At 42.4% G+C, this 288358-nt stretch overlaps 1 protein-coding gene, 1 long non-coding RNA gene and 2 pseudogenes across 2 annotated transcripts; 2 read left to right on the plus strand and 2 right to left on the minus strand.

Moving 5' to 3' along the window:
* Positions 1-986: 986 nt before the first annotated feature.
* Positions 987-169210, plus strand: LOC138846579 (uncharacterized). The gene is made up of 4 exons (XR_011384102.2): positions 987-1729; positions 12073-12239; positions 34259-34383; positions 168553-169210. It is a non-coding gene; the product is annotated as an uncharacterized LOC138846579 (long non-coding RNA).
* On the minus strand, positions 59952-60749 carry LOC127491377 (short coiled-coil protein pseudogene; annotated as a pseudogene).
* On the plus strand, positions 93269-93975 carry LOC100351571 (glucosamine-6-phosphate deaminase 1 pseudogene; annotated as a pseudogene).
* On the minus strand, positions 109224-110563 carry LOC100344312 (protein FAM118A). The gene has a single exon (XM_008257636.5). The coding sequence runs from the start codon at positions 110510-110512 to the stop codon at positions 109436-109438; it is 1077 nt and encodes a 358-aa protein (XP_008255858.4). The 5' UTR covers positions 110513-110563; the 3' UTR covers positions 109224-109435.
* Positions 169211-288358: the final 119148 nt, after the last annotated feature.

Raw genomic sequence — 288358 nt, forward strand, 5'->3', positions numbered from 1 at the left:
GAGAGGGAGAGACAGAGAGGTCTTCTATCCACTGGCTCTCTCTCCAAATGGCCACAAAGACCAGAGCTGGGCCGGCCCGAAGCCAGGAGCCTGGAGCTTCTTCTGGGGTCTCCCACATGGGTGCAGGGGCCCAAGCACTTGGGCCATCTTCTACTGCTTTTCCAGGCCATCAGCAGAGATCTGGATTGGAAGTGGAATAGCTGGAACTTGAACCGGTGTCTTTGTGGGATGCTGGCGCTGCAGACAGATGCTTAAGCTACTGCTCCACAGCGCCCGTCCCACAACTGATTATAACACCTAAACCTTAGAGAGGAGACAATGGCTTAATGGACACAGGACTTCTCAGCGGCTCTGTGAGGACAGTCACAAACCATGCACCCTTCATGATGTACTGGGAAAAAGCACTGCGCCCATGTGACCGTCATCCAGATCAGCCGTTCTCCCTGTGTGGTCGGGGATCTCACAGCCCTTTCAGGGGCATCCTGGTGTCAATGACTCATCAAAGCACATGCCTTTTGGATTTCTGTTCTGCGAGTGAGTCATGGAGTTTCCCCAGCACTGTAGGCTGTGTGACACTGCAGCATGCCGCATGCAGAAGCCGGTAGAGAATCTAGCTGCCGTGTATGACGGCAGAGATTCGAGAAATCTCCAGCAGTGTAAGAGGGTGCCTCTCCTCATCCTACTCATGAGGAGAGGCCAGGCTGGGGCTCACTGACTCAGCTGGTTCAGGTTGTGTCTGCTTGCTGAAGGATTTGACTTCCTGAGTCAGAGAGAGCTGGTCCCCAGAGCAGGCGTGCTCAGTTCCTTCCTGAACGTTCTCAGCTGAGGACAGGAAGGAGGCATGGTTGGTCTGGAAATTCTGCAGAGTTCAGGGTGTTTTCTTGGGCATAAGTTGGCATTGACAGGAAAGAACCAGGTAGAAGGGAAGCATGTGAAGATGTAGGAATGATGCTAATGCAAGGTCTTTTTTATTTTATTTATTTTTTTTTTTGACAGGCAGAGTGGACAGTGAGAGAGAGAGACAGAGAGAAAGGTCTTCCTTTACCGTTGGTTCACTATCCAGTGGCCACCGTGGCCGGCGTGCTGTGGCCGGCGCACCGCGCTGATCCAAAGCCAGGAGCCAGGTGCTTCTGTTGGTCTCCCATGCGGGTGCAGGGCCCAAGGACTTGGGCCATCCTCCACTGCCTTCCCAGGCCATAGCAGAGAGCTGGCCTGGAAGAGGGGCAACCGGGACAGAATCTGGCGCCCCGAGCAGGGCTAGAACCCGGTGTGCCAGCGCCGCAAGGCAGAGGATTAGCCTAGTGAGCCGTGGCGCTGGCCTAATGCAAGGTCTTAGAATGGCAAGGGTGGTTGCAGGAATGCGGAACACCTGACGTGCAGCGTCAATGTGTAATGACACACACCGTCCCAAGCCAGATGCAGCTGGGATTCAGAGACTTGCATCGCCTACAGCTGGCCTTGGAGCGGATGCCTTTGGGGATTTGCGAGCTGACTGTGTGGGAACAAGCTACAGACCACTGAGTCCTGCTGTTCAACAACCCACCTTTATTGGGAGCTTTCACGCGGCCGTTGCCTGGCCTGTGCAAACCTCTGTTAGGAGAGCCAGACCAGCTGAGGACCTCAGACTAAAGGCACAGAATGCTGTGGGGCACATGCCATGAAGGCCAACACAGGCATGGAGGGCACAGACGCATTCCTGGAACCACTGACATCTGAAGAGGCAGTGCTGGTGAGTGGGATGAAGACAAAGAGAGAATATGGGGTGGAGACCAGGGGGCTGAGTGACGGTGGTTGGATAAGCTGTGTGGTGTCTACCAGACACACGAGAGGAGTGGACAGGAGAGGGTGGGAGAGCTGTCCTCACAGACACCCTTCCTAGCTGTTGTCAGTATTGGTCTCATGCAATATGTGGGTCTTAAAAATGAAATACATTTGTCTCTAGTGTGCAATATGTTGGTCTCAGATATCCCATCTGAGGAAAAGAAATCCAAGAGCAAGAACCAAAATGCCACATGAGGCATGAAGATATATTGGATCTCGCGACCTACATGATCTGCCTCAGGGTTGGACATGTTGCCTGAGAAGACTCCAGTTGGCTTCCATCTCTGTATTTGCCCAACTGTTAGTCTCTCAAATGGGTGTGGCTGCTCCACTCAGGATGCAGAGTTTCCCAAGTGCAGCAAGAAGTAGGTCAGCTTTTGCCTCAGTTTTGCGGTTAAGTTTGTTGCAGGAATTTATGAGTTACTGCCTGTAAATTGCATTGACTACATAAAAGTTAATACACAAATTCAGAGGTGTGAGTCTTAATTAGTACCATGTGGAGGGTTCCAATAGAGGTCTTTAGAGTAATGATCATAGATAATTTATACCTGGGCCCGTTTTCAGCTAGTTCCCTCCCTTGAAACTGCATTTTGACCTTGTTAATTTGTTCATGGGAGAAGTGCAATTATTTTCTTACTTCTGAGTGTGATGGTGTTGTCAGCAGTTCAGTGGGATATTTCAGGATTCACAGTCCTTGAATTCTGACTTCCAGCCAAATTCCAAAGTGTGTTTTTTCATGGTGAATTCTCAGAATGCGGTCAGTCTTTTGCTGACTACCTTTCAAAAGCTGAAACAACATAGAGCTACCATGTGTATAAAGGAGCACGCTTCAAGCATGAAGGAACTTCAGAAAGTTTGTGGGGAAAAGGAATTAAAAGACAAGGTTATACATGGAAGATCTCTGTGAAGCCTCAGAGGAAAGGAAGGGTCATCAAAGAAGGAGACACTCTTCTCTGAAGGGAGAGGAGAACATCCTCTTTGCTTATGGCCGTGTCCAAATAACGCTGGAGTCTATGGTCACAAAAGGCCTCCGTAGCCCTGGCAGCCCACGACAAGAGCCTCGGATGATCACTGACGTCATAAAAAAGTGTTAATTGTTAAAAGAACAACAGTAGTCACTGTGCACTTGCTCCCAAGGTAGGACCTCTGTCCCTGTTGAATTGCACTGCACATTCTCTCCCCAGACTGTACTCTGTATGTTGTGCGTGGGCATAGGGGCAAATTGTTGAAGTCTATGATTAGCATAGAGTTGGTCCTCTGTATATAAAGCCATATTAAAAATGAACCATAATGAAGAAGGAGATGGAAGAGGGAATAGGAGGTGGGATGGGAGCAGGGTGGGGGAATGGGGAAAGAACCACTGTATTCCTAAAGTTGGATCTATGTAAAAATGCATTCATTAAATAAAAAAAAATAAAAAAAGACAAGGTTATTTTGATGTCAAACATCTTGAAATCCATGCATGATTTTTTTTTAAAAAATAATATGTTGGGGCCAGTGTTGTGACACAGCAGGTTAAAGCCCCGGTCTGCAGTGCTATCATGCCATTTGGGCACCGCTTTAAGTCCTGGCTGCTCCACTTCTGACCAGCTCTCAGCTATGGCCTGGGAAAGCAGTAGAAGATGGCCCAAGTCCTTGGGCCCCTGCACCCACATGGGAGACCCGGAAGAAGCTCCTGTTCTTGGCTTCAGATTGGTGCAGCTCTGACCGTTACAGCCACCTAGGGAGTGAACCAGCGGATGGAAGACTTTTCTCTCCCTCTGCATCTGCCTCTCTGTAACTCTGTCTTTCAGATAAATAAAACAAATCTTTAAAAAATATTAATTAAAAATAATATGCGTTTCCCATAAACTTTTTGAAGACCCTCTGTTTAATTGATGACTTCTTAAAGCGGATCTCCGAGTAAACCTAATGTGAGTTGAGAGCTCCTGTTCTCGCTGATCGCTTATGTGGCCTTCACACATCTGTTACTGGAATATTTCATGTTCTCCCGGGGCTCTCGGTACAGGAAGTCCCCTGGTCCTTGGAGGTGCAGGGCTGCTGGGTGGGCAGCCCCTCTGTCTCTGAATCCTTGTAGAGTCCTGCTGAACCCCTTCCTACCTCACTGTTCAGCTTAGCACTTGAAAGGATGGGATTCACTTATTCGACATTCCTTTTCTGTCTACATTTTCTGAAAAGTAAAACTGCTCGAGGTCAGCGGCCTGGACTTGATTGTTCGCCCTTACATCTCTATCGTCCAGATAGGACCCGGCACAAACTGAGTGATCAGTACAAAATCCTTGATGACATGAATCAATGAATGTGCAAAATAGTACCCAGTGTCCTAACCTCTGCCATCATCCCTGTCAATATCAAGAAGCATTGATTAAGTGGTGCCACAGTTTGCACAGCCTGCTGGGGCTCTAACTGTGTCACAGGACTGGGCTCTGCGAAAGACAAAGTGACATGAAGAGGGACCTTATGAAACAGAAACTTGTCATCGAAGTTGCTCCTGGATAATATGTTAATGGATCCCCTCTCAGGGGAAGTCGTCTTCTCACGAGGCTGTCTGGGTAGCTCAGTAAACAATGCCTTTGGGGAGAGGTCTCCTGGGAGCCACCTTAAACTGGGTCCAAACACTGCTCTCCACAATCAACAGCCTTGGAGGCCAACGGCTCAGTGGCCTTTCCTCCTCCGAGATTCATTATCACAGCAAGAATTTTTTTTGTGTAGAAACAATGATATACACGAAGCCAGTTTAAAAAAAAAAATCAAATTGGGATTAAATGCTGTCTAAAACTAATTTAGGGAGACAGTTACATTTAATTGACTGATTTGAGTGGGATAAAATGGTAATAATTGGTTGACATGGTATTTAAACTTCATTACTTGAATTTCCATTGCTGCTCTCCACGTGAGAATTACCTTTGCAAATGTGACATAATAGAAAGCTGTTCAAGAGGCTTTCACTGGCATCTTCTCTGGGAGAGTCCTGGCGTCGCTTTCCGGGAACAGAGGCTTAGAAGGACATCACAGAAGATGGATGTGCTTCACCCTTGGAGGGGTCTCCGGCTGCCGACTTTGTTCTTTCCCTCCGGCTGAATGAGGTGAATATAGAACGTCTTGCAGTTGAATAATTCGACTGCTTTTAGGCAAGAATTTCCGTGATGTTGTAAAAATTGAGATCTGAAAGGAAACTTAACCTTCAGTTCATTCTTTTGATGTATTTTGCCTGAAGCAGGGTGCGAGGACCTGTTATCTCAAATAGGCAATATAAAAATATCTTTCTAATTCACTCCTACAGTTGAAAGATCCTCATGGATTGAAATTACTGTGATCTATCAAAATTCACTATGTTGTGGCAACAAAATAAAATCACATGTCAGACGAGGAATGATGACAACAATGGACCAGCTTATTATGAAGCTTAAAATGAAAATGCTTTATTGGCAGCACCATTGGACTTTCGAAAGATTGAGAGTATGTGTCACAATAAGAGGGGCTACAAGTGCTGGTGTTTTTCCTGTTCTTATTGATGTGGCTTGTTTGCCCCATGCTTAAGGCTAAGCTTTTGGAATCAGTGGCTGTATTTTGTTTAATTGCATGTCTTTTTTTTTATTGAGATATAATTCCTATTCTGTCAGTGTCACCCTTTTATATATATTAAAGATTTATTTATTTGAAAGCCAGAGTTAGAGAGAGAGAGAGAGAGAGAGAGAGATGGAGATGGAGACACATGCATGTGCATGCAGAGAGAGAGAGAGAGAGAGAGAGAGAGAGGTCTTCCATCTGCTGGTTTATGCCCCAGATGGCCTCAATGGCTGGAGCTGGATCAGGCCAGAGCCAGGAGCTTTGTCTCCCATGTGAATACATGGGACAAAGTACTTGGGCCATTATCTGCTGCTTTTCTCAGGCCTTTAGCAGGGAGCTGGGACACTGAAGAATCTATGAGCCTGAAAGAGAACCAATAGAAACTGCAACTAAAATGCAAAGGGAAAAAATAATGAAAACATGGAGCAGAGTATGTGAGAATGGTGGGGCATTTACAAATGGTGTACACATCATGCAAGCAGACAGAGAAGAAAGAATAATGGATGGAAAAGGATGAGAAAGGAACAGGAGAAGTACTGAAAATAATGTTGGCTGAAGGGGTAGGTGTTGTGGTGCAGCTGCCTGGGATGCCTGCATCTCACACGCGGTTATCTGGGTTTGAGTCCTGCCTCCACTTCCGATCTAGCTTCCTGCTAATGCAAATCCTGGGAGACAGCAGATGATGGCTCCTGTATGAAGTCCCTGCCACCCATGTGGGAGATGCAGATTCACGTCTGGGCTTCTGGCTTCATCCTGGCCCAGCACTGGGGGTGCTCCTATTCTCGTGTCTCACTGCCTTTTATTTCAAATGCAAATACAATAAAAATAGTGATTGAGAACTTTCCACATTAACAACAGGCATCAAACAAGAGAACGAAGAAGCTCAGAGAAGACCATGTAGGCTAAATACCAAAAAATCTACACATGTGCATATTGTATTCAAGCTGTGGAAAATCAAAGACAAAGAGAAGTCAGGGGCTGAGGGTACCTATCTCTAGAGGAGCAGGGAGAAGAATTATGCTGGACTCTTTGTCAAAAACCATGCAAACAAGAAGAGTGCAGTGAAATGTTTGAAGTGTTGAAAGAAAAAATATGCACTAACCTGGAATTCCATAACCAGTGAAATCATCCTTCAAAAGAGAGAAAGCCTTTCTCAGACAAACAAAAGGGAAGAAAGTTGTTGACAGTAGACTTGCCTTTCACGAAATGTGCACAAAAGTTCTTCAGGGAAGGAACATGATGGAAGCCAGAGACCCAGATCTACACACATAAAGAAAGAAGATTTGGGGTGGGATATACGAAGGTGAAATAAATTGTTTATTTTTCTTATTAATTGATGTAATAGGTAACTGTTCAAGTATTAGCAACAATGAATTGGGTGAAATATGTGATAATATTATAAGAAATGGGAGGGAAAAATCGGAAATACTATATTGTCAGATGCCAGCAATACTCCATGAAGTGGAATGGCATAATTTAAAGGTGGATTTGGATTAGTTGTAAATTAATACTGCAAACTGGGCCAGCGCCATGGCTCAATAGGCTAATCCTCTGTCTGTGGCGCCAGCACCCTGGGTTCTAGTCCCGGTCGGGGTGCCGGATTCTGTCCCGGTTGCTCCTCTTCCAGGCCAGCTCTCTGCTATGGCCCGGGAGTACAGTGGAGGATGGCCCAAGTCCTTGGGCCCTGCACCCGCGTCGGAGACCAGGAGAAGCACCTGGCTCCTGGCTTCGGATCAGTGCGATGTGCCGGCCGCAGTGCGCCGGCTGTGGCGGCCATTGGAGGGTGAACCAACGGTAAAGGAAGATCTTTCTATCTTTCTCTCTGTCTCTCTCTCTCACTGTCCACTCTGCCTGTCAAAAAAAAAAAAAATACTGCAAACTGTAGGGCAATTGGAAAAGAAAGTTAAAAAAAAAAGAGATGCAACTGATATATTAATAGAAATGATGAACTGGAATTCATAAAATGCAAATGAAATGCAAAAAATGGTAAGATTCAAGCAAAAGAACAAGAATTACAATGGACAAAAAATAGTTATAAAGATGGTGAATTTTGGGGCCAATGCTGTGGCATACTTGGCTAAACTTCCCATATGGGCGCTGGTTCAAGTCATGGCTGCTTCTCATCTGATCCAGCTCTCTGCTATGGCCTGGGAAAGCGGTGGAGGATGGCCAAGTCCTTGGGTCCCTGCACCCATATGGGAGACCTGGAAGAAGCTCCTGGCTCCTGGTTTTGGATCAGCCCAGCTTTGGCCATCGGGGCCACTGGGGAGTGAGCCTTTTTCTCTGTCTGCCTCCTTTCCTGTAACTCTACCTCTCAAATCAATAAACAAAATCTTAGATGGTAAATTTTAATCCAGCTAAATAAATAATGACCTTAAATGTGAATAATCTACACCAGTTAAAAACAGATAGTGCCAGAGTGGATTAAAAAAAAAGACCAATTATATGTTGACTACAAGTGACCTACTTTAAATGGAAAAACACAGATTGTTTAAGAGGATGGAGAAAGTTACTCCATGCTCATGTCAATCAAAAGTAACAATGGAATAATGATGTTAATTGTATACAAAGCAGACTTCAGAGTAAGGAAAATTGTCAGGGATGAAGAGAGATTTTAAATAATGATAGAAGGGTCAATTCTCCAAGAAGTCATAACAATTCTTAAATGCTTGCACCTAACACTAGAACGTCAAATATGTGAAATAAAACTGATAGAAATGATCACTACCGATCTGATAGAAGAAGGATAAAAAGGGATATTACAAATCATTTTATACTCACAAATTTGATAATGTAGATAAAATGGACCACATGGGCAGAAACTATCAAAACTCAAGAAGAAGTAGCTCATCTTAATAGATATATACCTATTAAAGCTTTTGAATTACTATTTTATAACATTCCTAAAATGAAAACACTAGTTCCAGATGGGTTCATTAGTGAATTTCACCAAACATTTAGGAAGAATTGATACCAACTCTCTACAGAGTAGAGAAGCAGATGAAATCCTTTCAAAGATCGCACCAGACCAGCATTACCCTAACCCCCAAACCAGATAAAGACACAATAAGAAAGCAATATAGGATGGTGTTGTGGTGCAGTGGGTTAAGCCTCTGCCTATAACTGTGGCATCCCATGTGGGCACCAGTTCAATCATGGCTACTCTAATTCTGATCCAGCTTCCTGCCAATGCACTTGAGAAAACAATGGAACCATGGCCCAAATCCTTGGGCCTCTTCTACCCATGTGAGAGACCTGGATGAAGTTCTAGACCCCAGGCTTTGGCCTCATCCAGCCCTAGCTGTTGCAGACATTTGGGGAGTGAAACAGCAGGTGGAAACTCTCTCTCTCTCTCTCTCTCTCTCTCTCTCTCTCTGTATAACTCTGCCTTTCAAATAAATAAATAAATCCTAAAAAGAGAAAAACAGACAAAATATTTTTTGAACATATATGCAAAAATAGTTAACATAATAGGAAATTGAATCTAATATTGAATAAAGAATTATTTCATGAGCAAATAGGATTTATTCCATCTATACAAGCATGATTCAACATTTAGAAATCACTGAACATAATCTACCACACAAATAGATTGGAAAAGAAAAAAATTACCAGTTAATACTGATAAATACAAAGGATTTGATAAAGCACCACATTCATTCATTATAAAACTTTTCAACTTTTCATCAAACTAGGAATAGACAGAAACTTTCTCAACTTCATAAAGGGCATCAAACAAACAAACAAACAAACCACAGCTCTACAGCGCATATCATACATAATGGTGGAAAAAAACAGATGATATACTCTATGTCTTGGAACAAGACATGTGTATCACCTTTCACCATTACTATTCAGTATTGTACCAGAAGTCCTGGCTAGTGCAACAAGACACAAAAAGTAAATGAAAGATATAGCTACTAGAAAGGAAGAAATAAAACTGTCAGTGTAGATAACAGTATTGTCTATAGAAAATCCAAAAGAATGGGCAAGAAAGCTAGAACTTATAAGCACTTATAATGTTATAGGATATAAGTTTAACACAGACGATTCAATTGCCTTCCTATATACTTGCAATGAACAATTAGAATTTGAGATTCTAAAAGACACATAATCTTGATTAATACTAAAATAGGTAACATTTTATATGTTCAAGATTTTATATAAGAAAAGCTATAGATTTATGATAAGAGAACTCAAGGAAGATTTAAATAAATAGAGATATATCCATGTTCATGGATAGAAAGTCTTAATATTGTTAAGATGTCAATCCTTCCTATCTTAATCCCCCCCCCGCCCATCTTAATTTTTAGATTCAATGCCATTCCAGTAAGACTCAAAACATATTGTTTTGTGAATATAGACAGATTTTTTTTTGTAAAGAAAACAGACCCAGTTCAGCCCATACAGTACTGAAGAAGAGCAAAGCCAAACGACTGACACCATGTGACTTCAAGGCTTACTGTAAAACCACAACAATCAAGGAAATGTGGTAAATAGACAGGAGATTAGACAAATTTATACGTGAACCCAAATAACCCAGGAAAAGAGCCACACAAATGGAGTCAATTGGTGTTTAATTAAGGAGCAAAGGCAAGTCTGTGGGAAAGGGATAGTCTTTTCAACAAGCAATGCTAGGACAACTGAGTATCCAGATGCAAAAAGAATAGAGTCACCTTACATGCTTCACACAAATGAATTCAAACTAGATCAACCCAAGTCAGGTCAGAGACTGAAAACATAGATACAAAACTATAGACGTCCTAGATTACATGGGAGAAAATCTAGACAAGCTTGTTTGGTGTTAGGCCTTTAAATACGACATCAGAAGTATGATTCATGAAAGGAAAAATGAACTGGACTTGATTAAGATCAGCGTTGTTAAGAGACACTGTAAGAGAATAAAAAAGAAGACACGTATTGAGAGGAAATAGTTGCAAACTATAGATGTGATAAAGGACTTGCATCCAAACATACAAAGAAGTCTTAAATATAAGAACATAAGCAGTTCAATTAAAAGTAGGTTAAGACCCAAAAAAGCTGACCAAATAAGATGCACAGATGGCAACTAGGCACATGAAAATATGCCAACCATCACACACCATAAGGGAATTGTAAATTAAAACAACAGTGAAATACCAATATGTAGCTATTGGTATGGCTAAAATCCAAAAAACTCATAGTATTAAAAGCTGGCGACTGGGCCGGCGCTGTGGCACAGTGGGTTAAAGCCCTAGCCTGCAGTGCTGGCATCCCATATGGGCACCAGTTCCAGTCCTGGCTACTCCTCTTCCATTCCAGATATCTGCTATGGCCTGGGAAAGCAGTAGGGAATGGCCCAAGTCCTGGCAGCCATGTGGGAGACATGGAAGAAGCTCCTGGCTCCTGACTTTGGATCAGGTCAGCTCTGGCCGTTGTGGTCATTTGGGGAGTGAACCAGCAGAATGGAAGACCTCTCTCTCTCTCTGGTTCTACCTCTCTCTGTAACTCTGTCTTTCAAATAAATAAAATAATTCTTAAAAAAAAAATCCAGTGAGGATACAGACAGGATCGCTTGTTCAATGCTGCTGAAAATGCAAAATGACACGGTTGCTTTGGAAGACAGTTTGATAGATTCTCACAAATACCATGACCAAGTAGCATTATATATATATATATATTATATATCTCATGTATGTATATATACAGTATCACCATATTATAAAGGAATCATTCTCCTTAGTATTGACCCACATGAATTGAAAACTAATGTTCACATGTGCTTATGTGTGTGAAAACACACACACACACACACAGGCACAGGCACACTTACCTCCTGCCCAAATGTTTGCAGCAGCATTCTTCATAACTGAAAAAAAAATCTGGGATCAATCAAAATATTCTTCAACAGGGAGTGGGTCAATAAACTTTGGTTTATCCACGCAATCGAATGTTATATTCAGTGACAAAAATAAATGACCTATCAAACCACAGAAAGATATAAAACACTCTTAAAAGCACATTACTAAGTGAAAGAAGCCAAGCTATATGCTGTTCTGGAAATGGAAAACTATGGTGAAAGTAAAAAAGATCAGTGATGGCCATGGGTTAAGAGGAAAGTAGGGGAGGAAGTAGAGGGAAACATGGGGGATTTTCAGGGTGGTGAACTATTCTCTATGACACTGTCATGGCGGATACATGACATCTGTCAAACTGCATAGAAATTTACAACCTCATTGTAAACTGGATTTCAGTTAATAATAATGTGCTAATTATTTCATTAACTTTAACAAATGTGCAATACTAATACAAGGTATTAATAGTAGGGGAGATTTTGAGGATGTGGAATATAAGATGGTGTAGATGAGGACTTTATACTAACTGCTTAATTTTTCTGCAAGTCTAAAACTGTTCTAAAAATAAAGCTTATTCATGAAAAGTTTAAAAAATAATGACACATGCCTGCTTTCAATTTGCCTATGATATTCTCAGAAATACATTACATTAAAACAAATTTCAGTTGGAAAATAATCAGATTGCCCAAAAGAGGGTGCCAAAGATTCACAAAGGTGTCTTCTTTGGTTATGCAAAAGTAAGTTAAATGAAAACAGTGTTAATAGAATTAAAACCCAGAAGACCCTAATATGTCAATGTGCACGACACACCCACATCTTACCTGTGACTTCTGTTCTCCTTCCTTAGGACTCAATTAGCTGCCTTTGCTCTCTGGTGCTGCTGCTTTACTGCGTATGAAAGGGTAATTGACCCTGATTGCACGGCCGAGTCTGACTCCAAAGATACCTGTGGGGAGCTGAGCTAGCACGAACACACTTGGACCTTGCTGTAAGCAACTACAGAGCCAGGCTTGTGTAAGTTGGACTTAAATGGAAGTTTACAAATTGACAATTATTTTTTGCCAATTTGTATGTTTCAGTAATATAAATCTAGAGACTTTTTTAAAAAAAGATATATTCTATTTGAAAGTCAGAGTTACACAGAACGAGGAAGGTGTGTGGGGGGATATGTTTTATGCACTGTTAACTCCTCAGATGGCTGCAACAGCCAAGGCTGGGTCAGGCCAAAGCCAGGAATCAGGAGCTTCTTTTGAGTCTCCCATGTGGGTGCAGGGGTCCCAAGCACCTGGGCCATCTTCCGCTGCCTTTCCAGGTGCATTAGCAGGGAGCTGGATCAGAAGTGGAGTTGCTGAAACTCAAACTGGCAACTATATAGGATGCTGGCACCACAGGCTGTGGCTTTACTGGCTACACCGCAATGCCGGCCCCTAGAGACACTTTTTAAATTTTAAGTCTCCCATTGCTGGCAGCTTTTGAACACTTCAGTTTTTTGCTCCAACTAGGAACCTAAATTGAAGTGCTTGGAATCTGTGAATATAAATGCAGCAACAACTCATTCTTTGAGAAAATCTCCTTGAATGATATCACAACCAACCAAATTAGCTTTTTTGTTGTCTTGTGTTTTTTTCAAAACACCTTTATTTTTTATTGATTGTAAAAGGAATATACATTTATAAAAAATCAGATTTATAAAGTCCAAAGTGAAAGCTGAATGAGTCTTACTTGTGGAGATAAAATTATGAACAACTTTAATTTTCTTAAGCTTGTATATATATATTTTAAAATTTTATTTAAGTTATGCAAGTTTCATATGTTTCATAAATACAGATTTAGGGAAATAGTGCTACATCTCCCCTACCTTCCCACTTCTGATCCAGCTCCCTGCTAATGCTCCTGGGAAAGCAGATGGTCAAGTCCTTGGGTCCCTGCTCCCATGTGGGGCCTGAATGAACTCCAGACTCCTGGCTTTGGTTTAGCCCTAGCTGCTGTGGCCATTTGGGGAGTGAACCAGAGGATAGAAGATCCTTCTCTCTCTCTCTCTCTCTCTCTCTCTCTCTCTCTCTCACCCTCCCCCACTTTTTCTGTAACTCTGTCTTTCAAATAAATAAATCTTAAATAATAAAATTAAGAAGTAAAATTTGTGTATATTTATAGTTGATAACATGATGTTTTGGTATATGTAAAGAACACTTAAAATTAATTATCTTTTCAATTTTAAAGTATATAATACATTTGTATTATCTGTAATTGTGATACAGAACAGATCTCTTCAACTGACTCTTCTACTAGAACTGTAATTTGGTTTCCTTTGCGCGATACCTCCTCAATCCCCCCGCCCTGCCCCGCTTTGGCCCCTATAACCACATTTTGCTTTGGTTCTGAGTTCAATTGTTTTAGCCTTCAAATATGAGGGTCTTCAAACATTTTATTGAAAATGCATTTTATGGGGCTGGTGCTGTGGCGCAGCGGGTTAATGCCCTGGCCTGAAGTGCCAACATCCCATATGGGTGCCGGTTCTAGTCCTGGCTGCTCCTCTTCCAATCCAGCTCTCTGCTATGGACTGGGAAAGCAGTAGAAGATGGTCCAAGTCCTTGGGCCCCTGCACCCATGTGGGAAACCCAGAAGAAGCTCCTGGCTCCTGGCTTCAGATCGGCGCAGCTCTGGTCGTTGCAGCCATCTGGGGAATGAACCAGCAGATGGAAGACCTCTCTCTCTGTTTCTACCCCTCTCTGTAACTCCGTCTTTCAAATAAATAATTAAAAAAAAACTTTAAAAAATGCATTTTATGGAAAACATAGGTAAGGATTTCAAACAGTTTTACACCAAAGGAAATTATCTTTTAGTTTGATTTTCCATGAACTTTTTGAAGTCTGCTCATAGAACTGGACTCGTGTAGTATTTGTCTGTCTGTACCTGCATTCTTTCACTTAATGTACTATCTTGCAGAGTCATCTATTTTGTCACAAAAGACAGGCTGAGGGCCGGCGCCACGGCTCACTAGGCTAATCCTCTGCCTTGCGGCGCCGGCACACCGGGTTCTAGTCCCGGTCAGGGCGCCGGATTCTGTCCAGGTTGCCCCTCTTCCAGGCCAGCTCTCTGCTGTGGCCAGGGAGTGCAGTGGAGGATGGCCCAAGTGCTTGGGTCCTGCACCCCATGGGAGACCAGGATAAGTACCTGGCTCCTGCCATTGGATCGGTGCGGTGCGCTGGCCACAGCGTGCCGGCCGCAGCGGCCATTGGAGGGTGAACCAATGGGAAAGGAAGACTTTTCTCTCTCTTTCTCTCTTTCACTGTCCACTCTTCCTGCCAAAAAAATAAAAAATAAATAAATAAAAAAATAAATAAACAAAAGACAGGCTGAGAGTACTCCACTGTGTATTTACTACATTTAAGTAATTAATTCATTTGTTGATGGACACAGATTAATGCCATACTTTGGTTGTTGTGAATAATGTTGCAATGTATCACTTAAGCACTGATTTAATATTGTTTGAATATCCAAGGATATTTGAAAAAGTTCATGGGAAATGGGGTTAAAAAGTAAGTTTATTTTGGTGCAAAAATTGGAATCAATTCCTCAGTTTTTCATAATATGCCTTTTCTGTGAACTTTTTGTATATCCTGTGTATATCCAGTTGTGGGATTGATGGATTACATGGTGAATCTATTTTTAATTTTTTTGGAAGAATTTCTGTACTATTCTCTACTGGTTTACATCCCCACCAACAGTGTGTAGGATTTCCCTTTCCTCACATCTTTACGAACACTTGCTATCTTTTGTCTTTTTGATGATTGCCATTCTAACAGGTTTGAGATGCTGTCTCATTGTAGTTTTAATTTACATTTTCCTAATGAGTGAAGTTGAGTATTTTTAAAGCTAGGTATTAGCAATCTGTATGTTTCCTTTTGAAAAATGTCTGTTTTTAAATCAAGTATTAGGCTTTTTAAAATCAAGTTATTTGTTCTTTTGTTGTTGAGTTCCGTGTGTATTTTGGATGTTGTCTCTTCATTCTGTTGATGGTATCCTTTGCTCTGCTTTACAATCTCTTTTATCAGGGCCTGCACCGTGGTGCACTAGGTTAATCCTCTGCCTGCAGTGCTGGCATCCCATATGGGTGCCGGTTCTGTCCCGGTTGCTCCTCTTCCAGTCCAGCTCTCTGCTGTGGCCTGGGAAAGCAGTGGAGGATGGCCCAAGTGCTTGAGCCCCTGCACCCACATGGGAGACCAGGAGGAATCTCCTGGCTTCAAATTGGCATAGCTCTGGCCGTTGTGGCCACTTGGGGAGTGAACCAGCAGATGGAAGACATTTCTATCTCTCTCTCTCAATCTGTAACTCTACCTGTCAAATAAATAAATAAAAATCTTTAAAAAAAAGTCTCACTTATCTGTTTTCATTTGTATTGCTTTTGTTTTTGGTGTCATATCCAAAAAGTCCTTGTTCAGCTCAATACCATGCAGCTTCTCCGTATGTTTTTTGTAGTTTCACAGTTGTAGATCTTACATTCAAATCTTTAATCCATTTAGAGTTGGTTTTTAGAATGGTGTGAGATGGGGTCCAACTTTATTTTATCTTATTCATTTTTTAAAGATTAATTATATATATATATATATATATATATATATATATATATATAGAGAGAGAGAGAGAGAGAGAGAGAGAGAGAGAGAGAGAAATCTTCTATCTGCTGGTTAGCTCCCTAGATGGCTGGAACTGCCATGGCTGGGCTAGGCGGAAGTCAGGAGCCAGGAGCTTCTTCCAGGTCTCTCATGAGGATACCAGCAGCCCAGACAATTCGGCCATTTTCTGCTGCTTCTCCCACGCCATTAGCAGAGACCTGGATTGGAAGTGGAGCAGTTAAGACTTGAATTCGTGTCCGTATGGGATGTTGGCATCACAAGCAGCAGCTTAATACTATTTATTTATTTGAAAGTCAGAGTTACACAGAGAGGAGAGGCAGAGAGAGAGAGAGAGTCTTTTATCTGCTGGTTCACTCCCCAGTTGGCTGCCACGGCTGGAGCTGCGCTGATCTGAAGCCAGGAGCTTTTTCTGGGTCTCCCATGTGGGTGCAGGGGCTCAAGGACTGGGACCATCTTCCACTGTTTCCCAGGCCATAACAGAGAGCTGGATGAAAAGTGGAGCAGCCAAATCTCAAACTGGTACCCATATGGGATGCTGGTGCTTCAGGCCAAGGCGTTAACCCACTGTGCCACAGCTCTGGCCCCAGCAGCTTTATGCTACAATGCCAGGCCACCATGGGTCTAACTTTGTCTGCATGTGAATATCAAGTTTTACCAGTGCCACTGTTTGTCCTTTGTCCATTGTGTGTTCTTGGCATCTTGGTTGACAGTTGATCATGAATATATCAGTTGTATAGTTTTCTGCCTCTGTCTCTCACCTTCGTCCATCCCTCCACTTTCTCGGCCCCATGTTTGGTTGTTTATTTGTCATCTGTTTGAAAGGTAGAGAGGTGGGTTGGTGGGGGAGAGGAGATCTTCCATCTGCTGCTTCACTCCCCACATACTGCAACAGCAAGGGCTGAGCCAGGCTGAAGCCAGGAGTCTGGAACTCCATCCAGGCCTCCTATGTGGGAGGCAGGGGCCCAAGTATTTGAGCCATCATCTTCTGCCTTCCAAGATATTGTATCAAGATGCTGAACTGGAAGTGTAGCAGCCGGAACTCATAGTGGTGCTCTGATATGGGATGTGGGTGTGTTAATTGTTGACTTAGTCACATTGTGCCAAATTATTTGGTTGGAATCCCAAAACTTAACAAGAAACCTACCATCTTTCTTTTTTTTTTTTAAGATTTATTTATTTATTTACTTGAAAGGCAGAGTTACATACACACACACGCACACACACAGACACAGATAGAGGCCTTCCATCATTGGTTCACTCCCCAGTGGCCTCAACGGCTGGAGCTGCACCCATCTGAAGCCAGGAGCCAGGAGCTTCTTCTGGGTCTCCCACATGGGTGCAGGGGCCCAAAGACCTGGGCCATCTTCTACTACTCTCCCAGACTATAGCAGAGAGCTGGACTGGTAGTGGAGCAGCTGGGACTTGAACTGATGCCCATATGGGATGCCAGCACTGCAGGTGGTGGCTTCACAGCTATGTCACAGTGCTGGCCCCTGGATTCCTAGAATTTATTCATCTTGCTTAACAAGAAGGATACATAGCTATCTGAACATTTACATATGTTTTTAGAATACAAATGGTTTCTATTAACCATGTTCTTTTATAATGCCTCATGAAGAAGGCCTGTCCCTTTTAAGATCATGCCTATTATTCTACTTTATAGATACATTATCCCTTAATTAGTCAATACTATATGTATGTAATTTAATTTAATTCTTTTGTTTTTGCTATTAAGCATATTGATTTAATAAAAAATCTTATAAATATGTGTTTATGTATTTGAGCTATTATCTCTGTTCAATTAATTCCAGAATTGAAATTCCAAGTATAATTGCAAACATATTTATATTTTGATAGGCATGACCCTCTGTTGTCTGATAAGTTTTACAAATATAAAAACTCACTCATGGCCTGCGCCGCGGCTCACTATGCTAATCCTTGGCCTTGCGGCGCCGGCACCCCAGGTTCTAGTCCCGGTTGGGGCGCCGGATTCTGTCCCAGTTGCCCCTCTTCCAGGCCAGCTCTCTGCTGTGGCCCGGGAGTGCAGTGGAGGATGGCCCAAGTGCTTGGGCCCTGTACCCCATGGGAGACCAGGAGAAGCACCTGGTTCCTGGCTCCTGCCATCAGATCAGCACAGTGCGCTGGCCGCAGCGGCCACTGGAGGGTGAACCAATGGCAAAGAAAGACCTTTCTCTCTGTCTCTCTGTCTCTCACTGTCCACTCTGCCTATCAAAAATTAAAAAAAAAAAACAAAAAGAAAACTCACATGAGTGTTCCTCTGTTTTGTTGTTGTTGTTGTTGCTTTTTGTGTTTAAACACAGAGAACAAGTGCATCTAAGAATGACTCATTTTAATTCAGTGCTGTTCAGAATCCTCCAGGCCAGGCAGCATCCAAAGTAGCATTTCCTGCTTTTGTTAAATGCTGCCCAAGAGCTGCACTGAGGACTGTCGGCAATTCGCGTTTTTGGTGTGTTAGTGTTGGTAGCGACCCCCTCTGATTGGAAGTCCTCCCTGGAGATCTCAGAGCCGGCTCCCCGCTGAGGTTCTGCATCCACGCTGGTGGCTCAGTGGCTCAAGTTTTGTCATCGTGAGCTGTCTGCGGTGCTCTCTGAGGGGCGGCGCCTTCAATTTCTGATTTTCTTCTCTGTAGGAAGGAAGAGTGCAGTGATGCAATGATCCTCTTGTACGCGCTCTCTCAATTCTGTTCTCAAAATATTTTTTTCTGGGAGAATAAATTGGCATCATTATTATTGGGGGCTGTTTGGATAAAAGGGTTCATGTCATTCATCTGCTCATATTTTTGACAAGATGTGGTAAAGTTATATTTCCTACTCAGTTCTGTATTTTTTAGTCTTTTTTTTTTTTGGCCAAGTGAGAGTAGTGCAGCACACACACACAGACCTACACACCTCTCCCAAAACACCTAACATCATCAACATAATTTTAAACAACAAGGTAAACAATATTATTATCAACTCCATCATTTACTAACTGTGTAATCTTAGGTTAGTTCATTTCTCTCTTCAACAACGCAGTAGATCAACGTGATCGTAAATATCAAGTGAGAGATATGTTTAATGCCTGGTGCATGGCAAATGCTCATTAGTTATGAGTGTATTCTTATTTTTGTTTATTATCCTTCTTTCCCCATAGTAACATTTTAAGAGGCATTTAATTTAATAAAAAGCCCCCTGCTTGTATTTATTTTTCTTAGTTTGGATGCTCCCCAAAGCGGAACCTGAGAGCAGGCTTTGGCAAGCCAAAGAGACGCTGGCAGGAAAAATAGAGAAACGATACAGGGCAGGGGAAGGCAGGAGGCAGGTGGATAAAGGAAGAGCATGCAGGCCAGCTGCCATGGTCAGCCACTGAAGCACTGACCTGTGAGCAGTCTGAGAAACTGGGCGAAGCTTCCACCTCGGCATTCAATGATGGATGGACAGGACAGTTGTGGTATGGATCCAGCAAATTCCAGGAAATCAGGCTAATTGCCCTGGACAATCACCCAAGCTTAAAATTCTACTGATTGCACTTTTATGATGTCATGCAATATGTCCCTCTGTCTACTGGATTTCTAGAATATTAATATTTATGCCTAGTAGCTTGATCTGATTTAGCCTCAATTTTATTGGCAAAGTAGTTCATAAATGGTATTGAGCATTTAAAAAATTATTTATTTCTGTTCTATTGAAAATGGAGCCAGCGCCGCGGCTCACTAGGCTACTTGTGATCTTGCTTCCAGCCAGTGTGCACCTGAGAGGCAGCAGTTGGAGTTCCAGGTGCAGGGGCTCTCACCAGCCACATGGGAGACCCAGACAGAGTTCCTGGCTCCTGGCTTTCACCTGCCCAGCCCCAGTTGTTGTAGGCATTTGTGAGGTGAGCCTGCAGATGGAAGCTCTCTCCATGCGTTTGTCTTTCTCTGTGTCTATCTTTCAAATAAATGAAAATAATTTTTAAACATGATTAAAAAAAAAAAAGGAAGGCTTCCTAGTAGAAAAATTTTCTTTGAAAACTGATGGGATAGGGCCGGCGCCGCGGCTCAATAGGCTAATTCTCCGCCTTGCGGCACCAGCACACTGAGTTCTAGTCCCGGTCGGGGCTCCGGATTCTGTCCCGGTTGCCCCTCTTCCAGGCCAGCTCTCTGCTGTGGCCCGGGAGTGCAGTGGAGGATGGCCCAAGTGCCTGGGCCCTGCACCCCATGGGAGACCAGGAGAAGTACCTGGCTCCTGCCATCGGATCAGCGTGGTGCACCGGCTGCAGCGCGCCGGCCATGGCCGCCATTGGAGGGTGAACCAACGGCAAAGGAAGACTTTTCTCTCTGTCTCTCTCTCTCTCTCACTATCCACGCTGCCTGTCAAAAAACAAAAACAAAAACAAAAACAAAACAAAAAAAAAAAAAAAAAGAAAATGGAGACAGAGGGAGAGGGAGAGGGAGAGATCGATTTTTCCATCTGCTTGGTCACTCCCAAATGCCCACAGCAGTGAGCTGGGCCAGGCTGAAGCCAGGAGCCCAGAACTCAATCTGGGTCTCCCATGTGAGTGACAGGACCCAAGTACTTCAGCCATCACTGTTGCTTCCCAGGATGCCCAATAGCAGGAAGCTAAATTCCAGGTGGAAGAACTGGGACTCAAACCAGGGACTCTGATAGGGGATGTGTGTATCCCAAGTGGCCACTTAACTGCTGCACCAAATGCCTGCTCCAAGAAGCATTTTGATCACATGTTATAAGATGTCTGTCTGTCTCCTTCTGGGAATGCTAGTGGCCATTTATGACCTCTACCTGTCTTCATTAGGAATTTGCAAAATTCAATCATTTGCTCTTCCCATGTTTCTTGGAATGCTTCTATAAAAAGGAATTTTTAGGCCGGCGCCGCGGCTCACTAGGCTAATCCTCCGCCTTGTGGTGCCGGCACACCAGGTTCTAGTCCTGGTTGGGGTGCTGGTTCTGTCCTGGTTGCCCCTCTTCCAGGCCAGCTCTCTGCTGTGGACCAGGAGTGCAGTGGAGGATGGCCCAAGTGCTTGGGCCCTGCACCCTATGGGAGACCAGGATAAGTACCTGGCTCCTGCCATCGGATCTGCACGGTGCGCCGGCTGCAGCGCGCCGGCTGCGGCGGCCATTGGAGGGTGAACCAACGGCAAAAAGAAAGACCTTTCTCTCTGTCTCTCTCTCTCACTGTCCACTCTGCCTGTCAAAAAAAAAATTGGAATTTTTTTCCATCAAATATTTGATTACCTTGGTCCAGCATTACGGCATAGTGGGTTAAACCACTGTTTGCAGTACTGGCATCTCATATCGGTGCCAGTTGGAGTCTTGGCTGCTTTGCTTCCCATCCAGCTCCCCGCTAACATGTCTGGGAAAGCAGCGGAGGATGGTACAAGTATTTGGATCTCTGCTGCCCACATGGGAGACGTGGATGAAGCTCCTAGGCTGTTGTGGCCTTTTGGGGAGGGAAGCAGCAGACGGAAGATCTCTCTTTGTCTCTCCCTATATCTCTCTATACCTCTGCCTTTCAGACAAGCAAATAATCTTTAAAAAATTTTTGGTTGCCCTGTAGTTTATATAGTTGGTCTAAGTAAAGTAGATAAACATTTAATTTGTTTGCTTTTTTTCCCAGCAGTTTTCAGGAAAAAAATGCATTGATTCCCTAGATACTCTAGAGGTATCTAATGAAGGTTTTATTTTTGCTGTTTTAGTAACATTTGAACTGATGGATTTTTTAACAGTTTGATGTGTTTTTGTCCTTTGTACTTACTATTTTTATTAATGCTTGAATTACTTGGAGGCTTTCTACATTAGGGCCTCTGCTTCTATGCTGGGGCTAACAATGTTAAAGACCGGTCTCGCTCCCGAGTATGACAAAAGATCAACTAGTGATTTTCTTCAAGATTTATTCATTTATCTGAAAGGCATAGTTACAGACAAAGAGGAAGAGGCAGAGAGAAAGACGGGGCAGGGGGAGGTGGAGATCCATCTTCCATTCCCTGCCTTACTCCCCAGATGACTGCAATGGCTGGGTTGGGCCAGGCCAAAGCCAGGAGACCGGAACTCCATCTGGGTCTCCCACGTGGGTGCAGGGGCCCAAAAACTTGAGCCATCTTCCGCTGCTTCCCAGACACATTTAGCAGGGAGCTGGATCAGAAATGGAGTAGTGATGAACATGAATTGGAGCCTATATGGGATGCCAGCCTCACAGGCACCAGTTTGACCTGCTATGCCACAATGCTGGCCCAAGATCATCTAGTTTTGTATTTTTTCTGCCTCAGACCTATAATCAGTTGCTTCCTCAAGATGCTTTACTTTTTAAAGAAAAAACCAACATTTATGGAGCAAAATCTGGTGCTTGGGGTATTCATTACTAATGGGTTAGTCTTTGTTTTTATTGTTTTTTGATGGACAACTCTTGTGTTGGTTTGACAACCATCATTAACCCATTTTTCACTGATGCCCTTGCTATAGTGACCTATTGTGAGCCGTATTTTATCTTTATTGAGGATAGTGCTTTGTGCCCATTCAGCAAGACATTAATAGGGGATTATGTAAATGTATTGGGCAAGACCATTTTAGCCTGAGGATAGAACATGAAATCTGGTAAAGGCAAGAAATCCAGTTTGGGTAGAGCTGTGTGAACTAGTGGGTCGTGGTGGGTGCTAAGTCTAAGAATGTGTTGAGACCAGATTGGGAGGTAGGGAGAAGTGCCAAGTGTGGCCAGATTGCTACGCGTGGAGAGAGCATCCTATCTTAAATTAGCGAATCACAGACTGGTTAATGATTCACAACAAAAATGTTGTGCAGAAGATGATACAGTATGGTAACATTAGAATCAGACAACACTGTGTTTGAATCCCAGCTTTTCTGCTTATTGGGCAATAGCTGAGTTCTATGTACGTGATGGTAAACCACACAAAACGTCCTAGTAAACAAAAGCGAAATGTAGGACAACCTGCTACCACCTTGCATCCTTTAATCTGGATTTCAGAAGTACCCATGGGCACTCTGCTACCACTTGAGCAATGTGGAGTAGAAGTAGAGAAAATGGGATTAGAAAGGAACAGTAGTCTCTTTAATTATAAATAAAATGTCCTACATTTGCAAATTGTACATCAGACCACATGGATGTGTTGCTGAAGCTCTCTCAAATAAGGGCCCTTGGAAGTTAAGACTTATTAGCTTCATGGTCAGTTAACTTTGAGGATGAGCAAAATGCAAGAACATGGCATTCTGCCTTGAGTCCGTTTTCTAAATGAGGGTAGCAGAAACCCTGGAGCTTTCAAAATAGCCAGTGAAGGTGAAAGTGCTGTCTCGTGGAGGAGCCTGGCTGGTTCCACCAGGCTGCCTGGCCCTCTGTTGCCCATCAGTTTCACAGGAACAAAGGGAAAGAATCCCGTGAGTCTTTTTAGCTCCAAACCTTGGTGAACATTTTTCTGTACACTGATGCACACACAGAAGGTTCGCTTTATATCGGATCATGATAGAGTTGTGATAAAGCTGGTTTGAGTCTTCTAGCTCCATCTCCTTTCCCACCTAAGATTACACATTTTTTTTTAAGATTTTATTTGTTTATTTGAGAGGTAGAGTTACAGACAGGAAGAGACAGAGAGAAAGGTCTTCTATCTGCTGGTTTGCTCCCCAAATAGCCACAATCCAAAGCCAGGAGCCAGGAACTTCTTCTGGCTTCTTCCACATCTTTGTGGTGAGTAATTTGGGCGTCACCAATGTGGTGAACATAGAAATCATGAAGATTTTAAAGCAAGAAGAAATCTAGAGATCTTTAGTACAACCCCATTTCACAGATGAGAATACTGATTTTTCCAAGAAATTTTCAATCTTTTAAGTACATCATTTTAAAGAGATTTATTTGAAAGAGTAACAAAGAAGGATGGATAGATACATAGATAGAGAGATATCTTCCATAACTTTGTTCACTTCCAAAATGGCTACAACTGCCAGGTTTGGGAAAAGTGGAAGCCAGGAACCAGGAACTCCTTCCTGGTCTCCCACATGGATGGCCCAGTACTTGGACAATTATCTGCTGCCTTTCTAGGCACATTAGCAGGAAGCTGTATTGGAAGTGGAGCATCTGGGGCTTGAAACAGCACTCTGATATGGGATGCTGGCATCCCAATTGGTGGTTTAACTGGCTGTGTCAAAACATCAGCCTGAGGGTTGGCGCCGTGGCTCACTTGGTTATTCCTCTGCCTGTGGCACCGGCATCCCATATGGGCCCCGGGTTCTAGTCCCAGTTGCTCCTCTTCCAGTCCAGCTCTCTGCTGTGGTTCAGGAAGGCAGTGGAGGATGGCCCAAGTGCTTGGGCCCCTGCACCTGCATAGGAGACCAGGAAGAGGCACCTGGCTCCTGGCTTTGGATCGGCGCAGCGCTGGCCGTGGTGGCCATTTGGGGAGTGAATCAACGGAAGGAAGACCTTTCTCTCTGTCTCTCTCTCTCACTGTCTATAACTCTACCTGTCAAATAAAACAAATAAACAAACAAACAAAACCACATCAGCCTCAGGGCCAGTATTGTGGCATAGCAGATTAAGCTACCCCCCTGCAATGCTAGGATCCCATATGGGCACTGGTTTGAGTCCTGGCTGCTCCACTTCTGATCTAACTCCCTGCTAATGCATCTGGGAAAGCAGCAGAAGATGGCCCAAGTGCTTGGGCCCCTGCACCTGCATGGAGACCTGAAAGAAGCTCCTGGCTTCTGGCTCCAGCCTGGCTTCTGCTTGGCCATTGCAGCCATTTGGGGAGTGAATAGTGCATGGGAGATGTCTCTCCCTGTGTCTCCCTGTAACTCTGCCTCTCAAATAAATAGTCTTTTTTTTTTTTTTTTGACAGGCAGAGTGGAGAGAGAGAGAGAGAGAGAGAGAGAGAGAAAAGTCCTCCTTTGCCGTTGGTTCACCCTCCAATGGCCGCTGCGGCCGGCGCACCATGCTGATCCAAAGCCAGGAGCCAGGTGCTTCTCCTGGTCTCCCATGTGGGTGTAGGGCACAAGGACTTGGGCCATCCTCCACTGCACTCCCGGGCCATAGCAGAGAGCTGGACTGGAAGAGGAGCAACCGGGACAGAACGGGTGCTCCAACTGGGACTAGAACCTGGGGTGCCAGTGCCACAGGCGGAGGATTAGCCTAGTGAGTCACAGCGCCGGCCAATAAATAGTCTTAAAAAGAAAAAAGAAAAAAAACCACACCAGTCTCAAAATTTACATCCTTATAGAAAAAGATTGAAGCATAAAACTTTAGTTGGAGGTATCAAGATGCTGATTAAGATCTTGTGTTCCACACTGGGGGTACCTGTGTTCAATTATAGATTCTGATTCATGACCCCAGCACCTCATCCCAGGAGGCAGTGGTTCCAGGAACTGGGTTCCTGCCACCCATGTGGGAGGCTCAGGTTGTATTCCTGACTCTCAGTTTTGGGGAGGAGCCAGCAGGTAGGAACAAATCTGTCTGTGTGTCTCTCAAATAATTAATAAAAAAATGAAAGAATTAAAAGTAATGTGCAAGAGCACAGATTAAGTACTCTCCATTTCATACGGGTGTTTTATGTAGAATATGAATCCAAGGAGAGATCCACTGCAGTATAAATAAGTGGAGAGGGAGGAGAGCTTTGGTATTTGCAGAGTGTATAAGGCGTGTAAAAGGCTGCAGCTCTGTGTTCTTGAATCTAATGTTTAAGCTCCAGTTTCTGGCTCTGGCCTCTTGCCAATGCAGATACTGAGAGGCAGCAGCAATGTCTCAAGTGATTTGGTACCTGCCACCCATGGGGTAGACCTGGACTGAGTTCCTTGCTCCTGCCTCTGGCTCCCCTCCAGCCCAGCCACAGTTGTTGTAGGAATTTGGGGGAGTGAACGAACCAGCAGACCGAAGAGCAGAGGCTCTCTCTCTGTCTCTCTCTCTTTCTCTGTCCTTGGTTCTCAAATAAATACAAAATAATAATAACAAAAAGAACAGGGTACAAGTGTTTCATGAAAATGAGCAAGTCCAAGAAAGTACTCAAATGTGGAAAATCGTGACTTGCCTGGAAGCTGGTGGTAGGAGGAACTGGGAAACCCAAATGGGTAGAAAAGAAACAAGTGAGTGCGAATAGGCATGGCAACTGGACCTCAGACCGTAACAGTGACTGGAATGAGAATTTCAGATTTGTGAAAGACGAGCTCAGAAATGATGAAATCATACTGCAGCCATGGCTGATTTCATAGCCACTTTTGTCTCTGGACAGTTTATATCTTTGAGTTCACAAAACAGATGAACTACTAATGAACACTAAAAAACAATGTGTTAATTGCTTAAAAGGATTTTAAATACAAAATTTAAGTGCTTATACCATACTTTGCAGGCAGAAGTATACACTAAGCACCCACTGTTACTACAATTTAAGTCTTTTTTTTGGACAGGCAGAGTTAGACAGTGAGAGAGAGAGAGACAGAGAGAAAGGTCTTTCTTTGCCGTTGGTTTACCCCCCAGATGGCTGCTGCGGCTGGCACACTGTGCTGATCCAAAGCCAGGAGCCAGGTGCTTCTCCTGGTCTCCCATGGGGTGCAGGGTCCAAGCACCTGGGCCATCCTCCACTGCACTCCCTGGCCACAGCAGAGAGCTGGCCTGGAAGAGGAGCAACCGGGACAGAATCCAGCGCCCCAACCGGGACTAGAACTCGGTGTGCCGGCGCCGCAGGCAGAGGATTAGCCTATTGAGCTGCAGCGCCGGCCACAATTTAAGTCTTAATATCTAATTTGTTAGGATGGTTCAAAAATGTAATTGTTGTAATATGTGTTAATAGTTTTCGTGTACATTTTAAGAAGAAGTTACAAATACGACGTCTTGAGAGGTATTATGTGTCCTTCTGGGTTTTCAGCACCCTGGTTGCAGACATGAGTGTGCTGAATGATTGTGCTGTTTATCTCTCATAAAACAAAACACCCCCCCCCCGAACCAAAACCACACACACACACACACACACACACACAGGTTTTCATTATATATAACAGTTTGTTGCAGTACTTTGTTAATGTCTGTTTTCCTCAGACCCGAAGGGCTCTCCTTGGCTCTGAGCCAGTGTGAGGTAGCCCGTATTTTTATCTGTTTTATGTTCTGGGACCATGAATGGTGCCGTGCTCTTGGCTTATGTGTGCTCTACTGCTCCGAATAGAGGATGTGGTTTCCTAGCTGATGTTTTTAGGAGCTATTTACTACACAGTGACCTGGCTTTCTGCAATTTATTTTGTGCTCTAGTGGACATTTTTGACCCATAAAGGCTGGCTAAACTGTGCAAATGACGGCAGCAAACTTGCCCCACAGGAACAAAGGGTGTTGTTATGCACATTTGGTGCAGTGTAGCGACCAAGGAAAAGCAAGGACTAATGGGAATCCACAGGGAGGCCAGGACCATCACTGCAGCCTAGAGGGTTTAGACAACAGTTGCAAAGGCACCGGGCGGCACAATGCGATTCCGGGGAACTTACGTGGGTCTTTGCTAAAGGTCCAGCTCAGGAGGTCATCTCCGTGGGAAATTTGTTGCATGGTGGAGCCGGAGCTGGTGAAAATGTGAAAGAAGTGCTGAAGTTATAGGGACAAGGCTGGCACAACCCAGTGCCCATTGCAAGTTCTCCCCCTCAATCTTTGTAAAGAAGGAAGCAAGTCCCTCCAGGAGTCCCATAACGGGTGTGTTTACAGACTAGAACTGAGTGACAACGGTCCCCCTTTCGAGTAAGAAGAGCTGAGAGAGATGATTTTACAGTATTTCCTCTCATCAAAGTAACACAGGCTTGTCTCTCGCTTCCTGACACAGAAAATTGCATTTTGTCACCCATTTGTCAGTTCTTACAGATTTTAAGATAATTAAAGAACATTACAGCAGGTGACAGCTGTTGCCGAGCGCCGTGTTGCTAGTTCTTCTGCTTGTTGGATGCCCATGAATCTCGGATGATGATAGCTTAGTGCTCCAGGTTTAATTAGCTGGTTGTTTTGAATCTGTCTAGGCTCTCAGGTGTGGGGTTAGCAGGCTTGCAGCTTGTCGAATCTGAGCTGTGTTCATCACGGGCTGGCAGACCCAGCTCTGACCAGCTCATAGGAGAGGCCGCTGGGGGTGCCCTGACCCTTATCAGACAAGGATGCCTAAGGGAGGAGGAGGCAGGGTTTTGGTGATGGCTATTAAGAGAATCAAGTGCTGATTGGTTTCCTGATGTTCTTGCACCAAATCATGCTTTTGATTTTGAAATTTATTTTCTGATTATATCTCCTTCAAGGCCATCTCTTCTATTACAATGCACTGCAATCATAATCCATTGGGATTTATCGCCAGGTGAGTTTGCCAAAAACTCACTGACATTCAGAAGGGAGATCTGTGTGGTCTCAGCTCTGGCTTTCTGTAGCGTAGGATACTTCCTTTCCTCCCTTGGAGAATGTGAATGCCATTACACTGCTCCAGAGACACCAAGAACCCTGCCAGAAACTCCTTGCTTCCTTTCTCTTTCCTTCTTCCTGGATGGGAGTGAGTTTCTATGTGTTTTAACAATTTGTTCTTTAAAAACATACATTTAAAAAAGAAAGCACAGTGTATTCAGTTTTGATCCCCGAATCAGGCTTGTTTTCAAGTTAATATTGAAAGGAGTTTTCAGGCATAAATTTAAAAAATTGAGTAACACATAATAATTGTACATATTTATGGGGTAGAGTGTTTTAATTTGATCCACGTATACTATGTGTAATGATCAGACCAGGGCAATTAGCATTTGCATATCCTCAAACATTTATCATTTCTTTTTGTCTATAGCCCACAAATTCATTTTTTTCCAGTTCTTTTATAAAATACATAATTGTCCATGATAGTCCCCCTGCTGTGCTGTAGAACACTAGTGCTTATTCCTCCTATCTAACTGTTTTCATACTTGTTATCCAACCTCTCTGCTGAAGATTATCCTTAACTTATATGAAAGTTCATCCCTAGCAATATACTCTGAATCATTAAAAGCTATAAAGCAGAAGCGCATCAATTTCTATTTTAGAAACATAGTGAATATCTTCTGCTTATAGAAACTACTTATAGGCCTTTAGAGGTGTTCATTTACACCTTTTCTTTCATACCATTGTGTCCTTTCCTTGAATCTTTTTCCTTTTTTAAAGATTTGTTTATTTATTTGAAAGGCAGAGTCAGACACACACACACACACACACATACACGGGGAAAGAGAGAGAGAAAGAAAAGAAGATATATTCTATCTGCTGGTTCACTCCTTAAATGGCTGCAACAGCTGGGGTTGGGCCAGGACGAAGCCAGGGGGTTGGGCCAGGCTGAGACCAGGGGCCTGGAATTCCATCTGGGTCTCGCATGTGGGTGGTAGGGATCCAGGCACCTGGGCCTTCCTAGGCACGTTAGCAGGGAGCTGAATAGGAGGCAGAGCAACTCTTGAGAATAAGAATGGTTTCTTTGCCCCCCTGTATAACTTGGCGTCTTAAGTCTAACATTGAGTGTGAGAAGTACACATACCTCTTTTGTAAATAAGGATTTAGTGAAATGGAGAGGAAGCTGATGTCCTGACACACACAGAAAAACACCCTTCTTTATTAGGCTCATACTTTTTTTTTTTAACTTTTATTTAATGAATATAAATTTCCAAAGTACAGCTTATGGATTACAATGGCTTCCCTCCCATAACGTCCCTCCCACCCACAACCCTCCCCTCTCCCACTCCCTCTCCCCTTCCATTCACATCAACATTCATTTTCGATTCTCTTTATCTACAGAAGATCAGTTTAGCATACATTAAGTAAAGATTTCAACAGTTTGCTCCCACACAGAAACATAAAGTGAAAAATAATAGATGATTTTTTAAATGATGATGAAATCAGATCAGACCTATTGTCATGTTTAATCCCAGTGAGAGTCAAGTTGGGAATTGATAATTTCTTCTTCTTCTTCTTCTTCTTCTTTTTTTTTTTTTTTTACAGAAGATCAGTTTAGTATACATTAAGTAAAGCTTTCAACAGTTTGCACCCCCATAGAAACACAAAGTGAAATATACTGTTTGAGTACTCGTTATAGCATTAAGTCTCAATGTACAGCACGCTAAGGACAGAGATCCTACATGAGGAGTAAGTGCATAGTGACTCCTGTTGTTGACTTTACAAATTGACACTCTTGTTTATGGCCTCAGTAATCTCCCCATGCTCCAGTCATGAGTTTCCAAGGCTATGGAAGCCCCTTGAGTTCTCCGACTCTTATCTTGTTTAGACAAGGTCATAGTCAAAGTGGAGGTTCTCTCCTCCCTTCAGAAAAAGGTACCTCCTTCTTTGAAGACCTGTTCTTTCCACTGGGATCTCACTCACAGAGATCTTTCATTTAGTTTTTTTTTTTTTTTTTTTTTTGCCAGAGTGTCTTGGCTTTCCATGCCTGAAATACTCTCATGGGCTTTTCAGCCAGATCAGAATGCCTTTAGGGCTGATTCTGAGGCCAGAGTGCTGTTTAGGACATCTGCCATTCTATGAGTCTGCTGAGTATCTCGCTTCCCATGTTGGATCACTCTCCCCTTTATTTATTCTATCGGTTAGTATTAGGAGGTACTAGACTTGTTTATGTGCTCCCTTTGACTCTTAGTCCTTTCATTATGATCAATTGTGAACAGAAATTGATCACTTGGACTAGTGAGATGGCATTGGCACATGCCACCTTGATGGGATTAAATTGGAGTCCCCTGGTATGTTTCTAACTCTACCATTTGGGGCAAGTCAGTATTAGACTCATACTTGTTCATTGTTCTCCCAAGTCCACTTCAGCCTGAGTTTTTATTTTTTTTAAAGATTGACTTATCTATTTGAAAGACAGAGTTAGAGAGAGAGAGAGAGAGAATAGAGAGAGAGAGAGTAGAGAGAGTGAGAGAGAGAGTAGAGTACAGAGAGAGAGAAGAGAGAGAGTGAGCACATGCTTCCATCTGCTGGTTCATACCCAGAAGGTCACAATGTCCAGGGCTGGGCCAGAGCTGAACCAGGCTGAAACCAGGAGCCAAGAGCTTCATCTGGGTCTCGTACATGGGTAACAGGGGCCCAAGCACTTGGGCCATCTTCTGCTGCTTTTCCCAGGTTTGTTAGCTAGGAGCTGGATTGGAAGTGGAGCAGGTGGAACTCCAACCAGCACCCATATGGGCTGCTGGCATTGCAGGTGGTAGCTTAACCCAATATACTATAGCACTGTCCCTTCAGTCTGAGTTTTATCTATCGTCACATTCTGACCCCAACCCATCCATCTAAGTGTGTTCCCTGTATATTCTCCACTCTGATAGAGCCGATCTCTTCATTGGTTTGTGCCCTTAGGAACATGTCTTCTGTTGTGTGTGCCAAGAACATTTTTCACCTGATGATAAAACTTGTACAGAATTTAAGGTCAAATTAAATTCTCTGCACAGTCTTCTCCAACTTGTTCTCTACATTCCTTTCTCTCTCTTTGTTTAACTTGTATAGCAGTTGCATTCATAGAACCTCACTGTTTTTGGCACTATTTTTCCATAATATATTTATTCAATTAACTTAAGCAAATTTATTTATTTATGTATTATTTATTTGAAAGGCAGAGAGACAGAGGGAGAAAGAGAGAGACAGAGGAAGATCTTCCATCTGCTGGTTCATTCCCAAAATGTCTGTAATAGCCATGACTGGTCCAGGATGCAGCTACGAACCAAGAACTCACTGTAGGTTTACTGTGTGGGTGGCAGGAACCTAAGTACTTGAGTTATCACCTGTTGTCTCTTAGGGTGTGCATTAGCCTGAGCTGGAATTGGAGACAGAACTGGTACTCAAACTTAACACTCAATATGGAATGCGGGTGTTCCAAGAGCTGACTTAACTGCTGTGTCAAACACCCATCCCTAATCACTTAATTTTCATACTTTAAATTCAAGTGCAAGATCCTAAAATCATCTTTTCACTATGTTCTCAATGGATGTTTATAGAAACCATTACAGAAATCCATTTTGATAGGTATTGGGGATGCAGCAATGATTAAGACAGAGTGACTTTATACTTTTTTTTTTTTAACTATCCTCAATTTCCTTAACACAGGGCCAAGGAAACATCAATGCTTGGCTAATTCTTTTGTTTAGTTGGTTCTCCCTCCAGGCCCACTTCACATTTGTCAATGCATTCATAGCTCCACAGAGAGGCTGGCTCAATATTTTGTATCCAGTTTTATTACATGTTCTATCAACCTTGCTAAAAAGAAAATTACTATAGAGAAACCTAACCTCAGTTCTCAGCCATCACTATAATTGCATACAAATTTTGATTATCTGGAGTATGAAGTAGTGACAAGGAAATGAAATTCAATTAACATAAAATATATATGATGGTATAGGACTTTGAGTGTTGGCTGATGAGGATTGGAGAAAGAAGCGGGAAAGGGCAGGGGCTAGTTAGTAGGACAGGCAAAGGCTGGGTTGACTTCAAATCAAGTAGCCAAGTCTCCATAACACTGTTCATGAGGGAAGGACTGTAGAGAGTAGTCTAGCTGCTTTGCTGGGATCTCTGGGTGGTGGAAACACTTGCGGTAAGTGGATGGTTCAGAGTTACCAAGCATGCGTCTTCCCTGCAACACTGTCTGATGTTATAGATGCAGATTCTAACCCCTGGGAAAAGGGGGCAGGCAGGATGGGAGGAGAAGCTGCCTGAGTTTGTTGTTAGAAATCTATCCATGGGACTGGCGCTTGTGGTGCAGCAGGTTAAAGCCCTGGCCTGAAGCGCCGGCATCCCATATGGGCTCCGGTCCTAGTCCTGGCTGTTCCTCTTCTGAGCCAGCTCTCTGCTGTGGCCTGGGATAGCAGTGGAAGATGGCCCAAGCCCTTAGGCCCCTGCACCCACATGGGAGGCCTGGAAGAAGCTCCTGGCTCCTGGTTTCAGATCAGCACAGCTCCGGCCATTGTGGCCATCTAGGGGGAGTGAACCAGTGGATGGAAGACCTCTCTCTCTGTCTCGACCTCTCTCTGTAACTCTTTCAAATAAATAAAATAAATCTTAAAAAAGAATCTATCCACAATAGAGTAAGATCAATGAGGTCTCTAGACCTTCTAGGGAAGACAGAATAGCATCAGGAGAAGAAGGCAGAGCTGCGTGCTCTGGAAGAAATTGATTTGGAAGGAACGGAGGAAGTGCTCAGTAAGCCAGCTCCATCCAAGACTTTCTTGGACGAGGGAAACAAGACTGTTGGCAGCCACGTAGGCATGGCGCTGGTACATTTATTCCCACCTACACAGCTAGGCTTGGCAGAATTGGCTCCATCCCTGAGTAGGGCAGAGGTAGAGCTGCAGGTGAAAGGTTTTTCATACCAGAGGAGTGCTGAAGGTAATAGATGGATGTGGGGTTTGCTGGTATTGATATGCACAGCCAGAGTTGAGTCCTTTTTCACTTTTTTCTCCTTTGACAATTCTGGAGTAGCTTACATTATTTTGTGTTTTTTTCTTCTCATTTGGAGGTAGAGAAATTAATTAGCTGTGAAATGACTCAAGGCAGAAGCAAAGATCAAATATGAAAGAAAGCAAGAAGAATAAATACAACTGCATTGTATAGCCAATTCCTGGATGTGCAAAAAAAAAAAAATCACAGGAGCTATTTTGAAGATAAAATGGCATGCTGATAAGAATATCAGATGGCTTTACCAGAATTTGGATTAGTTTTTGTTCAGATATTCCCTTCCCCCAACTTACAAATAGAGCATTTAATTTAAGGACAAATAATACATAGTGAAGATCAACATACAATCATCGAAGCAGAAATTATTGGAGAAAAATAGTGCAAATTGGAGAATTCAGAGGAAAATCAGTATTGCAATTCCTCTATTATTGGATATGATCCTATTAAAACATAATTTGCAACTTTCATCTACTAGAATATTGCTCCCTCTCACAAACAGGTATTGGCACCAGCTCAGACACATTTACTATGTTCCAAGTAGTGTTAATTTATTTTTTCTCATATCCTCAATTGCCACAGTATATTCATTTTGATTTAAAAACCCAGAGCACAACTTAATTTTAACAAATAATTTAATTTAAAATAACTACTTATCGAATCCCACTAAATTGTATTTTTTTCCCATATAGTACTGCCATATAAATTTGAATTATCAACTTTGCTTCCTATTACTTCTAGCTTTTTTCCTTTAGGACTTTCCATTTTTGTATCTGAAAGAAGCAATACTTCTAAAATTATTTTTATTAAACATATTTTATCTATAGCTGATCACAGCACAGTCATCCCAGAGGCAGATTTATTGAGAGGACAGATAATAATCCAGTTACTGAGAAACTTAGTAGGAGAATCAGTTCTTAATTCTGAAACTCTGCTTTAACGTGTGTTGCCATGTCTGATATATTTTTCCTGAGGTCGGCACTTATATTGTCTGTATCTGTTTCTTCTTAGGGGACTCAGATTCTGAGAAGGTGAAATGTAAGGCATAACCAGAGAGACCACTCCAGTTACAAGCTGAAGCCCATCACAAACTGTCCCTTCTGCATTTGACAGGTGACCACAGGATCTCAAAAGTGGTAAGAATTGTGACTTGATTTTTCCAGCTCTTCAAAGAGGTATAATGTCTGCCAAAAATCCAGCTGGCACTTACAGAAACTTGTAGATAATGTATGAGTTAATTTGATAATTTTTGTAGAAATTGTTTCCAAATTTTGATAAAGATATTTTAAAATATTATGTTCTTCTCTTGAATACTCAGCTTATTTTATTTCATAAGGTAAAAACCAAGTATCTTACAAGTGCTTTAACTTTATGTATTTTTTGAAGTTTGATTTTTATTTATTTGGTTTATTTGAAAGAGAGAGAGAGGTATAGATAGGTAGAGAGATAGAGAGGTATCTCTAATCTGCTTCTCCATCCCCAGTGGCTGTAACAGCTAAGGCTGGGCTAGGCCAAAGCAAGGAAACAGAATTCAGTGCAGATATCCCATGTGGATAGTAGCAACACAACCACTTGAGCCATCACCCTTTGCCTCCCACGGTGCACATTAGCAGGAAGCTGCAATGGACAGTGGAGCCTGGACTTGAACCCTGGCACCCTGACAAGGGATTCCAGCTGCTGACTTAACTGCTGTGTTGTATCTCCACTCACTGTGACTTTAAAAGTAAACTTCATTCAAGAGAATAATTTTCTGTGGAAAATACAGAAAAAAGGTTTTTCAAAATGAAACTAAAGTAATTATTATTTTCATGAAGTCTTATAACCATAGCTTAAAATGAAAAAAAAAAAAAAGGGCAAAACCAATGGTCATTGATAATGCTTCCAATAACCCATCTAATAAAAATGGTACTGATGGAAAAAATGGCTTAGAAAGTAGGTTGTTTAATATTGATTTCATTATTATTGCCTTTGTTAAAACAAGAGAGCATGTGTTAAATTATGTGTGGTGTATGCTAGATGGTGGAGACATGTTGTAAAAATGATTCTTCCAATTCTTCCAAATCTTCCCGGTCACAATTGTAGGAAGGCATAGTATAGTTCAAGGCAGCCAGTGCATCTCAGCTTTTAGTTGTCAGAGAGTAACATGGGTTCCTTTGGTGTTGGTTCATGCTCTTGTATTTTGGAGTGTACAAGAAGAGAATGAGTGACTACTGGGCCAGCTTTACAATGGGTTAATACATTTGGAATGGGAATGGATTAGGTGACCTGAAAAAAAAAATCCTCTCCAGTGTGATATTCTACTATTGTAGCCTTTTTGGGAAGTAATTCATAGATCTGATCCGAATTCCTCGGGATGGATAGGCCATAGGAGATCTAGCAGCTCTATAATACCTGAATCACTTCGTGCCTTATTTCCAATTCAGATTACAAAGCACGTTCAAAAGAGTAAAATCACACTCTGGTTACCAGCTCATGGTAAAATGGCACGAAGATTAGATCGACGATAAAGCATTCTGCTAGACACACTCATAATGCATCCGCTTCATTCACAAGTTACTCAAGCCTCAGAGAGAACCCCCCCCCCCCCCAGATGTCTGTACACACAAGTTTGTTCTCCCAGAAACTCTAATATGTTTTCAGCAGGCCTCGGTGTTTATGTTGCTTTTAGCATCAGCAAGTACAGAACAAGGTGTGCTCCGGCAAGTCCCATGAACATGGCTGCTGTTGGTACCTAGTCCTGAGCATGATTTGGGAAAAGAACGAAGAAGTAGAAGCTTTGCCTGTGGTGCTAAGAGGAGGAAAAGAGAACCAGGATGTTGTGTGACACAAGTACTAGGAATAAAACCCCTGTTCACTCTCAGCTACTCCTGATTACACGGAACGCTGATGGGCTGATTAAAGTCCCCTCTGAACTTGCAGGACGTCTGCTGCCACCAAGTGCTACCTGCTCCTGTGTACATGCAGTAATGGAAGCTAGAGAGCTGGGACCCTTCCTCTTTTGTGTTTGTGAGGAGCACTATGCATCTCATCTTTTAGTTTTGTGCCCCCTACTTCCAAAACATCATGAAATGCTATCTTGGAAAGGGCCTTTATTCACTTGTCACTGTTATTTTAATAAGATATAGAGCCATTTATCAACAGGCCAGGGCCAATAGATTTAAAAAATTCTACTTCCCCTTACCTTGTGACAGCTGACAGCACTGTAGACTGGAATGGTGGAAGGAGAGAGGATTTTTCCTCCATTTTTTTTCATTGATTTGCGCATAATACTTGTACATCTTTGTGGGACACATGGCAGTATTTCACAATATTTCCTCACATGTGTATACTGTGAAGTGATCAGATCAGTCCTTCATGAGCTTTTGAAGGAAGGTAAGTATTGTTTAAACTCCATGTCTGCCCCTTACTAAATGAGGGTCATTGGTAGAATTAATTAAAGCTTCTTGCGTCTTAGTCTCATCACCTATAAAATAAGAATATCAAAATATAAATTATGTTGGAACATAATTCTACACTGTTTATTTACTACTGCCTCTATGTCTGGTTGTTATTCTGGATATAGAGGCAGAAGTTAATAAATGGTATGGAATAAGGACTTTTTTTTTTAAGGAATTTACCCATACACAATTGAGAGATTAGGTTAAAGAGTTCATGTACAGTTATGGTGTCTATGTCAGATGCTGAGCTCAGCAGAGTTGGCTGTTAGAAGAAGGAAGGCCAAGAAGCAGGAGAGAGTAAGTGCAAGGTAGAACATGTGAGAATGGGCTGGAACCCTCAGGGATGAAATGGAAGCTGCGTGGTCTCTACTTCCAAGCCTCCAGCTTCAATGGGGTGGATGATTGGCAGGGGCCCCTGGCACCCTTCCTCACCCAGCTGAAGAGGCACCCAGTACAGGAGTCAGAGAAACTGAAGGAGATGACTCAGCTGTGTCTACAGGAGTCGTGGCCTGATCATTACTTCATTCTACGGTGAGTCACCAGATGAAAGCCCAGGGATGGACCGAAGCAGTGCCTGCAACCTTGTGTTCACCTTCTGAGTCTAAAAAAAATTTGAGGGTCCTTCAAAATGCAATTAAAAGATGAGTTTATTTTGGTTCAATGAATTGAAATCCAAGCATAATTTTTGACAGTTCGCATTTCCATGATCTTTTGGAAGACTTTGTGTATGGGTAGTTGCTTTATTCCCTGCTTCCAAATCCCACATAAAATGTGTCTTGTGGTCCTCGTGAATTTAGAACCATACAGGGAAGGGGAATTCTGATAAACAGTTCCAGTGAGCTAAGTTGATTTATAACAAATCCATACTAGTATCTATTATTTTAAAAATTCCTTCAACAATTCTTCTTTTCCCTTAATCACCTAGCATATTCTCATACCTAGTATATGGTTGCCTTGTCATTCCTCACGGTACTCAGATGGTAGGCAGGGGCTGGCCTGGTGGCGCAGTGGGTTAATCCTCCACCTGCAATGCCAGCATCCCATATGGACACCAGTTCTAGTCCCGGTTGCTCCTCTTCCCATCCAGCTCTCTGCTATGGCCTGGGAAAGCAGTAGAAGATGGCCCAAGTCCTTGGGCCCCTGCACCCACCTGGGAGACCTGGAGGAGACTCCTGGCTCCTGGCTTCGCATTGGTGCATCTCCGGCCATCAGCCATTTGGGGAGTGAACCAATGGAAGGAAGACCTTTCTCTCTTTCTCTCTCTTACTGTCTGTAGCTCTACCTGTCAAATAAATAAATAAAAGCTTAAACAAACAAACAAACAAACAAACAAAAAAAGATGGTAGGCAGTGCAATTCTCTCTACTTCCACGTATCTCTGGACGAGCAGTTCTCAACCAAGGTGGTTCTGACCCCAGGGGAGTTGGCAGCGTCTGATGGAGGCGGCTACTGGTTTTCCGTGGGTGGAGGTCAGGGAAGCTACCTCTCCTATAGTGCGTGGAACAGGCTTCCCACGAGGAGGCATCACCCAGCTCACAGTCTGAGTCATGCCGAGGCGGTGGAGAAAGCCTGGGACACAGTCATCTCATTGCCCCTGCAGTCGGAGGAAGGAGGATCCTTTCTTCCTGGGCTCATTCCTTCACCTGGGCTTTTGTGCACATCCCTTGCAACCCTTCCCGGACTCCACGCACTCTCTTCTCGCTCCCTTTTACCTTGCAGACTAAACAGATTAAAACAATCACATTTGCTTTCCCTTTAGATTTTGCAAATTACCCCTTTAATTACAAACTCTCTAATTGAATGATCCATGTTGGTTACTCATTTCCTGCGTACCTCCAGCAATCTGCTGCCTCCAGCAGTCTGGTGCCTCTAAAAAATCACTGATCTTTTAGATTAGTAATGAGCTTATTTTGGCCAGAAATGTGGATTTTTTTAAAAAGCAAAATTAATTGACTTTACTTTCAAATTAATTTCTTTTCCTGTATACACTGTTTTCAAATTCTTTCTCCTGTCCTCACTGAAATCGTCACGTCAAACTTTTCCCCCTGATAATGTAACGGAACTTCTCTGGTCAGTATCTGCAATGCCTTCTGGTTTGCTCAATCCCGTGGGCACCGCTCAGTCCTCTGCTCCTGCACTTTCATGCTGTGGGTGCTCCTGTGGAATCCCTTCTTCCCTTGGCTGAGCATAACTCTACCTGCCCTGGCTGCTTCTCTCCCACCACACTCCTTTCCAATGCCCTTTAGTGGTTCTCCTCTCCTTCTCCTCCTCTCCTTCCCCTCTCCTTCTCATCCTTCTTCCTTTTTCCTTCCAGCCTTCTTGAATTTTGAAGGTTCCCATGAATCCGTGTTTGAGTTTCCTACAGCCCTGTCCCACCACGACCTCCTTTCCTCTCAGGGCGTTCACTCTTCTGCGTTGAGAACCCGAGTTCACAGCGGCACCCTGGGCCTGGATGCGGATCTCTGGACTCTTACATGCCATGATCTTTTCAAAATATCTGCTCACAAGATAAGACTAGCGGGGGTGGGGGTGATTGGTCTAGTGGTTGACGCTGGTGAGGAAGCCTACATCCCGTTCCATAGTGTCTGGATTTACTCCCAGCTCTGCCTCCTGATCCCAGCTTCCTTCTCATGCAGCCCTGAGAGGCAGCAGTGATGGCTCATGGAATTGGGTCCTTGCCACTCACTCACAAAGGAGACTTTGATTGAGTTCTGGTTGCTGGCTTTGCATTGCCAACCTTCCCAGCCATTGTCAGCATGAGGAGTGAACTAGTGCATAGGAACTCTCTGTCTCTCAACTAAGGACGGAAGATCCTGGTTTTTCCTGTAAGCCTGTCTCAGGAAATGTCAACTCTACCTCTCCAGTTGTTCAGACCCAACACCTTGGGACAGTCCTCAACTCTTCTGTCTTACAAATTATACACAATCATTCAGAAAACACTGTCACTTCTATCTTCTCCATACATTCAGAATCCAAACCCTTTTCATCGCGTCCAATACTTGGATCAACACATGCACTTCCTAGAACAAGACACCAGCGTTTCTCACCTGGGATGTTCCCAGTGTCCCAATTGTGTTCCGCCTTTCTCAGGACTAATGTCTTTAGCAATGACAAAAGATCTTCCAGCCACGCCCTGCCCCCTCTCTGCAGAGCGTGCTTTTATCAGCATGATTTCCTAATTTTAGCATGTTTTGCAAACGTGGATAGGCTGAGACTCCCCCATACCATTAAGTTCTAGTTCTTTTTTTGCTTAATGATTCTTTCTTCTGTTTGTCCCTTTCCTCTAGCATTTTTAGTATAAGCAACAAGAAGAAACTGGACTGAATTTTCAACAGTTTCCTTAGAAATCTCCTCAGCACAGTATCCAAGTTTATCACTTAGAAATTCTGCCCTCCATGCTATGATGGCTCACAATTCAGTGAGGCTCTCTGTCGCTACACCTCTCTCTTTCTCTCTCCCTCTCTCTTTCTCTCTAACTCTGCTTTTCAAATAAATAAAATAAATCTTTAAAAAAACCCCAAAACAAAAAAGATCACTTTTCTTCTACTTCCTTTTTCTTTTTAAAAAGATTTTAATTTATTTACTTGAAAAGTAAAGTTATATAGAGAGAGAAGGAGAAAGAGAGAGACATACTTTCTGTTCACTGGTTCACTCCCCAAATGGCCACAATGGCCAGATAGAAGCAGGAACCAGGAGCTTCTTCTGGGTCTCTCATGTCAGTGCAGATGTCTTAGACCACCTTCTGCTGCTTTCCCAGGTGCGTTAGCAGGGAGCTGGATTAAAAGTGGAGCAGCCAGGATGCAAACTTGTGCCCACACGGGATGTTGGCCCCATAGGTGGCAACAATACCTACCATGGCACAGCACTGGCCCCATGGGGGCATTTTAAAATCTTACCATAATCTCAAAGTCCCCTAAATGACTGGACTGTGTGTATAAAAAGGAGACAGCAAGTGCATATGCATGTAAAACCCAGAGACCTCACTCCATCCATGTCCTTTACCATCTCATTTCCTAATTTCCTTATGTTCTATATACCGTACTCATGAATTTTACTCTCGAAAGTTTCATTTTACTGCTTGAGGAGCTTTTGGGATATAAGCAAACTCAGCATTGCGGATTTAGGGTTGCATCAACAACTTATCCTGGCATTCTAAATGCATTCAGCCAAAAGTTTAAGTATTGGCTGTTACTTTTATGAACTTAAGACCTTAGGTCAGTTATTAGACCTTTCTAACTCTGGTTTAAATCATCTGTAAAATGAATATTACTGCTTAGAGAGATCAAAATGAGGTGGTGTGGCATTCAAGAACTAATGTCTTTGCTAGCTTAAAATTTCATATTATAACAAATAAGAAGAAAATGATGATATGGATATTGGCCAAGATGGCCTTAGCATGCCCCTGAACCTCACTAAATGTTAGATAAGTTTCTTCCTGTCTCTAGACCCTTGACCTCTCTTTTCTTAGAACATTTTCTTTAGAATGGTAAATTCTTTCTCTGCCCCTTCTTCCAACCTCCTGCCAGTTTCATAACCAAGGACTTTCTTTCTTAAGGACCTGGAGGCCATCCCTTTCAAAGGAAATCATCAAGGAAGGTAGTTCCCTATTTCCCAGCCTCTGTGGGATGTTAGGAGCCACTTTAGTGAGAGTCTTACTCCAAGTTGTAAAACTATCTCCTACCTAGAAGATAAGAGAAAGCTTATTTTTCCTCTGGTACCGTGTAGGGGGCTTTATGATATCTCTCACCCCAGTTTTAAAAAACCCTCCCATTCACTCATTGTTTCAGTGGAGTTAAGACTGCTGTCACTCCCCAATTGCCATAGCCTTGAATAAAATCTTCCTTACCTGTTTAACCTTGTCTGGGAAAATTTTGTCCTGATAATGGTTTTGTTTAGTAATCATCACTCTTTAATTATGTCTGTCAAGACTCTCCACTATGAATGTAAAAGTGATATGACTTTCAGAGAATATCATTGATTAACTTTTCACCTTTATTCCTCTGAAATTATGGCATGCTTATGCTTAGGAGAACATGACAGAATGGGACTCTTTTTTTCTTTTTAAAGATTAATTTATTTATTTAAAAGGCAGGGTTACAGCCATTTTTCACTGCTTTCCCAGGCACATTAGTAGGGAGCTGGATGGGAAGTGGAACAGTCAGGACTTGAACTGACACCCATATGGGACACTGGTGCTGCAGGCAGCAGCTTAACCTACTATGCTACAGAGCTGGCCCTCATTATCTCATTTTTATAACCTTCCAGATCGATATAATAGTTATGCTCATTTTTCCTCATTTTCAGGAGTCAAATGAACATTTTCAAAAAAAGAATAAAATTGTGGCCCCCCCGACAAATATAAATTGAATAGTTGTTAAAGATTTTATTTAACTCATTAATCAATGATGGAATGCAGTAGATGTTTCACAACTTCAAAAGCAAATCCTGTAGATCTCTGTAAAAAATAAGAGTGAGAATAAGAGAGGAAGGAGGAAGTTTGTAAATGTAAGCTGTATAGTTCTGCATACATTCCTGCAGACTTACTTCTAAGGGTACAGTTTAAAAACTTGTCATAGGACCCTAAATCCTATTGAGCTGGGTGGTAAAAATACCATCTTAAGTGTTAAAGTGATCATATTAAGTGTTAAAGTGAACATATAGATAGGGTTAAGTGTTAAAGTGATCATATAAATAGGGTCAAGTGTCTGGTAATAATATTAGATAGAATTAAAAAGAAGAGAATGTTCCAACATGGGAAGAAGTCCACACAGCAGACTCATAGAATGACAATTGTTTTAAGCAGCATTCTGACCTCAAAATCAGCCCTTAAGGCTTCCTGGTCTGGCTGAAAAGCCCATGAGAGCATTTCAGGCATGGAAAGCCAAGACACTGTGGCAAAAAATGTTCCACATGAAGAATATCTGTGAGTGAGACCCCAGCAGAAAGAAAGAGCCATCAAAGAAGAATGTACTTTTCTCTAAAGGGAGGAGACAACTTCTACTTTGCTTATGGCCTTATTTAAATACTGATGGAGTTTGTGGATTCAAAGCCTTCCATAGCCTAGGCAGCTCATGTCAAGAGCCTCAGGTGGTCACTGACGTCATACATAAGAGTATTAATTGTTAAATTAACATCAGGAGTCACTGTGCAGTAATGCCCCATGCAGGACCTCTGTCGTTAGTAGGTTGTATTATGAGAGTTAACTATAAAACTAGTTCTCAAAAAAAATTTTTGGTATGTGTATGTGTGCAAATTTTTGAAATCTTTACTTAGTATAGAGTTGGTCTTCTGTGTACAAAGTTAACTGAAAATGAATCTTAATGAGAATGGGACTGGGAAGGGGAGAGGGAGGAGGAAGAGGGGTGGGAGTGTGGGTGGGAGGCGAGTATGGTGGAAAGAATCACTATATTCCTAAAGTTGTACTTATGAAATTTGTATTCCTTAAAAAATAAATAGATAAATAAATAAATAAACCAAAAAAAGAAAAAGCAAAAAAGCAAATTCTGGACTTTCTACAGTGAAGCAGAGAGGTAAACTGACTCTCGGCATAATTTGCATTTCTATAGACAAGAATTATTTTGCTATCCATTATCTACAATTTACAGAGTTGTAAAATATCTCCCAAAGACCCATACTTCTCTTTATGTGTAGACAATGCAGTTTTCCTTAGAAGCACAAATTTCCCCCTATAGAGTCTTGATTCATTTTTTATTGTATGACACAAAATTGTAGGATTAAAATGCTGGAGAACTATTGAAATCCTTCAGGGTTGGGGCTTAGGTAACTTTCATTCACAATTAAAAAGAAACAAAGAAACACGTTTAGAGTATTTTCCATAGAAGAGCTCAGAGAAAGGATTTAGTGAAAGCGCTGCTACGTTAAAGGACAACGAACAGCAGAAACCCAAGACAGAAGGAGCTTCAGCTTTTGTGCGACTGATATGTAGTCAGGGAGAAAATGTCAATTTGACCAGAGTGCACCAGACTTTCTTATATTTGAAATGGAATTGGCCTGATGGATAACCCAGGAGCCCTTTGAACCTCTAAATTATGATTCTGCTAACAGCCACCTAGGACCAAGATAACTGAGCAGGACAGCGCTGGGATGAAGCTGCAAGAGCTTGGGCAGGAGGCAAGCTCGAAAGGGAAATTCAGTGGGCATGAGATGAGAGGGTGTTAAACTGTGTAGCGGTTCGCCATGACCCCAGGAGTCCTCCGTGCCAAGTTCCATCAGCTCTGAGTGATCTTTGCTCTCGGTTTAGCATGCAGCATCATGTGGCAGAAAGTAGTTATTGTTAAATGTCCTCACATTTTAGGGACAATAGGAACAACATGCAAATTAGCCATGAGTAATGTTCCTGGCCATGTACAATTATGGGTATTTAGAATTTTTAGATGCTAATTAAACCCAAAGTTCCTTGTGAATAGTGCCAGTTTGCCTCCAAATAACATGTTACAGAGATAGAATAATTTACCATAAGCAACTGCACCAGCAACAGTGGCTGGCACATACATAGATGCTGTTCAGTAAATGTGTGTGACATTGGCAGGCTGGAAAAGCATTCAAGGGTTTCCATTTTTTTCTCTGATAAAACATGCTTCTTGTTCAGTTATTGAAAAAGAAATAGCTGACTTCAAACAGACTGATAGTGTGGCACTGTGCTGCTATCATGCATACCAACTCATGCTTCATTTTCCTTAATGTTCTATATGTTGTATGATTTCTGTATCCTCTGTTCATCACTAGGGAACTGAGCCATGGAATTCAGGAACACACTGGCAGTGCAGACAGAAATAAATGAGCACATTTCAGGAAAACACACTAGCCTCGGGGTGCTTTTGTGCACACTGTGGGTTTAGGGTTACCTAGAACATCACTGTCTCCAGGTGTCTTTGTAATCCTAAGTATAATGTGTTTTGATTTCTAGGTGATAAGCCCATTGAATGGAACACACTATCTCTTTGAGTATGGATACTCTGTTAACCACCTCCCTTCAGAAGCAGAAGGCGTCCAGGGCAATTGTTTTGGAGTTGATTCTCTGCAGTGCTTTGAGCTTCTCCTGCCCCTCCTCCTTCTTTTGGAGGTAAATAGCTAGAACAGGAGACAACACAACATAAAACATTAAAAACAAAAGCCAAAAACCCCTCACCATAGTACAATGTGAAGTACTAAAAGGGAATATCTTAAAAATGCAAGTTATTATCTATCTGAATTTGAACCTAGGAGAATACACAAAACCTTATGAAAATATGAACAAATTAGGTTATGCCTTTTCCTAACCTTTCAAAGTCACCTCAGTGAAGATCTTCCCAGCCAGCCACAGCTAGGGCTGGGCCAGGCTGAAGCCAGGAAGCAGAAACTCAGTTCAGGTCTCTCCAGGTGAGCCTCACTGCCTCCCAGGGTCTGGATCAGCAGGAAGCCAGAGCCAGGAGCCAGAGCAGGGAATCGAATCCAGGTACTCGGACATGAGATGCAGACATTTAGTACATGGATGTTTTATAGTGCCATAAAAATCTTTCATTGTTTCCATTTTAGAAGTACGGCTTACTTTCAAATAAATTGTATACACATTCATGGAATATATATGTATACAGAATATAATTAGACTTTGCACACTTGTGTATAAATGTATACGTTTCACTGGCTTTTATATTACAACTCTCCTATTATTGCGTTTAGTTTGATTTAAATACGTTCTATTAAGAGTCAATATTACATTGGCAGATTGAAGAGACTTTATATCACAATTCTTCAATATATTGAGTTCCTTTTCACTTTCTGAAATATGTCATACTTTTATACATAGTCAACTGAATTTTTACTCCCATAACACATGCATGCTACTTTAATTTATTTTCGAGCAGCCAAAACTTGGAGAATATTTTATCAACAAATAATCTATTGACCTATTGTCAACTCAAAATAAACCAGCATATGTATCTCCCATATATCCGATTATTTCCCATTTTTGTTAAACATGCTTCAGCCCATTTGAAACTTACCTTTGTCTGTTATTTTAACATTACTTTCATTGTAGTTCATTTTCTCAGCCATTTATATGGTGATAATGGTTTATATGGCTGAGACAGGTCTCAGTTTTGCATCTCTCTAGTTTCTGCTGGGAGGAAACAGCAAGGGGAGCAGGTCTGTTTATTGCAGGAGCTTTAAGAGAGCTCTAAGGTAGGAAACACAGTGATCTAAACTTTGGTAATTTAACCAAACTGCATTCTGCCAGACAGAAAGCCCTTCTACACAGCAGGATCTGCACCCCATGAATCAGAAGCTGATCTGAAATGAGACTTGTGTGGATCAACTGAGGCAGCTCTTAATTCTCATCCCTGTTAAGAAGTGGTAAGATGAGACGTCTACCTGTTGAGAAGTCTGTAGGCTATTTTAATATCTCCATGCTTGTACTCAGTGACTCATCCCAAATACGGGCTTGCCCTCTATTTTGATGAATCAAGAAAACAGAGATTCTTAGAGCTTTTTACTTAGAATAGGTGATCAAAATATTATGGCCAGAATTCCCCAGTTCCCTGAAAATGTATAAAGAATAATTTAAATTCATGGAAAACCTCTCTCTTCCCCATCCTTCTGAGTTTACAGAGCTATTAGTCTTGTTTTGGAGATAAAGGGATCTCTCTTTCTTTCAGAGCTTTTGTAGGAACTGCTTCCCTATATTTCTACTTATGAAAATACAGACTTCACATTCAGATAGAATTCAGAGAGGATGCTTGGGGTCTCACTGCCTTTTATATTACAACTCTGGAAGCTTCTGCTTCCTTTCTAAAGGCAGTAGTCTTGCCTGGCAGACCTCATGTTGCCAATTGATGGACACCTTCAAAGTCTTGCCTGACACATTTGACAGCGAAATGGTAGCAGCCCTTTGGTAGAGAGGGAGAAAAGTCATCCGAGCAGGAAAATGACAGCCATTCTGATCAAGAGGTTCTGTGTTTGATCTCTGCATGGATCTGTGTGAATCCAAAGAGGGGAAAGTCTATGATGAGAGAGGGAGAGAGGGAGAGAGAGAGGGAGAGAGGGAGAGAGGGAGAGAAGAGGGAGAGGGAGGGAGAGAGAGAGAGAGAGAGAGAGAGAGAGAGAGGGGAAAGAGAGGAGAGAGGGGAAAGAGGGTGAGGAGAGAGGGAGAGGAGGAGGAGAGAGGGAGAGGTAGAGAGAGAGAGAGGTAGAGGGGGAGAGAGGGAGAGGGAGAGAGAGGAGAGAGAGGGGAGAGAGAAACACAAAGGTACTGGGATGATAGGTAGACTTCTTGAATTATGAGTGAACTGATTTTTACTGATGATTACATTGTGTCCAGCTGAGCCACAGTTAACTCTTGTGTCAAGGATTGGGGAATGAAGCTCTCTTCCTCTTGGTGTCAGCAATATTGATTGTATATTTAAAACTCTGATTTTGACCTGACATGTCTCATATTCTAAGAGCAATGCAGTATAGGATGGTCACCTGAATCCTGTGTTTATGCACTGTTGTGGGTGGGCTCTTCCTAGAAACTGGTAATTCATTTGAGTATCAAAACATTTCACACTGAGATGATGGAATTTTTACTACCCGAGTATAAAAAAGGTGAGCAATCACTAATTGCTTTCCTTTTTGAATGCTACGAAAGCTACACTGAGATTTAGGTGGAAATAGGAAAATCAGCAGCGGATGGAGACAGAAACAATTATTCCAAGATTAACTTTATGGACCTTAACCAGAGAACATTTTAAGAGAGTCTGAAGGTAAATGATTGAAATGGAATTGTACATGCACAAACGAATGTACCAATCACACCAGAGGGTCCCTTCACATTTGTGGGACCTAGAATTAGGGCACTTTCCAGACTACAATCCTTTCTTGCTGTTTCAAAGTGAATTGATAATCTTTGGAATTTTCCAATGTTCTTAAAATGTTTTAAAAACCAGTTTTGTCAACATGCACAATGGTTTTATTTATTAACTTTCTTCCCAGATCAGAAAGTGAAATTCAGTTATGGTTCTTGGACCTAAAAATATTCAGTGCTTTTAGTGCTATTAGGTAAAATTTCATCAGGCTCATATCTCTCTTTTTTTTTTTTTTCAGAGATTTATTTATGTATTTGAAAGGCAGAGTAACAGAGAAGGGGAGAGAGAGAGAGAGAGAGAGAGAGAGAGAGAGAGGTCGGTCTTCCATCTGCTGGTTCACTTCCCAGATGGCTGCAATGGCTGGAGCTGAGCCGATCTGAAGCCAAGAGCCAGGAGTTTCTTCTGGGTCTCCCACGTGGGTGCAGAGGCCCAAGGACTTGGGTTATCTTTTACTGCTTTCTCAGGCCATAGCAAAGAGCTGGATTGGAAGTGGAGCAGCTGGGACTTGAACCAGCACCCATGTGGGATGCCGGCACTGCAAGTGGTGGCTTTACCTGCTATTCCACAGCGCTGGCCCCTGGACCCTTTTCTTAAATCACTCAAGTACAATTGTCATTTGGTCCTTTTGTTTTAGGACAAAACTCTTATATTTTTATTATTTAGCTTTCCTCTATTCATATTTTAGTTGTGCTTTTGATAATTATTCTTTCAGTGGCTATCTTAGGGATTATAATGTGCATCCTTTTTTTTTTTTTTTTTTTGACAGGCAGAGTGGACAGTGGGAGACAGAGAGACAGAGAGAAAGGTCTTCCTTTTCCATTGGTTCACCCCCCAATGGCCGCTGCAGCCGGTGCGCTGCGGCCAGTGAGCTGCGCTGATTCGAAGCCAGGAGCCAGGTGCTTCTCTTGGTCTCCCATGCGGGTGCAGGGCCCAAAGACTTGGGCCATCCTCCACTGCACTCCCGGGCCACAGCAGAGAGCTGGACTGGAAGAGGAGCAACCAGGACAGAATCCGGTGCCCCAACCGGGACTAGAACCCAGTGTGCCGGTGCCGCAGGCGGAGGATTAGCCTATTGAGCCATGGTGCCAGCCAATAATGTGCATCCTGAACATGCTGTAGTCTAACACACATTATATTACTTCTAATTCAATAATGTGGAACATTAGAATATTTCATTGGTATTTATATTGTGCTCCCTTTTGCATTATTTTGGTTATGTGTTTTAGATCTACCTATGTATAAAAAGAAATGATGATTGTGAAGTGGTTAAGAGAAGGAAAGTCTATTGCTTCAACCCCCTCCCCCCCATTTTTGCTTACTATACCTTCTTTGTGATGATCCAACATTTCTTCTTTTATTGTTTATCATCTGTTCAGAGAACTTCCATTAGCTATTCTTTTAGGATAGACCTAATTTGATGGCAAATTCTGTTAGTTTCCTTTCATCTAAGAATATTTTGGTTTTCCCTTCATTTCTGAAGGATATTTTCAGGGCATACAGGTTCTAAGTTGATGTTTTTCATTAGAAACCATGGAGACCAGGACAAAGTGGTAGTAACTGAAAATAGGGGAAAATTTCTCCACAAAGAAATAGTACTCAGTAGATAACGGTATGCAGTGTGCACTTATAAAGTAAAAATTATATTTATTTATTTGAAGGCACATGCACGTGCATAAGAAAGATCTTCCATCTGTTGGTTCACTCTCCAGGGCTAGGTCGGGCTAAAGCTAGAGGAGGAACTCAATCCAGGTCACCAACATGGGAGGCAGGAGCCCAATTAAGCCACTGCCTGCTGCTTCCAAGGACGTGTATTGGTCGGAAGCTGAAGCTGGAAGCAGAGCTGGGACCCAATCCAAGTACTCTGATATGGGGTGGCAGCATCCCAGGTGGCATGTTAATGGCTGTACCAAATGCCCATCCTTAAAGTGGTTAACAAGTAACTTAGGGGCTAAATATGTGAACAGTGTTTTAAGACAGCTTCAGATCTCTCTGAATACTTTAGACTTATAGCTGAGAGTACTTTAGATTTGCAGGTTTGGGGGAGGGATAAGAGAAGGGTAATAGAGGTTCATTTGAAAGTGTGTGATTTTATTGTTTCCTTAAACAATGAAGGGTAGGCATTTGGCCTAGAAGTTTAGATGCCCACATCCCATATCTGTGTGCCTGAGTTGAACACTTGCCTCTGGCTCCTGACTCCAGCTTCCTGCTAATGTACACCCTGGGAGGCAGCAGTTGTTGTACAAATAGCTGGGTCTGTTCTGTGTGTGAGAATCATGGATTGAGTTTTTGGCTCCTGGCGTTGGCGTTGGCCTCGGGCCAGTTGCAGCTATTGTGGGTATTTGGAAAGTGAACCAGTGGATGGGACCTCTCTCTCTCTATTTGCCTCTCAAATAAACAAAAATTAAAAACAAACAGATAAAAAACCAAAACAGCAGTGAAGATTCTGAAGTAATATTTTCTACATTGACAATTGATACATTATATTAATCATAATCAACTTCTTCTGATTACTCATATTTCATCTTGAAAGTCTGCCACATTTTCTCCCAGTAAAATCTTTCAAAGAGATCCCAAAATAGCACTGATTTTCAACACAGAGGCACAAAAGTCCTTTTTGCTTTGGTCAAAGAGTTTAAGGCTTGAAAACTTGACTTGCTGCCTCGCTGGCTTGGAAATGGTGTCTAAAACGACCCTCCAGTCACCCTGTTCTGGTGATGCCCAGAAAGCCATCCTGGATCATAACATTCACAGGATCGTGGGAGCATGGATGTTATTAAGAGGATTTTGTAATATCTGCAGGAGATAGATACACCTCCCAATTTAACTGGGGAACTTTGAAATGCATAAGGAGACTATCAGGTAAACTGAGTTCAAACACGGAATGCAAGGAGTGATGGAGGTCTTCCATTTTCCAGTTCACTCCTCAAGTGGCCACAATGACCAAGGCTGGGCTAGGCTGAACCCAGGATTGTTTCAGGACTCCATCTAAGTGTCTTACGTGGGTGATAGTACTTGTGTCATCTTCCACTGCCTTCCCAGGCACATGAGCAGGGAGCTGGATCAGAAGTGGAAGATCTCCAGGATCTCCAGATCTCCATGGAATGCCAGCACGGCAGGTGGTGGCTTTACCTGCTACACCATAGGCTGGACCCCCAAAATTTTCCTTAGCAAGATTTTTTAGAAGTATCTAAGAAGGAGGGAATGTTTTCAGTGTGTCCCCTTTGAAGAGTTTCATGGGGATAATAAATAAATAATTTAATTTCATTTAACTTTTAATTTTATATATTTCTCTTATAATGTTCAAAATTTAAAGTGTTAACTTTTAAATTTTTTCATCTAGTAGAAAGGCAGAGAGAGAGAGAGAGAGAGAGAGAGAGAGAGAGAGATCTTCCACCCTCTAGTTTGCTTCCCTACTGGGTTATAACAGCCAAGGCCAGGCCAGGCCAAAGCCAGGAGCCCAGAACTCTATCTGGGTCTCCTAAGCACGTGAACCATTTTCTTCTGTCCCTCAGGAAGCACTGGCAGGAAGGTCTGTTGGAAGCAGAGTAGCTGGGACTTGGATGGACATTCTGAAGTGGGATCTGGGCATTCTAAGCAGCAGTTTAACCCACTGTGCCACAATTCCTGCCTTAAAAGTACTGTCTTGATTTGGTGTTCTCAAATATGTTGGTGCTCTTGAATGAGAATAGATTTGTATAGGGAATATGTTAATTAATGACTTAAAATAATCGTAAGATGAATAACATTGAGCTTCTCAATCAGAGTGAAAGATGTTTACCTTTTGATATAAAATAAATAAAATGTTAGAGAAACATGCTTAGCAACATAATATGGCTTGAGTTGGAAGATTATTTTCTATGTTAAAATTGGATAAACTAGTTCTGTCCAATAGAACTTGTTGTGATGACAGAAATACCATACAGTGGTATAGAGTATTTGAAATGAGACTAGTAAGACTGAGGGAGTGAATTTAATTTTTTACTTCTAATTTATATAAATAGCTACATGGGGATGTTGTATGAAACAACATAGCATCTGTGTTAAGTCTTAGCGTTGAGATACTAAGAAAAGTTTCTGATAATTAAATGTTTAAATCCCGAGTTCTTACAAACAGTCTTGATAAATGCCAGAGTGCAGTAATGAGAGCAGAAACAAGGCTGACAAATGGTGATGTTCTCCTTTCTTTAAAAAATATTTCTTTTTAGGATCTGTAACAGTTCATAATCATCGATTCTCAGGCCATCAAACAAGACATCCACGCTAAACAAACATTTTAAACCCTAGATGACTGTACAGATGGTTTAATTGACTCTCCAAATATAACCTTGCCATTTTTGACTTATTCTGTTTGGACCATAGCAATTCCAGGATTTTTATATTGTTCTTTGTATTCTCCGTATCTAACAGAGAGCCTCCCACATAGTGGGTATAATTAGATATATGAGTATACTGAATAATAGAAAGTATGTAAGCTGTTGGTGCATTGCCTGGTCTGTGGTGCTTAAGGCAGGTAGTTCAATAGTTTTATTGAATATCTAGTATCTTTGAATATTTATACAGAATATTTAATATCTGTATTTTATATATGAATCATATGAAGGGTCTTCAAAAGGGATCCTCAAAAATCTCATGGAAAATACATATTATAAAAAGAATACATGGATTTCAAAACTTGGTTTGCTCTAAAAATAAATTTATTTTTTAAAAAAGATTTATTTATTTATTTGAAAGGCAGAGTTAGAGAGAGAGAGAGAGAGAGAGAAAGAGAAAGATCTTCCATCTGCTGATTCACTCCCCCAATGGCTGCAATGGCTGGAGCTAGGCTGACCTGAAATCAGGAGCCAGGAACTTCTTCTGGGTTTCCCATGGGGGTGCAGGGGCCCAAGCACTTGGGCCATCTTCTACTGCTTTCTCAGGTACAATAGCAGAGAGGTGGATTGGAAGTGGAGCAACCAGGACTTGAACCAGCACCTACTGGCATGCTGGCACTGCAGGCGGCGGCTTTACCTTTTTTTTTTTTTTTTTTTTTTTTTTTTTGACAGGCAGAGTGGACAGTGAGAGAGAGAGACAGAGAGAAAGGTCTTCCTTTGCCGTTGGTTCACCCTCCAATGGCCGCCGCGGCCGGCGCGCTGTGGCCAGCGCACCGCGCTGATCCGATGGCAGGAGCCAGGAGCCAGGTGCTTTTCCTGGTCTCCCCATGGGGTGCAGGGCCCAAGCACCTGGGCCATCCTCCACTGCACTCCCTGGCCACAGCAGAGAGCTGGCCTGGAAGAGGGGCAACCGGGACAGAATCCGGCGCCCCGACCGGGACTAGAACCCGGTGTGCCGGCGCCGCTAGGCGGAGGATTAGCCTAGTGAGCTGCGGCGCCGGCGGCTTTACCTTCTATGCCACAGCACTGGCTCCATAAATTTATCTTTTAAGCCCATTTTCCATGAACTTTTAAAAGTACTTGTGTATGTGTGTGTGTGTGTGTGTGTGTGTATGTGTAAACTTTCACTTTTCAAAAGTAAGTTATGGCTGGCGCCGCGGCTCACTAGGCTAATCTTCCGCCTTGCGGCGCTGGCACCCCGGGTTCTAGTCCCAGTCAGGGCGCCGGATTCTGTCCTGGTTGCCCCTCTTCCAGGCCAGCTCTCTGCTGTGGCCAGGGAGTGCAGTGGAGGATGGCCTAAGTGCTTGGGCCCTGCACCTGCATGGGAGACCAGGAGAAGCACCTGGCTCCTGGCTTCGGATCATCGCGGTGCACTGGCCGCAGCGTGCCAGCCGCGGCGGCCATTGGAGGGTGAACCAACGGCAAAAGGAAGACCTTTCTCTCTATCTCTCTCTCTCACTATCAACTCTGCCTGTCAAAAAAAAAAAAAAAATATCTTCATTGGTTCACTCCCCCAAATGCCTACAGCATCCAGGGTTGGGCCAGGTCAAAACCAGGAGCCTAGAACTCAATGTGGGTCCCCGCAGGGGTGGTAGGGACGCATATACTTGAACCATCACCTGCTTCTTTCTGGGATGAGTATTAGCAGGAAGCTGAATAGAAAGTGGAAAAGCCCAACTTGAAGCAGGCATTCCAATAAGGGATATTGACGTCTCAAGCGGTGTCTCAACTGCTGTGCTAACGCCCTTTGCTTCCAGTTTTGTATGAGCCAGAAAAGTTCAGTGTGAATCGCTCTCCTCTGTTGACTTCCTGGCGTAGCACTCTGCATGTTAAATGCTAAATTTATTGCCAAGAGCTATGAGGCTTCTACACTTGGAAGAGAAGTGAATTTTCTGTAATGAATATATAAAAAGTTGAAGGAAATGCACGTATTTAAAACTGCTATGTGACTTGCAAGTCGCATCCACTTAGAAATCAAAGCAGGCTATTCCTCATCGTATTGACCATGTCTGCAGCAATAAAGACGCCAACATCTGCTTGACCATCTTTTTCTTAGCATGCTCTTTAGGAGAGGGATTTTTGTATTTTTTTTTTTTAAGTTATTTTCTGAGGTAGTGGTATGGATTGGCGGAACTCTCAGCCTTGTGTAAAGGAGCAGCAAGCACAGCCACGTACATGAGCTATGCAAGGGGAGTTTTGTGTCAGGGCTCTAGCTGTACCCCAGCAAAGTGCCCTTTGGGCTTCTGTGAGACTCTTGTGGGGAGTATTCTCTGTTGGAATCTCTGAAATAATATGACAACCTCTTGTGGAAGGTAAGGAAGACAGTGACTGTTGAGATGCTGCTCCAGTTTCCCTTGAGGGTTATTTTTATTAAATTCAACGTTGGTCAGTTTTTAAATAGTACATTATTAACTGAAGAATTTGGAGGACATGGTTTCTTTGGTGTGCAGAATGCAATCCAAAGTGTATTGTATTAAAGAGAATGTCAGTGGCTGGTGGTTTATTAAGAATCTAAGGTGGTTTTCTGTGTATTTCATGTGCTTTGGTGGCCTCTTGTCAAAAACCAGTGGCACCATGGTGTCCACGTTACTGAGTTACCATGGAGTTGATTCTGTATCCTCCTGAAATCTTCACATTCCTGTACTTGTGGCAAACATGTCAACTGCACACTCATGGGAGACCCAAAATCAGACACATCAATTCAAGCTAGCTTCAGTTCTTTATCTAATGGGACTATAGGTTTTCTGCTTCTTGCTAAGTTGAAGAAACTGTCACCAGACTTGTCCCCTCGCTATAAAAGAGAACTAGAAAAACATGAAACTATTGTTTTCAAAACCTGGCCCACAGAAAGTGAAGAATTGTGATCCAGGGAAGAGGAAAATAAGTGATGTGAGCTGTACAGTTGCCCTGGCGACAACCACCAGAGGCCTTTTGTAGATGGTGGTACAGGATTACCCAAGCAGAGTACAGCATTCTCTCTGGCTTGAGAAGACATTGATTTGAGTCTGAAGAGGATGAAGTATGTGGAATTTGCCAAGTGGTACACTGCAGAAGAGGGAGTGAGGCATAAAATAGCTCCAGAAACGGGAATAGTGGTCCTCCTAAGTCAGTTACTGAATACTGAACGTCACCAGGAACAATGGAGAAGCTGCAGTCTCAACCAATCCCAGAACACATTCAGCCCAAGAGGCGAGTTTCACTCAGCCAGGCACACAGCTCTCCCTGAGACCTGGGGAGCTCAATGGGGACAACAGAAAGATTAGGCTTACCAGGAAGATCAAACTATTCCTGGAATAAAGACCATTCTACGTCAGCCTTTTCTTTAAAAAATAAAACTTAAAAATGAGTTGATGTGGAAGTCACTGACCTGCCTGTCAGAATGAATTTCAACACTCTTTAAAAAAAGAAAAAAATCTGACATTTAATAATTTAGCATTTGAATCCAATAAATTTAAAGCTATGCAAAGAAGTAAATACATATAATATATCCTATATAACATATTATTTACAAGGATACTTCAGAAAGTTTGTGGGAGAACGGAATTAAAGGCATCAGTTTATTTTGGTGCAAAAATTTGTGTTTCAGAATATGTGGAAAATCCATATTCTTTTTTTTAACTTTTATTTAGTAAATATAAATTTCCAAAGTACAGTTTATGGATTACAATGGTTCCCCCCACCAATAACTTCCCTCCCACCCACAACCCTCCCATCTTCCACTCCCTCTCCCATTCCAGTCACATCAAGATTCATTTTCAATTATCTTTATATATAGAAGATCGATTTAGTATATATTAAGTAAAGATTTCATCAGTTTGCACCCACACAGAAACACAAAGTGTAAAATACTGTTTCAGTACTAGTTATAGCATTACTTCACATTGGACAACACACTAAGGACAGATCCCACATGAGAAGTAAGTACACAGTGACTCCTGTTGTTGACTTAACCATTTGACACTCTTGTTTATGGCATCAGTAATCTCCCTAGGCTCTGGTCATGAGTTGCCAAGGCTATGGAAGCCTTTTGAGTTCGCCGACTTCGATCTTATTCAGAGAGGGGGAAAATTTTCGCATGGATTTCAAAGTTTTTTTTGCCTTGAAATATACTCATACTTTCAGTTCTGTTTTTCACAAAATTTTTGAAGTACCCTTGTATAATCAAATATGTACTTACACATATTTTATATAATATGTCCATATGTATATATATGAATTTATATATGTAAATAAATATAGACTTTCTCTTGGTTAATAGTAATTACATATACAATCACCATTAACCAAAAGAAAACCATAGTTAGAAATGATAAAAGGGGCCCCGTGCCGTGGCTCACTAGGTTAATCTTCCACCTGCGGCGCCAGCATCCCATATGGGCACTGAGTTCTAGTCCCAGTTGCTCCTCTTTCAGTCTAGCTCTCTGCTGTGGTCCGGGAGGGCAGCGGAGGATGGCCCAAGTGCGCCTGCACCCGCATGGGAGACCAGGAAGAAGTACCTGGCTCCTGGCTTTGGATCGGCGTAGCTCCAGTTGTAGTGGCCAATTGGGGAGTGAACCAATGGAGGGAAGACTTTTCTCTCTGTCTTTCTCTCTCTCTCACTGTCTAACTCTATCTGTCAAATAAAAAAAATGATAAAAGGGGATGGGACTGGCTCAAAGGGGTTTAAAAAGTTATTTTACATCATAAAAAATTCACTTTAGAATTAAGCCAGTCCCAAAGGGACAAATATCATATGGTCTCCCTGATCAGCGACAACTGAGCACCAAAGGGGAAACTTGTTGAAGTGAAATGGACACTATCAGAAACAGTGACTTGATCAGCTCTTGTCCTGACGGTTGATGTACAATGTAATACTTTATCCATTATAGTATTTTTTTTTGTTCTAGTACCATTGGTTGAACTCTGTAATTAACACACAATTATTCTTAGGTGTTTAAATTTTAACTGAAAAGTGATCCCTGTTCGGAATTTGGAAAACATTATGCTGAGTGTAATAAGCCAATCCCAAAGGGACAAATACCACTTGTTCTCCCTGATAGGTGACAACTAACTGAGCACCAAAAAGGAAACCTGTTAAAGTGAAATGAACACTAGGAGAAATGGTGACTTGATCAGCCCTCACCCTGACTGTTGATGAGCAACTTAATATGTTATCCCTCTTAGTATTTTTTTTTGTTTGTTCTACTTAATACTTTTGGTTGAATACTGTAATCAATACACAATTATTTTTAAGTGCTGAAACTTAACTGAAAAGTGATCCCTGTTAAATATAAGAGTGGGAATAAGAGAGGGAAGAGATGTGCAATTCGGGACATGCTCAAGCTGACTTACCTCAAACGGTAGAGTTAGAAACATACCAGGGGATTCCAATTCAATCCCATCAAGGTGGCATGTACCAATGCCATCTCACTAGTCCCAGTGATCAATTTCTGTTCACAATTGATCATAATGATAGGACTAAGAACCAAAGGGATCATATAAACAAGAATAGTGTCTGCAAATACTAGCTGATAGAATAAAAAAGGAAGAGAACGATCCAACATGGGAAATGAGATACATAGCAGAGTCATAGAATGGCAGATGTCCTAAACAACACTCTGGCCTCAGAATCAGCCCTTAAGGCATGCGGATCCGGCTGAAATGCCCATGAGAGTATTTCAGGCATGGAAAGCCAAGGCACTCTGGGGAAAAAAAAAAAAAAAAACCCTAAATGAAAGATCTCTGTGAGTGAGATCCCAGTGGAAAGAACGGATCATCAAAGAAGGAGGTACCTTTCTCTGAAGGGAGGAGAGAACTTCCACTTTGACCATGGCCTTGTCTAAATATGATCAGAGTCGGTGAACTCAGGGGGCTTCCATAGCCTTGGCAGCTCATGACAAGAGCCTAGGGTGATTACTGAGGCCATAAACAAGAGTGTCAATTTGTTAAGTCAACAACAGGAGTCACTGTGCACTTACTCCTCATGTAGGATCTTTGTCCTTAGTGTGCTGTACATTGAGATTTAATGCTATAACTAGTACTCAAGCAGTATTTTTCACTTTATGTTTCTGTGTGGGAGCAAACTGTTGAAATCTTTACTTAATTATGCTAAACTGATCTTCTGTATATAAAGAGAGTCGAAAATGAATCATGATGTGAATGGAAGGGGAGAGGGCGTGGGAAAGGGGAGGGTTGCGGGTGGGAGGGACGTTATGGGGGGGAAGCCATTGTAATCCATAAGCTGTACTTTGGAAATTTATATTCATTAAATAAAAGTTAAAAAAAATTCACTTTAAACATAACTAAGAAAGAAATGGAATATATATATATAAATTAATCATGGGTGAAATGAAAATTTTAATGTTTTGGTCTAAGAAAAGCCATTGAAAAAAGGAAGACCAGGGCCCTGGAAGATGGGCCAAAATAAATGAGATAAAATGAAGCACAGAGAGAAGGAAGTGAACAGAGGCCCAGTGATTTGTGGGACAAGATTGAATTCTCTATCATACATTTAATTGGTGTCTCAGAAAACTGGGGCTCAGAAAAAATTTCTGGAAGAAATAATGGCTGGAAGGTTTCCAGAATTAAGGGACTCTATAGTAACAGAAAAGAACCTAAAAGTTTCAGGGAACCCAAGCAAGAGAAATACAGACAGGCAAACAAATGGAGTCACATCATAATCAAATTTCTGAAAATCAGTGATAAGGAAAAATGTCTCAAAGGCAATCAGAGATAAAAGGCACATTACCTTTTGGGCAATAAAGATAAGAATAATATCAGATGTCTCCTCTAGAACTATGCAAGCCAGAAGACAATGGAATTATATTTTCTAAGCACCGAAGGAAAATAAAAACAGCCCTGCAAAATTGGAATTTTAAATCTGCCAAAAATATCCTTCAAAAGTGAAGGCAATATAAAGACTTTCAGACAAACAAAATCGACCTTTTCAGACGATAGAAGCTGTGCGACTGAGCTGGGCTCGGTGAAAGACTGTTCTTTCTGTGCAATATAAATGATAGCAGGTGAGAAACTGGGTCCACAAGAAGGAAGGGATAGTGCCCCCAGATGAGCAATGGATACGAAATGCAACGCTGAAGGCTCATTGCTTGCGATGGGAGCAGAAACTAGGCCAGTTTTTCCTACTTGGGCCAGTGGATGTGTTGTAAACTGGCTTTATCGGATAAAGCACGAAATAAATACCAGAACAAAATAAAACAGACAGCAGCGAAAGAGTAAGTGTACGGCCACGGCATTCGCACACCGCGACGGGGGTGACCCTAGAGCGGAGTGCCCGTGCTCGCAGAAGGCCCTCGCTGAAACTGGCAGGTACTGGATGTCTGCCTTCTCACAAGACGTGGGACATCCTCTGCGGGAGCCCGGCAGCTCTCTGCACAAGGCACGTGGTTTGAGGTACTTAGGTGTGCTTTGATTTTCCTCTGATCCCTTAGGCTCTGTATCTTCTAAAGCAATTCTGCAGAGGTGTCTCCCCAGCACCGACTGCACTGATCTGCAGACCGTGCCCTGCTGCTCTGGGGGAGCAGCGCCCTGGCCTTGGGGACAGGCTGTGCCCCTGTTGTCCCTTCAGTGCCCTTCAGAGTTGCTTAGCAACCGGGTGCTGGCTCAGGTCTCCTCTGAGCTGGGGGAGGGGGAAATGTCAAGGGCAGGGAAGGGTGAGTCCGGGGAGACAGAGCTGCTGCACCCACACAGTCCTTCCCTACTTGATCAGCGCTGCTCCTTAAAAGCAACTAATTTTTAAGGCCAGGTTAACATGAATTAGGAATCCTGACTTAAGTATTTCTCTAGAAAGAGTGACTTGTCACTACTAAACTGAAATATTTGGTCGTAGTTCTACGCAGGATATGATATTTTCCCTGGTGATGCGCACATACCACCCAGTATGTATGTATGTATGTATGTATATATGTATGTGTGTATGTGTGTATTATTATGAGTTTGGGCAGGAGCTTTTTTTTTTTTCCTATTATGTAGTTAATTTTATTGTAAATTTTGACACCTATTCAGGTTTTAAGAAAAACAAAAGGCCAGCCAAAATGCCATAAAATAGAAATATCAATCCTTTATGTTCTTTTGTTTCTTGTGTAGTGAAAAACATGGGAACTTGACATGAGGTTTCTTAAGTAGTGTCTAAGCACTTGGTTTTATGATTTTAGCTTCATTTTTTCTTCCTTAACTGCTTCTGCTCTTGCTAAGAGGTCTTCACGTGTGTGCTGGAGGTCTAAGACTTGATGGATAAGTTGTGTTTGCTCTTCCAGTTCCACCTGATTTACAGCACCAACTGCATCTGTGCCAGTGCTCATCATCTTGGTTACAGACATTTGGGCCTTGCATGCAAAATTCTTGGTGAATCCTCCTCTATTTGAGGTGCTTGGAAGGGGAAGGACCAGAAGAATTGGACAAACTGGCACCAGCAGCTCCACCACAAAGAATTTTGTGGGCAGAGAACTTTTCCTATTGGGTGGGGGCATATCTGGTGAAAGCGAGGGAACTCTCCTCTCGACCTGGGGTTCCTGTGAAGATCAAAGATGTCAAAGCAGCTGATGGAATTTCAGGTCTTTCTGTATAAGGCAACGCATTCCAACTCGTTCTATGACACCAGCACTGCTGTGACACAAAAGCAGGCAAAGACATTACAAGAGAAGAACACTGGCAACCAATATCTCTGATGAACACAGATTTTAAAAATTATAATTGAAATTAAATAAATTAAATGCAATACTATATAAGAAGAACATTACATCATCTTTCTGAAGTGTGGTTTATCCCAGGAATACAAGGCTTGTTTAAGATTCAAAAATCAATCCAAGTAATTTACCATATCAATAAATTTTAAAGTATGTTTCTCTCTGTAGACAAAGCATTTGACAGGGGCTATAGCTGTGGCACAGCGGGTTAAGCCACTGCCTGCAGTGCCAGCATCTCATGTGGCACTGTTTGAATCATGGCTGCTCTACTTCCAATCCAGCTCTCTGCTACACGCCTGGGAAAGCAGTGGAAGATGGCTGAGATACTCCCAATGTGGGATACTGGATGAAGCTTCTGACTTCTGGCTTTAGCCTGCCCAACCCCGACCATTGTGACCATTTGGGGAGTGAACCAATGATTGGAAAATCTCCCCCTCCCCCTCCCCCTCCCCTCTCCTCCCCTCTCCTCCCCTCTCCTCCCCTCCCCTCCCCTCCCTCCTCCCCTCTCCTTTCTCTCCTCTCTCTGTCTCTCCCTCTCTCTCCTCTCTCTCTCTCTCCCTCCCCTGCCCTGTAACCCTGTCTTTCAAAAAAAACCAAAAACAAACAAACAAACAAACAAAAAAAACCAAAAAAACCTAAGTAAATCTTTAAAAAAGAAAAAGAAAAGGCATTTAACAAAATCCAAAATGTAATCCTGGTTAAAAAGAAAAATTCTTAGTAAAATAGAAATAGGGAAATCCTCAGACAACATAGAACATTTATGAAAAATCTACAATTAACAGCATAATTAATGGTGAAGAGTGAATGCTTCCCCCATTGTGTCAGAAGAAAGGGAGAGAGATTTCACTTTTACCAATTCTGTTCAAAGAAAAGTTCTAGCCAGAGTGAAATGCAAAGAAAAAAACAAAAGGCATCCAGTTTGGAAAGAAAGAAGTAAAAATTATCTTTATTAGCAATTGAGAAGATAATCTATAGAAAAGTCTATAGACTAAATAAATTTATGTAATGAATTTACATGATATAGAATTAATACACAAAAATTGTGTTTTTACACATTAGTGATGAACAATTAGAAATACCACTTAAAATAGAATAAAACTTACAAAATACATAAATATTTGTGTAAATAAAGCTACAAAATATGGGCAGGAGCTTTTTAAAGGGTGTTTTGTTCTTTTTATTTATTTGTTTGAGAGGCAGAAGCAGAGAGAGAGAGAGAGACAGAGACACAGAGAAAGGCCTTTCATCTACTGGTTCACCCCACAAACGCCCTTAGTCCCTGGGGCTGGGCTGGGACTGGAGCTGGGAGCTGGGAATCCTGTTAACTGGACCATCTCTGCTGCCTCCCGGGGTCTGCATTAGCCGGAAGCTGGAATCAGGAGCTAGAGTTGGGAAGTGAACTCAGGACCTTGCATATGGGGCTTGGGTGTCTTAGCCAGTGTCTCAACGGTTGGGTCAAGCTCCCTCCCTCACAATACTTATTTAATAGATCCCAATCATTCTGGACACTTCCCCTCAAGGTACAGGCAGAACAGGAATCAGACAAGGCTGCCAGGCACGGCTATTGTTCTGGGGTAAGTAGAAAGAGGAGGAAAGTACAAAGGGAAACAATGATTTCTAGAATAACCAAGTCTAAGATGCAGACTCGTGGTCAAGCGTTAAATGTTTAGGGTTCCCAAGACTGTGTAAACATGAAGGAAAATCTCTTTTAGTGGTGGCAATGATGCCGTGATGTCTTATTTTGCAAGCTAATAAACCAGTTGGCTGTCACTCTTAGAGCCTCAAATCTCCTTCTTTGAAGGAGCCCCTTGGCTCCCCAGCCCAGAGCTCTCTGTGGATGGAGAGCGGCAGCTTCAGTTGCCCAGCCACTGACCGCGGAGGCCCCAGACCAGCCCTGTTCCCTCTCCTCTCAGTGCAGCGGCCCTTGCTTCCAGTTGCAGATGTCCTGAAGTCTCCTTTGATGTCATCCTGGTCCACATCATGTCCTGCCTTTTGTTTCACAGTGCACCTTGCTGGAGGAACCCTTCCCATACCCGCTTCCACCTCCCTAGGTAACACCTACAATGCCTGATGATGTCATACCTGGGCTATTACCTTTATACACACAATAGGCAGCATATGCACATGTGTACACACGTGTGTGTGTGTGTGTGTGTGTGTGTATGTGTATGATACCCCTAGCTATGCTCTAATTTTTTTTAAAAGATTGTATTTATTTATTTAAAAGGCAGACAGGGAGAGAACTTGTTAGCTAAGGGTTCAGTTCATTTGGACTTGAAGCTGACTTTCTCCTCTGAAGAGTCTTCCCTTGGGTGAGTGTTTGGCACTGTGATTGAAGCACAACTTGGAATGCCTGTGTCTCAAATTGGAGCGCAGGGGTTCAAGTCTGGCTCCCTCCCAAGTCAAGCTTCCCGATAATACACACTTCGGGAGGCAGCAGGTGATGCTCACGTAGTTGGGTCCTTGTCATCCATGTGGGAGACCTGGATGGAGTTCTTAGCTCCTGAATGTAACCCTGGTCCAGCCCTGGCCATTGTGGACATTTGGGGAATAAACCAGTGAATGGGAACAAACCAGTGGATGGGACGTCTGTCTCTGTGTGCATCTGTCTCTCACATAACTAATCACAAAAAGAATCATTTCTTGCTGTCAGAGGCAGGAGGCAAGGCTTGCTGTTGGCTTCAGATGGAGGGTACATGCCACATTATACAGCTGCCACCCTCCGTGCTGCTGGGCTAGCTGAAGGAGGCTTCTTCTGCACCACATTATAACCACAGCTATGTAGAAATTTTGCTTAACCTTTATAAAGAGTTATTTAAACCCATCACAGCCTTGGATTAGATGATTCATGGGGATTAACTGACTCACAGTTTTTTGTACTGACTGTCAATGATGTTCAGCTTGGAGAGATGTTCTAGCCCGAGATGTAGGGGTAGGGTGTCAAGTTCAGAAAAGTCAGAATTACTACTTTGTATTCTTTATTTTTGGGAAAGACGATTTGCATCTTTGAGCCCCTAAATGTTCCCTGGGTAAAAGTTTTCTCTGACAGCTTCCCTGCCTATCTTTTTTTTCTTTCTGAGAGCAAGGAGAACTAGAGTCACGTATTCTGGATTCCTTAAAATTGAGGAAAATATAAAATCCAAGGAAGGGAAGTATTTTCTCAGAGGTAGAGAGAATGTCCTTGAAGAGTGGTGTTGTGCTGTGCTCTCTGTGTGTCCTGGTAGATGATCTCTCCTACCCAACTTTTAACCTCATTGCTCCTTGTCACTTGACTGTTCACCCCATATCAGCTGCTGCTGATGGTGGAAATTATAACTGTAGGTCTATTTCATATTCCTGCAAGGCACACAAAGCATTGCAGACATATGGGTGGTCAGTGGAAGAAAGGGTGGTCATGAAATTCGATGACTCCCATTAACATATTTTAATGTTCAACCTTTAATCAGTAGGCTTCCTTAAGGTCGGCTTGAATCCTTCCTGCTAGAATAGAAAATAATTGTCAGGGTCATAGATTAGAGATGTGCAGACGACTCTGTAGAGGGACTATAGATATTCTTTGTACATGCTTAGGCTGATAAATCTTCCTTTTTTCAACCCTCCATTGCCACTTTCAGAAACTCTTGCCAATCTTTGTTATAAATAACACACTGTGCTTAACGCCATGCCTTTCTTCCAGTTATCCACATAGCACACCAGTTGTTGGGCTTTGAATTAGAAGGGGCTGAATCATGAACTCATTCTTAGCTTGAGTTCTCAAAGCTCCCCAGGTTTTTCCATTATATACTTGTCTAAAGCTATTTCCCCTCCTCTTATGTTATATTTGTACAGCTTTTTTCTTTCTAAAGGGATTACATCCACATCTGTTTCTATTATAAACACCCCTCTGCTTATCTTTCCTTTTCTCCAAATTGTCAAGGGCGCCTCTTTCTTCTTAATTCTGTGTCCTAGCCTCATCGCCATGGAGATTTATCTAAGACCTGCACTGAGGAAGTACCTTATTAAAATGTAAATAGATTCTCAACATTCCAAACACATTCAATTCATCCTAATTTGGCTATGTATGTGTTGAGTTCATGTTTCTATTTCTAAGAAAAAAAATTAAAAATCAAAGACAGCAGCTTTAAATGGGGTTATTGCATAGTGGGGGAGGCAGAGCATTTGGACGTTTATTATAATTGCTCTTATGGCACAGTTATCTGCGCAGTAAAATCGACAATTTATTATACATTCCTTTCTTTACATTTTAAGGAGGACAGCCTTCCAGATTTGTTTGAGAATAAAGAATGTTTTAGGTTTTTATACCTGGTTGACAGAGCACTTTGTATTTTCTTGCTGCTTTAAAGGATTCTGAATCTTGTTTTGACACATGCAGAATATGAGTGTGTTCTCCCTCCCCACCCTACTCTTGTAATACAGTCTTTTATTAATAAGGATAACATTCTGGGACAGGGAAGTTGAGCCTTGCCTCACCTTGCATCCCAGAGATAGGGGTGCCAACACTCCCGTATTTTGTACATATGGCAAATTTAGGAGTGTCAGCACACAGTGAATCAGGTGATGTGATTAAAACACCATGAGCTTTTGTTAATTGATTCTACAAAAATAATTCGGGGACAAAAAACAGCTGTACAATAGAAACACATAAGTATAATGATGACTGCATGTAATACAAGTTTTTTTTTTTTTTTAAGATTTATTTATTTGTTTAAAAGGCAGAGTTTGAGAGAGGGAGAGACAGAAGGAAAGAGGGAGAGGTATCCTCCATCCAATGGTTCACTCCCCAGATGGTTGCAGTGGCCAGGATTGGGATAGGCTGAAGCCAGGAGCCTCGAAGTCCATCTGGGTCTCCCACAGGGGTGGCAGGGACCAAACACTTGTGCTATCTTCTGCTGCTTTTCCCAGGGAGCTGCATCAGAGGGAAGTAGAACAGCCAAGACTTGAACCAGCACTTATTTGATGCTGGCAATGCAGGTGACAGCTTACCTGCTGTGCCACAATGCCAGCCCATAATGCATGTTTTAAGGGATCTGTTTTTTTAATTTTTTTTTGACAGGCAGATTTAGACAGTGAGAGAGAGAGAGAGACAAAGAAAAAGGTCTTCCTTCTGTTGATTCACCCCTGAAATGGCCGCTATGGCCGGCATGCTGCGCCGATCTGAAGCCACGAGCCAGGTGCTTCTCCTGGTCTCCCATGGGGTGCAGGGCCCAAGGACCTGGGCCATCCTCCACTGCCTTCCCGGGCCACAGCAGAGAGCTGGACTGGAAGAGGAGCAACCGGGACAGAATCCGGTGCCCCAACCGGGACTAGAACCCGGTGTGCTGGTGCTGCAGGCAGAGGATTAGCCTAGTGAGCTGCGGCGCCGGTTGGGAACTGTTTTTAATACTCATCTTTCCTACTTTCCAGTGTTCTGCATTCATGACAGACTTCACTTGAATTGCACGTTGGCCAGGGCTTGGGTTTTTCTGCTTTTGGAGCTGTGAACAGCTGGTTGAGATTCTAGAAGGGGCTGGGGATGAGGATGAGAAGGCTGCCTAGTTGTCACTGAAAATAAAATGAAAGGGCCTTGTAGATTAGAACTAGGTTAGAGTAGGAAGTAAAACTATAAAATAATTTACATATGTGCGTGGGTGAGCACACAGTCACATACACACACAACCAGTGAGCAAAGAAGCTGAAGATTCCTCGAAGAAAATGAGAAGCGGAGGCTTCCCAGAAGTCAATGACTCAGTTTTTCACTCATTTACTCACGTATTTCTTTGTTCTTTCCATATTTAATCCATACACAGTGCTCTGTGCTAAAGAAGATATTATGAGAACTTAAAAATGGCCAAATGTGTTTAGGAAACTAGACTTAATTTAGGTCAATAGCCATGTATAAAATTAAATCATAATTAAGAAGGCAAGAGTCTATTCTTAAACTGCCATCATCCATGACTGAGTTTGTGGAAGGCCCACTCCTTGCCGAAGGAGTTTTTCTCTGAGGGTTATTTTGCTTATAAAACAAGAAAGGCAAGCACTTGCAGAAAGGCTGTGGGTGATGCTTCCTTTCAGGATTGCATCTCCTAAAATTCCCAGGGTTGAGCTTCCTGGAATCAATCACTAGTGATATAGGGAAGGCACTGAGCAAAGCCATAACTTGTATATTAACTTCCTCCCAGCTGCCGGAGACATGCAACAAACCTCAGTCTGGGTTTGATCCATAAAAGCAATGATTGAGAACAGTAAAAAGGAAATATGGGATTAAATGGATTTTGCTCGCTAACAGAAAATGAACTCCTCAATTCCTGTTTACCGGCAACATCAGCTTGTCTCTCCAAGTTTGCTGCATCTCCATACAGATTGTTGGAAAGGTTGGTCTCTGTGGCCCTGATACCACGAAAGGGTACACAAGGAGGTAGATGCCAGCAGTGCATGGGTGCACATAAAAGGAAAATATTTGAGCTTTTAAAGGTGGAAGCACCAGAGAAGCAGTAAAATGTTGCCATTTGTTCAGCTGAGACAGAGCTGGATGGGTTTTCCCCCTAGACTAAGAAAAGGAAGGATGTTTCTTTATGGGGACTGGGTGGCTGTAAAATGAGTATAACGACCCCCCCAAATGAGCATCATTTTGAGCGTCCCGTTTTCTACCCACACCAGGGGTGCTGATTTGTAATTACCCTGAAAGAGCCTTGAGTTGGGACAAATGGGTGCTCACATCCCATTTTCTTCGTAGGCCCTGAGCATGTTGCGCACACACTACATCACAACTACGGGGTGCAAGTGAGGATTGCTATCGCAGCCTACTTGCAATGGCTGTGCGTTTCTAGGCCACCGGTTCCAGCGCTGCAGTGTTCACAGTTAGCAGTGTATCCAGCCAGTGCAAAAGGGAGATTTATATGCAGGATGACCAGGGTAACTGAATGGACTCTGGCTGGATTTGGTTGGGTGGCTAACGATAAAGGAAGCCTGAGGTGTCTCCAGGTAGTGTCTTGCCTAATGAGAAATGCACTTGAGTTTGGATTTGCTGAAACCCAGGTACATTCAACTAAAACATACACTGAGCTGTCAACACAGAAAAAAAATGTTTTATGAACAGCAAGAGAAAGAGTGACTAAAATGACTCCTTTAGCCCTGAATTCTACATCCTACTTTATTGTGAAGGAATCTAGTAGCAGAAAAGATGAGACTGAAGATCGAGTTCTCGCGAGTCGTGTTAAGGACCTGTCTACCAGAGCACGTCATCTGAGAGAGGCAGTTAGCTGTTTCACTAAGTTCTGGGGGCATATGGTTACTTGTCTGTCTAGGTTGGTTACATTCAGCCCTGATGGTATTCAGGCTGTTGACACATGATTTGTAAGAGGATTTAGTTTGCTTTAAACTGCAATATGAACTCTGAAATGAAAATCTAATCTTAAAACTGGTGCAGGGCAATTTGTAAAATCATCTTAAAACATGAATGCAGGGAATCTTGAAATATTAGGGAGAATAATTCTCCTGGTATCAGGAGAAAACTGATAGGAAGAGCAGGGTCATTAGTAGCTGATTTGCTGAGCCAAATGCAGGCCTTGCAACATGTATAAGCGGATCCAGGGAGTGATATTTGCTTAAGGGTGCAAATGTCTATCTCTGTACCGAAGTCTGAGGCACTGCTAGAATATCAAATAGATATCTTATTCTTTAGTCTTGGAAGGAAAATTAGGTATTTTAGGTATTATTGATTCTAGCCTCTATATTGAGTTTCTAAAGAAACCAAGGACCTGAGGGGCTTCTGTCTGTTGTCTCAGAGTCACTCAAGGCAGGTTGGGTCTTCAGACATTTGCAAACAAGTTATGTACACACACACACACACACACACACACACTCAAATAAGCAAATACATACGTGTGCATACATAGGAGGGTATGTCAGGTTTCATGGAGGGGCCAGCATTGTGGTGCAGAAGAGATAAGCTACTGCTTGTGACACCAGCATCTCATATGGGTGCTGATTCACATCCCAGCTGCCCAACTTCCAATCCAGCTCCCTGCTGATGCCCTGGGAAAAGCAGCTGAGGATGTCCCAGGTACTTGGGCCCCTGCTACCCACGTGGAGACCTGGATGAAGCACCTGGCTCCTGGCTTTGGCCTGGCCCAGCCCTGGCCATGGTAGCCATTTGGAGAGTGAACCAGTGATGAGAAATCTGTCTCTTTGTCTCTACCTCTCTCTCTGTAACTTTGATTTCAATTAAAAGAATTTCATGGGAAATGGAATTAAAAGTAAGTTCTGGGGCTGTCTGGTGCAGTGGTTAAGATGCTGCTTGTGGCCCCTGCATTCCATAGAAGAGTGCCTGGGTTTGAGTCCCAGCTCTGTGTTTTTTAAAGATTTATTTATTTATTTGAAAATCAGAGTAACAGAGAGAGAAGGAGTGGCAGAGAGAGAGGTCTTCCATCTGCTGGTTCACTCCCCAGATGGCCGCAATAGTTGGAGGTGTGCTGATCTGGAGCCAGGAGCCAGGAGCAAGGATCCAGAAGCTTCTTCCAGGTCTCTCATGTGGGTGCAGGGGCCCAAGGACTTGGGCCGTCCTCCACTGTTTTCCCAGGCCACAGCAGAGACTGGAAGTGGAGCAACTGGACATTCATATGGGATGCCGGCACTGTAGGTGGCAGCTTTACCCGCTATATCACACTGCTGGCCCCTCAGCTCACTCTTGATTTCAGTTTCCTGCTAATGCACACTCTGGGAGGCAGCAGGTGATGGCTCAAGGACTGGGTTTCTGCCATCCGTGTGGGAGACCTGGACTGTGTTCCGGGCTCCTGGCTTCAGCCTGGCCCAGCCCAGCTATTGCAAAAACTTCCGGGGAGTGAATCAATGGCAGGACGATCTCTATGTCTCTCTGTCTCTGATTCTCTGCCTTTCAAATAAATTAAAATAAATACAGAAAAATTAAAATGAGTAGTTTTTTATTTTCAAAAAGATAAATTTATTTATTTATTTTTAACTTTTATTTAATGAATATAAATTTACAAAGTACAGCTTACGGATTACAGTGGATTTCCCCCCCTCCCATAACTTCCCTCCCACCCACAATGCTCCCATCTCCCGCTCCCTCTCCCATTCCATTCACATCAGGATTCATTTTCAATTATCTTTATATACAGAAGATCAATTTAATATATATTAAGTAAAGATTTCAACAGTTTGTACCCACACAAAAACACAAAGTGTAAAGTACTGTTTGAGTACTAGCTATAGGATTAATTCACATTGAACAACACATTAAGGACAGAGATCCTACCTGGGGAGTAAGTGCACAGTGACTCCTGTTGTTGACTTAACCATTTGACACTCTTGTTTATGGCGTCAGTAATCTCCCTAGGCTCTTGTCATGAGTTGCCAAGGCTATGGAAGCCTTTTGTGTTCGCCGACTCTGATCTTATTTAGACAAGGTCATAGTCAAAGTGGAAGTTCTCTCCTCCCTTCAGAGAAAGGTACCTCCTTCTTTGATGGCCCCATTTTTTCCACTGGGATCTCACTTGCAGAGATCTTTCATTTAGGTCCCTTTTTTTTTTTTTTTTTTTCCCCAGAGTGTCTTGACTTTCCATGCCTAAAATACTCTCATGGGCTCTTTAGCCAGATCCAAATCCCTTAAGGGCTGATTCTGAGGCCAGAGTGCTGTTTAGGACATCTGCCATTCTATGAGTCTTCTGTGTATCCCTCTTCCTATGTTGGATCGTTCTCTCCTAAAAAGATAAATTTATTTTGGTGCCAAAAACTAAAATCTATACATCTGAGATTCTACACACTTCAAAAAGTTCATGAAAATGAATATTAGGACAAAGCTATGCATGGATTTCAAAATGGCTTTGCACCAAAATAAGCTTATGGTTTAGTTCCATTTTCCATGAACTTTTTAAAAGTATCCTTGCAGATGTACATGTGTATACGTACAGACATGCACATATATGTGTGTGTATGTATGACAGTGTGTGTATGTGTATGTGTGAGTGTGTGAAGTGCTGTGTTTGGATTACAAAGGGCCATGGAATTGTGGATTCCAGTGCAGTCTCCCTGCTTTAGCTCGCAGAATTGTGCAGCCTTGGGCAGGTCATCATGTGCTGGGCTTTGATCCTGACATGAGGACCCTGTACTCCCGCTCTGTCTTTTTTCAGGGCAGAGATATTTTGAGTCTGTTGAGAAAAATTGTCAATGGTAAGTCTTGTTCCCCTCTGTGTGTACATTTCAGATATACAGTGGAAGTCAACTATGCACGAGGTACTCACCTAGGTGCCAGGGGCACCATAGTGAACAGACAAAAGTGGTGGCATTTGAGTGAAACATTAAGGAACAGAGGTAAAGAGGAAGGAATGTTCCAGGAAAGAGAAAACCAGTTGTACTGGCCCTGAGATGGGACCAGGCTTGCTCTGTTTGAGAAAACCAAGGAGTCCACTCTGGCTTAGGTACGGTAAGGCAGGGTTGAGAAGTAAATGGTGGGGGCTGGCACAGTGACGAAGTTGGTAAAGCTGCTGCCTGCAGTTCTGAAATCCCATATGGGTGCCAGTTTGAGTCCTGGCTGCTCCACTTCCTATCCGGCTCTCTGCTATGGCCCGGGAACGCAATAGAAGGTGGCCCAACTGCTTGGGCCCCTGCACCTACCTGGAAGACCTGGAAGAAGCTCCTGGCTCCTGGCTTTGAATCAGCCCAGCTCTGGCCATTGTGACCATTTGGGGAGTGAACCAGTGGAAGGAAGATCTCTCTCTGCCTCTGCCTCTCTGTAACTCTGCCCTTCAAATAAATAAATAAATATTAAAAAAAGAAGTAAATGCTGAAGCTAGAGATGACAGGGATTTGGGGGAAAAGAAAAAACAAAGAGAAGACATGGGCTTTTCTTTGGGTCAAGCTGGGAAGCTTGGAAAGGCAATGTGGCCTGACCCGCATTTCATATCAAACATTGGCTATTCTTTTGAGGATATATCCTAGGCTGGTAAAGAAGGAAGTAGGGAGAAAAATTAAGGACCTGTGGTGGTAATTCTGGAAAGAACTGGTGGTGCTTACACTGTGTTCATGGAAGAGGTAGTGAGAAGGGCTCTGTGTTGATATAGATTTTGAAAAATATAACTTATTAGGTTGCTAACGGGTTGGATCTTGGCTATGGTAAAGAAGGAGAGGAGATAAACAGGACCCCAGGATTTATGTAGAACATTGAAACCAGGAGGATGGTACTTCCATATACTAAAAGCCAGAAGCTTGGGGACAGTGTTGTAGGGCAGCTCTTTGAGCCACATTTGCAACAGTGTACTCCCATATCCGAGTGCTGGTTTGAGCCTGAGCTGCTCTGTTGCTGGTCCAGATTCCTGTTAATGTGCCTGGGAAAGCAGTGGAAGTTGGCCCACATACTTGGGCCTTTGTCACCAATGTAGGAGACCAGGTTGGGATTTCTGGATCCTGGCTTTGGCCTGGCCCAGACCTGGCTGTTGTAGCCATTTGGGGAGTTAGTCATTGGATGGATGGCACCTCTCTATTTCCATCTCTCCCTCTCGTTCTGTTGTTCTGCCTTTCAAATAAGCAAGCAAGTAAGTAAATCTTCAGAAAAATCCAGACCCACTGTAGTGGGCATTTGCTACAATGGCTAAGATACCACTTGGGATGCCTGCATCTCATTTGGAAGTGCCTGGGCTTGAGTTCCAGCTTCCTGCTAATGCACAACCTGGAAGGCAGCAGGGTGATCCTGGCTAGCCATGTCAGAGACCTGGACTGAGGCCCCAGCTGCTGGCTTCAGCCTGGTCCAGGCCTGGCTGTTGTGAGCATTTGGTGAATGAACTAGCACATGAAAGTCTGTCTGTCTGTGCCTATGTCTTTTAAAGAAATTGAATAAATAAGAATAAAAAGTAGTACTCCTTAAAAACAAATCTGGATGCCTGTTGGAAGAACAGGCATGGGGTATTAAATGTTTGTTTTAGTTTGGGGCAGTGCTCACTTCTGGACACAGGAAATTTGAAAGGCTTATTTGCTATTCAAGTGAAAGTGTTGAACAGGGAGCTACAATTTTGAGCGGAAGTTGGACGTCGTCAGCATTTTCATGGTGTTTAAAGCCACGAGAGCTCTAAGGAGTCAGGGTATATATAGGTCCAGATGATGTCACTGGACAAAGCCTGGTGCCCTCCAGCGTGCAGAGGTCTGGGAGGCGGAGAATAACCAGACAGGATCCTGAAATGAGTGCTGTGTGGGGAAGGAGAAGAGGAAAGTGGGTGACCTGGAAGCTAAATGGAGAAAGTGGCAAATGCTGCTGTTAGGTCAGTTTGGGCGACAGCTGATGAGACAGGAGTGGGGGGCAGAGGCTACTCAGTTAAACCTTTCACTGTCTGCGGAGGAGACGCCTTTAGTTCCTTTGGCTGCAAATCCTCTAACTTTTGGACTCTCCCTATTCTCTTTTTTCCTGCCTACAAACACACATTCTTGTCTGAACTGATCTCTCTTGCAGCACTTTGCTGTATCCACTCAATATTAAGCAACTCATGCGAGTAACATTCTGTTTTCCTGTTGCTTTCCATAGAGCAGCTGGGCGATTCGGTGTGGGAACCGACTTCAAGGTCGTCAGATAGGATTCTTTACCAAACACTTTGTGACTTCCTGATGGGGCTCGCCTTCTCCTCAGCCTGTAATATAATGGTCTTTACTATTCATTCTTTAAGCCAATGCTGTGCTAAGACTTAGGTTTGAAGATTTTTTTTCATTGATGACCCCTTGAGAACCAAGTGCCAGACAGTCCCTAAATTCCAGCAGCCTAAGAGAGCAGGTATTTATTTTTCACTCTGGGGTGACTGACCAAGGTGTCATCCTCCCCCTGGTATGCCGGCCGTAAGCCCCGAGGGAATTGAGCACCAGCTGTTGATCGTGCCTTCCCGCCAGGAAGTCTCAGAGCCTTCCCTGATGGATGACCCTGGTCTCTAAGACTTGGAGCAGCGGGAGAAGAGGAAGATGGAGGAGAAGGGGGTGTCTGAGAACAGGTTCAAGTCTGAAAAAGTTGGAAATAGCCTTTATCGTTACAGTCAGCAGTGCGTGTAAAGCCGCACGAATTGACTCTATATATTCTTACATCATGCCAAAGCCACACTCCTAAAGAAAATTTGTGCCTTATTTCTGGATATACCTGAGACTGTGAAGACAGAATAGCTAGCATGCCTTGAACAGGTGAGGTTTTCAGTAAAACTTCTACAGTCCTCTAAGAGGGAGCAAACGTACTGTGTTTTCATGGTTTGAGCTCTGCTTTCATGCCTGTTGCTGACAGAACCTAAAACGACATCCACTGCTCACCCAGGCCCTGCTCTGTTAGGGCTACGGTGAGCCTTGGAAAGCCAAAGCCTGTCCCCTGTTCTTTCTACTTTTTTCTCTGGAGCCTTCACTGACACAGTATGTATTTTTCACCTACTGATGACTCCACCTCTCTTTCCCCAGTATTCTGTCATCTTTTTGTCATTCCAACAAAGCCTAGCTTATGGTTTCTGTAAGTTCTTGAATTACAGTGTGTGCTATCATTAAGCAGCCATTTCAACCTCTACATAAAAATACATATTCATATGCAGTTGAACACGTGGTTTTGCCCTTAGTGAAATGTTTGCATCCCAGTGTTGGCTAAAGGAATTCTTTGCTTACCAGAGAGAGGCTTAGTCCATTCATGTTGCCTTACGGAGGTGAGTGGCTTAGAAACAACAGAAATTTGTTTCGCACAGCCCCGGAGGCTGCAGTCCAGGGTCACGTTGCCAGCGTGGCTGGTTCTGGTGACGGCTCTCTTCTGGATTGTAGGTTGCTGACTTCTCTTGGCACCCTCACAAGGTGGAAAGCGTGTGAGACCACTCTGGGCTTCCGTTTATGAGGGCGTTGATTCCATTCATGAAGCTACCTCCCAAGGGCCCCGCCTGCTAATTCCATCCCATTGGAGGTTAGGATTTTGCCACATGAATTTTGGAGATGGGAGAGGGAGGACACAAACTTCGCAGAGAGGAGCTGGCAAGGGTGAGCAGCTTCCTTGAAAATCTCAGTACTCTGTCTGATTTACTTTCTCCTTGTGTACATGTAGCATAGATGAGGAAAAATCAATGCAAATGAAAGTGACTGGAACTGGCCTACAATTCTATGAAAATAACTAATTTCTTCTGTATTAACTGGTTACCTATGCATGGTGATATATAATTCACAAGTTTCATTGATTCACTCTCATTTTTGCATTTCCCATAGTAAATAGGCCATAAGAGCACTACTTCTGATTTACAAACAAGTAAATAGATTCAAAAAACATCTAGACTTGCTGCCATTTGCACAGTGACTGACAAAGCTGGAATTAAAACCCGTGTTATCTGGTTTTCTTTTGTGCTATTTTCACAAGCAATTTTCTAGATAATACAGAGTGAAGAGTATTATTTTTTTTTTATCATGACTTGAAATTTGTTTTATCTCATTAAACAAATAGCTGCACTGAGAAGAGGCTGTGAGGCTGTTCAAGCAGTACCCTTGGTTACCGGTGTGTCTTCTGCTATTTAAGTTTCCTTCTGTGTACCTGTCTGTGGGGTATTTGACAGGGATTCACTTGTGGACTCTTCGAATAGACTCCTGACACCAAAGAGGGGCGGGCTGTTAGTGAGTGAGCACGTTTTTCATTGCTCTCAGTTGCTGGCAAAGCTTGGGCATCTGGAGCAGTGTTCTTGTTGCTTCAGGGTTTTCTTTACCTGGCTTGTTACAGAGTTCACCATGTGCGTCTCCCCTATCTTTCCCTTTCGTTGATCAGACCTGGAGTTTTGGAATGAACAATTGGTGGGAATGGACCAAAAACCATTACTTTTTCACATTAGAAGGTTGAATTACTAGTTAGCTTTTCTGGGGGAAGGCCATTTATTGAGTTGAATAGAAGAGGGAGTCACTTCTCTAAAAAGGACACTCCTTGAAATATGGATTAATTAATTAATTATTTTTTTTTTAGCATTTCCGCCAGGTAATTTTGCACTCTTAGTAAATTTACTTTACCTTTCTGGACTTAGATCTCTTTTTCAGATGCAAGTGGTGGTATTGTCACTTGGTTTTTAATGATACATAGTGATATGTTCCATTTTATCTTAATTTTGATGGGAAAGGACATCTTAGGACAATCCTATGGCTCCTATCTTCTCTGAAGCTATGTCAAAGAGAACTCTTTAGGTGTTCTCATGAGTGGCCATTCTTTGACTTAAAAGCAAAACTAAATGCTTTTGGTATCAGTGTCTCTGCACTAGAGAACCAGCTGAAATACTAAAATTTGTGAAAAAGCATCCATTAGGATTTGGAGTTAAATACATCATTAATTAGAAAATTGGTTTCCAATGTTTACATAAAATCAGTGTTTGATTTTTTAAAGATTTATTTATTTATTTGAAAAGTAGGGTTACAGAAAGGTAGAGGCAGAGAGATCTTCCATCTCCTGGTTCACTCCCCAAGTGGATGCAACAGCTGGAGCTGGGCCGTTTGGAAGCCAGGAGCCAGGAGCTTCTTCCTGTGTTTCCCATGTGGGTACAGGGGCCCAAGCAGTTGGGCCATCCTCTACTGTTTTCCTGAGCCATTACAGAGAATTGGATTGGAAGTGGAGCAGCTGAATCTTAAACCGTCGCCCCTATAGGATGCCGGCACTGCAGGTGGTAGTTTTACCCACTACACCACTGCACTGGGCCCCTTAGTATTTACTTTTAAAACTGATTTAATGGACAAGTGCAAAATATATTGGATCTGAATTAGATAAAAGGTTAGTATGACTTCCACCCCTGGTGAACGCAATGGCCAAAGCAGTGTGCCCACTACAGAATAAAAATTTGAATAAAATAAAAACATTTAAAATTATATCAGAGGGTTATGAAAGCAACACAAATCAGAGGGAGCACTATTTCAGAGAGAAGACATACCAGAAGAGAGGTATTGATTTCTAAATGTGTTTTCTATTTTTATTTGGAGGAGGGACATTTGCTAATTTTGATGTGAACTGGGAGCCTGCACAGGCAGAAATCCTATTTTTGGGGAAGGGAGTAATCAGCGAAGCCTTTCCTAATCATGCAGGGTTGGGATAATAATGGAAACAGACGTTTTCCCACCAGTGGAAATTTTGAACTAGTCCTGATAAGTAATGTAAGCCGAGAATCTAGGCCACAATATTGTGAGTGGAGTGAAATGTCCTGTGTCTTTAGGTGCATAGGGAATAAGGATCCATCTGAGATGAAACAGAAAGTTGATCTTCCCAGCAAGATTTTTAAGGACAGATTTTGACATTGGTAGGATTGGGAGATTAGAAGGCTAAACTGGAAACTCTGAAGGCAAGGTAGATCTCCCTCAGAGCTCAGCAAGGCTGAGGAAACAGAACCATCAGGCTCCCAATCCAAAATCTTATGGAGCCACGCCTTAGGAAAACAGGTGAGCCAAAGGTAGACTGACTCTAACTGCAACCCAGTCCAACTCAGATCGACTTACAGGTGGCTTGAGCCAATCAGTTACTTACCTTATCAGGTAATGGGAGTCTGTCTCTAGTAGAAGAAACATATGGAGTACTGATAATTGTTTTATCAATAATATCTGATGTACAATAAAAATGTATGTACAAAGAGACAATCAGATATGACCTATTATGAAGCAAAAAGATTGGTGAGAGGTTCAGACTCAGAAATTAGTCAGATGTAGAGTCAGCATAAAGTACTATAAAGTAACTTTAAAATACATTAAGAAAATGGAACAACGGACAAAACAGATGAAAGAACAGACTGTCATGAAAGAATTAAAATTGATAAAAGAGAATTAAATGGACAACAAGATTGAAAAATGTAACACTGGAAATAAAATATCCAGTAGAGAGTTTTAATAGCAGGTTGGGCAGCAAAAAGCAGGAATAAATAACTAGAAGACCAAGTGGAGTAAAATACCAAACTAAACTGTGAAGAGGAAAACTGACAACAACAATAATAGAAGACCAGAGCAAAGCAATAGAGAAAGTGGGGCATGTTCAAAATATTAATATTGGAGTCCCAGTGTCCAAGGCTGAAGAAATGTGAGACAGAAGCAATGTTTGAAAAGAGAAAGGGTGAGAGCTGAAAAAAAAAAAACCATGAACTCACAATTTCAAAAAGCTCAGTAAATTCCACACGGGATGAAATCAGAGAAAAGCAATGCACTGGTGCTTCTTAGTAAGGTTCATGGAACCCAAAAACTAAGAGAAAGAATCCAAGTAGCTACAGAAAAAGAGCCAGAGTAAGGAAGCCATAGATGAAGATTACCTTTAAAGATACTGTGATAGAACATACCACAAACTTCTCAATAGAAATGATGAAAGTCAAAAGACAATGGAATGATAACTTCCAAGAAGTAAATGAAAATAACTGCCAACGTAGCATCTCTATACTCTGTGAAGCTGTCCTTAAAGCTTGAAGGCAACAGGGCCAGTGCTATGGTTCAGTGGGTTAAGCTGCTGCCAGTAATGCCAGCATCCTGTATTAGAGCATCCATTCAAGTTCCTGGTGCTGCACTTCTGATCACTTTCCTGCTAATGCACCTGGGAATTTGTAGAAGATGGCCCATGTGCATGGGCCCCTGCACCACATTGGAGATCTGGATGGATTTCTGGGTTCCTGATTTTGGACTGGACCAGTGCCAGCTGTTGTGGCCACTGGGGAGTGAAACAGACAATGGAAAATCTCTGTCAGTCTGCTTTCAAATAAATAAGTCTTTTTTTTTTTTTTAACTCATGGAATTCACGTGAGTACTCACTCTCCAGAGACGATACAATTCCGTAACTTTGGCAACCCAGTGGGAGACTGAAGGAGAATTTGAGCCCACTCTGAGGGCAGAACAGATTCCCTGTGTGGTCCTTGGGAAAGAGCTTCCTATCTCTGGCTCCTGTGGGTATATCATTTGCCTGCTAACTACCTCCAACTTCGTTCAGCTGTGAAGAATTACTTCCCTTTTGAATCAAAAAAAGAAAGAAAGAGAGAGAGAGATCTACCACTCCTAACCTGGGAGTGTCACCTTTGGCACACCAAACAGAGCTCTCAGGCCACACCCATCTCAAGCCTCTAAGGCTCCATCAAAAACAGACAGTCCACTTAATCTAGAGTCATAGTATAACAAGAAAAAGCACCACAGTGAAGAAACCAAATATCTCCAATATGCCAAATAACAAACGCAAAAACCGAGGTAATAGAAACAAGGAAGTCACCATGACGCCCCCAAATGAAAAAGAAACCCCAATTCAAGATTATGAAGATGATGAGATAGAAGAAATGCAAGAAGCAGATCTCAAAAAATTGATAAGAACATTAAGAAGTTCTCAAAAATTCTTGAACTACAGAAATCCTTAATAGACAAGATAGAAAATCTCTCTCGTGAAAATGAAATATTAAGGAGGAATCAAAATGAAACGAAACAACTAGTACAATAGGAAACTGTGATAGTGACGAGAAATCATAATGAAGTGAAGAATTCAATAGATCAAATGAAAAACACAATAGAGAGCCTTACAAACAGAATGGGTGAAGCAGAAGAGAGAATATCAGACTTAGAAGACAGAGAACAGGAAAGGATACAGTCAGACCAAAGAAAAGAAGAGGAAATTAGAAATCTAAAACATATTGTCAGGAATCTTCAGCATACTATTAAAAAACCCAACATCCGGGTTCTAGGAGTTCCTGAAGGCATGGAGAGGGAGAAAGGATTAGAAGGCCTTTTTAGTGAGATATTAGCAGAAAATTTCCCAGGTTTGGAGAAGGACAGAGAAATCCTAGTACAGGAAGCTCACAGAACCCCTAATAAACACGACCAAAAGAGATCCTCACCACGACACGTTGTAATTAAACTCTCCACAGTGAAACATAAAGAAAAGATCCTAAAATGTGCAAGAGAGAAACGTCAGATTACTCTCAGAGGATCTCCAATCAGACTCACAGCTGACTTCTCATCAGAAACCCTACAAGCTAGGAGGGAATGGCGAGATATAGCCCAGGTACTAAGAGAGAAAAACTGCCAGCCCAGAATATTATATCCTGCAAAGCTATCATTTGTGAATGAAGGTGAAATAAAGACTTTTCATAGCAAACAGAAATTGAAAGAATTTGTCGCCACTCGTCCAGCCCTGCAAAAGATGCTTAAAGATGTGTTACACACAGAAACACGGTCATCAGTATGAAAGAAGGTAAAGGAAGGAAACCTCACAGCAAAAGATCACAGGGAATTGAAAGCATATATTAGAACTTATCTTTGGCAAACGGCAGGGCAAAGTTACCACTTATCATTAGTCACATTGAACGTTAATGGCCTCAACTGTCCAGTTAAAAGACACCGATTGGCTGATTAGGTTAAGGAACAAAACCCATCTATTTGCTGCTTACAAGAAACACATCTTTCCAACAAAGATCCATACAGATTGAAAGTGAAAGGCTGGACAAAGATATACCATGCCAACAGAAATGAAAAAAGAGCAGGCGTAGCCATTTTAATATCAGACAACATAAACTTTACCACAAAAACTGTTAAGAGAGACAAAGAGGGACACTATATAATGATTAAGGGATCAATACAACAAGAAGATATAACAATTATCAATGTATATGCACCTAACTACAGGGCATCGGTTTATCTAAAAGATTTGTTAAGGGAATTAAAGGGAGACTTATACCCCAATACAATAGTACTGGGGGACTTCAATACTCCACTCTCAGAAATAGACAGATCAACAGGACAGAAGATCAACAAGGATACAGTAGATTTAAATGACACTATAGCCCAAATGGATCTAACAGATATATACAGAACTCTCAATCCTACAGCTAAAGATTTTACATTCTTCTCAGCAGTACATGGAACCTTCTCTAGGTTTGACCACATACTAGGCCATAAAGCAACTCTCAGCAAATTCAAAAGAATTAGAATCATACCATGCAGCTTCTCAGACCATAAAGGAATGAAGTTGGAAATTAGCAACTCAGGAATCCCTAGAGCATACACAAACACATGGAGATTGAACAACATGCTCCTGAATGAACAATGGGTCATAGAAGAAATTAAAAGAGAAATCAAAAATTTTCTGGAAGTAAATGAGGATAACAGCACAACATACCAAAACTTATGGGACGCAGCAAAAGCAGTGTTAAGAGGAAAGTTTATATCAATAGGTGCCTACATCAAGAAATTGGAAAGGCACCAAATAGATGAGCTTTCAATTCACCTCAAGGATTTAGAAAACCTACAGCAAACCAGACCCAAATCTAGTAGGAGAAGAGAAATAATTAAAATCAGAGAAGAAATCAACAGGATTGAATCCAAAAAAAATTACAAAAAATCAGCCAAATGAGGAGCTGGTTTTTTGAAAAAATAAACAAAATTGACACCCCATTGGCCCAACTAACTAAAAAAAGAAGAGAAAAGACCCAAATCAATAAAATTAGAGATGAAAAAGGAAACGTAACAACAGACACCACAGAAATAAAAAGAATCATCAGAAATTACTACAAGGACTTGTATGCCAGCAAACAGGGAAACCTATCAGAAATGGATAGATTCCTGGACACATGCAACCTACCTAAATTGAACCAGGAAGACATCGAAAACCTAAACAGACCCATAACTGAGACAGAAATTGAAACAGTAATAAAGGCCCTCCCAACAAAGAAAAGCCCAGGGCCAGATGGATTCACTGCTGAATTCTACCAGACATTTAAAGAAGAACTGACTCCAATTCTTCTCAAACTATTCAGAACAATTGAAAAAGAGGGAGTCCTCCCAAATTCTTTCTATGAAGCCAGCATCACCTTAATTCCTAAGCTGGAAAAAGTTGCAGCATTGAAAGAGAATTACAGACCAATATCCCTGATGAACATAGATGCAAAAATCCTCAATAAAATTCTCGCCAATAGAATGCAACAACACATCAGAAAGATCATCCACCCAGACAAAGTGGGATTTATCCCTGGTATGCAGGGATGGTTTAATGTGCGCAAAACAATCAATGTGATACACCACATTAACAGACTGCAGAAGAAAAACCATATGATTATCTCAATAGATGCCAAGAAAGCATTTGATAAAATACAACACCCGTTCATGATGAAAACTCTAAGCAAACTAGGTTTGGAAGGAACATTCCTCAATACAATCAAAGCAATCTATGAAAAACCCACGGCCATCATCCTATTGAATGGGGAAAAGCTGGAAGCATTTCCACTGAGATCTGGTACCAGACAGGGATGCCCACTCTCACCACTGCTATTCAATATAGTTCTGGAAGTTCTAACCAGAGCTATTAGGCAAGAAAAAGAAATTAAAGGGATACAAATTGGGAAGGAAGAACTCAAACTATCCCTCTTTGCAGATGATATGATTCTTTATTTAGGGGACCCAAAGAACTCCACTAAGAGACTATTGGAACTCATAGAAGATTTTGGCAAAGTAGCAGGGTATAAAATCAGTGCACAAAAATCAACAGCCTTTGTATACACAGACAATGCCATGGCTGAGGAAGAACTTCTAAGATCAATCCCATTCACAATAGCTACAAAAACAATCAAATACCTTGGAATAAACTTAACCAAGGACGTTCAAGATCTCTATGATGAAAATTACAAAACCTTAAAGAAAGAAATAGAAGAGGATACCAAGAAATGGAAAAATCTTCCATGCTCATGGATTGGAAGAATCAATATCATAAAAATGTCCATTCTCCCAAAAGCAATTTATAGATTCAATGCAATACCAATCAAGATACCGAAGACCTTCTTCTCAGATCTGGAAAAAATGGTGCTGAAATTTATATGGAGGCACAAGAGACCTCGAATAGCTAAAGCAATCTTGTACAACAAAAACAAAGCTGGAGGCATCACAATACCAGATTTCAGGACATACTACAGGGCAGTTATAATCAAAACAGCATGGTACTGGTACAGAAACAGATGGATAGGCCAATGGAACAGAATTGAAACACCAGAAAACAACCCAAACATCTACAGCCAACTTATATTTGATCAAGGATCTAAAACTAATTCCTGGAGCAAGGACAGTCTATTCAATAAATGGTGCTGGGAAAACTGGATTTCCACGTGCAGAATCATGAAGCAAGACCCCTACCTTACACCTTACACAAAAATCCACTCAGCATGGATTAAAGACCTAAATCTACGACCTGACACCATCAAGTTATTAGAGAACATTGGAGAAACCCTTCAAGATATTGGCACAGGCAAAGAATTTCTGGAAAAGACCCGGGAGGCCCAGGCAGTCAAAGCCAAAATCAACTATTGGGATTGCATCAAATTGAGAAGTTTCTGTACTGCAAAAGAAACAGTCAGGAGAGTGAAGAGACAACCGACAGATGGGAAAAAATATTTGCAAACTATGCAACAGATAAAGGGTTAATAACCAGAATCTACAAAGAAATCAAGAAATTCCACAAAAACAAAACCAACAACCCACTTAAGAGACGGGCCAAGGACCTCAATAGATATTTTTCAAAAGAGGAAATCCAAATGGCCAACAGGCACATGAAGAAATGTTCAAGGTCACTAGCAATCAGGGAAATGCAAATCAAAACCACAATGAGGTAAAACCTCACCCTGGTTAGAATGGCTCACATACAAAAATCTATCAAAAACAGATGCTGGCGAGGATGTGGGGAAAAAGGGACACTAACCCACTGTTGGTGGGAATGCAAACTGGTCAAGCTACTAGGAAGTCAGTCTGGAGATTCCTCAGAAACCTGAATATAGCCCTACCGTTCGACCCAGCCATCCCACTCCTTGGAATTTACCCAAAGGAATTCAAATTGGCAAACAAAAAAGCGGTCTGCACCCTAATGTTTATTGCAGCACAATTCACAATAGCCAAGACCTGGAACCAACCTAAATGCCCATCAACAGTAGACTGGATAAAGAAATTATGGGATATGTACTCCTTAGAATACTATACCGCAGTAAGAAACAATGAAATCCAGTCATTTGCAACAAAATGGAGGAATCTGGAACACATCATGCTGAGTGAAGTAAGCCAGTCCCAAAGGGACAAATACCATATGTTCTCCCTGATCGGTGACAACTGACTGAACACCAAAAAGGAAACCTCCTGAAGTGAAATGGACACTATGGGAAACGGTGACTTGATCAGCATAGCCCTGACTGTTAATGAACAACTTAATACATTATCCCTCTTAGTAGTTTTTTTTTTTGTCTGTTCTACTTAATATGACTGGTTTAATTCTGTAATTAATACACAGTTATTCTTAAGTGTTGAAAATTAACTGAAATGTGATCCCTGTTAAACATAAGAGTAGGAATAAGAGAGGGAAGAGATGTACAATTTGGGACATGCTCAAGCTGACTTGCCCCAAATGGTAGAGTTAGAAACATACCAGGGGACTCCAATTTAATCCCATCAAGGTGGCATGTACCAATGCCATCTCACTAGTCCAAGTGATCAATTTCTGTTCACAATTGATCATAATGAAAGGACTAAGAGTCAAAGGGAGCACATAGACAAGTCTAGTACCTGCTAATACTAACCGATAGAATAAATAAAGAGGAGAGTGATCCAACATGGGAAGCGAGATACTCAGCAGACTCATAGAATGGCAGATGTCCTAAACAGCACTCTGGCCTCAGAATCAGCCCTAAAGGCATTCTGATCTGGCTGAAAAGCCCATGAGAGTATTTCAGGCATGGAAAGCCAAGACACTCTGGCAAAACAAAACAAAACAAAACAACCTAAATGAAAGATCTCTGTGAGTGAGATCCCAGTGGAAAGAACAGGTCTTCAAAGAAGGAGGTACCTTTCTCTGAAGGGAGGAGAGAACCTCCACTTTGACTATGACCTTGTCTAAACAAGATAAGAGTTGGAGAACTCAAGGGGCTTCCATAGCCTTGGAAACTCATGACTGGTGCATAGGAAGATTACTGATGCCATAAACAGGAGTGTCAATTTGTAAAGTCAACAACAGGAGTCACTGTGCACTTACTCCTCATGTAGGATCTCTGTCCTTAATGTGCTGTACATTGAGACTTAATGCTATAATGAGTACTCAAATAGTATATTTCACTTTGTGTTTCTATGGGGGTGCAAACTGTTGAAATCTTTACTTAATGTATACTAAACTGATCTTCTATTAAAAAAAAAAAGAAGAAGAAATGATCAATTCCCAACTTGACTGTCACTGGGATTAAACATGACAATAGTTCTGATCTGATTTCCTCATCATTTAAAAATCATCTATTATTTTTCACTTTATGTTTCTCTGTGGGAGCAAACTGTTGAAATCTTTACTTAATGTATGCTAAACTGATCTTCTGTATATAAAGAGAATTGAAAATGAATCCTCATGTGAATGGAAGGGGAGAGGAGTGGGAAAGGGGAGGGTTGCGGGTGGGAGGGACGTTATGGGGGGAAGTCACTGTAATCCATAAGCCATACTTTGGAAATTTATATTCATTAAATAAAAGTCAAAAAAAAATGGGCACAATAAAGATATTTTCAGACAAATGAACATTAGAGTATTTATCACTAGAAGGTTGTGAATAAAATAATATAGGGAGTTCTCCAGTCAGAGGGAATATGATCCCAGTTGGAGACATAGAAATCCAGGAAAGGATGAGCAATCCCAGAAAGAGTAAAGTTGGGGGGTAAATACAAAAGGAAGTGGATAATACACAATAGTGAACTTAATATGTTATAGATTTAACGTCTATAGGCAGCACGACGGAAATAACAAAAGCAGAATAAAGGAAATTATAGTGGTCTAAAATATCAGCCGAAAAGTACTCATCTGTATTACACACTGCTAGGGAATATATGACTGTTTAAGTCTCCAGCACAACTACTTAAATGCTGGAATATTTTCTGTGAGTAGAAGTAAAAAATGTGTAATAAAATAGCTTAATTAATTCAAAAGAAGATACTGAAAGAATAAAAAAAGAACACAGAAAATGAACACAGAAAGTAGAAAATGAATAAGATAGCTGTAAGCCCCAACAATCTCAGTAATTACATCAAGCACTGATGGACTAAATACACACTAAACCTCTTCCTCTCTCCTCCTCTCCCCTCCCCTCCCCTCCTCTCCCCTCCCCTTCCCTCCCCCTCTCCTCCTCCCCTCCCCTCCCCTTCCCCCCTCCCCTCCTCTCCCCTCCCCTCCCCTCCCCCTCTCCTCCTCCCCTCCCCTCCCCTTCCCCCCTCCCCTCCTCTCCCCTCCTCTCCCCTCCCCTCCCCTTCCCCCCTCCTCCTCCCCTCCCCTTCTCCCCTCCCCTCCCCTCCCCTCCCCTCTCCTCTCCTCTCCTTTCCTTTCCCAGGCAGAGTTAGACAGTGAGAGAGAGAGAGAGAGAGAGACAGAGAGAAAGGTCTTCCTTTTCCGTTGGTTCACCCCCCAAATGGCCGCTGTGGCTGGTGCGCTGCATTGATCTGAAGCCAGGAGCCAGGTGCTTCCTTCTGGTCTCCCATATGGGTGTAGGGCCCAAGCACTTGGGCCATCCTCCACTGCACTCCTGGGCCACAGCAGAGAGCTGGACTGGAAGAGGAGCAACTGGGACAGAATGGGTGTCACAACCAGGACTGGAACCTGGGGTGCTGGCGCTGCAGGTGGAGGATTAGCCTAGTGAGCCGCAGTGCTGGCTTAAATCACATTATTTCTAAACTAAAGTCTATATGTGAGGGTATGAAACATGTTTTTTCTTTCTTTTTTTTTTTTTAAAGATTTTTATTTATTTATTTGAAAGTCAGAGTTACATAGAGAGAGGAGAGGCAGAGAGAGAGAGAGGTCTTCCATCCGATGGTTCACTCCCCAGTTGGCTGCAATGGCCAGAGCTGCGCCAATCTGAAGCCAGGAGCCAGGAACTTCTTCTGGGTCTCCCATGTGGGTGCAGGGGCCCAAGGACTTGGGCCATCTTCTACTGATCTCCCAGGCCACAGCATAGAGCTGGATCGGAAGTGGAGCAGCCAGATCTCGAACTGGCATCCATATGGGATGTCGGAACTTCAGGCCAGGGCATTAACCCACTGTGCCACAGTGTCGGCCCCGACACATGTTTTTAATTGATTTGAATACACAGAAATATTCTTCAAAATTAATTTTTTTGGGACCAAACTTTCTTTTGATGGAGCAGTTGCACAATATAGAGTTCCCTTTGTCAGATTAGATAGAAGATTTCTGTTGTAACAGATGTTGGGTGAGGGCTTTGTGCTGACTCTGACTGCCTCTTAGAGGCTGAGGTGACAGCACAGACATGACTGTGTTATTCTACACATCTGGAACCGTATCTTGCACATGGATGGTAACGAATGTGTGTCAGTTCCACCGGGCATTCTGACTGTTAGAGGAGGGATTTCTATCCTTGCAAGGCAATTCTACTCATAAAGTTCCCTACAGTATTTAATTACATGAGTATCACAAGACTTATTTTGTAGAGCACTCCCGCATATTTTATTTCATTTGTTTGTCCTTCTAACCGTGTGTGATATGTTGTTCTGGGGGTTATTATTCCACTTTGAATGTGGGGAAACTGGGATCCAGATGTTTAAGAGGGAGGCTCATTGAGAGGAATGAGAGACGGAACCCAGGTACTCTGCATGTTTGTCCCTTGCCCATCTATTACAGAAACACAGGCAATGAGTGTTACTGGCTACACAGGAAGTCTGAAAATGAACTTTAAACTTCTTTGTGTGGATGGACCGTTTTTGAATAAGCCATATGTACAAAGGTTAGTCCTTCTGTGGTCGTTACAGAAAAGCAGCTGTTCAGAGCCACTGTAGTCAATACATTCTCCCCGGACTTGGGTTAAATAAACTGAGAGTGAAGGTGAGAGAGAGAAAGAGAGAGAGAGAGAGAGAGAGAGAGAGAGAGAGAGAATCTTCTATCTCATGGCTCACTCCTGATAGGCCTGCAACACCCATCGTTAGGCTGGGCCAAAATCAGGTTGCCAGGACCTTGACCTAGGTCTCCCATGTGTACAGCAGGGACCCAGGTACCTGAGCCTTCACTTGCTGCCTCCCAGGGTGTACACGAGTAGAAAGCTGGATGGGAAGTAGTGGGGTGAGACTTGAGCCCAGGTACTCAGATATGGGATGCGTCCAAAGCAGTTTATGTGAATGAGCCTCCCTGGGGAGGGGCCCATGGCCATGGACGGGGTGAGAGGTATCTGCTGAAGGGCACCCTGACAACACTCCCCTCCAGCTGCCTTCACTTCCTGTTCGGGCAGGCTCGTTTACCCCTCCGCCACTGGAACCTGGACGTTTCCGGGGTCCACAGTTAATTATTTGTATTTCTGTCACCTGAGGGCTCCCAAAGGTAATTGGCCTCATCCACATACTGTAATTCAAACAATTCTAAGGTTTTATTTTCTAATAAGCCATGGAGAGTTCTTAATTAGTAATTAGAAAATGATTATACCTTGTCTGTGAAAACCACGTTTCTTTGATCACATTGATGTGACTGTGCAATTATGTCTCAGATTACCTTGAACAGTGTTGAATGCAAGACTCCTGATTCTGGTCTGATGTGCCAGGTAACTTGGGATGGGTGGGTTGAGGGTCGTCCTCACCAAGTTTCTGGTCCTGGCTTGGATTTTCAGCTCTGTTCTGGGGTTCTTTTCAACCCGTGGATTGTAAGTGAGGGTTTTACTTCATAAATCAACCTTAACGTTGCACATAATTCCTTTTAAATGCTGACTTGAGTCAAGGTCTTTAATTTTTACTGAAATCAAGTTAGCTTCCATATTTGAATATTATTTTATTAGATATGATTTAATATTTTATTTTTAAATTGTAAAGCATATTTCATCACTTAATAACATTACTATACTTTAATAGGAATATAATGTAGTTAATCAATACCTCCAATGTATATTTACATTGATCAGACTAAGAAGAATTCAAGAATAATGAAATAATAAAATTAGTAACAAGTTGATTGCTCCTTAGTAATCTAAACAAATACAGTTGTGGAGTGTTGATGAAGGGGGGAGTTTTTAAAGAATTATTTACCCATTTGGAAGGCAGAGAAACACACACAGACTTAGAGATGTCGTCCATCTGCTGGTTCACTCTCCAAAATCCTGCAACAGCCAGGGCTGTGCCAGGAACTCTGCTGAGTCTCCTACACAGGTGGCAGGGACGCAAGCTCTTGAGCCCTCACCTCCTGACGCCCAGGGTGCTCATTAGCAGGAAACTGGATGGGAAGTGAAGCTGACTTGAGCTCAGGCGCTCTGACATGAGATGCAGGCCTTCAAAGAAGTTGCTTTGCTGCCTGTGAAACACCCACTCCAAGGGGAAGGCTTCAGTAGAGCCCAAACAGTGGTACTTTTGATAATGAAAAGGGGTGTGAACCAGATGGGGACATTGGGTCGGTGAATTTCAAGTAGTCATGTCTAGGTCAGCCTGGGATGTGTCCCCATATGTGTGAGATTTGAATGTCGTGCTGCATAGGCCCAGTTTTCCCTACCAGAAAGGCCGTCTGCACTTGCTGGGCACTGACTGGCGCCTCTGTGCCGGGGCAGTAGAACATGCATGCACTGGATGAGTAGGACTCTGCCACTGCAGTTGCAGAAATGAATGTGGTAAAAGCTGAGGTGGAGGAGTAGACCCGGCAAGTGACTGTAAGAGGGTGGGTTTTTCTGTTCCTGCCTCAGTTTTGGCTCTAATGTAAAACTGGTCTAAACACCTCAAAGCGATGCTTGGATTTATTTGTAGCTTGGCATTGTATGGGCTTATCAGGCGAATGTGTTTCAGACCAGAATACTTCATGGGGACTGGAACACAGACAGACTTGTGTAAAGTTGCAGTTTCTACTGTGGCAGCCACAGGTGCTATTCAAATTGCAGTCATATAAAACGGTTAAGTCCAGTTTCTCAGGTGTCCTAGCCACATGTCACAGCTCAGTGGTTACACGCAGTGAATGGATGTTGTACAAAAGGACACATGTAGCATGTTTCCATCAGAAATTTCTACAGGTTAACATCAATTTAAACAAGACACACACCTCTAGGTGAAATGCACATCATGATTTCCTTCCACTATATTCCCCCTTTAAAAGCAGAAAACAAACAATTTTTTTTTTACTTGTTTATCTTATTTGAGGGACAGAGAAGGAGAAAGCTAGCTAGCTAGCTAGAGAATTTGCTCCTGTCTTCTGGTTTTCTTCCCAATTGCCTGTAGTAGCTGGGGCTGAGCTGGACTGAAATGGGAGCCAGGAACTCAGTTCGGATCTCCCACGTGAGTGGCAGTGGCCCAAATACTTGAGCCATCACTATAGCCTCCCAGGGTCTGCATTAACAGGGGACTGGAGTCAGGAGCTGGGTATTTAACTCAGGTACTCTGATGTGGGATGCAAGTGTCTTCACAGAGTCTTCCTCACTAGGCTCTTACTGGAATATTCGTATCACCACACACTCTTCCAGCAGTTTGTGGCACGTCTTTATTCACTCATTCACACATTCATTTGTTCAACAGATGTTGATTAAACATTTCCCATGTGCTAGGCCAGGGATCAATACAATTGAAGAGGCACATGCACACTATTCTTATTTGATTCAAATCATTTGAGTACTGTTGGTATTGAAAATAGTTTCCCTTTGCATGATTGAGCCTTCTAATTGGGAGGTAAATTGATTTGTTGAGCTTTCTAACATAATAAAATCTGGAAGCAGCAAATACAGTATAACATTTGGGAGAGGAAAGTAAAATACAGGAACAGACGGATCTGTGATGTCAGAGCACTTCTTTCACTGCTTATTGCAGATTTGCTTTTCTCATTTTCTGAAATACTATAATTTTGGTAACATCAAAACTCGGAGGAGGTGATTTGAAACTTATGTAAGAAAGCATTTCTGAGAGTAACCTTCAGATGAAGTAGGCAGAAACAAAATTTACAAGAAGAATTTTTGAGAAACATAACAATTAACAAATTATAAGCAATCCAAGGTAACATTTGCAAGGACATGGCAAATTATGGTTTGTGTGGGCTTTTGAAATCAGTAATAAAGAAATAAAATCACATACCATTACCTTTTCAGACTCCTATTTCAACTTTTATATTCAATGCACTAAAAAGGCAAAACAGAACTTGACTCTATTGGAAGAGTTAGTTGGTTTGATCCTGCAGTGAGAAAAGATTATGGTCCCAAAATAGCCTGCAGTATGGAGGATTTACCCAGGATTTAAGGGCATTAGTTCAGAAAGCTAGGGTTAAACAAAAGAATGAGTTACTTAGGGAAGGTTAACCTATTTCCGATTTCTCAAGGGCATTTTGCCGAGAATAAGAGTGGAGTTGGACTGAGGGTTGTTTCTAAGATGGCAAAGGAAGGGAGCCAGGTTTGATACGCCAGCTGTTTTTCTCCACCCCCACGTGAGATCAATATACTTTTGATTTAAAAACCAGTACCATCTCTTCTCAGAGCTGAGTTATCCACATTATTGATTTCCTGTGTATTCCCAGGTTGGTTTCCTGAGGTCCTCTCTTCCGTGAGTGGCCTCATGTTTTTCCCTGTCGGCTAAGGTTAGCAGTGGCTTCCATGCTACTAAGTGCAAGGGACCTGCTTTTGTCTATGCCCTACCACCCTCTCTTTAGGCAGTGTTTGATTCCTTTCCTCATTCTGTGTGTGTGTGTGTGTTTTAATTGAAAGGCAGAGTTACAGAGCGAGAGAGAAGGAAAGGGGGAGAGAGAGAGTTACCTTTAACCTACTGGTTCATGCACCCAATTGGCCTCATCAGCTGGGACTGGGCCAGGCTGAAGCCAGGAGTCTGGGGCTCCATGTGGGTCTCTCACTTGGGCCATCTTCCACTGCCTTTCCAGTTGCATTAGCAGGGAGCTGTATCAGAAGTGGGGCAGCCAGGACTCCAGTGGGTCCTCCTATCTGATGCTGGCATTGCAGGCAGTGGCTTAACCCACTGTGCCACAATGCCAACCTCATCTTTTCCTCACTCTTCTTGAAGAGCCTTGATGGGAGGGAGTGCTTTATCACTATTGTCAGACACCAGTTTGACAGCATCCCTCTCCCTCTTTACTGTTTTTTCCCAACCATCACTCTGACTGCCACCAGTAACTTTGGTTTCTTCCAGTTATTTTGAAACAAATTATAAGTTTGTAATATAAATCAGAACATGTTATTCCCCACTCAGGACTTTTGATGACCCATTATTGCATTTAGGACGATACCTAACTTTATGACCTGTCTTGTGCTAACTGACCTCTCCCTAACTTTCCAGCTTTGACTTGCTTGTTATTCTCCTCCTCCTCTTTCTTCTTCTTCTTTACTTTTAACACTTATTAAATCTTTCACTCATTCAGTACTTTTGTATTAAGTACTATTTTGGGAACTGAGATTACACAGGCTGAAGTGATTGCCTTTTTTGGATCTTGCATTCTTTACATTTAAAAAATTGTTTTCATTTTATAAAAGACAGGCAGAGATACAAAAGTCTTCCATTTGTTGGTTCACTCCCCAAATGCCTGCAACAGCTGGGTCTGGGCCAGGCTGAAGCAAGGAGCCTGATACTCCATCTGGGTCTCCCACAAGGGTGGAGACCTAAGTACTTAAGCCATCATATGCTACTTTCCAGGATGCACGTTAGCAGGAAGCTGGATGGGAAGTGGAGCAGCCAAGACTTAACCCAGGAACTCCAATGTGGAATGTGGCATCCCAAGCAGTGACTTATGCTGTTGTGCCACGCGCCTTCTCCAAGGAGCTGATATTCTAACAGTAGCTGCGAGTGGTCTGGTGGTGAGAGACACATAATAAACAGGATAAATAAGGAGAATTAATATATTAAATTATAAGGACACTGGAAAAAAAACAAAGCAGGGAAGGGTGTGTGCATGGAAGGTTGAAAATATAGAGAGGGTGCCAAATTTCATGGAGAAGCTGCCATATGAGTGAAGTCTTGATGGAAAAGAGGGAAACAACTACCCACCATCTGGGTGAAGAGAATCCTGGGTATAGGGAAGAGCAAGTGCAACATGACAAAGAAAGAGCACTTGCCGCGTGGTCTGGAAGCAGCAGGAAGCCAGCGTGACCACCACAGACGATACAAATGAGGCTGGCATGTTTAGGAATGGGACAGAGGGTGGGGGCCAGACTTTCAGGCCTTCTCAGGCTACTATTGTAAGGACCTTGCCCCCATTTGGAATGAGATGTGAAGCCATTAGAGGATTTGGAACCTGAAAGTGAGGGACGCTTTGACTGTTTCTGCTAAAAATTAGATGGGAACGGACAAAGTTGAGAACAGAACTTCTGGGAGCCTCTTGCAATAATACAGAAGGGAGATGATTGTGGTGAGGATCAATTTGGTAGTCATGGAGACAGAGACTGGATCCTAGTCCTGCTTTGAGGCGTGATGTGCTTCAAATACTTCTCTTTTCCACTTGCTCGAGTACGACTGCCTCTTTGCTGCACCATGGTTGTCCTATGAACTGTTCTCAGTGCCAACCTGCTCTTTAATTTATGGTGGGCAAAGGGCACACAGTAAGGTGTAAAGTTCGTTGGGTTTTGGCATATGCACACACATGAAATCATCACCATGGGAAAGTGTACATTTTTATCACCCCAAAGCTTCATTATACCCATTCGTATTCCTCACTTCCCCCAACAGTGCACCTAGATGACAGCTAATCTGGTTTCTGTCACTATATATTAATTATCTTAACTTGTATGCAAATGATATCATGCAGTATAGATTCTTTTAAGATCTGTGTTAAGATACGTGTAACGTAGGACGGAGACTTCTCTTCCAAATATGAGAAGACCTTCAACATGGACGAGTACGTCGGCCTGCCTCATGACCGCTGGCAGAGTAGCCACTCCTTCACGCAGATCAACTTCTTCAAGCACATTGACATTCACTCTGCGAAACCCCACTTGCTGGATGGGGGTGCAGCTGCCCTTCTGGCCGAGTATGATGCCTTTGAAGAGAAGATCAAGGCTGCAGGTGGGGGTGAGCTCTTTATTGGGGGCACAGTCCTGATAAATATGTTGACTGCAATGCACCACACTCCAGCCTGGTGTCCAGGATCCATGTAAAGGAATTGGCCATGGACCCAATCCTGGCCAGCGTTAGGTTCCTCAGTGGAAATCCGGCCAAGGTGCCCACCAGGGCTGCGATGGTGGGCATGAACACTGTTGTGGATGCTAGAGAGGTGATGATCCTCATCTCTGCTGCCCACCAGGCCTTTGCTCTGTCAAAGAGTGTAGAGGAGGGGGTGAGCCACATATGGATGTTGTCTGCCTTCTGGCAGTAGCCACATGGCATGTTTGTAGGTGACAAGGATACCACCTTGGAGCTGAAAGTGAAGACTTTCAAGTATTTAAACATATCCATGGACCACTTGTATGCTATCAAGGAGAAAGAAATTGAGGAAAACCAGGCTTTTAAGAACCATATAGCTGGGGCCAGCACTGTGGTGCAGTGGGTTAATGCCCTGGCCTGAAGTGCCGGCATCCCACATGGGTGCTGGATCATGTCCCGGCTGCTCCACTTCCAAGCCAGCTCTCTGCTATAGCCTGGGAAAGCAGTAGAAGATGGCCCAAGTCCTTGGGCCCCTGCACCTACATGGGAGACCCAGAAGAGGCTCCTGGCTCCTGCCTTCAGATTGGTGCAGCTCCGGCTGTTGCAGCCATTTGGGGAGTGAACCATCAGATGGAAGACCTCTCTCTCTCCCTCTCTCTGCCTCTCCTCTCTGTGTAACTCTGACTTTCAAATAAATAAATAAATTTTAAAAATATATAGCAATTAACATGTATTGGGGACATGGTATCAAGTATCTTATAGGGATAGGAAGGTCTTTAGGGTAACTGTCTTTAGGAGAATAAAATTGTCCTTTACTCCAGTTTGGTCACCCCAGGTAAGCGGGGAAATATACTGGTTCTTGTCTGTGCGGCTAGGAGCCTGGTCATGGAATTTTTTTTAAAGAGCTACTTTTTAAAAAATTTTGTTTTATTTATTTGAAAGTCAGAGTTACACAGAGAGAGGAGAAGTAGAGAAAGAGAGAGAGGTCTTCCCTCTGATAGTTCACTCCCCAATTGGCTGCAACAGCTGGAGCTGCACCGATCTGAAGCCAGGAGCCAGGAGCCTCCTCCAGGTCTCCCAGGCGGGTGCAGGGGCCCAAGGACTTGGGCCATCTTCTACTGCTTTCCCAGGCTATAGCAGAGAGCTGGCTTGGAAGTGGAGCAGCCGGGACTAGAACTGGCACCCATATGGGATGCCAGTGCTTCAGGCCAGGGCATTAATCCGCTGAACTACAGCGCTGGCCCCTGGTCATGGGATTTAGCCACAGGAGAATGATTTGTTTATAACTTCAGCAGAAAAAAAAATCTCTAAAAAATGTGTTCCTTTCATTTCAACGTCTGCCATGGCCAGGTTGTTTTGTGTGTGTGTCTGTGTGTCTCTTTGTGCACTGATTCTCAAGTGGGAGCGAACTGGGGGCTGCTGCATATCAGATACAATCTTTTTGCAGGGTTTCGAGGACTGCTCTTGAGGGGCTGCACTTTCCCTGAGAGCCATTGTTCCAGATTAAGGAGCCAACTTTCCCACTGTGTAAACTCATGTGAGGTAGTGGTCACGCTGGTCAGTAGCATGTGTTGTGACAATAAGACTCTGCATTCCTTTTTCCAGTATTTTCCTTCTACTCTCACAGCTGGCTTTTCCCTGATCTGGGTGGACTCTTTTGGGGATGATTTGGGTAGATGGGGCTAAGGAGGCCCCAAGGGGCCTGGCCATATCACACTTTGCTCTCACTGGGACACAGAGGAGGAAGGTGGAGACCCGCTTCCCTCTTTAACCCCACCTACCCAAATCCACCTCCTGTGTTTTCATCAGAGGCCTGGCTGTGGTTTCTGTCTTTCACATACTCATTAGTCAGGTCGAGGCCCACTCTGGGAGCAGACCCTGCTCTGACTTCAGCATTGCACTGAGTCAAGGTGATGTGCCTACAAGCAGCTCAGATGTGAATTAAGTCACCACACACCAGTACCATGTGCTCCTGCTTGCCTAAGCCTCAAAAGCCAGGACCAATGCCAAATACTTCTGGCATTGTTTTCCTACTTAAAATACCCCGCTCTTTTAACTTACTCAGGTTTGTGCTGTGGTCTGATGCTCTCAGAACAGGAAGGACAACCTGTGTGCCCTTTCGTCCTTCTCTCCTTGTTCCCAAGATGTGTTTCTCCACCTGCCACTGATTCTCGCCAGCCTTCATTGAGTGGATGCCACCTCCTGCTACCTGATTCTGTACCTGCTTGAAGCTATTGCCATCCCCCTTGCTGGGAAAGCTTTCAGGGACTGGTTCAGACCTTAACCTGTCAATGCTGTGTTTGGTACCAGTGGTTCATCTTTAGCTTTTTTACGCAATTGGGTTGCTCTGTTTTAAGCTAGTAGATCGATGGACTTGTTTACACAAGTATTTTCTTTTTTTCTGTATTTTCTTAAAGATTATTTATTTGAAAGTCAGAGTTATAGAGAGGCAGAGGTAGAGAGGAGAGAGAGGGAGGGAGGGAGGGAGGGAGAGAGGGAGAGAGAGAGTAGGAGAGAGAGAGGTCTTCCATTTGCTGGTTCACTTCCCAAATGGTTGTGACAGCTGGAGCTGGACCGATCCAAAGCCAGGAGCCAGGAGTTTCTTCTGGGTCTGCCATGCATGTGCAGGTCCATCTTCTACTGCTTTCCCAGGCCAAAGCAGAGAGATGGATTGGAATTGGAGCAGCCGGGACTCGAATTGGTGCCCAGACCAGATGCCGACACTGCAGGCAGAGGCTTTACCTGCTATGCCACAGTGCCGGCCCCTAGAGCTGTGTTGCTGCTAAACTCAGTATTTCAGATAAGGTGCAGCCCCTCAAGAGCAGTCCTCAAAATCCTGCAAAAAGATTGTATCTGATATGCAGCAGCCCCCAATTCACTCCCACTTGAGAATCAGTGCACAACGAGACACAAGTCCTCATGGGAGTGTGTTGCATGTGTGAACAGTGACTGAGACAGAACAAAAAGCAAAAAACAAAAAACAAAAAACAAAACAAAACAAAACAAAACAACAACAAAAAAACCAAACCAAACCAAACCAAAGAAAAACAAAACCAAAACCAAAACCAAAACAAACAAACAAAAAAACCCAAAAACCAACCTGGCCATGGCAAGTGTTGAAATGAACACAATTTTAAGAGATTTTTTTTTCTGCTGAAGTTATAAATAAATCATTCTCCTGTGGCTAAATTCCATGTGAGACTCCTAGCCTCACAGACAAGAACCTCTATATTTCCCCCATACATACATACATACATATATATATAATGGTGAATTTTACAAAATGTAAAATTTTAACCACTTGAAAGTATACAAATGGAGGACACTTAATATAGTGACAATATTTGCAACCTCCATCACCACCACATTTCAAAACATTTTTATCACTCTAAAAGGAAATTCCAAAGAATTAAGGAGTCACCTGTCATTCCCCATCCCCCTAGCTTCTGAAGATCACTTATCTACTTTCTGATTTGAATGGATTTGCCTGTCCTGGAGATTGTATGTTAATGGAGATCTACAATAAAAGTCCTTCTGTAGTAGGCTTATTCCACCAGCAGAGGGCTACCTACATGTTACTTATCTCAATGGTTCATTTCTTTTACTTGATGGATAGCTTGCTTTGTATGGCTATACCGTAATTTGCTTATCCTTTGACCTGTTGATGGGCTTTTGTGTTGTTTGCAATTTTTGGCTGTGACAGACAGAGTTGCTCTCAACATCAGTGGGCAGGTTTTTGAGCTAAGGTCTGCTTTCACTTGTCTAGGGTGAATATCTGAGAGCAGAGGCTATATAGTATGGGAGTGTGGTTTAAGTTTATTTATTTTTTATTTTTTCCCCCAGAAACCTTTTATTTAAGGAATACAAACCATGCATTTCTTAAGTACTACTTTAGGAACATAGTGATTCTTCATACGCACCCTCCAACCCACACTCCTAGCCCTCTCCCACCTCCCTCTCCCATTCCCACCTTTTTTTTTTTTTTACTAAGATCTATTTTGACTAATTTATACACAAATGATTAACTCTATTATAAATAAATAATTCAACAGATAGTATGGATAAAAAAACACTTTTCCTTAATAGTCGAGACAAGGGCTGTTCAAAGTCATTGCCTCTCAAAGTGTCAATTTCACTTCTACAGATTGCTTTTTAGGTGCTCTATTAGTTACCACAGATCAGGGGGAATATATGGTATTTATTTGTCCTTTGAGATTGGCTTATTTCACTAAGTATGATGTTTTCTAGCTTCATCCATTTTGTAGCAAACGACAGGATTTCATTTTTTTTTTTTTACTGCTATGTCGTATTTCATGGTGTATATATTCCATCCAGTCTTCAATTGAGGGACATTTGGGTTGATTCCATATTTTAGCTATTGTGAATTGAGCTGCAATAAACACAGAGGTACAGATAACTCTTTCATTTGTTGGTTTCATTTCCCTTGGGTAAATTCCCAGGAGTGGGATGGCTGTGTCATATGGCAGGTCTAAATTCAGATTTCTGAGGTGTCTTCCACAATGGCTTTACCAGTTTACATTCCCACCAAAAGTGGATTAGGGTGCCTTTTCCCCACATCTTCACCAGAATTTGTTTTCACTGATTTCTGTAAGAAAGCCATTTTAAGGGGGGTGAGGTGAAGCCTCATGTTGTTTTGATTTGCATTTCCCTGATGTCTTGTGGTCTTGAGCATTTCTTCATGCATTTATTGACCATTTGTATTTCCTCTTTTGAAAAATGTCTAAGTCCTTTGCCTAATTCTTAACTGGGTTGTTTATTTTCTTGTTGTTGGGTTTTCTGATCTCTTTATATATTCTGGTTATTAATCCTTTATCAGTTGCATAGTTTGCAAGTGTTTTCTCCCATTCTGCTGGTTACTTCTTCACTTTGCTAAGTGTTTCCTTTGCAGTGCAGAAGCTTCTCAATGATGCAATCCCATTTGTCAATTTTGGTTTTGAATGTCTGTGTCTCTGAGGTCTTTTCCAAGAACTCTTTGCCTATTTCAATGTCTTGCAGGATTTACCAATGTTCTCTAATAATTTCATGGTATCGGGTCATAGATTTAGGTCTTTAATCAATATTAAGTGGATTTTTGTATAAGTTGTAAGGTAGAGATCTTAATATTTCTGCATGTGGAGATCTAGTTTTCCTCGACCCATTTATTGAAGAGACTGTCCTTGCTCCAGGGATTGATATTAGCTCCTTTGTCAAAAATAAGTTGGTTGTAGATGCATGGGTTGATTTCTGGCATTTCTATTCAGTTCCATTGGTCTATCCATCTGTTTTTGCACCAGTACCAGGCTGTTTTGATTGTAACTACCTATAGTATGGCTTGAATTCTGGTATTGTGATGTCTCTGGCTTTGTTTTTGTTGTACAAGATTGATTTAGCTATTCAGGGTCTCCTGCATTTCCATATGAATTTAAGCATCATTTTTTCTGCATCTGGAAAGAATGTCCTTGATATTTTGATTGGTATTGTGTTCAATCTGTAAATTGCTTTCAGTAGTATGGACATTTTGAGGATATTGATTCTTCCAAATCATGAACATGGAAGATTTTTCCATTTTTATCTTCTTCTATTTCTTTTATGTTTTATAATTCTTATCATAGAGATCTTTGACATCCTTGATTAAATTTATTCCAAGATATTTGATTTTTTTGTAGCTATGGTGAATGGGATTGATCTTAGATGTTCTTCCTCAGCTGTGGCATTGACTGTGTATACAAAGGCTGTTGATTTTTGTGTATTGAGTTTATATTCTGCTACAGTAGCAAGCTCTTCTGTGAGTTCCAATAGTCTCTTAGTGAAGTGATTTGGATCAACTATATACAGAATCATGTTATCTGCAGATAGGGATAGTTTGACTTTCTCCTTCCCAATTTGTATCTCTTTGATTTCTTTTTTTGCCTAATGGCTCTGGCTAAAACTTCCAGGACCTGATTGAATAGCAATGGTGAGAGTGGGCATCCTTGTCTGGTTCTAGATCTCAGTGGGGATGCTTCCAGCTTTTCCCCATTCAATAGGATGCTGGCCATGGGTGTGTCATAAATTGCCTTGATTGTGTTGAGGAATGTTCCTTCTATACCCTATTTGCTGAGAGTTTTCATCATGAAAGGGTGTTGTATTTTATTAAATGCTTTCTCTGCGTCTATTGAGATAATCATATGATTTTTGTTCTTCAATTTGTTAATGTGATGTATTCCATTGATTGATTTGCAAATGTTGAAGCATCCCTGCATACCAGGGATAAATTCCAACTGGTCCAGGTGGATGATCTTTCTGATGTGTTGTTGGATTTTATTGGTTAGTATTTTGTTGAGGGTTTTTGTGTCTGTGTTCATCAGGTAAATTGGTCTGTAGTTCTCTTTCTCTGTTGTATCTTTTTCAGGTTTAGGAATTAAGGTGATGCTGACTTCATTGAAGAAGATTGGAGTTAGTTCTTTAGTTCATCGTTAAATGTCTGGTAGAATTCAGCAGTGAAGCCAACAGTCCTGGGCTTTTCTCCTTGGGGAGGGCCTTTCTTACTGATTCAATCTGTATCTTGGTTACGGGTCTGTTTACGTTTTCTATGTCTTCATGGCTCAATTTATGTATGGTTGTATGTGTCCAGGAATCTATCCACTTCTAGGTTTCCCAGTTTGTTGACATACAGCTCTTTGTAGTAATGTGTAATGTAGTAATGTAGTGATGGTTCTTTTTATTTCTATGGTGTCTTTTGTTACATTTTCCTTTTCATTTCTAGTTTTATTGATTTGGGTCTTCTCTTTCCTTTTTTTGGTAGGTTGGGCCAATAATGTATCAATTTTATTTATTCTTTCAAACAACCAGCTGTTCATTTTGCTGATCTTTTATATTTATTTATATATTTATTTTGGTTTCAATGCTCTTCCTCTTTCCCTTCCTCTCCTTTTCTGTTTCACCCTTGGGAGCACAGACATGACCAGCAGAGGAACATGAGCCACATCATCACCAAGAGGATGAACACAACATGCTAAGTATGCTAAGTATGGTAGGCCTGTGAGATGGAAGATGGAAAATAGCAGGCATCACTGGGAAGCTGCATTAGTCCTGATTTACCTTTGCCCAGTGTTCATTTATATATTAAAAAAAAGCAAAATACAAAACAAATCAAGGGGCCAGTGCTGTGGCACAGCGGGTTAAAGCCTCAGCCTGAAGTGCAGGCATCCCATATGGCCACTGGTTCTAGTCCCGGCTGCTCCACTTTCAATCCAGCTCTCTGCTAAGGCCTGGGAAAGCAGTAGAAGATGGCCCAGGTCATTAGGCCCCTGCAGCCACGTGGGAGACCTGAAAGAAGCTCCTGGCTCCTAACTTCAGATTGGCTCAACTCTGGCCATTGCAGTCATTTGGGGAGTGAATCAGCAGATAGAAGACCCCTCTCTTTGTCTCTACCTCTCTGTGTAACTCTTGTCTTTCAAATAAATAAAAAATTAATAAGACTAGTGTCTGCTAATACTAACTGATAGAATTAAAAAGGAGAGAATGATCCAACATGGGAAGTGGGATACATAGCAGACACATAGAATGGCCAATGTCCTAAACAGCACTCTGGCCTCAGAATCAGCCCTTAAGGCATTCGGACCCATCTAAAAATCCCATGAGAGTATTTCAGGCACGGAATGCCAAGACATTGTGGCAAAAAAAAAAAAATCTAGATGAAAGATCTCTGTGAGTGAGATCCCAGCAGAAAGAACGGACCATCAAAGAAAGAGGTACCTTTCTCTGAAGGGAGGAGAGAACTTCCACTTTGACTATGGCCTTGTCTAAATAAGATCAGAGTTGGTGAACTCAGGAGGCTTCCATAGCTTTGGCAGCTGATGACAAGAGCCTCGGGTGATTACTGATGTCATAATTAAGAGTGTCAGTTGTTAAATCAACAACAGGAGTCACTATGCACTTACTCCCCATGTAGGATCTCTGTCCCTAATGTGTTGTACTATGTGAATTAATGGTAAAACTACTACTAAAACAGTACTCTATACTTTGTGTGTCTGTGTGGGTGCAAATTGTTGAAATCTTTACTTAGTAAATACTAAGTAGATTTTTGTATATAAAGATAATTGAAAATGCATCTTGATGTGAGTGGGATGGGAGAGGGAGTGGGAGACAGGATGGTTGCGAGTGGGAGGGATGTTATGGGGGGAAAAAGCTGCTATAATCCAAAAGTTGTATTTTGGAAATTTATGTTTATTAAATAAAAGTTAAAAAGCAAATCAACAAAAATCACAAAGGATATGGTAGGGTACTTTATTGCTTATTGTTAAACTCTAATATATTTGATTGTAAATAATTCATTATCAAAGTCATTTTGTAAAGGACTTATTTATTAATTTGAGATTTAGAGTTGGAGACAGAGAGAGGGAGAGACAGAAAAGTCTTCTATCCACTGGTTCACTCCCTAAGTGGCCAAAATGGCCAGAGCTGGGCCTATGTAAAGCCAGGGGCCGGGAGCCTCTTCCAGGTCCCCCTCATGGGTGCAGGAGTCCAAGCCCTTGGGCCATCTTTTACTGTTTTCCCTGACCATTATCAAGAAGCTGGATCAGAAGTGGAGCATCTGGGATTTGAACCGGAACCCACATGGGATGCTGACATCACAGGCAGAGGCTTAATCTACTATGCCACAGTGCTGGTCCCTGTTTGGAGAATTTTTGTCACTGATTCAGTTCCATGAATTATTTTCAGTCTGTTTAGGTTTTCTATATTCATGGTTCAATTTTAGTAAGTTGTGTGTATCCAGAAATTTATTCATTTCTTCTAGGTCTTGCAATTTGTTAGCATATAGTAATTTGTAGTAGTCCCTAATGACCTTTTGTATTTTGTGGTATCAGTTATAATTTTTCCTTTTTATCTCTGATTAATTAATTAATTGATTTTTTTACTTAGTCTTGCTATATAGGTCTAGCAATTTTCCGTATCTTTAAAAAAAATCTTCATTTCATTAAGGCTGCATTGTTTTCTCAGTTTCTACTTCATTTAGTTTTTCGCTAATGGTATTATTTCTTCTATTTATTTGTTTTTAAAAAATATTTATTTTATTTTATTTGAAAGGCAGAGTTATATATATAAAGTGAAGGCATAAAATAAAGATCTTCCATCTGCTGGTTCACTCCTCGAATGGCTGCAGTGACCAAGGTTGGGCCAGGTGGAAGCTAGAACTTCATCCTGGTCTCCCGCATGGGTGCAGGAGTGCCTAGAGAGATGGATTGGAAGTAGGGCAGCCAGGACATGAACCAGTGCCCATAAGGGATGCCAGATTGCAGGTGGCAGCTCACCCTGCCATGTGCCATGCCGCAACACTGGCCCCCTTTGCTTCTATTAATGTTGAGTTTGTTTGTTCTTGTTTTTCTAGGTCCTTGAGATATAATGTTAAGTTATATATTTGATGTGTTTCTTTTTTTAAAATCATTTTTTATGTAGGTCCTTATTGCTATCAACTTCTTTCCCAGAACTGCTTTTGCTGTATTCTTTAGATTTTGGTATTAGATTAGTGTTTCCATGTTTAGTAGTTTCAACACATTTAAAAATTTCCATTTTGATTTCTTCAAAGACCTAGTCTTCATTCACAAGCATGTTATTCATTCTCTATGTATTTTTTTGTTGATTACTAATTTTATTCTACTGTGATTAGAAAAGATATGCAATATGATTTCATTTTCCTTGAATTTGTTGACTCTTGTTTCATGGCCCAATACATGATCTATCCTTGAGAATGTTCCATGTACTTATGAAAAGAATGTGTACTTTGCTGCTGTTGGATGGAATTTTCTACAAATGTCTGGTAGGTCCATTTGGTCTATGGTTTCTTTGTTGATTTTTTGTCTGGATGATCTGTTCATCAATGAAAGTGAGGTATTGAAACACACCACTGGCCGGCGCCGCGGCTCACTAGGTTAATCCTCCGCCTTGCGGCGCCGGCACACCAGGTTCTAGTCCTGGTCAGGGCACTGGATTCTGTCCCAGTTGCCCCTCTTCCAGGTCAGCTCTCTGCTGTGGTCAGGGAGTGCAGTGGAGGATGGCCCAAGCCCTTGGGCCCTGCACCCCATGGGGGACCAGGAGAAGTACCTGGCTCCTGCCATCGGATCAGCGTGGTGCGCCAGCCGCAGCGTGCTGGCCACGGCAGCCATTGGAGGGTGAACCAATGGCAAAGGAAGACCTTTCTCTGTCTCTCTCTCTCACTGTCCACTCTGCCTGTCAGGGAAATGCAAATCAAAACCACAATGAGGTTTCACCTCACCCCAGTTAGAATGGCTCACATACAAAAATCTATCAAAAACAGATGCTGGCGAGGATGTGGGGAAAAAGGGACACTAACCCACTGTTGGTGGGAATGCAAATTGGTTAAGCCACTATGGAAGTCAGTCTGGAGATTCCTCAGAAACCTGAAGATAACCCTACCATTCAACCCAGCCATCCCACTCCTTGGAATTTACCCAAAGGAAATGAAATTGGCAAACAAAAAAGCAGTCTGCACATTAATGTTTATTGCAGCTCAATTCACAATAGCTAAGACCTGGAACCAACCCAAATGCCCATCAACAGTAGACTGGATAAAGAAATTATGGGACATGTACTCTATAGAATACTATACAGCAGTCAAAAACAATGAAACCCGGTCATTTGCAACAAGATGGAGGAATTTGGAAAACATCATGCTGAGTGAATTGAGCCAGTCCCAAAGGGACAAATATCATATGTTCTCCCTGATTGGCGACTACTAACTGAGCACCAAGGGGGAAACTTGTTGAAATGAAATGGACACTATGAGAAACAGTGACTTGATCGATCAGCTCTTGTCCTGATGGTTGATGTACAATGTAATACTTTATCCATTTTAGTATTTTTTTTTCTAGTACCATTGGTTGAACTCTGTAATTAACACACAATTATTCTTAGGTGTTTAAATTTTAACTGAAAAGTGATCCCTGTTAGGAATTTGGAAAACATTATGCTGAGTGTAATAAGCCAATCCCAAAGGGACAAATACCACTTGTTCTCCCTGATAGGTGACAACTAACTGAGAACCAAAAAGGAAACCTGTTAAAGTGAAATGAACACTATGAGAAATGGTGACTTGATCAGCCCTCACCCTGACTGTTGATGAGCAACTTAATATGTTATCCCTCTTAGTATTTTTTTTTTGTTTTACTTAATACTTTTGGTTGAATACTGTAATCAATACACAATTATTTTTAAGTGCTGAAACTTAACTGAAAAATGATTGCTGTTAAATGTAAGAGTGGGAATAAGAAAGGGAAGAGATGTGCAATTCGGGACATGCTCAAGCTGACTTACCTCAAACGGTAGAGTTAGAAACATACCAGGGGATTCCAATTCAATCCCATCAAGGTGGCATGTACCAATGCCATCTCACTAGTCCCAGTGATCAATTTCTGTTCACAATTGATCATAATGATAGGACTAAGAACCAAAGGGATCACATAAACAAAAATAGTGTCTGCAAATACTAGCTGATAGAATAAAAAAGGAAGAGAACGATCCAACATGGGAAGTGAGATACACAGCAGACCCATAGAATGGCAGATGTGCTAAACAGCACTCTGGCCTCAGAATCAGCCCTTAAGGCATGCGGATCCAGCTGAAAAGCCCTTGAGACTATTTCAGGCATGGAAAGCCAAGACACTCTGGGGAAAAAAAAAAGAGGACCTAAATGGAAGATCTCTGTGAGTGAGATCCCTGTGGAAAGAACGGGTCATCAAAGAAGGAGGTACCTTTCTCTGAAGGGAGGAGAGAATTTCCACTTTGACCATGGCCTTGTCTAAATATGATCAGAGTCAGTGAACTCAGGGGGCTTCCATAGCCTTGGCAGCTCATGACAAGAGCCTAGGGTGATTACTGAGGCCATAAACAAGAGTGTCAATTTGTTAAGTCAACAACAGGAGTCACTGTGCACTTACTCCTCATGTAGGATCTTTGTCCTTAGTGTGGTGTCCATTGAGATTTAATGCTATAACTAGTACTCAAGCAGTATTTTTCACTTTATGTTTCTGTGTGGGAGCAAACTGTTGAAATCTTTACTTAATGTGTGCTAAACCGATCTTCTGTATATAAAGAGAATTGAAAATGAATCATGATGTGAATGGAAGGGGAGAGGGAGTGGGAAAGGGGAGGGTTATGGGTGGGAGGGACGTTATGGGGGGGAAGCCATTGTAATCCATAAACCGTACTTTGGAAATTTATATTCATTAAATAAAAGTTTGAAAGAAAAAAAAAAAAGAAACACACCACTATTACTGTGTTGGAGCTTAACTCTCCCTGTAAATCTCAAAATACTTACACTGTGCTTATTTTGTAAACTGAGTGCTCTGGCAGTGGCTGCATATACTTTTAAAAAATAGATTTATTTATTTATTTGTAAGGCAGTTAGAAAGAGAGAAAGAGAGAGAGAGAGAGAGAGAGAGAGAGAGAGAGAGAGAGGTCTTCCATCTGCTGGTTCACTCCCCAGATGGCTGCAATGGCAGGAGCTGCACGGATCCAAAGCCAGGAGCCAGGAGATTCTTCTGGGTCTCCTCCATGGATGCAGGTGCCCAAGGACTTGGCCCATCTTCTACCACTTTCCTCAGCCACAGCAGAGAGCTGGATCAGAAATGGAGCAGCCAGGACTTGAACTGGTGCCCATATGGGATGCCAGCTCTGCAGGCGGCAGCTTTACCTGCTACGCCACAGTGCCGGCCCCTGCATATACATTTACAACTGTCATATCTTCATGTTGAATTGCTCCTTGATCATTATGTAGTGGCTGTCTTTGTCTCTTCTTACAATTTTTATCTTCAAGTCTTTTTTTTTTTTCTGATACCAGTGTGGTTTTGTGCTCATATTTGGCTTCTGTTTGCGTCGAATACCCTTTTCCATCCTGTAACTTTAGCTGGTGTGTGTCTTCACTGATGGAGAGGTTTCTTGTAGGCAGCATATCATTGGTTCTTTTTTTTTAAATCCAGTCATTTTTATCTTTTAGTTGGGAGAATTTAGTCAATTTATATTAAAAATTATTAATGATAAATAATGGCTTAGTCTTGTCATATTTTTATTTAAATTTTTTCTGTTTCTTTGGAATCTCCTTTGCTCTTTTTCTATTGGGTTTTGTATTATCATGTATTTTCATGATGGTAACTGTCTGCCTTTATTTGTAGGAACACTTAAACACCTTTTGTAAGACTGCTCTGACAGTGGTAAATTCCTTTAGCTTTTGTTATCTTGGAATGTCTTTATTTTCCCTTCATTTATGAAAGATAAATTCATGGGGTACAGAGTGGGCATTTGACCTAGTGATTAAGACACTGCTAGGGTTACCTGCATCCCAGATTGGTGTGTCTGAGTTTGAGCCCTGATCTGCTTCCTTTTTTTTTTTTTGTTTTGTTTTTTGACAGGCAGAGTGGATAGTGAGAGAGAGAGAGACAGAGAGAAAGGTCTTCCTTTTGCCGTTGGTTCACCCTCCAATGGCCGCCACGGCTGGTGTGCTGTGGCTGGCGCACCGCGCTGATCCAAAGGCAGGAGCCAGGTGCTTCTCCTGGTCTCCCATAGGGTGCAAGGCCCAAGCACTTGGGCCATCCTCCACTGCACTCCCTGGCCACAGCAGAGAGCTGGCCTGGAAGAGGGGCAACCGGAACAGAATCAGGCGCCCTGACCAGGACTAGAACCCAGTGTGCCAGCGCCGCTAGGTGGAGGATTAGCCTACTGAGCCGCGGCGCCGGTCAATCTGCTTCCTTTTAATGTACATGCTGGGATACTGCAGGTGATAGCTCAAATAGTTAAATTCTTGCCACCCGCATGAGACCTGGATAGCATTCCTGGCTCCTGGATTTGGCCTGGCCCAGCCCGTGGTTGTCGTGGGCTTTTGTGGAGTTAACCAGCAGATGGGAGCTCTCTGTCTCTGTCTCTTTTCCTTTAAAATAAATAAAATAAATTAAAAAAGCTTCACTGGGTAAATATATCTGGCTGGATCTGGTACTGTGGTGTAGTGGGTAAAGCTGCCGCCTGCAGTGCCAGCATCCCATATAGGCACCAGTTCAAGACCCTACTGCTCTTCTTCTGATACAGCTCTGCGCTGTGGCTGGGTAAAGCAGTAGAGGATGGCCCAAGTGCTTGGGCCCCTGTACTGTGTGGGAGATCTAGAAGAAGATACTGGCTCCTGGCTTCAGATTAGTCAGCTCCAGCTGTTGTGGTCATTTGGGGAATGAGAAGACATCTCTCTCTCTCTCTGCCTCTGCCTCTCTGTAACTCTGCCTTTCAAAGTCAAAGAAATAAATAAATACCAAAAAAGAAAAGAAAAATAAAGAAAGTCCTCTACTACCCTTTATATATCTATGTCTATATCTATGTCTATGTCTATATCTATATCTATATCTATATCTATATCTATATCTATCTATATCTGGCTAGTTGTTCTTTTCTCTCAGAACTTGGAATATGTCATTCCGTTCCCTCCTGGTCCGTAAGATTTGTGATAAGAAATTTGCTGTTGATCTGATGGAAGTTCCATTAACCGTAACCTGGCGCTCTTCACTTGCAAAGTTTAGAGAGCTCTGTGTTGTGCTTTTGAGAGGCTGACCTTAATCTGCTATGGTGAGAATCTTTTCTGGTCGTGTCTATTTGGATTCCTAGGGGTCTCCTGTATGTTGGTGTGCGTATTCTCTCCAGTTTGGGAAAGTTGTCAGCAATTATTTTGTTGAATAGGTTTTCTGTGCCATTCTTCTCTCTCTCAGGAATTACCAGCATGTAAATATTAGCTTGTTTAATGATGTCCCAAAGATTTGTTCCTTTTTTCTCTTTGTCTACCTGGAATATATATATATTTTTTTAACAAGCCCATATGCTAAGTTTTATTTATGGCCAAAGTAACATCAAAAGACAACTTGTTTTCCATGCTTCCAACAAAGGGGTGGGGGTGGGGGTGGCCTCCAGCAGGCCCCTGGCTGCTCACTCCCTGGACACCCTCACCCAACCTTCATGTCTCTTGTTCTCAACTTCTGGGCCTGAGGGAGGCGCAGTGCCACTGATGGGAGTGTTGCAGGGCTTGGCGAGAGAAGTCACCAGAACGGTGCTGCCGTCCTGGGAGGCACCTGCCGTGACCCTCTGCCACGCCCCGGTGAAGGTCACGTATCCATGCGCAGGGTGCCACAGGTCTGCCTTCCTCACTCTGCGCCCCCTAAATACAGCTATGGGAAGAGAACTGTACGGGGTAAGGAAGGTCAGCGCTCGCCCACAGCATAGACTCTGAAGGCCTGGCACTTACTAAAAGCTTCATGCGTAGGTCTTGTCCCCACCGTATTTGTCCCACACTGGACTTGAGCAACTCCTGGACTCGGGGAAGCCCCCTGGCTCGTCTGCGCACTCGCACTTCGGAGTGACAGTTGGACCTGTCGTGTCTCTGGAAGAAGTTACTAAAATGACACAATTCCCAAGAAGTACGAAGACATTCTCGTTGTCACTGGCGGGTCCAGCGCCCGTGTGCCCGCCGGTTCCTTATTTAACACGATAAATCCACCTTTAGGACGTGTTCCACATGACAGTTCCCACAGGAAACCGGGAGTGTCCAGTTGCTGGTTTCCCTCCGGTGGCTCCTGTTGCGGGGACAGTCTCCGCCATCTTGGCACCAGGGTGCATCAGGTGGGCGTCGGGAATACCAGGGACGTCCCTGCCCACGGGCCTGGCCCCTGAGGTAGCTGTCCATGCGTCCTTACAAGTCCCTGGAGTGTGTCCAGTCACCTCCCACGTAACTGCACACACCCGGGGGGCTGTGGGCGGGAGGCCGGGCGGGGCTCCCGGTACATTCCGCGGTGTGGCGTGGCACAGTGGTGACAGGCTGGTTTTCTGGTTGCAGGTTATACTGGTCTTAAAAGATTTCAGGACCCTCCGGCATCATCGGCGTCTGGCTGTCGGACCCTTTTGGACACTTCGATTCCGTTCTCTTCTAACTTCCTCTTCGCACAGTCCTGACACGCGCTCCCCAGCAACGTGGTGCTGTCCACGCGCTCCGCATCTGGACTTGGCTGCTTGCAGATCCGCGTGGCCAGGTCCTGCACGTAGCCCGGGAAGTGGGCGAAGCAGTCCCCGTAGGACACCACCTTGATGCCGTGCAGCAGCATGTCCGCCTGGTGCTTGAAGAAGTGGTCCTCGTCCTCCTTGAGCACCAGCATGTAGTGCTCCAGGTCCACCTTGTCCGGCACCGAGTAGAGGAACAGGGCCTGGAAGATCTGGTCACGGAGGGTCTCCCCGCAGCCCACGAACAGGAAGGACTTGGTGCGGTACAAGTTCTGCAGGACTTCCATCACTTCTGGGTCCTGGGTGACATCCTTGTAGCCCGATGGGTCCAGCACCATCCCACAGGGGTCCGTGTACAAGCCGTGAATGTGCAGAGCCCCGTACTTCACGTGGCCTCTTGCCCACTGGAGGACCTTTGTCTTGTCCTTCAGGTCCAGGGACTCCATGGGCTTGTTCTGCTGCTGCCCGAAGAGCTCCAGCAGGTTGTCGTAGTTGGTGGTCAGCACCATGGTGCCCCGGTCCATCAGGCTGAGGATGGACTGCAGCACCGCAGGGTTCTGGATGTACTGCTCCAGGCTGTCGAAGACCTCATCAGGCAGTCCTGGAAGAAGTTGGGTGGGCTTGGTGTCGCCCGTGCGAGGGGACACCTTCCGGATCAGGTCGTGGGCAACAACCAGCAGGTCCTGGTCCTTCGTCACCTTCCTGCGGAACTCGGCCACGTCCCCCGGGTGCAGCACCTCCAGCTGCTCCGCGGCCTCGATGACGGCCTCGATGCAGCTTCTCCAGGAGCACAGCGCGGGGATCCCCGGGGCCACGGCCGCGCTGACCCCGGTCCCGATGACCAGCAGCAGCTCCTGCGGCTGTTTCCGGATGAGGCTTTTCAAAAACTTTCTTGACTTCTGCTCACTTCTATTGGCTGTCTTCTCCACTGACTCCATCTGTGACCCCTGCGGCGCCGCCAGGACGCTCGCTCCTCCCTCCGTCCGCGCGCGCTGCCCCCGCCTCCGCGGCCGCCGGCGTCTCGGGGTCCCTCGCCTGCCGCGCGCTCCTCACGCTCGCCCGGGCCGCCGAGGGCCGACTGCGCGCGCACCTGGGCGGGAGCCCTGTCTACCTGGAATATTACAAAAGACTCATTTTCAAGTTCGTATATTCTTTCTTCTCCTTGATCTAGTCTGTTATTGAGACTTTCAACTATATTTTTTATTCAATTTACTGTGTTCTTAACCTACAAGATTTCTATCTCTGCTGCTGAATTTCTCAGTCATATTATGTATTGATTTCCTAATTTTTTGAACCGTTTATCTGTATTCTCTTAAATCTCTTTGAATATTCTTATTGTTTGGAACTTGTTAGCAGGCATTTTGTCAATCACCTTTTCTTGGTCATCTGATACTAAAGAATTACCCCGTTCTTTTTGGGACACTATATTGCCTTGGTTTTTTGCACCTTGTATGTCCCTATATTGATTTTTGTACATCTGGAAGATTAATTTTTTCTATCACTTTTAAAGGGTGGCTTTCACAGATTGAAGACATTTTTCTGAAGATGTGTCTTCTGTTGTTGGTTTGATCGGATACTTGACTTTAGCCCCAGTTGGACATTGAAGTACAGTCTCCTTATAGCTTCTTTTGTTGTAATGGATGGTAGCATTGGTGGGGGTCCAGGGCACCTCTGGGCCCAGTGAGGTTACTCATATCTGCGGTATGCTCACCCTCAGCTGCTGTCCTTATGTGAAATCAAAACCTCAATACTGATGCTGGCACTTAAATGGGCAGAGTGCACAGTTCCCCTAGCTGCTGTCCATATGAGGTCCCAGAGCCATGGTGCAGGCACTGGCACTGGGGTGGTTAGGGTATACAACCTCCCTGGCCATGGTATGTGCAAGGACCCAAAGCCAGAGGACTGCACTGGCTATGTGAGCAGGCCTGGTGTGTGTGTGTGTGTGTGTGTGCGCACACGCGCGTGTACTATCCTGAGCACATGTGTAGTTCTGAGTAGCAGTGAGAAGGCCAGGCTGGAGTCACTGGGCACTTTGCCCAGAAATCCTACTGTGCGTGGTCCCAGTTATAGCAAGCAATGCTTCAAGTGGTGGGGGCAGAGTCTGAGGTGGGACAATAGGTCCAAATCTGAAGGGCCAGGTACCCTTACTCCTAGGGTCCTGGGTGCAGAATCTCCCTGCTACTCTACACTCCCTTCTAGTGCAGAGCACTGCTTGGTGAGGGTGCTAGGTTCAGGTTCACCACTGCTCTGCTAGATCTAGTGGGAAAAAGGTGCAGCCAGCTGCATTTTTATTTATTTTATTTTATTCTTTGCTACTGTGGTAGAATGTCTGTGCACTCCAGGAATGATGCAGGCAGGGGCTTCTGTCTGCCAGAGCAGTATGGATGCCTACAGGGACACCTTTCTGAAGTTGAGGCTACACTGCTGCAGCCTATACTCTGGGGATGGTGGGGGATGTAATGTGAGTTCCTTCTCTGGATCAAAAATACTGACCCTGAGGTCTCCAGGGAGCTCTCCTGAAGGGACTGCTATTCTGTGGTGCCTGTGGATTCCTCCCGCAGTTAGGATAGCCTGCTAAGATAATTGTGCAGGTGGGTTCTGCCTCGGTCCTCTGCTATCCTCTGCAATGGCAATTCTCCCTGGCCGTTGGTCCCAGAGTTTCAGCTACTTGGTTGCCTTTGTTTCTCTCTCTATGCTGCCATCCTGTTTTTCCATGCCCTACTGTGTTCCCATTATCCCCCTAGTGACAGTGTTCTTTCTCGGACACCCATCTTGAGATGCAATTCTTTGTTAGCTGTTTCGGTTCTTCTCAGTGGAGGAGCGGGCAAACACTGGGCAACTCTATTTGACCATCTTGAAAGTTCTGACCCATTTTTTTTTTATTCAAATCTATACTTTATTCCATGCGAACTTCTTAGCTTTACATTCCAGTTCAGTATGGGTTTCCTTAGGTTTTACATACTGTTAGCTTTTTCAGGTTTCTTTTTAAGTTTATCTATTATTTGACAGAGTTATAGGGAGAGGGGGAGACAGAGAGAGATCTTCCCTCTGCTGGTTCACACCCCAGATGGCCACAATGGCCAGGGCTGGGCCAAGCCAAAGCCAGGAGCCAGGAGTCAGGGGCCCTGGTCTCACATGTGGGGCCCAAGCACTTGGGTCACCCTCTGCTGCCCTTTCCCAGGCCATCTGCTGGGGGCTGGATCAGAAGTAGAGCAGCTGGGACATGACCCACCGCCCATACAGGCAGCTGGCATTGCAGGCAGTGGTTTTACCTGCTACGCCACAACACCAGCCCCTATACATCTAATTTTTAATCATACAAATCATTCATCCTGGTAGGTTGTCTTTTCTTTATTCTGCAGGAGAGAAACTACATAATGTTCAGAAATGTTAGGTCACTTGCCTGAGACTACTCCCTTCACGTGTATTAAAATTGGGACTCCAGCCCGGTCCAGTTTGGCACAGGGACAGAGCTTCTTGCACTCACTGTGGGCCCCTGTTGGCTCCATCTTTGGGTCACCTCTGTAGTAGAGGGGAAGGATGTGGGCTTCTGGACCTCAGCTGAGAATATGCCCTTTGTTTATTTTTTATTTTTTTGACAGTGAGAGAGAGACAGAGAGAAAGGTCTTCCTTCCATTGGTTCACTCCCCCAAATGGCCGCTACGGCCGGCGCTGCGCTGATCTGAAGCCAGGAGCCAGGTGCCTCTCCTGGTCTCCCATGGGGTGCAGGGCCCAAGCACTTGGGCCATCCTCTGCTGCCCTCCTGGGCCACAGCAGAGAGCTGGACTGGAAGAGGGCAACCGGGACTAGTACCCGGTGCCCCAACCGAGACTAGAACCTGGAGGATTAGCCAAGTGAGCCACGGTGCCGGCTCAGCTCAGTTTCTGATCTATGAATTTATGACCTCAGACCACTGTATACCTTTTCTTTAGTACACACGTTGCGGTTTATTCCAGTACGCTTCTTTCTGTAATGATCTGATTAGAGTTCATCTTTCTATTAGACTGCAGTCTCTAGGAGGACAAAGGAATTGGGTCTCCTTTTGTATATTTGTGTCTTCAACAACTGCTGGCATATTATAGGCCTTCATTAATTATTGATAAAAGTAAACGGATGAATGAATGAACAGGGTGATTATTACCCAATAGGACACTGTTTTCCATTTTCCATTCATCTCCCTATTATCAAGCATAGGTAAGACCTAAAGCCCTGGATCAAAATGTAATTTTCTGTTTACATATGAATGAGTAAAATCTAAGAGACTCAATTGTTTCGAGACCCATGCATGTCAGACCAGTATACTCTCCGGGAAAGAATGATGCTGTAGAGAAATCATTTTTCAACTTGGAATGTGATAACTACCTAGGAATAAATTGTTTGGTTAGATGCAGATTAGCTGGCTTATAGCATTCAACTTGTTTCTTCTTACCCTGAATGTTATTTATATTTTTGATATTTCATTAGCAAAAAACAATGTTTTAACTTGATTTGGAGTTCAAAGAACTGATTCAAACTATTAGGCTACAGATTCTTTTCATTATGTACCACTAAGGAGAAATTGTTAGCAATGCATTTATTATGTTTCTTTCTTAACACATCAATTCTTTACCTGCTATGTATAGATTGTGCAGTTGTTGTTAGGAACTGTGCTGTGTGCCAAGCTCTGTGTGTGTCTTACAAAACTGAGGTAATTCCATATAATAGCCATTTATGATATTAACTTCTTTATGTACAGACTGAAATTTAAGCAGTCTTTGATTTCTGGTAAGAGAATACATGTTCATTTATTTCTCTTATAATTGTTTGACCTGCCAATGTCCCATGGAAGGAAATATTATGTAAATTGGAGACAAACTAATAAACAATATTTGTTTTGTTCCAGTAGCTGTGCAGTGAAAACCTGACTTACCATAGATTATGAATCATGGTAGCTGATTAATGCTACAAACCCCTGGTTTTGAATGAGTGTTGGAACAAGAGGGAATGGAGGTTAGAAATTGCCTTTATTGCATTTTTGCCTTTGAATACATCTAAGAGTTTGGAATTTTCCAACACTGTTTTCTGGCCTTTGTGGCTAACATTTCCCTGATGCTATTTGAACGGCATGATGCATTCTTTTTGTCTCCATATACATTTCTGTGAACAATTTGTCTGAGAAGAGAACTTTATTTAATATAAAAACTGGAGAACTTAAAAAGATTTTTTGCCTGCTCAGAAGGATAATTTTCTCAATACTACCTTTCCTTCAGTTAGGTATTTAATTTTTTTTTTTTATTTTAGAGGTAGAGCTACAGACAGAGACAGAGAAGATAGAGAGAAAGGTCTTCCATCTACTGGTTAACTCCCAAATGGCTGCAATGGCGGGAGTTGAGCCAATTTGAAGCCAGGAGCCAGGAGCCAGGAGCTTCTTCTGGGTCTCCCATGCTGGTGCTTGGGCCATGTTACACTGCTTTCCCAGGCCACAAGCAGAGAGCTGGATTGGTAGAGGAGCAGCCAAGAGACGAATCAACGCTCATATGGGACGCTGGCACCACAGGCAGAGGCTTAGACTACTATGCCACAGTGCCAAACCCAATGATGTTTAATTTTACTGTGCTTTTCTGAAGTTTGGGATATTAAGACCTATGACTTTCTGAAGTCCTTACACATAGAATTTAATCTCTACCATTTTTATAATTATTTTGTCTTAGTCTAACACAAATGGAAACTCTTTCCTAACATTTACCTAGAGTCATGCCCACATTCTATTCTCTTGAAAATATTGTTGTATGGGCCTATTTTAAAAGCTCTACTGTTTAAGTAATCAGTGTTCTAGAAAGTGAGGATGAAAAGAGGAGGAGGAATTACCAAATCAATAATATGATATCTTTGTTAAGAACACAAGTACTTAAGTTCTCAGATTGTGTCTGTGCTGCAGGTTCCCAATGAAATGAATAGAGCCAGTGCCATGGCCCAATAGGCTAATCCTCCGCCTTGCGGCGCCGGCACACCGGGTTCTAGTCCTGGTTGGGGCGCCGGATTCTGTCCTGGTTGCCCCTCTTCCAGGCCAGCTCTCTGCTGTGGCCCGGGAGTGCAGTGGAGGATGGCCCAGGTGCTTGGGCCCTGCACCCCATGGGAGATCAGGAGAAGCACCTGGCTCCTGCCCTCGGATCAGCGCAGTGCGCCAGCCACAGCACGCCAGCCGTGGCGGCCATTGGAGGGTGAACCAACAGCAATAGGAAGACCTATCTCTCTGTCTCTCTCTCTCACTGTCCACTCTGCCTGTCAAAAAAAAAAAAATGAATAGAAAAGATACTTCTATAAGCAATTCATTGATTAAACAGGGAAGAGAAATTAGAGCAATATCAGAAATCTCAGTCATAAAACAGGATCCTGGAAAATAACTGAGTAGTGACATTTTGATTCGAAGGATTATTTCATAACCTTGAAGTCTCTAATAAACAGGTTGTCTTAGAGAATAAAGATGATATCAAGACATGTAATTACTTAGAAAGCAGATGTATCATGTATTTATTCTCAGGAATTTCTTTGAGACTGATCTAACAAAAATAAAAGGATAAACACATAGTACACTTGATATGTGAAACAGCTTGCCTTTTACTATATATTTGCTTTATAAATATATTTATATTTTGTGTAAATAAATATTTAATATTTATTGTACAAATTATATATTTACATTATCTAGTATTTTTAAATAAATATTTATTTCTTTGAAAGGCAGTGTTAGAGAGAGGGAGAGGGAAAAAGGGGGGGAGAGAGAGAGAGCGCAATCTTCCATCTACTAGTTCTCTCCCCAAATGACTGCCTGGAATTCCATCTGGGTCTCCCACGTGAGTACAGTGGACCCAGCACTTGGGCCATCCTCTGCTGCATTCCCAGGTGTATTAACAGGAAGCTGTATTGGAAGTGGAGTAGCTCATAGAATGGCAGGTGTCCTAAACAGCACTCTGGCCTCAGAATCAGCCCTTAAGACATTCGGATCCATCTAAAAAGCCCATGAGAGTATTTCAGGCATGGAAAGCCAAGACACTCTGGCAAAGAAAAAAAAAAAAACCTACATGAAAGATCTCTGTGAGTGAGATCCCAGCGGAAAGAACGGGCCATCAAAGAAGGAGGTACCTTTCTCTGAAGGGAGGAGAGAACTTCCACTTTGACTATGACCTTGTCTAAATAAGATCGGCGTTGGCGAACTCAAAAGGCTTCCATAGCCTTGGCAGCTCATGACAAGAGCCTAGGGTGATTACTGATGCCATAAACAAGAGTGTCAATTGTTAATCAACAACAGGAGTCACTGTGCACTTACTCCTCATGTAGGATCTCTGTCCTTAATGTGTTGTACAATGTGAATTAATGCTATAACTAGTACTCAAACAGTACTTTACACTTTGTGTTTCTGTGTGGGTGCAAACTGTTGAAATCTTTACTTAATGTATACTAAATTGATCTTCTGTATATAAAGATAATTGAAAATGCATCTTGATGTGAATGGGATGGGAGAGGGAGTGGGAGATGGGAGGGTTGTGGGTGGGAGTGAAGTTATGGGGGAGAAAAGCCATTGTAATGCAAAAGCTGTACTTTGGAAATTTATATTTATTAAATAAAAGTTAAAAAATAAGGAAGTGGAGTAGCTGAGCTATCAACCAGCACCCACGTGGAATCCCAGCATTGCAGGTGGTGGCTTAACCTGCTGCGCCACAACACTGACATTGTCTAATATTTTTATATATCAATAGTATATATAATATATAATTTATATATTTTTATTCTTACATGCTAATTTTTAATATTAATGCATATTTAAAAATTATTCAAGTGAGAATGAGGGTAGGCGTTTGTGAAGCAGTTGCCACTTGGGACACTCACATCTCGTATTAAAGGTCCTGGTTTAAATTCTGGCTCCTCTGCTTTCAATCCAGCTTTCTGCTAATACACATCTTGGTACCAGCAGATGATAGTTCAAGGACTTGGGTTCCTGCCACCAATGTGGGAGACCCGGATGAAATTTCTAGCTCCTGGTTTAGGCATGGCCCAGCCCTAACTGTTGTGGGTATTTGAGGAGTGAGCCAGTGGACGGGTGATCTCTTTCTGTCTGTCTCTGTTTCTCCGCCTTTACAATAGAATGAAAAAAACAAGAATTATTTGTCTATTAATTGTGTTAATGTGATTAGAAATAATTTATCACATGTGACTTTAAATTTTTTTTTCTGCAAAGATTTATTTATTTATTTGAAAAGCTGAATTCCATCTGCTGGTTCATATCCCAGATGGTTGCAATGGAAGAAGCCAGGAGCTTCTTCCAGGTCTCCTATGTGGGTGCAGCAGCCCAAGCACTTGGGGGTATCTTCTGCTCCTTTCTCAGGTGCACTAGCAGGAATCTGGATTGGAAGTGGAGCACCTGGGGCATGAATTGGCACCCACTTGAGATGCTGGCATCACAGGTAGCAACCTAACCTGCTGTGCCACAATGTGGACTCCATAACTTTTAAAACTTGAGATATGGAAAGATGCCTATATATAGAGATCTCCTATTCAGTGGTTCATTTCCCAAATGCTTGCAATAGTCAGGACTGGGCTGGGCTAAGCCAGGGGCTGGGAACTCAATCCAGGTCTCTCACATAAATGGCAGGAACACAATTTCTTGAGCCATTACTGTTGTCTTCCAGGGTCTATGTTGTCAGGAAGCTGGAGTCAGGAGTTAGGCTGAGTATTCAACTGGGGTATACTGACATGGGATTTGGGCATCTTATTTTACAAGATTTATTTTATTTATTTGAAAGGCAGAGTTACAGAGAGAGACAGGAGAGCAAGACACACACACACACACACACACACACACACACATAGATCTTCCATCTATTGGTTCACTATTGGCCACAGTGGTTGGAGTTGGACTGAGCTGAAGCCAGGAAGCAGGAGCTTCTTCCTGTTCTCTCAAGTGGGTGCAGGGGCCCAAGCACTTGGGCTTTCCTCTACTGCATTCCTAGGCCATCAGTAGGGAGCTGGACTGGATGTGGAGCAGTGGAACTCAAAGTGGTGCCCATATAGGATGCCAACACTGTAGGTGGCTGCTTAAGCTGCTATGACACAACACTGGCCCCGATGTCATAGCAACTAGATCAAAAACCTGTCTCTGCCGGCACTGCGGCTCACTAGGCTAATCCTCTGCCTTGTGGCGCCGGCACACCGGGTTCTAGTCCCGGTCAGGGCGGCGGATTCTGTCCTGGTTGCCCCTTTTCCAGGCCAGCTCTCTGCTGTGGCCAGGGAGTGTAGTGGAGGATGGCCCAAGTGCTTGGGCCCTGCACCCCAGGGGAGACCAGGAGAAGCATCTGGCTCCTGCCATCAGATCAGCGTGGTGCGCTGGCCGCAGTGGCCATTGGAGGGTGAACCAACGGCAAAGGAAGACCCTTCTCTCTGTCTCTCTCTCTATCCACTCTGCCTGTCAAAACAAACAAACAAACAAACAAAAAGCTGTCTCTAATATATATAATCTAATTCTTTATTTTAGTAAAAATTTTAAGATTACTCAAATAGGAATGTTGAGCTCCTCAGAGTAAACTGAAGAAATACTGAGAAACAGAGAAATTTCATGATCTTGTTGAAATGAGAGTCCCAAAAGATGTGCATTGTTCCCCTCCCCAGCGATGGCCACCAAAACCGTGTCATCCATTAAGCGATGTGCAGCTCATTACCATGACCCACGAGGCACTCTGTAGGGTCTTCACATGCAAATGGCCAGGATAAAGTGAAAATGAGACCAACCACTATGCAGAAGGCAACAGAAATCGAAAAGTAACACATTTCAATTGATGAAAATTCATGTAACAACTATCCCTGAAACAGAATAAAGCAAGACACTTCAAACTCACATAGGAGGAATTTAAAAGAACACCTAAACCCAGACATTCAAAAACTAAGGTAAAAAATAGCTAAAAACGAAGAAATGTCTTTAGAATTGGCTGAACTCAGGGAATAAATTGCAGTAAAAGATGTAACGGTGTCAGAGGTGTCTAATAAATGATACTGGTCCCAAGGGAGGATAGATTTGAATGAAAATTTAACAACAGGCATTAAAGAAAGTCAGAGGCTAGATAATTGAAATTAGATAAAGGAAGAAGTAAACTGGGTCAGAGAAATGAGTGGTTGAAATAAAAAGACATTTCTTACATGTTTTCCTCTCACTATTATCTGTTGATCTTCTATCATCTGTCTTTATATTTTTGAACTCCTTGAGAGTAGGTTGAATACTTCTGTATATATTCTTATGAATAATGATATTAACTTACACAAATAAATGTGAGCGTTTGTTATAAAACTGAGAGAATTCAACATCAAACTTACGGCTGCCTGTTCTGCAGATCATATTCCAAGTACCTCAGCTGCTCCCATCATGTCCTCGTAAGCTAGGCTTCTCTGGTTGAGGACCCTGCTTAGGATCATGCACAGTCTCCTTGGTCTTTTTGATGAAGACCTGGCCCACCTGTGTCTTTCATGAAGTACCCGCATGTAACTTGGCTTGTGTTTCTCTGACGTTTACTCGAGGTTGAGTTGAAGTTGAGCATTTTGAAGTGGAATCCTACTTAGGGTCTGTGTCCTTCTCCAGCAATTGCTTATGTCTCTTTTTGTTGATGCTTTGCCTCTTTTTGTGAAGTTAATTTTGATTACTTTGTTATCTATTTTCTCTATTACAAGCTTATTTTATTTTCTAATTAAAAGGTGTGGGGAGATCCTCAAGGACTTTTCTGGTTCTCATCAAAACCCTTTCTTAATCTACAACTGAAAGCCATTCATGAATGATTCTGGTCTGAATCAATTTTTACTATGATGATTGTAAAATGATTATGTTCTGATTCCAGCCATTATTCTATTTTTTTAAGATATATTTTACTTGAAAGTCAGATTTACAGAGAGGCAGAGACAGAGGCAGAGAGAGAGAGAGAGAGAGAGAGAGATCTTCCATCTGCTGGTTCACTCCCCAGATGGCTGCAATGGCAGGAGCTGTGCCGATCCAAAGCCAGGAGCCAGGAGTTTCTTCCAGGTCTCCCACATGGACGCAGAGGCATAAGCGCTTGGGCCAGCTTCTACTGCTTTCCCAGGGCATAGCAAAGAGCTGGATCAGAAGTGGAATAGCCAGGACTTGAACCAGCACCCATATGGGATGCTGGCACTGCAGGTGTTTGTTTTTGTAACATTTTTGTGTGGAAGAATTTTTCCTTCTTTTCCAATTAGTTTGTACCTATTTGCTCTTGAAATGGATTTACGGGCCGGCACCACGGCTCAATAGGCCTGTGGCGCCAGCACTCTGGGTTCTAGTCCCGGTCAGGGCGGCGGATTCTGTCCTGGTTGCCCCTCTTCCAGGCCAGCTCTCTGCTGTGGCCCGGGAGTGCAGTGGAGGATGGCCCAAGTGCTTGGGCCCTGCACCCGCATGGGAAACCAGGAGAGGCACCTGGCTCCTGGCTTCAGATGAACGCGGTGCCCCATCCGTGGTGGCTATTGGAGGGTGAACCAACAGAAGGAAGACCTTTCTCCCTGTCTCTCTCTCTCACTGTCCACTCTGCCTGTCAAAAGAAAAAATGGATTTACGGATTCTTATTTTAGTTCAGAGGCTACAGTTTGTTAATTTTTTTTTGTTTGTTTATTAGATGCTCAAAATATTCAGGACAGGGTCAGTGGAAATACTTCAGGTTCTGTGTTCTTTGTATGTATCTCCATAACTTTTTGGGTTCTTTCTACTTTCCTGGTGGTGGTTTCCCTATCATTTCCCAAAGGAGCCCTGTTTCCTTCCAGAAGGGACTTGTATTTAGAGAGCAGTACCTAGGGTCTTGTCTATTGAGACATCAGTGGATCTGGACTCCTTTCGTAGAAATTGCTGGCAGCATCAGATTTCTCTTTTTCCCAACTCCAATCTAATCATTCATGATTCAAACTTGTCAGCCCTCATGCTTTGTTTATAGAGAGAAACATGATTCACAGTATCTATATACTTATATTAATCATTTGTTTTATCCTACAATACACACAAAATAGTTAAGCTTGATTCTTTCAGAGTTTTCTGGTGTGGTTGTACTAATTAACACTTCCTCCAGGAATCTGTGGTATTTCCAATTGCTCTGCACCCTCACCAGCACATTAGGAATGTTAGTATTTTTTTTTTTTTTTTGGACAGGCAGAGTGGACAGTGAGAGAGAGACAGAGAGAAAGGTCTTCCTTTGCCGTTGGTTCACCCTCCAATGGCCGCCGCGGCCAGCGTGCTGAGGCCAGTGTACCGCGCTGATCCGATGGCAGGAGCCAGGTGCTTCTCCTGGTCTCCCATGGGGTGCAGGGCCCAAGCACTTGGGCCATCCTCCACTGCACTCCCTGGCCACAGCAGAGAGCTGGCCTGGAAGAGGGGCAACCAGGACAGAATCCGGCGCCCCGACCGGGACTAGAACCCGGTGTGCCGGCGCTGCAAGGCGGAGGATTAGCCTAGTGAGCCGCGGCGCCGGCAGGAATGTTAGTATTTTTTAAAAAACACCATTCTAGTCAGGATACAGCGGTATATCATTGTAGTGTTTTTTGTATGTTCTTGATGACTGATGAGGTTTAATTTCTGTTACTTTGTTTACTGTCATTGGTTTTTTTGTTTGTTTGATTTTTTAGTGAAATGCATCTGTATTTTCTCACTGTGTTGTCTATAGTTTTATATTGGCTGTATGCACACTTACATGTAAACATTCTACATGAATCATTTGTGGAATTTACATTTGGAAACATCTTAATTTCTTCTCCTGGCTTCCCTAAGCTTATTAATATTTTCTCCTATATTGCATTATAAATGTTTTGCTATTTTTCCTTAATTATTTGTATCTTCTACATCTCCAGGTGGTCTTTGTGTATTTTGTGAGGAAGTACCTGGAATATTTTTCACATTGAAATTCATGACATAGCAGCACCCTTTATTGAAAAGACCATTCTTTCTTGCACTCCCTTAAAGCATTACCTTTGCTAAAATCTGTGTCTCCATATTTGGGTGGCTCTGCATTCAAATTCTCTATTCTATGTATTTGGAATACTTTTTATATCCTTGTGTTATAATGCCCTACTATCCTAATTACTGTAGTTTCATAATTTTTAGTAACTACTACCAGGAATCCTTCAACTTTGTTTATCTTCAAATTGTCTTGAGCATTTGTGGACCTCTACATTTACATGTCTATTTTAATATTAGCTTTACAATTTCCACACTATTAAAATCCAGCTGGAGTTTTTGTTTAGATTGTAATGCAACTATCAGAGAGCTGGATCGGAAGAGGAGCAGCCAGGACCAGTGCCCATATGGGATGCCTGCACATCAGGCCAAGGCTTTAACCCAGAAGAAACTCCTGGCTCCTGGCATTGGATCAGCATAGCTCCGGCCATTGTTGCCATTTGGGGAGTGAACCAGTATATGGAAGACCTTTCTCTCTGTCTTTCCCTCTCTGTCTGTGACTCTACCTCTCAAATAAATAAAATCTTTAAAAAAAAGGTACTCTTGATGGTGTCTTCAGTTTTCTGTGAAGTATTGAACCTATTTGGTTTGGTTAATTTCTGGAAATTCTTTATGCTTTTACAACTATCATTTAATTCTACTTTAGTTTCTACTTCTATCTTGTATATAACAATGAAAGTTTTTGCTACTGACCTATTGAGTAACTTTGCTGGATTTGCTTATTAATTTTAAGAGCTTTTCTGTGGAATATTTTTGGGTGGGTCACACAAGCAACTCTCTGATCTACTACTAACCAGACATATATGTACTTTTCCATTACTCACACTTTGGTAGTTCTTTGACTTATCTTAGTGCAAAGCATGGGACCTAAGTTATGACGTAAATAGTCAAGGTTGGGGCCGGCACTGTGGCATAGTGGGTAAACTGCCATCTGCAGTGCCAGCATCCCATATGGGCGCTGATTTGAATCCTGGCTGCTCCACTTTCAATCCAGCTCTCTCCGTTATGACCTGGGAAAACAGAAGAAGATGGCCCAAGTCCTTGGGCCCCAGCACCCACGTGGGAGACCTGGAAGAAGCTCCTGGCTCCTGATTCTGGATCAGCACAGTTCTGGCTATTGAGGCCAGTTGGGGAGTGAACCAGTAGAGGGAAGACCTCTCTCTTTCTCTCTGCTTCCCCTTCTCTCTCTGTGTAACTCTGACTTTCAAATAGATAAACAATATTTAATAAAAGACTGAATAGTCAAGGTCCCACTTTTAGGAGGTAAGAGTTCAATATTTTGCCGTGAAGTATGATGTTTGATGTAGATACCCAATAGATCTTCAAGCTCAAATTAATGTCATGTTCATCATGAAAGTTTTTATAATGAGTTTCAAGTGCTTTTCTGGCAACCATTGAGAAGACTTTTCTTTCTCTTCTTCTAGTGTGGTAAATTATATTGTCTTGTTTTTCTAATGTGGTAACAACCTTGAATTCCTGGAATAAGTTCAACTTGATTGCAATCTGTCTTCTTTTAAAAATATATTTGTGGCATAGAGGGTAAAGCCACCACCTGCAGTGCCGGCATCCCATATGGGCACCAGTTCAAGTCCTGGCTGCTCTGCTTCTGATCCAGCTCTCTGCTGTGGCCTGGGAAAGCAGTAGAAGATGGTCCAAGTCCTTGGGCCCCTGTACCCACATGGGAGACCCAGAAGAAACTCCTGGCTCCTGGCTCCTGGCTTTGGGTTGGTGCAGCTCTAGTCATTGTGGCCATCTGGGGAGTGAACCAGCAGATGGAAGACCTCTTTCTCTCTCTGCCTCTGCCTCTCTGTAACTCTGCCTTTCAAATAAATAAATAAATAAGTAAATCTTTAGAAAAATATGGGGCTGGCGCTGTGGCGCAGTGAGTTAAAGCCCTGGCCTGAAGCACCGGCATCCCATATAGGTGTCGGTTCTAGTCCCGGCTGCTCCTCTTTCGATCCAGCTCTCTGCTATGGCCTGGGAAAGTAGAAGATGGCTGAAGTCCTTGGTCCCCTGCACCCACGTGGGAGACCTGGAAGAAGCTCCTGGCTCCTGGCTCCTGGCTTTTGATCAGCTCAGCTCCGGCTGTTGCAGCCATCTGGGGAGTGAACCAGCAGATTGAAGACCTCTCTCTTTGTCTCTGCCTTTCTCTGTAACTCTGTCTTTCAAATAAATAAAAATTAATCTTTAAAAAAAGAAAAAATATATTTGTACATGCACTTGTCATCAGTTCTGCAATTATGTTCATGGTGAATTAATTCAAAATGTACTTTTCTTGCAATTGCATTTTCAGGTTTTAATAGGAAAGTAAGTTTGTCCTCATTTGAGAAATTGGGACATGGAGAGTTTTAAAATATTTTTGTCCTGTGTGTCTCATGTGGGAAAAATGGCTCTGAATATCGAATTCATTTTTCTGGTCTTTATGTCTCTCCAACACATTGGATCCTTGGGTCCTAGCTGCCTTGGTATTTTCCTGATATCTTCCACAGGATGTTTTCTGTTTTACTCAGCTGTTTAAGATTTTCTTGGTGAGAGGCTCATTTCCATCATGGCTGGGAATGGAACTCTCTCCTTCATTTTTAACCCCGTCTTTCCAGGTTTTGTTATTTTTTTTTTTTCTAGAAAGGGCAGGTAGATCAGCATTTCTCAGTTGTGTGTTACAAGAATTCATTAGAGACTTTTAGATTGCTGTCTGTGTTCACGTTCTCACGCCTGAATGATTTAGGAATGAAGAAGAATATTTGCTGAGACAAATGCTCTGTCAGTTTGACAATGCTCTTTTCAAACCGGCTGCCTCTCAAGCAAGTTCTGCATGGTTCATTACCCATCTGCTGCCCTGACCTCATCTTTTAAGATTTGCTTTAGATGATGCTCATCTTCAGAGGTTTCTGCTTCTTGACACATACAGGTTTAGTTGTTTTAGAAGTTTCAGGAAAGTTAAGAAACACGTTCTCCTTGGTTTCATTAATAACAAACGCTTATTTTAATTGTGTGAGAATCTCTTAGGCTCTGGAGGAGTTTCTGTGAGTCAAATCTGGGTAAGTGTTAAATCATGCAGGAAGGCATGAGCACAGTAATTCTGAAAGGTTAACTCAAAATTTTAACACAATAATATTTTCACAGGGACAAATGTGTTTGTAGCATTAAGTGCTAAATCTGCCTGGTGAAATAGAATAAATCTTTAGCAAATTTACTATTCAAGTTCTGAAAAACAAAAATGACTCAGTCTATTATTATCTATCTGTTATCTGTATGCTCTCAGGTTCAAAACAAAACTTTTAGTCTTTTATCTAAGTAATTTCCAAGATTTACTGATGGCAATGGTAGTGGTAATCTGAATTCATACATGTGGAGTCTTCCTTACCTAAAATGGGAGGAAATCACAGCTTATGAATGAACAGATTATTAGATAATACTTTTCATGGGCAAAACTTATAATTTCTGTTCATGTAAGAGTTTGTTGGACTAGCAAGAAACTTCAATTCAAATGTATTTGCTTTTCATATGAGAAATTGGAGTTTTATGGATGGAAGTCTTGTTGAAGGTAAGAGTGAATCAGTTTTGGAACGTGGGCTCAGGTGTCTCTCAGTATCTTGATTCCTCCTCCAGAGACCAACACTAGAAATGTTCAGAACAGACATGGGTTTGAAGCCTGAGTCCGGTAATTGGGAGACACATGATTTGCACCACGGAGATAACTGCAGTAGAGATGGCATGTTTTAGGGGCTGACGGAGCATGGCGTGTCAGTGCACAGCAGAAGGTCAGCGTGTCATCTCACTTCCTGTCTCAGTAGAAGCAGCATTTCCTGTTTGTGTCAGGTCCCAGTCCCTTTGCTGGTGCTCTCCATCCTTTTCTCACCCTCCTTCACCACCTCCAAAAGCCTCTGGCTTGCCCCACTGTTGCGAGGTCCTGTTTCCTGTTCCCAGCCTCTTCACAGGCACTCTGTGTAGTGTGTGTGGTGGTCCACCCCAACGAAAGCAAAACCCCCCTCATCTACACCAGGAGTCCTCTCCATCTTCTTCTTCCTCTTCCCCGTCAGGCTTCTTTGGAGAATGGTCTTAATTGCTGTCTTTATTTTTACCTCCTATTTTCTTGACCACATAACAGACAATTTGGACCTGAATTATTCATACAATATTCATGGATGTCGTCCTCTCCCCTCCCTTAGTCCTGCAAGGTTCAGTTGGTTCCACATTCCCCCTCTTCCTAGAAACCATTTAAAACTCCATTCCCAAATATTTGTTTTATTCTTGTTTTTGGTCTTGCTGACCACTATTAACCATGGTTAATGGAATGAATTTGGGGTTTTAAGTCAGCTGATCCCAGGCTATCACTTTTGTGGTGTGATGTGGATAACTTGCATACACATGCTGTGTCTCCATGTGTGTGCTTTATTTGAGAAATGGGAACTTTTTGAGAGCATTTGTATAGGGATAAATGGTAAAATCTCATAAAATGAGTGGGTGTTGTGATGCAGTGAGTAGGGCCAGAGGCCATTTGCCATGCCCACATGCCCTATCAGAGTTCTGTCTCATGTCCCGGCTGCTCTGCTTCTGATCCAGCTCCCTGATGGTGTGCTTAGGGCGGGGTGGGGGAAGGGAGGGGGAAGAAGGTTATGACCTGAGTACTTGGATTCCTGCCACTCATGTGGGAGACCCAGATGGTACTCCTGACTCCTGGCCTGGCCCAGCCCTATATGTTGTGACCATTTGGGGAGTGAACCAGGGGATGGAAGTTCTCTGCTTCTTTCTCTGTCTCTGTAACTCTGCCAAATAAATAAATAAATAAATAACTATTTGCAAAAACTTCTGTAAATCACTTATGCTTTCCAGGCACAAAGCAGGCACTTAAGTTTTTTTTTGTCGCTTCTCTTTTTTGTTTATTCCTTTTATTCCAGGTCATTCTCTTCACTGACACTGGCATGTTTCTGAAATATTTCTCTACACTTTAAAATCCTCATTAGTTTTCAAAGGAAACTCAAGCACATTTGTCTGACATCAAAGCACTTTCCGAACAGGATCCTGTCACTCTCTGCAGTTTGACTTCTCTTCTGTGTCCTTTATTCTCACCATATGTCCAGCGTTTTCGACAGCTGTGGTTCCTCAAATTAAGCCCCTCTCCTCTTGTATGTGTGACTCTGTTGTCCTGAAATCTCTCTCTCTCTCTTTTAAAGATTTATTTTATTTATTTGAAAGGCAGAATTATGGAGAGAGAGAGAGAGACAGAGGGTGTGAGATCTTCCATCTGCTGATTCACTCCCCAGATGGCTGCAATGACCAGGGCTGGACAAGGCCGAAGCCAGGAGCCAGGAGCCAGGAGCTTCTTCGAGTCTCCTAGGTAAGAGTAGTGGCCTGAGTACCTGGACCATCCTCTGCTGCTTTCTCAGGCACATTAGCAGGGAGCTGGCTTGGCAGTGGAGCAGCCAGGACTTGAACTGGCATCCACATGGGATGCTGGTGTCACAAGAGGCGGTTTTACCCACTGCACCACAATGCCAGCCCTCCCAAGAATCTCTTCCCTTGCCTGTCTCTTTGCTCAATGACTTCCCCACATTTCAAGAGTAAATTTAAATATCACCTTGAGAAGTGCTTGATATTGAACATGGACAGAGAAATTTCAGTATTCTTGATGTTCTTGAGAAGAAGTACATAATACTATACAACAAATAGTGAAAATGTAATTTAAGAAAAGTTCTCTGAAATAAAAGGATGTAGGGCTTACAAATTGCAAGGACTCATGGGAGATACTGGCAGATGGACTAGACTGCTTAACACTGAGATGTAGTCTAGTAAAATGATTAGAATTGAATGACAGAGGCTGGCACTGTAGCATCGTGGGTAAAGCAGTGCAGTGCTGGCATCCCATTTGGGTGCTGGTTCAAGTCCCAGCTGCTCCACTTCTGATCCAGCTCTCTGCTATGGCCTGGGAAAGCAGTGGAAGATGGCCCTGGTTCTTAGGCCCCTGCACCCACGTGGGAGACCTAGAGGAAGCTCCTGGTTCCTGGCTTAGGATTGGTGCAACTCCGGCCATTGCAGCCAATTGGGGAGTAAACCAGTGGATGGAAGACCTCTCTCTCTCTCTCGCTCTCTCTCTCTCTCTCCCTCTCTCCCTCTCTCCCTCTCTCCCTCTCTCCCTCTCTCCCTCTCCCTCTCCCTCTCCCTCTCCTTCTCTCTCTGTGTAACTCTGACTTTCAAATAATTAAGTAAAATGATTTAATGACAAAAAAATCCTTTCAGCATTCAGACAATAGCACCAAGTTGTGTATTAAGGAAAGCAAATAAGTTTGGTATTAGAAACTTTAGAAAAATTCTCTATTTATTTGAAAGAGAGAGCAAGCACAACAGGGAAATACATTACCCATGATGGGTTTACTTCCTAAATGCCTGCAATAATGGGAGTTAGGCCGGACTGAAACCCAGACCTGGGAACTCAAACCAGGTCTCTCACACTGGTGGTGGGAGTGAACAACTTAGCCATCAGCTGCTACCTCTCAGGTTTCTCATGAACAGGAAGCTATAACAGAAAGAGAGCCAGAACTTGAACCCCAGCACTCCAATCTGAGATGTGGGTATGCCAAGAAATGTCTTAACTGCTGTGCCAAATATGCACCCCAGAATTTTTGACATTAAGTCTTATGAGTTAACAGAGCAACAAACTCGAGGCAAAAATTAAGATACTCGAGGCAAAAATTTACAAAGTGTATCATATTTAGCCAAAGTGACATTCAAATATAAAACCTATAGTCAAACTTCTGAGGATTCTGGGAACATTTTCCCCACAAGCACATCAGGAGGAATCTACCGGAGAATCTCTTCAAGGATATAGAGCTAACAACCATTTCCCAATAAGAGAGATCGAGATCAAGGGAAACATGGATTAAGAAACACCTATGAAATGTGCCAATTAATGCAATGTATGGATCTGATTTGGCTTTTTGTTGATAAAGCAAATATAAAACTTTTGAACTATTGGAGAAATTTGAATATTGATGATTTGATTGTATATAATTATTATAACATGTTTTGCTAATGAAAAGTGCTCTTTTCAAATAACAGTGTTAGGTTTCAAAGATGTTTGCCTATTGAACTATTTAAGATCCATTCATGTGAGGCCTCTGCATTGGCTTCTGAATGTTTTAGTGGAAGGGGTAGGTTGGTGAAGGATAAATGAAGCAAGTTTGCAAAACCTGTGTTTAGATGGAAATTCATTCATTCGTTCCTACTATAATTTCTGCTTTTTTGATTCAATTATGACTTTCCACAGGAAAAAATTAGCCACAGATGGGTCTTGCAAAGGTAGGGACACTTCACAGTGGATGGTAGTGACAGATGGTCATCTGATAGTTAGAGAGGACTGTGAAAGCACAGAATGACAGAAACGCTACCAGCAGAGTTATTAGACTTACACCATTTAGCAGAAGAGCCAGCACACAACAGTCATCCCCGAGGACATCACTGTGTTATCTACGGGTCTAATAACTGATCTCACAAACAAAGACGCTGAACCATCTTGCAAAATGCCACACTATATTTTGCACAGTCTGTTTCAGGAAGCAGAGGCACAGTGAATATATTTTTTTAAATGTCCATTCACATCGTGTATTATTGGAGATGTCTCAGCATACAGCGTGCCCTGATGGAGGATCTCCGTCGCAGTCTGGCGTTGTCTGCCACGATGTAGGAACCACGGCAGTGTCCTGCGAAGCTCTCCATCAGAAGAGCCTGCTGCGAGTGTGTAGCAGGTGCCACAACCTGGGCTCCTCATGCTATGCCTGCTGAGGCCAGGGCTCTCCTGGCTGCTTTCAGTTAGTGACGGGGCATGGTGGATTGCTACCGGTATTGGCCCATTTTTGCCTAAGGCAAGATTCCTCCTTTAACCTGCAGCTTTAGATCCCACCCAGTCCTTCCTTCCCTCCTTTCTCTCACAGCTATCATCCTTAGTCTGAGGCTCTGCCTCTCTTCTCTTCTCTGCTCTCTCCCTCTCTTGATCCGTCATGGGCATTTTCCCCAATAAATGTTCTGTGTGTCTTATCCTGAGTTGGCTTCTGCTTCTGGGGAGAACTGACTGTCAGAGTTGTGTACTGGAAAGATGGGTGGAGAACATACCTGCACCCTGTTGGCTGGCACTAGGTCTTTCGTTTCCATTTCAAGAAAGCAGGGACACAATTAAATCAGCAAATAATGAATTAACTTGCCGAGATCTTAAGGTCTGATTCTCGATAAGACAGCTGTGGGATTCTGCACCATGGCTTTGGATTTATACCCACAGCTAACTCTCAGGGTACAGCTACTAGTGTTTTCCATTTGCTATTTCCTGATTGAAGCTCCAAGGATCATCTTCAATGATACAATTCTCTAACATCTGTAAGTTTCATGTCTTTAATCACCACAGAAGACAGACAATCAAAAGGCCCATAAGCATGTCAGTATTGCAGGTATCTATTTCAAAAAAGAAGGCTTGTGCTTGTTTTCCACTTACTTTGGCAATATCCTTTTGACTGTTGCTCATCGCCATCCAGTTTATCTCACCTCTGGGGTGGGTGGGGGCAGGGGGAGTAGTTTGTGCAGGTGCCGGCGCCTGCAGGTAGCAACCTGAGCTGAGGTCAGAAAGCTTTCCGGAGAGTGAGCTGCATCCCACAGGCCTTATCTGTACCCCTGGCAGCAGTACTGGCTCATAGATGCTGGGTGAGGCGATGTGCTTTAATCAGACCAGTTTATTTCTAGTGGTTGAAACCTCACCTGCAAGAGAAGCCAGAGGCTGGCACTGAGTCAGACACACTCAGGTCCTCTGGCCGAAAACGCTCCCTTTCTCCAGGAGTCACGGCCTTCCCCACGGCCATTGTCATTTACACAAAGCCCTTCTGAACTTCACCCCATCTCCAGCCTCCTCTGTGGGTCTCAGCATGCACGCTCCTCTCTTCCCACTCACATCTGCGTCTTCAGGATGTAGACGGATCCGTGCCTCCTTTGACCTTTCCAGTATGTTTGTTTCTGGAGAACAAACAAACCCAGACCAAATGGTTCTAAATTTACAGGAATAAGTACTGAGATTTGTTCCTGTGAATTTTCTAGATTTGTATTTCCTAATATAACTTTTTATCTTAATATATAAATGTCCTTATTGATCTCATCAGGATATTCAAATTTAACTTTATTTTTCCTTTCATTATCAGAACTAAGGCAGACCTTATTTGCAATAATAGTGAAATATACTCTCAAATTCTCAATGTTTCTTTGGGGTAAGAATGGAATGTATTTTCTTTTTAATATTTTGGTGTTACACTGCAGTCATGCAGGCAAAGAGGACCATTCAAACCTGGTCTGGAAGCCGTCCACTTCAGTTGAAGGGTGAAAAAGAAAGCACAAGGCGTTTGCATACCCAAACATCAGAAATTATAGTTCCCAACCTGTTTTGTATGACAACACATGGTGCAGCACATCATCATTTCTAGGATGGGATTAGAAACAAGAGATGGCTCAAATGGGAGAGAGATCAATTTTTAGAACTGATAATGGAGCAGGTAATAAAAGAGTTAGCATCGCTGGAGTTGCATTGAGAACACAAACCTGACCCCATGACTTTGAAAAGGTCAGCTTACCCCTGTTGTCACCTTCACTCCAAACACTATTCAAAGTGAAACCATCTCATGGGCATAGCGGGCATCAAAGACCCTCATGTGAGCATTGCTCTGCAGTGTTGAAAGAAATCAGGGCTGCTTCAGGAGTGTCTGGCTCTAAACCCTGGAGAAGAAGGAAACAGGATTAGCCCAGATCATTTTGTTGTTTTCATAACAATAATAGAATTTTAAAGACATTTACTGTGATGTTGAGCAAAGCTTCAGCCTTTGGAGTTATTCTAATAATACAGTAGTGACAAGCGGAACGTGGAAACAAATGATCACAGCTAATCAGAACGTGGTGTGTCCATCAAAAACGTCGTGAGTGAATGGCCACACTCAACAGAGAATGCAGGGGCAGCATTGTGCAGGCTTCTAGAGCTGTCTCGTGTGAATACAAACATGCGGGAGTCGTGTGCCCCACACTCACATCTGGTTCACTTAACATTATCATACTGGCTATATTGAAAGGGGTGATGGTTTTTTGAAAGCATCTTTTTTTTTGACAGGCAGAGTGGACAGTGAGAGAGAGAGACAGAGAGAAAGGTCTTCCTTTGCCGTTGGTTCACCCTCCAATAAGCTGCCAGGAGCCAGGAGCCAGGTGCTTTTCCTGGTCTCCCATGGGGTGCAGGGCCCAAGCACCTGGGCCATCCTCCACTGCACTCCCTGGCCACAGCAGAGGGCTGGCCTGGAAGAAGGGCAACCGGGACAGAATCCGGCGCCCCGACCGGGACTAGAACCCGGTGTGCCGGCGCCGCTAGGCGGAGGATTAGCCTAGTGAGCCGCGGTGCCGGCTGAAAGCATCTTAAGAACAAAAATAGGAGGTGTATGTTTCATGTCGGAGAATGGTTGGTGGATATTAATTATGAAAGAAGAATCATCTGGAAGCAGATAAAAAAAGGTATTGGAAAAAATCATCTTTTATTAAAATGGAAGAAGACTAAAAGGTTAATTTAGACACATAGAAAACAAGGTTTCACTTGCGGTCCTGCATGTTGTGGAAATGTGTTGCATACTGACCTTTAGGGAGTCAATAACAATTAGAGAGAATTGTAGACAGCAGCGATATGTTTCTATTAGGAGCATATTTTGGGGTGTTAGAATGAAGCTATAAATGTTTTGACATTTTTGTGGCCAATTAGAATTGGGAATTTTAAGTTTCTTTGGGAGTAGTGGCTCTCTTCACTCTCAGCTCCTGTTCTGTTCTCTTTTGCACTTCTTTTTAAGAATTGATTTTTATTTATTTTATGTATATGTGTGTGTGTGTGTGTGAGAGAGAGAGAGAGAGAGAGAGAAACTATATCTCCCATCTGCTAATTCACTCCCCAAATGCCTATAACAGCGTAACTGGGCCAGGCTGCAGTCAGGAATCAGGGACATCATCCAGACCTCCCATGTAGATGCCAGGGTCCCAAGTCCTTGAGTCATTGCCTGCTCTCCCCCAGGATGTCCGTTAGCAGGAGGCTGGGTGGGAGGTAGAGCTGGGACTTGAACCCAGGGCTCTGGTATGGGATGCGGGCCTCCCAAGCAGTGTCCTAACTGCTCTGCCAAGCATTCACCCCAGAGCTCTTTCGTAATGCCTCCCAGAGGCCTCAGAAATGAATGTAACTTTTATTCCTATATTCTGATTCCAGTTAAGAGTGTTCTCTGGATTCACATTTATGTCACACAGAGACTAGAAAACTGGGATCCTAACTTATTTTGTGGTTGAAATTCTTCTCCCTGTAAGTCTGTTCAAATGGCTTTAAGCAGAGACACGTGCAGGAGGCCCCCAAAGCAGAGCCCGTCCCCTCAGCTCTCACAGGCAAGACACTGCCTTGTAAACAGGATACCTTTGTCTCCAGCAAGAGTCCACTGCTCACCTCTTGTGTTGATGCAACGTGTTGATGCTAACATCTTTAAACATGACTTCCAGAAAAATGATCAGTGAATAATCACCTTCATAAGAAATAGCCAAATAAGAGGCCGGTGCCGTGGTGTAGTGGGTTAAGCTGCCGCCTGCTGTGCCAGCATCCTGTATGAGTACCAGTTCAAGTCCTGGTTGCTCCACTTCTGATCCAGCTCCCTGCTAATGCACCTGGGAAAGTGGTGGAAGATGGCATAAGAGCTTGGGCCCTTGCACCGACGTGGGAGTCCTGGAAGAAGCTCCTGGTTCCTGGCTTCAGCCATTGTGGCCATTTGGGGAGTGAACCAACGGATGGAAGATCTCTCAGTTTCTGTCTCTCCCTCTCTCACTGTAACTCTGACTTCCAAAATAAATAAATAAATAAATAAATATTTAAAAAAAGAGTAGCCAAACAAAATGGCATTTACTTCCACAAAGGCCATCAACTGCCCATGTAAATAGTTCTTGTCATTAGTTTTCTGACAAAGGAATCGCACTAGGCTGAAAAAGACTTCAGAGCATGAAGCTGCTTGGGTTCAGCTGCAGAGCTATACTCTGACCTCAGGTCCGAGCTGGCTGTAAACAACTGCAATGAAACACTTGTCATTGCTGGGGCCGGCATTGTGGTGCCTGAGTTACGTGATCGCCTGGGACACCGGCATTCCATGTCAGAGTGCCTGTTCAAGTCCCAGCTGCTCTTCCTCTACGACAACTTCCTGCTATTCCTCCTGGGAAAGCAGCAGAAGACGGCCGGTGCTTGGGCCCATGCACCCATGTCAGAGAACAGATAGAGTTCCAGGCTCCTTGCTTCAGCCTGACCCAGCCCAGCTGTTGCAGTCATTTGGGGAATGAAACAGCAGATTGAAGACCTCTCTCTCCGCCCTTCTCTCTCTCACTTTCTCTCTCTGTCTCTCTGTCTCTTCCTCTCTCTCAGTCCTCAGTCACTCTGTTTTTCAAATAAATAAATCTTTAAAAAATTGTCATTGCTGGAGTATCTTATCTGCAACAAAAGACAGGAACAGGTATTTCTTAGTGTTATTGTGCTCTTACAAGTGGTTTATGCAGTTGGGCTCCTAAGTGCCTTCCTGTGCCTTGCTAAATTTATTGTTTTTCTGGCCTCTGTAAGAGAAAAATCACTTCAAAAAGATAAGCTTGGGCAGTACAATGACAAACTCCTGTACATACACACTTTTGTCTTTTTTCTTCTTCTGAGCCTGTAGAATTTACTTAGCAGATTAACAACAAAAAAATTCATTCTCCTCCCTGTTGTCTAAACAGAATCTTATTTAAATTAATTCCATTCATATCTGTGTTTCAAAATTTGATTTGTTTTAAACTTTTATAAAACTTTTAATGAAATACATAAATCGTAGTTTGAAAAAGTTAGTGTTACAAAGTACTTGCCTTAGCCTACAGGAACTGCATACATAATTGTACTTTTGTCTAGATCGCAATCTTCAACTCCATCCTTTTTATTATGTCTATATCTATCCATCCAGAACAACCAAAACTGCTGTGTCAGAACTACAGAGGAAAACAAAGTCTATTTGTACAGGTTAGCGTGTCCTACAGAGATGTAAGTGTTGGGTAAAAATGCGACCTCTGAACCTCTCAGCAATGAAAGTAAGAAAGACAAATTTGTTTGCAAAAAGAATACTGTAAGAAAAGAAAAAAAAATCCTGTATAACCTTGGGCAACTTAAATAATCACCCTGTGTCTCAGTTTCCCCATCAATTAAGTGGGATAATAGTATTAACTTCCTTATAGGCATCTTATGGGGCTCAAACCAAAGGTACCGTTATTAATTAGGTGTTTAGATGCATGGTGGGCACAAAGGAGCACTACTTATATGTTTTAAAATAAGAGTATTAAGGAAGTGCTAAGGAAATTTCTCAAGAATTGCCCGATTCTACTGAGTACCTCATTTTAAAAGATAGTTCTTATTGGGAACTTAATCTTCTTTATAGGACAGGGAGAAAGAAGGTAAAAATGTTCTCTGATGACTTCTCTATTGCAAACACATTTATGGGATTCAGGGAATGTTTTCTTGACTTATCCCTCCATAAGCACTGAGGACAGAACGCTGAACTCAAGGAAAGTAATTTTGCAGCAGGACAAGATAATATGTTTGGAACCTGCAATGTTCTGCTGATCGGACTTGAACTCTAGATTATAAAGAAGTGGATGGGCTCATTTCCTTCAAATAACCCTTCATACATATCAGTTCTCTTATCTGAGCGCTTGGAAGTTGTGCAGTGGGAGCATGGAGTTAGATAGCCTCTGCTGGCGTGTCCTGTGAAGCCACTGCATCCTGCGGGGAAAGCCAGGGATGCAGGGTAGCGTGTGCTGCTCAGTAGCACACACGCGTGTTGTCATATCCTGGCAATGCCGCGGGATAACGGGGAAGCTGCTAGCCTTGGGAGAAATTATCCTCCTTCCTTAGATTCTTGATTCTCCATCTGAGCTTCTTCCATCTTACATAAGTGCTTCGAGAGTGAAAGAAATGATTAAGGCATATAGCAGCAACGTGGTGAGTGGGTGAATGATTGCACGGTCAGGAGTGATGAGAGTGGCGACTGCCGTTTGCTAGTTTGGTGACTGTTGAGGCTTAGGCTCCTCATCTGCAGACGGAGGTGGTGATGGTACCCTTTCCCTAAGATTGTTTCAAGAATTAAATGAGGGTTGGCATTGTGGTGCAGTGGGTTATTCTGCTGCCTGTGATGTCAGCATCCCATGTGAGTGCTGGGTGGAGTCCTGGCTGCACCACTTCTGATCCAGCTCCCTGCTGTTGTATTTGAGAAAGCAGCAGGAGATGGTCCACGTGTATGGGCCCCGCCACCCATGTCACAGACCTAGATGCAGTTCCAGGTTCCTGGTTTCAACCTGGCTAAACCCTGGCTATTGTGGCCATTTGGGGAGTGAACCAGCAAATGGAAGATCTTTTTCTCCATTTCTCTCTTTCTCTGATCCCTCTCTCTCCGTAACTCTGCCTTTCAAATACATAAATAAATAAAAGAATCTTGAAACAAAATTAAAGGCAACCACAAAACAGTGATTAACATGTGCTAAGTGTTTCCTAAAGGTTACCTGTTACTATGCTTTATTCGATTTTCTGTTAAACACTGCACACAATGCACTTGAACTGAATTCATGCTTAGGAAAAATGTCTCACTTTGGGGACAGATTTTTAGGAAATATTTTCATGAACAAAATGCAAATTATTCCTATAAACTTTTATTATTATAGAAGCAGAACTTATGTATTATATGAATCACAAAACACATGCAAACAAAAATACAACATAAAAACATGGCATTCCCGTGGCACACAGATTACCATAGTAACAATCTAGAGCATATTAACCTACATTTTTGCTATGAATATGTGAGTAATAATGTTATGTTTCCATTAGTAGTTATATTCCAGGTATCTCAAAATTTATTAGGTGCCACAGCTGTTAGTTTTTAGTAAATGCTACAAGATTCATTTGAAAATATACAGAATTTACATTTTCCCAAGGTGGCAAAGATTAGCTACAATATAATTGTCATTCACCTGCATGACTTCCTTGCCACACATTAATGTCAACACATATAGCCAAATTTGTGACAATGTAACTTGATTGGAGGTTTCTGTAATTTTGAGCACTACTCTGACAAGGAAGCATATTACATGATTTGATTTTGCTGGTCTACAAATGAGCAAGGGTAGCACAACTCACAGCCTTTTCTATTTCCCCTTTCCCTTTCTTTTAGCAATACGGTATCTTGAGCCATTAATAATTTTTGTTTCTTTATTTTTTTAATCCAGAAGGTATCTGGAAACCTTTTCAGATTTTCATCTGATTTGTTCATGCCGAGGTAACTCTATCAGATACCTTGTTTTACCTTACAGATATTTGTTGCAGGTGGACCTTGTCATATTTAAGAAATTTCTATTTTAGTTCAGTAAAAATGACAAAATCAATCTGTGTCATGTACCAAACTAATTTAAAATAAACCTGCTTGTTTATTGAAAAAAAAAAGCAAAAGAAGATCATATTCTCTATAGTGTTATAAAAATTCTTTTTTTCCCCAGTTAACTGTCTTGGTCTTTGCAGATCAGTACATTATTATCTCATACCTAACCACAGTGGTGTATTCCCGAATGTCCTAATTACATGTTTCGTAACTAGTTGATCCAATTCAATATCCAGCACAGAAACACACAGGTGCTTGTTCTTCAATCATTTTTGTTTTTTTGATAGGTTCTGTTCTGGTCTAATTAATGTGTGGAAATATGCAAAGATCTGAAGTGTACAGTTCAGTGAGTTTTGACACATGTAGGAACCTATGAAGCCAACAGGCAAATGAGCTACAGAAGATTTCATCACCTTCACCATTTTTGCATGCCCTATTTCAGCCCATTGCCTCCCTGGAGGCAACTCTTCTTCTGATTTTTAGCACCATAAATTAGTTTTGACTGTTGTGGAACTCTGTATACATGGGATGATTCAGTATCTAACTTCTTCGAGTCTGGCTTCTTTCATAAACCTAACATTTTTGAAATACATCCATGTTATTGTGCATGCTAGCAGTGTGCTCCTTTTTAATGCCATGTTGGAGGGATATATTATATGAATATAGCAGGGTGTGTTTACCCATTATGCTACTGGGGTGGGTTTAAAAAGAGTACCCCAGTTTTTTGATTTTCCTTCCCATTGAGAGGTGAGGTTTATGTTTCTACTGTCAAATCTAGATTCAGTGGGTGCTTGACAAGATAAACTGGGCAACACCTGCTTCCCGTCTCATGGGACGCCTGCTCTGAGAACAAAACCACCATACTGTAAGGAAGCTCATACAGCACTATGGGGAGAAGTGTGCATGAAGAGGCCTAGGACGGAAGGAACTGCAGCCTCTACCAGTATTCCCCAATTTTAAAATCATTCAATTTTCTTGGTTTGATAATGTCAATTGTATTTTTAAGTTTACATATTCCAAATGAAACGTGATGAAGGGCGGGATGGGAGAGGGAGTGGGTGAGGGAAGGGCCACGGGAGGGAGGGAGGTTGGGGGGGAAGCCACAACAATACAAAAGTTGCATTTTATATTCTACTTAAAACTATTGGTTGAACTCTGTAATTAATGCACAGTTACTCTTAGGTATTTAATTAATGCTATAACTAGTACTCAAATAGTATTTTACACTTTGTGTTTCTGTGTGGGAGCAAAATGTGGAAATCTTTACTTAATATACACTAAATTGATCTTCTGTATATAAAGATAATTGAAAATTAATCTTGATGTGACGGGAAGGGGAGAGGTAGTGGGAGAGGGGAGCGTTGTGGGTGGGAGGGAAGTTACGGGGGGGAGGAATCTATTGTAATCCATAAGCTGTACTTTAGAAATTTATGCTCATTAAATAAAAAAAAAAGAAAAAAAAGTTTACATATTCCTTATAATCCTCACCACTTCATGATTCATTCAATCCATCCTGTTCTTCAAATTCTTTAACATATTTATAACAATTGTTTTAAAGTCTTTATTTCAACGAGTGAGTCATTAGTAGGTCTGCTTCTGTTGCATTTTATTCTATTGATTGTGGGTCGATTTATTTGCTTATTTACAAATCTTATAAATTTTTATTGCATGCCAACCATGGTATTTCAAAAAATAGAGAATGTTAAATGATTGGTTTCCCTTTTTCTTTTCTTTCTCAGAGGACAGAAGCACTTTGTTCCCTCAGACAGCTGATGCATGATCTGCTCCTTTGTATTGGGTGGGGGGCGGGACTAGGGCTGCAGTTAGTTAGAGCTTTTGTCTAATTACTTATATGAATTAGAAAATCTTTTTATTTTTAAAGACTTATTTATTTATTTGAAAGAGTTACACAGATAGAGGAAGAGAGAGAGAGTGAGAGACAGAGAGAGACAGAGAGAGAAAGAGACAGAGAGAGAGAGTCTTCCATTCACTGGTTCACTCCTCAGATTGGCTGGGGCTGGGCTAGGCTGAAGCCAGGAGATGGGAGCTTCATTCAGGTCTCCCACATGGGTGTAGATGCAGGGGCCCAATACTTGGACCATCCTCTGGTGCTTTCCAGGCACATAAGCAGGGAGCTGGATTGGAAGTGGAGCAGCTGGGAGTTGAACTGGTGCTCATATGGGATGCTAGTGCTGCAGATGGTGGATTTACCTGCTAAGCCACAGTGCTGGCCCCAGATCTCCCTTTCTAGTTCAGCTCACTACCAGCTCTCTTCACTACTGCTTCATAAATGACGAAAAATAAATCCCGTTTATAGTCTCAGGATTTGAACTTGGAGGAATTTTATTTGTAGCTTAGTTTGTTATTTTTCACTGATGAATTCAGCTTTTGCAGGGATCCTGGGATCTGAGCTCCATGAAATGGTTAAAATATCTTCTGCCTTTTAGCTCTGCCTCTGAAAGTACTTCTAAGGCTTTCTCAGAAAAGTTCCCAGGGTGTCTTGGTGTTGGCCTAAAAAATGGTTTTTTGTTATTGTTTGTTTGTTTTTGCACTGGATCCATTACAGGTCAACTTACTTTTGCTGGACCTTGCTGTTGTCATACCTGGCTCGATGCTCCTCATCCCTTTCTCTTCCATCTCTGACAAGTTTATCCCTCCACATAACCCCAGATAAGGTGCCTGCCCCTAAGGATGGGAGTGTCTGCAGCCCCTTGCTCCTTGCTCTGAAGTTTACATCATTAAATCTTTGCATCCACAGTCGGTGGTCTTTGGCGTCCATCTGTATCCTGCCCGGAAAGTCCCCCAACAATGTTAATGTGTTTACTCTCTTCCAGTTATGAATTTTGGCTGGAATAAGTTGTGTGATCTTTATAAGGTTTATATTATAGAATTCCTTTAAATATCAAGCAGAGGTAGGAGGGTATTGGGTATGCCGTTGGAATTTCCAGTGCACCAAATCTACTTTTTATTAGTTTTGCGATTCTCTGCAAAGGAGGAAGATTGACAGGCCAAGGACACAAATCCTGTTAAGTAAGCAAAGGGTGAAGGCCTGGACTGCAGAGATGCCTTTGCCAAGCTGGGGAAAGCAGAGCATTTTTCCCTTTGGAGGGACGGCTTCCGTGGTCTGTAAGCACTTGGTAGATTCTTCTCTACCGATGACTCAGCCTTTATGGAGAAGGTATTGTGGGGTGGGTTCTTCAGAAAGTTCAACCTGGGTCCAAGAAGAAGACCATCTGCCCCCTGTGGCCTTTATGTTCTTGTGACTGTATGGAGAGACACCTGTCCTGCTAGCTGTTTTACAACCTTTAGAAAAGACAGGTTAAAAGCTGAGTAAACTCTGTCTCTTGTCCTGGGGATGTTAAGTCCCTATCTTTGCACTGTGAATGCCCTTTCATTCTAGCGCCCTCCCAGGAACACACAGTGGGGACATACAAATGGGAAGGCTCTTCTGTCACGTGGGGGTCTGGTCACCTCACACAGAAATGGGCTTAGGCCTTTCTTAAGTCCTGTCTGGACACATGAGTAAGATACTCAAACTCTCTCAACATCACATTTCTCACAAATAAAGTGGATTCAATAGTAATTATAATTATAATACTTGCCCCACTGCTAGTGAAGATAGGAACTTTGAAAAATGTGGGCAGCTTTTTTTTTTCTTTTTCTTTTTTTTATAGAAAGCTTTTATTTAATCAGTATAAATTTCATAAGTACAACTTTTTTTTTTTTTTTGACAGGCAGAGTGGACAGTGAGAGAGAGAGACAGAGAGAAAGGTCTTCCTTTGCCGTTGGTTCACCCTCCAATGGCCGCTGTGGCCTGCGCGCTGCGGCCGGCGCACCGCGCTGATCCGATGGCAGGAGCCAGGTGCTTCTCCTGGTCTCCCATGGGGTGCAGGGCCCAAGCACTTGGGCCATCCTCCACTGCACTCCCTGGCCACAGCAGAGAGCTGGCCTGGAAGAGGGGCAACCGGGACAGAATCCGGCACCCCGACCGGGACTAGAACCTGGTGTGCCGGCGCCGCAAGGTGGAGGATTAGCCTAGTGAGCCACGGCGCCGGCTACAACTTTTGAATTATAGTGGTTCTTCCCCCCATACCTGCCTTCCCACCCCCAAACCATCCCACCTCCTACTCCTTCTCCCATCGCATTCTTCATTAAGATTCATTTTTAATTATCTTTATATACATAATCTTTATATACTATATCTTAGTATAGAAATCAACTCTATACTAAGTAAAGATTTTAACAGTGTGCACCCAAACAGACATACAAAGTATAAAGTACTGTTTGAAGACCAGTTTTACTGTTAATTCTCATAGTACAACACATTAAGGACAGAGATCCTACACGGGGAGCAAGTGACTCCTGTTGTTCATTTAACAATTGACACTATTTATGATGTCAGGGCAACTTTTCATATTGAGATTCCGGGAGATCTCACAGGGCTTTTGGATTTAGATGTGACACAGTGACTAAATCACCCACTTGGTAAACATTGTAATTAAATACAGATTTTAAATAATTGTATTCATAGATTTGGCTATTTCATGTTCTTAGATTTAAAAGGAAGTTTCTCTTCATTTTTGAGAAGACACGGAAAATAAAGAACATAGGAGCAAACGCAAAGAAATAAGAGAAGAAATTTGATCTGATCCAGATTTGGTCAAAGTTTTCGGTTTGATAAGATACTTCACTTATGCTTTAAGTAATCAGAAACTGTTGAGGGACTTTTTAAGATTATTTCTATGTATGTAAATATTTATTTTTTGAAAAGGGGATAGAGAGAGAATATGAGGGATCGAGAGACCTTCCATCTGCTGATTGACTTCCCAAATGCCTGGAACAGCCAGGGCTGAGTGTGGTCAAAGCCATGGGTGCAAGGGGCTTGACCATCACCTGTGCCTTCCAGGGTCTGCATCAGCAGGAGGCTGAATCAGAAGAACCAGTACTTGAACCCAGATACTCTGATATGCAATGTGGGTATTCCAAATGGCATTTGACTGTTGTGGCAAACACTAACTCTTTTTTTTTTTTTTTTAAAGATTTTATTTATTTATTTGACAGGTAGAGTTACGGACAGTGAGAGAGAGAGACAGAGAGAAAGGTCTTCCTTCCATTGGTTCACTCCCCAAATGGCCGCAACGGCTGCAACTACGCCGATCCAAAGCCAGGAGCCAGGTGCCTCCTCCCGGTCTCCCATGTGGGTGCAGGGGCCCAAGCACCTGGGCCATCCTCCACTGCCCTCCCAGGGCACAGCAGAAAACTGGATTGGAAGAGGAGCAACCAGGACTAGAATCAGCACCCATATGGGATGCCAGTGTCGCAGGTGGAGGATTAACCCACTGTGCCATGGCATCAGCCCCAATACCCACTCTTTACTGAGGGATTTAAAGAGAGGAGTTTTTGGGCCGGCGCTGTGGTGTAGGGGGTAAAGATGCCGCCTACAGTGCCGGCATCCCACATGGGTGCAGGTTTGAGACCCAGCTGCTCCACTTCTAATCCAGCTCTCTGGTGTGGCCTGGGAAAGCAGTGGAAGATGGCCCGAGAATTTGGGCCCCTGCACCTGCGCGGGAGACCTGGAAGAAGCTCCTGGCTCCTTGCTTTGGATCAGTGCAGCTCTGTCCATTGCGGCCAATTGGGGAGTGAACCAGCAGATGGAGGACCTCTCTCTCTCTCTCTCTGCCTTTCCTTCTCTCTCTGTGTAACTGTGACTTTTAAGTAAAATAAATAAATCTTAAAAAAAAATAGAGAGGAGTTTTTGTTCCCTAGATTTTTCCCTGTGACATAAATATTCATTTATTTGTCTTTTTTCTGTGCCACATCCATTCTTTTTTTTAAGCTTTATTTTATTTATTTGAAAGACAGAGTTACAGAGAGAGGCTGAGACAGAGAGAGAGGTCCTCCATCCACTGGTTCACTCCCCAGATGGCCGCAACGGCCAGAGCTGTGCCGATCCAAAGCCAGGAGCCAGGAGCCTCCTCCAGGTTCCCACATGGGTGCAGGGGCCCAAGGACCTGAGCCATCCTCTACTGCTATCCCAGGCCATAGCAGAGAGCTGGGTTGGAAAAGGAGCAGCCGGGACCAGAACCAGCACCCTGTGGGATGCCGGCACTTCAGGCCAGGGCTCCAACCCGCTGTGCCACAGCGCCGGTCCTAGCCACATCCATTCTTTTTGCATCTTTTGGTACAAAACTTTTAGAACAAAATTAACTACATTTAAATTATATTTAGGTAAGGAACTTCCGACATGGCAGAGTAGGGAGGGAGCTTACTACTCTAGTGTAGAAGATAGTTTACAAAAAGTGGAGAGAGTGCAGTCTCAGGGGAGAGTTAGGGAGAAAATGGCAGAGGAAAACACTATGCTAATTAGAGGGACACAGTGGACCCACGTGGAGGGTGTGAATGCCTACAACTCAGGACCCCAGCAGCCAAGAGTCTCCCAACCAGCACTGGAGAGTGATAAAAGACCAAACAGCAACAGCCCACGCCACTGGTGATGAAGCTCCAGGAAGAGTGTGGAGAGAACCTGGCTTGGAGCCCAGTGTGGGATAGTGTACCTGCCAAACTAGAGGAGAAAAAAATAACTCTCAGCAAGTTGTGTATAGAAGGAACATTCCTCAACACAATCAAGGCAATCTGTGACACACCCATGGCCAGCATCCTACTGAATGGGGAAAAGTTGGAAGTATTCCCACTGAGATCTGGAACCAGACATGGATGCCTACGCTCACCATTGCTATTCAATATAGTCCTGGAAGTTTCAGTCAGAGCCATTAGGCAAGAAAAAGAAATCAAAGGGATACAAATTGGGAAGGAGAAAGTCAAACTATCCCTACTTGCTGATGACACGATTCTATATATAAAGGATCCAAAAGACTCCACCAAGGGACTACTGGAACTTACAGAAGAGTTTGGTAAAATGGTAGGATATAAAATCAATACACAAAAATAAACAGCCTTTGTGTATACAGACAATGCCATGGCCAAGAAAGGACTTCTAAAATCAATCCCATTCATAATAGCAACAAAAAATCAAATATCTTGGAATAAATTTAACCAAGGATGTCGAAGATCTCTATGATGAGAATTACAAAACATTAATTAAAGAAATAGAAGAAGATACAAAAAATGAAAAAAATCTTCCATGTTCATAATTTGGAAGAATCAATATCACCAAAATGTCCACTTTTCTGAAAGCAATTTCCAGATTCAATTTGATACCAATCAAAATACCAAAGACATTCTTCTCAGATCTAGAAAAAATGACGCTGAAGTTTGTATGGAAACACAGGAGACCTCAAATAACTAAAGAAATATTATACAACAGAAACAAAATGGGAGGTACCACAATACCAGATTTCAAGACATACTACAGGGCAGGCAGTTATAATCAAAACAGCCTGGTACTGGCACAAAAACAAATGGATAGACAAGTAGAACAGAATAGAAACACCAGAAATCAATCCAAGCATCTACAATCAACTTGTATTTGGTCAAGGAGGTAAAACCAATCCCTGGAGCAAGGACAGTCTCTTCAACAAATGGTGCTGGGAAAACTGGATTTCTACATGCAGAAATATGAAACAAGACCCCTACATTACACCTGACACGAAAATCCATACAACATGGATTAAAGTTCTCAATCTATGACCCAACAACATCAAATTATTAGAGAACAGTGGGGAAACCCTCAAGACATTGGCACAGGCAAAGAGTTCTTAGAAAAGACTCCAGAGGCACAGGCAGTCAAAGCCAAAATTAACATAGGATTACATCAAGTTGAGAAGTTTCTATATTGCAAAAGAAACACTCAGAAAAATGAAGAGGCAACCGATAGAATGGGAGAAATTATTTTCACACTATTGAACTGATAAAGGATTAATAACCAGAATATATAATGAGGTAAAGAAATTCCACAACAACAAAGCGAACAACTCAATTAAAAGATGGGCAAGGGCCGGTGCCTTGGCTCACTTGGTTAATCCTCTGCCTGCGACGCCGGCATCTCCTATGGGTGCCGAGTTCTAGTCCCGGTTGCTCCTCTTCCAGTCCAGCTCTCTGCTGTGGCCCAGGAAGACAGTGGAGGATGGCCCAAGTGCTTGGGCCCTGCACCCACATGGGAAACCAGGAGGAGGCACTTGGCTCCTGGCTTTGGATTGGTGTAGTGCGCCAGCCATGGTAGCCATTTGGGGGTGAACCAACGGAAGGAAGACCTTTCTTTCTCTTTCTCTCTCTCACTGTCTAACTCCATCTGTCAAATAAAAAAAAGAAAAAAAATGGGCAAAGCACTTAAACATACATTTTTCAAAAGAGGAAATCCAAATGGCCATCAGATACATGAAAAAATGTTCAGGATCAGAGAAATGCAAATCAAAACCACAATGAGGTTTCAAGGCACCCAGTTAGAATGGCTTTCATACAGAAATCCCAACGAACAACAAATGCTGGCGAGGATATGGGGAAAAAAGTACCCTAATCCTCTGCTGTTGGGAATGTAAACTGGTGTAGCTACTGTGAATGACAGTATACAGATACCTCAGAAACCTGAATACAGCCCTACCACATGACCCAGCCATCTCACTCCTCAGCATTTACCCAAGGAAAATGAAATCAGTAAACAGAAGAGTTACTGCACCAGCGTGTTTATGGCAGCTCAATTCACAATAGCTAAGACATGGAAGCAACATAAATGCCCATCAACCAAAGATTGGATAAAGAAATTAGGGGATATATATATATATATATATACACACACACACACTCTATGGAATAGAGTAGTCTCAGTGCTAAAAAATGAAATCTGGTAATTTTCAGCAAAATAGATGAATATGGAAACATCATACTTAGTGAGATATGCCAGCCCCCAACGAACAAATACCATATGTTCTCTCTGATCTGTGAGAACTAATACAGCACCTGAAACAAAATCTGCTGAAGGGAAATTGACACTTCGGGAAGAGATGACTAGAGCTGTCCTTGTTTTGTCTTTGAAGGAACAGTTTTGTTTTCTCATTTTTTTTTTCATCATAGTATTTGTTGAACTCTTTACTTAACTTAGTGTTAATTATATATGTATAAAGTCAACTGAGGATGGATCTTAGTGAAAAAAAATTTGAGTGGCAATAAGAGAGGGAGGAGGATGTTTGTAAATGTAAAGCTGTATAGTTGGGGGGCACTGTGCTGCAGCAAGTTAAAGCACTGGCCTGAAGTGCCGGCATCCCATAGGGATGCCAGTTCTAGTCCTGGCTGCTCCTCTTCCGATCCAGCTCTCTGCAATGGTGTGGGAAGGCAGTAGAAGATGGCACAAGTCCTTGGGCCCCAGCACCCATGTGGGAGACCCGGAGAAATCTCCTGGCTCCTGGCTTCAAATCCGTGCAACTCCGGCCATTGCGGCCATCTGGGGAGTGAGCCAGCGGATGGAAGAACTCTCGCTCTGTCTCTACCTCTCTCTGTAACTCTGTCTTTCAAATAAATAAGATATATATTTTTTAAAAAATTGTATAGTTCTGCACACATTCCTATGGACTTACTTCTAATTTACAGTTTAAAAACTTGTCATGGTACTCCAAATCCCATTAAGCTGAGTGGTAAAAATGCCATCTTAAGTATTGAAGTGATCATATTAAGTGTTAAAGTGAACATATAGATAGAATTAAGTGTTAATGTGCTCATATAAATAGAATAAAGTAATCTGAATCTGGTAATAATAATAGATAAAGTTAAAAATGAGAGAATATTCCAACATGGGAAGCAGTCCACACAGCAGACTAATATAATGACAATTGCTTTAAGTAACACTCTGACCTCAGAATCAGCCCTTAAGGCTTCCTGGTCTGGCTGAAAAACCCATGAGAGAATTTCAGATATGGAAAGCCAAGGCACTGTGGCAAAAAATGTTCTACATGAAGGACCTGAAGTAGATGGGCATACAGGTTAAAACTGATTAGGTTTGTGAGCTGGAAGACCATGCCTTCAACACACCCCTGTGTGACCTCATGCTCCTACCTGGCAACAACTGACTGCCCACTGGCCAATCAGAATAATTAACCACTCCCCTTTGAAAGTGGATTAAAAGTCTGGAACACGGTGTGTCCAGCCCTTTTTCCTTACTCTCTCTGGCCTCTTGCCAGTAGGGGGTTGGCTGCACCAATTTAGCTGGCACCCCAAATTCTGATAACATATGTGGTACCCCAGGTGGGACTGTTGGGGAACTTTAAGGGGACCACCTTCCGGTATTATATTTTAGGGGGTCAAATTTTGATATCAGACCTTGGTGAGTGAGACTACAGTGGAAAAAGTGGCCATCAAAGAAGGATGTACCTATGCTAAAGGGTGGAAAGAACTTCCACTTTTCTTATGGCCTTGTCTAAATACTGACAGAGTTTGTGGATTCAAAAGGCATCCATAGCCTAGGCAGCTCATGTCAAGAGCCTTGGGTAGGCCGGCGCCGTGGCTCAATAGGCTAATCCTCCACCTTGCGGCGCCGGCACACCGGGTTCTAGTCCCGGTCGGGGCGCCGGATTCTGTCCCGGTTGCTCCTCTTCCAGGCCAGCTCTCTGCTATGGCCAGGGAGTGCAGTGGAGGATGGCCCAGGTGCTTGGGCCCTGCACCCCATGGGAGACCAGGAAAAGCACCTGGCTCCTGGCTCCTGCCATCGGATCAGCGCGGTGCGCCGGCTGCAGCGGCGGCCATTGGAGGGTGAACGAACGGCAAAGGAAGACCTTTCTCTCTCTGTCTCTCTCTCTCACTGTCCACTCTGCCTGTCAAAAAAAAAAAAAAAAAAAAAAAAAAAAAAAAAAAAGCCTTGGGTGGTCACTGACGTCATACATAAGAGTGTTAGTTGTTAAATTAAAATGAAGAGTCACTGTGCACTAACGCCCCATGCAGGACCTCTGTTCTCAATGAGTTGTATAATGAGAGTTAACTGTAAAACTAATTCTCAAACAGGATTTTTTTGTGTGTGTGCAAATTTTTGAAATTATACTTAGTATAGAGTTGGTTTTCTGTGTACAAAGTTAATTGAAAGTGAATCTAATGGAGAATGGGACTGGGAAGGGGAGAGGGAGGAGGTAGAGGGGTGGGAGTGTGAGTAGGAGGGAGGGTATGGTGGGAAGAATAACTATATTCCTGAAGTTGTACTTATAAAATATTCCTTAAAAATAAATTAATTAACAAAAATAAATATATTATTATTGACAAAGTTTTGATATTTCTCTTGTCAATGTTTGTACATGTAATATCTACAATGACACATCTCTAAAAGTCACATCTTGTAACACTGTCTTGAAATGCATTTATTTGCCAACCTGTTTTGCTCTATGTTATGTTACAATATTACAGGGAAAAATGGCTGGACATCCACTCACTATCCTGACTACCCAAGGGAGCCTGTCATGTCCTGCAGCTGCTAAGAAGTCAAAGTCTGAAACATGTACTGTAACAGTCAAAGGACCAAAGACAGTCATATCTACGTTTTGACTCATACATCAGAAAATGCTTCTACAGAGAGGACTTTGAGAGATGTTGTCAGGTTTTAGATTTGTTCTCCTCCTGGAAATTATAATCAATTAGGGAGTAAGATGGGATGCAAGAAAGCTAGGTCACAAAAGGATCCCAGAAGCCATGAAATTTGCTGCAACTGAACCCTGATATCCAAGGGCACTTCAAAACATTCATGAAGAATAGAATTAAAAGATAACCTTATTTTTTTGCCAAAATGTTTGAAATCCATGCATACTTTTTCATAATATGTATTTCCATGAAGTTTTTGAAGACCCCTCATATTCATGAATTTCAGCATCATCATTCTTTTGCATGTATATGTGGAAGCAAAAATTGTACAGAAAAAAGACATTCATAGGAAACTTTATTTGAGGCTATTGCAATAGGAGAGCCCAGACGGAAGTGCAAACCTAACTCCCTGAGACAAACAGTGGGAGACCTTTTAACAGCCAAGGGGTAGGGGGATCATAGGCCATCAAGTTGGCTAATTGGCTTCATCCAAGGGAAAAGAAAATTTTCTCTTATCTTCATGACAGGAGGCATTTTCACAACTCGAAGCAAAGTGCCCATGGAAGTTAGGTGCCTACCCTCTGCAGAAGCTGGAGATGGGGCACTATCTTCCTTTGATGCTCACATTTCAAAGAGATGGCTCCCAGGTCCCTGAGGAAGACATTCCTGGGTTATAAAAAGAGGCCAGAGGATTTTAAAAGAATTTGCATGTCAAAGAGGCAGAAGAAAAATTTATAATTGCAAATTTTCTAAAGGAAGTCCTCTAAGAAAAGGGAGGTCAGGGCCTGGAATCAGGGAGAAGCTGGTGCAAGGTTTAATCAAGCCGAGAGGGACCTTAGGCCCTCTGGGTCACGGGCAAGCCGGAACATTTTATGTAAACCACACTGTGGTCACATTTGATATTAATTGAGTAATTCAGTAGCAATAATAGCACTTGATAGAACTCTACAGTTGGCAAAGCGTCTCCCATACGCCATTTCTTTTTATCTTCACAGCCATCTGGTGAATACTCTGTAGTCACACCCAGTGTATGTGCAGGAACTCGGTTTTGAGAACTGTTGAATGCGTTAACAGGTGAATGGCGGAGTAGGTGTTTCAGGGCATCTGACTTCTGTGCCCTTTCCAACCTGCATTTCTTATTTAAAGGAACACTGGGATGAATTGTTCTGAGAAATGAATGGACATAGGTGATCTATCACTATGTTTTGGGATTCTGGATTCCTACATTTTGTTTCTTTAAATTTTATTAAAGTAGTAAATAAGCAGAGTAGATAACTTTGGAAGATAATAAGCAGACAGGGCAATGCTCCCCTCCCCCTTTTAAGATTTATTTAATTTGAAAGGCAGAATTACAGAAAGGCAGAGGCAGAGAGAGAGAGGGAGAGATCATCCATCCACTGGTTCACTCCCCAGATGGCCGCAGCTGTGCTGATCTGAAGCCAGCAGTTTGTAGTTTCCTTTGGGTCTCTCATGTGCGTGCAGCTGGGCCTCCAAGTGCCCATATGGGATGCTGGCACTGCAGGCGGAGCCTTTACCCGATATGTCACAGCACCAGCCCTGTCAATTCTCTTTTAAAATGAGTCTACTGAATCTGTGGGAGTGCTATTTATAAATGACAACTCATGGTAACCCATTTTTTTTGTTGTAAAAAATCTAAGAGCACAATTATTCCTTATCATATTCACTAAAAGTATTTCCGAGAGCTTTTGAAACTTCTTGCTCAGAAATTTCCCACGGAATATGCCCTAACATTTTAACACAAATAAAGGAAGATGGGACTTTCGGTTCAGGTGTGAGTTTTAATTTCATGAGCTATTTAACAGATTTCAAATGGAATCTTTCTGCAGTCAGCTTCAGAGACAAAGATTTTCTTTGTCATGGTTTCAACTTCATCTGCAAATGATTCTGATGAAGGAGAGAAGGGCTGGTCTGAACCCTGAAATATTTGCTCCTGCTTTCTAATTGTCCCTGTGTTCAGTATCAGGCTGAGGTCCTCCTTTATGTAAAGCTGTCGTGGCCTATACAACTCTCTCCCTTTTTTGTGTGCTGAACATGTTCTCATGTGAGGTTTTTCTATCCTTTCTTTATGCCTCCTCCTGTCATTCTTCTACTTGGACATTTATTGCAGTTTTGATGTCCTGCCATAGTAATGGTTATCTTTTCACGGTTGTGCAGATGAGTGCTTCCATTTGGGGAAACTCCATACCTTTCCTCTAGGCCTCTGGATAACAGCTGAGAAAGCACCGCTTGTCGAGTTGCTCACCTGGGTAAATAACTCGGGCCACTTGGTCATTTGCTTTATAGGGTCTGATGGTGTTTTCAATTCCTGCAATACAGGTTTGGAATGTTATTGAGGTAAACAGCTCAGCAAGATATACAGTGGGGGACAGAAAATAATGGCATGGTCATTACACAGGTTGGTCCCAAAGGGAGGAGGGGGCAGGTTCAGTATAGTCTTGTGATACTCTGGTATCATGTTGATAAAGATTTGGAGCTGAAATATATCTTCTAGTGATTAGAGATGATTATTTTAGGGAGGCATGGTCATTGTAAGTGTTGAATGTGAGTGTTAAATGTCTCCAGGGACATCTGGAAGTGTCTTGAGAAATTTTTGGCTGTTGTAACTGGAGGGGACGCACCACTGGCCTCAGGTGGGTAGAAGCCAAGGATGCTGCAAAATACCCTCCTAGACACATGGCAGAGAATGACCCCGTCCAACATGTCACCAGTCCCAAGGTTGAGAGACCCTGAAGGTCAACTCTATTTAATACTGATACTTTATTACATTATTATACACAGCAGTCTCTGTGTAATTTTTAATGTCATTTTTCTTTGTGTATTTCCCTACCTTGTCAGTGCTGTTCACTTCCATTTCTTCATCACATGGCACAGTGTGCCTAGTAAGAATTTCTTGAACATTGTTAGATCCACTGCTGTTACTTCTTTTAAATAAGAGAGGAAACTGAAGCCAAAAGTGGACCAAAGGTTTGAATATGGTTGGTGGCTGTTAATGCCAAGATCCTGGGGTCTTAATATACAAGTCAGCATCCCATCCTGCTGATGTTTTGAATCTCTTTAGGCAGGGCAATTTGGAACACATTTAAAAAAATTAATTTATTTGTTTGAAAGGCAGAGTTAAACAGAGAGAGAGAGAGAGAGAAAGAGCGAGCACGAGAGAGCGCGCGAGAGAGCGAGCTTCCGTTTCAAATAGAGCAGCCAGGACTGGAACTGGTGCTCATGTGGGGTGCCAGTATCACACTTGGTAGTTTAACCTGCTGTGCCACAATGCCCCTGCTGTGCCACAATGCCCCTGCTGTGCCAGCTCCCCCCCTTTTTTTTTAATTATCCAAGTGAACCAGACATCTTCTCTGCTGTATTTCTCATGTTTTAAGAGGCTTTCATATTTATTTTGCTCTTAAAATAGATTTTTTTTTTTTTCTGGTTTGAAAGGCAGAAAAACAAGGAGTTCTTCCATCCCTTGATTCACTCTCCAAATTCCCACAACAGCCAGAGGTAGGCCAGGATGAGGCCAGGAACCTGGAACTCAATTCTGGTCTCCCACTTGGGTGGCAGGGACCTGGCTCCTGGAGTCACCTGCTGCTGCCTTTCAGAGCCATGGGCTGCGAGCCGGAGTCAGAGTGGAGTCAGGAATTGAACCCAGGCACCCTGATATGGGAGGTGGGTGTCCCAGGTAGTGTCTTAACTGCTGTGCCAAGTCCCTGCCCTGTCCCTCATATTTCTTAGCAATATTTTCCTGGTGACATTAAGTTAGGAGTCCGATACAGAAAACTGTACCCAATTCTCCAGTTTATTTCTCTGGAACATGTTATGTCCTCTTGGTGGCAGTAGTAAAAAGTAACTTTAGGGAAGTTAAGACTTCATAGAAGCCATAGAGTATGTAAATATTCATTCTTATCTATTTATTTAATTAGAAAGGCAGAGTTACAGAGAGGCAGAGGCAGAGGTAGAAAGAGAGAGAGGTCTTACATCTCTTGGTTCACGCCCCAGATGGCTGCAATGACTGGAGCTGGGCTGATCCGAAGCCAGGAGCTTCTTCCAGATCTTCCATGTGGGTGCAGGGGCCCAAGGACTTGGGCCATCTTCTACTGCTTTTCCCAGGCCATAGCAGAGAGCTGGATAAGTGGAGCAGCTGGGACTCGAACCGGCATCCATATGGGATACGGCACTGCAGGCAGCAGCTTTACACACTATGCCACGGTGCCGGCCCCTGTAAATATTCATTCTTAGACTCCAGATAAATCTAAGAAACCTATAGAAATGGCGCATGCAACTCACCATTCTTTTTTAACTTTTTAATTAGACATCATCTATGCTAATGAGCCTCAGTTTAAGAATTTTGGTGACCTGTACTTTGTGGTGAATTCTTTCTGGGATCTCATTAATGTCTACCACGATGAAAATTCCCCTTCCCATGTGATGTACATAACTAAAAAGCATTAGTAGTCAGCAATGGGTTATCTCATTTTTAATCAACCTGTAAGGTACAGTTTCCCACCTTCATTGTGGGATCAACCAGTAAGGTACAAGGTTGACTCTAAAAACTGAGCTGAAGCACTGTGGGATTTAGCCGCCATTTTGAGTAAAATCTTTTCTGTTTTAATTTACACGTATATTTTATACTACATTTGCTTAGAGTTTTGTGACTTATAAAGCATTTTATTTTTAATCTTTTTAACAGCCTTTTCAGGACCATAGGGAAATATATTTTCATTCTAGCATGTTTCCTTCTACATCATGCCAATTTATCTCTGAATATCCCCAACCAGACTGTAAGCTTTTGTAAGGATGGAAGCACATTTTATGCTGCTTTGTATCACATCAGTGCTCTTAATAGAAAAAACTAAATGTGTTTTTGTTGATTTATCCATTGTAAAAATTTAATACAGGGGAACTCAAAATACCCAGACAGCATGCCAGATTTTGCAGACTCTTTTAGGATTAAGCAAATTCTAAATTTTAAGGACCCCAATCAATTGATTCCCAAAGTGTGTTTAAAGATGCAAAATTCAGAGAGTTGTTATGAAATATAAGTCTCTCCATGCATGGTTAAAATTCAGCTTTATTTCAGTTCCTGAAACCCAGTCTGTTCCTTGTACTGTTGAAAGTAAAATTACAGAGGAATCACCCTGTTATTTACAAATATAAAGAAACGCAAGAATTGGCTGCCATCTCAGCTCCCCAGGAGTTGCTTTATTCTGTCTTTTAAAAATTTTATAAAGGCCTATAAATGCACGAAGAGACAGTCAATCTGGAAACAATAAGCAAAGGACCAATGCCGTTAGTTTTTTCATCGTCATCTAGTGATTTTGAATAGATAAAAATTTCAGCCACTTAAAATATTTCACCACATTTGAGAGGCAGCGTCGTGGCAAAGGCTGTTGTGTTGCGATAAGATGACATGGCTCTGAATCCTGCTTGGGATAATAAGCATTTGTCTTAGTCTCAGGGATGCATGATCATCATGCCTCTTCACATGGTATTTATAAAAAATAACATGAGGTCATCTGTATGTGATTGATTCTGTCAGTTGGAAAGCCTTAAAAGTGTTAGCTATTGTTACTTGAAAATTTGGAAAAAGGGCAAAAAAAGTTTTATAGATTATTTCAGTTTCTAGTGCTGTATAGTATCCTATCCCCAAACTTAGTGCACAATGAGCACCATTTTATTTGTGTTCATGTTTGCGAGTTGGGAATTTTGAAATGGCCTGACTCAGGAGCACTGGTTTGGAGCCTCTTAGGTAGGGGTCATCGGACACTGGCTGTGGGTGTAGTCATCTAAGAGTTTGACTTGGTGCTAAGTCCAAGATGCCTTCTCTACTTGGTTGAGGTTCGAGCTGATAATGAGCTAGGACTGATTCTGGGGCTGTGGGCAAGAGCTTCTTCACTCACCTTCTCCAGTATGGTGGCCTCTGGCTAGTCATTTACTACTCGAACATTGCGTTCTCCCAGAGTGAGCATCCCAAGAGAACCGTGTGGAAGTTGCATCATCTTGGCTTGCCTAGCCTCGGAAGCCACTCAGCATTACTTCCACTGCACCCTACTGGTTACGAGCATGTCACGAATACATCAGGAGAGCTTCCCCATCTCGTCTCTTGACAGGAGTGGTGTCAATGACGTGGCAGACATGTTTTAAAACCACCTCTGTCATTAGAAAATGCATGTTAGGAATACGTCTTGGAAATACAAGTTAGATACGTCTTGGAAAACAAGTTAGATCAGATGTTTTACAACCGATTTAAAGAATATCTCTGTGTTTGTAACTGTATCTTGTGCTGATACCATTATTTTGGTGGTTTGGTGATAGTGAGGGGTGAGTTCCAATTTTCACAGGGACTCATCTGGTTCTTTGTGAACGATTGCTTTGTTCTGTTCGAGGGGCTTTTTCCTGAATCTTTTCACCACATAACAGGACACGTGACCTCTTCCTGTAGACTTGCATTCCATTAGTTTATTTGAACTTCAATGGCTTTCTGTCCTCAGAAACTCTCTAATCAATAGACAAAGTTCCTAACCTTTCAGCAGTTTAATAACCTTATAACTTGATTCTATCATTAGCACGTATCCCTTTTAGAGGCCAATTATCCCAGTTGATGATTAGGTGTTATCACAAGCATCCCAGGTGGGGATTTTCCCAGCCTGCTTTGTGGCAGTCCCCCAGGTACCGCACAATCACATCTTCTCTGGCACTCCTGTAAGCTGGCTTCCAGGTGCAGCTTACTCTTCCAGAGAAGGATTAGCTTATTTGCATTCATATGTGCTTTGTCATGTAGAGGGATTGGCAGGAAAAATTGCTGGAGGTACAATTTCTTGCCTCCAGGTGAAGCCAAGCTTCTCACTGTGAAGTCCAGTGGGTTTATTTTGAGTAGGCTGTCTGCCAGAGAGAGAGCTCTGCTGCTGTGTTGTTCCCAGACAAAAGTCACGCATTTTTTTTGTAAGAGCCTCAGAATCTCCAGAAACAAGTAAAGGAAGTTGATGGAAGTGATGGCCCTTGGAAGAAATATGTCAAGACAAGACCCAGGAGATGCTAGCAACCATGTCTCCTAGGGACATGTTATCTGGGGAATAATGTTTTTGTGGCTGTTGCTAGAAATCCAGCTCCTTTAGCCAGTACTTCTGTTAGAGTATTTCTGACCCTTGAAGCCCTTTATGCTGGGATCTGTAGTGACTGGTTCTCACGGCATCCCAAACACAAGGCCTCTACCAGTAATTGGTTGAACAAATTTCTACAGTGTCTGGCAAGAAGGGAAAGATTAAAGGATGCTGATTCTGTCACAAAAGAACATGTACTGTTGATTTCCTTATATGATTACCAAAATGGTTGTAATGACCCCTCTCCAATATTAGTTGCCTGCTGTGGTGAAGAATCAGTTGTGAAAGGGTTTGAGTTCTAAGAGAGTGTCTAGGGTTTACTTTCAAATTCTTCTCACTGGAAGCTGTAGGACGTAGGGTAAGTTAGACTACTTCTTGAGGCCCTGATGTCCTCAATTATAAATTCCAGAGTATGACATAAGATGGAGTATGGCTGAAGATGACCATTGTTACCTGACTCAGTAGAAATATTAATTTAATTTTATTCATTTTTATTTTTTTTCTTCCACACATACATTTATTAAACAAACATTTCTGGACAAAAAGGCACAGAATGATTATATAAATTGTTTTGTAAGCCTACTGAAACCTCAGCAGTTTGGCTTCTGTGTATGCATAAAAGACTCACCAGAGGGCACAGGGGCAGGAATTGCAAGCTTATTGTCAGAATCAGGCAACCAGAAGTCTTCTGAATCCATAGGTGGATCCGGGCTCACTGGGGGCTCTAACAAGACACCGAGAAACGTTAATTTTAAATGATAACTCTAATTGTTTGGATTCAAATGGACTGTTCTCATTTTTAACATCCAAGAATAATTTCTGCTCCTTTTTGAAAAATGATTTATTTATTTATTTATCTGAAAAGAAGATCAGAGAGAGAAAGAGACAGCGAGAATATGAGTGATTGATCTTACATTTGCTGGTTCACTCCCCAAATGGGTGCCATGGTTTGGGCTGGGACAGGCCAAAGTCAGGAGCCAGGAACTTCATCTGGGTCTCCCACATGGTTGGCAGGAGTCCAAGCACTTGGGCCATCTTCCTCTGCTTTCCCAGGCACATTATCAGGGAACTGGATTGGAAGCAGGCAGTGGCTTACCCACCGTGCCACAATGCCAGCCCTCTTTTTCTTTTTTTTTTTTTTTCTCTCTTTATTGGGCTGATCAGGAGAATGGAAGTCACTCTAGGTATCCCAAGATGCACGGAAATTAATACAGGGAATTAGAGATGTTCAAAGCAAATGAAAGGGCTAAAGGAGAAACGTCTCTGGTAAGATTTGGAATTTTGAGAAACTTCTGCCCATAAGTCCATTTGCCTGTGTTCCTGGAGTTGGTGATCTATGGGGGATGCTGAGGAAGGCTTGGCAGGTTGTCACGTCTGCCATTTACTGAAGCCCTCAGTCTGCCCACTGTTACCATGTGAGAATTACTGTTTCTGGTTTTTTTAAAAAATGATTTCCTTTTTTAAAAAAAGATTTATTTTATTTATTTGAAAGACAGAGTTACAGAGAGGGGTAGAGAGAGAGAGAGAGAGAGAGAGAGAGGTCTTCCATCAGATGGTTCACTCTCCAAATAGCCACAACAGCTGGAGCTGGGTCAGACCGAAGCCAGGAGTCAGGAGGTTCTTCCTGGTCTCCCATGCGGGTGCAGGGGCCCAAGGACTTGGGCCATCCTCCACTGCTTTCCCAGGCCACAGCAGAGGAAGAGAAGCAGCCGGGACTAGAACCGGCACCCATATGGGATGCTGGCACTTTAGGCCAGCCAGGGCTTTAACCCGCTGCACCACAGTGCCAGTCTCAGTGTCTGTTTCTTTTCCACCTTCCACATCACTGCGGAATGCCCTTTACTTTGGCTCAAATAACAAAGGAACAGATAAGCATTCTTTAGAAAAATTTTGAATTATTTTCTGTTTGAAAATAACTTTGAGGAATTGAGAATGCTGTATTTGGGATATTTTTGCTAAACATTATGGTCTTCCCTTGCACCATGAAGTTATGCCTTTAGAATAGTTCCATCAGGAAACAGTAGACTGAAGCTTTACAATTCAGGTGGATACAGATTCATTTTTTAAAAAAGATTTTTTTTTTTATTTGAAAGTCTGAGTTATAGAGAGAAAGAGAGGGAGAAGCAGAACCAGTATCCGCTGGCTCACTCCCCAATTGGCCACAACAGCCGGAGCTGTGCCAATCCGAAGCCAGGAGCCAGGAGCTTCTTCTGGGTCTCCCATGCGAGTGCAGGGGCCCAAGGACTTGGGCCATCTTCTACTGCTTTCCTAGGCCACAGCAGAGAGCTGGATCGGAAGTGGAGCAGCTGGGACTTGAACCAGCACCCATATGGGATACTGGCACTGTGGGTGGTGGTTTTTACCCGCTATGCCACAGCGCCGGCCCCACAGATTCATGTTTGGCACTGTACTCTTCATGCTAGGGCTCTGTAGTTGAAGGTGAACTGTCGCTGCGCTTTGATCTGAGCAGGGTGGCTGAAGAATCACAGTGGATTTATGAGGCCAGGCTGCTCACTGGCCTCTTCCGAAGAATGGATTTTCTGGTTCTGTAGCCTCTGGTCTTCACTTTGGCTGAAAAATTCAGCTTGGAGCTGCAAATCTCACAGGTGTGTGAGAACTGCATCTCAACCCAAGTCGATAGTTCAATTAATTGACAATATGATGCCATTTAATTTATAAGATGGTGAGAACAATCCATAAAAGAAATTCTACCACCATTTCAGGTTCTTTCCCACTTAGGAAGTGCCCCCTGTGTGTGGGGGTGCAGGGAGGCATAGTATGATGTCTAATGGGTATTTTTGAATTCGATGAGCAAGGTTTTTGTGCAACCTGTGCCAAACTTTGGGAGTTAAACAAATGAATGCTTTGAGATCAGAAGCCTTTGTGGAAAATTCTGTACCTATGTTAGATAAGGCCCCTCCTTTAGAAGCAGCCCAGGGTGTTTATGAAGGCATTCCACTCTGCTTGTCTTGTGTCTGCTCACTTCAACATAATGTGTCCTACAGTGTGTTCCCCCTGGTTCCCTAAAGAGGAGGCCCCTCTCTCTATTTCCTTTTTTCTTTCTGTACCTGCATATCCACAACAAACTGACTATATCCTTGCATTGCCCTTGAAGTGCCAAAACAACAAATAAATAAACAAACAAATCCAAGAAACTAGAGGAAATAATCCTTTGTTTCCGGGAAACTGTGCTGTGGTATAAGTGCACCAGAAGTCGTGATTATTATAAGTGAAGTGTTGAATTGTTGGAAAGATGTGGAGCCATTTCAGATAGTTGTCTTGTTTTAAGACGCCTGAGCCAGTCTTTAAAGCCCTATTAATCAGCACTTCTTTCCATCTCATCCCTGACTGCTGACCCTGAGCTGGCAGTGGAAGTTAAGTCTTTATGTGAAAGTGATTTAATGTTACTTCTGCATGGATAAAGGCACAAAATCATGGCCATGGACAGAGAATTGGAAATCTGAAGGCTCCTTTAGAGCAGAAGTTACAAGTGTTAAAATTGCCAGTGATAGATAATGCTGTAGGTGTGTTTATTTCTAGCCCTATGCAAAACAAAGTCAACTTGAGCTCTATAAAGGTGGATGCTATCTGTGTCTCCTTTATGTATTAGAGATATATTTGCTCTATATTATGATGTGTTGTACATATTATATATCCCTTTTATGTATAATTTTCTGTGGATTCATATTACTAAAGAAAATGGTTTGAAATAATATAATCACTCTATACTCTTCTGCTTTCCTTTGAGATTTTTTTGTCAGTTACCATAGTTTCAATGTAATCTCTGTTTTTAATAAGACAGGTGCAGGTTGGGGGTTCACGAGAACTCCGTAAGGTCACACTTAGCAAAGGCTATCCACTTGCCTTCAGTGTTCATGAAAGAAATGAACCAAAATGTCAGCTAATGCACCAGTTGTTCTATGTGTAAGGTGTTGGAATGAATGCCAGGAAGAGTGATGTGGAGGGAGAATTAGAGGGAAGGGAATTAAGCACTCTTTACTCACTCCTTACCCTTGCCTACCATCCACCGTATTTTCACCTTCATTCAATTTTCGTATATTTGTGTACATGTTTACTGTTCCTCATAGATTATAGTATCTTTGAGGGCACGCTTAATTCATCGCCTCCCATCCCAGCCTAAAGCATTTAGCAATGCTTCTTGTACACGTTTCTTTCAGCAACTCAGGAGCAGAAAGCAGCTTTACGATCTGCTAACCCATGAGTGTGCTTGTAAATCACCAATGTTAGGGAAACCTTCAGGGAATTAGGTTGCCTTAAGACTCCGATAAATCTTAAGTAGCAGGTTGAATGGTGTCCTGTAAAAAGGTGCGCGTTCTGATACCCAGAACACTGTGATTGGGATTTTATTTGGAAAAAGGGTCTTTGCAGATGTGATTAAGTGAAGGATCATTCAATGAAGAGATCATCCTGGAGTATCTGGCTGGACCCTAAATCCAATGATAAGTTTCCTCGTAAGAGACACAGAGGGGAAATTTGGCAGAGAGATGAGGAAGTGGCCATGTGACCATGGAGATGGAGATTGGAGTGATGCAACCATGGTCCAGGGTCCACCAAAGACTGTTGGAGCCACCAGAAGCTAGGAGAGGGTGTGGTATGGATTCTCTCCTAGAATGATATCTTGATTTCACACTTCTAGGCTCTAGGACTACAGGAAAACAAATTTCTATGGAGTCAACAACATTGTGTCGTTTTATCATGTTAGTCCTAGGAAACCAATAGATCTTGGTTCTGGAAAAGTCCTCTTGGAGATCACACAGCCTGTATCTGAAAAATATGAGGGACGAAGTACAGCTGTGGGCTTCCTGGTGTTCCCTTTTCAAATCCTTCTTCACCAATACTGTACTAGGGGACTTCTCAGCATAGACTCTGGGGACAGGAGAATTGCATCCTGATTGAAACTAAGACTTCAGCTGCCACACTATTCAGAGAGCAGCCTTGCCTGGGAGATGAGGGTCAGAAAGGGAAGGTACTACCTCTCACAACCTCCTGCTTTTTGAATGATGTTGTAGAGCCCTGATTCTCCATTGGTATTTTATCCCTGTAGGCAGACAAGTTACTATTAAACAACAGACTGTTTCAAGATAACATCTGAACAGACTTATGACAGTGAAGTAGGAGAAGAAATCAAAGTGAAGGAAATATTTGTATGTAGACAGATGCTCCATAGAGGAACTGAACCTTGAGCTGGACTGTGGGGAAAAAAAAGGGTTTGAGTAAGTGGTGAGTGGAAAGGAGTATATTTTAAGTGGATGCACAGTGGGAAGATTAAGCAGGAGGAGTAGAAAATAGCATTGATTGAAGGGAAGGTCCAGAGAAGCATGTGTTCAGTTGCCATAAAAGGAATCTGGATTTATTCATCTGGGGACCCATTGCAGTTAGGTGAGTAGGGCTACAGCCTTAAGGAGTTATCACGGGTAATGTGGATGACACTGCGAATCACAACGCTCAAGTGCGGAAAGGACATCAAATCCCCCTCTCTTCCCCACTCCCAGCAAATCTTTCTTGATTTCTCTGGGCAAGGTTGAGTGCCCCTTATCTGCTGGACCCTGTGCATAATTCTACAACTGCTCTTGAGTATCTCTCTATGTGGTTTGGATTCCTCCTAAATCCAAAAGTTCTACAGAGAAATTTATTTCAGCCACTCAGCACAAGACTTGACTTCTAGTAGGTACTCCAATACTATTTCTACTGAACTCCACTGAATTTCAAGAGTGACTCCTGTACAAGATTAAAGGCCTGCACTCCAGTCCTAACAGCTATTGTCCCTTCATAGTCAGGAGCTGTACAAAATGGTCTTTTAATAAATTTCACACTTGGGCAAACCAAGCCCACGAAGTCTAACTCAGGGAAAGTCTAACTCTTTCATGGTTTCAGGTCTGTCCTAATTGGGAGGCAAACCTTCCATTTTTCTTTTTTTTTTAAATTTATTTATTTATTTGAAAGTCAGAATTACACACAGAGAGAGGAAAGGCAGAGAGAGAGAGAGAGGTCTTCCATCAGATGGTTCACTCCCCAATTGGCCGCAACGGCTGGAGCTGCGCCAATCTGAAGCCAGGAGCCAGGAGATTGCTCCAGGTCTCCCACATGGGTGCAGGGGCCCAAGGACTTGGGCCATCTTCTACGGCTTTTGCAGGCCACAGCAAGGAGCTGGATCAGAGGAGGACCAGCTGGGATTAGAACCGGTGCCCTCAGGTCAGGGAGTTTACCTGCTGTGCCACAGTGCCAGCCCCTTCCATTTTTCAATAGAAGTTTCAAAGGAAACATGTAAACCAAAGGCAGAGGGTTGCCCATATTTGGTGAGGACCTGTTTGGGTTCTGCACGCTATACAAAAGATCAGATATTAGGGGCTGGCGCCGCGGCTCACTTGGCTAATCCTCCACCTGTGGCACCGGCACCCCAGGTTCTAGTCCCGGTTGGGGCACTGGATTCTGTCCTGGTTGCTCCTCTTCCAGGCCAGCTCTCTGCTGTGGCCTGGGAGTGCATTGGAGGATGGCCCAAGTCCTTGGGCCCTGCACCCGCATGGGAGACCAGGAGAAGCACCTGGCTCCTGGCTTTGGATAGGTGCAGCACGCCAGCTGCAGCGGCCATTTGTGGGGTGAACCAACGGAAAGGAAGACCTTTCTCTCTGTCTCTCTCTCTCACTGTCTAACTCTGCCTGTCAAAAAAAAAAAAATCAGATATTAGGGAAGAGAGTATATCTGCTTGGGAGATGCCCAACCTGTGTTTTTGTTCCTTTTCTTCCAGATGTGTAATGGGCTAGGATGAGGCGAGGAGCTCGCTCGCCCTGAACCTTGGATTTCTGGGAGGGTTGCTTGGAAAGCTGCTAGTTGCCATGGTGCCTGCAGGACATGAACAGGAGGCCATTGTTACAGGGAAACGCACGCGAGTGCGGGTGGAGAAGGGAGGGGTGGAGTATAACCGCTCACCTTGTGTGAAGTCTTGGCATTGTCAACTTCTAAATACAGGCAAAGGGAGAAGTCGTTTGCTATGATGGACATGTAAAACAGAGTACCTACCTTTAAGGTAGCGTGAGAGACAGGCAATGCATTCAAGTATCTGTGACTAAGTAGTTTTCCTTGTTTTGATGTGTCTTAGCTGTTTGCAGGTACTATCCCTAAGGCCTTGAATGCTGGCTTTGTTTTTTCCCCCTGTCTTAATGTGATTCTCTCTTTATACTTATTAATAATTCAGACACGTTGCCTAACAACAGGTTCCCAAATATCTGGAGAAATTTAGTCCCTTACAATAGAGAATAGTTGAAAGCTGAGAAAAATTGAGGCAGCTTTTCTGCATTTCACCATGTCGCTGCCCATGCTGGGTGTTGAGATCTGAGCCTCTTTGCTTTCCTAGTTGGAAACTTTAGGGCATATAAATATTTATATTAGATCTAGGCTTGACCTATCCATAGATAGAGTGATCTGAAGAACACTCTGAACATGTGAGAAGTGTGTCTTACTCTAGAAATCCTGTCCTCATAGTAGTCCTGTGTCCTCCCCTCACTGGAGGGGATCCGGGTCAATTCTCAGTGCCTTTCTGCAGGTCACCTTGACTTGTCCTGTGACTGGAGGAAGACCATTTGGTTCAAGAGTTTATTTGCCTCTTTTTTTTTTTTTTTTTTGACAGGCAGAGTGGATAGTGAGAGAGAGAGAGACAGAGAGAAAGGCCTTCCTTTGCCGTTGGTTCACCCTCCAATGGCCGCTGCAGCCGGCGCACTGCAGCCAGCGCACTGCACTGATCCGAAGGCAGGAGCCAGGTGCTTCTCTTGGTCTCCCATGGGGTGCAGGGCCCAAGCACTTGGGCCATCCTCCACTGCCTTCCCGGGCCACAGCAGAGAGCTGGCCTGGAAGAGGGGCAACCGGGACAGAATCTGGCGCCCCGACCGGGACTAGAACCTGGTGTCCCAGGGCTGCTAGGTGGAGGATTAGCCTAGTGAGCTGCGGCACCGGCCAAGAGTTTATTTGCTTCTTAATGTGTCTTAATGTGTTTTTTTTTTTTTTTAACACATACCTCACTTAATTGCATAAAATAGCTCAGCCACAGAAATGTCAGCACAGTTTAGTAAGGAGTATCAGTCAGAGTTCCCTAGGGATATGAAATCAGCGGGATGGGTAGACAAATACAAGAAAGAGATTTATCGTGAGGCATAGATGTCCATGATTTTGGAGGCTGAGAAATCTCATGATCTGCTTCTGCAAGCTGGAGGCCTGGGAGAGCTGGTGGTGTAGTTCCGGTCTTCGTCTGAAAGCCTGGGAACCCAGAATGTTGCAGTCTGATAGCAGGAGAAGCAGGAGGATTCGGCTTGAGAACAGACAGCAAATTTACTTTTCTTCTGCTTTTATGTTCTGTTCAGGCTCTCAGCAAACTGAACGCTGTCCATCTGCCTGGGAGAGGAAAATCTCCCTCACTCAGTTAGATTAAAAGGCTGGTCTCTCCCAGAAACATGCTCACAGATACACACAGAGATAAGGTCTTACCAGCTATCTGGGCATCCCTTAGTCTAGTCAAGTTGGCATATAACATGAACCATCATGCAAGGAATATTTTAAAGTGCTTAGAATGCCTTAATCAATGGCAAGTCCAATTAAACGTTCACAGCTTCATATGTTGATGTCCAGCAAGTGATGGTGGTACACAATATATTTTTTCAATTCTCATTGAGCACACAGATACTTAAACATTTACACCCCTTTGTTTGTTAGTTACATGAGATGTATGATACAATTACCTACTGAAATGTATTTTCCGCTTTGTGTTGGAAATCAAATGTTTTGTTCCTTAACACAATCAGTAAACTTTCTTATAAACTTTAAAAATAAATAAAATATATCTTGTCCAATATGAAAAATACTGACAACAAAGAAATAAATCTTGTCTAATATCAAAAATGTTAACTATATTTAGCTCTGATGAAGATATAAAGTAACTGTGATTCTCATACTCTGTGATGGGAGCATAAACCAGTAAACCACTCTAAAGACTGTCACAAGTCAGCCATTATGGAAAACAGTATGGAGAGTCCACAAAAAACTGACAATAAAACTGCTGTACACTCCAGCAATCGTACTAGTTGGTATGATTCCAAAGGAAATGAAGTCAGTCTGTTGAAAAATATCTGCACTTGAAGCTTATTGCAGCACTATTCATTATATCCAAGATATGGCAAGCGAGTGTCAGTTACTCAGGAATGGCTTTGGAAACCACCTGGCAACGGAGCCTGCCTGGCAATAGGTTGTGATTGGTTAGGGCATAAACTGCCCCTTGACCAGATTGGCTGCCTTGGCTATATAACCTGCTGTACCAACTGAAATAAATGAGCCTGTGGGTTGCTCACCTCTGGCCCACTTTCACCCAACTCCCGGTGTCTGTGTGGTGATTCCACACCTCTTGCCCCCACCACACTTCTCATCTCAGAACAAATCAATCTCAACAGCGTGGCTAAGAGAGAGACAGCGTGACAGACTTGGCGAGGTCCCCCCTTGATTTTGGCAAGTAAGCCCCTCGGTGTTTTGTGTGCTGTTCGGTTATGTGAGGTGGGTACAGAACCAACTCCTACACCCCTTTCCTTGTCCTTGTCCTCGGTCTAAGTGACTCCAGGTTGGGCACACACCACCCAGAAGCGTAAAGCTGCTTCTCGGCTCCTCCTTTTACTTTCGGTTCTCCCGGCAAATTCACATAAGGGACTGATCATCCCAGAATTTGGAACCCAGTCATCTTCCCTCACTTGAGAGAGGTGACGCTCCAGAGACACCATGTGGGCATATGGCCTTGACCCAACGAATCAAGGAAGTCCCCCACTAAGCACAGGACATACTTATGATCTGATACACCACTGTCTGTTCATCTAACATAGGGAACCCCTTGCATAATACCTTCAGCCACAGAGGTGCAAGGAATTTGTTTTGTTATGGCAGCAGAGCTGTGGGTGTCTTTCCTTTGGCTAGAGTTGGTGTGGTATGCTGCTCTTAAGTGGTCAAACATGGGAAAGATAACCCCCTCTCAGAAACCCACACAGATTACCAAACATAATGAATCTGTGAGTGATAAGAGCCTGTCACTCCAGGCCACTGCCTCACAGGCAACAGTTGATGACTTAGGGAGAGAGAGCTGTGACAGCAGACAATGCAGCAATGCCTAGTCAGCCACCCCCCAAATACCCATGGCATGAATTTAGATGACCTTGATGCAATAACCTATGTGAGGGCATCCCATCAGCACCCAATGAGGATCCCCATATTTGTGGCAGTCCCCAGGCACCCCAGGCTCTCAGGGTAGCCGCTAGACCCCATCCCACCCACATGTTTGCCATTAATGTTGGAGTGGACACAGAATTCAGGCCCTGGATTCCAACGCCTGTAAAAAGGCTTCTGCTAACCAAAGGCCGAGGATATGCTTGTGTCTTTCAAGAGAATGCGGGACAGCCCATTTGGGTACCAGCCAGAAACATTAAGCCTGCAACTGATAGTCAACCAGAACCAGCTGAACAAGACTGAGAGTCTACCTTGTTAGCAGACGCACCTGCTACTGATTGTCAAGCTGCTGCCCTATCATCCTGCCCTGAGGAACTGCCCATAGCCATATCCATTACTGCTTTATACCCCACTAGCTCTGGTCAGCCATTCAAAGGGCCCACAGCCTGTGTGCGGTCACGCCATTCTTGATTACCACTGTTCCTCATTCCTCCTCATTCCTCCATCATAGGAAGCACTCCTGTGGTCTCCCATTTTGAGCGCTGGTTAGTCAACTACGGGTAAGATCCCCTGGGGGCCAACCTAAGACAGGCACAGCCCCCTACGGAGACCACATGGAAACGGGGTCAACAATGGTGTGGCCAAGAATCATGCCTCCCGTTGCTCAAAAACAAAGAAAAAGTGAGAAATGTGGTGGAATGAGAAGGCCATGCCAAGATGGCTGCTGGCAAGTGAGTGTCAGTTATGTGTGGTGACTTGGCGCCTCTCGCTCCTACCATGCTCCTCCTCTCAGAACGAATCCACAGCAACAAGAGAGAGAGGGAGAAATATTATTCAGCCATAAAAAGAGTGAAACTTTTCCATTTGTAGGAACATGGGTAGAACTGGAGGATATTATGGTACATGAAATAAGTCAGTCACAGAAAGGCACATACCAGCTGTCCTCTCTTATATGTGGAAGCTAAAAAGCTGATTTTACGAAAGTGGGGAATAGAATAGTGACTAAGAGCCTGGACAGGGCATGAGAAAGAGCGAGCAAATTTTCCATGGAGAGGGGATGATTAACACTGAGTACAGGGATGCAATTAGGAGTAATAACTTGTAATATTCCATTGAATAGTAAGAATACTATGGTTGACAATGATTAGTTGAATATATTAGTTGAATAGCTAGTAGGGAAGAGTTTAAATGTTCCCAACACAAAGAAATGATAGCTCTCTTGGGTGAAAGCTGTGCCAGTTACTCTGATTTGACTATTACACATGGTATACATTTATTGGAATATCACATGGTACCCCATACATTTGAAAAATTGCTATGTATCAATGAACATACAAATATATTAAAAATAAATTGATACAATTGCTTGGTAGTATCTACTAAGCTAAACAGATGCACACCCTTTGTACAGCAATTTCACTGTTAGGTATGCAGCAGTTCCCCCTTATCCATGGTGGACACTTTCCAAGACCCCCAGTGGTTGTCTGAAAGAGCTGTGGTACAAAGCCCTTGCAGGAGCACTGTGATTCTGCGACAGATCTGATAACAGAGAGTTACTGTGCGGCTAACTGGCGGGTGCGTTTATAGTGGTGTTGGACAAAGGACTGGCTCCTGTTCTGGGCGAGCTGGCATGTGACAGTGTGAGATTTCATGCTGCTGCTCAGAATGGTGCACAATTCAAAAACTTACAAATTGTTTATTTGTGAAACTTTCCATTTTTTCAGACCATGGTACATCACGTGTCACTGAAACTGTGGGAAGTGAAGCTGGCTAAGGAAGGACTACTGTTTAGCCAACTGGAGTGCCCATCCATATTCACCAAAAGATGCCTCCTAGCATCCTTGCAGTGTCTGTATTTGTAACATCCACCATCAGCAGTTGAATAAATTAAGAAAAAAGAACAAATATCCGCAAAATGAGATATCCTCCATCGTAATGAGAATGAATGAACTTTTATTGTAGGTAACAACAGGAACAAATCTGCCAAATATAATACTGAGTAAAAGAAGCTAGAAGAAAAATATGTTAAATAATGCTTAAAAATCAGACAAAATAATCTGTGATTTTAGAAGTCAGAGAAGTGTTTAACTTGGGTGGTGGTAAGTGGGGTGGATTACTGATAGGGGGCGGGTGTGGGTACTGTTCTGGCTTTTGACTGAGTGGTGCTTATGCTTTGCTTTATGGTGAAAATTCATCTAATAACACATTTCTTGATTTCTTTTTTAATTAGTATTTTTCTTGTTTATATATATATGTGCCTATATATTGTTATACCAATATATATAGTTATGTATGTTATGTATATTTCTGTCAATCTAACCACACACATTTGACTTACTGACTTTTGCATATGCTATAACTCAATAGACCATTTTATTTAAGAGCGAATATGAGCCTAAAGCCATGCCTGTCCTCCTGTTGTTATTGGTCCCAAAATAATTGAGTACAATATTTATATTTTCTTATATTTGATTTAAATTTCTTTTAATGATAGAATGGGAGAGAAGAAATGTTTGAAAGAAATGAGAGAGAGCAAAGCCCAAAGTTACTGGATTGAATCACACTTTAAAAACTATTTATTTGAGGGAAGTGGGAAGAGAGGGTGAGAGCGTGTTTCTGTGTGCTGCTTTGCACCACAAATACTTGCCATGGCTAGGACTGGACTGAGGCTGGGTTGAGGCAGAAGCTGGGAGCCCGGACCTCAGTCCAGGGCTCCCAGTTTGGTGACTGGGACCTCCAAGTGTCTGCATTAGCGGGAGGCTGGGGTTGGGAGCCAGAATAGGCTATTGAACCAATGCACTGATAGAGGATGTGAGTGTCTTAACCACTACAGTAAATGCCACTCCCTCATTTAAATTACCTTTTAAATGAAGCAATTGGCTAAGAATATTCTTAGATCAAGAGTGAGGTCTTTTCATGCTAAAACAAAAAGAGGTGATGATCACCAAAAAATATCAAAGTATTTAAGAGTAAGTTAAAACAATATGGTTTGACAAGCTTTAGAGATGAGTAACATCCTTCCCAAAAGACAGAAAAATAAGTCATCTAGAGTAGCCTTAAGACAATAGACAATGTCTATTGTTTGCAATAACAATTTGATTTATGTTGCATATAATACTTATCAATGGAATAAATATTTGCTATGCAAATTAAAGTAATCAAATCAAAGTGAATGAGATATCAACTTTGATTTAAATTAATCCTAAGAAATTTGAGGGAAGGATAATTAGCAATTAGACTTGAAGATAAGGGAGAAATGTGACAAAGCTAAAACAGGCAAGCAATAAAATCAGTGACAGAAGATCATTTCCTAAAATAATAACCTGCACGTATTGCTTTCTGCAGAGACAATGCAAAACAAAACAAAACAAAGCCACAAACATCTTCATATAGCATAAACTCAAGTCTTAAAATTCAGGTGCAAGGTCATCAGCATTTATAAAGTGTGGCTTAAGAAGTGTTATTTAAAACCAAGCCATTGCTGGAAGAATTATGCAGAAATTTAAAAAAGAGCACTTATTAATTCCCTTAGCTTTCTCAGAAATCCACATGTGTAACTGAAGTCTGTCTGAAATATCAGACATTTAAGGGGCCATGACTGGTGCATTGTAAATACAGTGAGTATGAAAAACATTGCAAAGTATCTCAGAGTTCCCAGGTGTAGGTCTTCCTAAGCATGCCAAGAGCCCCATGTTGTTGCCTGGACAAAGTGTTCACCCTAAAACAATCAAGGGCTGTGCTTGGAAAGTTACCAGATTTTTTGTTGGCATTTCACACAAGCAATTTCAGCATTCTCAGTAAGACAGGCATGAGAAAAGGTTAACATGTATGGCTGTAGAGAACTTGTGGCCATCAGTCTTTACCTGTAGCATAATTTAGGGAATACCAGTTTTATCCTATTTATTTCTACAATGTATTTATCTGAAGGAGAGAGAATAAGGAAGAGGAGGTATATGAAAAGCAACTGGAGGTGGAGCAGACAGGAGGCCAAGAGGAGGGTGGGGAGAAGGGAGATGGAGGCGAGAAGAAGGCAAATTAGAGCAAATGCGAGAACAAACTGGAGGTTTTAGTTCCCAGTCTGAAAATACAGATTCCTGGACTCCACGTCAGGCCACAGCCTTGATAAAACACTTGGCAGGTGGCTCCCATCATCAGCAGGGTTCCACGTAAGCGAGTCAAGAGACCTGAGGCCGCCCAGGGGCCACCCTGTCGGGTTGCTCTCTTGCGGGTCTGCCACCCCTTGGTGAGTTGTTGCTGGTGTAGGCTTCAGTGCCTCCCTCCAAAAGAACGGGGAACAAGGGAATCTCAGAACCCATGGTTAGGCTGATTGGTGGGGTGTCTTAGAGCAGAGATGGATTCCAAGGCTCTTATGCTCATAATAAACTCATTGAGGACAAGAAATATGTCTTTTCCAACTGTTCCTGTGGTACTCACCCGGGTGCCTCGTGTGAAATTAGTGATGGTAAGTGTATTGAATTCGATGTATTATGCAGTCTACTGTTCACCTGTTTATGGCAGGCACTCTCCAAAGCTAAGTTCTAACTTGTTTGGGACCTCTGTAAATACCCTACAATGCAAATAGGGAATACTATCAGTTGAGAGTTTTTGTTTCCATAAAGCCAAAGCAAGTGGATCCATAGAAATACGAAATTCTGGAGCCCCATGCCTTTTGCAAAGACCCGTACTGAGACATGTACCCTAGTCTTTGTACCTTGCAGCACAAGGCAAGACATCCCACTCCGAGGCGAAGTGCATTTCATCATGGAGGAGGTAGCCGCCTGCACAAACACATTGCTTCTGTCAGCTTCACACTGCCTTGTTATCCTAGCACCTGCTGTTCAGAGGGAGAGGAAAGCTGAAGGAAATAAAGCTCGGCACAGAGCAGAGCTGTGTCTGGAGTGCAGGCTGCGGGAAAGGACAAGGTGGTCGGCAGGTTTCCTCGATGGGGGAAGTGCCATTTAAATAGAGCATTAGTATATTTAATTGAGAAGAAAGAATAAGGCGGAGTGAATTTGAGAGGAAAATACGAAGGTTTTGTTGAATGTTTGCTCACAGACCCCGAGAGCTGGAATGGGTTTTAGAGAACCCCAATCTTGTCATCCTGCAGGGAAGGGAAGAGAGGCTCAGTGGGGGTGCAGGCCATTTCCTGGTCGCTGGGAGAATCCTCTCCGGAGCCATTCCTTTTGTCAACAAGAAGCCCACTTTTATAATTAAAACACCTACTTCATGTATTTATTTATTTATGTCATTTTTCATTCTTGGAAGAAAGATGCAACAAAGGTATTCACAAAATGCCCAGGTGGTTTTGGAACAGCGCAGTGCTGCAGCGACAGGGCCTCTCCAGTGGGTGCTGAGGCCCCCCGCCTGGGCCCCTGAGCAGGGGCTTCTGTCCTGTGGTCAGAGCTCTGGTTGTAGAACAGCGAGACTGCCGCTGATTCCCTACAGCTTATGCTGTCGCACCCATCAGCCCGCTCCGGAGGGAGAGGCCAGGGGTCTTGGCAGGACACTGTAGATTCTTGCCGTGTGGTCTGATAGAGGAAACCCTTCTGAAAATTTCCCCATGAGCTCGAGGGTGTAGGGAGCATGGCTCCATATTGAACTTGGGTTGCATTCCTGGAGTCTTGGGGATTCTGTCTTTGTGAAGCCGGGGCTGGGAAAAAAAAAAAAAAAACAAAACAAAAAAACAACACAGGCTTGCAGCGCGAGCCTCCTGGGGTTGGCTCTTGCTTCTGCAGGACTGTTCTTGTGACCCCGCGGCCACCGTCCTCTTGGATCCCTGTTCACTGTGAGGCAAGAACAACATCCAGCACATAAATGGTCAGCAATGGCCTCTGCCAAGTGCGGGGGAGTCGGGCAGTGGCTCTGCATTCGTTTCCCTCGAGTTCCCGAGGCTCCTTCTCCAATGCAGGGCGGAATCTGATAGCATTGTTTTTTTTCTTGGTTACCTAATTTTCTAATTGGTAATTAAGAATGTTCAAGATCCTCATGGGGTACTCATACACAATGAGTGATGACCAACCTCCTTCAAAACGAAGAACGTGAACCGTTGGTCGCCATAGAAATAAGTTTTCAATCTTGGCTCTGCTAATTTTCCCATTCTTCTACTTAAATATCAGCTTGTGCCTGAATGCTGTCTCTGATGTATGTAATGGGGGACAACACGCCTCAGTACTCAGACAAAGAGAAGTGAGTGGACGGAGCTGTAATACAGTGAGTCTGTAGTTTTATGGGGAAGAGGGGAGCTTACTGATTTTTTTTTTTTTGACAGGCAGAGTGGACAGTGAGAGAGAGAGACAGAGAGAAAGGTTTTCCTTTTGCCGTTGGTTCACCCTCCAATAGCCGCCGCGGCCGGCGCGCTGCGGCCAGTGCACCGCACTGATCCGATGGCAGGAGCCAGGTACTTATCCTGGTCTCCCATGGGGTGCAGGGCCCAAGTACCTGGGCCATCCTCCACTGCACTCCCTGGCCACAGCAGAGAGCTGGCCTGGAAGAGGGGCAACCGGGACAGAATCTGGCGCCCCGACCGGGACTAGAACCCGGTGTGCCGGTGCCGCAAGGCGGAGGATTAGCCTAGTGAGCCGCGGCGCCGGCCCTGATGTTTTTTAAAAGGTCATTATTCATGCAAGTATTTTGTATTTTGATTATGTGTGTTCATCGAGGTGTAGTGCTTTAATAAGGAAACATTTAGAGCCATGGTCTCAAGTTAAAAACAAAAATCACAAACAAGAAACGATTAGCAAGAACCTTAGATTAAAAAAAAGTTTGATGGATTACAAATTATAGCAAATGAGTGATGTCATTTCTAATTTAATTCATAAATATTTGAAACATGATTCTAAGTTTTAAAAACACTTCCACATTTTCTTTCTGTTGTAGGATTTAACAAAATATTGTCTTTCCAGGATGTTCTTCGTTCCTTCAGCTTTATTCCCTGAGCACCTGCAATATGGCAGAAGAAGGGGCAGGGTATCCAGGGGCAAAAGCCTTCTTTGTAGCCGGGAAGGAGTAGAAAGTAAACAATCCAGGTGAGTCAGAGAATGGGAAGGCGAGAGCCCCAGCAGCAGGGAAGCGCACGGCCATGATCTGTATTCTGAATGTAACGGGAAGCTGTGGGGCTTGATTTTACATGTCAGCTTGGCTCGGCCATGATGCCCAGTCGTGTGGTCAAACACCAGTCAAGATGTGGCTGAGGGGGCCGGAGCCCTGGCGTAGAAGGTTAAGCCTCTGCCTGCAGTGTTGGCATCCCATGAAGATGCTGGTTTGAGTCCTGGCTGCTCCAGTACTGATCCAGCTCCCTGCTAATGCACCTGGGCAGGCAGCCAAAGACGGCTCACATGCTTAGGCCCCTGCACCCATGTGGGAGACTTGGAGGAAGCTCCTGGCTCCTGGTTTCTGTCTGATCCAGCCTGGGGCCATTGTGGCCATTTGGGGAGTGAACTCTGGATGGAGGACACTTTTCTGTCTTTCTCTCTCTGCAGCTCTGCCTTCCAAATAAAAAAAATCTTAAAAAAATAAAGAGGTAAGGTAATTTCTAGATGTGATTAGTGCTAACATCAGCATTCTTGGAGGAAAGCAGTTAACTTCCATGGTGTGCATGGGCTCCGCCCCATCTGTGGGAGCCGTTAGAGACAAGACCGAGGTCCCTCAGAGAGGAGGGGTTCTGCCTGCAAACTTCAGCTCAGAAATTCTGCCCGTGCGGTTGGCAGGCACAAGTTCAACAGCTCCGGCCAGCATTTCCAGTCGGCTGACTGTCCTGCCAGCCCCCGCAATCGCGCATGTCGATTCCTTAAGACAAATCTTTGGTTCTTTATATATGTTCTCTCTCTCTCTCTCTCTCTCTCTCTCTCTGCCTCACTGCTCCTTTCATTCTGTCTCATGGAGGAGCCCTGGCTCACAAAGATGCCATCACACCGATTCGAGCAGGGACATGGTATAATCTGAAAACCACTCAGACTGCCAGAGAGAGCACTGGCTTGGGGGCCGGAGGGAAGCAGGGGGACGAGCTCCCAGGCTGCTCCAGGCCTGCAGCTGAGCCTGACAGCGCCTGGACATGATCAGAGGGTGAGGATGTGAGGAGTATTCTGATTTTCAGACAGATCAGATGATGGGTGTGAGTGAAACAGATAAGTCACGGCTTATGTTTGGGGCTTGAACAGCTGTATGCATGGCGTGCCATTGCAAAAGACAGTGCTGGAAGCTGGAGGGAGCAGCAGGGATACAGAGGTGGAGAAGAAGGGGAGGGAGTGATGTATTAATGGACTGATTAAGCTTTATTGTGAATGCATTAATTTCGTGTCCAAATGGAGATATCAGGCCGGCTGGAGATTAGCATCACGTGGCCAGGCAGAGAGGCAGGGTGCCCTGGCAGAGACTGTGCAGTCCCTGGAGCCAGAACAGCTGGGTTCAAATCCCAGTTCTTCCTTGCCCAGAATTAGCTTGAATGTTCTGGTCATCTTATTTGAAAAGCGGATGACAATTGACATATCTAACTGAGGCAACATGAGGCCTAAATTAGTTACCAGGCGTAAGCATTTGGGATGTTGCCTGGATCATGTTAGGTGTCATGTGAATGTTCTCTGTTATTATCTTCAGAGCTCAGAGTTTTCTTTTTCTTTTTTTTTTGTTTAAAGATTTATTTATTTATTTGAAAGTTGGAGTTATACAGAGAGAGAAGGAGAGAGAAAGAGAGAGAGAGAGAGAGAGAGAGAGAGAGAGAGAGGTCTTCCATCTGCTGGTTCACTCCCCATTTGGCTGCAGTGGCCAGAGCTGTACCAAAAATCCAAAGGCAGGAGCCAGGAGCTTCCTCTGGGTCTCCCACATGAGTGCAGGGGCCCAAGGACTTGAGTCATCTTCTACTGCTTTCCCAGGCCACAGCAGAGAGCTGGATCGGAAGAGGAGCAGCCGGGACTAGAACGGGCGCCCATATGGGATGCCGGCACTGCAGGCCAGGGCTTTAACCTGCTGCACCACAGCACCAGCCCCTCTTTTTCTTTTTTTTTTTTTTTTAAGATTTATTTATTTATTTGAAAGTCAGAGTTACAAAGAGGAAGAGAGAGAGAGAGAGAGAGAGAGAGAGAGAGAGAGAGGTCTTCCATCCACTGGTTTCACTCCCCATTTGGCTGCAACGGCCAGAGCTGCGCCGATCCGAAGGCAGGAGCCAAGAGCTTCCTATGGGTCTCCCACGTGGGTGCAGGGGGCCAAGGACTTGGGGCCATCCTCTACTACTTTCCCAGGCTACAGCAGAGAGCTGGATCGGAAGCGGAACAGCTAGTACCGGAACCAGCACCCATATGGGATGCTGGCACTGCAGGCGGTGGCCCTACCCGCTACGCCACAGTGCCGCTCCCAGACTTTTATTTTTCTGGCCCATCAAGTCAATGGCTGGACTGAGCTGGGTCCCAGTAGGCCACCTTTGTGTGATTTTGGGGTTGTTGGCTCAAAGCGATGCTGCAGCAGGTGAGAGTTGGAGTGAAGCTGAGTGTTGCATCTCGCGTTTGCTTGGCCCCTCAGTGCTTTGGAGCAGGGAGGCTGATGCAGCTTTGCTCCTCCCAGCACTGCCTTTCTCTTCTCTGCTTTGTTTCCTTCACTGCGCTTACCGATGGATGCATGTACTGACTTACTCTTGGTCTTTTCCTGGTAGATAGCTCTGGGCAGGCAGGGATTTTTCACTATTTTGTTCACTGTTAGCACCTGGAAGAGTGCCTGACCCAGTCAATAAATGAGGAATGAATGATATTTCTTAGTATTTATTGTTCCCTTTCTCTGTTTCTCATGCTGTTTCTTCAAATATTTTTCCCTGAGATAAAAATGATGGCTGGGTGTTAATATGATTCTCTGGGCCTTTCTGATTTTTGCCTGTTGTCGATTTTCCTCGGGACAAGCTTCACCTACGAGGAGGACATTCAGAGGCAGTTTCAATTTTAACTCTGGAAATCAATTCTGGAATTGACATAGGGTCTTCTGAAAGTGGCGGTACCCTCCTTGCTCTGGTTGTCCACTTCGTTTCCTCACCTGGCTACACGTGGGCAGTTCTCCTCTTTGATTGCGGATTCTGATCACAGATTTTTTGCTCAGCAATGCTTGTCGATGAGAAGCATCGAAAGCAGTGCAGGGTGGAAGTTGATACATGGCCCAGTCAATCTATGACTTATGAGACCTATTGCCAGTCCCAGGCACCGTATCGATTCTGCAGTGTGGACTGGAAACTGACCTTCATCTCACAGAGCCCTCTGCCTTGCCCCTTGTCTGTTTCTTCCCAATGGAGCACTTGCGTCAGGCATTTTTGTTCCAAAAATCATTAACTTTTATTTCCCTTTTCATTCCATCATGATTTTACCATACGTATGAGGAGTGCACAAATTGATGTCTTTATTTAGCATGAAAGCTTCAGTCCTGTTTCAATGTCAGCTTTTCAGAGGCAGTTAGTTTTATCTTCTCTCACTGCATGGTTTTAGTACACACACACTATATCCTTGGAAGTGCAGGCACTGTCCAAACAAAGTACATTTAATCCTTACACTACTTGCACCAGCCCTTGTTAATGATCATCCTCAGCACAGTGTGTTGCAAGCAGTATTTTAAAAATGTTTCCCAATTCTCCCAAATCAGACTGATGTTACTATTAGGATGGATGTCCAGTTTTACCTTGTGGTCGTTCCAGCCGGCACATCATGGTATGTGGCTGGAGTTCAGCACTCGGTGGTTGGAGTGAGTTAAATATTCATTCCTGAAGCTCCATGGGAAGGGGCACTGACAGTGTGCTGCTCTCAGCTCTCCCTTTTATCTACAGAACGGATGATTGGCTGAAACAGGACTTTGCTCATCAACTATTCTCTTTGTTCTTGAAATGTAGGTGTGAAGTGGACTTCAAGATGCCACTTGGAAAAAATAACTTGTTTCTGGATTAGGTTTTGAGTCATTCATTGTGGTTTTGATTTCCAAGCCTGTTTTCTGTTGTTGGAGAATGGTCATTACATGCCAAAATAATACTTTTAAGACTTACATTCCACAATTTAGGAATTTAAATGGAAAATTACATTTCCCATGTAGAATGTAAGTTCTAAAATTGTAGAATATTCTATCTGGATACAAGCTTATAGTTGTTCTAGTAGAGAGAGTGCTCACTATACAGGTAAGTAGGGGACTGAGAATTTCAGAACTAAGTCTGGGCCACAGAGCGGCTTGGTCTTGGTCATCTGGAAAGGATATCCATGGCCTTTGAGCTCCATCACAACATTTGAGCTTAGTTTGGAGGTTGTTGCTTGATTTCCGGGGTATTTACTCATTTATTTAAAAATTAATTTAAAAAATTTTTACATTGCACCAGAGTTTTGTTCACTTACATGTAACAATTGTTACATATTTATGGAATACAGTGTGATATTTCAAGACATTTATGATTTACGATCAAATCATAGTAATTAGCATTTCCATTTCCTTATCATTTCCTTATGCTTGGAGGCTTTTAGCTCCTCTCTTCTAGCTCTTCATAAAATACACGATAGATTGCTGTGATCTCTAGTCCCTCCACCACGCTGTGGAATAGTTGGACATGTTCCTTCCGTCTTACTATGGTTTGTTATCCATTATCCAGCACTGTGTGACACTTCCCCTTCCCAACCTCTAGGAATCACGGTTCTACATGCAGATCAGCTTTTTTTTTTTTTTTTTTTTTTTTTTTTTTTTTTTTAACTTTCACATATGAGAGAGAATATGCAGTATTGTCTTTCTGTAGCTGGTTTATTTCACTTTCCTCCCGTTCCATCCATGTTGCTGCAAGTGACAGGATTTCATTTTTTTAAAAAGATTTATTTATTTGAAAGGCAGGGTTACAGAGAGGCAGAGGCAGAGAGAGAGAGAGAGAGAGAGAGAGAGAGGTCTTCCATCTGCTGGTACACTCCCAGATGGCCACAATGGCCGGAGCTGTGCCAATCTAAAGCCATGAGCCAGGAGCTTCCTCCATGTCTTCCATGTGGCTGAAGAGTCCCAAGGGCTTAGGACATCCTCCACTGCTTTCCCAGGCCATAGCAGAGAGTTGAAACGGAAGTGGAACAGCTGGGACTCAAACTGGCGGCCATATGGGATGCCAGTGTTGCAGGTGGCAGCTTTACCCACTATGCCACAACGCCATCTCCCAAAATTTCATGCTTTATGGCCAAATACTATTCCATTGTTGTAGGGCAGCTAAGTTGACTCCATACCTTGGCCTTGGCAATTATGTAATGAAGAACATTCACAGCAAACCAGTCTTAGCAAACCAGTCTTTTTGTCCAAGGCCTATTGATGTTTCCACTGTAGCCAACCAGGCAGGGACATGAGTTGGAGTGTGATTCTGAAAAATGCACACTGTGTTACAGTCTTTTTTTTTTTTGACAGGCAGAGTCAGACAGAGAGAGAGAGAGAGAGAGAGAAAGGTCTTCCTTCCATTGGTTCACCCCCAAAATGGCCGCTACGGTTGGTGCACTATGCCGATCTGAAGCCAGGAGCCAGGTGCTTCCTCCTAGTCTCCCATGTGGGTGCAGGGACATAAACACTTGGGCCATCCTCCACTGCCCTCCTGGGCCACAGCAGAGAGCTGGACTGGAAGAGGAGCAACCGGGACAGAATCCGGCACCCCGACCGGGACTAGAACCCGGTGTGCCAGCGCCGCAGGCGGAGGATTAGCCAAGTGAGCTGCGGCGCTGGCCACTGAGTTACAAATGCCCTGTTATCACACAAGTCTCCTCCATTGCTACATTCAGTACATCAGAGTAGGAGAAAATTGAAAAGAGCAACAGGAGAAATGGAGACAATACAACAACAACAACAAGAACATCAACTCTCTCCTCCTCCTTAGATAAAAACGAAAGAGAAGGATTCCGATAAAGGCTCTAAGAAGCAATGATTCCTTTGAAATGAAAGTCGTAGCCCTAGGATTTGCACCCCAGACTCTGCTGCACTTGGCTGCCTAACAGTGACAGGCTTCTAGGACAGCCTTTCTCTGTCACTATTGCGACCAACTGAGTGCGTATGGATGGCAAAGAGCATTTTTATTTATACACAAGTAAATGAGCTTATTTCCTAGTATGTTAAGTGAAAAACACCAGGGAGAAAAATGAAGGGAAGAGGCAATCCTGGTGAGAGCCACAGAGACATCTTATCTTAAACATAGTTTCCAAGTTCTCTACTAAAGCACACCATAGGGCACACGTGGGCAAAGCCACAGACGCTAGCAGAGTGAGATCACTGTCGTGGAGATGAGGCATTTGCCTCCTTCAATGCCCTTAGTCCTATCCAGATCACTCCAAAGTGAACGGTCTCATTTCTTGAACTGAGTGACAATGTTCATTTCTGTTTGCATCCAGAACAAATTCGGAGATAAGAAAGGATATCTGTTAGCTTTTTACTTAATCCGAAAGTCAAATCCTAGCACATGATTTTAATAGCAATTAAAGTGGTAGATCAATTAACAAGTGTTTAATTAAAGTCTATTTAACTTTAAGCAGAAATCTTTCCTTCTGCCCTCATTTTAATCTTTATCCATTCATTTCTTCACTCATTAAAACATTAGTTTGGCCTTAATCAAAATTGTTTTTGAAGCAACTTTCTGGAAATTAATACCAAGAATTATTGCTATGTTTTGTTATATCTTTTACTTCATAATAAAGTTAATGGTTCTTGAAGGGCTAAGTTCTGCAGGTATTGGGTATGACTATTGGGAAAAAAAAACCCTCTATTCTTCGTCAAGGATTTGCAGCTGCGGTGACTGCAAAGGCTGGTCTTTATTAGAAACTGGTTGTGACCACACAGAGGGCCCCCCAACATGGAGAGGCAACGAGCCAGGCCAGGTGGGAAGGGAGCTCTTGTGCATTTCACATGGATTTCCTGTGCACACCAATGGGGAAGGAGTCTGAAAATGTTGTCCCCGGAGGTGCCCAGGGTGTGGACCCGAAGACCTTGCAGAGTACTGATGGTCTAAAGACGTCCAGCCCTAATCCCTAGCACCTGTGGCTTCCTCGTGTCCCGTGGCAAAAACAGCTTCCATGTTGTGACTAAGGACATGCGCCTGGAGCTGAGGCCAGTCGCCTAGATGATTCAGATGGAGCCAATTTAATCTCATCCATTTTTAAAAGGGGAGGGGGACTTTCCCCTGGCTTGCTCACAGAGAAATGCGATGGAAGTGGTGGGGGAGAGATTCGCAGTGTGAGAGGGAGTCACCATGGCTGCCTTAAAGATAGAGGCAAGGGTAGAGTCATCAAGGACAGTGGGCGCCCACAGAGGCTGGGAACAGCTCTCAGCTCATTTCCAGGAAGGAAAAGAAGGTCTCAGTTCTACCAGCAGAAGAAACTGAATCCCCCCCCCCCCCCCCACTGTGTTAGCAGGAAAAGGGTCCTTCCCCACGGCTTCCAGAAAGGATCCCAGTCCTTCCAACTCGCTTCAGACTTCTACCCGACACAGCTGTAAGTCACTATGTTTGGGGTAATTCTGGAGAGAAGTGACAGAAACGTAAAGAATTCATATAGTTGTGGAACGAATAGAGAGAGATTAAAAGAGGTGTCTCCTTTGGGTAGGTCAGTTTCAGTTCCTGGCGTGTGTTGGCAGGTGGCCCAAGGCAATGCTGTGTTTGTCCTTGCACCTTGGAAACGTCTGTTACTGACAATTCAGGCAAACATCCAAGCAACTTAGAATAATGAGTAAAGGGGCACAGCTCCTCCTGAGTCAGAGTTGTCACTGACGATCATAGAATGCAGCGTCGCGTTTCCAGACGCCTCACAAGGTATGAGACCTAGCCTTTTTGTTGAGGTATTTAAAATAGTCTTCAAATTTTGTTAGTAAATTACTCCTGTCGTTTCTGGGTAAATGTCGTATGTAAATACATCAACAGCAATCACTCAAACCTCTTAGAACAATCAATCATGCGTCACTGAAAAATGATGTGCCCTGCAATTAGGGCAAGTCTGTATCACTGCCTTGCTTTTGCCTCCATGGTTAATTGAATACTGTACAAAGTTAGTGCTTGAATATAGTCCTGTGAGCTCACTTGCTTGTAGTTTACTTTTTCTCTCCCTCCTTGGTCCTCTTCTTGGGGCTCCTGAGTATCTCCCAGGTTTTCACTAAGACCTTGCATTGGGAGTCTTCCTGGGCACGCAAAATTCTAAGGGTACTCAGTACTGACCCAGAGATGGGGGGGGGGCGGGGGGCGCGGGGCATTCTGACTTGCTGTGCTGTGATTTCATTTGTGCTACAGTGTCACTTGTTCAAAATACGATTTCTTTTTTTTTTTCAAAATATAAAATGCTAAGAGAGGCAAGATCTGAGAGTCTGTAGAAGTTGAACATATATGGCCAGAAGGTCTATCCTGTATTCATACAGATGCCTTAATAGGCACAACCTGTCATGTCTGTACCTGTGTGTTTCATTATCTTGGGTAAAATCAGCCAGACCTTTTGGTTGTAGTTGGAGACCAGGTCTTTAAGGAGGTTACTACAATTAAATGAGATCGGAAGGGTGCAGTCCTAATGCAGTAGGACTGATGGTTTTAAAGAAGAGAAGGAGACTCCAGAGGTCTCTGCATAGAGAAAGGCCATAGAAGGAAACCATGAGGAGTTGGCTGTGCGCAAGCCAGGAGAAGACGTCTCACCAGAGATGGAATTGACTGGCATCTTGGTCACGAATTTCTAGCTGCAGGCACTGTGAGAAGAGAAGTTTCTGTTTAAGCCAAGTAGTCTGAAATGTGGTGTTTGGTTATGATGGCCCAAGCAGAGTTAGACACTCCCAGGAATCTTCATTTCAGCACTGGTTGGAAGCCATCGATGCAAATTAAGCTTGGGGCAGGTGGCCTTTCAATTTATGTTTGAAAGCAATGTCTCTGGCTGCTGTGTAAAAAGTGACTAAAAATGGGACAAGAATATAGTGGGAAGTCAGCTGAAGGGTTGCTCGGGTGTCCATGGGAGAGAGAAAGTGTTTCACCATTTGACAGTGTGAAGCAAGAATTACAACCCTGTAGTGTTTTGTTTCTCACAAGGTAGAATACAAACCACAATTGCACGAAGAATGAGGATTTGAGGTTAATAGATTTATACTGTTGAAAATACATGAATTTATGTGAGATGGTACAATTGTAACGTTAAGTTGACAGTGGTAATTTTATTATTCATAATGTAGTCTCTAAGTTATTATGAGAAAGATGCAGACATACAGCTTAAAGGCTAATGAAAAGAAATAAAGTATTAAAATATCCGATTAGCTCCAAATGAGGCAGAAAAGAAGGGACAGAGAAAAGAGAATCAGATGGGACAATTAGAAATCAAATAACAAAAACGGTAAACTGAAATCAAAGTATATCTAAAGTTATATTCGGTGTAAAAGCAATGAATATGCCAGTTAAATGAAAAGAATCCAATTAAATGCTATCTACAGAGAAACACTTTAATAATAAAAGTAGAGAACAACTGACAGCGAAAGGATGGAAGAGATACGCCGTGTGAAAAACAAACGTGAGAGATGGAACAGCTGTATTAATATGACAAGATAGAACTCAAGACAAAGAATAGTGCTAGAGATAGAGAGGGACAATTTATCATGGGGAAAATTCAATTCTATACAAAGCTATAACAATTATCAATATATATGTTCCTGTTCACAGAATTCCGAGTTACATGAAGCACAAAGCAGAAATACAGGGACCATAGACAACTGCACCTAGCTGGAGATAGCAACATGTCTTTTTTTTGTTAAGATTTATTTATTTATTTAAAGGTCAGAGGTACACACTCACACATACAGAGAGAGAGAGAGAGAGAGGTCTTGCCTCTGCTAGTTTACTCCCCAATTAGCTGCAATAGCTGGAGCTGGGCCACTCCAAAGCCAGGAGCTTCTTCAGGGTCTCCCACATGGGTGCAGGGGCCCAAGGACTTGAACCGTCCTCCACTGCTTGCCCAGACCACAGCAGAGAGCTGGATTGAAAGTGGAGCAGTTGGGACTTGAACCAGCGCCCGTATGGGATGTTGGCACTGCAGGCGGTGGCCTCACCCGCTACGCCACAGCGCCGGCCCCAACATGTCCTCTAAGTAATTGGTAACAACAATTAGACCACACACACACACACACACACACACACAAAAGTATAAGACAGGAACCGTACCGTTAGTCTCCCTGATCTAATTGACATTGAGAAAATCCAGCACCCCTGTAACTAGAATACGTACACTTTTCAGGTGAGGTGGAACTTTCAAGCTCTACTGTAGGCTGAGATGTAACAGGTCTCAGGAAGAGAACTGATGCAGCCTTGTTGGTAAGCATCGTTAAAGCTCAGCTATGCCTGCGCTCTGTGCCAGCCCGCTGCTCCGTGGATATGGGCCGCAGAGAGCGAGCAGAATGAGCTCTAGGACAAGTATAAGGTTGTCGACCACGGTCTTATTCCTAATACTCCAAACCTAGAAAGCATCTAAACGCCCATCCACAGGAGGATGGACCCATAGTGGTATATTCACATAAGGGGATACCACACAGAAACAAAAACGAAACTGTGGATGAACCCCACAGATAAAATGATCCGCTCCACAATCCCTCCCTGAATCTGGCCATACTGTAAAATTCCACTTACATGAAGTTCAAGAGCAGGAAAAATGGGTCAAGAGTGGTCAAAGGCAGAAGAGTCAGATTAGTTTTCAATCCTCGGGGTGGGAGACCTTGCCTGGGAAGGGCACGGGGAGCATTGTGCACACTGGCAACGTCTGTCTCACACGGGTGATTGCTGCCCTGGGTAAACGGAAGCCAAGTCCAAGTCGAAACTACCGAGAGGCCTGCTTCCAGAGACAGCCTGGGCCAGCAGCACCGGCTCAGAAACAACACGGGTCCTAATGACCTTAGTTTTCCAATTAGGAGCTCCTAAGTGCTCCTCCTAGTAGAATGGTCGAATATTTCCTCTCAGATTGCATTTTTTCCCAATATGGTGGCTCAAAATTTATTATCCTTTGGGCAAGAGCTTGCAAACAGGTGATTTTTTAAAATTTTATTTTTAATTTGTATATATCATAAGTACAACATTATATACATACTAATTCTTCCCACTGTACCCACCCTTCCACCCATTCTCACCCCCCTTCCTGCTCCCTCTTCTATCCAAGAAAGAAAAAGAAAAAAAGAACAAATAGGGTAAAAATAATAATAATAAAAAAACTAAGAGATGTGTTCCTCAACAGTCCATACAAGGGTTGGTCTATGTTATTGCTTCTTGAAGGTGATTTTGCTTTTTTTTTTCTTTTTTCCTTCCTTCCTCCCCCTTCTTTTCTTTTAGAAACTTAACTGTCTTTAAAGAAAAACCCAAAGATGATACATCTTTTGTGAGTTCTTAGACATGACTATAACTTATGAGACATAATATCTTCCTTTTAACATATTAAAAGGAATTTTTATATAAAATAAGCTTTCTTGACCAAATCATTGATTGAATCAACCTTGCCATGAGACTTGGGAATGACTTAACTATACAAATTGTTTTAAGCCCTTAGAAGCAACTTCTATAAACCGATAGGCTGAGCATGTGTTGCACCTTATTTGTCTTGGAAGTGGAGCCCTGGGTGGGTGGCATCTTGGGGCTGGTTGAAGCTGCTGTAGACTTAAACGAGGAAACATTTTGCTTTGAAAGCATTTCCTGCTTGTTATACTTTTCCTTCTATAACCGCCCCTCCCTGACTCTGTCTTTTCCTCCAGGCCTGCATCTCTTAGTGGCGGTCGGGGGCATCTCAGTGCTGGGCCAGAGAAGATTGGGTAGTCCTGCATACAAGCTTCAGATAGAGAGGGGAGTTAGATTCTGTGATGCTTCTAGAATTACCACCACTGTAGGGACATCAAGGAAGTGTCATACATATACGTATGTTAGTGTAGCCAGTGGCAAGGGTTAGCGTCTGACCTGAGGATAACCACTGAGTGCCTCTAGCACTCAGTAGGTGTGCAGTATTGGACAAATTACTGAAAGTTTGTATGCCTCAGATTGCTTACGTGTGAAGTGTACTTAATAATCAGTGGCTCCTAAGGTTGCTGAGAATGACGCAGGTGCTCAGTAAGGGGTGGTGGTATTTTATGATGATACCACGGCTGCTGCCTGAAACCAGACATCATGCCAAACCCTGCATGGACTGCATACTTTGCCTTCACACAAATACCTATGATGGCATTTAACTTATGACTTTGGCACAGTAAGGAGTTAACCATAGCTAATAATAAAATAGAGTAAGTAAAACAAAAAATAGTGCTGTTGCTGACATTAAACTTAGAATTCTGACCTCCTCTCTCCATAAATAGAAGCTAAAACATCAGTGCACAGTTAAGCACAGCGAAACGAGTTCTTTTGGTCCTAACGTTGTGAATAATGGGGCTGACCAGTTCTTCAGAAAGCACTTTGGATTCCAGAGCGAAGGCTCTAAAGAAGTCTAATGACTAAATAAAATTTAAATGCCATTAGTACTTCACATAATGATCGCAAAGTGCCAGAGAGAGATTGTGAAAAGCAACAAATTGAGTCAGCTATTTCCTTCTCTTTAAGATATCTACTGAGATGTTAACAGACAGAAAATCAGTAAAAATACTGGATGGAATTTATTTTTGTTTTAATTTTCTTAATCCAGCATTTCCTAGCTGGGGAAGATATGTCTATAAGGGAGTTTTAGAACAGTTTATTAGCTTTTAGAATAAGAGGCAGATTTGTGAATTACCTAATTATATTCAGCCCTGGTGCCATTGACATTCCACATAATCACTGTAGAACAGTTCATGTGTGGCATGTGTACACTACAGTTTAATCTGACATTCATTCTTTTTTAATGTCTGGGTAACTTGGGAACCACTGTAAAAATAATTGGCATGGAAATGCAAAGTGTTTCTTAAGTAGCAATATTACACCTAGGCAAAGTATATGTAGAAGGAGCTGGGACAGAGTAGAGGGGAGTACCACCAAGTAAAAAATGATTAATGTACAAATAACAATTCCTTATTGTCAGTGACAGAGGATGGAGTGAAAAGAGAACATGGTATGTAATGCTTGAGTTTGTTTGAAAGAAACAGGGATTTGTCTCCACTGACACAAGGGGTCCAGTTTATTTATGTAAAAATGTGTTAAATATTTCACACGTATTATATAATCTTTCAGTGTCCCTTGGAAACAGTATATGGAAAATACAATATTTTTTGTCAATAAATATTTATTTACTACTGACTTATTATATACCAGGCATCAAGTAAGACTTCAGAAATTCAACAGTGGTTAAGACATGTTTCCTGCTCTGTACAATACTGGAAAGTAGAGATCACGAACATATAAATGGGAAAACGAGAGGGTAAAAATACACAAAGACAGTATTGATTTCTAATCATAATTGATGCATAGACAAACAATCTTTTTTTTTTTTTTACAAGGATTTATTTATTTGAAAGGCCTAGTGACAGAGGGAGGAAGAGGGAGAGAGAGGAAGGGAGGGAGGGAGAGAGAGCAAGGCAGATATTTTCCATCTGCTGGTTTACTCCCTAAGTGGCTGTAAAGGCCTGGGCTGTACCAGGCTGAAGCCAGAGCCTTGGACTCCATGCAGGTCTCTCACATGGCATGTGGGGGTCAATTACTTGGGCTGTCTTCCACTGCTTACCCAGGCACATTGGCTGGAAGTTGGATTAGAAGTGGAGCTGCCTGGACTTGAAGTGGTACTCTGATATGGGATGCTGGCATTGCAAGTGGTGGGCTAACACATTGCACTACAGTGCCAGCTCCTAGATAGCCATTCTTTTTTTTTTAATTTTTCCCCAGAAACCTTTCATGTAAGGAATACAAACTTCATGCATTTCATAAGTATAACTTTAGGAATATAGTGATTCTTCCCACCATACCCACCCTCCCACCCCTCTTCCTCCTCCCTCTCCTATTTTCATTATTTTTTACTAAGACTTATTTTCAATTAACTTTATACACATATAATTAACTCTTTATTAAGTAAAGAGTTCAACAAATAGTATGAAAAAAAAAAAACACAACTTCCTCAACAGTTGAGACAGGGGCTGTTCAAAGTCATTGTATCTCGAAGTATCAATTTCACTTTTATAAATCAGCTTTTAGGTGCTCTATTAGTTATCACAGATCAAGAACATATGGTATTTATCCTTTTGGGACTGGCTTATTTCACTAAATAAGATGTTTTCTAGTTTGATCCATTTTGTTGCAAATGACAGTATTTCATTTTTTAACTACTGTGTAGTATTGCATGGTGTGTATGTCCCATAATTTCTTTACCCAGTTTTCAGGTGATGGGCATTTGGGTTGATTCCATATCTTAGCTATTGTGAATTGAGCAGCAACAGATAACTCTCTCATATGCTGATTTCATTTCCCTGGGGTAAATTCCTAGGAGTGGGATGGCTAGGTCATAAGGTAGGTCTGTATTCAGATGTCTAAGGTATCTCTATACTGTCTTCCACAGTGACTTTACCAGTTTATGTTTCCATCAGCAGTGGATTAGGGTACCTTTCCCCCCCAACGCTAGATAGGCATTCTTAAAACAGCCACTTTGTCTCTCTGAAACTGGAAGCTTTCCTAGTATTGGAGGGTTATAGAGCAGGGAGCTCTCAAACCTCATTCACGTTCAAAGAGTTATCGATAATTTCTGAGAAGGGATATTTAAGTGTTCTTACCACAAAAGAATGTTAGGTGGTGTGTATGTTGATGGGCTTGGTTTAGCATTTCTACAATATATTCATATATGAAAATGTTAGATTACACGCCATAAATATATCCTACAATTTCTACTTGTCAACCAGAAAAATAAAGAATACAACCATATTTTAGTTCCCTATGAAATGATTTATTGACTATGTACTCCTGACGTTCGGACCAGGCATTGTGCTGTGATATAAGGTATACACAGCCACACCCAAGGGGCAGGGTTATAGAAGGCTGATGGCTTGGATGTGCATATCTCACTCGCTCTTTGTCGGAACTTCTACTCAGGACCTACCCACTGCACGCAGATGGAGTCTGGGGGCTGTGTCTCTGGTTGTGAAACTTCCCGAGATGGCTTTAAAAGTGAGCAGGTGGCCAGTGCCATGGCTCACTTGGCTAATCCTCCGCCTGCGGCACCGGCACCCCGGGTTCTAGTCCCGGTTGGGGTGCCGGATTCTGTCCCAGTTGCTCCTCTTTCAGTCCAGCTCTCTGCTGTGGCCCGGGAAGGCAGTGGAGGATGGCCCAAGTGCTTGGGTCCCTGCACCTGCATGGGAGACCTGGCTTCAGATTGGTGCAGCGCACCGGCCATGGCAGCCATTTGTGGGGGTGAACCAACGGAAGGAAGACCTTTCTCTCTGTCTCTTTCTCTCTCACTGTCTAACTCTGCCTGTCAAAAAAAAAAAAAAAAAAAAAAAAAAAAAAAAAAAAAAGGGTGGGGGGCAGGTGCAGGGAACTTAAATTACCTGGGATGACGGCCCAGGATTGTTCTCTACCAGTGGATGGAGGCAGATCTCGGAGGAGACCTGGCACTGCAGCTGCTCAGCCCTGGCTGGGCTTCCTCACGATGGGGTTCTGCACAGAGCTGGAGAGCACCTGTCTGTGGGGCTGAATTTCTGTTCCCCGCTGGAAAGACCCTCTCTGCCCCACAGCCCCGTGGAGACCCCCTCTGCCCCACAGCCCCGTGGAGACCCTCTCTGCCCCACAGCCCCGTGGAGTCTCTCTGTAAGCTGGCACTCAGTGCTGAGAATACAGCAGGAACCGTTCATGCTAGTGACTCAGAGACCCTTGCAACCTGTGTGGGTGTTGTAGGACTAAGCAAGCAAGGAGATGCAAGGGTCAGTGTCATTCTTGTACCATAGTGGACCTTGACCTTTGGATGCATGTTAGAACTTGTAAAATAGCCTTTGCCAGTGTGCTATGCATATCAATTAAAGAGAAAGCTGCGTGCCTGGCCCTTGCATGAGTATGTCTTAAAGTCTTCTCATGTGTTTTGGACATATACCCAGGGTTACAAATTACTAATTGGATATGACTTGGGATGGCCACACTGAATAGTTAAAAGAGGTGATTAATTTTGAAGGAAAATCAATGGAGAGAGAACACAGAGCATTAGCATAGAAAAAAGAACTTTCAAGTAAATGAAATAGAACAACACAAAAACTGCTTTCTGAAAGAAAAATTTCTGGTTTCACCCTTCATTAAATGAATTTTAACAAAATCACTTGTGAGAGCCCAATTATTACTTGGGAAGACCAAATGGAATAAGTAACACAACGTAGACCAAGAAGAAGAAATGGAGATTAGAAGTAAAAAGTACTTGACTGATGACGAAGAGGGAAAAGGAATACATAGAGAATAGATGATAATGAAAGAAATATCAGAACCATTCCCCAATGGAGGGAAAGACTGGAATCTCAAATTTAAAAAGCCTTAATGGCTCCCAAATAGAATGGAGATTAAAAGTCCCACATACTAGGTGGAAGATATGAGAATAACATGTAATTGATTATTTTACTTCTAATAGGGCTCTAAGGATCCTTTATGTAGTCAAGGAATCATTATTCTCTTAGGAAAACTAGGTATGTATCTGGAGACTATAGGATTCAGCAGCTACGCCCTTTGTCCCATATAAGAAATTATTCAAATACTGTGAATAAGGATTCAGTCTTCCAAAATGACCAGGGTAATGTAATTTGGAGATACTGGTGTTTGATTTGCAGTGGTGGGCCTACTACTTACCATGGTTAGAGTTGGGAATCTTTGACTTTACAGTGATGTGACAGTGATACGCGTTCAGTGGAAACTGAAGTTTAGCTGCTGCTCTTTGGGCTGGCAAGATGCAGACAGATCTTGCTCATGGTGCTGGGCAGCTTGCAGTCGGCTGTGCAGTCACAAAGGTGGGCAGCCGAGGCTCTGTGGTGTACTGTCTTCCTAAGCCGTGATCTTTTCCTGAGCTAGTTTCACTTTACAGTGGGCTTATTAGGATGTGTCCCCATAGCAAGTCAAGGCACATCTATGCATCCGTCCATTCATATGCACACAAACACATGTACACTCACATATTTGTGCATATAGGGATATTTAACAAAATACATCATTTAATCTGAGACTAAGTAGATCTGAAGATTTTAATACACCTCACAAAAACCAAGAGGTGGAGAGAGGCCTGAGGAGTCCACGTTCTAGAGGCCTGGACCAATGGGATGTGGGCATTTGGCCACACGGTGAGAGACAGGAAGTAAAAACATGCTAATACATTTACAAGTGGACAGGTAAGCTGCCTCGGCGCTGTGTGACTGCTTGATCTGGCCTCAGCAGTGGAGACACGCAGGATTCACCCCTGCTGTCAACCACGGATGTGGAACCTGAAAAATCTCATAACCAGGTGCGTGGGTGGTGGTCATGAAGAAGAATTTGAAAAAAATAATGAGTGACAATGTGAGGAGTACAACATGGCACAATATGTCAATCAAATGGGATTAAAATAGAAGCATCAAACCAAGTGTAGAAGTGATCACAATATTTAAAAAATACTGACAGAATTTCTGTAACACAAGTCAGAGATTCTTAAAGGAGGTTAAAATGCAACATGCACAAAGAATAAAGGATATTTATTAGTTTAATCAAAATGGTATGATTTGAATGCAAACATGTCAAAACTAAAAACCACAATGACTTGGACCAAATAAAATTATAGTAATTTAAATATAACTCATTAGAAAAATATTAATGATAGATTTAGTAATAAATTTAGGTTTCAATTTTTAATTCTACATTTAAAAGCCAAAAGCAATATGTACTAAAACATTTTTTAGGCTATGTGCCAAGAGTAAACTTTTGTTTTGTTTTCTGTTTTTTTTTTTTGTTTACAGCAAATACAATTGTCAAAAAATTAATAACATTAAAAATTCAGAGACTTTGCAGCTCACATTTCTAATTATAACCAGTGAAAATGGAAATCAACAGTTGCAATTATTGTAAAATCTTTTTTATAATTTAAAAACACAAACCTCTAGGGAAGAAATCTGAAATATCATAAGTTTTCCGGGTAGGCAAAAATCAAAAGATCAGCATACATTATAGTTCACATGGCCATTGTTCAGAGAAAATTATTAGCATAAAAACCTCGTAATAAAGATAAAAACTATTGAACCTGAGAAATGATGAAAAGCATGGAACAACATACTGCAAGAATGAAGGCAGAAATAATTAGTGATATAAGAGATCATATTAAAGAAACAGGGAATGTGTATTGTCAAAAGGATAAATAACCCCCAAAGCATGGACACTTAAAGTGACATATTTGATTATGAAAAATAGAAATACTAGCTGATGGAATAAAAAAAGGGAGAGAATGATTCAACATGGGAAGTGGGATACACAGCAGAGTCATAGAATGGCAGATGTCCTAAACAGCACTCTGGCCTCAGAATCAGCCCTTAAGGCATTCAGATCTGGCTGAAGAGCCCATGAGAGTATTTCAGGCATGGAAAGCCAAGACACTCTGGGGAAAAAAAAAAAAAACAAAAAACAAAACAAAAAAAAAAAAACAAACCTAAATGAAAGATCTCCGCGAGTGAGATCCCAGTGGAAAGAATGGGTCATCAAAGAAGGAGGTACCTTTCTCTGAAGGGAGGAGAGAATTCCACTTTGACTATGGCCTTGTCTAAATATGATCAGAGTCGGTGAACTCAGGGGGCTTCCATAGCCTTGGCAGCTCATGACAAGAGCCTAGGGTGATTACTGATGCCATAAACAAGAGTGTCAATTTGTTAAGTCAACAACAGGAGTCACTGTGCACTTACTCCTCATGTAGGAGCTCTGTCCTTAGTGTGCTGTACATTGAGATTTAATGCTATAACTAGTACTCAAACAGTATTTTTCACTTTATGTTTCTGTGTGGGAGCAAACTGTTGAAATCTTTACTTAATGTATGCTAAACTGATCTGTATATAAAGATAATCGAAAATGAATCTTGATGTGAATGGAAGGGGAGAGGGAGTGGGAAAGGGGAGGGTTGCGGGTGGGAGGGACGTTATGGGGGGGAGCCATTGTAATCCATAAGCTGTACTTTGGAAATTTATATTCATTAAATAAAAGTTAAAAATAAATAAATAAATAAAAGAATAAAACATGTTGATGAATCAAAAATGAGTTTAACTTTAATAATTTACTATGTAATTTCATGGCAAGCCTTTTAATGATCCTTAATTTTCTTACTGCTCTTAATCCTCTGCAAGAAAAATGTTGAAAAAAAAAAGAAAAATAGAAAATGATAAATACATGCAATAATTAGAAAAACACATTTGACAATATCCTTGGTTCTGTGAAAATAAGTAAGGAAGGTATGAGGCTATTATATATATGCTGATGGTCATATTTTACTGATAACTTGGTTCTTGTTTATCTCAGTGTTTTGAGTGTATATGTCTCGCCATCAGGTTTGTTCATATTGCAAGCACTCTACCCCATCACTTAGATTTAGGTCACGCAGCTTTCTTCCTAGTACCAAGGTTTCACCTCTTCTTCACAGGTTTCTATCTTTCAAGTAGAACTATTTTTTTTCTAGCAATAAAAGGGAGTTGTTTATAACATAGTCCTGAAAGTAAATGTCTAGCTTGATACATCAAGGAGGAATTCACCTAATAGAGGCAATGTATGTGTGTGTTTGTTTTTCTGTACCAACACTGCATGCACAAGTGACTCTCCTGTGACTTTTATTGCGCCAGCTAGAAACAAGATCAAACACTCTTTTCCTTAATGACAACTTTGTTTCTAAAACTCAGCATTGTGAGGTAGTTAACTATCAGATTTTCAGACTATTGTTGCCATTGAACTCCTTGAAATATATTTTACTTCGAAAGGGTACATTTCATTATGCTACTGGATTATCCATGAAAATGCATGAAGGGGTCTTCAGCTTTGTCATGGAAACCTTAACAACAACAGCATATCAATGTTCTGACTCTTGAGTGCAAAAACCAGTGTGGCAACATTGAGACTCTTGGGAAATACTGGAAGATGGTGAACAATGGCTTTGGAACTGACACGAAAAACTGCGTATTCAAAGCACAGGGTCTTTGTGTGAGACTTGGCAAAAGAGATGTCAACAAAAAATGCCCAGAACTGAGTATTCGCACTTAGAAATTGCCGTGTTGGGCGTTCACTTTTAGCTTGGCGATTCAGATGCTGGTCGATAGGCTGACATCCCTATCTGAGCCTGGATTCTACACCTGGCTCTGCTCCTGCCTAGCGTTCCTGCTGATGCAGTGTCTGGGAGGCAGAGGCGATGGCTTAAGTGAGGGTGTTCCTACCACCCACGCCAGAGACCTGTGTTGAGCTCTCAGCTCCTGGCTTTGGCGCCAGGTTGGGGCTGTTGTATGAGTTTGGGGGAGTGAGCCAATAGGAGCTGTCTCTTTCTCAAAATTCTTTGCCATTTTGGTGATTAAAAATATTTTTCTCAGTTTCCTTACAGTTTCCCATTTATAAAAACTACCAAGGTCTTTAATGCTGGAACTAGGTTCTCTGACTGAAATAGGCATGAACTTCCTTGGAACAGATTTGCCTAGAGCTTTATATGTACTCCCAAGAGAAATTTTCACCAGTGCTTGGACATAGGTTGATAAGCAGTAGTTGAAAAATGTCTGGATCTTCAACACTTTATTGTTAAACAGCAGTTTATTTCTACCACTCTAGAATTTTGTTCACATTTTATAATATCTTAGCATAATCCTAAGATTACAATGCTGTTGAGATCCTGAATTAAAGATTTTACTTGGACTAGTGAGATGGCATTGGTATATGCAACCTTGATGGGATTGTATTGGAATCCCCTGGCTCATTTCTAACTCCACCATTTGGGGCAAGTCCGATTGAGCATGTCCCAAATTGTACATCTCCTCCCTCTCTTATTCCCACTCTTATATTTAACAGGGATCACTTTTCAGTTAAATTTCAACACCTAAGAATAAATGTGTGTTAATTACAGAGTTCAACCAATAGTATTAATGAGAACAAGAAAAATACTAAAAGAAATAAAGTATTAAATTGTATATCAACAGTCAGGACAAGGGCTGATCAAGTCACTGTTTCTCATAGTGTCCCTTTCACTTCAACAGGTTTCCCCTTTGGTGCTCGGTTAATTGTCACTGATCAGGGAGAACATGTGATATTTGTCCCTTTGGGACTGGCTTAATTCACTCAGCATGATGTTTTCCAGATTCCTCCATTTTGTTGCAAATGGCTGGATTTCATTGTTTTTGACTGCTCTATAGTATTCTATAGAGTACATGTCCCATGATTTTTTTTTTTTTTTTTTTTTTTTGACAGGCAGAGTGGACAGTGAGAGAGAGAGACAGAGAGAGAAAGGTCTTCCTTTGCCGTTGGTTCACCCTCCAATGGCCGCCGCTGCAGCCGGCGCACCGCGCTGATCCTGGCAGGAGCCAGGAGCCAGGTGCTTTTCCTGGTCTCCCATGGGGTGCAGGGCCCAAGCACCTGGGCCATCCTCCACTGCACTCCCTGGCCATAGCAGAGAGCTGGCCTGGAAGAGGGGCAACCGGGACAGAATCCGGCGCCCCAACCGGGACTAGAACCCGGTGTGCCGGCGCCGCAAGGTGGAGGATTAGCCTATTGAGCCACGGCGCCGGCTCCCATGATTTCTTTATCCAGTCTACTGTTGATGGGCATTTGGGTTGATTCCAGATCCTAGATATTGTGAAATGAGCTGCAATAAACATTAAGGTGCAGACTGCTTTTTTGTTTGCCAATTTAATTTCCTTTGGGTAAATTCCAAGGAGTGGGATGGCTAGGTTGTATGGTAGGATTATATTCAGGTTTCTGAGGAATCTCCAGACTGACTTCCATAGTGACTTAACCAGTTTGCATTCCCACCAACAGTGGGTTCGTGTCCCTTTTCCCCACATCCTTGCCAGCATCTGTTGTTGGTAGATTTCTGAATGTGAGCCATTCTAACTGGGGTGAGGTGGAACTTTGTTGTGGTTTTGATTTGCATTTCCCTGACTGCTAGTGATCTTGAACATTTTTTCATGTGCCTGTTGGCCATTTGGATTTCCTCTTTTGAAAAATGTCTATTGAGGTCCTTGGCCCATCTCTTAAGTGGGTTGTTTGTTTTGATGTTGTGGAGTTTCTTGATCTCTTTGTAGATTCTGGTTGTTAACCCTTTATCTGTTGCATAGTTTGCAAATATATTTTCCCATTCTGTCAGTTGTCTCTTCACTTTCCTGCCTGTTTCTTTTGCAGTACAGAAACTTCTCAATTTGATACAATCCCAAATGTTAATTTTGGCTTTGACTGCCTGTGCTTCCAGGGTGTTTTCCACGAAGTCTTTGCCGGTACCTATATCTTGCAGGGTTTCTCCAATGCTCTCTAATAATGTGATGGTGTCAGGTTGTAATTTAAGTCTTTAATCCATGTTGAGTGGATTTTTGTGTAAGGTGAAAGGTAGGGGTCTTGCTTCATGCTTCTGCACGTGGAAATCCAATTTTCCCAGCACCATTTATTGAATAGACTGTCCTTACTCCAGGAATTGGTTTTAGATCCTTGATCAAATATAAGTTGGTTGTAAATGTTTGGGTTGATTTCTGGTGTTTCAATTCTGTTCCATTGGTCTATCCATCTGTTTCTGTACCAGTACCATGCTGTTTTGATAACAACTGCCCTGTATCTGGTATTGTGATGCCTCCAGCTTTGTTTTTGTTGTACAAGATTGCTTTAGCTATTCGAGGTCTCCTGTGCCTTTATATGAATTTCAGCATCATTTTTTCTAGATCAGAGAAGAATGTCTTTGGTATTTTGATTGGTATTGCATTGAATCTATAAATTGCTTTTGGGAGTATGGACATTTTGATGATATTGATTCTTCCAATCCACGAGAATGGAAGGGATCACACAAACAAGACTAGTGTCTGCTAATACTAACAGATAGAATAAAAAAGGGAGAGAATGATCCAACATGGGAAGCGGGATACACAGCAGAGTCATAGAATGGCAGATGTCCTAAACAGCACTCTGGCGTCAGAATCAGCCCTTAAGGCATTCGGATCTGGCTGAAGAGCCCATGAGAGTATTTTAGGCATGGAAAGCCAAGACACTCACTCTGGCAAAAAAAAAAAAAAAACAAAAAAAAACAAAAAACCTAAATGAAAGATCTCTGCAAATGAGATCCCAGTGGAAAGAATGGGCCATCAAAGAAGGAGGTACCTTTCTCTGAAGGGAGGAGAAAACTTCCACTTTGACTATGACCTTGTCTTAATATATCTGAGTCAGTGAACTCAAAAGGCTTCCATAGCCTTGGCAACTCATGACTAGAGCCTAGGGAGATTACTGACACCATAAACAAGAGTGTCAAATGGTTAAGTCAACAACAGGAGTCACTATGTACTTACTTCTCAGGTGGGATCTGTCCTTAATATGTTGTCCAATGTGGATTAATGCTATAACTAGTACTAAAACAGTATTTTACACTTTATGTTCTGTGTGGGTGAAAACTGATGAAATCTTTACTTAATATGGACTAAATCAATCTTCTGTATATAAAGATAATTGAAAATGAATCTTGTGAATGGAATGGGAGAGGGAGTGGGAGATGGGAGGGGTGCGGGTGTGAGGGAAGTTATGGGGGGAAAAGCCATTGTAATCCATAAACTGTACTTTGGAAATTTATATTTACTAAATAAAAGTTAAAAAAAAAGATTTTACTCAAACCATTTCTACTTCTCAAGGTAGAATCTAATTTTACTTTCTAACAAGGAAGAAGTCTATGTAAACTTTTAAGATTCTTAATATTGTAAGACATATGCCCACTGGATCTTTGTGTTTTTTTTTCCCCTCCAAAGCAAGAAATGAAAACAGCCCAGGTAAAATGAATAATAAGCCATAGGGTGTACAGTTTTGGTTCATTGATGACTGTCACATTCTAAGTGAAATTATGTATTTGAATTTTGATTTCTCATCTGTGTATTTATTAAACAGATACGCTTTGTTCTGTTGAAAAATCCTTGAATGTATAACTTAAACCTTAAATTATGACAGAGAAAATATCTGAATTGCTCTATTACACTTACCAGAATTCTCCATTTCTCTGTGTGGTGGGGTAGAGATGATTCAAAATGTTATTTATTGTTTAAGTAATGTATCAGTCAAGAAAAGCATATAAACCAATACATATATTTTCAGGTGATTAAAGGAAAAATAAATACTAAGCTGAAATATTTGTTAGTCTAAGAAGCAATTTATAATGAGTTAAATGACAAGCCGTAGACTTTATTCCTGCTTTATATCACTGAAGTCCATATAGCTTGATCTTAAATTCTCTGGGAAGGTTTGTAACTCTTTAAGCTGTTCTTGTCTCATCTTGAATCCTACCTTGGGAAAGGGAATTAGGTTGTTTAGTATCTTCATAAAATTGTCATGCATTTCTGTATATTCTTCTGTAGCTATTGCAATGATAGTTTATGTGATGTTTTCATGTATGCACAATCCTGAGAATGATTATTCTGATTTAATGACTTGAAGCAAAACATACATCTATGGAATAACAGCCCTGGAAACTCTGAGCCACTGCTTTGGGAGTTAGGATACAAACAATGTAGGATTTCGTATTTTCATGGATAATATAGATACACTGTCTCGAGTGATTATGTATGTATGGAAATGCTGTTTCTATCACGTTCCTATCTCTTCACTTCCTTCCATGACTGGCTCCAATTTTCTCTTAGTTCCATTTCTGTGCTAAGATCCTGTTGATTTTTGATCAAGTTGTCCTTTGATCATAGTTGCCTGGCAAAATCCCAGCCATGGTTCAATATAGTTGTCCAGCTATCTTAAAGCTACACCTTAGTGTTTAACCCCACAAGGGACAGATGTTAAAATCCATCAGTTTATAATTTCCATTCTTCCCAAGGCAAAGAGCTGTATGTCAACCTTACATTGTGCAAGTGTCTTCTCTCCCATTCACAACAGCAGACTCTTGAATCTTCCTTCGCTCCCTCAGATATCCTACTCCACACCACCTACCTGTTCTTGACAAATGATCCATCTCTGATGCCAAAGTGGACAGTGGAGTCCATCATCTGTAACTCCTTAAGCTGCAGCTCTTGTGAGTCATGGTGCTTAATGTGCACAGCCCTCCAGAACCTTCCCATCTTAGCCCCCAATACAACCATCCCTCTTTCATTTAATTTTAAATATTTTAGAAGTTTTATTTCTTTGAAAGGCAGAGTGACAGAGAGAGGGAAAGACATTCCCCTTCCCCCCCTACCCAGGGCAATATCTTCCATCCACTGGTTCATTGCCCAAATGCCCACAACATTTGAGTGGGGCCTGGCCGAAGTCAGAAACCTGTAACTACATCCAGGTCTCCTATGTGAGTGATAGCGTCTCGAGTACTTGGGCTGTCATCTGATGCCTTTCCAGGAGAATTAGCAAGAAACTGGACTGGAATTGCACTCATACTGACATTCTGATAGGGGCTGTGCATGTTCCAAGTGGTGGCTTAGCCTGCTGTGCAGCAGTGCCTGACCCACCTCTGTTGTTTTAAGGTTGAACCCTATACCCCTGCTCAGAACCTATCCCCTTTAGCTTTCATAGCGACCTGGACTTACCAGTCCTGTCTTACGTTTTATATCTTGAACTTCTCCCTCCTTCCTGACTACTCCTTGGCATTTGCCTGTTTTATTCTACATTTAGCTGTGGACATGGCCCTCCCTTTCTTCCGTTTTGTGGCAGAAGTCCACTAACTTGACTTCTTTATTTCCTCAATCTCTCCTCAGCTGCAGTCTGCCATTCTCATTCTGGCCTAGTGAAGATTGTTTTGCTTTGTCACAAATAAATTTTTAAAAGAAAGATTGTTTTTTTTTATATATATTTGAAAGATAAAATTACAGGAGAGAGAGAGAAGGTGAGACAGAAAAAGATATTCCGTATGCTGGTTCACTCCCCAAATATCCACAATGGCTAGGGCTGGTCCAAACGAAAGCCAGCAGCTTCTTTTGGGTCTCCCAAGTGGGTGCAGGGGTCCAAGCACCTGGGCCATCTTCCACTGCTTTGCCAGGTGGATTAGCAGGGTGCTGGATCAGAAGTGGAGTAGCTGGAACTCCAACTGGTGCCCATATTAGATACTGGCATCGCAGGTGGTGGTTTTACCAGCTATGCCACAGTGCTCGCTCACAAATTCTTTAGTAATAAGTCCTCTGGATGCATTTTCTATTTGTGTGTTCCTTGTTAAAATATTCTTAGAGTTGTCTAATTTTTTTAAGATCAATTTGTCTTCGTCCAGCTTTTATATCAGGTTGCTTTTGAGGTTACTGCTTAGATATTACTTGTTCTTCACAGGCTTTTCCTTGGAAATAGAGTTTATTTCCAAGGGAATATTTATTATCTGCCTAATCATGATTCCCAAATCGCTGTCTCAAGCATAGAGCTCTTTCTTGAATTTTAGGACAAATTTATCAGAGTTCAAACTCTGTCTGAAGTAAGAATCATGTTTGTCTCCTGGATTGTTTTTCTTCTCCAGGGCTTTCCTATCTCAGTATTTAAACATCATGCACCAGGGTTTTGGAACCAGAAAACTGGACATCATGCTTGACTTGTGTTCTTGTGTTCCTCATTCCTCAACCCCAGGAGTATCTTGTGTTTGGATGTATGTTCCAAGTCCTAAGTATCTTACATTTCTTTACATTTCCATGGAAACTATCCCAATTTGGGACAGTATTCTCTCTTGCCATTGAATCCTACTTCTTGTTTATATGCTATGGACAGTGCTAATTGTAATTGCTTCTTCACTTAACACCCTGCCCCAAAATTGGTCCCCTGAATGCAGACCGAAAGCTTTAACACTGTTCTAAAATCAAAATATAATTACAAAACTCACATGTTTTAAATTACTCTAACCTTTGCATGTAAAATGAAATCCACATATTCATCATAGCTTACAAGATACTCAGGAAATGGTCTTTGAATTTCTCTGTAGTCTCATTTTCATTACCTAAATGCAGTAGGCTTCAGCCACAAGGAGCTGATTTTGAAAAACTATTAGAATCTCCTATCCTTTAATTCAAACTTATTGTTTTTTTTTGTATTTTTTTTACTCTGTTATTTGTGAAGCTTAAGATTCACTGAAGGCAACACTAGAAATAATAAAACCCAAACATAAATCAGCTTCTGATAAGAGGTATTTTCAGACATAGATTCTATATATTAATCTCTCTTTTTCTATAGTTGATGTCTGACAATTAACAAAATTATGAGACATGCAAAACAGGAAAAGCAACCCATTGTAAAAAGACATTACAATCAACAGAAGAAGATGCAAATATGACTCAGATGTTGGTGTTGTTACAAAGTGGATTTAATAAACATGATCAATATTAATGGATCAGTGGAGAATTATGATATGCCTGATTAGATTGGGATTCTTGGCAGAGATAGGCAAGCTGTAAGGAGATATAATTTATTTCTTGTTTTGTCATTTGATGTTGAAGATTGAGAATTCTTTGAGTAGTTTCATCAGTTGACAAGATCGCTCTGGAAAGAATCAGCAGACTTGAATACAGGTCAACAAAACTACTCACAATGAAATGCAAAGGAAAAAGGAAGGAAAGTGATCAGAACATCTGGGGACTATGGTACTGTGTATAATGGACCAAGATATACATAAGTTGAGTGCAAGTGAAAAAAATAAAAGAAAAAAAACAGAAGAAATACTTGAACAAATAATGGTGAAGAATTTTCCACAAATTTTCGGGAGGCATTAAGTCACAAATAAGTTCAGAAAACTTGAAGCTAAATAAATAAAAATAACCTATAAACACACACTCATTATCATAGTCTAACTACTTATAGTCAAACAGTAACAGAAAATCTTGAAGGCGGTTTCAGGAAAAAAAAACAAACAAGAAAAGCAGAAATGAGAGTTTTGTCTGACTTCTCATCAGAAACTATGTGAGCCAGAAAGCAGTGGAATATTTAAAGCTATTCTCTTTTCTGAAGTTGAAGTTGGCCAAGGGAACCATTTCTAGCTGGCTTATTCTTTTGATGTGATCCTAGTGATATTTTAATATTGCCATGCGTTTTGCATTACATGATGCTCCATGTACATTTTATGCATTTTCTGTTTCCTATTTGAAATTAGAATTTTCTCTGATACTCTTGCTTCCTTTCAACACTTCATGATCTGAGTGGAAGGGGTGTTTCTTTGATACTATGCTGGTGATGACTTGTATTCCTTTTCATATGGTTTGATTTAAAAACTATTTCTGGCACCAAAATAAACTTACTTTTAAGTTCTATTTTCACATCCTTTTTGAAGTAACCTTATATATCCCAAGGTCATACAGATAATCTCACTAACAATTCAGGACTGCAGTATTTTTATTTAGCCTTTTGTATTTTGTATTTGTATTTGTTTTCTCCTATACAAATGATTGTGTTCCTCAGTGACACCTACAGAAATACTTATTTGTCTTAACCCATGATTAACTTAAGGAATTTGCAAAGACAAATACCTAAAGCACAAGCATTTTATCTTAAAGGGTCTTCAAATAACCCACTGAGCTCACCTGGGACTTTGGCATGTAGGGTGTCTGATCACAAGGATATGTTGTGGCATCATTCCTGAAACAATGACATGGATTTTACGTACTTTGATTTTTTTAATTTTTACTTTTAAAAAAAATTTGCTTATTTTAGAGGCAGAGTAATACAGAAGGAGGGAGAGACAGAGATCTTCCTTCCGCCGCAGGTTTACTCCCCAAATGGTTGCAATGGCCATATCTGGGCCAGGTTGACGTCAGGAGCCCAGAGTTGCTTCCAGGTCTCTTAGGTGGGTGCAGGTGCCCAAGGATTTAGGCCATCTTCCACTGCTTTCCCAGGCATAGTAGCAGGGAGCTAGATCTGAGATGGGGCAGCTGGGACACGAACTGGCACCCATATGGACTGCCAGTGTCACAGGTGGCGGCTTAATCTTCTATACTAGAACACCAGCCCTGGATTGTACACTCTTCTATGGAGCAAAGAAGGCAACAGAAAGCTTCAGGTTATAAATTGATTAGAGTAATAGAAAGATGGCAGGAAATGATCTGAAAAAAATCACATAGGAGAAGATTCTTGAATTGAGACATCTGCCCTGTATCTGAATCAAGCTTTATACTTGGGATCTACTGGTGTAAACCATAGCATATGACCATAGTCTCTTCGTCTGTCGTAACCTCCGTCATAGCTGCTTCTCTCTTCTCTAATGGTTGACACTGCCTTACAGCTCCCTGGTTTTCAGCCTTTGAGTTTAGCAGGACATAAATGTGGGAATGTATTTTAAGTTTATAATATATCTCTAGCCTAGGCTTGAAAGTAATAGTTAGAAAAGGCTGTTTTATTTTTTTTAAGATTTATTTATTCAGTTGAAAGTCAGAGTTATACAAGAGAAGGAGAGGGCCGGCACCGTGGCTCAATAGGCTAATCCTCCGCCTTGCGGTGCTGGCACACCGGGTTCTAGTCCCGGTCGGGGCACTGGATTCTGTCCTGGTTGCCCCTCTTCCAGGCCAGCTCTCTGCTGTGTCCCGGGAAGGCAGTGGAGGATGGCCCAAGTGCTTGGGCCCTGCACCCCATGGGAGACCAGGAGAAGCACCTGGCTCCTGCCTTCGGATCAGCGCGGTGCACTGGCTGCGGCGCACCGGCCACGGCGGCCATTGGAGGGTGAGCCAACGGCAAAGGAAGACCTTTCTCTCTGTCTCTCTCTCTCTCACTGTCCACTCTGTCTGTTAAAAAAAAAAAGAAAAAATAAGAGAAGGAGAGGCAGAGAGAGAGAGATTTCCCACATGGGTGGCAGGGACCCAAGTGCTAGGCCGACATTTGTTGCTTTCCCAGGTGCATTAACAGGGAACTGGACCGGAAGCAGAGAAGCCAGAATTTAGACAGCATCGCAACATGGGATACTGGCATCGCCACTGCAAGCTTAGCCTGTTGTACCATGATGCCAGCCCCTCTCTGCTATTTTTAAAGCCTACACACAGACACAGAATCAGACACAGAATCATCCATTGAAATATATAAATGCACACATGTGTGTATGATTTTGCTGGTATTATGATGCAATAAATTTTACTAAAGATATTTTAGGGCTATATGCTAATTATCTTGAAAAAACATTTGCCAAGTTTATACATACCAAATATTGTATAAGTAGTCTAATTATATTTATGGAAACCGAAGAGAATATGCCTTTGAATTTCTTGTTATAATAATGTCTTCATCCCAATTGTGAGGTGTCAAACGTCAGCCGATGAAGCATCGTGTGCAAAACCAGAACATCTCTACTTGATACTTTTGCCAGCACTTTTAATTGTTTTGTGTGGATTTGAGACACCGTCTAGGACCCTTTGATTTCAGCCTGAAGGAAGATTCAGATGGCAAATTATGTAGAGCAGATGTGCTTGTATCAACCTCTGGGTTTCTGTTAGTCAGGAGACATCTAAGGCGTGGTTTAGTAATCCTGCCTCGCCTTCCTGTTTGTGCAGAGCCTCAGAGTTAAGCCGGGGTGAGAGCGTAGGGTACTCTCAGGCTTTGCTCCGCGTTGCAGAGCCCTAGGTGTGTGGCACCTCTGTGTTCCCAGGAGTGCTAGGAGCTTTTCAGTCCCCCATGCGGACATTTCGTTCCCCAGCTGTTCCTTTTAAACTTTCTGACTAGCCTGTTGCTTGCTTCCACTGTTACCGTGATTTCGGGCATCCATGAGGTTTAACAGCCGCCTTGAAATATTTTTCACAGATTGCCACCCCATCTCCCTACCCAAGGGTCTGTTTGCACGGAGCTGACTCTTGAGTCAGTTAAGGTAGAGACGTTGTGGCAAGTGTAGTCTCCAGGGAACTAGCAGACTGGCGACACCGCGAGACTTCTCTCAAATCAGGCTTCGAGGAGGCCCCCGTCCGGTTCCTGCTCCTTCAGTGGCTGCCCTGCTGCTGTTTGCTAGGATGTCACCCACCTGCCACTGGGGGATGGCACTGAGGGCAAATAAAATAAACAAATGAATAAATAAAGACCTCATTCAGCATTTCCTGAGAAGTAGTGATTTTTCTGAAGTAGATACAGTTCGGGATTGCTGCCAGCATTTGTTTCATTCAAGAAGTATGAACATGTTGATTGTGAAAGTTTTGACCAGTTTTCCTATCTCTTTGATGGAGGAATGGATTTTTTGGGGGGGTTTTACTCCATCAGTTTCACTGACATAACCCATTTCAGTCCTTTTTTGATTCCTTCCTTTAATCAAAGTGGGGTGGAGATATTAAAATATTTAAAAAGTGCTAGCAAGAGAATGGTAGGAGGAACGCCACTCATCTTTTATTCCCTAGCAGGTGCAGAGGCTGCACAGTGTGTGTGCTAGGACATGCACATGATGGCTTTATACTGTGCTAAAAGTTATTGGTGTTAAACACAAGCCACAAGCAGTCCATTAACAGGGAGAGAGAGACAAGTGTGTTGAATTTCAAAATAGAATCTTTATGCTATAGGTACTAAAATACTGGCATGTCCATAGAAGGCATTTCATGCCTGGGAACTTCCTATCATGGGATTTTCACGTCTGCTAAGTAGCCAAGGGAAAGCACTGACCTTGTGTAATGGTTTCTGGGCTTCCTAATCTGTAAAGTGAATCCATATACCTTCTGGATTGCTCTGAGGGTTGTCAGTAATACATGTCGTGTGTTATAGAACAGGGACTCAGTTCAGTAGCAGGAACACTTAAACGGCACACAGCAAGAGTTGTTACGTAATCTGCCAAGCCTCACAAGTGCAGGCTGAGGATGTTTTCCAGAGTTTCCTCGCCATGGTGTAGATTTCTGGAAACTCAGGTTGGGGCATGGTAGTTAAATGGAAAACAATCGATTTTGTGAATGTACCATTCTTGAATTCAAACATGAATGTGTGGTAGATGAGGGTTTGGTGTGGTGTGGTGGTGGCCATATGTAGGGGCAGCATTGCCAATGAGCCTCTGTGTCCTAGCGTTTACCCTCGTATGCAGGAGATGATGCGGTGGGGTTCACGTGTTTCCAGTGACTAAGAAATGCCCTAAGGAAAAATCAGATACAGAACAGGAGAGCTGAGGACAAGGAAGGCAGAAGAGTAAGAGGTCATTTATAGAGGAGAGAAGGAGAATGGATAAATTAAAGATAAACCGAAAATTTGATGGCTTTTTTTAAAGCTTCTATTTAATGAATGATTTTTCATAGGTACAACTTGAAGAATATAGTGGTTCTTCCCCCCATACCCGCCCTCCCACCCCGACTCCCGTCCCACCTCTTACTCCCTCTTCCATCCCATTCTTCATTATGGTTCCTTTTTAGTTTAACTTTGTATACAGAGGACCAACACTTTGATGGCTTCTAAAGAAAATCATGGCCACGTGGGGAGACTTTAAGATCCCTGTTGCAAAGGAGATTGGAGAAATCACTGTATTTCAGATTCTGGCTTGGGATGTAGTCTTATTTTTCCTCCCAATTTAAATTGCACTTTGCCTCTCCCCTTAGAAATGGCAGAGTAACCATAGCAAAGTGATTGTAAGCATATGGTGTGTGTTAATGCGATCGTTTGCTTCCTCATTATGGATTTAGTATGACCATTAACATCTAACTGCCTGATTTCCCAATAACCATTGAAAAATTAGAGCTGCATCATTGCCACCCTGGTTTTCACCATAATAATTTTGTTATTTCTAAAAGCATTCTATCTTTGCAAAATGCTTTGAATAATTTTTCTTTCGTATTTTGACTTTTGGCCTACAATGATGTGATTTATTTGTTAATTATGTTTCTGTATAAAGTAAAATCACATAGTTAATCTTGAGTAAAAAATTATTAGTTATATTCCCTAATATTTAGGGTATTGTTACTTTATGAGATTAATATGTACTTGCCATTTTCATATCTTGGTCTGTATCAAAGCTTTTAAAAATGATTGTAATCTACATGTACTTGTCTATGGTAAAACATCCAAATCTTTTCATGCTTTGCTTTTTGTTTCCACAAACTGCCAACAATCAAGTTTCACTGTGTGCGTACATATAGCTCATTATTTAGTGGGGAAAAAATTCCTGTGTAGCTGAAGACCTTTTTTGTGTTTCTGATTATAGAAGTATGTTTGATCTTTGAGTGATTTCCACATTGGGAACTAGGTACGCACATTGCAAATGAGATAGGTATATACACATTGCAGATAGACATGTACACATTCTCTCTGACACATGTACCTGCACACATAAATACTCACCAGTCTGCATTCACATTTACACTCAGCTACACACTTTTACCTGTGCTTGATACTCACGCACTCACTCCCACATGCATATGCAGGTATAAAGTTATTTAAAAGGATTTAAGAAGTTTGCTGTTTGATTTGGAATTTGGAGACCTTTTATGGCACTGTATTATTTTCACTAATATTGATGGGTAAACCTTCTGAGATTTGGCTGCCTTTCAACTCGGGTGTGAATATACTGAAGTATTTATGCATTTCATTTTGAAACGTTCCAAATGCTTCTAGGAGATTTCAACCTTTAGTTTTCTCCTTAGGTATTGATTAATCTTAAAAGCATCTGGGGGCAGAAATGTACATAAAAGGCTGTAACTTTAATTTTTCCTTAAAGTTACGGTTAATCGTAAACTTCGAAAAAAAAAGTGTGGACAGTCGTCAGTTAAATGTGTCTCCCATTAGGATGACAGCTAAATGCATGGGATTCGGCCTGTTCTCAACGATGTGCCTGGTTTCTTATGCCTGTGTTTCTACTGGTTCTTCCAATATGGTAGGTAGATACTTCATCAACATTCATCCCACATCCAATCTGGACAAGTATCCTGTGTGTTCTGATCCTATCTGTTGTCACCTGGACACCTGTCTTCGGTGCTTATACCATCTTTATTATGAGAAGAACAGTCCGCAGATGTGAGGGAATCTGTAACAGTAACATCAGCCCGACCTTGGCCTTTTTTGTTAATGAGAGATCTAAACAGGGTCAGCAAATTGTAGAGAGAGATGGTACTTAGATGATGCTACAAGCCACTGGGATTTTTGGATGTAAGAATGAAATCCCAACAACAAACTATTCTGTTTGTCATTTGGAATTTTAGAATTTGAGCTTTACCTTATGCCTAACTCACTAGTCTCCCGTTCTTTACCATACTTCTTTTAGAGATGAGAAAATGGAAACCCAAAGGAGGAAAACAACTTGCCCAAGATCACACAACTAGTTTTTGTTTAAGCCAAAACGATAGAAATAATCTGGGTCCTACTCTATAGAGTCTTCATTAGGCCTTAAGGATTTCTGATCACCCATTATCTGAAGGATTCAAGGATTTCTGATCACCCATTATCTGAAGGATTCACTTCGTGCTCTTCTTGATTGAAATTGAGTGTGAGGGTAGGGTGAGTTGCAAGGATGTCGTCCTGTAGAATCTGCAGCCTGCTTCCCTCTAAACTCTGCTTTCCTGTTGACCAGCTTTGTCTGATGCTGAAGATTTTGTCTGTATCCTGGGCTGAAAGAAAGAATTCCTACCAGATTGCTCGTGTTTTAATTATTGGTGACTTACCTTCATTAGTGATAACCCTTGAAATCTTGTCCGGAAGTTCTTTACCACGCCTTGAATTGTGAAAAGAGACATCATGAGAGGATCACTTCCAGATCTGAAAGGCTGCAGATGCTGCTGCTGACCCCAGATAATGTGAGCCAGGAACCTGCTCGACATGGACTATTGAACTTCAGAGTTTCTAGAAGGGAGTGTACGCTCAGTAGTTGTAAGAAGTGGTATGAGTTATATAAGGCATTTTATTGAATTATGTTTGAGACTTGGATAATTGAGCTGGTGATCATGTTCCAAATGAGATGCCATGACCTGCTAGTTGAATGGGGTGGAGCAATTAAGTAGCCACGCTTACCTCGGTTAGTCTAGTCACAGACTGAGTTTACAGACACAGACTGGTGGTTTGGAAGAATTTTGTAAATACATGCATAATGTGAAGTAGATTAATTCTTACTCAGAACAGGAGTTTAGTGTTAATTTATACAGATAACTATTTTGTGCCTTTTTTTTTTTTTTTTTTTGTATTTTTGCCTATATGTGGTAAGGTGAAGGAGAGACACAGAAAGCAAACTTTATCTAGGTGGCTGTGAACTCCTTTGTTGTGAGTTTACAGTTAATCCTCTTGTCATCATTTTTCCAGTGGAATATATGGTCTCTTTCTACTTGGTGAGAATGCCAAATATCATTTCCAAGTGATTAAAAACCTGGTGATAAAAAATTTCCAATAACATTCTCATTTTGTGACTATTTCTTTGGATGATTTCTGAGAGATGAAGAAGCAATAATCACAGAATTTTAATATTAAGTATTTAGAGACTTTAATAATTTGGAGATTAATATTTATAAAACATTTATGGGCAATATAGCTAGCACTTAATGAAAACATCTCACATTACATTGGTATAATTAGATTGACCCGTATAGTACTAAGACATAAATTATGCATTTTCTCATTGATCCTTGACAAGTTTCTGTATGGAAATATGACCGAGGAGCTGACAGCTGTGGACTTCGGGGCTGTTCCAATACGGGATTTAGTAGAGTCTTGGTACTTAATAGTGGTGGGAGTTTCAGAAAGTTGGTTGTACTCTGAAACCTTTTTCTTGGTAAATGACAATGGTAATTTCTGTCTTGACTTTTTAAAAAAGTATTAATGATATAACATGAACATGCCTATTGTGATGCTTTGAATGTCATGATAATAGTAATAATGAAAAGATAATCACTATAAGGAATAAACTAAATACAGAAGGAGGCAACTAATGTTGACTTTGTTTCAAATATGTATTCTGCTTCTAAAGTATCCAGATACTTCATTCACCATATGTCACTGAAAGCCAAGGTGTTTAAGCAGGAGTTGTTTTATATTTTAGGAACTGAGATGGGGCAGGCGATGAAGTTCAATTCAAACAAAAGGCATAATGAGTATTTCTTGAAACCTTTGTAAAAAAAAATTGCACAGTTAATAAGGTGGCTTAATTTCATTGCTGGAGGCACTGATGCATATTTCATTCATTTTAAGTGTTTCCTTTTTCAGAGCCAGAATGAAAATATATAATTGCACAGTCCATGATTAGCCAGCTGCTTAGCAATTCTGTCTTACTGAGTGTTTTCTGCTGTATCTTTTTTTTTTTTTTTTTGCCCCGCAGTGGCCGGCAAGTAGACAATATTAGTTGAGGACAGAAAAGACATTTTTGTTTTGCCATACTTGGTACCCTCTAATAGGTTATGAGGCCTATGGCATTGTTTACTACCTGTGCACTTTTAAAAATCAAAGATGAGAAAAGCCTCCTGCACAATGTGGAGAATTAGCCCCATGGAAGGAGGTGCAGCAGGTTTCAGCCCACTGATTTTGATCCGTTTCCTTCTGGTTTTAAGTCAGAAGCCCTTATGGAAGGAGAGCCGGGGCATTTATCAGAAATCGCTGTCTCCATGCCAGGCCCTTGCCCTCACATGGAGAGCCTGTGAAGAGAGCATTGGTCCAGGGCCTCACATTCACCTTCCGCCCACCCTGCCCTGCCCAATCAGCCAGCAGCTGTCATCAGGCAGGGGAATATCCTGGGAGGAGGGACTGAAAAGATTTGTAAAGCTCAGGGCTGGCAATCTTGAGATTCCTGTTTAAAACAAAACCAAACCAAAAAACAGCTCTGAAATGGAGGTTGCCCTGTTGCTCCTTCTCATGGGTAGCTGGCTAGAAAATGGCCTAGGATGCTATGTGCGTGTGACTGAGAGCAAGGCAGGTTTGAAGGAGATGATGGGGAGAGGGGGGCTAATTTGATTGCCTCCTTTTCAGTCGCTGATGGTGTAGTTTTTCCTGATGGATCCTAAGGAAATGTCCACGGTAATCATTCAGTGAACCCCTAACCAAGGCCAGTGGAAGTCTAGCCAGGAAGATATGTAGGATTGTTTCCTGCACCAGGGAGCCACACAGCCCGGGCTGTCATCCTCACGTAGCAGAACTCAGACTGTGCAGTGCTGTGCCATCTGGCTGTAGGCTCTAGTGGTCTCCTCTTAGATCTCTACCACCCCCCCATCTCCATCTGTCTCATCCTCCCTGTACCTCTCCTTCTCTCTTCATTCTCCTCTCCTCCTCTCTTCATTCTCCTCTCCTCCTCTCCCCCCAAAAGCATTTGCCTGCCTGGTGACCCCATTGGCTTTCTAGTCCCAGGGTGTGGGAGTCTGTAGCCATATGTCCAGTGCTTAGGTTGATGGCAGGTACATCCCCTTCTGAAGATCATCAGTCCTGAACTGCTTCTCTAGTTAGTGATCAAGTTTGCTTTGTATACCTGCAGCATCTTTGCTCCTGCTCTTCAAATGAACAGTTAACTAGGGGAGCTTTTGTCTGGATCACTCCAGCAGACCACTTTCACTGTTTGTGTGTCAGAACTGGCTTTGAGGTTTGTTGCCAGTGTCACATCAAGTGGAACTGTGAAACATTTTTCTTGCCTTTTCCTTGGGCATATTTTTCTCTATCCTACGTGTAAGGTAGAGCTACAGCCTATGCAAGGGAGGCTTCTAGCACTGGAAGATGGAGCTGGAATATAGTAGAACATTCCTCCTGAACTTTGCCACAAATCACTCCTAAGGTGCAGAATGTGAACGCGAATAACCTCAAAAAGATCAGCAAAGCCGAATGGTTTATCCTGCAGCATTGATCCAATCATCTCCTCACTTGAATGTCAGGTGAGATTTTGCCTGTATAGGCGTTAAGCTGTTTGAAAATTGTGTATATTCAATCCCAGAGTCACATGCAGTAAGAAGAGAAAGAATCATGGTTGCACTTGCTCTGTGGTACTCACTGTTGCTCCCCCTCTTCGTGGAGGAACGACACAGAACCCTGCGCTGTTCTTCTGTCTGCTCGGCCCTCCCCGGGTTTGCTGCTGGTTCTTCCCGGGCTGGCTACTGTCCCTTCCAACTCCGTGGAAGGGCAGTTCCCCCGGCCACATTCCCCACTTCCACAGGGGAGCGGCACACCGCCGGCCGGCTCTCTGGGGGCTGCACAGGTGTTCCCCTTAGATGTTCCCCATAGATGTTCCTGGTGCATGCCGTCTCTCTCCTCCTTTATAGTCCTCCTCCGCCAATCCCAACTCGGCCGCCCACACGCCGAGCACGCCGCTCTCCTCCAATCAGGAGCAGCTCCTGCAGCTTGTCAAGTTGGTGAGAGGCAGCTGGGTAGAAGCTGTTTACTTCTCTCCCAGCGCCATATTGTGGGAGAGCAGATGCATAGAATAAGTCTTAATTCCAGTAACTCAGTCTAGTCCGGGCTGCTCCCCACACTCACTGGGAGGCGTGGGCGGTGCACTGCCAGTCCTTGCTCTTTGTTTTCTTCCTCAAGGACCTGCAATAGAATTGCATCAGTCAGATTTGCAAAAGCAATATCCCACTGTTACGCTGCATGACTCAGGCCCTACTATGACATTTTTGCATGGTCATCCGTGGCATTAGGAACACATGGTGGTAACTAACATTAACCACTGTTTATTGAGATTTTATTAAGTGTATAAAGTACAGTGCTAAATACTCTGTTATGATCCCACTTAATCTGCTCAAAAATTCTGTGAGCTCTGAGTTATTTTTCCCATCTCTCACATATATATATATATATATACACACACACATATATATATGGATTGATTATTTAAAAAAACTTTCAGTTTTCAGAAAAATAGTCAACAGATAACACTTCCCTACTGCTATCACACTGTGTGTGCTTATTTGTGTTTGTATCTCATATGCAAACTGGGTTATAACATTAAAATTTTACTTTATATTTGAGAAGTGGAGGGAAGGGAAGCGATAGGAAAGATTTATCTCCCACTTGCTGGGTCACTCCCCAATTGCACAAAAATGTCAGCATCGGGCCAGCATAAAACCAGGAGTCTGGAACTCAGTCCTGACTTCCTATGTGGGTTTCAGGGACCCTGACAATTGAGTCATTGCCTGCTGACTCCCAGGGTGTGCTTTAGCAGAAAGCTGGAATGGGGAGCAGAGCCAGAACTCAAACTTGAACTCGGGCATCCTGGTACAGGATGTGGGCACATCCAACCCATGGTAGGCCAAATGCTCATCCCAGGATGTAAGAGTTTAATGAGCTGAGAAAGCAGCATTTAGCCTCGTGGTTACGATGTCTGCATTCCACCTTGAAGGAAATGCATGGGTTGAAGTCCCGGCTCTGACTCTTGACTTCAGCTTCCCACAAATGTAAACTCTGGGAGGCAGTGGTATTGATTCAGATTAGTGGTTTCTTGCCACACATATGGGAGACGACCTGGATTGTGTTCTTGGTTCCTGGCTGCAGTCCTGGCCCAGGCCCAGGCCTAGGGTTCATGGGCATTTGGACTGAGAGAGTAAGAATTGTTGTATTATATTTACAACAAAATGTCTAAAGATTGAATAGTTAGCAAAGTGTTCCCAGTCATACAGATAGTTCAGCTTAGTGGTTTGAACCACATGGCTTTTACTTCCTCGTAAGAAGAGGAGTCTTCTGTATATTTGGTTTTCATTGTTGACTTTCTTGGTCTCCAGCTTTCTCATGAGCTAGGGCTTTGATGATGTCATTGCAAACTGCAAAATATCGTCACATGGCAAGCTTTCTTCAGGTAGCCTGTTGTCTTGTAGTCTCAAGATCTTCATTACAGATCATTATTCATTTGCTGGTATAATACAACTTCCCACTGAATTCAGGGTTTGTTGTTCTGTTGAGGCTCTTGATATGGTGTTAAGGAATTTCCATCAAGGAAGACTTCAACAAGAATCAAGCTGGATGGCTAGGGTAATAATTGTGTTTGTTCCTCAGAGATTTGATGGGAATTATTCATTGTCATTTATTATGCTCTCTCATTTATTCTGCTTTTTGTTTTATGATACTCTGGATTGTTTGAGTGCTTCATTTTTTCTTACATCATTTCTTTCTTTGTTCATATACAAAAAAACTTAAGCCCTAAAGAAAACATTTTTAGTTACTTCAGTGTTAACTGTTAAAAGTTACAGAAAAACCATTCATATTTATATACCAAAAATTTATATCTTTATTCATTCGTGTTTTTGAGCTTAAGTGGAAAAAAAATGACAGATTACACGATGGTCTGTATTTTAACAAATTTGTGGATAGAGAAGCCCTACTTGTCAAGCTGGAGACTAACAGCTGCCTCTCCAGTGTGTTGGTCTGCGTCAATAGTGTTAATTTTCATGACCTCTTAATGCACACTTTAAACATTTTCTTGGTTGCTTGGTTTCTACTGTTCTCTGGTTCAAAAGTAAACAGTTTTAATTGAATTGATTTTCAGATAATAGACACTTTCCTAATTGTGGTTAGTAAACAACCTCTAAAACACACAGCAAAATTTCACATGAAAACATTGATTGTTAAATACTTTGAGTGATTGATTTACATTCTGACTCTTGAAGTATTTAAAAATGCATGTTCACCTTTTTAAAAATAGCCATCAGGGGGCCATTTCACACATTGCAACCAATGAGGACTAAATACCATAAACGAGAATGTGTCAGGCAGATGTGTACAATAAAATAATGTCAGTCAATTTTGCAGACTTAGGGCAGGTATTAGAATGCATTTCATAAAGGTTAGCAATTGGATGTGGAAACTGAAACTGTGCAGCCCCAAGCACACCAGGACGTATATACAGTGTATGTCTGTTACATGCAGATACATATGAGTATACACACATTATATTTATTGAATCAAGAAAAGTTTTTTGTAGTCACTTATTTGAAAGGCAAAACGACAAACACAGAAAGCTCTTCTATCTCCTTATTCACTCTCCAAATTCCCACAACAGCCAGGGCAGGGCCAGACAGAAGCCAGGAGCCAGGAATTCTAACCAGTTCTCCCATTGGGTGGCAAGGGCCCAAGCACTTGGGCCAGAATCCATTGTTTCCCCTGGTGCATTAGCCCAGAACTGGCTGGGAAGCAGAGCAGCTGGGGCTCGAACTGGCTCTCTGATGCGGGATTCCTGCATCACCGCTGTGCCAGGCCAGTTCCCAGGTAGTATATTGAGAGTGAAAGGTGTATGGAGATGTTTTTTTAAAAAATACAATAAAAAGTTGCTTAAGAATCTTGTGATACTTGCATAGAAAAGACACCAGCAACCTGTTCTAGAAAAGTCGAAGGAAACATCCGGAATTTTGAAGGAGAATACTACATGAAAATTTTGAAAGGAAGTGTTTCAGTTTCTCTTCAATTATGCAGTTATGCCAGCCACTTTCCCTGCAGTAGAAGTGATGAGTGTGGAGTGTAATTCTGTCTGACATAGAAATCTCTGTCTCATTCTCTGATCCTTGTGTTCTAAGTGAAGAGCACAAGTCTGCAGAGAGAAGGTAAATGATAATCCCTTGATGTTTTCTCCTGATGTTTAACTCTCTGTCATCCTGCTTTTCTCTCTGAGCATTGGTTCTCTGTGCGAGGCAAGGGCAGGGGAGGATGCCATTCTGTATCAGAGCACACTAGTGCTTGATTCTGCACCTGTCCTTGATTCTACAGCTCTGCTTACATCTTTCCCCTCAACAGAATGATGGGCTGCCCTCCGCTCCTGCATCCACTCTAGAGAAGAACGATACTCTTATTTTTTTTTTAAAATTCATTTGAAAGGCAGAGTTACAGAGAGGCAGAGAAAGAGAGAAAGAGGTTTTCCATCTTCTGGTTCACTTCCCAAATGGCTGCAATGGCTGGAACTAGGCCAATCCAAAGCCAGGAGCCGGGAGCTTCTTCTGGGTCTCCTGTGAGGGCACAGGGGCCCAAGGACTTGCACCATCCTCCAGTGCTTTCCCAGGCCACAGCAGAGAGCTGAAGAGGAACAGCCGTGTCTTGAACCAGGGTGTTGCAGGCGCCAGCTTTACCCACCACACCATAGCGCCAGCCCTGATGATGTTCTTTTCTGTGGACAAAAGTTTAGCTTTCAAGGTATCTTCAAAGGTTTAAAAAACACATAAAAGTACCTGTAATGATTGTAGCTAAGTGTAACAATCTCCAGAAAGGGCAAAGAAAAAATAAAATATTTACCGAGTTACGTTGATATAGAGTATTTGTGACTGGAGGTGAAGACGATGGATACATGTGGAAACACAAGGGAGTGGCAATACTGACAGGTGGCCACAGACGCACCTGAGGGGACTGGCAAAGCAGCCTGTTTGGCAGATGCTAAGCAAGGTGAAGAGGAGTCGTGGGACAGTGTGCTAGAGCCTGTCTTCTTCAACTGGGGTTCCCCTAGAGAATGCAGCATTCTGTAAAGTTAGCCCAGGGATGACTTTGCACCCCTCACAAATCTGGTACGTAGCTATCACCAGTCTGGGAGAGTAGACGAGAAGTTGGTTTTTTTATATATGATGTCTGGAGCATTTGGATTTAATTTTCTCTGAGAACACTGAGAGTTCTGGTCTAGTCTCCAGATAATGAGGAGCCCTGGAAAATACTTAAGTTGAAGTGTGACATGATATGCTTGTGTTTTAGGACAACTTAATTGACAACTATGTTCAGGATAGTTGTAGAGATGTGGAATTAAAGATCATCAGATTTTTTTTTTTTTAAAAATGGGAGGTAATGAAGGAAAGGAAATTAATCAAAAGAAAGCGAGTACACAGAATTTATTAATTCAATCACTTAAAGTAATTATTGCAGTTAGTAGGTACCTACTGGATGAAGAAAATTAGACAAAACCACTAACCATGTAATGGAGAATCAGGTGTTAAGCAAATAAACATGAATCCTGTGAATTCCTAACATGGAGAAATGCTGCGAAGGAAGGTTTCTCAGTGCACGTGCCTGGTAGGACTCTTTAGCATGGTTTGTGAACTTGGAGAAGCAGATCATGTACCTTAAGTGAGGCTTTCTATCTGGAGAGTGAGCTGGGATTTATTTTATCATAAGTGGAAGACCAGCAGATACTTCTAAAATTTTTTAAACATCATTTCATTTATTTGAAAGGGGGAGAGAGAAAGAGAGTGAGATCTAGAGAATGAGAGGAAGAGAAAAACCTCCCATTTGGTGGTTCACAAGTCCTGGTTGCTCTACTTCCCATTCAGCTCCCTGCTAATGTGCCTGGGAAAGCAGTGGAGGATGGCCCAAGTGCTTGGGTCCCTGTACCTATGTGGGAGACCCAGATGAAGCTCCTGGCTCCTGGCTTTGGATTGGCCCAGCTCTGGCCGTTGTGGCCATTTGGGGAGTGAACCAGAGGATGGAAGACTAATCTCTGTGACTCTACCTCTCTCTGTAATGCTACCTCTCAAATAAATAAAATTAAAATCTTAAATTTTTAAAAAGGCACTGCTTGATTCTTTCATTCCAATCTTGCTAAAGAATGCGTTTATGAAAGTTTTTATAACTCATCCATAGGCTATAAGCATGAATGCAAACAGATACTCTGCTTTGTCAGGTGTGGTTGTACTTGTATAGCTAATGCATTTTCTCTAGCCTGCTTGTTTTGAGGTGTTCACTGGAAAAGATCCTCCTTGGACATGCCTGGGTGAATTTTCCTAAGTTGGCAAAGGAGCAAATCTATAGTTGGAGTTCAAATGAAAAAAATATAAGTGAATAGAAGCTAAAACAAAAGTAGTACAATTTTTAAAAAGTTTACATGGTTATTATGAGTCAGCTTATTATAGATGATGTCAGGAATATTTCTCATCTCTAATATATTAATATCCTAGATGAGTATTGTTTTTTCTTTATGAAAATTTTTTCTTAAATGACTTATTCAAAATGGGAGAGGGAGACATAGTGAGTAAGCATGGGTGAACTAAGAGCTAGAGTTCTTTGCTGATTCTCTCCTTAAATTCCCACTACAGCCAGGGCTGGGCCAAGTTGATGCTGGGAGCCTGGAACTCGATCTGAGCCTCCCACACAGGAGGCAGGGAGCCTACTAACTGAGCCATCATCTACTTCCTCCCACAATGAACATTAGCAGGAAGCTTGGAGCTGCAATTGGAGCCAGGAGCCACACTCAGACACTTTGAAATGGGATACAGACATCCCAAGGGGCTTCTCAACCACTGCGCCAAGTGCCCACTCCACCACAGTGTTAGACTTGTAACACTTGGACACTTCCTGGCACACAGCAACATTGACACAGATGCATGGGGCACAAACTGAACAAATCAGGCTGTCAGCTTCCTCAATTCGCCACACTTCCTCGGTGTTGGGAGCCTAACCTCTCCAATTCTTTGTAGAGTGTAACGTCTCCGATTCTTTGTAGAGTGTAATGTCTCCAATTCTTTGTGGAGTGTAAAATACATTCTTCTGCTCATGTTGCTCCTCTGAACTGGGTAACTTTAGAATCTGTTGTTTGTATCTGCTTGATAAGATTTATTTGAAAGGCAGAAATAGACACACACACACACACACACACACTCATGCACACATACACACGCACACAGAGGACAAGAGATCTTTCGACTGGTTCACTCCCTAAATGGCTGCGTTAGCCAAGGCTGGGCCAGGCCAAAGTGAGCTAGGAATTTCATTTGGGTCTCCCACTTGGGTGATAGGGTCCAAGTACTAGGACCACATTCTGCCTTCCTAGATGTGCTAGCAAGGAGCTGGAGGAAAAGTGTAGCAGCCGGACTTGAGCTGGTGTTGCCGGCAGTGGCTTAACCTGCTGCTTGCTGGGCCACAGTGCAGCCAGTTTTCTGTATTTCCAAGCCCTTGATGCGCTTTCTCTCCTCCCCCCGCACCCCCAGTAATCATTCTGTGAGTTCAGGTAGACTTTGTTAAATTCCTATGGGAGCATTTCCATTAAAATTTAGCACCACAACAAAAGTCTCATTAAGGACTTGCTGTGGCTTCCCAGTTTTAAAAATGAGACTTCTATCTTAACTTCCAGGTAGGCCAGAAACAATTTTGATGACAAACCATGACTGTTGAATTTGCCTCCTTGGGTCAGAGGCCCTGATGATCTTCTATTTTGTTGATCATATTGTATCCATGTCCATTCGGTTAGCTATTCCATATGATTAACCAAAGATTTCCCATTTCTTAGTGTCTAGGTACTTGACTCTGTATGCTGCTAAAACTGACAGTGTGTGGAGCGAGTAACCAAAGACAATAGCTTTACCTTGTCCTCACCGAGCAGACCACAGCCTGAACAAGCGTTTGGGGAATGAAGTTCATTAAGTAGAACAATGAGCACTCCACTCTCATTGTTGTTGTTCATATTTTCTCTTGCAGGGCGAGTGCCTCCTGGGCCGAATCAGCAAAGCAGACTTGGAGGTTTTCAAAATGTGAAAGGAAATGTGAAAATATATCCGAACATGTGGGGGTCATGCTAGATCTCGATAGGGGAAATAAATCAGTATTTTGGTTTTTATGGTTGTAAGTGCTGTGAAATAAAGGCCCATAAATGTCTGAACTAACAAGGAAGGATTTGGTAAAACAAATGGCTGAACTGCCCTTAGTAAATCCTGTTGAAAATGATTACACCACTCAAGATAGTATAAACAGAAATCTGTGAAACTCTAAGATGGATACGGAGCCATGGGATTTAATGAGGTCTGAACACAAGAAAGCTGTGTTACATAATCCGGTAGGCAAGGGCCAGCTGTGTTTAATTGTTGTCCAGACTTGACGCTCTTTGCTCTCTGACTGTAATCTCATCAGTTAAGGGCCTTGTCTTCTGTCTCCCTTTCCCATGTACCGCCCTCAGCGGTCTCCCAGACCAGCTGCTGGCAGAGTGCAAGCAGAGAAGCAGAACCTGGGGTGGGGAACCTTGGGTGGGGAAGAACTCAACCTAAGGCTTACGTCACCTGGTCCCATACCTCCCATTATAGAAAACCCGCGAGTGTTAGAGTCACGCTCTCCATCCATATGCACATGGAACGTTTCCCCTTTATTAAGAGTCAGATTGGGAGCTGCCAACAGTGCCCCTGATTGTACCTCCAAAGCCATCAAGGGACACATGTGGTCTTTTCTCTGCTCAACATTTCATTAAATGTTTAATATAAATAAAATAAAACCAAGTAAAATGTCAACTGCTTTTAGTCCCAAATGCAGAGAGATGATCAGATAATGCTTCTGTCGTGACCAGTTCTATCTGAATTGTGATAATAGAAACTGCCATATGTTGTGTCTTTAACCATCACCAGATGGGACAACAGGGCTTTTCCTGTCATTGCAGTGCATACCTGTAGCTACCGAGGTGAACGCATGTGTGCAGCCACCAAGGGGTTACTGTTAATTTCCAAGTTGGCAGTTGACAGAGGCTCCCACAATGCTTCGGGACCTGAACGTGAACCAGATTCAGGGTTTACCGTAAGGTCCGTCTTCTCCGACAGTTCTACACTCCTTTATGTAAACTGCAGGTACATCCTGATTATCCCCTGTGTTAGTCTGGGTAAATTCCACTATTCTCTAAAGCCAATGTTTATGCTTTTAAAATAGTTGTCTTTGTGTGGTGGAAATCATCATTATGATCCTCCTTGGAGGGTAATTTTGGAGAAACTGTTTGAAATCAAGATTAAGAGGCAGTCGGCTGGAGGAGGCAGCATGGGACAGAGAAGCTACCTGCTTTGTCAGCTGGAGAAAGAATGTGCCATATAAATCTACTCAAGGCATCTTCACACTCCCCAGGTCTTCTGTTGAGTCTAAGGAAATTTAGTTCTAAAATGTATTTTAAAAAATTTTTTAGTTTAATTTTTTTAGAGATTTACTTACTTATTTGAAAGTTAGAGTTACACACAGAGAGAGAAAGAGAGGCAGAGAGAGAGAGAGCAGTCTTCCATCTCCTGGTTCACTCCCCAGTTGGCTGCGAAGGCTGGAGCTGAGCCAATCTGAAGCCAGGAGCCAGGAGCCTCTTCCAGGTCTCCCACACAGGTGCAGGGGCCCAAGGACTTGGGCCATCTTGTACTACTTTCCCAGGCAGCAGCACAGAGCTGGATTGGAAGTGGAGCAGCCAGGTCTTGAACCGGCACCCATGTGGGATGCCAACATGGCAAGCGGCAGCTTTATCTGCTACGCCACAGCACCAGCCCCTAAAGTTTCTTATGACCATTTGTTCTGTGATTCTAGGAGAATGAACTAATGAATTAATTAATGATAAAAGTTAGTACCTACCATGTATATATATTTTACATTATGTGATGGTATATGTATGGTGTATATATGATATACAGTATATACAAAAGCATACAGAAGTATAAATGTGCAGTTTTAAGTTAAAAATGTTTGAAAATTGCTGTTGTGGCACAGTAGATGAAGCTGCTACCACAATGCCAGATTCCTATGTAGACGCCAGTTGGAGTCTCCAATTCTGCCCCACCTCCTTGCTGATGTGCCTGGGAAAGCAGCAGAGGATGGCCCAAGTACTTGGGCCCGTGTCCCCATATGGAAGACCCAGATGAAGTTCTAAGCTCCTGACTCTGACCTGGCCCAGCCCCAGCAGTTGGAGCCATTTGGCGAGTAAAGTAACAGATGAAAGATCTCTGTCTCCCTCTGCCTTTCAAGTACATGAATACATTATCTTCTCATTATACTTCCCCTCCATAGCCTTTACCAATCGGTGGCATATGTATTCAAACTTTGTGCTCCCATACATGGTTTTCTATCTTTCATTCTGTTTTTCAAAGTGTAAAATTTAAAGTTTGAAATTTCTAGAATTGATTCCAGGGTATGTATCTTATTTACTTAATACGTGTATTTTGAATTCATGGAATTTGCTCATTTTACAAAAAAGTGGTTGCAATTCATGCTTTTGAAATGATAGTACCCTTGCCCTTTATCCAAGAATTCTGTTAATCTCAAAAGATCATGTATGATTTTTGAATTGTTGGCTGATCTGATGAGTTAAAAATTACGTCTTGGGACTGGCACTGTGTTGCAGTGAGTAAAGCTGCCGTCTGTAGTGCATCCTGAACAGATACCGGTTCGATCTGGGCTGTCTCACTTTTTAAAAAAATATTATTTATTTGAGATGCAGTGTTACAGACAGTGAGAGGGAGAGACAGAGAGAAAGGTCTTCCATCCGCTGCTCCACTCCCCAATTGGCTGCAATGGCCGGAGTTGTGCTGATCAGGAGCCAGGAGCCAGGAGCTTCCTCCAGGTCTCCCATGTGGGTGCAGGGGCCCAAGGACTTAGGCCATCTTCCACCGCTTTCCCAGGCCATAGCAGAGAGCTGGATCGGAAGTGGAGCAGCCAGGACTCGAACCAGCACCCACATGGGATGCCAACACTGCAGTCGGTGGCTTTACCCACTATGCTGTAGCACCAGCCCCCTATTTGGCTTTTATTTTAGCTCTTATTGTCAAATAAAAAATATAGTTGAAAACCTCAAGAACAGACTAGATCAAGGAGAAGAAAGAGTATATGAACTTGAAAATGAGTCTTTTGTAATATTCCAGATAGACAAAGAGAAAATATTTGGGACATCATTAAAAAGAAGCTAGTATTTGCATGCTGGGAATTCCTGAGAGAGAAGAATGGTACAGAAAACCTATTCAACAAAATAATTGCTGACAACTTTCCCAAACTGGAGAGAATACGCACACCAACATACAGGAGACCCCTAGGAATCCAAACAGACACGACCAGAAAAGACTCTCACCATAACAGATTAAGGTCAGCCTCTCAAAAGCACAACACAGAGCTCTCTAAACTTTGCAAGTGAAGAGTGCCAGGTTACGGTTAATGGAACTTCCATTAGATCAACAGAAAATTTCTCATCACAAGCTTTACAGAACAGGAAGGAACGGAATGACATATTCCAAATTCTGAGAGAAAAGAACAACCAGCCAAAAAAAATTATATATACCTATATTTTTATATATATGTATATGTTATATACATATATATATACACAATTTTAAAGGGTTGTAGAAGGCTTTCTTTCTTCCTTTATTTGAGAGGCAGAGGCAGAGAGAGAGAGTGAGCGAGAGAGAGAGAGAGAGGTCTTCTATCCGCTGGTTCACTCCCCAATTGGCTGGAGCTGCGCTGATCCGAAGCCAGGAGCCAGGAGCTTCTTCTGGGTCTCCCACATGGGTGCAGGGACCCAAGGACTTGGGCCATCTTCCACTACTTTCCTAGGCCATAGAAGAGAGCTGGATCGGAAGAGGAGCAGCCAGGACTGGAACCGGCGCCCACATGGGATGCCAGAGCCGCAGGCAGAGGATTAACCTACTGTGCCACAGTGCTGGCCTCTGGCCCACTTCCGATCCAACTCAGCTATGGCCTGGGAAATCAACAGAAGATGGCCCAAGTGCTCAGGCCCTGCACCCACGTGGGAGATCTGTAAAAAGCTCCTGGCTTCCAGCTTTAGCCTGGCCCAGCCATGACTTCTGTGGCCATTTTTGGAGTAAACTAGCAGATGGAATCTCTTCTTCTCCCCCTCTCCCCCTTTCTCCTTCTCCCTCTACAATTCTGACTTTCAGATAAGTAAATCCTAAAACATGTGTGTCTCATCCCTGATACCTAGTGATACAAAACCCTTTTTATCTTCAATAGCTATTGTCTGGACTTCTTTGTGGCTTGCCTACTAATATTATTTGCTAATTTTTTTGTTAGCTTGTTTTATTTGCTCTTATGAATTAGATTAATATTGTATATTAGCAGTATGTATTAGCTTTTTGTTTGTCATGCTAATTCTAAATGCTTCCCCAAATCGATTGTTTATCTTTTGCTTTTGTTTATAGAAGTTTTGACAAACTATTGTCTTATATCATAAAGTAGAGATGTTAAGATCCCCTCACTATATTAGAAATTTTCTTCCATAAAAAGTTTTATAATCACTATCATAAAATACAGCTATGTGAGAGAGAAGTTTTATTAAAATCGTTAGCCCAAAATTGCTAGTTTTAAATGATGAATTGAAATTCTTTCCATATTTTCCTATGACCTGGAAAGAAGTAGTAAAATATTACTTAAATTGAAGTGTGTGTGCGTGTGTGCGTGCGTGTGTGTGAGAGTGTGCGTGTGTGTGTGTGTGTGTGTGTGTGTAGGGGGTTGGTTGTGGTGCAGTGAGCTAAGCTACACTTTGGGTGTCAGCATCCCATATGGGAGCACCTGGGTGCAGTTCTGGCTGCTCCACCCTTCCAATCCACCTTCCTGCTGATGATCCTGGGAGGCAGTGGTGATGAATTTCTAGTACTGCTTGAGAGACCTGGATGGAGTTTCTGGCTCCTGGCTGCTGGCTGCTGCTGATTCAGCCCCAGCTATTGCTACCGTTTGGGGAGTGAACCTCTTTTTCTCTCTCTCTCCTGTCACTCTGTCTGAAATAAATAATTGAAAGTTAAAAAAAAGTAGTAGAGGGTTGAGTGTTTGGCTTGGTGATAAATAGTCTGGTCAAGGGGCTGATGTTGTAGCTTAACAGGTTAAGCTGCTGCCTACAATGCTGGCATCCCATATGGCGCTGGTTTGAGTCCCAGCTGCTCCACTTCTTTTTTTATTTTTTTTTTTATTTTTTTTTTATTTTTTGACAGGCAGAGTGGACAGTGAGAGAGAGAGAGACAGAGAGAAAGGTCTTCCTTTTTGCCGTTGGTTCACCCTCCAATGGCCGCCGCGGCCGGCGTGCTGCGGCCGGCGCACCGCGCTGATCCGATGGCAGGAGCCAGGAGCCAGGTGCTTTTCCTGGTCTCCCATGGGGTGCAGGACCCAAGCACCTGGGCCGTCCTCCACTGCACTCCCGGGCCACAGCAGAGGGCTGGCCTGGAAGAGGGGCAACCGGGACAGAATCCGGAGCCCCGACCGGGACTAGAACCCGGTGTGCCGGCGCCGCTAGGCGGAGGATTAGCCTAGTGAGCCGCGGCGCCGGCCTGCTCCACTTCTAATCCAGCTCCCTGCTACGGTTCCTGGGAAAACAGTGAAAGATGGCCCAAGGACTTGTACCCACAAAGGAGGCCTGGATGAAGCTCCTGGGTTCTGGCTTTGGCTTGGCCCAGCTCTGGATATTGTGGCCATCTGGGGAGTGAGCCAAAAAATCAAAGATCTCTTTCTCTGTCCGCTCCACCCTGTAGTTCTGCCTTTCAAATAATGAATAAAAAAAATCTTTGAAAGAAATAGTTTGGTTAGGATGTCTGCATCCCGTATTTGAGTGCCTAAGTTTGGGTCCCTCTTCAGGCTCTTGATTGCAGCATCCTAACAGTACAGCACTGGTAGGCAGCAGGTGAGGCCTCAGGTAGACACCAGTCACCCACATGGGAGACTTGGGTTGAGCTCTGCGCTTTTGGCTTTGATCCTGCTGAGTCCTTGAGGGCATCAGGGGAGTGAACCACCTGTGGTTGGGAGCTCTGTGACCTCTCTCTCTCCTGTGTGTGTGTATATCTGTATCTGTGTGTGTATCTGCCTTTCAAATAAAGGCAAGTTTTTGTTTTAAATTGACATGTAATTTAGCTGTAAGATAAGCTGGAGTGAGTTTTCTTTTTCTTTCTTTTTTTTTTTTTTGACAGGCAGAGTGGACAGTGAGAGAGAGAGACAGAGAGAAAGGTCTTCCTTTGCTGTTGGTTCACCCTCCAATGGCCGCCGTGGCCTGCGTGCTGCGGCCGGTGCACGGCGCTGATCCGGTGGCAGGAGCCAGGAGCCAGGTGCTTCTCCTGGTCTCCCATGGGGTTCAGGACCCAAGCACTTGGGCCATCCTCCACTGCACTCCCTGGCCACAGCAGAGGGCTGGCCTGGAAGAGAGGCAACCGGGACAGAATCCGGCGCCCCGACCGGGACTAGAACCTGGTGTGCCGGCGCCGCAAGGCGGAGGATTAGCCTAGTGAGCCGAGGCGCCGGCCTGGAGTGAGTTTTCTTAAAGGCAGACATTTAATTAGTCCTCCATTCCCTTTCATAATTATGTGCTTGTTCAGGTTGTTTCCTGGATGAAACAATACCTCTTTTGGTCATGGTTTCCATGGCTGGCTGGTAGTCACTCTTGCTACTTACATTCCTTCTGAAATCTTGGAATTTTCCATGAACTTAACCTTAGCTTCTTTTTTCTCAAGTCCTGCAGTGTAGCATGATGTGTTTCCAAAGCTCTGTTAGTTGCAGAGCTCGCAGGCTCTTGTGCAGAGGTGAGTCAGCAAGCTCTGGGGGAGGACGGCCCTTGTGGGCTGAGTGAATGAGCTTGTAGACTCCACATCTTCTGCCAAGGCTGGAGGAGGAAGCTCCCCTGCTGTCTTTGTCCAAGGGGTCCACTGCCACGCCTCAGAGGCAGGCCCCGGCCAGATGTGTTGCTTCCTTCTCCCAGGGCCCGCCAGGGTTCACACAGCGGAGTAGGAGTCTCTTCTCCAGAGACTCCACGGCCTGGGACTGCTCATGAGCATCCACCAAAGATGGGGCCTAGACGAGCTTTCTGTTTTCCGAGGCCCTGGAAGAAGGCAGGTCTGCCTTGATTTCCGCCCCTGAGATCCTAGTAGGATTGGTGACCTCAGATGCCTGGTCCACTAGCAGCCGACTTCAGGGGGTTGATCCTTGGTCTAGAGCGGGTGTTGAGAACAAGAGCACAGCGGTGAAAGGTGATCGGCGTGTCCCAATCGCACAGAAATGACTTCCGCGTTTAGCCACAGCTTGTGAAGATAAATCTTTTGTGGTAGTCTTTAAAAAAAAAAATGCGGTCTCCCTTTAACACACTTTGGAATCAAATGCAACCGCATATTAAGTGTTTGCCTCCTACAAATGCGACGTGACATGAAATAGAAAGAAGAGCGAACATTCTTCGGCAAGTAATTTTGTAATTTGCAGGCTGGCCCACGTGGATTTCAGTTTCTTAATAAGCTAAATCGTGTTTTGCTGTCCTGCTGTGCTTCTAATCATAATCATATGAGTGTTTTTCCTGCTCTTCTAGATGCCAGTTGCCCTGTACGTAACAGCTCTGCTGTGGGGGCAGTGGCAGGAGCCCTGGGCTCCCCACGTGTTCTCCCACCCTTCTCACTTCTCCTCTGCTGCTGTGGTCCCGACTGGCATCTCCTCAGCACCATCTGTGGACCGATATTTTGTGGGAATTTGTGTGGATTCCAAGTAAGAATTCAGCTCAACAGGCTGGAATATTTAGTTTTTCAGAGGAAAGAAAATAATCGATCAATTCCTCTTCGAGGCCCCCCGCTCCAGTCCATCTTCATGTGAAGATGTTCTCACAGCTTTGAAATGGAATCAAATTTCCAGGCTGCACAATTAAATTTCAGTCAAAAATTCCACTTACCAGAATGCTCACAATACTAATAGTGTTGTTAGAAATAAGACGCTTGATTAAAAGGCGGGTACACTTGTCTATATCTTTAATGTGCATTCCTAATGAGTCTTAGCAGGAGGCTGATTCACATGAAAATGCACAATTAGCTCATCCGAGTTTAATACACCATTATCTGCACCCAGGCCCTTTCTTCATTACCATTTGAATACACTGTTTTCTTTGGAGTTTTGTGCGAGAAGCAAATCCCTATATATGGCACGCAGCTCTGGCTCGCATTTGTCTGCCTTTGCCCTTTAGACAAAAGGCCAACACAACGTGTTCTTTGGCGCATTAATTTTCAATCTCTGGTTATTCTTGCAGTGCTTTCCTTTTCCAAGAGACTTTAGTCAGTACACAGTGTGGAAGGAGATACAGCCGAGGGATTTGTTTGATAGTCTGCATGGTGGCACACCACCTTGCCCATGTGGATTCCAGATAAGAAGGGGCTGCTTTAAAGAGACGATGAAATCCAGTGAAACAAAAATCTTACTTGAATCTGATGTCGCCACTATGGAACGCTTCACTCTCTGGACTTTGGAATCTGGGTCAGCTAGTTTTCTGAAGTGAAAACAGAAGTTTTGTTTAATTCCTGTCAAGGTTGTCATCTGGGTTTTCATGTGCTTTCAGGGTTTCTGGCCACGCTCCCACAGTTCTGTGAGCAGCCGCGACGCTCAGCACTCCATTTAATTGGGAGCAAACGGAATCAAAACCAGATTTAAAATACTGTAAATGTTGTTTAATAATTTATTTACTTTTTTCCCTCATTTTCAGCATCGCTTATATATTGCCCTTCAAAGACACTTAAATGCATTTTTTTCTTGGAAGAATTATTTCTTATGACCTAAGTGACAATTTCTACTCTTGAATATTGAATTATATAGGTGTTCTAAGCAAGAAGCAATTTTAAAAACAAGCCCATTAGTTGTTCACAGATTTATGCAGTAAAATAGAGATATGACGTATTTGAGGTACACAGAAGTTCAAAACTATTGTTTGCTGATAGGTAATATTTTTTTAAAAGGTTTTTTTTTTTTAATTTACTTGAAAGGCAGAATTACAGAGAGGCAGAGGCAAAGAGATAGAGAGAGAGAGAGAGTGAGTGAGTGAGTCAGTCTTCCATCTGCTGGGTCACTCCCCAAAGGGCCACAGCAGCCAGAGCTGGGCTGATGTGAAGCCAGGAGTTCCTCCTGGGTCTCCCATGCAGATGTAGGGATCCAAGCACTTCGCTCATCTGCTGCTGCTATCCCAGGCAGAGAGCTGGGTTGAAAGAGAAGTAGCCAGGACTGGAACCAGTGCCCGTATGGGATGCTGGCACCGCAGGCGGAGGATTAACCTACTGTGCCACAGTGTCAGCCCCAGTAAATTATTCTTAATATTACCTATAAGGGGGTCGGCGCTGTCACAAGTTGTTTGATAATTTGCTGTAGGAGTAAGTGTGGCAAAAGAACTTTAAGAATTAGAAGAGTATATATCATGGGGGCCGGCGCTGTGGCTCACTTGGTTAATCTTCCGCCTGCGGCGCCGGCATCCCATATGGGCTCCAGTTCATATCTTGGCTGCTCCTCTTCGGACCCACCTCCCTGTTAATGGCCTGGGAAAGCAGTAAGATGGCCCAAGTGCTTGGGCCCCTGCATCTGTGTGGGAGACCTGATGGAATCTCCTGGTTCTTGGCTTCAGATTGGCCCAGCTCCGGGCGTCGTGGCCATCTGGGGAGTGAACCAGTGGGTGGAAGACCTTTCCCTCCTTCTCCCTCTCACTCTCTAACTGTAACTCTCAAATAAATACAATATTTTAAAAAAAGAACAATGTACTAAGGGTAAGGATAAAAAGGTTTATCAGAGGGTAAAGGACATAGAACCTTCATGATTGGTTTATACTCTTTAAACCTTTGCTAATTAGGTATTTGCCTCATTTTCTCTGAGACTTAGATCCTTCTTTTGTATTCATTGTGGTAGCTGTAAAAATGGCATAACAACTCTGTGTGCCATTGTTGTGAGGATTACAGAGAAAATTGCAAAGCATTTAGTACACAAGTTTATCAAAGTTGCAGAATATGAGATAAGTGAAAAAATGGACTGTGTTTCCACATACTAGCAATAAATACTAAGAACTGGAAATTAAAAGAATTTTACTTGCAACAGTATCAAAAGGAATAAACAGAAATGAACTTAAAAAATGAAATGTAAGACTTGTACTCTAAAATCTACAAATGACTGATAAAGAAATTAAAGATGGACTAAATAAATGGAAAGCTATTCCATGTTCACAGTTCGGAAGCTTTAATGTTGTTAAGAAAGAAATACTCTCCAAGTTCATCCACAGATTCAACGCCATGGTTATGAAAGTCTGTTTTGGTAGAAAATGGCAACGAGTCATGTACAAATGCAAGAACTCTCAGATATCTTAAAGAATTTTGAAAAAGGAAAACCAACTTGGAAGACTCATACTTTAGAAATTTAAGACCTACTACAAAGCTACAAAGTTGACATTGTGCTACTGGCATAAGGATAGCCCTACAGTAGGACACTGTCGAAGAATCAGGAGTCGAGAAATAAACTCAGACATCTGTGGTCAGTTGATTTTGACTAAGGTGCCAAGAAAATTCAAAGGGGAGAGAATGTTCTCTTCAACAAATGTTCCTGGGACAACTGGATGTTCACACACAAAGGAATAATTTTTGGATCCCTAATTGACACCACACCCAAGAATTAAATCAAAATTGGTCCTAGAATGAAATGTAAAAGCTATGAAGGGACTTCAGTTAGTTTTCCAGTAAAACAGAATTGAAAGATCAAAATAAAAAACCCATGACATTTGTCTCTCAACGTCTGCTCCATCAAGTTCAGGATAATTTTGTGGGAGATACTATGTAGTTCATCCCTAAAGAACTCTGAGGGTCCTGGAAATTCAACCAGTGAAAGTGGCATTTATTTATTTATTTTTTGTAAGTACTATTAGCTGCCAAAGAATGGATGTGTTTGGAAGAATTTTTTTTAATATTTATTTATTCTATTTTATTTATTTATTTATTTATTTTTGACAGGCAGAGTGGATAGTGAGAGAGAGAGACAGAGAGAAAGGTCTTCCTTTGCCGTTGGTTCACCCTCCAATGGCCGCCGCGGCCGGCGCACCGCGCTGATCCGAAGCCAGGAGCCAGGAGCCAGGTGCTTTTCCTGGTCTCCCATGGGGTGCAGGGTCCAAGCACTTGGGCCATCCTCACTGCCTTCCCGGGCCACAGCAGAGAGCTGGCCTGGAAAAGGGGCAACCGGGACAGAATCCAGTGCCCCGTCAGCAATCACCCTAGGCTCTTGTCATGAGTCACCAAGGCTATGGAAGCCTTTTGAGTTTACCAGCTCTGATCTTATTTAGACAAGGTCATAGTCAAAGTGGAAGTTCTCTCCTCCCTTCAGGAAGATTTTTTTTAAGATTAGGAAAAACAAAAAAGTTATAAAGAGCCTAATTGGACTGTAAGGTGGATGCCTAGGAATTTCCCATTGAATTTGCAAAATGCCCTTGTTTGATTCGAATGAGCAGAAACATTGTGGTGGAGAGGGACTTTCTGGTGGGGTTTTCTGGATTTTTTTCTGCTAAAGCTTTGGCTGACTTTGTTGGAACACTAATGTAATAAGCAAATATTATCTTTTGACCTTCAGGAAGATGATAAGCAGAATGCCTTGAACTTTGTGAAAAACTCTTGTCATCATGTCTGCTCTGGACTCCACTTGTGCCTTTATTGAGCTCTTTTTATTATTTTGTTTAAGATTTTATTTATTTGAGAGGTAGAGTTACAGAGGGAGGGAGAGACAGAGAAAAGTCTTCCATCTGCAGGTACACCCCCCAGATGGCTGCTACGGCTGGAGCTGAGCCTGTCCACAGCCAGGTGCCATCTTCTATTGTTTGCCCAGTCCAGAGCAGAGAGTTGGGTTGGAAGAGGAGCAGCCAGGACATGAACTGGTGCCTTGTGGGATGCTGGCACTGCAGGTGGAGGCTTAGCCTCAGTGAAGGCCCCCTGTCCACCTCTTGGCAGCCTTTGCTTTGATGGTGCTGTGTCTTCAGGATTGTAGTGGTGAGGTCCTGTTTCTTCTCCTGTTCCAGTGTTCCAGTTCCTCACAGACTTGCTTCTTTTTTTTTTTTTTTTTTTTTGACAGGCAGAGTGGACAGCGAGAGAGAGAGAGAGAGAGAAAGGTCTTCCTTTGCTGTTGGTTCACCCTCCAATGGCTGCCATGGCTGGCGCGCTGTGCTGATCCGAAGGTAGGAGCCAGGTGCTTCTCCTGGTCTCCCATGGGGTGCAGGGCCCATGTACTTGGGCCATCCTCCACTGCACTCCCTGGCCACAGCAGAGAGCTGGCCTGGAAGAGGAGCAACCGGGACAGAATCCAGTGCCCCAAGCGGGACTAGAACCCGCTGTGCAGGCGCCGCAAGGCAGAGGATTAGCTTAGTGAGCCGCGGTGCCAGCCCCAGACTTGATTCTTGATCCCATGTGTTTCAGTTTCCACTGGAGGCTCAACTCGTGCAGCTCATCTACGTGCCACAGCTTTGGTACCCACTAAGCAAAAACTCCTTCAGAACTGGGGAAGCTGTACCAAGTGAGATGTCTGTGATGTGGGCCTTTGTTTCTGGTGTTGATCATTGATCCTTTTCCATGAAAGCACAAACAAGATGGATTCTTTCTTAGCAAACTGATGTTGGTAGTCTGCCACTGTGGGCTTTATTTTTAAAATGGGTTCATCTCCTCTTACTAGGAGATACCCATTTGTAGATAGTAAAATTCTTTGAGGCGTTGTGCTCAGAAAATTTTGGAAAGGAAAACGTCAATGCGTTCACCATCCTTTCCCTCCGCCTTCACCATTCATGTGATTTTTGTTCTTGCTTCAATTTTAACGCTCGGTTCATGTTGCTCAAATGGGGACTGTTTCTCAGATGAGATCGGGCACATTCAGGGTTGGATGGCTGTAGACAGGGACTCTTTTCAAACCAACATCTTAGCCTTTTTAGTGCCTCAAACTAGGTACTATTCCGAAATGCTATAACGATTTGGTCTGCCTTTATTTTAATGCAAATATTCTTTGAAATGTCAAGAAAAAATTTATAGGATCACAAAGTAGATCAGTGGTTGGGACAGGTGGAGTTGACAGCCAGGTACAAATTTGAATTTTGAGAAGATTAAAATCTCTTAAAATTAGATGATGGTGATGGTCGCACATCTCTAAATTGTATAAGAAAGTACTTGATCATATCCTTTAATTGGGTGGACTTTATGGCGTGGGAATTACAATGAAACTCTTAAAAGATTATAAACATCTGGCAAGTTCCCTGGCATATAGTAGTCCCTGGCATATAGTAGTTGCTTACTAATTTGGCAACAATTGATGCTTTGCTTGGTTGTTCAGTCAACAACATTCACTGGGTGTGCATTTGTGTTAAGCAGTTTTCTAGATAACGATACAGGAGTCACCGAGACACTCAATGTTCCTGTTTCTAGATGCCTTCATGGGTGAAGGGGCAGAAAACAGACACAAACAAAAGACATTGGAAGAGGGTTTCTGGAGGTGGAACACTAACTCAATAAAGAAAGGAGGGTCAGATGAATGATTTCAGGAATCCTTAATTGTTAAAACCTGGGGGTCGGATTTTGGATTTATTCCCTCTAGCACAGAAATCTTGGTGTTCAACGAGAGAAGACAATGAATTTGTGGTGCAGTAAGTGAGGACGTGAGTTGTACAGGATGACAATGATAGACTGCATGGCTAGATCACTACCAGATCTTACAGGTCTGCGTATATTTGTAGCGCTTTGAGAAGTTACTGAAAAGCCAGAAGCCAGGCAAGATGAGTTGATTATTGTTGAGATTTTACAGATCTGAATTGTAAAAACCCTCTTTCCTATTCAGATTATGAGTATATTCAAAAATGAGGAAAAAGAAATCTGCAAATGGAGGCATAAACATTGCCTCTTTTTTTTTTTTTTTTTAAAGAGTTTATTTATTTATATGAGTGGTAGAGCTACAATGGCCAGAGTGGAGCCAATCCAAAGCCAGGAGCCAGGAGCTTCTTCTGGATCTCCCATGTGGGTGCAGACGCCCAAGCACTTGGGCCATCTTCCGTGCTTTCCCAGGCCATAGCAGAGAGCTGGATCAGAAGAGGAGCAGCCAGGACTCGAACCAGTGCCCATATGGGATTCTGGTGCTGCTGGCGGAGGCTTAGCTCACTGTGCCACAGCTCTGGCCCAACTTTTTTTTTTAAGTTATGATACTGTTTGAAGCTTTAATTGATGAGTAAGTCAATTTCTTAATATAGTATTCTAAAAGTGGAAGTAGAAGTCTACCCATCCACAGAAACCCTGGACCTTCCTCATGGGATGGGATCCTTACTAATTAGTCAGTGAAGTAGGAAGAAAACCCATTGAAAGATACATTTCTGAGTGGGGTGCAGATGAGAGGTCAGAGTAATTCTACACAGGGTGGGCTACCATGAGGAAAACAGAGACAGGGCATTGTTACGTAGTTTCACAGGGTTCTGACTAGGGGTCACATCACAGGATTTTTTTCCCATTAGTTGTTTTGGAATTAATAGAACCAGTTATCTTACCACACAAGACGAAGAATGAAGACACTGAAAGTATTGTGGATTTATCCACATGGAGCATCAGCAATTTTTACATATATGGTTTTTAAAGGAATTTTTCATCTCAATCACAATGAATCTTTGTGTGTGTTGGAAAAAAAATAGAATTGTGTGTTCAGTAACGATGTAGTTTGGTTGTCTTGAGATCTTGCTGAGAAAACTTAGTAGGGTCAGCCTATGGAGGTTAAATGCAGGAAGAGGAAGATTGACTATGAGGATCCATACTGAGCAAAGAGAAGTTGGAAACACTACATGGTTGTATAGTGCTCAAATTTTTCCTCTTGGTGTAAGGAAGAATCCTGAAATGAAATTGAACTTAGGTAAAGAAAGAGAAAATACATAGTTGATAAAATTCAAGAACAGGTAGGTAAAAGTAGTTGCAGGAACTTCTATTTATATTCCATTTCTGAGCAGTCTCACGAGTGTGAGGCTTGCTGGTACGTTACAATATGGTGATTATGCAGAAGAGAATGAGATACTGATGGACTGAGCCTGTTGGCAGAAGGCTACTTTAATAAATGACTCTTGATGACAGCATGCACTGCTCTTCTGAAGGGAAAGATAAAGTTCAGGCTGGGTATCATTTAGAGTAGTGATTGACTCCATTTGCTTAGAAACCTGGATTTAGACAGCAACAGAGCCTTTTTGATGGTTCCCTTCAAATAAAAGGTTTCAATGAAATAGAAATGGGTTTAGACAAATCTGAATTCTTGCACACAGAATGTGGTTGGTTTGCTTATATGTTAGAGGGTATAATTTAAGAGGGGCAACTACAGTGACCTGATTAAATCACTGAATTGTAAGTAGAAATTAATGTAATGGAAGTAATAGATGAAAGTAAATTAAAGTAATAGAATTCTAAAAAACTAATAAAAAACTTTACTAACAGGTTCAAAAAGGAAAGTGAAGTAAATTTTTTTAGGGACAGTGGAAAATTTCTCCTAGAGAAATATATGAGGCAGAGTAATAGCTTTTTTTTGGGACATTTTAGTAGGAAGAAGTCTAGCAAGGTGATTTCTCAAAGTCTATCACAGCCCAATGAGTTTATGAAATGTGGTCAGAGACGAGCACAAGGTTCTTTGTCAAGGTTGCATAGCTGAGCCCCTTGGAATTGACTGAGTGCATAGCATTGTGTCATTTATTGCAAAAATATTATCAATCACCAGGGGCAATTATTCACTTTTTTATAATATGAGACAGTTCCACAGTGTCCTGAGACATATTTATCTTCAGTAAATCAAAGAGAATGATACTAATTATTCTCACTTATCTTCTCACTTTTCTAAACAAATGGAAGGACAAAATTGCAAACTTATCAGAATGTCATGATTAATTTTGTACCTTCAGTAAAAAGTGAAAAGCTAATTTTACATTAAAAATGTCACTATAGAGAGCCAGTTCTGATTAGGATGTAGAAGAATGGGAAACATGTCCTCCCTTTCGTTGCCAAAAGAAAAAACCAGAAGAACTAAAAGTATCCCCATTTCTGCCGGAAAACAAGAGTATTGGGTTAAAAATATGCAAATATGTTGAGCAGAGATAAAATGTTGCTCTCTATATTAAACCAATGGCTTTGTCTAATTGTGGATGGTTGAAAGTACCTGGGAGGAGAGACTTCTGCTGTGTGTGAGATTTTATTTGCATTACGTTAATTAAGGACAAAACATGAGAAATTAATAAAAATAAGTGAAACATAACATAGATTGAACAATGCTTATAGCTGGTTCTTGAAGAATAATAATAAAACTGATAAATCCCTGTCAATAGAGTTTAAGATGAAGTGACAATGTGTTACTAAATCTCAAGAAAATAGTAAGGATGAAAATGTATGCCACTCATTAAAAACAGTAGTCAAGAGGGTGTTGTTATTGAACATTTAAGTGCAATGAATAGTGTTCAGATGGATACAACTTTACAAAAGTGACTCGGGAAAAGGACATATGAATAGCACTTAATCTAGTAAAAGTTTGTAAGGCAAGGTCTAAAAAAATGAAACAAGAACATAAAGTTTTAACATTTGAAGATCGATCAGTTTAGTTATCTACATCATCAGATAAAAGGAGAAGGACAATAGGTTACCTGAGTAAATGCATAACAAATACTTAATAAAATCACAGAACAAAGGAGCATTTTAGAAACCAGAAGGGACTTGACTTGGGGTGAACACTTGGTCTAGTAGTGAGGACGCTACTTGGCATGCCCATGTCCCGTACACTAGTGCTGGGTCTGAGTCTCCGTTCCCCTCCCTGTTGCAGCTTCCTACCAAAGCTCACCTTGGGAGTCAGTAGGTGGTGGCTGAATTAGCTGAGTTCCTGCCACCCAAGTGGAAGATTTGGATTGAGCTTCTAGCTCCTGGCTTTGGCCTGGCCCAGCCTTGGCAGTTGTGGGTGTTTGGGGAATGAACCAGTAGATGGAAGATCTCTCTTTCTCTCTCTGTGTATCTCTCTAAATAAATTAAAAAAAGAATAAATAGACCTAACTTGATAATCTGTCTACAAAAAAACTAACAAAGCTAATTTATGTCATCATTTGAAAATTTGCCTTGTAAAACTGGGAACAGCTCAAGAATTCTTTGTTACCATTTCTATCCAGTGTTCTGCTGGATGGTGTCAGTTTAATAGCTCAAGAAAAATAAAATGCATGAAAATCAAAGAAAATTATTTCCAGATAATATGATGGAGCATGAAGATCATTCAAACTAATCTATATCAGAAATTTTAACAAATATGTTAAAGTTCCTGGACAAAATGTGAATCAATTATTTAAATTTTTTGAGTATATATCAGTACCAATAAATTAATAGATAAAAATTTTTTATATACCATTGATAATGAAAGGGAAACATGCCAAGTGCCAGATGAAAGTTATTAAAGCATGCATAGGACATCTGAAATTATAAAACATTTATAAGAGCAATTACAGGAAGCCAAAATAATTGATGGGATATAGCATGGCAAGAGATTAGAAGAGTCAATATTGCAAAAGGGTATGTTCCAAAAATTAATAAACACTTAACAACTGAGACTCAAAATTATTGGTAGCATTTGACAGGTCAATTTTAAAATTTAGCCAGAATTGCAAAGGATCATAAATAGTCAATAGAGTTTTGAAGAGGAAAGTTGGAGGAATATTTTAATTGGATGATGGTATGGTGTTGATGAAGTGTCCCTAGCTAACACAGAATTGGTGTTGGTGCTGGTACACAGTTAGGTCCCTGGTTTAACAGCCTGAAGACAGCCTTACACTCAGGTGGGCACTAGATTAATGATGAAGCATACCCTTACCCATAACAAAGGAGAGTCTTTGCAAAAGATGGTTCTGGGTCAGGTGAAAAATCTGATCCCTGTGTCACATCATAATCCCTATTCAATTTCAGATGAATCATGAATCTTAATGTGAGAACACGAACAATACTGTCTTTAGGATAGATTCCATGAAAATACCTTTGAACATGGAGGAGAAAGTTTTCCTTATGATGTAAAAGCACTAACAAAAAAGGAATGATTCAATGCGGTACGTTAAAATAAAGAACTTGTTTCATCATTGATACCGTTATAAATAATGAAAGTCCAATCTCAAGAGTGGGGAGAGATTTATACACACATATAATTTTAAAGTGTCTTATAAAGAATTTCTTACAAATCAATAAAAGACAATACAATAAGAGGAAAACAGGTTAGAGATTTGAACAAGCACTCCAGTGCAAAGATAACTTAATGGTCAATGATAGGCGAAGATCTCAGCCTTATTAGTCATCAGGAAACTGCAAATTAAGTCCATATGGAAGGGTGCCTGTTCAAGTACCAGTTGCTCCACTTCCAATCCACCTCTCTGCTATGGCCCGGGAAAGCAGTGGGGGATGATCCAAGTCCTTGGGCCCCTGTACCTGCATGGGAGACCCAGAAGAATCTTCTGGCTCCTGGCTTCGGGTTGGTGCAACTCTGACTGTTGAGGCCATTTGGGGAGTGAACTAGCAGATGGATGGCTTCTCTCTCTGTCTCTCTGTCTCTCTGTCTCTCTGTACCTCTGCCTTTCAAATAAATAAATAAATCTTTATATAAAAAAAGAACCCCCCCTGAATCCATATGGAGTACCATTGTATACCCACCCTAATGACTGAACTAAGACACAATAATGTAAAATGTTGGAGACTGTGGATAAATTTAAGCTTTATTTCTGAAGGGCATGCAGATGGGTACAACTGTTTTGAAAAGGCATTTAGTCTTTAATAAATTTAATAAATTTTGATATCTGCTTAGTTACCTAAAAAACTTACTATTAATTTGGCATTTAAATGAAAATATACACGTGTGTGTCAAACACTTATATATGGACATACGTGTACATGTTTGAGACCATATGCTCTGGGCCGGTGTTGTGGTGTAGCAGGTAAAGCTGTCACCTGCTATGCTGCCAATCCTTATGGGCATTGGTTCAGGTCCCGGCTGCTCCACTTCAAATTCAGCTTGCTGCTGATGCACCTGGGAAAGCAGTAGAAGATGGCCTGAGTGTTTGGGCCCCTGCCACCCACATGGGGGACCTACTTGAAGATGCTGGCTTCGACCTGGCTCAACCCTGTCCAATGCAACCCTTTGGGGAGTGAACCAGCAGGTGGAAGATTCTCTCCCTCTCTCCCTCTCTGATTTTCAAATAAAATAAATTTTTAAAAACAAAGAGTACAGGCTCATCAACTATAAAATGGGCTGAACAGTGCATTGTGGTGTAACAGACCTTCCATACTCTCTACGTGCAAAAGGATGAATGTACTTGTATGCAATAAGATGTATGCAAACAACATGCTGAGGAAGTTGACTTACTACCTTGTTACTCAATTGTCTTCTTTCTTTTTTCTTTTTCTTTAAATTTTTATTTGACAGATAGTTAGAGAGAGAGAAAGTTCTTCCTTCCATTGGTTCACCCCCCAAATGGCCGCTACAGCCAGTGCTACGCGGATCCGAAGCCAGGAGCCAGGTGCTTCTTCCTGATCTCCCGTGTGGGTGCAGGCGCCCAAGCACTTGGGCCATCCTCCACTGCCTTCCCAGGCCACAGCAGAGAGCTGGACTGGAAGAGGAGCAACTGGGACTAGAACCAATGCCCATATGGGATGCCGGCGCCGCAGGTGGAGGGTTAACCTAGTGAGCCACGGCGCCGGCCCCACTCAGTTGTCTTGTTACAGTTTTTCCTGGCTTATGGTATAGATGGTTTATGTTCCGAGAATCATTAGCATTTCCAGCCTGAAGGAAGCTCTGGTCATTGTGTCATTTCTATAGCACCAAGTCATTTGGGGGACTTGCATGTTTGCTCTGGAAAATTATTTACTATTTTCTAATTCAAAGATTATGATTTATGGACTTCTCAAATAGGGAAGTGACATCAAAATACACGGATAGGGAAGGTGCTAGGACTTTGAAAGCAAGTATTGCTAGGTTTTCATTTTACTTTCTTAGCTGCACTGTTATAAGGCCAAAGATGAGGAGATATCCCAATTTGAGGAAATAGTGGTTTTCAAAATTATATTGCATGGATTGAGAATAAAGATTTTTGGGGAAGAGTTCATGTAGTGGTTAAATAGCCATTTGGGAAACCACATCCCTTATCCAAATGCTTAGTTTGGCATCTGACTCGGCTGCTTCTGATCCAGCTTCCCACTAAGGCACACCCTGGGAAGCAGCAGTGATGGCTCAAGTACTGGGGACCCACGTGAGAGACCCTGCTCAGTTCTGACTCCTGGCATTAGCCTGGCCCCGCTGCACTGTTGATGGCATTTGAGGAATGAACAAGAACACAGACGACCTCTATTTGTCTCTATATCCACCTCTCTGTCTTTCAGATTAAATGAAGATAAATAAGAGGCTAAAGGAATCTTTCTTTTAATCAGATTATCTTTTGTGACCAAGCTAGGTTAATTAGCCAAAGGGGTAGTTTGTACACATGGAGAGAAGGAGAGAGGGAGAGAGGGAGGGAGGGGGGGAGGGAGGAAGGGGCAGAGAGAAGGAGGGAGAGAATGTTGTCATCAGAAAACCACGTATTAGTCATGTATCCTCTTTATAGTTTCCTTAGGCCTGGTATGATCTAGTGGTAAACTCTTCGATTTGTTTTGAGAGAAGTTTTCTCCTATGAAAAAAATTCTGTATTGGTGGAAAAAAAGGCCTTGATCCCTGCTTGAGGGTAGCTTGCTCCAAAGAGGGACATTATGACATCTTTTCAATGAACTTTGAAAATCTGCTAAGACTTTTAAAAGTAAGTGCTAAAGGCTGCTAAAACTACATTTATGCCTGTGGAAAATGCAACTTTGGTTTGATAGAAAAATAACAGGCAGCTCAAGAGATGTTGCTCCTTTGCTCTACAAAATGTTGCTTATGGTAGACACTTGGCTAAACGGATGCAGATGTGTCCTTACCTTGCTTAGCCTGCCGTTAGTGCGTAAGTCAGACCGTGCCTTGGCTCAGGATCTTATGGCGTATGATAAAACTACGCAGAATTTTACAACTGAGTAAAACCCCGAAGTTTTTCTCTGACAAAGGCATTAGGTCAAATACTACGTGGTCGATAAATACATTTACAGTGAGCAGCAATTGAATTTCTTCCCTAAAGAAACACTACTGGTTAGTATCTAATTCAGCAGTAGATGCCAAGTCTAGTTTTCTCTGACATTACATTGTTCTATGCCAACTTTTGACTTGGAATGAGGCAATATTTAAGAGAAAGTATCTTCAAAAAATACTTAAATATATGCATGAATTCCAACGAATTTTGTACCAAAATAAACATCTTTTCACTCTATTTTCTGTGAACATTTTGATGTTCTTATATTGATTTTCAATATAATCTTATATTAAAATTTTACAGATAAATTGGTATTTATTGAGTGCAACATGTTTTGTAGTATTTGTGTCTTGTAGAAGGACTAAATGTAGGTAATGAACATGTGCATTTCCTGAAATAGTTACCATTTTGAGGTGAGAACACTCACATGCACTCCATTAGCATTTTTCAAAAATAAAACACATTGTAATTAACTTCAGTTACCATATGGTACAGATAGTTATTATGAAGTTACTCCTCCTTTCTACCTGAAATTTTGTATGCTTTCACCAGGATCTTCCCAACCCTCTCCCCAAGTAATCTCGGCTACTGGTAACTACCACTTCAGTCTCTGCTTCTGGAAGATCAACCTTTTGTATTTCACCTATGATTGAGATCATGAGGCGTTTGCCTTTCTGTACCTGGCTTATCTCACTAAACATGTCTGTGTTCCAGGTTCATCCATGTTGTGTAAATGAAAGGATTTTCTTCTGTTTTTTTTTTTTTTTTTTTTTTTTTTTTTTTTTTTTAAACAATCAAGTAGCATTCCATGTGTATTTATATCTCATTTTCTTTACCCATTCATCCATTGATGGACACAGGTTGATTCCCTACTTAGGCAATTGTGAATACTGCTCTTTAACATACTGATTTCGTTTTCTTTGGATGTATGCCCAGTGGCGAGAGGGAAAATTTATTTTTTTCATGGATCAGAGCAAAGAGGAGGTTCTGGGAATAGGACCCTAACAGCAAATAGGATTGCCAGTTGCAGCACTGCATCAGAAAGCTCAGTTTACTATTGTTAATTAATTAATTTGAGAGACAGAGTGATAGGTTCCTTCAGTGTTCAGGGCCGGGATGGCTAAAGCTGGGAGCTGGGAGTTCAATCCACATCTCTCATGTGGGTGGTAGGAAACCAACTGTTTGAGCCATCACTGCTGCCTCTCAAGGTTGCTGGTGGGAAGTTGGAATCAAACCTAGACATTCCGATTTGGGAAGGAGGTGTCTTAACGGCTACGCTAAATGCCTACTCTAGAAGTCAGGTTTTGATTTGGGGCTAGACCCGGTTATGAGTTTTCTCAGCACTGTTTCTAAAACGAGGAAGATCACCAGGTCGGCAGAGTGGCTGATAGTGATTATGATGGTTTGTCTTCTATCTGAAAGTAAATATGTCTCCAGGAGAGAAGGTGGGTTGCCTCTGCATTAGTGTGGGAACTCTATTACATCTGATAGAACCAGGTGCCTGAGGAAGAAGCAGGAGCTTTAATGAGAAAGCTGTGTTACCTGCAAAGGGTCTGTGTTTTAGGAACAGTCATTCTGTGCATCTATGCCTAATCTTTGAGGACTGTATTGGGCAATACATTTTTTTTCTTTCTTTTTGACAGGCAGAGTGGACAGTGAGAGAGAGAGACAGAGAGAAAGGTCTTCCTTTGCTGTTGGTTCACCCTCCAATGGCCATTGTGGCTGGTGTGCTGCGGCTGGCGCACTGTGCTGATCCGAAGCCAGGAGCCAGGTGCTTCTCCTGGTCTCCCACGCAGGTGCAGGGCCCAAGCACATGGGCTATCCTCCACTGCACTCCCGGGCCACAGCAGAGAGCTGGCCTGGAAGAGGGGCAACCGGGACAGAATCCGGCGCCCTGACTGGGAATAGAACCTGGGGTGCTGATGATGCAGGCGGAGGATTAGCCTACTGAGCCACAGCGCCGGCCATGGGCAATACATTTTAACCCAAGTAGATGCATTTGTCCATACAACTACTTTGGATATTTTTACTAGTACATATAAATTTAGGAAAGATGTTTCTGCTTGAATAAATCTTGTTTTAAAGGTAAATATTAAGCCCATAATAATCATCAGGAAGTGTGTTGGGTTGCTCTTTATCAATATATCCTTTCCATTCCTGGAATATTTTCCAGTAGTGCTGTGTAGTCAGTAGAGACGATGGTTCTATAGGAAGCTCATAAGAGAATAGAGAGTTAATGGGACTAGGAAGGCAGACACATGTTATTGGGAAATTGAATAATAAAAATAGACATTGGGATAATTGCAACAGATGGGCTTCACGTGAAACAGAACAGCACCGATGTGGAGAATGCTGCATTTAAAAAAAAAACAGATAGAACTGACTTAGCCAAAATGTCTCATTTATATGTCGACAGACAGGTTTACCCAAGTTCATTTTTTTTCAATACTATGCTTACAAAGGCCTAACTTGTTTGAGTATTTGGAAATAAACACTGCTATAAAAATAGAATGACTTAAATTTGGTAAGTAATCATTACAAAGGAGGTGATAAGTTTACAGCAGCTCTTTTGCTTTTAATTTTTTAATTTTTTAATTTAATATGAATTTACAAAGTGCAACTTTTGCATTGTTGTGGCCCCCCCAACCTCCCTCCCACCCGCAGCCATCCCATCTCCCTCTCCCATCCCACTCTTCATCAAGTTTCATTTTCAATTATCTTTATATACAGAAGATCAACTTAGTATATACTAAGCAAAGATTTCAATAGACTGCACCCACACAACTGCACAAGATAGAGAGTACTGTTTGACTAGTAGTGTTATCATTAACTCTCATAGTAAAACACATTAAGGACAGAGATCCTACGTGGGGAGCATGTGCACAGTGACTCCTGTTGTTGATTTAACAAATGACACTCTTGTTTATAACGTCAGTGATCACCTGAGGCTCTTGCCATGAGCTGTTGAGGCTATGGAAGCCTCAACATCAACTCTGAACTTGTCTAGTTAAGGCCATATCACAGTGGAGGTTCCTTCCTCCCTTCAGAGAAAGGTGCCTCCTTCTTTGATGGGCTGTTCTTTCTGCTGGGATATTGTTCACCAAGATCTTTCATTCAGGTTGTTTTTGCCACAGTGTCTTGGCTTTCCATGCCTGTGCAACTCTTATGGGCCTTTTAGCCAGATTCGAATGCCCCAAGGGTTGATTCTGAGGCCAGAGTGCTGTTTAGGGCATTTGTCATTCTATGAGTCTTTTTTTTTTTTTTTTTGACAGGCAGAGTGGACAGTGAGAGAGAGAGACAGAGAGAAAGGTCTTCCTTTGCCGTTGGTTCACCCTCCAATGGCCGCCGCGGCCGGCACGCTGTGGCCGGTGCACCACGCTGATCCGATGGCGGGAGCCAGGAGCCAGGTGCTTCTCCTGGTCTCCCATGCGGGTGCAGGGCCCAAGCACCTGGGCCATCCTCCACTGCACTCCCTGGCCACAGCAGAGAGCTGGCCTGGAAGAGGGGCAACTGGGACAGAATCCGGCGCCCCGACCGGGACTAGAACCCGGTGTGCCAGCGCCGCTAGGCGGAGGATTAGCCTAGTGAGCCGCAGGGCCGGCCTCTATGAGTCTTCTGTGTGTCCCGCTTCCCCTGCAGCATCATTCTCTCCCTTTTAATTCTATCCTTCATTTTTTGCAGACACTGGTCTTATTTGTGAAATCTCTTTAACACTTACCCTATCTTTTTGATCGGTTATGTACTTATACTTATCACTTTACCAAGTGAGATGGCAATGGTACATACCTCCTTGATAAGATTGAATTGGAATCCCCTGGCACATTTCTAGCTCTACCATTGGAGGTAAGTCCGAGTGAGCATGTGCTGACCTGTATATACCTCTCTTATTCCCACTCCTATATTTAACAGAGATCACTTTTCTGTTAAACGCCTAAGAATAATTGTGTATTAATTACAGTGTTCAACCAATGGTATTAAGTAGAAAATAACAACAACAAAAAATGCTAAAAGGAATAAAATAGTAAGTTGTTCTTCAACATTCAAGATAAGGGCTGATCATGTCATTGTTTCTCATAGTGTCCATTTCACTTCAACAGGTTTCCTTTTAGATGCTCTGTTAGTTGTCATCCATCAGGGAGAACATATGATATTTGTCCCTTTTGGACTGGCTTATTTCACTCAGCATGATATTTTCCAGATTCCTCCATTTTGTTGCAAATGACTGGATTTCATTTTTTTACTGCTGTATAGTATTCCATAGAGTACACGTCCCATAATTTCTTTATCCAGTCACCTGTTGATGGGCATTTAGGTTGATTCCATGTCTTAGCTATTGTGAATTGAGCTGCAACAAACATTGAGGTACAAACAGCTCTTTTTTCCCCCATTTAATTCCATTTGGGTAAATTCTAAGGAGTGGGATGGCTGGGTCATGTGGTAGGGCTATATTCAGGTTTCTGAGGACTCTGCAAACTGTCTTCCATAGTGGCTTTACTAGCTTGCATTCCCACCAACAGTGGATTAGTGTCCCTTTTTCCCCACATCCTCTCCAGCATCTGTTAGTTGATTTCTGTTTGTAAGTCATTCTAACTGGGGTGAGGTGGAACCTCATTGTGGTTTTGATTTGCATTTTCCTGATGGCTAGTGATCCTGAGCATTTTTTCATGTGTCTGTTGGTCATTTGGATTTCCTCTTTTGAAAAATGTTTGTTAAGGTCTTTGGCCCATCTTTTTATTGGGTTCTTTGTTTTGTTACTGTGGAGTTTCTTGATCATTTTATAGATTCTAGTTGTTAATCCCTTATCAGTTGTGTAGTTTGCGAATAACGTCTCCCATTCTGTTGGCTGCCTCTTCACTTTCCTGACTGTTTCTTTTGCTGTAAAGAAACTTTTCAATTTGAGGTAATCCCATTTGTTTATTTTATCTTTGATTACCCGTGCCTGTGGGGTCTTCTCCAGGAATTCTTTGCCTGTTTTAATGTCTTGAAGGGTTTCCCCTATGCTCTCAATTAATTTCATGGTGTCGTGGCATATGTCTAGCTCTTTGATCCATGTTGAGTGGATTTTTGTATAAGGTGTAAGGTAGGGGTCTTGCTTCATACTTTGACATGTGGACATCCAGTTTTCCCAGCACCATTTGTTGAAGAGGCTGTCCTTGTTCCAGGGGTTGGTTTTAGGTCCTTTGTTGAATATGAGTTGGTTATAGATGTTTGGATTGATCTCTGGTGTTTCTATTCTGTTCCATTGGTCTATCCATCTGTTTTTGTACCAGTACCAGGCTGTTTTGATTATAACTGCCCTATAATATGTCTTGAAGTCTGGAATTATGATGCCTCCGGCTTTGTTTTTATTGTAAAGGATTGCTTTAGCTATTCGCGGTCTCCTGTTTCTCCATATGAATTTCAGCATCATTTTTTCTAGGTCTTTGAAGAATGACTTTGATATTTTGATTGGTATTGCATTGAACTTGTAAATTGCTTTTGGGAAAATGGACATTTTGATGATATTGATTCTTCCAATCCATGAGCATGGCAGATTTTTCCATTTTTTGTGTCTTCTATTTCTTTCTTTAATGTTTTATAATTTTCATCATAGAGGTTTTTGACATCCTTGGTTAAATTCATCCCAAGGTACTTGATTGTTTTTGTGGCTATTGTGAGTGGAATTGATCTTAGAAGTTCTTTCTCAGCCATGGCATTGCCTGTGTATACAAAGGCTATTGATTTCTGAGCGTTGACTTTGTATCCTGCTACTTTACCAAACTCTTTTATGAGTTCCAATAGTCTCTTATAGGAATTTATTGGATCCCCTATATATGGGATCCTGTCATCTGCAAATAGGGATAGTTTAACTTCCTCCTTTCCCATTTGTATCTGTTTAATTTCTTTCTCTTGCTTGATTGCTCTGGCTAACACTTCTAGGACTATATTGAAAGCAATGGTGAGAGTGGGCATCCCTGTCTGGTGCCAGTTTTCAATGGAAATGCCTCCAACTTTTCCCCATTCAATATGATGCTGGCCATTGGTTTATCATAAATTGCCTTAATTGTGTTGAGAAATGTTCCTTCTAACCCCAATTTGCTTAGATTTTTCATCATGAAATGGTGTTGTATTTTTTCAAATGTTTTCTCTGCATCTATTGAGATAATCATATGATTATTGTTTCTCAATTTGTTAATGTGATGTATCACATTAATTGACTTTTGAGTATTGAACCATCCCAGCATACCAGGGATAAATTCCACTTGGTCAAAGTGAATGATCTTTGTGATGTGCAGTTGGATTCAGTTTGCCAGTATTTTGTTGAGTATTTTTGCATGTATGTTCATCAGGGACAGAGGTCTGTAGTTTTCTCTATTGTGTCTTTTCTGGTCTTAGGAATTAAGGTGATATTGGCTTCAAAGAAAGAATTTGGGAGGATTCCCTCTCTTTCAATTGTTTTGAATAATTTGAGAAGAACTGGAGTTAGTTGTTCTTTAAATGTCTGGTAGAATTCAGTGGTGAAGCCATCCGGTCCTGGGCTCTTCTTTTTCAGTAGTGCATTTATTTATTTATTTTTATTTATTTATTTTTGACAGGCAGAGTGGACAGTGAGAGAGAGAGAGAGAGACAGAGAGAAAGGTCTTCCTTTGCCGTTGGTTCACCCTCCAATGGCCGCCGCAGCTGGTGTGCTGCGGCTGGCGCACCACGCTGATCCGAAGCCAGGAGCCAGGTGCTTCTCCTGGTCTCCCATGGGGTGCAGGGCCCAAGCACTTGGGCCATCCTCCACTGCACTCCCGGGCCACAGCAGAGAGCTGGCCTGGAAGAGGGGCAACCGGGACAGAATCTGGCGCCCCAACCGGGACTAGAACCTGGTGTGCTGGCACCGCTAGGTGGATGATTAGCCTGTTGAGCTGCGGTGCTGGCCAGTAGTGCGTTTATTACTGATTCAATTTCTTTCATGGTTATGGGTCTGTTTATATTTTCTATATCTTCACGGCTCAGTTTAGGAAGGTTGTATGTGTCCAGGAATCTATCCATTTCTTCCAGGTTCCCTAATTTGTTAGCATACATCTCTTTGTAGTGGTTTCTGATGATTCTTTTTATTTCTGTTGTGTCTGTTGTTACATTTCCATTACTATCTTTGATTTTACGGATTTGGGTCTTCTCTCTCCTTTTTTTGGTTAGTTGGGCCAATGGTGTGTCTATTTTATTTATTTTTTGAAAGAACCAGCTCTTGGTTTTGTTGATCTTTTGTATTTTTTTGTTTCAATTCTGTTTATTTCTTCTCTAATCTTTAGTATTTCTTTCCTTCTGCTGGGTTTGGGCTTGATTTGCTGCTGTTTTTCTAAATCCTTGAGGTGCATGGAGAGGTCATTTGTTTGGTTCCTTTCCAGTTTCTTGATATAGGCACCAATTGCTATAAACTTTCCTCTTAGCACTGCTTTTGCTGTATTCCACAGGTTTTGATAGGCTGTGTTATCATTTTCATTTGTTTCTAGAAATCTTTTTTTTTTTTTTTTGACAGGCAGAGTGGACAGTGAGAGAGAGAGACAGAGAGAAAGGTCTTCCTTTGCCGTTGGTTCACCCTCCAATGGCCGGCGCGGCCGGCGCGCTGCGGCCGGCGCACCGCGTTGATCCGATGGCAGGAGCCAGGAGCCAGGTGCTTTTCCTGGTCTCCCATGGGGTGCAGGACCCAAGCACCTGGGCCATCCTCCACTGCACTCCCTGGCCACAGCAGAAAGCTGGCCTGGAAGAGGGGCAACCGGGACAGAATCCGACGCCCCGACCGGGACTAGAACCCGGTGTGCCGGCGCCGCTAGGCGGAGGATTAGCCTAGTGAGCCGCAGCGCCGGCCCTAGAAATCTTTTGATTTCTGTGATGACCCACTGTTCATTCAGATTCATGTTGTCCATTTTCCATGTGTTTGCATATGGTGTAGAGATTCTTGGGTTGTTGATTTTGAGTTTTACTGCGCAATGGTCTGAGAAGATGCATGGTATAGTTTCAATTTTTTTGAGTTTGTTGAGGCTCCCTTTATGGCCTAACATATGGTCAGTTCTAGAATACACTCCATGTACTGGGGAGAAATATGTGAACTCTGTGGCTGTGGGGTGGAAGGTTCTGAAAATATCTACTAGGTCTATTTGGTCTATAGCGTCAATTAGCTCTGTTGTTTCCTTGTTGAATTTCTGACTGGTTGATCTGTCCATTGGTGAGAGTGGGTGTTGAAGTCCCCTGTTACTATTGTATTTGAATCTATATCTCCCTTTAAGTCCTCTAGTAACTCTTTCAAGTAGCCAGGTGCCTTGTAATTAGGTGCATATACATTTATAATAGTAATGTCTTCATGTTGGATAGATCCTTTAATCATTATATAATGCTGTTCTTTGTCTCTTTTAATAGTTTTTATGTTAAAGTCTATTTTATCTGATATTAGGATGGCCACACCAGCTCTTTTTTGATTTCTGTTAGCTTGGAATATCTTTTTCCATTCTTTCACTTTCACTCTGCATGCAACTTTGCTGATAAGGTGTGTTTCCTGAAGGCAGCATATAGATGGATTCTCTTTTTTGATCCAATCAGCTAGTCTGTGTCTCTTGGTAGTAGAATTAAGACCATTCACATTCAGTGTGACTACTGTTAAGTACTGTCTCTTCCCAGTCATGTTTCCTGAAATGAGTTGTTTATGTATTTTGAGATTTGTTTGTAGCTTATTCTACATTTGCTTTTTTTTTTGTTGTGAAGTTCTTGTTTTTGTATTTTTGTGTGCAGCACGTCTTTGAGCCAGTGTTGTAGGCTGGACACGAGGATACAAATTCTTTCAGTTTCTGTTTGTCATGCAAGATCTTTATTTCCCCTTCATTCATAAATGATATCTTTGCAGGGTATAGTATTCTAGGTTGGCATTGTTTATCTTTTAAAACTTGGAATATATCATGCCATTGTCTCCTTGACTTTCGTGTTTGTGATGAGAAGTCTAGGGTGAGTCTGGTTAACTTACCCCTGAATGTGATTTGTTGTTTCTCTTTGGCACATTTTAGAATTTGTTCTTTGTGTTTCACTGAGCTGAGTGTTGTCACAATGTGTTGTGGTGAATTTCTCTTCTGGTCTTACATGTTGGGGTTCCTAGCTATTTGTTGAATTTGTTTGTTATTATCAATTTGCCTCTGTTGGAAGTTTTCTGATATTATTTCATTGAAAACGCCTTCCAATCCATTCTCTCTTTCCACACCCTCAGGGACTCCTGTTATCCGAACATTACAATGCTTGATTGAATCTTGTAGGTCTCCAACCGTATTTTTTAATTTTCTAATTTCTTCTTCCTGTGTTTGAACTGACTGTATTATTTTTGGAAGTTTGTCTTTGAATTCTGATGTTCACTCTTCTATTTCATCTGTTCGATTTCTGAGGGATTCCACGGTGTTTTTTATATGGTCAATTGAGTTTTTCATTTCCAGTATTTCATTCAGGCTTCTCTTTAGGATCTCTAATCCTTGGGCCTACTTTTCATTCAGATCTTGAATCTGTTTCTCATTATTTCTAAGTAATCTGATTATTAATTTTCTGAATTCTTTTTCTGGCATGGTTTCAAATTCTTCTTCAGCCTCTATTATGGATGGTTTAGCCTGCTTCATTGGGGAATTCATAGGTTCTTCTATGTTCTTATTCTGGATTTTTCCTTTGTTCTTCAGCATTTCTGTTTGGATTAATTTTCAGGTTGATTTCCCTCTGTTATGGGTGCTGTGGGTCTGTACAGTGTAAGCAGGCAGCTCTATCTTCTAGAGTTTGTTTATTTATTTATTTATTTTTCATTTATTTATTTGTTTTGGTTACTTGAGTGGGCTGGTGTGTCAGGGCTTTGAGGTGCCAAGCTTCACCCCTTGGGGCCAGTTTCCCTGTTCCTTTGTTCGCCCTAAAGTGCCTGGGCTTCGTTGGTCACTGCTCCCCCTGCGCGAGGAGTGAGGGGTAGCTCCAAACCATCTTTGGTCTCCGCCCCTGAAGTTTCCTCCTTCAGAGTGTGAAAGCAGAGGCAGTTCTGCTTTACGCCCGAATGTAAACAAACAAGATGGCTGCTTTCCGCCCACTACAGCTCTGATGGGTGGGGGGCGGAGACACCAAAGGATCCTGGCGTATTCAGTCCCTCAGTTCGTCCCCCTGGGTTGTGTCCTCTTCCCGTGGGCGCTATTCACTTTGTTTTGATTTTGATTTCCTCCCCCACTCAGTCATGTGTGTCTCACCTGTCCGTCCCAGAGTGGGTTGGGGCAGCAGCAGCGGCTGCAGTGGCAGCTGCCTTGTCTCACCTCCCTTTCTAGCACTCAGCTTTTTTGCTTTAAAAAGGTCACAATCATATATACACGCATATACATGCACAAACATATGCACACACACACAAGAGGAGACTTCAAAAAGTTGGAGAAAATGAAATTAAAAGTTGATTTTGATGCAAACAGTTTTCAGATTACTGCTATGAGGGGCTTCCAGATCATTGAAGTTCATTAAAATGTATATTAGGAAAAAACTGTTAATGGATTTTAAAATGTTTTTTGCAACCAAACCTTGCTTTTAGCTCCATTTTTCCATGAATGTTTTGAAGTTCTTGTGTGTGTGTGTCTTTCATGGAAAATGACTTCAGTGTCCACATACAATGTTCCCCTGTGTCCTGAAGAGCTAGGTAGTTGGTTTAGTTTTTCTTACTGCAAAGACTGCTTGTTTCTGACCCATTTTTTCTTTTTTTGTCTTCTTGGTCCTGTCTCTGGCTTTGATTTGGGCCTTGTATTGAAATTCACTTTGTGCTTATTTCTTCCTAACTTCTTGGCTGGCTCTCATCCAGCTCTGTCTCATATCTGCTGCAGGGTGGCCTATAAATCTTTTCCCTTGCTCAGGTCCGTGTCCTTTGGAGGATCACTGTGGAAGGCTCACTTGGCAACTAGAGCGTGAGAAGGTTCCTGATGATGTTGGTTACTTGTCAACTTGAAGCTGGGCTGTTTACTCCTGAGGATGCTGACTTTGGATTTTCTTCACCTTGTTGGTTCTGTTGTGCATGGCCAGACAGGTTGAAGGGGGAGGTGAGTGACGTGGGTGCCTGTGCAGAGCCTGGTAGTCAAGCTTCTCTTCCACATACCATATGGTAGCTCTGATGGTTAATTGGATGTGTCACTTGGCTGGGCTTAGGGATGCTAGATGGCTGGAAAAATGATTTTTCAGACTGTCTGTGTTTCCAGGGTTTCACTATCCAGGATGTGAGCAATAAAGAATGAGGACCACAGCAGTGAAGAAAAGAGAGGATGGTGAGTCCTGGGGGATCGGAAGAAAGGAGAGGAAGTGTGGAAAAGCCCTGGGCAGCCATGGGGACACCTGGGCCCCTGGCCTGGGGTATGCAGAGTGTGTGAAGTAGACAGTGTTGCAGAGAAGACCCAGGGGGGAACTGGATTTCAGTAAGAGAAGAGAACTAGAGGAAATATTCCCAGAAGGCACTGGGGTTGAGGAGAGATGACTCATCCCAGAGAGAAGGTGGAGAACAGCACACAGTGGAACATGCTCCTGGAAAAGTTTATATGGGGATTGGACTGTGGAGAGGCCAGCACATCACAGTCTTCCTCAGCCTGGCTTGTCCTGCAGATGGTAGGCAAAGTACTACAAGCTCATTTAACCAGGTGTTCGGTTAGTAAAGACAGTGTCGTTTTCCAAGCTAGACCATGGCTCTTTGTAGAGAATTGGTTGCCAATGTCTGGTGCTAAGAACATCTCCTGGAAAACAAGCTGAGAACAGCTGCCATTTCACACCAAGATCATCAGCTTCTGTAAACATCGTGAGTTCATTAAGGGGTTCTGGATGATCCCCACAACACGATCCTCAACTCCTCCCTTTGCGTCATTTCCCTAATTGGAATGGACTCATGGTTGAGGACAAGTATTTCAGCCTTAGGGTAGCTATCACCACGAGGATTCAGTGAGGTGCTCATGAATAAATCCTGCAGGAGACAATAGGGAGGGCAGAGGAACTGCAGTGGACTGAATGTCTGTGCCCCCGACCCCTTCATGCCTCCCCTTCTGCCAAAGTCATCTCTTGGAATCTTAACTCCTACTGTAGTAGCATCAGGAGGTGGGGCCTTTTGAAGGTAATTAGAGCGTGAGGTGGAGCCCTCATGAATGAGTGCCCTTATGGTGGGCAGAGAGCCAGCTGCTGCTTTCTCCCATATGAGGAAACAGTGAGCAGGTGGTTGTATACAGCTTGGAAGAGGGCCCTTGCCAGAGCCAACCGTGCGGGCACCAGTCTCCAGAGCCATGAGGAATGGATTTCTGCTTTTTATAAGCCACCCAGTCTATGACAGTTTATTAGAGTAGCTCAAACAGAGTAAGATAGTAACTAAGAGTACTTTTATATTGTCAAACTTGCCATGACATGATTTTTAAATTTATTATAATTTTATTTATTGGTAGAGAGAAGGAGAACTAGAAAGAAAGAGAAAGATCCTCCATCTGCTGGTTCACTATCCAATGCCTACCATAGCTGGAGCGGGGTCAGGCCACCGCCAAGAGCGTAGAGCTCGTTTCAGATCCCCACATGGGAGCACCTTAACCAGCCAAACGCTTGTCATCAGGTTCTCTTTAAGCGAACAAAGCAGCAGAGTCTCAGTTTTGATTTTCTATAATTAAAGAATTTTTTCAAAAGAATTTTATTTTTTAAGTAGGTAAAGCTGCACATCACCCTGTGTTTCTGGTACGTATTTTATCTTTGAGAGAGAGCTAATAAATAAAAATAGTTTAATTTAGTTTGCTTTTAACACGTATTTCCATAGCTTTCTAAACTGAGGAGAGGAATTTGTACTGATAAGTATGACAAGTGAGGGAAATGCTCTGATTTGTGTGTGAAGTGGGGAGAATCATTTGAAGTGAAGACATCTCTTTATTACTTAGCTTAGTTTCTTCATTAGAAAAAGTCACTTGTCCAATAGATTTAAAGAAAACAGATCTGGGGACGGCGCTGTGGCACAGTGGGTTTACGCCCTGGCCTGAAGTGCTGGCATCCCATATGGGTGCTGGTTCGAGACCTGGCTGTTCCACTTCTGATCCAGCTCTCTCTATGGCCTGGGAAAGCAGTGGAAGATGGCCCAAGTCCTTGGGCCCCTGTACCCACGTGGGAGACCCGCAAGAAGCTCCTGGCTCCTGGCTTTGGATCAGTGCAGCTCCGGCTGTTGTGGCCAATTGGGGAGTGAACCAGCAGATGGAAGACCTCTCTCTCTCTCTCTGCCTCTCCTCTCTCTGTGTAACTCTGACTTTTGAATAAATAAGTAAATCTTTTTTTTAAAAAATAAAGAAAATAGATCATATTTACTAAGGATTTGTGGCAGGCATTTTTGAGGATGCATGAATACACGATTTTCAGTCCTTTTTTCACTCTTTTCCAATGCACAAAAAGAGAATACAGTCCATTAAAATATTTAACATTTTACATTTATTTTTAAAAAACATCTAAACTTGTTTTTGATGAATGACAATTGCACATGTTAATGGAACATATGGAATATGGTGTGATATTTCAACAAAGCGTATGGATCCAATCAGGACATCTGACATCTCTCCTCTTTGTCGTTAAAGATTGTCACCTAAGGTAATGTTTTATTGGCTTACAGTCACAATTAAAAAATTAGCTACAATGTAAAAATTAGAGTGTCAGGATTTAACCAGGCCCATCTATTGTGAGTGTGGACATTTTCTGCCACAATAGAGTACGTTTCAAGATACATCACAGAATTTTCCATCCTGGGTGTTGACATTCTAAATTCTGCTTGGAAAATGTTTCCCTCTGGTGACAGCTTCCAAACACACTGCTAGGTTCCAGAATGTCTTGAATGTAATTTCTTTCGTAGGAGCTTCCCTCCTTCCCCTGCATGATCTTGGCGGTTAGGAGCTCACTTCTCTGGGCTGATAGATGGTACTTGTTCATCCTGTCACTTCTGCACTGGTTACATTAACAGCTGTTAGTTGAGGTTCCAGGTATGTGCATATGCACAGTTCTAATTTGCATTAAAATTCAAATTATAAAACAAGCTAAATATTTGATCTAGGAATAGTCATTATTAAAAATACTAGAATCTACATAAAACTTGATTGGTCATTGCATTTTTCATTACTCTATAAGTAAAACCGTATTACTGTAATTCATTAAATTCTAATGATGGTAGAAGCTCGAAAAGCCTTTTTTTAAAAAGAATTATTTTACTTATTTGAAAGACAGTTACAGAGAGAGGTAAAGCCCGAGAGAGAGAGAGAGAGAGAGAGGTCTTCCATTCTACTGATTCACTCCCCAAATGACCATGATGGTCAGAGCTGATCAGATCCGAAGCCAGGAGCCTGGCACTTCTTCCGGGTCTCCCAAGTGGTCACAGTTGCCCAAGGAGCTGGGCCATCTTCTACTGCTTTCCCAGCCATAGCAGAGAGCTGGATCGGAAGAGGAACAGCCAGGACTCGAACTGGCACCCATATGAGATGCCGGCACCGCAGGCTGGGGCTTTAACCCACTGTGCCAGAGTGCTGGCACCCCTAAAAGGCTTTTATTGTATGAAAATATTTGGGAAACATCTATAATTTCCTAGTTACAATACATAGATAAAAAAGTACATGTGGAATCAAAATTTGGCATTTGTGAGGGATACAGAGCAGATCCTTTAGGATCTTACAAATGTGAAAATAAGTTTACAAGGTCATGGTTCTATCCTGAATCCTGGAGAAGATTCATGGATCTCAATCACAAATTATTCAGAGTAAATGCTTCAGAGTGTTGAATTCAGGTCTCCCTCTTACCGATGGTCATTTTTTGGGCGAAGCAACACATTTTTGATAATTTCAAATGACATCTTAGGAATCCCATAGGGGATGACCCATTCCTTCATCCTCAGATTTACACAGTGCAACAAAATCCAAGTTCTGGTTGCAGTGGTCATGCAGCTCACCCACAAGTAGTAGTTATTGTGAATATTAACTTTGTCAATTTTGAAGTATTACCACCTTTTACCTCAATCTTGACAGGGTGACCAGAAGAAAGTTTTGTGGCCATACAGCCAGCGAGTCCCAGCAAAGACTTGGAACCTGACACATTTATTTTATAAAAGAGTTGAGAACTGAGCTTACTTACACAGTGTGTGTCCCATCTCGAAGTTAAATCAGAGCTTTTTAATGGAAGCGATTGATAGCTGTGGCAACTGTCCTATTGTAACGGGGACTTGGAGTCAGTGCTGCTGCCCATGTTGGGAGAAAGAGGTTTGCTGTTGCTTACACCCTCTGAAATAAATTTACAGCAAACTCAAAGACCCTTCCAGGATAATGACCTGCTGTCCTTGGTACTGTTTCCTGCTGCTGTTTCAAGACCGTGTTTTGCTACTGCTAAGAGTCTGTCCAAAGCTGATCGACAGAGTTCTCAGGAGATTGTGGGTGTGTGTTTAATCTTTGGAATTGTTCACTTTATCTTGAACTTGAAATTGTCTCAGGGTAATTAGCTTGTTTTGATGCCTTAACAGAAAGCAGTCTTCGAAACTCTTAATAGAGGGACATCCTGATAACAGGAAAAATAGTGAAGATAATGACAAATTGGTGTTTATTTTCCCATTAAAAAAAAAAACAGTTTTTACCAATTTATATCATGTCTTTTTTTTTTTTTTTGAAGATAATTATTTGAAAGAGAGAGAGAGAGAGAGAGAGAGATTCCACCTGCATGTTCACTCCCCAAATCACCACAATGCTAGTATTGGCTCAGGCTGAATCCAGGAGCCCAAGCTCCACCTGAGCCATCTAACGTGGATGGTAGGGGCCCAAGCACTTGGACCATCCTCCATCGCCTTCCAAGGCTCATTAGCAGGGAGATGGATGAGCAGTGAAGCAGCCAGGACTGGAATAAGTGCTCATGTGGGATGTCGACAGTGACTTAACCCACTGTGCCATAATGTTAGCTCCAATATTTTCTCATTTTTAAGGAGTAAAAATTAATACATTTTAGTTATGAAATTTGTATTTGTCCATAAAAAACATAAGAATATTGAAATAAAGAAAAATAGTCAATAATAGCAAGGATCAACATAGCACCATTTTATATACCCTGAAAGATGTCATCTTGTGGCTGAAGAGCCTTTATTCATACCAGTGCTTACAATGTTAACAATTACAATTACAATGTTAACAGTTGCTCAAACTTCACCTTGCATGAATTAGATATTTATTTGTGAATATCTATAATGAAATTCATGGCTTTTACCTTTAACTTTTTAAGAATTGTTTTTGAAGTCATCTAAAACAAAATTTATTTTGGTTCCTTCCAATAATTGAACACTCAGTTAAGTGTTCGTGGGGTTGATCTTGGGTAAGTCAACTGTTGATGGAAGAAGAATCACACTCCCCTCCTGCTCCGCCCCCCTGCCCCACCTTGCAGGTCTGGCAAACTCAGCTCTGGTTATTGACCAGTATTTTAAAATATTTATTTCAAAGATTTATTTAGTTGAAAGGCAGAGTGACACACACACACACACACACACACACACACACACAAGGAGAGAACTTTTTCATGCATTTACTGAGGCTGGGCCAGCCCAAAAGCAGGAGCCCAGAACTTTATCCTGGTCTCTATGAGTGGCAGGGACCCAGGTCCTCAGGCCACTACTTGCTGCCTTTTCCGGCTCATTGGCAGAAAACTGCATCAGAAGCAGGGCCAGTGCTGTGGCATAGCCGGTAAAGCCACTGCCTGCAGAGCCAGCATCTCATATGGGTGTTGGTTCAAGTCCTGGCTGCTCCACTTCTGATCCAGCTCTATGGAATGGCCTGGGAAAGCAGTAGAAAATGGCCCAAGTCCTTGGGTCCTTGCACCCTGTGGGGGATCAGAAAGAAGCTCCTGGCTTCGATTTGGCTCAACTCCAGCTGTTGTGGCCATCTGGGGAGTGAACCAGCAGATGGAAGACACCCTCCCCCCGCATTGCCTCTCTCTGTAACTCTGCCTTTCAGAAAAAAATGAATAAATCTTAAAAAATAAGAGTAGCTTGGACTTGACCCAGAACTTAGCCTGTTACACCATAATACCCACCCCCAGTATTTTTAAAAATTTAATGTATTAGAAAGGGATATAGATCTATGTTTATATCTAAATGTATCTATCCCATCAGCTGGTTCATTCTCCAAATACCCACAATAGCTAGGGGTAGGACAGGCCACAGTCAGGAGCCAGGAACTCAACATAGTTCTCCCATGTGGGTGGCAGAATCCCAGTTGCTTGAGCCCTCACATGCTGCCTCCTAGGTGCACAGTAGCAGGAAGCTGGAGTTGACTCCAGACACTTCAGTCTGGAATGCAGGCATCCCATGTGGCAGCTCAACTGCTGTGCCAAAGCCCTGCTCCTGTCCGTCAGTTTAAAGATGGGCACACTGTTGAGTGACTCTCCATTGATCTTGGCGGGGTTCCAGGGGATGTGCGGCTATACAAAGCCACTCTGGTGAGCTGAGAGCCGAGAGACATGATTGGACTTTGTTCATACCCCATCTGCCACAACAACTTGTAAGAATTTATTTGTTTACAGTCTAGGTAAGGTAGTATTTAAAGGAAGTTCCACAGAAATAAAAGAGTTCAACCAATGTTGAGCTAGCACAAAACATTCAACTTTTATGATCTATCCCCAGTTATAAACCATTCCATGGGCAGAATTGGGACCAGATATTTACTTGTATATTTGTTTTATCCATCTTCCTTCCCTCCCTTTGCTGCATGCCTGACACTGCTCACCAAATATTAGATCAACACATCCTGTTTGACAGCTGCATTCTTTGCCACAGCAAGCATTGAGATCTAGTGGGAAAAGACAGAATAAATAAATCACAAAACAATATGATGAGTGATATAACAAGATGTGAAAGAGTGACGCTGAGCACATAGATGCCTGGATTGTTGTAAGGTCGGGGATAATCTCTCCCTACTTGCAGTACACTGGTTAAGGGTAGTCTTTCCCTTCTTTAAAAGGTGTCTCTCTGCAAGACGATATGGTACTTTGGGCGTAACAGAATAAGAAAAATAAGTAATGATGATTTTCCTATTGTGTTAATCATTTAGATGAATCTAGCATTTTTCTACTTTGTCTTGGTTCCCCTTAACTGCAGTAACAAAGTACATTAGGGTGGGTTGCATATAAAGAGAAGTTTGTTGCTTGTTGTCTGGAGGCTGGGAAATCTAAAACCAAGGCATAAGCAGATTCTGTATCTGTTGAGGGCTTGGTCTCTGCTTCGCAGATGGCACCTTCTTGCTTCGTCTTCATGTGGTAGAGCCCTTGGTGCTCTTGGATGATGTAATGACTCCATCTCACAAGGGCTCCATGCTCCTGGTCTAATCACCGTTGGAAGCCACACTGCTCATGTGGATTAGGTTTCAACATAGGTGTTGGCAAGGAGAGGCAAACACTGGGACTACAGCACTTCTTTTTGGTCTTCTTAAAAGCATAATCATGAATAATTGATATTTGGTGATGAAATAAATTCTAGGACTGTGAAATAAGTTATTTCAAGGTATAGAAAACATACGGTCCCGTAATGTGTTTAGATTTACCAAAGTATCCAGTGGAATCAGTGACTCAAGTTGAATGTTTTTATTTTCTATTAAAAAAAAACCACTACTTTTTTATTGGGGTGGGGGATGATCTCTTAGAGTAAAAGCAATGAAATATCAAATGAAACTGTTCAAAAATGAAACTAAAACAAGAACAACAACAAAATTGGATCGAGTGGGCCCTTATTGTATATTGAGGGATAACTCAACCTTACTGAGTTTCCTCTCTACCACAAATCCACTGAAATGGTCATTAAGGTCAGTAGTAACTTAAGTGTTAATAAAATGATTAGTTGACTTTGAGTTCTCATTGTAATGAATCTGTTCAAGGTTCTACATTGCTGTCATCATCTGTATTTATTTATTTGAGAAGTAGAGTGACAGACAGTAAGAGGGAGAGGCAAAGAGAAAGGTCTTTCCTGCACCGGTTCATTCCCCAAATGGCCACAACGACCGGAGTTGGGACGATCCGAAGCCAAAAGCAGGAGTTTCTTCCGGGTCTCGCACGTGGGTGCAGGGGCCCAAGGACGTGGGCCATCTTCACTGCTTTCCCAGGCCTTAGCAGAGAGCTGGATTGGAAGAGGAGCAGCCAGGACTAGAACCAGCACCCATGTGGGATGCCAGCACCACAGGTGGAGGATTAACCTACTGCACCCCAGCGCCGGCCCCTTCATCTTTATTCTCAGAATGACTCTGTAACCTCACGCACACACCAGTGATTTTCTGTTTACCTCCCTTGCTGCTGCTTGTTAATTTCCTACTCCTTTTCATCCAGTCTTTTGCATATAGGGAGACCTATGGTTTTTATATTCGGGGTTCCTTTCCATTTGCTCTTTTTCTGTATATTACTTAATCCAATACCATGACTAGATTAGCGAGTCTCCATTCACGTATGCCATACTTCATATTTCATAGGGCTTACACTGAACCATTGTGTTCTAATCCCAATGTCTTCACCATTTCAGCAAGTACCACACCATTTCTTGTTGTGTGGAACAAATATGAGTTCAAACATCCATGATTATACACTAGTACACTCAGAAAACTATTTTCAAAATGTATTTAAAATATGATGGGGATCAGTGTTGTGGTGCAGCAAGGGAAGTTGCCACATACAACTCTGACATCCATATCAGAGTGCTGGTTCAAGTACTGGCTGCTCCGCTTCTGAGCCAGATCCCTGCTAATGTGTCTGGTAAAAGTGGGGAACATGGCCAAATGACTGGAGCCCCTGCCAGCCATATGGGAGACTCAAAAGAGTTCCTGAATCCTGGATTCAGCCTGCCAAGTCCTAGATGTTGGGACTGTTTGGAAAGTGAGCTGGAGATAGAAGACTGATCTCTTTCCCTCTCTCTACTGCTCTGCCTTGGAAATAAATAAATCTTTAAAAAAAGATAATAACTTTAACCATCTTTTCTTTAATTAGTCTAAGCCACCATCAGTCACCTGGGTCACTGCACCAGTCTTATAAATACTTTCCAACCTTGCTCTTCTACAGTTTTTGAAAGACAGTCTTAACATCTCATTACTCCTCTGCTGAAAGCCATGTGAGGACTTCCATCCCAACCGGAAGAGAACAAAACTTCAGGTGGCCTTTTCTCTACAGCTCTTCTTCTTTTCACTCTTACCATTATTCTGTTCTCTAGACACAGTGGTTATCTTTCTTTATTTGTTTTGTATTTCTTGTGGTTTTCTTTCTGTTCTTCACAAGCTCAAGAGAATAAATTTTTTTTTTTATTTTTTTTTTTTATTTTTTTTATTTTTTGACAGGCAGAGTGGACAGTGAGAGAGAGAGAGAGAGAGAAAGGTCTTCCTTTGCCGTTGGTTCACCCTCCAATGGCCGCCGCGGCCGGCGCGCTGCGGCCGGCGCACCGCGCTGATCCGATGGCAGGAGCCAGGAGCCAGGTGCTTTTCCTGGTCTCCCATGGGGTGCAGGGCCCAAGCACCTGGGCCATCCTCCACTGCACTCCCTGGCCACAGCAGAGGGCTGGCCTGGAAGAGGGGCAACCGGGACAGAATCCGGCGCCCCGACCGGGACTAGAACCCGGTGTGCCGGCGCCGCTAGGCGGAGGATTAGCCTAGTGAGCCGCGGCGCCGGCGAGAATAAATTTTAAATTCTCTTCCTTCATTGAAGGAAGACTATGATGAGAGGCCACCTCTGTTGGGATCCTAAATTACATTCTCCCACTTTCACAGATGTGGAAAACTCCACCTCCTAGGTCTGTAGTCAAACCTGACCAATCTACAGCCTTCCTCCTTCAGCAGGGGAAAAACGGAGTTGGGGAGAGGTTTGGGCGGTTTTGGCTTCTGTGCCCGTCATCTAAGTTCTAAATTAAAATACATATTGTGCTACGTTTACAGTCAGAACTCATAGTTGGTTATGAGAACCAATTTGTTTCTTAAGAAAAATTTATCATACGCACAGCAGGGTTGAAAATTTTGTTTTGCTCTAAAGTACTTCTGCCATGCTTAATTCCTGTTAGTTTAAAATCCAAAATTTGGGACATAGTCAGATTTTGATTTATGTCCTCAGAAAGCATACACCAGTTCTATAAATATTAATTTGCTATTTGTTTATGGAGTGCTTAGAAATTCTCAGCACCCTGTTACTTGGTACTTGTAGGAGTGATTATAATACTTAAGAGTTCTATAACGTTGTATGTGAAGCCCTACTACAGTATGAAATCTGGAGAACAATAGCGATAATGTAATGGTAATAATAGCTGGCATTTATCGAGTTTTTCTACACTCAGCGTCCATTTGAAGTTATCTCCAGTGAGCCTGAGTTACTAGTGACTGTGGAGTATAACTTTCATGTGGTTAGTTTCTGCACTCGAACATTGAATTTCTTACATTTAATACATTTTCTATAAATGATGCTTGAGATAATCTAGTGGGAACAGCTGAAACACTGACTGAAATACTTGAGCAGTAAAATGTATCCGGGGCAAAATAATGAACCAATTTTAATAGCCCCTTAGTGGGAGGCTTAACTTTTCTGTCTCACATGGGGTTTGAAGATGTTTAGTTTTATTTTTATGTCTCTATTATGCTCTAGGAGAGTGGATTGGTTTTCAATAATTGCTGTACTTCTCCTTTGCATTCAATCCTCCTCCCCCTCATTAAGGTCACATTTTTTTTTTTTTTGAGAAAAATTCTCTTGAGAAAATACAGAAATAAGGCAACAATATGGAGCCAGTGCAAATGAGAGTTCACTGTTGAGAGCCACTCCTTGTGCAAGGTGGTTTCCACAGGGTTCCTTGGAGGCAGGGGCTGTGCCTCCAGGCCTCGGATCTCCCCATACCCAGGCCTCTCAGGCAGAGGGATACCTTCTTGCAGGAATGTTGGTTAAAAAAAAGTAACTGGTTTCTAGGCAGGAAAGTCCAGTAGTGATGAGACAGGATTTGGAAGGGGCAGGAGGCAACAGGGAGGCTTGTGGATACCTGACCAAGAAGGGGATTTGGAGCAAGACCCAAGGTGATTCCAATTCTTTTCTGGGAATATTCTCTCATTCAGTTCCCTCTCCATATGAGGGAGTTTCAAAATATTCATAGAACAATGGAATTAAAAGTTAAGTTGATTGCGGTGCAGAATTTGAAATCTGTGCTTATTTTTATTTATTTTTATTTTTGACAGGCAGAGTGGACAGTGAGAGAGAGAGAGACAGAGAGAAAGGTCTTCCTTTGCCGTTGGTTCACTCTTCAACGGTCGCCGCGGCTGGCGTGCTGTGGCCGGCGCACGGCGCTGATATGATGGCAGGAGCCAGGTGCTTCTCCTGGTCTCCCATGGGGTGCAGGGCCCAAGCACCTGGGCCATCCTCCACTGCACTCCTGGGCCACAGCAGAGAGCTGGCCTGGAAGAGGGGCAACTGGGACAGGATCCGGCGCCCGGACCAGGACTAGAACCCGGTGTGCCGGCGCCACTAGGCGGAGGTATTTTTTAAAATAAAAGATGTCCTATGATCTTTTGAAGACTCCTTGTGTAATGAAGTCCACATTGCCCAGTGGTATTTTTGTGAGTTTATTTCAGTGAAGTTTTAAGGGGAAGAGGGCATAGCCAACAAGAGATGCTCATGAGCAGTACGTGTCACGAGTTCACAGCCAAGTAAAATTAGCTCTCCCAAGGTCTCCTTCTCCCTGTAGCTCTCCCTCCTGGGACAGATCAGCTATGATTGGACCCCCCAAGGAGAAGGCTGTGTCTGTCATTCTTTAACACCTGGGAATTTGGAATCACTGGAGTCCACCATACCTTCTCATTCATGGTCCTCTAGGCATCAAAGGGCCTGGTTTGACCAATCAGCTTTGCCGTTCTCAAATTGTGTGATCTTAGGACAGCTTTCTATAAGTAAGTTTCCTCTCATGTGATAATTTGAGCAGAGATGGTAATTAAAATATTGTTTAAAAATATAGATGCCAAATCCCCAAACATACAGGAGTCACTTACTAAAGACGAGTCCTTCCCACTGAGCTATCATTGTGGAGACATCTGGGCTTCCCCAGAGAAAACTTGTCCATAGTTAGAAACATCTTTAATTACGAAAGCTTTTTATTTATTTTCTTTTTCCGTGAAAGGCAGACAGACAGAAAGACACACAGATAGATCTTCCATCCACTGAATCACACCCCAAACGCCTGCAACACCCGGGGCTGGGCCAGGCTGGAGCCAGGAACCTGGAACTCCATCTGGGTCTCCCTCATCAGCGGCAGGGACCAAGCTACTCTAGCGATCACCTGCTACCTCCCAGGGGGTGGCTGCATAGGAAGCCGAGGGCTCTGTTAAGGGATGCCGACATCCTCAGCAGAGTCTTAACTGCTGAGCCAAAAGCCCGCCCCAGGGAGTATTTAACTCTCCACTGAAAAGATCCTGTCCAACTCTTAGGGCTGAGTTGTAGCTCTCCCTCCCTTCTTATATTTTTAAAGGCCTCCCCTGGGTGCCATGGTGTGTATTTGTTGCTTGCTTATACAACTATCCCCCTCTTTACTAACAGGACCCAGACTTGGCCTCTCAGTTTGCACACTGGACCCCTAAAGACTTTATCTGTTTCTCAGGAGGTTGATCTCACCTTCTGTTCTCTTCCTGGGGCACAGAGTTTGATAAAGCAAAGAAAATATAAACAGAAGGCAATCCAAGCACAGTGAATCTCATGGCTCTTCTTTAAAATGCTGGGCCAGAGGCATTTTTCTAAATGGTGTGGAGTACAAGCTGTAAAAGCTGCCATGAGCAAAATCAATGGTGGAAAGACACCGACAGATGGAGAAGTCAGGTTCAAGAGGACTGCCGACAAGTGGAACCAAAGGACTCCAACCCTGTTCTGATCCATCCCAACATGCCATTCACTTGCAGTTACACAAGTCAGTAAGTCTCCTTTATCACTGGACAAATTTGGTTGTCATGAATGCCTTAGTTACTACAAGGGGGTGAGGTGAATATCTGTGTTGTTACAGCAAATGCTTATCAACTGTTAACTCTGTCACTTCAAATTGAATACAAAACCACGACAATGGTTTAGGTGCATATAAAATGAAATAATGAAGAATAGTCTGTGTTCCAGGATAACCTTAGGTTTACTTGTGTCTTTGAATTCAGCAAACATCAGTAGGACATTCGATTTACTATGTTTTTAATGCGATAATGTTAAGGAAGCTTACATGTAGAGCTGCTTCTTGGTTGGGAACAGAAAGCCATATATTTCAGTTTTTCACTGCAGTACCATCCCATATGGGATGCCGGCGCCGCAGGCGGAGGATTAACCTAGTGCATCATGGTGCCATTATTTCTTAATTTCCTTGCACCCTTTCTCTCTCTTCCTTCTTGGGACTGTTACACACACATACAGAACTTCAAAAAGTTCTTGGGGAAACAGGAATTTGGTGTAGCGGTTAGGAGGCTGCTTAAGATAATCTGAGTCCCCTGTCTGGCTTCCGGGTTTAAGTCTCAGTGCTGTTCCGGATTCCAGCTTCCTGCTAGTTCACACTGTAGGAGACACTGGGTGACAGCTGATGTATTTGGGTCCCTGTACCCGTGTGGGAGACCCAGATTGAGTCCTTGGTTTCAGCCTGGCCCTGCTCCAACTGTTGAGACATTTGGAGAAGGAACTGGTAGATGCGAGAGCTCTATTTCTCTATCTTTCAAATAAATTAAAAAATGGATTTTTTTAAATACATGGAAAAATGGAATTAAAAGGTAAGCAAATTTTCCAAGTCCCCTCTTAGTGGTTCACTGCATGGTGTCCTATAAGTCCCTCAGGCTTTCTTCAGTGTTGTTCATGGTTTTTTTCCTTTTCTTGTTCTCAGTTGATAATTTTGAAGGGTCTGTCTTGAAGTCCGCAGGTTGCTCTGCTTGTGGAAATTGAAATCCTGTGGTGAACTTCTCAGTTGGGTTATTTAATCTTCACCTCCAGAATTTTTGGTTGACTCTTCCTTACAATTTCTTTGCCTTGGTTTATACTCTCACTTTGGGCATAGAACGCTTTGCTCATTTTGTTTGGTTGTCTGTGTTCTCTTGAAGCTTATTCAGAATCTTTACAGTCACTATTTGGGGTCCTTTCTCAGACAGTTATAGATCTTTATTCCTGATTGGTTGTTGCAGATGTAGTTTATTCCTTGGATTGGGTCTTATTTCCTGTGTCTCTATGTGTTTTGTTATTTTTTTTTCTGTTATTTGTGTATTTGAAAAAAAGTTATTTTCCCCCAGTTTTTATTGACCGTGTTTTCTGATTAACCAGTTTCTTTTCCAGGAGTTTCTACTCTCTTGCTCCCTCTGCTGTCTGCAGTGCTGTCGGGTCTCTGGCACTGCAGTAAGCCACTGGGGCGCTCTTTTTATTGAAGTTGCCCCCGGATATCTGGATATCTAAGGTATGCCAGTTCTGTTGGGGCCCCAAGAGAGGCGAGTTAGAAACCAGTCCCCCGGGCAGCCCCATGAAAGCTGGAACGTGGGGTGCACATTCCACTGTTCTTTCTAAGGCAGAAGCTGTGAGCTGTTTTTATTTTTTAGTTTGAGATAATATATTTCAAATTTACAGTATAATCAAAGCCTTAATGGGTGCACTAAATAAAAATTTCAACAAATAAAAAATATAACAAAAAAAGGACCCCATAGTCCAACAGGAAAATAGGCAAAGGCTGTAAACAATCATGAAATGAAAAGATGTTCAACTTTGCTCAGATAAAGTAAATTTTAAAATAGCCACAAAGTCATTAAAGCTATAGGAGTATATAATTATCATCAATTTGTTTGACAGATTTAAAATAAAGTTTGACAAAGCACTGTGTTTGTAATAAAACTGATACACAGGCATTTCTCCCTCTTTTTTTTTTCTCTTTCTCTCTTTCTCCCCCCTCTTCCCACTTCCCTTAACTTTAGTTCCTACATTTAAGAGAGAACATAAAACATTTGTCTCTCTGTCTGGCTTATTTCACTCAACAGAATGTCCTTTAATTCCAATAGTTCTGCTGAAAATGATGCAATTTCATTCTTGGACCACACTGAACTGTGGTGGCATGGGAGTGGGGAGGGCGATGGTGGGTGAACTGTAGCTGCTTGAATTGCCTGTTTTAACCTTCAAGCTTTAAGCTTGTCTTTGGTGCTGCAACTGCAGCTGGTTTCAGGCATTCTCATTAAGGCTTTGTGAACTGACTTGCACATTGTTTCTACATCACCATCTAGTAGGGAACAAGGCTTCCTGGTCTGTCATCTCATTGAAATACTCTCCTGCAGATCTAATGTTTTGTAATGCTCAGCTAAGTTTTCATTATTGTTTTCTATTATGCAATCACAAGAGTGGTTATTCAAGAAGAAAAAATGGCTAAATCTTGGGAAGAGTGGAGACTACCACCAGGATGTATCCCAATCAAAGTGTCAAATCCCCAAAGCAAAGAGAGGCTATTGAGAACAGGAAAAGGGATGCGACTCACCCTGGGCTAAGGCTCTTCAGTAAGACCGATAGCTGTTTTCTCATGAACTCACCTGATGATTTTAAAGACACCTACAACTTGCACATGGTAATATAATGGAATTTCATGACAAAGGTTCTAGGAAAGACAGCATCCTTGAAGCGTGTTGAGGTTGAATGCCACCTTGTGTGATTTTACAACTATTGTATCTGTTGATGTGAACATAGACACAAGACTTGAAGATCATCACTAATCAGTTATGCCACTGGTAATAAGAGAAAACAGTCACCTGTGCAACAAAATCATGATAAGATCAATAAGAGTAAGCAGCAAGTTCTCAAAAGCCTTCTGTCAAATGTGACAGCAAAAAGAAGAAAGCTTATAGAAAAATATGGATAAGCAGGGAGGTCTGTGTGTGTGAGAGGAAGGTCAGAAAACTTTGTAGACGGTGGACTCTGTGACTGAGCTCCAACTAATCTCATGAGAAAGGGGAAAGTGAGTTTCATGCAAAGCAGAGAGAATTGGAGGGAAAACACCATTGGCTTGGGAGTAAGAAGGTGACCTGGGAGAAGGAGGGAAGGAAAGGCGAGCAAGCTCAGCTGAGCAGGGTGACTACCACAGAAATACTCCACAGCCCCCAAATAACAAAATGGTGAAACGGAAGATCTTGAGAGTGCATTGTGCCCCCATCGACCTATTAAATGCCAGTGCACCACTGTGTACATCAGCGTTGGATCACCTCTGCCACTTAGTAACCAGTGCATCTGTAATGATGGATTTAACTGCCTGACCAAAATAATTAGCATTCTTTTTTAAAAGATTTTTAAAAATTTTATTTATTTGAGTGGTAGAGTTATAGACAGAGAAGGAGAGACAGACAGAAAGGTCTTCCATTCACAAGTTCACTCCCCAAATGGCTGCAAAGGCCGGAGCTGAGCTAATCTGAAGCTAGGAGCTTCTTCTGGCTTTCCACGTGGGTGCAGGGGCCCAAGCACTTGGGCCATCTTAAACTACTTTCCCAGGCCATTAGCAGGGGGTCAGATAGGAAGTGGAGTAGCTGGGACTCGAACCTGCATCCATATGAGATGCTGGTGCCACAGGTGGAGGCTTAGCTTACTATGCCACAGTGCTGACCCTTCTTTTGTTCTTAAGGAGGTAAAGATGGCTTGAATTTTACAGGGCTGTGAACTTAGAAGTAATAACTCTCTGTATCTTTACTATATGTTCTTTAATTTTTAGCTAAACAAATATCTTAAATTTAATGCAGAAGCACATGTTGCCCCACAAGTCTACTTGTTTGCAATTATGTTTTGGTGACTTGGTTATTCACATAACATTCCTAAACAAAAATATCTGGAATATTTTTATTTAGGATGCATTTCTCTACTTTTATGCAGTCTGAAATTTTGTATGATAATTATGATTCAAATGTGCCACTCAATGCAATATACACAATAATTCTGAAGCGTTGCCTCTGTTCTTTGAGACTTTTATGGATTTAAAAATTCGTTCTCTAAAAAGAAAACTTACATGCATAACATTCACTTAGCACAAAATTCACCTAGCAATTTAAAAGATCTTTTTGAGTTTCTAAAGAATGTATTATTCTCATGTAATAACTTTTTTAACCAGAGCTTCTCTCATTTCATTTTTTTAACTTTTATTTAATGAATATAAATTTCCAAAGTACAGCTTATGGATTACAATGGCTTCCCCCCCATAACTTCCCTCCCACTTGCAACCCTCCCTTCTCCCACTCCCTCTCCCATTCCATTCACATCAAGATTCATTTTCAATTATTTTCATATACAGAATTCAACCAATAGTATTAAGTAGAACAAACAAAAAAATACTGAAAGGGGTAAAGTATTAAGTTGTTCATCAACAGTCAGGGCAAGGACTGATCAAGTCACCATTTCTCATAGTGTCCATTTCACTTCAACAGGTTTCCTTTTTGGTGCTTGATTAGCTGTCACCGATTAGGGAGAACATATGATATTTGTTCCTTTGGGACTGGCTTATTTCACTCAGCATGATGTTTTCCAGATTCCTCCATTTTGTTGTGAATGACCAGATTTCATTGTTTTTTTTACTGCTGTATAGTATTCTATAGAGTACATGTCCCATAATTTTTTTATCCAGTCTACTGTTGATGGGCATTTAGGTTGATTCCAGGTCTTAGCTATTGTGAGTTGAGCTGCAACAAACATTAAGGTGCAGACTGCTTTTTTGTTTGCCAATTTAATTTCCTTTGGGTAAATTCCAAGGAGTGGGATGGCTGGGTTGTATGGTAGGATTATATTCAGGTTTCTGAGGAATCTCCAAACTGTCTTCCATAATGAATTTACCAGTTTGCATTATCACCAACAGTGGATTAGTGTGCCTTTTTCCCTACATCCTCGCCAGCATCTGTTGTTGGTAGATTTGTGTATGTGAGCCATTCTAACCGGGGTGAGGTAGAACCTTGTTGTGGTTTTGATTTGCATTTCCCTGATGGCTAGTGATCTTGAACATTTTTTCATGTGCCTGTCGGCCATTTGGATTTTCTCTTTTGAAAAATGTCTATTGAGGTCCTTGGCCCATCTCTTTTTTTTTTTTTTTTTTGATAGGCAGAGTGGATAGTGAGAGACAGAGACAGAGAGAAAGGTCTTCCTTTGCTGTTGGTTCACCCTCCAATGGCCGCTGCGGCCAGCGCACCGCGCTGATCCGATGGCAGGAGCCAGGTACTTCTCCTGGTCTCCCATGGGGTGCAGGGCCCAAGCACTTGGGCCATCCTCCACTGCACTCCTGGGCCACAGCAGAGAGCTGGCCTGGAAGAGGGGCAACCGGGACAGAATCTGGCGCCCTGACCGGGACTAGAACCTGGTGTGCCGGCGCCGCAAGGCGGAGGATTAGCCTAGTGAGCTGTGGCGCCGGCCGGCCCATCTCTTAAGTGGGTTGTTTGTTTTGATGTTGTGGAGTTTCTTGATCTCTTTGTAGATTCTGGTTATTAATCCTTTATCTGTTACATAGTTTGCAAATATTTTTTCCCATTCTGTCGGTTGCCTCTTCACTTTCCTACTTGTTGCTTTTGCAGTACAGAAACTTCTCAATTTGATGCAATCCCAAATGTTAATTTTGGCTTTGACTGCCCATGCCTCCGGGGTCTTTTCCTGGAAGTCTTTGCTGGTGCCAATATCTTGCAGGGTTTCTCCAATGTTTTCTAATAATTTGATGGTGTCGGGTCATAGATTTAGGTCTTTAATCCATGTTGAATGGATTTTTGTGTAAGGTGTAAGGTAGGGGTCTTGCTTCACGCTTCTGCACGTGGAAATCCAGTTTTCCCAGCACCATTTACTGAATAGACTGTCCTTGCTCCAGGAATTGTTTTTAGATCCTTGATCACATATAAGTTGGCTGTAGATGTTTGGATTGATTTCTGGTGTTTCAATTCTTTTCCATTGGTCTATCCATCTGTTTCTGTACCAGTACCATGCTGTTTTGATTACAACTGCCCTGTATATGCCCTGAAATCTGGTATTGTATCACTTCATTTTTAAAATCATGTTTAATATGGGCATCTTTCCATGTATTGGGCCTGCTACAATAGACTGGCATCTTTTAAGTGATGAGAGCCAGAGATTAAAACTTTCCATTACCTGCCTGTTTGGTCTTTGTTAAAAATCAGATAAAATTCTAACTATAGGCTATTTTGGGACAACATTGTGAAGTTGATGACCAAATTGTTTTTCTGCATGTAAAGTCTGTGCCTATTCTTTACTAAAATAAAGAGTATGTAACCATTCTGCTGTTAGATATATTCATAGACTGCATTTCTATGGGTTTAGTATTATTTTTTTGCATTGTAGAAACTCACATAAATGTTTTTGGGATTGTCAACATATTTTGAGGATAGAGAAATATACCAAGCAAATATAAAACATGCTGTTTTTCCTAGATGGAATGCTCAGTGTTTTAAAAATGTATTATGTCTCTATAAGTTAATGTATAAATTCAATGTAGTCCCAGTAAAACATCTAATAGACTTTAAATGGAATTTGACACACTGTTTATTTATGAGAGGAGCCATTGGTAAATTTGATTCCAGTGAGATAAACAATATATGAAAAATCTGTCCTACAGAGTTAAACAGAAGAGACAGCAGAGGAGGAAAGATTTGTTTCCATCTGTAATAGGTAAAGGCAGAAGACTCGGGATTTCTAAAGAGAAACAGTTGAAATATTCCAGAATATTAATAATATCAATGGACAAAGGCTAAGAAAAAGCAATTCACAAAATATGTAACCTCACAGTTCAAGAAATACATATACACATGTAAAGTGTATATTGTGTTACAGTTCTGAGCAGCAGAGCTGACTGGATATTTCAATAGGAAGTACATGTGTCTTTGTATCAATGTGTGTGTGTATACATCTGTAAACATACATGTGTATATGTATAGCTTTTTCATATTATGCATTTTTGTGAACCTTATGAAGATCCTTCATATACATGGGTTTCAAACATTTTATGCACCCAGATGAGGTTAGCTTTACTTGCATTTTCCATGAACTTCCTGAAGTACACTTACATACACACACACACACACACACACACACAATGGAATCGATGAAAAAGAGCTGGCTCCCACAGTTGCAGAGGCAGAGAAGTCTCAAAATCTGCGTTCTGCAAGCTGATGACCCAATATGCTGGTGACAAATCCCCGTTGGAGCTGAAGCCCTGAGACCCAGGAGCAGTGGAGGTGTCAGATGCAGTCAGTGCAAGGCAGGAGACGACTGAGCTGAGTTCCTGCAGCCCGGGAGAGGGGGAGGGGGAGGGGGGAGGGGGGAGGGGCATGGGTCCATTCTCTTTGGTATTTTTGCTCTGGTTGGGCCTCCAGTGGAGAAGGCAATGTGCTTGACTCAGTCAACCAATTGAATCGCTGGTTTCTTTGAGGAACATTCCTACAGACATATCCAGACGTAATGCTGGGCCAGGCATCCGGGGCATTCTGTAGCCTCGCCACGTTGGCCCTCACAGTCCATCATCACATCTATTTTATTGTAACAATATAATTGAAATACTTTTTCACCAAGCAGAAGGATAATTTTTAAAAATATCAAGTCTGGGTAAAAGTGTATGTCAGATATTTTGAGGCCTGTTGGGGAGTATTAAATGGTATTTGCACTCTGGGGGGTTATTAAATTTTAAATGTGCGTGTTTTATGGCACTGCCATTCTTCTTTATGAGATTAACCTACACGCCCTCTTCTTTATGAGATTAATCTGTATGCCCAGGAGTTGAGAATGAGAAAGTAACTAAGGAACAGACATATAACAACAATTTAATGTTATGTTAGGAGGAGTCATAAAACATGACATTCTGTCACAGTGATTTGTAAGATATATTATGATAAGAAAAATGCAAGCTAAAAATACAAACAAAATATTGCATGAAAAAAAAAACTGAGCTATTGGCATAGGACAACGTGTGCCTTCCTAGATACTGATGAACACGTACATGTCTTGAAGGACATACAACGTAGGGTAACAGTGGTCACCTAGGCGGTGGAGGCCGATGGGAAAGCAACTGGTTTGACTGATGGGTCTTATTCTCCATATTGTCATGGTACTTTATTAAGAAGTCAGCTGTGTAATCCCTTATTATTAAAGTAATTCTCCTAAAACATATAGTCCAGTGTCAGAAACGTACAACCTTATCAAGCCTATAAAATAGGGTCAATCTTTCTAGAAAAAAAAAAGTAAAAACACTTGGCTTGCATGACGTGGTTTGCAGAAGCATATGGGCACTGGAAGTTTAGAAGACCGAACTGAAGATGTCTAAAGATAACATTTCTACTTAGAGATCTGACATGCGGTAGGATAATTCTTGGCTCTCTATCTAATCAATGAGGAAACGCCCTTTCTTTGTGTTGCCAGTGTTACGGATTGATTCGCACAAACTCCTGCAGTCTCCTTCTATTCCCCACTGTAAGAATCTTGATCCGAATAGCTGACATGAGGCAAAACCTGCTATTATGGGCTAGGTTACAGAGAAAAAGCTTATGTGTGGATTGAAGTGTATATAAAAGGGTACCTATGATACGCTCATGAAGTGGTTTTTTTCTCTTCACAAAATTTTTTTCCTGATGTATCCAGGAGGAGGAGTAGGAAGGAAGGGAGAGAGGAGGTGATGAGGGAATGAATTTACACCCTTATTTTGTGGAGAAGAAGGGTAAGTGATCACTGGTTCTCATGAATACAGGCTGAATACTTATTTGAATCCAGAATCTTACAAATCATCTCGAATTTATATACCGAGAAAAAGAATGAGATACACTTTGAAAAGGTTCTCATCAAACCATTCATTCATTCATTTGATATGTTTTGGTTGCCTTCGTTGAGCAAGACATTGTCTGAGGTATTGTGGAAATAAACACACAGAGCTCCTGTTCTTGTGTGGGTTAAAGTCTGAATCACAGGCTGACACAGAAAGCAAGCATAAAGCAAAATGTGAGTTTTAAAAACTACGGGCATGGGTGGGTGTTTGGGGCAGTGATTAAGATGCTACACGGAGCACTCTCATCCTGTATAGGGGTGCCTGGTTCAAGTCCCAGCTCTCTGCTTCTAATCCAGCTTCCCACAAATGAACACTCTGGGAGGCAGCTCATGATGGCTCAGGTACTTGGGTCCCTGCCACCCAAATAGGACACCTGAATTGAGTTCCACACTCTTGGCTCCCACTGGTTCCTTGCCTGGCTATTGTGGGCATTTAGGGGGTGAAACAGCAGATGGAAGATCTCAGTATGTCTCCCTTTCTCTCTCTCTGTTTCTCTGCCTTTCAAACAAAGTGAAAACACATGAGTAAGTTTTAATAAGTAAACCAATAAATTTTAAAAGCAATGACTAAGGTAATAAAGGCCTTATGTAGTATTCAGACAGAGAAAAATGCCAATCTGAACAAGTGAGCAAGAACAGCATGTGAACGTGTCCTGAGGTGGGAGAAGAACTTGATATGGATTCACATGATGCAAGAAACACAGACCAGGAGAGAAAGATGAATTTTGTTTTATATGCAGTAAAATTTATTGAAGAGTTTGCAACAGTGATACAGCTTGGATCTAGTTTGGATCACATTTCTGGCTGTTGAAACAAAAACATTTTTTTAGAAAAGAAAACTATTACACATATTGTTCCACATATATTTATGTATATAAACAATATTGGGAATTAGTAATTTTTATCTGTTTGGATTTATTTATTGGTTAATCCAACAGAGTACTAATTAAGTAAAACAATATTAAGTAAAACATATTTTATTAATTTTATGTGTTTTCAGCAACTGAATCCTCATGATAGTGATAAAGTCTTTCAATAATGTTTATGTCTTTATCTGATTATTGAGATTAAACTTCGCTCAGTCTGGAACATGTGTCCTTAACTGAATTATCAATTAATTTCTCCCCATTGTTAATTTGCACAGTAGTAAGTTCAGTATTCAATAAACGCATGACAGGACTCTCCATTAGAGAAAATGCTATCCTCTATTGACGGATAAACAGTTTAGCATGAGATCATTTGATAGCTGCTGTCTTAAACTATTTGGTCTCCCAAGGCACAAGTATATTTTAGAGCCAGCCCTTGCACCGTGTCATTGTAATGACACCATAAAACAGTTCTTTTTATACTTTCCACTAAAACAGTGTGACATCTTAAATCTGAGTTGCTTTACTTTTTAAAGGGGGAAGAATGCATGATTCCTTCCCATCACTTCCTTCCAACAAGGCAATCATCAGGCACAAAGAAGCAGCTCAGGGGAAACATAGTCTCATTCTATAAATATGTTCAAGGCAACCATATAGATAGAAGCGCAATTGTTCAGTTGGAGAAGATAAGAAGACAAGGTGACAATAACCTAGAATTATCCAAAGGTTTTCCAGTGGGTAATGATGTCACCTGCCTACACAAACTTGACTCACCAGAATGATCACAGAACTGCAAAGTTTGGGATTAACCATTGCCAGTGTGATAGGATCTTGTTTTGTAGGCTATGGCCAGGTCCTGTTACATGTGTTGGTTAGAGCGGGAGGGAGGATTATGAAGGGAATGATGCAACAGAGTGCCCTATTTGAGAAATTTTCCACAAACTTTTTGAAGCTCCCTCATACAAAGAAAGCAGAGAGTCTGCGTGTTAGATTGCTCACATGTTCTGGAATAATTGCTAGTTTAATTCATGTTACTGTGTTGTGCAGGGTTCACTATGAGTAGTAATAGCTCAGATCTAACTCATCAGAAAGAAGCCAGTGGAAACAGTTGAAGGCAGTAGTTTGTGAGACATAGCTAGTTGCCTCAAACACATGATCTTGGCTTCTCGAAGAATTGTCTTGGAAGTTGGGTAGATGGTGATATGGAGGTTGGAAGTCTCTCTTTCCTGATGCCGTACCCAGTGTGTACCCAAGCCCATAAGGAAAAGCACACTATTGATCTTAGCAGATCGGCCTTGGGCAAATGTCATATTATTCTCTGCATTCATATTTGAGCTGGAATTCTTAGGATTTTCTACTAGAAATGATGTTTTTCAAATATGGTTTTAATATCTTGACTTCTTTAGTGTTCAGAGTTCTATAAATCCATGTAGAATTAGCTCTCACCCCCTTTACTATGTATTGCAAAAAGTTAACTAAAGATGGATTCCCTAAATGTGTACACACAGAAAAACAGTTGTGTTTTATAATTCCTGGAATATAAATCTGAACACATGAGAACCATCTCTACCTGCCTGGGTGTCCCCTTTGAGATTCCTAGTGACTGAGCTAAGGAACATTGCTTTTATCAGTGGAAACCTTGGCTCAGGGATAGTTGTTTAAGTATGCTGTCTTATAATTCAGACTTGATGATGTGCTTTTCTCACACAAAACAACTGCTGGGAAGTTTCATGCCACTGTTGAAACCAAAGGCTCCCTTAACTAGAATGACCATGAGAATATCAGCAGAAAATAGATAGATGAATGCAGACAAAATGTGGTTTGAGTATTTAACTAAAAATAGTGTGTAGGCAGAGTTCTCAATGGGTTTTACTTCCGAAGTGTGGAAGTGAAACAACTCCTAGAAGTGTATGGAGGTACCCAGGTAGCCAACTGATCACGAAACAGCATGGTGTAACTTTATTTATTTATTTTTTTTTTATGTTCTTAATTTTTTTTTTTATCTTTTATTTAATGAATATAAATTTCCAAAGTACGTCTCATGGGTTACAATGGCTTTCCCCCCCATACCGTCCCTCCCACCCACCACCCTCCCCTTTCCCACTCCCTCTCCCCTTCCATTCACATCAAGATTCATTTTCGATTATCTTAGTATACAGAAGATCAGCTTAGTATACCTTAAGTAAGGATTTCAACAGTTTGTTCCCACACAGAAACATAAAGTGAAAAATAATAGATGATTTTTTTTTAAATGATGATGAAATCAGATCAGACCTATTGTCATGTTTAATCCCAGTGAGAGTCAAGTTGGGAATTGATAGTTTCTTTTCTTTTTTTTTTTTTTTTTTTTTAACAGAAGATCAGTTTAGTGTACATTAAGTAAAGATTTCAACAGTTTGCACCCCCATAGAAACACAAAGTGAAATATACTGTTTGAGTACTCGTTATAGCATTAAGCCTCAGTGTACAGCACATTAAGGACAGAGATCCTACATGAGGAGTAAGTGCACAGTGACTCCTGTTGTTGACTTTACAAATTGACACTCCTGTTTATGGCATCAGTAATCTCCCTATGCACCAGTCATGAGTTTCCAAGGCTATGGAAGCCCCTTGAGTTCTCCGACTCTTATCTTGTTTAGACAAGGTCATAGTCAAAGTGGAGGTTCTCTCCTCCCTTCAGAGAAAGGCACCTCCTTCTTTGAAGACCTGTTCTTTCCACTGGGATCTCACTCACAGAGATCTTTTTGCCAGAGTGTCTTGGCTTTAGCATGGTGTAACTTTAACTCATCCCATGGCCAAGCAGAATCCATCTGCCTTTGGTGAGGACCAGGCCTGGCGATACTGTGATGCTGAGACAGCAGAGACCTGCCACATTCTCTCTCCTCAATGATCTCCCCCAACAGTCGGGGGGCACTCAGGTTTGACTTCCCCTGAGCCTGTATCTCAGTCTACGGTGGAGTGAGGGCAACATAAGCATTAGGCTACTTTGGAGAAAATCTTCAGGTCCAATTGCTTTATGCAAAAACTTCCAACCCAGTCCCTGCATTCTGAACAAACCCCTGTGCCACCTGGAACCTCGCCTTGCACAGCTTTTCCGGGGAATGCGGTGGGTGGTCTCCGTTTCTGGGGTTTTGTGCTGGCCCACGTCTTCCCAGTCTGCTCAGCCGTCATGCCTTTATGCTTTGATTCCTTTATCTGTGCCTTTCTCTGTGTTTTTTTCTCTTCTTCCCTTCTCTGCTTTCCTCTTTATATCTCTCTCGCTCTGTTATTTCTAAACAGAAGCCTGATTATTTTTTTGAGAAGACTAATAAAGGAAGGAAAAATTAAAAAAAAATGCCCTTTGAGGTGCTACGATGTTAAAGTTACTGTGTGAATGTGGGATTTTTAGGGAGGGCAGGTGTATACAGGTGCACTTGGAAGAAACACCATGGTCCACCAGCAGTTTAGCGCTAGTGGTATATTCCGTGCCAACAAATGACTTCTACTTCAAGTAACTGTCTTTTGCCTTCAGATCTTTGTCACTATGGATTTTCAAATAAGCACATTAATTTTGTTTGAAGGATCCATTTCAAGTAGTCATTTTAATGTCAATATGAGAGTATTCTAGAAAGTTTAAGGAAATCTGCATTATGAAATAATTATGCATAAAAAATCTCCATTTTTTTGCAGCAATGTACATCCATCTTTCAATCCCATTTTCCATGAACCATTAGGGATATCTTCATGTGCAGTCTTTTTATACTGGTCCAATGACATGAGCTTTCCAAGGCAGCCAGGAGAGTGCAGATGTCCTAGAGCTGTCTCTGTGCCTTGTGGGCAAGCCTGTGCCTCATCAGTGCTGTGCTTCATCACGCTGCAGTAAAAAAGGCTGCTTATTTTTTTAAAGAGTGTAGCTAGCCTATTAAGAGTACTTCAGTTGAATTTAATGAAGCTTTACAATAAATGGATTTTATGGTTTTTCTTGTGAAACCTATTCTTTCTGACTTGTAACTAAAAGTGATGCTTTCTCTCTCTTTGTCACCTCAAGTTCTCTTAGCACACAAACGACTCCATGGGGATGAGCAATTCAGATGGGAACATGAGATAACTGTAACTTAATGGGGCCCCAATGGCCTCTAAAAGTTAATGCTGTTAATGCAATTAATGAAGCTTCTAAAGCAAGGGCTATAAGCCTCTGGATAATTTATGAAGTGGGAGGGTTTGGCTTATTATTGACCTTATTTAATATTCCCCAGGCACTTAAGTGGAGCGTGGTTACACACCCCCAAACAGGACAAGAACATAGTTTGGACTCCTATCAGTAGGAATACATCCTTAAAATTAGAAGAATGGGGAAGATCTTAAAATGAAACACTATATTTGGGAGAAGGGAAGTTCTTTGTAAGAATTTAGCTGATGAGTATGTAGATGACATGGAATTTTGTAACTCTGAGTATAAATAATAGGTCTAAGCAACAATCACAATGGAAATTTGATAGCAAGGATCATGCTAATGACATAGGAGTCTACTGATAAATGTTAACATCATTAAATGTGGGTGTGAGCAGGAAACATTGGGTTCCAATGACGTAAAGCAATAGGAAGCATGAGACAACTCATACCACATACGAATTACGTTTGTCAGGATACTTGATCCTGACTCTAGTAAGTCCTCCTAACCCGCCACTTTGTAGATCACACAGAGGATGGAGAATATTTGCTATTCACACTGAGGAAGTAATCAATCAAATGCAGAGTGTGGCCATTTGATTGTATGTATCAATGGACTAAACAAAATGAGAGCAACTGTTATAATATAAATGAGACTTAAAGGACAACTTACTGCAGAATGTAGACTTTGAGGGATACAGATTCAAGCAAATTAGTCAGCCAATGTTTTGGTGATACTAAGAAATTAGTGACTTTTAAAGTATGGCTATTTTGAAATAGTGTTCTTTGGGGAGCACACTGAAATACTTAGAGTTGAAAGACCACGATATATGAGATTTGCTCTAAAATATTCTGGCTAAAATAGATGGGTCAATAGATGAATTCACTGGTCATATGTTGACACATATAAAAGCCGAGTGATGAATATATGAAGGCTGATGAGATTGTTCTGTGTATTTATAGTTATATTTGAAAACACACAAAATGAAAGGGGGAATGTTAGCGTTCCATGATAGAAGACAGAATGTTAGGGTTCCTTGATAGTTATCTCCATGATAGAGATAAGTAGAAGCGTTTCACTTTCTCAGGACTTGAACAAACAGTGTAACAATCAGGGCAACTCTGGATATGTGCAGAGTTGATATAAAGTTAGACGTCATTCAGAGATATGTCACAGAAAATACATTGATGTGTTAGATTTCCATTTCAATAACTCAATTTCTTTTTTTTAATGAGCATAAATTTCCAAAGTACAGCTTATGGATTACAATAGGTTCCTCCCCGCCAATAACTTCCCTCCCACCCACAATGCTCCCCTCTCCCACTCCCGCTCCCCTTCCCTTCACATCAAGATTTTCAATTATCTTTATATACAGATCAATTTAGTGTATATTAAGTAAAGATTTCCACATTTTGCTCCCACACAGAAACACAAAGTGTAAAATACTATTTGAGTACTAGTTATAGCATTAATTAAACACCTAAGAGTAATTGTGTATTAATTACAGAGTTCAACCAATAGTTTTAAGTAGAATATAAAATGCAACTTTTGTATTGTTGTGGCTTCCCTCCCCCAACCTCCCTCCCTTCCGCAGCCATCCCATCTCCCTCTCCCATCCCACTCTTCATCAAGTTTCATTTTCAATTACCTTCATATACTGAAGATCAACTTAGTATATACTAAGCAGGGATTTCAACAGGCTGCACTCACACAGCCGCACAAGGTATAGGGTATTGTTCGACTAGTAGTGTTGTTTTTGAGTTTCATAGTTAAACACGTTAAGGACAGAGCGCCTACGTGGGGAGCATGAACCCAGTGACTCCCGTTGTTGATTTAACAATTGACACTCTTATTTATGATGTCAGCAATCACCCGAGATTCTTGCTATGAGCTGTCTAGGCTATGGAAGCCCCTTGAGTTCACCAACTCTGAATTTGTTTAGTCAAGGCCGTATCACAGTGGAGGTTCCTTCCTCCCTTCAGAGAAAGGCGCCTCTCTCCTTGATGGCCTGATCCTTCTGCTGGGGTCTTGTTCACCAGGATCTTTCATTTAGATTGTTTTTTTTGCCACCGTGTCATGGCTTTCCATGCCTGTGAGACTCAATAACTCAATTTCAAACACTTCTCCTTCTAAACTGTGCCTATCTATGAGATGTTTATAATAGTGTTAATACTGTTCCTAAACCATATCAGTAGTGGCAGTTCTTTTAATTCAATCAGATCAAGAGTTTTGTTGGTTGTGATGGTTTTAATAATAGCAAAATAACAAATTCTCTACTTCTTTCTAGCAATTTCTGTATTAATGATTTGACAGCACTGAAGTTCAGGCAGACCTAGTAAAATGCTGGTATTTCACAGGAGGCCACTGACTTGGACTAGGCTACTGCACTGAGCCCAGCTGACAAAAACAATATGCATTTTAGCTACAGCAGTTGAGCTTTAGTTAGTAGCAGGAGGCTCCGTAACCAGTTAACCGATTAAGCTGTGGCTGATGAAATTGTTTCCACACTTCACTTCCAGTTTCTAAGTTCTATCAGGTCATGTTGTAGGAGTTTTCAGAATCTTCTCTGGGGGCTGCTCAATTCATGAATCACTTTTTTTTTTTTAAAGATTTATTTATTTATTTGAAAGTTAGAGTTAGAGAGAGGAGAGGCAGAGAGAGAGAGAGAAAGAGAGGTCTTCCATACAATGTTTCAATCCCTAGTTAGCCACAATGGCCAGAGCTGCGCCGAAGCCAGGAGCTTCTTCCGGGTCTCCCACATAGGTACAGGGGCCCAAGGACTTGGGCCATCTTCTACTGCTTTCCCAGGCCATAGCAGAGAGCTGGATTGGAAGTGGAGCAGCTGGGTCTCGAACCAGCGCCCATATGGGATGCTGGTGCTTCAGGCCAGGGCGTTAACCCACTGCACCACAGCACTGGCCCCCATGAATCACTTTTGTTTTGCTGTGTTCTGTTTTATTTATAGGTGCTTAGATGAACTGTACTAAATTTTGTCTAAGAAATTTTAATTTTAATAGCTGCATTTTAAGCAATCATGTCAGATGGAGTTGTATTTAGTCAAGCACTTAGAAAAACACTGCATTGAAATTGGGAAACTAAGACAATCAACAATATTTAAGCATCTACATCATGTAAAAGTTGTGAAGCAGCAAGATGACTTAAATATGAGTGCAGTAACAGGTGCATGCATGTGTAGAGGACCTACACGACAATACAAATATTTAGACATAGACACTTTGGTGACAGTCTTTGAGTTGGATGTCTAATTCACATAGTTCTCTTTCTTGCCTCCTGACTCCACATCTACAGAATGCAAACCTTGCCTGAAACAACGACTCCTGATCTGTCAAGATCCCACATACAAACTGGTTGGTGATGCTTCATCCTGGTGTTTCATCTTTTTTTTTAACATATGCATATTAATTTTATTTTGGTAAGATTGATTAATGTGAGAGCAGCTCACTTAACAAATTTTAAGGTGAGCGGTACAGTACTGTTGTTGGCTGTAGGTACAACGTTATACAGCAGACCTCAAGAACTTACTTCACTGGTCCTGGTCCTGTTGTGATGAAAACGGTGATCTGGGAGCAGTCGTGTTTTCTCTGATTCCTCATCTGCTTCTGTACATTTTCATGCACGGCACATGCCCCATCAGCCCCTTCCCTCCATGTCCTGCTGCACAGTCTTCGCTCCTATTCGATTTTCTTCCTACCTTTCTCCCCCTTAAGATTTTTCTTGGATCCGTTCCCTATTGTGAGACTCAACAAACAACAGAAAAAAGGGAGAAGACAAGTATTAGTGTCTCCTGGATACCCTTGGCTTCTTTGAGTGGTTCCAATTGCAATGTTTTTTTTTTTTTTTTCTTTAATGAGACTCGGTGTTTGTGGGAATAGGGAATAGAATAAAATGCAATGATGTGAACAGATTTGAAAGGCCGAACACCACAATAAAATTCACCTTCAGGGACTCTCTAGAATGTTGAAGGAGGATTGTGGGACACTATTGTATTTAAGCCTGGCAGGTCCCTGAGCAGCCATGAAGAGAGAGACACGTGAGGGTTTCGGGATACTGGATCGGTACCAACCACCGTTTTATGGAAAATTCCCAATTAAGTGTTTGCAAGCTTTTCATGTGGAAGAGATCTCATTCACATTAAACTAATTCAGTGTTTCAGAGTGAAAAAAAAAAAAAGAATTAGGTACTGAAGAGGAGAGAACTCCCAGGTGGATCTATTCATTTGTCTGAAGTAATGGCTCTCAAAGTATGATCTTGGCATGAGTAGCATCAGCATCACCTGGGAACATGTTGGAAGATGTAAATTATTTTTTAAAAATATTTCTTTATTTATTTATTTGAAAGGCAGAGTTAGAGACAGAGGCAGAGAGAGAGTGGTGTCCCATCCACTGGTTCATTCCCCAGATGGCCTCAACGGCCAGAGCTGTGCTGATCCAAAGCCAGGAGCTTCTTCCAGGACTCCCACATGGGTTCAGGGTCCCAAGACTTGGACCATCTTCTACTGCTTTCCCAGGCCATAGCAGAGAGCTGGCTCGGAAGTGGAGCAGCCACATATGGGTGGAACCAGCACCCGTATGGGAGGCTGGCACTGCAGGTCGAGGCTTCACCTGCTACATCACAGCACCGGCCCCAGTGTAAATTATTGAGCCCCACCCCCAGATCTACTGATTTGAAAACTGTGGTTGGAGGCCCTGAGTTTGTGTTTTCACAAACCTACCAGGAGATTCTAATGAATGGTCAGGTAGAAGAACCTCTAATTGGATGTCTGTTTTTCAAAACAAAAATTAAAAATGTCTCAACTTTTTGTTTTTATTATAAAGAAGTTCATTGCAATAATCTTCCAAGTCAGATAATTAGCTTTCCCTATGTCATGGATTTTTAAAAATTTAAGTGGTTCAGCAATTTTTAAAAATTTTACTTGGTTCAATAACGTGCTTACAGGGTACAACATGGTAATTTGTGTAATGATCAGCTCATGGTAAATGGCATATCATCACTTTAAATGCTTATCATTTGTTTGTGGCGAGATTATTTGGAATGCTTTCTTCTGGCTCTTTTGAACCTTCCACAACACTACTGTTGGCTTTAGTCACTCTACCATGCAAGAGGACACCGGCCCTTGCTCCTCCTGTCTAGCTGTACTGCTCTACCACTGATCAAACCTCTCCCCACGCCCCCTCAGTCTACACTGTCCAGCCTCTCGTACCCACCATGTCACTTCCAACGTTTATAGAGGCTGCATATGAGTGGGATCCTGTGGTATTTGTTTCTCTATTCCTAGCTTGTTTGACTTCGAAAAATGACTTTCAGATTCTTCTGTGTTGTCAGAAACAACAGAATTTCCTTCTTTTTTTGCTTTTATAGTATTCTATTATGTAATATATATCACATTTCTTTACCTGTTGATGAGTACTTAGGTTGATTCTGTATCCTGGCTATTATAAAGAAAACTGTGCTAAATGTGGGAGTACAACCAACTCTGACATTTTGGTTTCCTTTCCTTTGGATGTGTGCCTTGTAGTGGGGTTGTTAGATCATTTGGTAGCTCTGTTTCTAAGTATTTTGAAGGCCTTCCATGCAGTTTTCCATGCTGGCTGCATTAAATTGTATTTCTACCAACAGTGTGCAAGAGTACCCTTTCCTTCATATCCTCATCAACACTTGTAGAAATTTAAAAAAGAACAGTTGTCAGATACATCTAAACAACAATGTGAGGGGCCAGCGCTGTGGCACAGCGGGTTAACGCCCTGGCCTGAAGCACTGGTATCCCATATGGGCACCGATTCGAGACCTGGCTGCTCCACTTCCAATCCAGCTCTTTGTTGTAGCCTTGGAAAGCTGTAGACGATCAGGTCCTTGGTCCCCTGCACCCATGTGGGAGACCCGAAAGAGCCTGATGGCTCCTGGCTTCAGATCGGTGCAGCTCCGGCTGTTGCGGCCAATTGAGGAGTGAACCATCGGGTGGAAGACCCCCCCCCCCCCCGCTTCTCCTCTCTTTGTGTAACTCTGACTTGCAAATAAATCAATAAATCTTTTTTTTATTGGCAGAGTTAGAGAGAGAGAGAGAGAGAGAGAGAGAGAAAGGTCTTCTTTTTTCTATTGGTTCACTGGCTGGCACGCTGCGCCAATCCGAAGCCAGGAGCCAGGTGCTTCCTCCTGGTCTCCCATGTGGGTGCAGGGCCCAAGGACCTGGGCCATCCTCCACTGCCTTCCTGGGCCACAGCAGAGAGCTGGACTGGAAGAGGAGCAACCGGGACAGAATCTGGCACCCCGACCAGGACTAGAACCCAGGGTGCCAGCACCACAGGCAGAGGATTATCCTAGTGAGCCACGGTGCTGGCCATCAATAAATCTTAAAAAAATGTGAGCTAAACTCACAGACCTCATTTGTGGAAAATAAGCCAGACACAAAATGGTACCCACTTCATGATTTTGTGTGTGTGAAGTTGAACAAAAGACAACATAAATGCATCGCAACTGATGTCAGAGTAGTCTGCAAACCCGTGGAGAGCCGTTGGCTTGACAGTAGCAAGGTGGGATGCACACATTCAACATTTTGATCTGGGTGATTATTACACAGATGTGTTCATAAGTTAAAATTTAGTGGATGGCAAATAAAATATTTGTGTACATTACTGTGCATAAAGCAACCTCACACTTCATGGTTTCATTCTCAAGTCCTTCTTTCTTGGTATCTCTGTTACCTGTTTCTATTTTCTTTTCTCTTTGGACGAACATACTCCATATGATCTGAATCCTGTGAAATTTGTGGAAACCTGCTGTTGGGTCCAGCATATGATCTATTTTGGTAAATGTTTTAGGCGCACTTAAAAAGACTGTGTTTTCTATAGTTGGTAGGTAGAACATTCCATATAGCTTAAGTAGGGCAATTCAGTGAGTCACGGTCTTTAAATTTTCTGTAAATTTTTATTGATTGTTTCTGTTTGCTTATTCTATCAGTTACCAAGAGATGTGTTTCAATTTTCTATTTATGGCCAGTTTATAATATATTTCAGGTCTTTTTTTATATTTATAAAAATATTTATGATATAATTTATAATTAATTTATTATATATTATATATACATATATATGCTTACTGTAGGCATCATAAAACATTGCACCAAACTCTTAGAAGCTGTCATCCAGGTGCACCCTCACGTTAGAAAGTTGAATCTTTTATGCTTGAATTTGGGATATTGGATTACACAATGACAGAATGAATAGCAGATAACATCAGAATAGTGTATATCTGTTTTCATTAATGCATCAATCCAGCTAGGTCTATGCTGTTATAGTGTTCTGATGATGTTGGGATGTATGATGGTGAGGTTGGGCAAAGTGTTAAAAGCACCATGTGTAAGGGTGGATGGGGACCAAGCAAAGCTTACAAAAGTTTTTCCAGACTCAGCTCTTGTCCTCTGCCTACGCAGCATCTACCAAACCCCTAACCCTTTCCTCATTCCACAGACACCTGTAGAGAGCTACCATGCACTCCTCCAGTTTCCTGGAGTTGTAGTGTGGTCTGAGAGAGCTGTCAGAGTCTTCTTTCAATGTAGGGTGCAGGCGTGTCCTCTTGTAGATCTTTGTTTCCCTGTTTGGGACATTTGGGACACTTCTTTTCCATCTAGGGTAAAGGCATAAAAATAGGTACCTTTTTGTCTCTCCTTCTTGACTTCCCTCCTCCCTCCCTCTTTCTTTCATATTTATGGGAAGAGAAGGAAACAGAAAATCCAGTTATTTATGACACGTGGGCACCAGGAGCATGTTGTTCTTTGGAGAACTGGAGAGAGCTGAGATGCTTCCCGAGAGGAAGAGCAAGGACTTGCTGCTGTCCATTGTCTCCAGGCTTCAGCCCCGCCCAAGTATGAAAGATGTCTGAGTAGCTTCTAAAGATTAACACTGATGCCCAGTCCCGTGGCCAGAAATCCCGGCTGTGGTTGGTCTTAGATGGGGCCTGGACACCAGAATGTTTTAACATTTCTCACACATAGAGGGCACTCAGAATCAGGGTCTAAGACTTTGACCTTTCTTCCAGAATGGGACTAAAAATCCTGGGTGGTGAGGTGGCAAAGGTTTAGAAAAGAGAGTAGAGGTGCTTACAAGAGAGGGACAAGACAGAACCTGGCCTTCCCAGAGTTATCTTCAGAGTGGAACTAGCGCTAACTCAATAGGTAAAGTAATGTTTGGCTTTCTCCATGGAACCCTGTACATGCGTTGACTATGCAAGTGGCCTGCATGGTAGCTTCATATCCTTGCAGATGTTTTGAGTTTAACTAATGCCTGTTAGTTAAGTATTTTCTTCCAGGTTTCTCTTATCTTGTGTTGCTGATGGTGATTCCCATTTTTTCATACACACATACAGCACTGGCCTGCTGGGTTCTTTATTTCCATGTTCCATATTGGTGATACTCCACAAAGCAAGAACATTTGACATTCGCAAAGCTTTATGGTCTAGAGGAACTCACTCTGGTCTGCTGTGCTTGCATATTTGCAGACCCCAGACTTTCATCCTGTTAGAATGCCAGTGTCTTTCTCCTTAGAAGGAGGGGCCACTTCTGAAGTCATATGGTAGGAACTGTTCGTATCAACACATTCGCCAGTCTAACTCTGTTGGGGACATTAGATAAACCTCCCCCTCTCAAGTTTTAGGATTAACAACTGGCAGAATGGAAGTTTTGATCTCAAAACAGTTTTCTTTCTTTAAGTAACTTCCATGTCAAGTTACATGGCAAAGGGGAATTAAAGATGTAGATAGAATTAAGCTTGTGCATCAACTAATCTTAGGATTGATTATCCTGGATTATCATAAGTGTTCTTTAAAATGGAAGAGAGAATCTGACACTCAGATCCATCTTACTCCATGGAGAGAGTCCCACCAGAGGCTTTTTGTTCCCCCAACATTTATTAATCTACGTAGAAGATAGCAAAGTAAACAAGATGACAATGTAGTTGTGTATGGTTCTAATTCATTTTTATGAGTTTTAGTTCTTTTTTAGGTTATTGAAACAACTTTTTTGTTGTATTTTGCACAAAGAAAAAATTTAAAAAATAGGAAGAAAACATCACAGCAATTTCCTTCCCAACTCATATGAGAGGAACAAAAGAAACAAAAAGAGGGCGATGCTAATAATTAAAAAACTGCTACCATGCTTCAGGATACTCCTAGCAGCTTGGTGATTTTCTTCACAGTTTTCATATAACTGTCCAAGCTTATTTTGCAAAGTGCAAGTTTGGTTATTGCTGAATTTGTTTGCAAGAGTCTCAGAAAAATTCTTTAAGTCCTATTTGGGATAATAAAGATTTGGATGAAAGAAAACTGTGAAAGAAGCTTTCTCTTTGAGGTCTATTATAGTCACTTCTGCAGCCCCAGTCTGAAGCTCACATCTTGTTTTGGATGTACTTGAAGAGAAAGTGTGAGAAAGTGTTTCATTTTTGTGAAGAGCTCTCGGACACAGGGAAACATCACCTTCAACAGGATTATTCCTGGGCACGAGAACAATTGAAGCATTGTTTCTTCAAAATTGCTGGGACCTACTTTAGAAGTGCTCCTTGTAGAATGCGCTTTAATTTATGTGCTATCGCTGCTCGTCAGGGCTATTGTGTCCACCTTGCCTTTGTCCAAGTGATGAGTAGAGTTGGCACGATGCAGACGATTCAGAGAGGTGCTCTGATCTGTCATTGTTCTGGAAGTTTTCATTCTCCTCGGAAGAAGGATGCAGTAAAAGATGTCAGGTCAGATACTTAGAGGTTTTCCCACCTTTAATTCTTTTGTATGTTTTCTCTGCCTGATGGCATCGATGATTTGATGTGGGGACATTTTCTTTGAAGAAGTTCATGGGTAGCATTCAAGGTATTTTATTTCGGTCAGTTTGGAAGTGACTGAGAGTGGAAATATGTGTAAAAAGTTTCACAGCTTTTAAAATTTTATATGTTCTTTTTACATCATTTTCATTTTCATCAGATACAAGGTTTTTTTTTTTTTCATTTTTTTTTTTCAGAAAGAAAACCGTAAGGATCTTTGTTACTTCCAATAGAAACAAGGGAAATGTGAGACATTTATTACCAGCATTCCACAAGATGCCTGCCTAATTTCACATAGCATAAAATGGTTTTAAATTATGGAACCTGATTGCATAGCTGTGGTTCTAATTTCCTTTATTCACCAAGTAAAGCAAAGTGTATCTTCACACACTGGTAATCAATCTTCCATGTATTCATCACTTGGAAATTTTTGTTTCTCCTCCTCTGACTGTTTGATTTCCCTCTTACATGATGTGGTCTAGCCAATTAGAGAGCACGTCTCAGGGACACATTCACCAGCATTCTTGCTGTGGTTACCCTTGACACTCTCCATTCCCAATGATGAGATTCTTTTGTTCTTTATT

This window comes from Oryctolagus cuniculus, chromosome 18, assembly GCF_051225735.1.
Source record: "Oryctolagus cuniculus isolate XC-2025 breed Fujian yellow rabbit chromosome 18, ASM5122573v1, whole genome shotgun sequence".
In the NCBI taxonomy this organism is placed as follows: Eukaryota; Metazoa; Chordata; class Mammalia; order Lagomorpha; family Leporidae; genus Oryctolagus; species Oryctolagus cuniculus.

Bases quoted from the DNA above. Each gene is read 5' to 3' on its own strand.
- LOC100344312 (XM_008257636.5), bottom strand. From the start codon at position 110,512: ATGGAGTCAGTGGAGAAGACAGCCAATAGAAGTGAGCAGAAGTCAAGA.